The following is a 288358-nucleotide window of genomic DNA, read 5'->3' as shown; positions in this document are numbered from 1 at the left end:
AGTGGCTATATATGTTATTGGACTTAAAAGGATTCTGAAGGTGTAAGTCACATGGTCAAGTGGTACAGGTGCCCACGATCTCTGCTCGGGCTCTGTTGCCTCCAACTCTCTGGACCAGCAGCTGGGGATTCCAGGTGTTCCTTGAAAGAGTGATTCAGGAAGAAAAATACTGGCCTGATTGACAGCTGGTTCTGTACATCAGCTGGCACTACTGAAAATAGATAACTGTAGGACTATACTGCTGTTCTATACCCCAGAGAAGACTAGGCAGAGATTTAAACAGTGCACCTGGCTGTTCATTCTGCTTAGAAAAAGATAACCGTAAAATGAGTTTAGGCTGAGTGCAGTCAGATGTCAGAAAGGGAGAGGTGGGAAGGTTGATGTTGAGGAGGTTTTCCTGGAGGAAAGAGGCATATGGTAGACTTCCCTGAATGAGCACAGGGTGTGAAGCTATCTGGACTCCATTTTACTCTCACCTCTGAGCAACCACAGGAGAGTAAAATTTTAATAATTGGGTGGGTAAGATGAAATTCCCCATAGACATCAACTGATCTTTTCTTGTCCTGGGGACTCCCTGCAGAGGAGGCATGATGTCAGGGGTGCAGGTTTGGTGAGGACCCATCAGCAGGATGGGGGGGTCCCCTTGCTAAAATCCTCATAGAGGCTCAGCGCTTTCTAGCCGTCAACATCACATTGCCGTCAACTGGAACATGTTTTGTGCTCATGTCTTCCATCCACAAATTTCGTGTCTTTTCCAACTTAATTGTGCCCTCATCACATGGCGTGGCCATACCATCAGCAAAGTGTCTCTTTTAGAACTTGTGGTAACAATCCCCTTTTTTTCCCATAGAGCATAAACAGTTTGTTAAAATGTAAGCCCCACAATGTTCACAGCAGCACAATTTACAATAGCCAAGAGTTGGAAGCAACCTAGGTGCCCATCAGTAAATGAATGGATCCAAAAACTATGGTACATTTATACAATGGGATTCTATGCAGCAGAAAGAAGGAGCTCCTACCCTTTGCAACAGCATGGATGGAACTGGAAAGCATTATGCTGAGTGAGATAAGCCAGGCAGTGAAAGACAAATACCATATGATCTAACCTTTAACAGGAACCTAAACAACAAAACAAGCAAGCAAGCAAAATATAACCAAAGACACTGAAATACAGAATAGGCAGACAGGGACCAGAGGGGAGAGGGGAGGGAATTTCAGGGGGAAAGGGGAAGGATTCACAGGAACAAGTATAAAGGACACTTGGACAACAACTAAGGGGGGTGGAAATGGGAGGGAGGTGGGGAGCACGGGGGGGGGGGTTGGGCTGGGAAGAGAGTAAAAGAAAACTGTACTTGAACAACAAATAAATTTTTTAAAAAAGATTAAAAAAAACATAAGCCCCACAAGCCAGAGAGACCTCATTCATCCCGGTGACTTCCCTGTTTATTCAACAGTTATTTCCTGAATGTTTGCTATTTATCCTTTTTTCTCTCTGCATACATTTGCTGAGTACCTCACGTAACCTAAGGATTCTTCATTACATTTTGTGAATCTGGGACAAAAAAAAAGAGAGAGAGAAAGGACCTGAGTTCCTTGGCACTTTCATTCTAATGGAGTGATTTTAAGGGTGAAGACCAATACATTTAAAAACCCAAATACTGAAGGGCATTTCAGAAAGAGGTCATTACCTCGGAGTCAATAATACAAGACCATAAAAGGGAATTGTGAAGGCTGTTTGTAAGGAAAGGTGTTTTCAACATGCTCTTTGAGATAAAACATGGATGGGGTAGGGGCCAGCCACGTCAAATCCATTCCGTGATGAGCAAACAAGAGGAAATTGGCCTGAACCACACACTGTGGGGATAATTTGTCTTTACTCTCATTTTCATGTGTTTCATCCTGGACTTGATTATTGTCCCTGAGCCTTATTATGGTTCCCTAACAGATCCTTTTGCCTTCACTCTCTTTCCTGAGCAGTTTAGCATGGATGCTTCTGAGAGGCTTATCTGTGCTTCAGAAGCACAGATTGTAGCATTTAACATCCTTACGTTGTTCAAAAACTCTCATTCCGTTCTCCCAGCTTATAGTCTCACATCCGAACTCTGTAGACTATACTGTCACAACAACCCTTTTGTCTTGCAATAATTTGCATTTTCAGTCATCTTTTAAGTGTGTCTTTCTGTGCACATTTACCTTGGCCAAAATAATGTCTTCGGTGTCCCTCAAGGCACTTCACAACTGAGATTTCTCTCGTGTTGTTCTCCAGGCCAAAGTGTTTCCATATTCTAACAGCTGGTAAAAATTCTGAACCTACTCTAAAGTTTCTCCAGATTAGTAAATTGCTTGAGATAATTTTCCCAGGGCTTTCATAACCAGAGATATAAAATGAACTAGAGAAGTGATTTTAAAAAGGACACTTTAGCAGATACACATGGTACAGGGGGATATTCATTAAATTTTCTTTTTTTTCCTAACCCCTGAATGATTTCTCTCTTTATGAACAGTATGTCTCATAGACTGAACCTTTCAAACTCACTCTGGACGGTCCTTCAAAACTAGAGCAAAGGCATTTGACCTTTAGCTCCATCAATCAAGGGAAGGAACATTGGGTTTTAAGTGATTGGGGTATAGTTTCTGAAAAGATCTCTGGTATTTTTGGCCAATTTGACAGCCTTCAACAACTGTAATAGTCATTTCAAACGGAGAGAAATGCATATTGTTTTGTATCGTCTCCTACTGATGTTACACGTGAAACTTAAAAAAAGACATTTGTATTCTTCCCATTTGTACAAACTGTCCTAATGACATTGACTATCTTCAGGAACAACGGAGAAGTATACAACGTTTTATATTATACTACTTTGTTTAATTAGAATTGACTCGGAATGAAGTACCATTTTGCCCCTTGTGATACTGCCTTGAACTTTCTCCACTTATATGGATTTTGCAGCTCCGTTGCCTAGCAACCATGCTTCCATTGCTATTTGCCTCTGCACTGAGGAGTTAGCAGCTCCCCCATTTGCTTTGCATTTTTTTAGGCATAAATAATTTTTCTCCTCTTTGTAAAGCAGCTGGATCTTTTAGTTCTGTGTTATTGACAGATCTGCTCCATAAGCTATTTAAATTTTATATCTTGTACCCAACAGTTTTTCTCTTATGATAACTTAGGAACTTGGCATTTATCTTCTTTTTGGCTTAGCTTTGCAGAGTTGTAATTGTCTCTTCATATAATAAATAAGATATCAGCAACATTTGTATTAGAGGTAAGATGAAAAAGATGACATAATTAATTCAGCAAATACCATATGATAGTTCCTCTTTTGGGGACTCCGGAAATAGCAGTGTGCAAATCAGACAAAAACATCTACCCTCAAAACCTACAAAAAACACCTACAAAAACCTACAAAACACCTACAAAACACCTTAAGTAGATAGAAGGTAACATTCTATCTACTTAAAGAAAAACACTACATTCAGGGTGAGGCAAAAGGAGGTGTACAGTTGTTTGTATGGAAATAATACAATAGTTAATAAATAATGATGAGAGTATAAACTCTGTATTTTGCATACTCACAACTGTAAACCTACTTTTTCCCCACCCCTGTACATGAACAAATAAGAGAATAATACGTACGGCTGGTCTTGGTAAGTGATAAGCAGAAGATTTATGCAAGTCTTTATACAACATATAATATATGTGCATGTCATATATATTTCACATATAGTATGATGGCATGTTTCAGAGGAGTGATAAAAAGGCTTAAATACAACATCAGTTAGGAGACCTTGGACTTGCACATGAAATTTCATCAGTTTCATAACACATCCACCATTGATGTTACGGCATCAGAAACTACTGAGGAGAGAGATATGGAGCTCCAGGTAGGGAGGGGGTTGCAATTTTGTATAAGGTAGCAAAAGAAAGTTTCGGAGAATGTGACATTTAAATAGCTATTTTAAATAATTGAGGGAACTAATAGTGTGGGTGCTAAGTGGTTACTGATAGAAAATTCAACTGGAAGGAGGAGACAGAGAGTGTTGCCACAGAGCAGCATGCTTGACGTCTACATTGGCATTAGGGGTGTGGAAGATGTTGATGGTGATAAAGTATAACATTGTCTATGGGAATGGACTAAGCAGAGGGATGGATATGATCATTGGAAACCTGAGGGATGAAGAAACTGAGTAACAAAGTAATCCGGTGGATTAGACACATGGATTTTGAAGGAATCAGCAGTGATAGCAATATTCATGTCCTACTGCATGGCAGGTGCAAATCCTTCTATGAGTGGTGGGTAATGAGCTGGAAGGCAGTGGTGGTGATACAACTGACAGAACAGTAGAGAGTAAGAAGGGACAGGGGTCTTGCCAGGAATCCCCCAGGTTACTCAGTCATGTATGCTTGTGTAGATGGTAGCAAAAAGGATTCATAGTGGGTGATACAATCTGGTGTCATGAAATAGAGGATGCACAAAATTGAGTGAGCAGAGATGAAAAACGTTCTGAAAATAACAGTGAGGGGCATGAGTCTTACCAGCCCTGCCTCCTGGACTTGAATTTGCAGAATGTGTAACAGAAAACAGGTATCATCCAAGGACCACAGAGCAGTGGTACCCTGAGGGAGATCCAGGTTTCACCTGCACTGAGACAGTGGGAAAATGTTCAGAGAAGAGCAATAGAGTATGAGTATTGTGTGATGACCAACCATGAGTCCCTGAAGGTATAATGGGCAGTTTTCAGAAGTTGAACAGCAGCTTCCATCAGTTGACACGAGCAACTGACAGCAAAAAGATGCATCTGAAGGGAAAATCAAATCTTCACAATGAGCAGTGATAGAGAATTTCTGACTAGAATCAGTGTATTGTGGAATCGGAGTGATTAGTCTTAATGGTCTCAAAGAAGATTCAGAGTTACATGCACATATGCATTTATTAGATCTGCATATACATCATGCATATTCATATATTTATACAAACTGACAAGCATAGATGCACACACAGAAAACAAGCATTGCAATTATCAGTCACAGGCTACGGATGAGATGTGGATATTAATTCCTGTGTGCGTGACTTGCAAGTCACTTGCAAGGGCCACTCTTCTGGAGCTCCATCAACACTCTCCAAAGTCACCTCTGGTGACTGGAGTCTGTTATTATACCCACATTTCAAAACACCAAAAAGCAAAATTTCCTTTTACCCTGAGTAGATGAACATGCTTGTTATCATCCCACTACACGCTAGTGGGCCAAAAATTAAAATGCATTGATCTTTTGTGTAACATTTTTATTAAGATTTACTCTCTAATAGGTTGATTTATTCATTCACAGAAATAATATAAATTAGAGGGAAAACAGTAAAAGTCATCACAACTCTGTCACAGTGACAGAGCTTTTTAATGAGTTTTACTCACCTGTTCAGCTCATTTTATTGAGCAAACATTGAATCTATGTGTTTTAATTCTTATATTGAAAAGGAAAAGGGCCATTTCATAAAAGAATCTTGTATGCCTTAATTAAATTATAAATTTCAGTGGTGGTTCATTGCATGACTCACTGGCCTTTATCTCTTTGGTTTTCTAATTTAAGTTGGACTCACATAAGGTTCCTTAAAACCCACACTGATAGTTTGTGAAAATGCAGTTTCGAATAGGACTCTGTAGATGTCTTCATCTCACTTGAAACATGAAGCTATTCAAGTGTTTCAAAAATGCAGAGTAACTGACAGTTTCAATAAGAATTTTTTATTCATGTACATGAGTGAAGACTTGTTTTTATTTCAAGAGAGTAAGCACTTTATAAAGTGAACACTTTACCAAAGTTCCTCCAAACTATCAAATTGTCTGTTCCAAGATTCTGAGCAGAGGGAGCCAGGCCAGCAGGATCTCTCTGCATGTGAGATGCGGATTGGAAACCCTGGGGCCCCATGGGCACAATGGCACTGGAGGTCAACTGTGGCCTTCCTTTTTGGCTGCTTTCACCAGAATTTCTTTATTTCATCAGAGGGAGTGTATTATCTAGGAAGAAATGTATGATTTTAAAGATACACACTTTCTCATCCTCTGGAAGTCTAGATAAGATGCTTTGTATCTCAGGAAGGTCCATCTAGGTCTGCTTTTCTTCTTTTATTTAATCTTTACTGTATTTTTTTCTGTTACTATTTAGTCCCCTCACACTGTCCTCCCCCCACCAGCAACCACCACACCATTGTCCATGTCCATGAGTCCATCTAGGTCTTTCTGATGGGCAATTGAAGTGTCAACTTGCAGAAAAAAGAAGTGAAAGAAAGGCTTTTGTTTCCAGAGGAGAAAGAGCAAAAGAAAAACACTTAGAGAAGTAGAGGAAGAAAATTTTTAGCATTTGAGGACTCCGCAGCAAGCGTCCTGTCTCTGAGAGGACCCTCGTCCATGTCTCTCGTTGGAGACTTGAAGCACCAAATCCAGACGATGAGGAAAGGTTTCCCTGTGAGGAGCAGGTTTCGAGTCATCAGGACCTATGGTGGATAAAAAGGGTCAGCTCAGTGCTCTCCCCAGGAAGAGTTTGTGCACCTAATTTGTGAGAGGAGTAGTTCTCTTGTCTCTGATTGAATCATAATTCAATCATTGAATTACCCCAAACAAGGATGCCTTCCATTGCCAGGTGTCTTGTCCCCTCCCTTCACCCAGAGGGATGGAGAGCAGCTTCCTTACCAATAACCTTCGGCTGGGTTAGGACACCCAAGTGTAATTTCAATGGGGACCTGGTAAGCAAATTCAATTTTCACACTATTGTTACTTTGTGTTCTTTTTCTTTCCATATCTGCTCAAAATAACAAAAGACAAATGTTGTATATAGATTATGTTGATACACACCTCAAAAATGGAAAACACACAACAGAATTCATTTAAATTTATTTACAAATGATCTTACAAATGTAGAATTTCATTATATCCAATTTCCATGAGCGTATAGGTTTTTCTATTAAGGCTCCATAACGTCTAAATTTTTATTCTCCCTCCAAAATATCGCACGTGACACGATTTCCAGTGCAACTCTGTTCCATTATCTGTAACATTTCCCCCGTTTGTTTTCTGTGCTCGATCAAATTATATTCTCAGATGAGTCAGTGGCTGGAACTGCATGCAATTCTGTGGGATCTAATTATGTGAAATTCAATTTCATGATTTTATTATTCAAAAAATGATCATGCCCATCCTAAGAAGTTACATGAAACAAGTTTATAAAAATACATATGAGTGTGTATAATTGTTATTTTGTTCTTCTCATCCAGATTCCTTATTTTATTCTCTGACACCTTCTTACCATTATTTTTTTTTCATATTAGCTACTTCAGAATTTACTATTTATTTGTAAGTTCATGGCGAGATTCTCCTTTGGCATAGGTAAAATCATGGCTACTTAAAACTATACAAAGAAAACACCAGAATATTTCATAAAACTTTGGTAAGCAACAAAGCATGGGATACTCTTGAAAGATGAATTCATAGGCAGACCATTGAAGGATTAGATGTCTGTCCTGCTGGCTGCCACAGAGAACAGAACTATTACATCTGTTATGATTTAATAGATCAGGTTGGTTTCCTCACAAATAAATATTCAGAAGCACAATCATACTTCACTTTAAATGCAAAAATATTTTTCTATTAATAACTAAAATAAGAACGAATCATTTTTATGTTTTTATTACAGAATTCAACAGGAAAACATGCTTCTTTCTTAGAAGGCCAACAAAAGTAGATAAAGAGATCTCAGATTTCCTTTTCCTGTTTCCTCCAGTCCCATTCTACCAAACTTGGCATTTTCCTCACCCTTTCTCAGATTACCAATGGACCGCTTCAGAAAGTTTACTGTGAATTTACATATATATTTTCCATACATGTATCTAGTTGTATTCAGTACAACCTGTTCTGCAACTGGCTTTTATTTTAACACTGAACAGTGTGTTTCCTGGAGAGAAAAATAAAGCAATTAATCTTGAGAGAAAACTCTTAAGTCATTGTAGGCTAATGTTAAGTGTTCTGAGCAAGTTTAAGGTGGGCTAGGCTAAGCCATGATATTTGGTAGGTAGGTTAGGTGTGTTAACTGCATTTTCAACTTATATTTTTAACTTATAATGGGTTTATTTAGAGGTAGCCCTATTATAGGTTAATGATCATATATGGGTATATATATGATATATGCATATGTATATGAATTTGTGTATACATATGATATATACATATATATGAATTGATGTATACATGTATATTTAAAACAATATGTTTAATATTAACACTTTACAGTTACATTTTGTATAATATAAATAGATACATAGAGTTAAACCTCTCTATTCTATAGTTGTAATATATATACGCAAAATTGAAGTGTTTAGATAGCTGTTAAAATCTGGTCAGTTTAAATTTAGAAAGTAGCATAATATTTAGCTTTACATTTTTCAAGAAATAAGGCAAAAAGACTTTTAGGGAGGGGAAAAATGGGGGGAAAGAGGGGGCATTGTCAGGAACATGTATAAAGGACACATGGACAAAACCAAAGTGGAGTCGGATCAAGGGTGCAAAGTGGGGGAGACTGGGGTTGGGGGGAACAGTAGGGGGAAAATGCAGACGACTGTACTCGAACAACAATAAAAAATGTGGAAGAAATGGAACAATGATGAAAATAAATTAAAAATGGAAAATAAAAAAGAAAAGTCAGATTTTGTAACCAATTTATAATAATGTTGTCAAATGGAAGTATTCTAGTTAAAAGTTGTCTGAATAAATACCACTTTACTATATCATCTCCAATGTGGAGGCTTGTGCTAAAGAAACTGTGTGAGAGAACAAACATTTGTTCACTGTCTCCTGTGTGGGTGGCACTGTGCTGAACAGACATACACGTGTGAAAAGGTCATGGCCAGGGAGACGCTCTGTACTGCACGCTTAAAAGTGAAACGGCCCTCTGGCATTCACATACCCTGTAAATGGGAGAGGAGAGTGGTTTAAATTGTTAGTAGGGCAAGGGAGCAAGCCATATCAAGAACCGTTCTGTCTGTGATAATTCGCTCCTCCCTGATAATTAGAGACCCAGACAAAAACTTGTTAGGAATAATTTAACGAATCTTAAGGAATAAAAATATAAATGAATATTCAATAGTAAGAAAATAATTTTGTAAATTGCATGTGTTTCTAAGCTTGGATATTAGGCATGTATTCAATACATGTTCTCAAAGGTATTCACAAGATGGGAGAGTATCAACATAATAATCTGTGAAACAAACACAAGATGCAAATTCATTAACAGCGTAACTCCAATGGGTATTTTTAAGGAAGGGTAGAAATAGGAAGGTTATATGGTGCATGAATCAGCAGGCAGACAGATAGGCATAAACAGATGAAGTAACCATGGCACATGCCGTGTGTATCTCTGATCCGTGGGCTTTCATAAGACTTTTCCTCTCTGCTTCCCTGGGACATTAAAAAGAATTAAAGGTATTTTATATCAAATTCTGAGTCAGAAAATAAAATTAAAAACCTTCCTCTGAACATGTACCCTCTCTGTCCTACCTCCCTGCAGCTAGGACCTGCTCCCCACACTCTCTGTCCTCTGTATTTAATGTCTACATAGTGCCCTTGCATGCAAAAGAATCAGAAATAGATCATTGTTTTATATTTTAATCAATTGTAATATCATGAAAGACAGGAACCATCATTGTTATTTTTTCTACAAATAAGTAGCCACACCTGGTGAGAGAAAAAAAAATGTGAATAACTTTTTCCAAGACACATTTTTTTAGTACTTTTAATATAGATATACAGAGAGATATACACAAAAATGTCCAAAATATTTTTTACCATTATAGGATTCTGTCTTTTGTCAATTTTATGCACTTGTGAAAATGGCTGCATGCATTTGTTGGTTAACTCCTTCATTTGCATTTTCTTTTCAGTTGACATTTACTAACTGGTTATTAGTCATTTACTTTTTATCTCCAGAAAGACCTCTAAATTCATTGCAATTTACCCTCATCATTTTCCCCAGTGCTAAATTATTCTAAACTTCTAAAGTCGTTTTATGTGAGTTTAGAGAGATAAAATACATCAAACTGAACCTTTTGATGAAACTTCACTGCCGTGATGAGATGACTATTACATGTACTTGGAAGGACCCTTGTACCATGAATTGTTGTAAGAAGCTTATCTCATATAAATGAGTTGTTTGACAATCAAAGAAACATCATGGTATTTATTATTTTTTTTTGAAATGACCCTTTAAACTCTATTTTTTGAACAACATAACTTGTTTCTGTTGAGTTGTGATTATTTGTGAAGCATTTCTCAGCAATCAAGCCTTCAAATGGATTATACCCTCAAAAATGTTTAAGTACAAATAGGTTACTCGTGATTTATTGATTTTTAGTTTAAAATTTCATTTACACCAGTGAAGTTCTCCAGTGTTTTTCTTCACAGCCTGCTGGGGAGAATCCCAGCTGACATCTGAAACTAGCCCTCCTGTCCAGGGGAAGAGGGAGGGGCCAAAGGAAGGCAGAGCACTCCAGATTGGCGGGTGGCCAGGAGGCTTAATTAAAACAGGCGCCTCAGGAGGCTGGTCTTGGGAGGCTGCAAGATGAGATTTCTGGATGCAGTAGCCAGAATCTTAGAAGTTTATATGGAGGCCTTCACCTGTGCTGAGTCACGTACCAGTTCAGATGCGCTCAAAACCAGATTTCTATCCCAAGTTTGTACCCTTGCAGGAGACTCTGAGTACTGGGAAGGCAAGCACAAAGCACTTTCCAGTGAGAGAGAGAGAGGGGGAGAAGGTTCTGTTCACTGGAGCGCACCCTGCAGGCCAGCTTGTGGTCCTGTCTTTTGGATGACCTTCTCCAACATTCTATCCCTGGGGAATAACTGACAACTTCACATTCCCCCCACCCCATGTCGGCAGTGTGTCCTGACAGGTCAGCAAGGGGTCTCACTCTGTGGTTTGAATCTGAGATGCTGATGCAGCTGCAGCTTTAGGAAGCTGACGAGGTGATGCCTACCTCAGGTGCTGGGGGGGCCCGCAGGCGTAAGGAGACAAATCTGGGGCCTGGTAGGCACAGACCGGTACCTTTACCTTCTTCCCTGTTCCAACAGAGCATTCCATTCCAGTTGCCATGCTTTTCAACACGTCTGGCCGGTAGCAGGACAAGGGGACCGCAGGGGAGAATGAATGGTTTTCCACACCCAGGGGTAAAAGACTGGCCCATTTTATGTGACAGCTCATGGCAGATCCTGGTGCAGGAGCTTGTCCCGAGTGTGAGGGGGCTCTGCGTTGGGAGCAGCACAATAGATGTCGGGGCAGCGCTGTTTCCTGTCACTTCTATGCTTTCGTGCCTCAATAGGGGTCCCCAATCTAGCAGATGAAGCAACAGGCCCTGCTGGTTGATCATTTAAATGTATTACAACTTGGGACAGTTTTTTTTATTAGAAAGTGACATTAATATTTTCTGGAGAGCATCCATATCAACATTGTTGGGATCAATCGTGATCAAATTATTACGTGATTAAGAGATTCGGGTGTACTTCTTGACCAGTGTGGCTCAGTTGGTTGGGCGTTGTCCGATAAACTGAAAGGTGGCTGGTTCGATTCTCAGTTAGGGCACATACTCATGTTGTGAATTCAATCCCAGTCAGAGCATGTGTGAGAGGCAACCAATCAATGTTTCTCCTGCTCTCTTTCTCCCTCCCTTCCCCTCTCTCTGTAAACAAATAAAGTTTTTTAAGAGAATAAGACATATTATGATTCACATATATTTCTCCAAATAATTTGTTTAGAATGAGGCATAGTTAGGACTTAATATTTCAATTACTTTAGTCCAAATAGCTTTAAGATGGTGAAATTATATCCTATTAGAATTCTAGAGACCTAGGTCTATCACAAACCACTTATGAATCTTTAAAATTCAGTTAGCATCTATTACTCATCTTCCTTTTTAAAATAATGTTGTTTATCCTTCTTACATCATTTCCTTTGACACTCCGACTAACTCTTGTATACTTTCATATTTTTATTCTGAAGACTGTTTAAAAGACAATGTTTTTCTACCATATAGTTTTTTTTCCTGTGATTCTCCCATTTATGTTTAACCAAGTTCACTTTCTGCATCACCTGGTGAGCTCACATATCTCTGTTAACTTGTTATTGCAGAGGTATTTGAACCTCACCTAATTTTTTACTTATCTTCTGAAAGAAAATACTGGAAAGAACCCAAATTACCTGGGTATTTCCATCCTCTGTCTGAATGTCACTCACTGTGTAAACACAGAAATTGTCAGATGAAGCAGAGAAACACAGAACCTGCCCTTCCCTGCTGAGCAGATTCTTAGAAACACTGAACATGTTGAAAGAAAAATGAACCGAGTAGACTTTGAAATAAGCACGACGCCCCATGCTGTGACAAATCACACTTGCAAGGTAGATGAACATCGAAAAACAGATTGGCAAGGCAGAAAAAGGAAACCATGTCATGCTAGCCAGAGATCTTACCTCCAAAAAATAGAAAATAAAATTTTAGCACTTAGAGGAATTTAAGAAGTGAAGTTCAGCAAATAGAACAATAGCAACATATCCTAAGCGTTATACAATTCCTTTTTTTTTAAGTAAGTACAATTCTGTGTTAACGCATGTACTCCTGTAAAAGGCAGTGCCCAAAGTTGGAACCATTGCAAACCTGATGAGACAAACCAGACTTGAACATGGTGAAAGTCATTTCAGCAACAACTGGTTTGGGCATATGCTGGCTTTCTACTTCTCTGAGCTCTTTGCTCTAAACTGAGAGTCGAATGCAAGTGTCTGCAATGTAAAAATTTTTATCTCATACTTTTTGAAGAACATTTTTTTGTTTATGCTTTGTCCAAAGCATTTGTATTCATTTAGATGACAGCAGTTTCATAAAAACGTTGTCTGCCCAGAATCCAATGTACCTTGTATTAATATTACACCCACACACGCCTACAAATGAAAGATAAAAAATACGTGAGCAGAATACCTTGAAAACCAAGCACTCCATAGAGGCTTCCAAACAACAATTATCAAGTTAGATGAGAAATGAGTATAACGATACATTACTTTTACAGAAATCGTCTTAAAACACAGGGGGAGTGATATTATTATTCTACTTCTATTTTTTTTCCACAAATGCAGCCAACTTCAGGGTAACAAATGAGCTAATGGTTGAAGAAATAAAATCTAAACTTAAGTGTTTACTTTGTTATTTGTGATAGTAAGCAATCTAGTCTTGTGCTCTATCTGAGAAATGACTCAAATATTGCAGCTTAGAATCAATTATTAGAAATTTTAAACTTGTAAAAAATATCAAAAATTATGAAATATAATTATGTTTTATATTTATGATATAAGCTATCCAAGTAGAAGGCTTTCTTTTCCAGTTTCATTGTGCTATGCCAGTACTTAAGGGTCATAGAAATAAAGTGATAAAAAATAAGGTGCACTAGGAAATACTCCAGCCAGACTTGAAGAACCCTCTACCAATCACATCTAATGCTTGAATTCAAATTTAACTGGATTCAGTGCGTTATGCTGGGTAGGCACATGAGTCCATTATTTCTCTATATTGTTAACCATTTTTTCCAGCCAGTTTAACAAAGCATTGCCCCTCTTCCCACCACTGATTTGAATCCCATCCATGATACAAGCAAGTATACTTGGTTGCATAGCAGTCTTCCTGTCTTTGTAGCTGTGTTTGGCAATGGACTTGGAAGTCGAGGATCTGAGCACAAACGCTTCTCCTGGGTTTCATCTCCTTCAGACCCTCTGTCTGAAACCCATGCTCCAGACAGACTAGAACATGTGTGATTACAAAGAGGAACTCTCCTCTTTTCTTTCTTTTGTTCGTGAAGTTGTACTTGCTGGGAGAAACTTCCCATCTCTCTATTCCAGCTTGAGGAAATTGTAGGTTTGAACAGCAGCTGAAACACCATCTCTTTTTCTAGTCACTCTCTGGTCACATTGCCATTCTCTTTTGTGATGCTAGATTCTTGTAGGTAGTTATCACTCTTTGCTTATTATTGGTCTAAGGTTAAAAAAAAATCATGCTTGAGACGCATTTGCATTCTGGCTCCATCACTTACTAATTGTGAGATCGTGAGAAAATTGTTTGTCCAGTGTCTTATTTTTCCCAACCAAAAAAGAATGCAATCAATGGTCTCTACTTTATAGAGCTGTTGTAAGGAATAAATAAAATAATCCACACAGAGCATTGTACCTACCACCTGAAAATAGTAAGCTTTCAATAACATTAGCTATTCCTCTACTTTTTTTTTTTTTTGGTTTATTTATTTTTACAGAGAGGGAAAGGGAGAAAGAGGAAGAGAGAGACATCAATGTGTGGTTGCCTCTAGCACGCCTCCTCCTGGGGACCTGGCCAGCAACGCAGGCATGTGCCCTGACTGGGAATCAAACTGGTGATGCTTTGGTTCGCAGGTCCATGCCCAACCCACTGAGCCACACCAGCCAGCACCTTTGTCCTCCGCTTTCCTATATTCAGTTTTTGTCATTATTTAGACTGTTTAGATTATGGGTTTCACATGAAGCCAGGGCCGACAGAAATGACTCGTGAAATTCTCAAATGCCAGTTACTTAATATTTCTCTAGCGTGTCCATCCTGTAAAATAACAATAAACTTTAAAAAGGATCACCTTTCTCTACTCTTAGTTTATGTTCATATGACTTCTTCAAGTCATGTAACTTTACTAATTCTAACTGTCTCACTGCTGATACACTTACACAATAAATTATAACCCATGATTAATTATTTATCATGAAAAAATACATGCTTATGTAGGTTAAAATTTAGTTTTAGCACATTGGCCTTTTCTCTATACAAACACACGTTGTCATTTGCTTTCTGTTTACATGCTAAAACAAGTGCATTCAGACGATGAATTATAAAATCGTGTTCCAGAGTCAGGAAAATGTTCATAAACCAAGTTTCTTTTTGGGTGAGGATAACATTGTGATTGCTTGAATTTTCACTCTCAACTAATGGTGCTTTCCCCCCTAAAACTGAATTAATTGCATATTTTCATTGTAGACACATAGACTTCCTTCCTTTCTCTCTCACGAAATTCTCCATTGGCTATTTTTCCCACAAAAACAATACTTTGCCTATTTTTATTAATTTTCAAACAAAACATATGTTATTTTGCAATATTGCCTGCTATGTGGTTTTCTTTTGTTTCTCTAGTGTGGGTTTAAAGAAGATAAAAATCCTTAGATCAACTTGCCAGACTCAGGTGTCCTGTAACTTCTGTGACTGAAAAGTACAGATAATTTGCGTGTTTTCCCAGAGAACCGGGCAGGCAGCCAAACCTCACAACCCAAATTAGTTCCCAATTTAGTGTTCGGTGTCATTTCCCAAGGACTAGAATGAAAAATGAGACATTGGACATGTTAACTCCGAGGAAAATTATCACTTCACCTTGTATCGGGCATCTTTAGAGATGAAATCAGAGAAGATAAATCACCTCTCCCGGTGACAGATCTGCCTGTCACCAGGGCAAGAGATGTCCCACCGTGAGAGGGCAGGCCCCGAGTTTCCCTCGGGTTATGACCAGATAGATTTTATGCCTCAAACTAATTATAGAAATGTGAAAATGGAAATGATGTATGCAGGACACACTTCCAAGTTGCTTCTTCCGAATGACATTTTAAGTATGTATATAAATACCAATGGAAATGTGCACACATTTGTGAACTGTGTGTATCCTTGAAATAGATACTAAGCAATGAAAACAATTACTCAGTGTTTCCCCTGAGCAGACATTGTAATGATCTGTGATAATCGATTCAAGCAAATAAATTCACAGGCCCAGGCACGAGGCATGGGGTGTTCTACCGCCCAGATTTTCTTTCAGAAAGCAGGAAATTGGCCCATTTTTAAGTAGCCACAAATGATGTCACACTGTGGTGAAATCTCACCCATAATTTATTTTCAAGTCTAAAGTCCCTTGGGAAAAGATACATTAACCAAAAATGATATCACTCCACATCAAATGCTGGATACGTAGAAAGGTGACCTTACATAAAGGCAAAGATATTTTTATCCAGGGTTTGTGTGTCTCCCAGTGCCAAGGCACCGACTGAAATTCTGGGTTTTTGTTATAAATGAGTCTGGTTCAGTCATAAAGGCTTTTACAGGATGATGTGAACACCTGCTGTCAGAAATAATACTCACACCAGTGTCCGATGAATGGGAATTCCCAGAATTCTTCAGTGTGAGATGAAACACTGACTTTCCTTAGTCCCTCCATTTCTGTCACCTGCCCCTGCAAATGCCTGCCCTCTGACAGCTGTCAGTCTGTTCCAGGCGTCCATGCCTTTGTTTCTATTTTGTCCGTCAGGTATTCTGTTCAGTAGATTCCGCGCATACGTGAAATCATACAGTATTTTGTCTTTCTCTAGCTGGCTTATTTTACTCAGCATAATACTCTCTAGGTCCATCCAGACTGTCACAAAATGTAAAATTTCCTTCTTTTTTATGGCCTTGTAACATACCATTGTTGTAAATGTACCACAGCTTTTTTACCCATTCAGCAGAGACTTAACTCTGAGTGGTGAACACACAATATGATATACAAATGATGTACAATAGAATCGTGCACCTGAAACCTATCTAACTTTGTTAGCCATGCACCCCAATAAATTAAAGAAAAAAATTGTTATACTTCAAAGCATTGCTAAACATGACACTCTCTGTAAGGTGTTATTTCATCCAGGCATGGAAGCAAAACAATTTTTTAAATTGTACGACATGTTTATTGGTTGCCTAACATCATCCAATTCTCAGTTAGATATTTTTTTCTTCCATTCTGTGATTTCTCTTAATTCAACATCCATTGTTCGGAGACTCTGGCTTCATGTTAAAGGACAGTAATGTCACCCCAGAAAACACTGTAGACCAGTGTTGTGACCACAAAGCCTAGAGCAAGGGACAAGGGTTCAGGGTAGAGAAGACTCCCCGAGAATAAAAAGGAAAATGATATGCTGTATTTTTAAGTAGTTTTATAACTACTATATAGTTATAGTAAATCTCAATTCTTATTACAAATATTGAAAAGAGGCCTTTTTTGGATGCAGAAAATTTTCTCTGCATTAAGCAGAGATAATGAATTAAGCAGCAAGATAAGGAATCTATAGAATGAGATATATATATATATATATATATATGTATATACGCACACATATATATGTATGTATGACTTTCTTCTCCGTAAGCATCAACTTGGAAAACCTTGATCATGCGTCTGTTGAATTAGATGATAAAAATTTGGATTATCTTATTTTCCCTCTGTATTCATAGCACTGGGACCAGCAGTGCCCATCCTCTCCGTTGTTTTTAGATGTATCTTAATAAGATGTGAAAACAAAGGACAAGAAAAAGTTCAGTAAGGTATGCCAGGGTGTTTGTCCCATGGACACAGGCAATCTTAGACAAGGCCCAGCAGAAGCCTTTGACCCTCATTCAGAAATGACATAGTTCTAAGTGTGAAGTACTCACAGGTCTCTAGTCCTGTTATCGCAGCCTGTTAATTCTCATCTCTCTCTCTCTCATCAAAACTCACTGTAAGCCCTGCTCCCCCAGAGCTCTGTCTCGATGAACAGCCTGTGTAACAAATGGTGAGGTAAAGTATGCCATAGGCTGATGTGAGATACAACCCTTATCCTACTCTGTCTTCCATTTATAGTTTCACAGGGACTTTCTGGAATCTGAGTAACTTACTAGAAATCAGTAACATCAACTACAGCAATGCAGAAGTACCATAGGCTGAATTCTTTGGAGAAGAAAAAAATTCCAAGGTGACGGTCAGCTAGACTATCAACTAAAATGTGATTTGCGTGTTCTTAACTATTTGTTTTTTTAAGGAGAGTGAAACCGATTCTAAGTCATGTAGTTTACAGTTTATAGGATTGCTTGGTGTCTTCAGCAGCTGCAGGCTGGTGTTCTGCATTCTGCCGTTGCTCAGTACTGGGTTTTGCAGACAAGTGCCACAGCTCTGCAGGTAGGACAGTGAAGTGCTAGGTACCTTTTAGCCACCTTATAGGAGTTCATTTTAATTTAATTCCAAGCTAGGGAATACTAAAATGTCTCAATTCACTTAGCATTGAGTAATTAAGAATATGAATATTTTTAATATAGGAATCACCAGGATCCATTTTATAAAAGTTGTTTAAATATAATAACAATCAACATCAAAATCGATTATCACATAAAAGGCATGCAGAGCATACTAATGAGTGATAAAATATAATCATAACGTAGTGGCCATAAACATGTAAGACTAAAATGTTTTAAAATTAGAAACATAAATCCATTTCTTAGTATAATCTTCAATTAACATATTCCACAATGTTGTCATTGGCTTATCTTTTACTTTTTGTTGGGGAAAAAAAATGTCCATCCTTATAATATTTAATGACAGCTATTCAATAAACATTAAAACAGGAAAACATATTGACTTAATTCTCTTTTGATGAAGTCTTAACATTGAGCAAATGTAGCACATCCTTTACAGATGGAAAATGAAAAAGAAAAAATTGCACTACATCGTGGAATGGAATTCATAATCCCTGGATCCAAATGCATCATGCACCAGAGCTCGAACAGTAATGTGGTTTGTTAAAAAAAATAGGAAATTAAGAGGGAGCTACATAATTCTACTGCTTGATATTTTCATTGTTAGCACTTTGCTATTCGCCTTTAAAAAAAAAAGATATTTTTTTTCTCGTTGGCTTGCTTGCTGGTTTGCTTTTTAATGCTCTCTAATGTGCTGTCGCCGGGTTGTTACAATTTCCTTTGGCATCTGGTAATCACATGTTTGATCACTGAGGTCATTTTGCCACTGCCAGCTCTTATGAACTCCTACTTTTTTTTCTGTACACATCTCCCAGTTCATATTCCTCCATGAACTGCTACAATTCGAAGCTATAACCTATTAGATCCTCTATGATACAGGGCAGCTTTCCCACACATGAAATAGCTCCTGCAATCAGATAAATATTTGTTAAAATTATTAATCCAGAAAATCACTGTTAGACGCTTACATGCCAAGCAGTAACCTGCACTCTTTAGCTAAACAGCGTATTAAATCAAAATGTAGTCCCCTGTCCCCATCACTCACTGAGTCTTACTCTGCATTCAAAACACTAAGATATCATTGTCAACAAGTCTTGTCAAGCAGACAACCCAGCCTTTACATTATTTTAGCTCTACATCCTGGATGAATGTAACCTGTAGAGAATTTTCTCTTTATATCAAGACAGAGCACTCTCTGGTACTTCAGAAAACACTTGATTCTACTGGCATTTTTCTCTGACAACTTTTGTACATGGCTTGCATGAGAAATTCCAACTTCTTTTCTTTCCTCTCATTATAGATTTTTATGTAAAATGCAGACTTAAACATTTTCTTCGAGTTTGCTTCTAGGCATGACTCCTGTTTAATTCCACTACTTTATAATTAAGTACTTCTTTGCTAGGGCATTTTAAATTTCCAGGAACAGAAATGAACTTGGCCTTGCTTAAGAAAAATAGGACTTAAAAAAAATACAAAGGGATGTTTCCTATCACAGGGAAAGCAGCTTGGGGCCCGAGGATGGACTGTAAACAAAACAGGGAGAGCTCTTAGAAATATAAAACATGGGTATTTTCTTTGGTTTTCAAATTTCTAATGCTTTTGAATTGACTTCTTTTAACTTTTTTTTAGCACATCAGTATTCCCTGTTATTCATTTCACACAAGAAAAACATAGCCCCCAATTCTAGGCTGCTAGAAGGATTTTCTTTTCTCCTTCCTACCTTAGTACGAATCCTAAATTTCCAGGGCAGGGTCTCTGAGTGACTGAGGAAGGGCCAGTCACTCTAACCCTAACCCTAACCCTAACTGCCCCCCCGAACCAGCTGCAATGTGGTCACATTTCACATCAACAAACTATACTTCATATTAGATGCCAACTTATGCTCATAGCATTGATTTACCCCACGACCAAAAGTAGAACGAAAAATAGCACTCATTTACTGCGCTGAATTAATTCTCATAGAATGAGAGAACATTGGAAATCAGTAAATGTATCGAAGGAAGAAGCAGAGAAAACGGGCCTATGGGAAACAGAACAATGTGCATGCAAGAGACGTCACTGTCACTTACACCAGCATTCCCGTGCTGGCTCGGCCGTTTTATAGTTGCACAGTGTCGCGTGTGACATTTAATTTCCTTCAGCATCATTTCCTCAACTGAATAAAATGGTTTTGCGGGTCAAGTAGCATAATGCATGCAAATGAGCTGTGTGCCTGCAACACATAGGTAGCATGGCGGACACTGGGCATTGATAAGCGGGGTGGCCGGCCTTCTGGCCCCTCAGGGCCACACTGGAAGGAGAAGAGTTGTCCTGGGCCACACATTAGAAACATCGCAGCATGTAATCACAAAAAAGTCTCATAATGTTTTAAGAAAATATATGATGTTGCGTTGGGCTGCATTCATAGCCATCCTGGGCCACATGTGGCCGAGGGTTGGACATCGTGATAGGGCATCTGGATGGCAAGCCTGCTAAATGGTTCTGGTCTCTGCTCTACAGAACTCTCTTTAGAAAAGCATCCCCAGATTGTCTGACTCTGTAGTCTGCCTTATTTTTCTCACTGTGCCTTTTATTGCTTAAATTACATCATCGTAGTGTATATTTGTGGATTAGCTGACCGATGAGATTGTGAAGTTGGGGAGGCAGGGTCTTCGTTCACACTGTTCATTACCATGGTCCCACTTTCTGAAACAATGTCCAGTGTGTAAATTTGTTTACTGAAGTGCACGTGTACAAAACACAAGACAGCCTTTGCACTTCAGTGAAATGATAGAACATTCCTTTCAACCTCCACCTTGAAGATACAGAGATAGGACAAAGAAATATTCTGTAACTGCATCACTGATACATTTCAGGGGATTCCTTAAGCTTGTAAATATACTGTTTCCTAATAAAAAATAATAATTAGGAAAGTAAAAGCAATTTAAAAATAAAGTCAGTTTTACCTCCATTATTTCACACGTGTAATAAACAGAATAAAAGATCTAAAAACGCTTCATTTCCCAATCACCTTCTAACCCAAAGAACACTCTTCTGGACAATGAAGTCATGCAAACAATTTAGCTAATTTGTGTAGTTTTCTGAACACTGTTCACAACACAGAGTATATAATACTACTTTATATTAGAGTGAAGGTCGATTGGTCTCAAATAAAATACAATATGTTTGAAATAATGTGATATTTATTGAGCTATCAAATCATATAGTCAATAAATTGTTTGGCTGTTATGAATTCTTGCTCAAAAGATGAGATGAAACTAGTTTATCAATAGCAAGAAAGACCACTGAGCAATGGTAAGCATTTCGAAATTTGAATGAAAAAAAAATGAGTTATTGAAGTGGAAGTAAAAATAGAAACTAAGATAAAGAAATGTAAGACATCTGAGAAGAGACAGGAGATAAAATTAGCTATCATTGTGGGAAAGGGTAGTTACCCTGACCTGAAATGGGGAAGACCCATTCTAGAATGTTCTCTATGATTTGTCTTATTGTGAGAGCTCAATGAATCTGTTTAAAACAGCCACGAAAGATTGAGGAGATAAGAAAAAGCACCATCATATACCTGAAAAACAAAAAAAAGAGAATGTGAGCAATCAGTGGAGTAAATGTTTTTTCAAAAATGCAAAGTCAACCATGCAAAAATATTATTGCAAAACAATTTTAAAGTCACTATCACGCTCTCATGTATTTCATTGCTGTCTGACTTCATGTTTTATTCTTTCTCCACGTGAGCACCATTCTTTCTCATGTTTAGCACCGTTACCTGAGAAAGCTGGCATCTCATTCTGGGCAGTTAGGCTCTGTGATAAAATTACTTTGATTCGCAGCCACAGTCTACAGAAGTAGAGGAGAAAAGGTAAAATGAAGAGGAAGGCTTAAGATCAATTTCTAGAAATTTATGATCCAAGTGGAATGAAATAAAGACACACTACATAGAAAGCATATGTTGTACAAAGAGATGCAAAAGAGAAGAAAACTTTCTGCAGTTACACAAACTAATATGTTGAGGCTATTCAGTGAAAACGTGCAAGTTATGCTAATTGTATAAAAGAAAGAGCAATCGCATTAGAAATAATTTTATAATTTGCAATGCCTTGGCTTTATTTTTAAATTAAGTTAGAATTATTATAATATCCATGCAATGCATAAGATGTAATGCATATAAAGCAACAAATTGTTCTTATGATATTGATATCTGGGAAAATTTTTTTATTAAAAAACCTAGTATTTCCTAAGGAGAGAAAAACATGTTATTGAAATTCTTCTGTTCAATATTAAACTCTATCCTACCTTTACAGAATGATAAAGTATGCTAAAGTATGAAGATTAATAGAGTTAATGCATATAAACATTATTTGGAAAACAGTTTATAAAACAACATTTTTTTTTATCTTATGAAGGTAAAGTTGTGCAGTGAGCTACATGTGAAAAATTCTAAACATTGGCCATAAGAGCACATGGTCTATGTCCCTTTGGAAGATCCATGACTACATTCATTTTGAACAGGCAGACATGTGTCAAGAATATTCCTATTCTTCCGGCATTATTTCTTGGTCTCCAGTCTTCATATATGTTGGGATACTGTTGACTGTTCACTCTGTCTTCAGAAGATCAGCTAGGCATCTCACCCATGCACAGTGGGGAGTAGGCTCTGCTTCCACCTATCTCTCCACCATCTTCCCCCTCTTCTAGCATTATTTTTTGCAGAAATAATAACTAGCAAGCACTAAACTATATGTTCACGGATCTCTCATTTATTTGGGTGCCTTACAAAGACTACTAGAATAAATGTAGCTTCAGGTACTTGTACTCTGATAACCAATGTCTCCTGAAATGCGATGGTATACAGGTTATAATATTCTGACAGTGGTGCCTCACAGTAGGGCATGGATTCCTGAGAATCAGATGAAATGCTCTTCTATTTAGATTACCTTTTCTCACTGTCCCAATGGGCTTCATATAAACTGACATGGCCATTCATTTGTTGATATGAATGGCACGCTGTCATCGTTATGTAGAGAAATGTATAGTGCTGAGTGAAAAATAATTTCGGATACTTTTCTAGTGCTTTCTGCTGCTGTAGCAGTAATTCCTGCAAATTACATAGCAGACTAAGTAAAATAACGATTCTGCCTGCAGATCTAGTGAACTGTGTATTCTTTGAGGGAGGTTGAAAATTTGTCTTTTGATAGTACCTAAGTGTGGTGTGTGAGACAATTTAACTTACTGGAGGCTTACAGAGCTCCAGACTCCTTACACTAACATTTGATAAAAAAAAAACCAAGTGCTCTTGACTTTTTGATACATTATGAAGGTACCAGTGATCACTGCGTTTATACCCAACCCACCAGGGTAATTGGCTCACAATGTTCTAAATTTATACACGGAGGAAGTGCATACACCACTTGTCATTATGGATTGAGAAAATATGCATAATAACAACTGTCATAACGTTCTTAACAATGAAGAAGTTAAAACTTACCAAGAGCTTAGAATGGTGCCTGGCACTTAAATACGAATAATACAGTTGTTGACAATTGGATAGATTTAATACATAAAATTTGTAAATGACTTTAGAATTGTTTCATTGCCTTCATGAAGCATTGCATCTTCTATTTCCTGTTTGGGGCAGGGCTTCCTCTTTGTTTTGCTTTGTCTAAATAACTGTTGCTGTATTAGACATGATAGAATTGATTCCCTAAATGTATGATTCAGGTTTTTTAACCAGTATGATGGAATTCAGAGGACTTTGCCGTGTTGTATGATTATTCAAATGGCCTAAATTCTTTGGTATCATAAATGCATGTTGTTGCAACCGTGATGAATTTTATGTCCAACAATTTTTCAAGGTGATTTCATGTCCCACTCCTGACATCTCTGCTTGCTTCATTTCTCAACAATTTTAAACTCACCATTATTTAAAGCTTGATTAAAACATCAAGTATCTCATAAAGCATCTTCCAAACTCTACACCTTTCTTTTCCCTGGAACTCAGTGCCAACCCCAAAGACAGTGGGGACATTTTGAAACAGTTTACGCATGAAATCGTATTTCATTGTAACCTTTACTCAACAAAATCAAAGCATGCTATGAAAATTTGCAAATGGCCTCTAGAATTTATAAGAAAATTTAAAGACCCAACGATGTCAAAGGAAATCTTAAAAGAAGAATGTTGGACATGTTCTACCTAGTCTCAAGATAAAGGATATTATCTTGAGCAGTAAAGAATATTAACCTTGTCCAAAGAGGGGTGCCCCTTTGCCTCGTTCCTTGGGGGCTGACTTCTAAGCCTGCCTGATGTGGTGTCTGTGTTTCCCTAGGGGTCCGGGGCTCTGCCACTGAGTCTACAGTATGTGATTTAGGGTGGAGGTCATGGGGCACCAGCTCCAGATTGCCCTCTGGAGAAGCCGGAGTCTAACGTCTCCTTTGTGCATGGTCAGTCATGTCTACACAATTACCCACCTTCCCCCAGTAAAATCTCTGAACATCAGGGCTCATACGAGCTTTCTAGAATCTCATAGGAGTCTAGGGACACCTAGAATCGCTGACCTGTTCGCTCCTGCACCCCTCCCGATAGGCGTTTTCCTGTTGCTTAGTGTCCTCTGCCTCCTCTCCCTGGAACAGACTGGTGTCATTGAGCCTAACAAGTCTTCCGAATTCTGGGAGCCTTTCTATTGATTCATGAACCTTGAAGTGGTCCTGGTGCCCCCTTTCACTGGACAGCGGGGTGGGGCAAAGTAGGTTTACAGTTGTGAGTATACAAAACTCAGTTTATTCTTGTATTATTAAATATTGTGTTATTTTCCCTATAAACAGCTGTATCCCTACTTTTGCCCCACCCTGTATTATGAAACTACAGTAATTGTGGACTTGGCATGAAATATAGAAAAATAGATTAGTGGAACTCTGCCCTGGAAGGTGTGCAGAGGCACTGTTTACTACTTTTTAGACAACGATTTACCGGTCATCCACCCAACAGTACTTAGCTCTACTCCCTTTGAGGATTCAGAAGTGCCGATCGTGAGATATGATGGCAAGTGGAGTCTCTCTCTCTCTCTCTCTCACTCACAGCCTGTGTACCTTACCGTGAGGATATGTGTGCTCCGTATCTGAGCTGGTGGGGCTGGTCCCTGCTTGCCTCTGGGATGAATCTCCAGTGACCTGATTGGTCAGCTGGCAGCAGGAAAATCTGGGATGACCTCCCTCACATGCCTAGCAGTTGCTTGGCTATTGGTTGGGCCTCTAGGGGTGAAGGACCTCCTATTGCTCATTGTTCTGCAGGCTAGCCTTGCTTTGTTCATAAGGTGGCAGGCGTGTTTACAAAGTAGAAAGTGAAAAATCTTTAATTGTTCACATCCCACCATGCTTAACAATAATACTCAGTAGCAAACTGCAGGCAAAAATAATTTTATTAGCCAACATTCTTAGTTCTATTTAATTTGGAAGTTTTGATGTTTAACTAGATAAATGTGCTCCAATGTTGCTACAAATTCATGCTAATACTACCTTTGGTGAAAATTCTTCATACTTAGTAAGGACTGTTCTTCAACATACTTAGTAAGAACTGTTCTTCAAAATTGTAAATATTATCACTTCTGATAATTATTCTCAGACATTAGAACGCAGAAAAAATACCAACAGAGGTATTTAACAAATTAAATGTTTGAAAGAAAACACTTTAATGCTCTCCTTTAATTTGTGTATTTTTTCTTTGTTTGGAGTCTAATCGTGTTCACATTTGTCTTGAGGTTTATAATACATATCTGGTCCTTCTAAATTCTCTATGAAATTTGTAAGAGTTTGCAATAGGTCCCAGAGTCTAAGAAGAAAGATAAAAATTAATTTTATAAATGTTCCAGCATAAAAATGTAAACTGTATTCTTCAGGTCTAGAGATCCCAGGTGACAAGGACCATGACAGCTGATATTTTACTTGCAAAAATGCCTCCATGGCTTTAAATCTAATATGTTATTTTACCCAATCTCTCAAAAGTAGATCAGAGACTGAAACCTCAAAGGAGAACATGAAACTTGTGAACTGTTAACAAAACTGTGATCATAATATGCAAGGTGCTATGTGTTTCTTTGCTTAAGAATCTATAAATATTTATGAGCTACTGGAGGGGTAGCCATTCCAGGAGATCGTTCCCATTTGAACAGACTAAGCAAGTGCGTGTTTCTTTTTACTCAAAACATGAATAATCTTGTACAATGTACTATTTTTACATCAATAACACAAGACAAAAAATGCCAATATCTCCAAGGTAAATTATCATCTTCTTTATTACAGTTGAGTTTAAAATTTGAATTTAAAATATCGTGAAAGGAAAAGCTGTTCAGGATGGATGAAATATTTCATACTTTTATGTATTTTAACAGATTAGTTTTACTTGGGATAGATGAGAGTTAATTTTCTTTTTTTTGAAGGAAGAAATAAGCATTAAGAAGAAAATTCCAAGAGATTTGGAGGAACAAATAGGAAGGACACAGGGATGAGAACTACGGGGGGTGGAGATGGGAGGGAGGTAGGGAACATGGGGTAAGGGAGGGTGGGATGGGAGAAATAGACAAAAAAACTGTACTTGAAAAATAACTAAATAAAATTTAAAAAAAAAGAAAATTCCATTGTATACTGTAATAACCTCATCCAGATGTACATTTCCACCCATTCTGTTTGATCAAAATATTATTTTGGGTATAATATACAGTATTTTAAATATGAACAACTAAAAAAATTATAAAATTGTAGGGCTTAATTTATGTAGAAGTTCTCTCTGAGAATGTTCTGGTATTAAGTGAATTCATGTTGCCATAGCCAGAATCCAGTACATTTGTAGGAAATACACTAGAATGAATGTTTTAATACATCAACTATATATTTATATATGTATATATACACACATACATGTATATACACACAAACACTATACATACACATATATACATATATATGTAAATATGTCATACCATAAATTTAAATATAAATATGGAGTGTCTTAATGTGCATTTAATAATATTGACAGCAAAATTTTTCCCTAATACACTTAGGACCTGCTCACAAGGAGTTTGGGTTTAATGAAATTACTGTGCAAATTTTAGAATTTGGGTGTTGGCAGAAATTCTGGGATTTAAATGTTGGCGGAAAAGTTGTGCTTCCCATTTTTTATAAAAACATGTGACTTTGCTGTATATTTTCCACTGCATACAAATGGCGTGACATCATTTCTCCTTCCCACTGGTACAGTCATATGAGCATCTCCTTCCCCAAAATACGTCGTGATACACACCATAAATAGTGGACTGGCAGCTGGATGGAGAGACACAGGTTGATGCTTTAGAACAGATTAGAATGACTTATGGTAATAAGTCGAAGTTAATAACATTTAAGTTAAATGGGGATTGTTATTAGAAAACAAATGGTTATATTTTATCATTAATACACTGTATTTTTGAGATTCATTCAGTAGAAATACAGGTACTTGCACATTTATTCTCATGAGCCTTTCCCATCCTCTACCAGAATCTTAGCTTTAAGATGTGCCGAGTTGGGTAAAGAACCTGAAAGCAGAGATTTGTTAAAAAGAAAAGGGGTGTTTCGTGACATCATTATCAGGCACCGAAAATACAAAATATCATCACTACCCTCAGCAGTATAGCTTCTGGCATTTGGCAGTAGCTGAAGATACTTTGGGAACATTCCAAATTCATGGGCAGCGATTGAACAGAAATTTTGATGGCCTTGATTCGAGACACTCCACCTTTGTCAGGGCCAACATGCACTGACCTACACAGAAGGAACCTTAGAAATTCTAACAAAATACAGAGTCAGAGAATACCACCTGGGAGACAGCTATAGATGTGCCGCATTGTCAAAGAAGGTCTCTCTATCTCTCCAAGGACTGTGGCATTTGACTTTTTTGTACCTGAATGGAAGCTTCGATAGTTACTAGTTGCCATTTAGACATAAGTTAGTTCACAAAGGACTTATTCCATAAGTCACCTGGCAACTGTCACTCCCCGGGGTTATACTCTAGTACATTGGTTTATTTTCTCTTTTTCCAACTAGAACATACACCTCCTACATGCAGCAGTTTGTATCTTGTTTGACAGGGTTACATCCTCATCCATGAATAAGACATTGCCCAGCATAGAACGGGTTTTCAGTCTATGTCAGCCAGATAAATGAATATAAGAATGAGTGAAGTAATAACACGTGGCTACAAGCTGTGCTTCTGTTGCCGAAATTCTCACAACCACCCCCGAGTCAGCTGGGCTGTGATGGGGCCAAGCTGCACAGAGGTACTTAGTTGTCCAGCCTCCGCAGCCCAGCAGCAAGACAGCTGCGTAGGTGAAGAAGCAGATAGACTATTCCGAATCCACTTCTGGGGTCACGGCCAGCCTCCTAGTTTTCAAAGCTGAGTTTTCAGACATCATGGCACAAAACACAGCCCCCCTTGCTATAACCTGTGTGTGTTTTGTGCAATTCCCGAGTCTCCAAATCTGTGAGAATAATAAAATGTTGTTTGAAGCCACTGAGTTTTTGGGGTAGTTTGCCATCAGTAACGGTAATGGTCTCTAACATGCTGGACATTTTAATGCTAGTACTTTAAATAGATTTACTTTTCAAGACTATAGTATAAAAAATAGTTAAGATTCAGATTTAAATATAGGTAGAAATCTTTGGATTTCCAGATGTGTACAGCCATGGGCAGGTGGATGAGTGTGGGTTAGAAATGGTGGGAGTCAGTGTCCTTCAGTCTGGTGGCATTTCACCGGGACAACGGCCACCAGCTTTCACGAGGAGGCCTCCACGTGTTTAACAGAAAAACTAATACCGGCTTATTAAAAATGCATCATTGCTGTGTTCACTCTGTCGGATGACAGGTGCAGAACACATACATCTTTATTTAAAATTCAGAGATGATGCAGACAATCGCACATACTGCCCTGAACTGTTTCCGACGACGGTGCTGAGCGTTCATGCTCAGCAGACAACAAAACGCAAATAGAGATCACTAAGATGTCTACAGGGCAAACTTTAATTTCCAAGGATATTTTCACATTTACCTTCTCATGGTCAAGAATGTCCCTCGGTGACACTTATTTCCTGAAGGCTGAAACAAAGATCCTTGACAGGCTGTGTGGCAGATTCTATAGCTTTTCCATCATTTGTGGTGACGTGATGGTGGCTTCATTCATGATTGATCACATTTTGAAGTGGAATACATTTCATAGGATTTGAATGCATTGAGTAGCATTGACTCTGCACTTTTACCAATAATCTTATAGTACATAGGTAAATCAGAAAATCCGTTAAACAAATAAAAACACAGCTCATAAATGATTCATTTAATTCTGCTATAAGCCAACGTGGGGAATTCCCTTTACTCTCTGCCTACACAAACATCCTCCACTTTTTGTGCTACAATTGTGACTGCCCCTTCTGGGCTGGGGACCCAATCAAGGTCCAGTGCCGTTCACGCCAGTAGAGAGTTCAGTAAAGCAAAACAGAAACTTTATTCATGGTTCGAGGAATGGAGAAGGGTGAACCCATGGTCTACAGGCAGCTTCTCCCTGACTGGCAGGAGCTTCTGTTTTCATAGTCCGGGGCCATGGTGATTAAATTCCTTTAGGCAATTACCCCTTCTGCTGCACTGGGTTGTTTGGCTCAAGGTCCCTTTTGTACACAGTGCCCCATCCTCATCTTGATCTTTGTGTGTCCTCAGCACCTTTGGTCTTTGTGATCAGCACCCTGGTCTTTGTGTCTGGGAATCCTTTTCAGTTCCTGGAAGCAAACATAGCTTGTGCCATAGTTTCGATATTGAGAACCTTCAGGGTCTTTTAGAGATAGCACAGTGACATAGTGTTTTATTTCCAGCGAGTCTTGATTACTTATTTCACTCACCAGAATTGGCTCCAAACATTTTTGACTCTTTATCAGAATTCACGTTCAGTTTCAACAGATAAGGTTTTGAAAAATGAGAATTCCTGAAGATCATTTGAAAACCATTCTATTTGTTTAACGTTTCAGACTTAAACATTAACAGGGACATTTAGATAAGAGCTTCTCGAGCAAACGATTTTGAAGAAAAAGTTATCACATTTTAAACAAAAGCAGTTATCATAATTTACACTAAAGCATCATTGATGGTGTCAGTGTCCCAGGTTACATTTCTGTTCTCAACCTTGAAAGCATTAATATAGTAATTGAGTGACTGTGATCTTGGCAATTTGCTTTGCTTTACTTTGATTTCCACAAAGACAGCAGAGATCAATGGTCTTAACCACGTCAAAAACAGCACAGGCCTCAGCTTTGCAGGAAGAGAATTAGAATTAAGATAGTAGTATTACCACAGACAGTAGAAATGGCTTCAGCACCAATGCTGATAACTATAACAACCTCATCAATGTCACTGGGCCAAACTGCAAGTCATCTTATCCAGAGCTCTTAACTGTACTAAGAGCTAAAGAATTTGCAATACTCATATATCCAGGGAGGGGCATTCTTAAAGTCATTTTCAATATTTACAAGGTAATGATATTAGGGTTTGGGGGAATTGGTTATCTTTTAAATCAAATACAAAAAATACAGAAAAAGAAGAATTCAGCATTATTATGATGTTATATTTTACTCAAAATCACAGAAGAATTTCCTAAAAGGAGTCTCTTGCTACCGCTTTGCAGAAAGCAATACTACAGAGATGCTGAGTAAAACCCTTCAAACTGAGGTTTATTTGATGTGCCAAATACTTTCAGAATTATACCTACAATAACAGCTTGGTGTTTAATGTTATTTTGCTTTTCTATCCTTTTTCATAGGTTTCCAAGCAGGTTTACAGAGTAGCATTCAGAACCAATTGAACAGAGAGATGAAAATGTGTAGAGATTTAGAGAAAAGGAAGGAAAGGCCTTGTCGACAGCAGTTAGAGAACCAGATAGATTGAAACTGGTCAAACAGGACTGGGGCAGGGAGAAGTGACTGGTAGTTGAAGAATAAGACAGTAATATTGAGAAAATACTAGCACCCCTAAAACGACTCGTAGTTTTTACCAGAAAGTGTTTCAAATGAATTTAATATTTGCATGTTCAGAAATTTTAAGACAGGAAAAAACATTGGGGTTTTTTGTTGTTGTTATTTAATTGTTTTTTTTTTTTTAAATTTTTATTTAGTTACTTTTCAAGTACAGTTTTCTGTTTATTTCTCCCATCCCAGCCCACCCCTCCCCATGCACCCCACCTCCCTCCCATTTCCACCCCCCCTTAGTTCTTGTCCCTGTGTCCTTTATCCTTGTTCCTCTAAATCCCTCTCATTTTTTCCCCTTAAATTCCCTCCCCTCTCCCCTCTGGTTGCTGTCCCCTTGTTCTCTATTTCAGTATCTTTGTTTTTATTTTGCTTGCTTGTCTGTTTTGTTGTTTAGCTGAGTGAAACAAGCCAGGGGTTGAAAGACAAATACCATATGATCTCACCTTTAACAGGTAGCTATTTAATTGTTTTTGATGTTCTTGCATATTCCCTAATATTTAGAGGAACAGGATTGTCCTCCTCCCACCTGCTGTTTGCCTTCAGGCTTTTTCCTTGCTCATTAGCACCTTCACTGGAGAGTGGGCAGGTGAAGAAAAGAACTGAGACAAAGAATCAGTCAACTACAGTTCTCATTAGGGACTCTGGCAAAAAAAATGGTGGGGACGAGTCTGAAACTAACAGCTAGAGATGGGGATTATCCCTGGTACTCTCTTGTTCAAATCATTCTGCTCCTTGAATATCAGAGATAATTGCATGTTGACTATATTATAATATATTTCCATAGCAATTACTGGCATGTTTGCAGAAGGGAAACAAAGCAAAGGGGGAAGTAATTATCTAGGTCAGTGGTTCTCAAATTTGAGCTTGCATTGGAATTACCAGCAAAGCTTTTTTCCAAAAAAGGCAGATTTGTGGGCGTCGTAGGGTTTCTGGTTGAACAGGTGTGGGTTGGGGTCCCAGAATGTGAATTTCTAGCAAGTTCCCAGGTCCTGCTGGTGATGATGCTGGTTTATGGATTGTACTTCAAAGATCGTCAACCTAGATAATTCAGAAAATATGACACAAGAAACATTATTTTAATTTTTCCTTCACATGGGGCTGATGAATCCTTACATGATTTCTTAGAAGAATTCAAGCAACCGTTTTTTTTTTCTTTTTTGGACCTATCTTAATTTCATATATAAAAAGAGAACATCAAGATGCTATCCACTCTTATACAGTAATATCCTAAAATGCAGTGGAATAAAAATAGATGTAATGTTTAGTTATTTGCTTTCAAGTTCTAGTATACAATTTGTCAATCTCAAACAGCTAATTTACCACTTAAGTCTCTCAAGACTATATATATATATATATATTTCTCTTTTTCTCCAATTTAAATTATGAACCAACTGTTACCTAGGAAATGCTGATTTTTTTGTAAATACTGTATTTAATAGGAAGTACTAGAACTCTCATTTAAAGACCTATATGTGAGTACTTGATACATATATTTGCTAATGAGAATTATAATTTTGCTACCTCTAATTCTATTACTTTATTAGCCTATTGAATTTATTTTATTTTGTACATTTTCAGAGCCCATCATTTTTATTTACTTTTAAAATAGATGCTAATTTTATGCCAATATTCTTGAGATAATTTCTTATTTAAAGGAATTATAGATTTTAAAATAAATTTAATTTTTAAATTATAATTTTAAATGAACAAAATGTAGTAAACAGTCACTGAACAAATACCCCCTCAAAAAGAAGGGTGAATGATTTCAAAATAGCATGTGAGTAATTTCTAAACCATTATTCATATTTTAGAAATTATAGAGCCCTGGCTGGTGTGGCTTAGTGAATTTATCGCTGGCCTGCAAACCAAAGGGTCACTGGTTCAATTCCCAGTCAGGGCACTTGCCTGGGTTGCAGGCCAGGTCCTCAACAAGGGGCGCATGAGAGGCAACTTTCCATTGATGTTTCTCTCCCTCTCTTTCTTCCTCCCTTCCCCTCTCTAAAATAAAGAAATAAAATCTTTAAAAATAATAATAACAAAAATAAAATATTAGAACCATATGAAAGCACATATTTGACTGTTTCTGAGCTAAATAAGTGGAAATTTTATATATCTAATTTTATTTATATTTCATAGGAGTTTTGTCTAAATCATGCTTTTATTAGTTTATTAAAGTTTCATATATTACTCTATTACTATCATAACTTTTTAAAATTTGTTAGGAGAATTATTTTATACATATTGTACTTCTCTGAAAATATTATATATGGTGGAATAATTATCTTAAAAGATTTTCCTGAGTAGTACAATATAATAGAACTATAGCTAGAATGATAGTTTGATCTATTTTATAATTGACTTTCAGAAATTTAATGGAAAGTTACATATATAAACAAATGTTTCCAAAACCCCATTTTCTAGCAGAATACCACAATGGGATTTTGTTAAGCCTACTAAGAAAGCCGAATTTCAAAAGCGTTAGAGAGGATGTTGGAAGTTACTTTTTGCTGAGTAGGAGTAACTGTTGTTTCCTCATTGGTCAAGACAGGCCTTTGAATGAGCTCACTTACACTTCCCTTGAAAGTCTTGTGCTGTGTTCTATATCCATCTGGACTCAGACTTTCCTTTCTCTTGAATGACTTCTTCATTGCTTCTGCCTATAGTAGTACCACAGGGGCTGGTAGGTTTCCGCTTGAGCTGTGGGGAGTGGAGGAAAATGTGGATTAATCAAAACTTGGCATGTTCTCACTGCTAAATTTTCCAGGGAATTTCTTCTACATAGAGTGTTTGAGAGTATTGAAAACAGCATCTGTTCCAGTTTTTGCTTTGTTTGCTGCTTTGTTGAGGTTCTATTGTTGGCTCTTTGTCACCATGTTGAGTTTTATTGAGGACAACAGCTGGCTGTCACTATCCCCCTTCCCCTACATAGTACAGAAACACTCCTTGGACTAAAGCCACAGGGACAATTTCACGTACGTGAAAATGTTCATGTATGTGAAACAGAAGGTCCTGATGCAAATAAAAGGGGAATGTTAGATTTTGAATGAAACCTAAATATTAAGCACAGATACTATTTGAGTAAAATTTCTCAGTAAATGCACATACTTTCTATTAAAATATTATATATTATATAAATGACATTAACTTGTATTACCCATTAGCCTTGTACCTTCTGTGATATACACCTGTTACCCTAAAGAAGTGTGGTGTGTTACAGCAAGTTTTCACAAACCACATATAGTTGAGAAAGAGGGGCAGAATTAAAAGCTGTATTCTGGAATTAGATGTTGGTTTTGCATGAGATGCACATTTATTGAATTAAACAAGTACAGAAAACTATTTCCACTGGTTCTACTCACAATAGGTTAGCTAGAATTTCACTGGTTGGGCATTTCCCACCTGTTCATAACTCATTCCTCAAAGCAGTGGAATCTACACTTATATTTTATTTCAGAAGCCTATGAAGTAAGAATAAAGTCTCTTTATTTGCAGACAATTTTTGTAATTGATAATTCTTTTAAATTCAAAATGTATTTTGAAATAAAAAATGGTTTTGAATTTAAAAAATAATGCTTTTTGAGGCTGAGGTCAGTGACTGGTGCGCTGAACTGGCGACCTCTAGAGGACAATGCTGGGTCTTCCCCAGGCTTTTCCAAGATGGACGATGTTGCAGACTGTGAATCCAGAATCCAGAGGCCACACTGAGAGGCAAACCTGGAATGGATGGATGACGTAGGAAATTCTGCCAAAATTTAAATAAAAACACCAGCCAGACTCAAAAGCCAAAAATATTTAGAATATTTGGGATGTGTGGGTTATTATTTATAAGGCAGATATATTTTTAGTAAATGCAGCTCTAAATTTGTATTTTAAGTAGCATTTCTGTTGTAATCATTAAGAGACCCCTTTTCCCTATGCACATTCAACAACATAGGAAGTAATAGAGCAAAGCATAATAGAAACTTACAGGCATGAGAATTAGAAAGAGGCAATTAATCATCATTTGTAGCAGATGTGATTGTTTACATGGAGAAGGAAAAATATATCCACAAATTACCAGTATTGAAGGTACTAAGATAAATACCGAGGTGACCAAAAACAAGGTCAATATGCAAAAATAATTGGTGTTTACCAAACCAATCAGGTATATAAATAGCAAAAAAATAAATACCCAGAAATTACCGTAACACAAATACTCAAAACCCGTGCACAGAAAATTATAAATCTGCTGAAAAATCATTAGAGCTCTAAAACAGTGAGGTGGAATAAATAGATATCATAAAGATGTAATTTCTTCTCTACAGAGTCAAACTGGTCTATAGAGTTAGTGAGTCTAAAATTTATGTGGAAGAGCAAAGAACTTTAAACAGGTTAAGCCTTTGTGAGGAAGAAAAAATATAGAAGAGGAGCCTTTCCTACATCTGGAGATTTATTTTAAGTTATAGCAATTCAGACAGGGTAAAAGGTGTGCAAGGAGAGGCAAATTGACATATAGGACAAAACAGTGAACGCATAAATAGATCCACGCATATGCTGCTTTGATTTAGGGCTCAGGTGGCCGAATGAGCAGCAAAAATGTGTTACCCATATGGAAAGAAACATGAAATTGAATTCTCCCATCACAACATATCCATAATTCAAACCCGGCTAACTTAAAACTTGAAATATCACAGACAAAGCTTTGCCATGTTTGAGAGAAAACACAGACAAATATATATACATATTTATATTGGGAAATACTCTTTTAAATAAGTTGCAAAGGTGTTCCTTCTTAAAGGAAAAAATGTACTGTGGCTCTATTAAGTTCAAAAACTTCTGTTCATTAAAAGCTATGTTAAAAAGTAAAAAAAAATCAACTGCACATACACTTACAACACATTAGTATAAAAGTATAGACTATATAGTATATAACAAGAAAACAATGTTTTAGTTGTAGTTCACTACATAACAAAACACTCCAGAATGCAGTGGATCGAAACAAAAACAGTATTTTTCATGGCTCCAGTTTAGAGTGTCTTCCACTGGGTTTGTGTCTCTGGGCTACATTGTGTTGACTTGGTCCCAAAGACAAAGACAGAAGAATCCCTCATTTGACCATATTTCTGTCTCCTGCACCAGGCTGGCTGAATGGGTGACCAGCTGGAATGTTCTCATTTTAACCTTCTATCTTCCAAACCTCTCTTTCTGTAGCTTCACCACTGGGCTTGATAGTCAGGCATTGCCTGATGACTCAGAGCTGCCTGGGGTCAGGCACAGCATCTCTTTTCATTCCTTCCATTTGTCAAAGCAAATCCTAGATCACAAGGCAGGAAACACAGGCATGAACTCTTGTTGGGAGAAATGCAAAGGACCTTCCATAGTGTGAAGGCATCAGAATTGTATTTACCATCAGTCCATTTGTGGACACTGGGTTCATTTCTAGGTTTTGTTGTTACAAACGATGCCATTGTGAGCATTTTCATGCATGTCTTCTGATCCATGGCAGCAATATTGTGTCCTGTGTGTCTGACAAAGTGTGATTGTTGGGTCGTAGAGTGTGGCGGCGGGTTGCTGAACTTCACAATCAAATGTTGAATTGTTACCAGAAAGTTGTATCCATCAACATGCTTAATACTAAAGACTGAGATGTTCATGATGCAAAAACCCACCAGTATTTCCTATACTGAGATTTTATGTTTTTACTTTCTGCTAATTAAATGAGTGTGAAATGGAATCTCAATGTGGTTTTTATTTGGTTGGTTGGGTGGTTGGTTTGTTTTGCTCTGTTTGATCCTTCCTTTATGGTCATTTTTTTTCTGCTGGGAATGCCTGCTTATGATAGTTACTCTTTTTTTTTTCCATAGGAATACATAGTAGATTGTGTTTTTTTTTAAATGATCCTATTCAGCTATTAACACTGCATTTGATAGCTTCTATTCAGAATACAAATATATTGCAGTCAACGTTTTTTTAAACACATTGATGTGTTCTCAGATTATCTGAAAGAATCTCTCCATAAGAATGCTAGAGATAGTCCTGACTGATCATCTGGATTCCATACTTTGTTTCTCACGATATTTTGTCCTATTTCAAGAATTTTCTCAAATGGTGTATGTGCCTGGAAGTATTTTCTAACCATTAAGATATGAAGAACTTTTTGATAGATCGTTAGTTAACTGTATGTGGCTTCATAGGTTTCTTAGAGCTGAGACTTTAAATCTTTTTTCCTAGTTCTTCATGTTTAATTCTATTATTCCATCTTCTCTTTCAGCAAATTTACAGGGAAATGCAGTGTTTCGAGTAAAATGCTGAAAGCGTTTGGATGGTTAGATGTTTTAATTATGAAGATTCTCATTTCATGTCTTTGTTTGTCATAAAAGCAGACAGTTATTGAGGCCATTAGAGCTACCTGAACATAAAGAACCTAGATTTCAAATGCTCATGCCAAAACTATGCATGTATCTAAAATGTAGATGCCGTATTCCATCTGCAATTATGTTTGATTGGTTTTATTCATCATTTCCAGGAAATCCCAAATGAATCACTAAAAAATAGTCCATCAATTCCTCAATAGAAAATGATTCATTATTGTGGAATATAATAGTCTAAAAACATTGTTTCCAAAAAAAAATGACTACCTTGCAAAGTGAATGGGTCCTGCCTTCCCAAGAGCTCAGTAATTCAAGGCTGGCAATGCGGTTTTGTTCTTTGGCTGAATGGTTTGAGCACATTTCAGCATCCCGCCTAATAACAGGGCAGAAAAAAAATGCAGTGAACACGTATGAAGTACAGAACGCTCTTCTCTTACTAACCCAGTTTTCCCATTGTAAATGAAGCTTATGGGGGGCATTCCACTCTCTGCCCCCTCTCTTATCAGGGAGCATTCTGATCTCTGTGGTTTAATTGGTTGTGTAACTGATCCTGGTTGAAGAGCATAGAGCAATCAGTAATGTGTTTTCTGCTGGAATGAAACAAATATGGAATCTAAGGGCATACAAATAACGATCTAATTGATGAAGATTTTAATGGACATTCTTTGTAAAAACCTTCAGTGATTTTTTTTTTTAAATTGGGAAGTAAAGGGACTTTTTTACATTTTTAAACAAGAGTCATCAACTAAAGCAGAATGATGATTGAAGGAAAGAACCAGAACTAGAATATGGAGTGTGTAGAAAATCCCAAAGCTGAAATTATGGAGTCAATAATATTTTGTTGACTCAAATTTATACAACATGAAGATTTTATTATTTCTGAAGCTCTTTGTAAGTATATTTTATATAACAAGATATGTCTGGCATGCATTTAAACCCTATTCCAAGTAAGAGCATCAATAAATAACTCCTTTGTCCCAGAGTTGCCACTTACAACCTCTGTAATTTGAGGCTAATTATTTCACCTTCTGTACCTCAGTTTCCTCATCTGTAAGCCTGAATAATTAAAATTCCACATATAGAACTATTATATGAATTGCTTAAAGTTTTAAATGTAAAGTCATTTAGAGAAGTTCAGACAAGTTTTGTGTGCATTTCATCAACATTAGCTAATTAGTGGTAGAATTCTAACTTTATGCATTCTCAAAGCATCTTCATTTACTGATGTAAGAAATTTCTATTTTCTGTTTTTTAGATAGGAGAAATGCGTTAATCGTGGGAAGTGCTCGTTTAGGAAGTATGGAGAGCGATATTGCTTTCACATCAATCTTCTTTTTCCAAAGGCGTAAAACCATCATCACTTTCAAGGAGAAACACTTTATTAAATGTTTCGCTGGTGGACTTGGTCTTTACTGACTGACATCATCATCAATCCTGCTCATGACTGACTGTACCTGAGTATCAACTCATCTCTGCTTATATATGATATATATGTACACACACACATAGATGCATACACATGTGTTTGTGTATATGTGTCTATATATGTATGTACATTTGTACATATATACATTCATACAAGATCAGGCACGTTCAGGGTGGTATGGCTGTAGACCATATATATATTCATTACCTTTCTTCTACTTCCTTTTCTTCTGTTTACATAGTATTTTGTTTTCTTATATTTGACTAAATGTAGGCATTTGTACATCCATTAACATAATTGAATTACCCCAGACACCTTATGAATAGGAAGAGGGCTGTAATGCACCTGGATGTATGGTGCCAAACATACAATTAATTAAAAATCACATTCACATTTTTTCTCAGACACTGAAGTTAAAATTACAAATTCCTATTTTCAGGCTTCTTAGCAGTATTACTGAAGAGTATGTGAAAGAAGACAGGGAAAAAAATCTTACCTGTAAACAGAAAAGTAGGAGCGTTTAAACAGCAGATGAGATGGAGCAGAAAGGTATGTGCCCAGGAACAGGGAATTTTGTTGTCCCGTCCTCACTCTCAAATGATGGGTTTTGCATTTTCCATCAAAGAGATGATGGAAGCAATTGGAGAAAAGATTCAGAAGATCCCATCTCTGTGTCCAGCCACCTGTCCCCCCCACACTATGCTTTCCTCCCCACTATTATTAAGGAGCTTTGCAGATTCATTCTTGGGCCCATTCTCACCTTCGGATCACAGATCCCGGCCGTGCACCTGCACTCTTCCACTGCGGGGGCGACTTTCCTCGCAAGTCCCCCAGTCCACCATGGATGAGAGTAAACATGACATGACATGATCTGCTTGGGGAGGAGAGGTGGCCAGTTTCCCAGAGGAAAAAGGCCTTGAGCAGTGGCCAGTTTCTCAGGGGAAAAAGGCCTTGATTCCCCTCCTCCAGGGGCTTTTACTGGGTTGTAATACACAGGAATACAGGGTGGCAAGGATCAAACAGTAAATAACATTTAGAAAAGAAATCTGAGGGTTGAGTCTGAGTCAGTGTCTGTCAGGAAGAGAGTTGCAGAAACTTTAGGAGACATACTCATTTCCTCTCAGACCCTTATCGTGTAAATGAAAGCACTCTTAGCAGAGCAGATTTCACAGGTTTATCAGGAATTCTTTGTGATGCCAGATTTTGACCTGGGATTCGCTTGCACCTCTCCCCATCAGATATTCAGGCTTAAGTGGATTAGAGCCAGGAAGTGCTTCTCCCAGAGGACATGGGGACTGGGGCTATGTCACATAGCTGGGGGGCAAGAGTCCATTGCTCTCTGTTGCAGCCCCCTGAGTCCTTCCATGATGGCCTCCCAAGTGATCAAGTCTGTTTTAAGTTGCTCCTTGTTGTGAAGAGACTTACCTGTCATGAACTTCCAGCCAAGCTTTGGAGGCAGGGAGAGGGAACTGAAGTAGCATTTGCTACCAGAGACAAGCTTTGTCTCCCATGGCTTGCATTCCAGAGGTCACTCACAGCCTTAGCCAAGGGGGAGGGGGTGGCAGGGGGAGTTAGGGTTACAATTCCTGAAACCAGGCAGAGTGGTCCACAACTTTCCACTGAAAGAAAGTTATCATCAGAGTCTCCAAAAACTTTCTCATTGTTACACCCAATGGGACATCATTGGTCTTCATTGCATTTGACCTCAGCATCTGAGCTAGTAGATTATTTACCTCTTTTTGATGTATTTTTTTCAGTTGCTTCTCAGGACAGCTCTCTTGGTTTTCTCCATTCCTCTTCTTACCATCCACTTGCTTTTGCTGGTTCCACGTCTTCCCTCTTTCTTTTTTTATTGAATTTAACTTTTATTGTATTGTTTACATTCCCTTTTATCTGTTTATACCCACCTCCCCACATCAATCACCACACTGTTGTCGATGTCCATGAATCCTTTTTCCTTTTGCTCCATCCCTCCACCCCTAAATGTCCCCTCTTAGCTGTCATCTGCTCTCCATTCGTGAGTCTGTCTCTGTTTTGCTTGTTAGTTCAGTTTGTTCATTAGATTCCACATATGAGTGAAATCATATGATATTTGTCTTTCTCTGACTGACTTATTTCATTTAGCATAATGTTCTCCAGGTCCATCCACACTATTGCAAAGGGTAAAAATGTTTCTCCTTTTTTATGTCTGAGTAGAATTCAATTGTATAAATGTCCCATAGTTGTTTTATCCACTCATCTGTTGGTGGACACTTTGGCTAATTTTATATCTTGGCAATTGTAAATATGCTGCAATGAACCTATGGGTGCTCATGTTCTTCAGATTAGTGTTTTGGGTTCCTTTGTGCATATTTCCAGAAGTGGGATTGCTGGGTCAAAAGGCAGGTGCATTTTTAATTGTTTGAGGTTTCTCCATACTGCTTTCCACAGTGGCTGCACCAGTCAGGATTCCCACCAACAGTGCAAAAGGATTCCCTTTTCTCCACATTCTTGCCAGCACTTATTGTTTATTGATTTATTGATGATAACCATTCTGACAGGTGTAAGATGGTATTTCATTGTGGTTTTAATTTGCATTTCTTTGTTGTTAGTGGCCTTGAGCATTTTTCATATGTCTGTTGGCCATCTATATGTCCTCTTTAGAGAAGTTTTTATTTAGGTCCTTTGCCCATTTTTTAATCTGGTTGTTTGTTTATTTGGTGTTGGGTTTTGTAAGTACTTTGTAAATTTTGGATATTAACCCATTATCAGATATATCAGTGAATATGCTCTCCCATTCTGTGGGTTGTCTTTCTATCTTGTTGATGATTTCCTTTGCTGTGCAAAACTTTTTAGTTCAATAGCTGTAGAAAAAGCATTTGATAAAATCCAGCACCCATTTATGATAAAAAACTCTCAGCAAAGTGGGAATAGAGGGATCATACCTAAACATAATAAAAGCCACATGTGACAAACCCACTGCCAGCGTCATACTAAACAGGCAAAAACTACAAGCATTCCCCTTGTGATTGGGAACAAGACAGGGATGTCCATTTTTACCTCTCTTATTCAACAGAGAACTAGAAGTCCTAGCCACAGCAATCAGACAAGAAGAAGAAATAAAAGGCATCCAAATTGGAAAGGAAGTACTAACACTGCCTTTATTCACAGATGACATGATACTGTACAAAGAAGACCCCAAAGATTCCACCAAGAAACTATTAGAACTGATAAATGAATTCAGAAAAATAGCAGGATACAAAGTTAATATCCAGGAAATCAGTTGCATTTTTACACGCCAATAATGAACAGAAAAGGAAATGAAGAAAACAATCCTATTCACAATTGCTATTAAAAAAAAAATCTAGGAATAAACCTAACCAAGGATGTAAAAGACCTATACTTGGAAAATTATAAGACACTTATGAAAGAAATTGAAGAAGATAAAAATAAGTGAAAACACATTTCATGTTCAAGGATAGGCTGCATTACCATTATTAAAAGGTCTATACTACCCAAAGCAGTCTATAGATTCAGTGCAATTCCTGTCAAGATTCATATTTCACAGAACTAATATAAATATTCCAAAAATGTGTGTGGAACCACAAAGGCCCTACACAGCAACAGTGATCCTGAGAAAGAAGAACAAAGCTGGACTCATTACGTTACCTAATATCAAACTGTACTATAAGCTGTGGTCATCAAAACAGCACGGTGCTGACATAAGAACAGACACATCGATCAATGGGACAGAACAGACTGCCCAGAAATAAACCTGCACCTTTATAGTTGACTGATATTTAACAGAGAAAGGAAGCACATACAGTGGGCTACAGAGAGTTTATTCAATAAATGGTGTTGGGAAAATTGGACAGATATGTGCCCAAAAATGAAGCTGGACTACCTTCTTACACCACACACAAGAATAAATTCAAAATGGATCCAAGACTTAAATGTTAGACTCGACACTATAAATATCCTGGAGGAAAACACAGGCAACAAAATCTCAGGCCTTGCTCAGGGCAATTTTTTATCAGATGTATCTCCCCAGGCCAGGGGGGGAAAAAAAGAAAAAGTAAATGGAACTATATCACACTAAAATTTCTTTTTTCTTCTCTCAATATTGGAATATTCAGGACTCAAGTGGTGGAACTCTGTGTATAAAATGATGCTAGTGATTGTGCCTGACCATCTGACTTTAAAGACCCCTGATTAGTGAAACTTCCAAATTTATGACTATATCTCTGATTTAGCCTCTGAAAATTTTGGAGTCTTGCACACAATGAATTGCTCAATATTTCCATTTGGAACTCTGACATACATACCAACAACGTGAGTGCCTCCTACTGCCCACAGACTTGCTCTCCGTGTTTTCAAACTCTGTCTTGCAAACTATACCCTCAAACTACACCTTTGTCCTTTGCATAGGCCTCAATCACCTTTAAACCCTTTCTTCTCTTTGTTATAACAAAATCACCCTCATCCAATGTGTACTTCCCTCTTTCCAAACCTGAAATCAACTTCTCCTCTAAGAAGCATCAAGTTTTTAAAGAATATATACTATCTTCTTTTACTTTTAAATTTTTACTTCTTTTCTATCTCTGTCCATGTCTCACAAAAATTGTTGAAAGTAATAGAACATATTTAACACAAATTTAATATTTTCAATTTATAATTTATAAACAATAAGACTGTAAAGAAGTAAAATAACCAAAGATAAATTTTCTTTATGCTGAATATATATAAAATGTCATTTCAATTATCAACAAATTCTGCTGAAAGCACTGTTTTGAAGAGATAAGTGGATTTCCTCAGTATAAATGAGCTCAACTATAACACTTGTATGTCCTGTTTGTATTAAGCATGCACTATTCCAGACAAGACTATTAGACTTTCTAGGCAAAAGGCAGATTTGGTTTTGCAGGTAAGCAAACCTAGAGGCAGGGTCTTCTGTTTCCTTTACACATTTTTCAATTAACACTTACCCTTTGGATCAGCCTGCTTCTCCCCAAGGTAATGCCACGGGCAGATAAATGATGAACTTGCTTTCCCAGACCACCTCGAAAGCACTGAACTATTTTAATTGTAGATCCACGTGGGGAGGTGATTGATGTGAAAAAGGAACCAGAGTTGCTCACTATCTCACTTTATAGAATTCCCTTCCATTTATCATTCACCATATTAAAGCCCTCCAGATTAGTTTTGTTTAAAGATTATTTGCATTTAAATTGTAAGGATATAGTAGAGCACTTGTATTTATGATTGAGGTTAAAAGCTAAAGTCCTCAGTGGTTTAATCTTTTTTTAAACAGTATTCCCTAAAGCAACCCAAAGCATTGAGTCTGCTACAATATTTGGCGGAAATTCCTTCAGCTACGGGGATACTGTGGAGTCAACAGTATAAAAGAGAAAAAAAGTGTCGATTTTTTTGCTAGGTTGGAGCCAAAATTATATTCAAGTCGAGTAAGAGTCCTCCATGTGAGCTACTCTCTACAAACAAAAATGAAGCTTTTTATTTCTGAAATTACAATCGTGTAAGCCAATGTTTTTCTCAAGTATCACGCGGAGTTAATTGACTTCCAGGAACCTGCATTATGTTGTTACCTTACAGTTCAATTTAAAATTGTTAAGCAGAGGAATTTAGAAATGCTAGAATGAAAACACTGAACATGAAGTAAACGTAATGTAACATCACAGTGATCTAAACAGACAGTGCACAAGACAGGTCATAGCTGAGAGTGTAAAGCACCATCATTTATATTCTCCCATTCATTTCACAAAGGTCATGGGGTCACCCACATCGAGTGAGCAATCATGCTTTTGAGTTTTTACCGGGAAAGAGATCTTAATGGAATAACTCTTGAAAGCTTTCTATTTTAACAGGTTTACAATAAATATGAAATAAGCTATACAGAATTTTTCAGACAGGACCATTTTTTTATGTTAGTTTTAATAGGGTACATGAAAGGCTCTGGTTTTATATTTAAAAACTGTTTAGCACACAAGACTATTTGGTTAAGGCCAAACAAAAAGAAAAGACTGTACATATATCTAAAGTGAATCTGATGAAGGACAATGGTATTCACTTTGCCAGGTTCATGCTGGCTTCCTCATCTTTACATGAAACTTATATATCTAAAGTCTAATGATTTGACTTCGCAGTCATGAATTTGGTTGATCATGTTTGATACATTCTGCTAAAGAATTATGTTTTATACTATTTATGCATACTAATGATTAGAGGCAGAACTGAAAAACTGAAAGTGAAAACAGTCTTTTGACTGTCTTTGAAAGTATAGTAAATGCATGGTTATGCTGAATAAATAGGGAAATAAATATTTTCCATAAATTATTGTTTTATGTGTATTTAATGACTAAATTTAGTAAAGTAAACATACCTGGTTGTAAACTCTGCAATGGTATATTTCATATCACAGAGAAACACTGTTAATGGTATTTAGCCAACTGTTCAATTTCCTGGAGTAGAATTCAAAATAATAAAAATTATTTCACTAATTCAGAAATCTGTATTATTAAATCAGTGCCTCCATTTCAACATACAGGGGATCTATTTTATAGTTAATTGTAAATAGCAATTCTGTTTGAAGTAAAATCCTTTGAAATACATAATTGCTGTTTTGTAAATGATTAGTATGTAGGGAAAAAAAATCAGGCAAGATTTCTCAAGTCAACCCATAGCTGAGTTGTCTATAAGTAAAGCACATACGTTGCTAAAATTGCTCCGTGAAAAAGATGATCAACTGAAAGAAAGATGCACATTTTCCCACCTCAAGAATTTATGTTGCACCCTGGCTGGTGTAGCTCAGTGGACTGAGCACAAGCCTGCAAACCAAAAGATCGTGGTTCGATTCCCAGTCAGCGCACATGTCTTGGTTACAGGCCAGTTCCCAGCAGGGGATGCACAAAAGGCAACCATACACTGATGTTTCCCTGTCTCCTTCCCTTCCCTCTCTTCTCCTCTAAAGATAAATAAATAAAAATTCTTTCAAAAAATATATGTTGCGTATGTGCTACTTTGTATTTTCTCGTAATGCACTCTACCCTGTATTTAAAGGACACTTTCTAAAATAGCCAACAGGAAAAATACAGAATGCGCCAACTTTTCTTGTCCCGCCCCCCTGAAGAACGCCAAGCAAGGTTACCTTGAAGTCTCCCTTGGATGTTCGTTGTGCTTTTTGGATTTCCAGCTATATCTGTTTCAAGAGGGCTTTTTTTTTCTCACCTCAATTTCTCTCCTAATAATAGAAAATCATCTCAGCCCCGACGGGTGTGGCCCAGTAGATTGGGTGTCGCTCCACAAATCAATAGAAAACCATTTCATTGTGTTGGATCTGTTGCCTTAAAGACTTTTTTGATCGTGAAATTATGATGTAACAAAATCATATGTAATTTGTAAAGCAAAATGTTAAAAAATATAAACTCACCACCCTGAAGACTGCCCAAATCATGAATTATATGTGGCTTCTGTGGCTTTCGGAAGTAGACAACCTGACCCAGTGTGATCCCACTCCTCCAGAAGCTTCAGTATGGAATATCGCATTTATAATTTCGTGAGTTTCTTTATAATTGTATCACTGGGCAGTATATGATGAAGTTTTGCTTGGTTTTGAACATAACCCCCTCAGAGGCACATACCTGAGATTAAAAATGTGACTTGTTTTTTTTTTGATGAATGTGAATACATAAATATTATCATCGTTTACTTTCCACTCACCTCTCCATGCATATTTGAGAAATTTCCCTTTTTTTCCTATTAGAAATTGTATTACTATAAGCATTCTTAAAAATATCTGCTGGAGTACACATCAAAATAGTACAATGGCATTTATAGAAATTTCAAACCAAACAATGTTGTTCCTTTACTGTATAATGTCAAACTAATCTCCAATTCATTTTTTAACCCGATGCGTGTAAAGCGTATCACATATTGTTTTGAGTTAACATGTCCCTGACTAGTAAACTAATTCCTGAGTAACAGGCTATTTAAAAACCCAGCTTCATGTTCTTCATTAACTAACTATTCCTTGGTTATTGCATTCATTGTCATTGAACCATTTTCCCTGGTGAATGCAACTGTGAGTCTCTTACGCAGTAATCCATCACCTGATGGTTCTTTGCCTTACACTTACTCCTGGTTTAAGTTAATAATGTTTTTTCTTTCTGTTTGTGGGTCAGGCAGGCTTGTAGCATCATTTCCCTTATTCTCCCCTGCTGAATAGTTTCCTGCCACACTTTACCCCTATGTCCCTAAGGCAGAAAACACCCCTCCTCCCTAAATTACTGTTCAAGTGCCATCCCTTTTTTATTTAACCCCGAGTGCATGACGGCTCCTTTTAATCCTACTCAATCTACCCTGAACAGGGAAATATCTAAAAGAGAATGTCTGGTCCCAGGCTTCAAACGCTGTTCCTCGGTGTACTCGGAAATGGTTTCAAAATTGATGTTCACTGAAATTTTAGATCAAAAATTGAGCGTTGATGAAGCCAAGGTCATAGCTAGTCAGTTCACAATTATTTCTGTAAAAGCTGACCTAGGGAGAATACCCCTGCTGGGCCTTGTATCTCCAATGGCGAATTTACAGGAGAAGCCAAATTACAAAGTATTGTGGAATATGGGCCCCTGATCTGGCCAAAAAACTGTGCAGACATGCCCTCGCTTATTAAACCACTGAAGGGGGATGAGAGGCAGGTCAGACAGGTTGAAAGAGTGTCTAGAATGGGAACAGCAACTCGGCTCAGGTGAGCGTGCACAGCAAAGTGGCCGATTAGAGCAATGATTTATGTGTTTTCAGATAAAAAGCCAGACTGTGTGCATAGAGGTGCAGCAGGTGAGCTCATGTTCCAGTGGCACCTCCCCCCAGCTGGGAGGAGCGTAGGCCGTGGGGGTGGATAGAGATTGACTTCGTTTAGGCATAAGCCATTCTGCTGCACCTGGGCCTCTTGTTCATGGTTTTTGTACATGATGCCCCCCTGTTATCTTGGTCTTTGTTCTGGACACCTTGGTCTTTGTACTGGACACCCTGGTCTTTGTACTGGTGTGTCAGAAGGTCAGAAATTCACCTCTTTGAAGGTCAGAAATTCTTCTCGGTTCCTGGAAGAAAACACAGCTCATGACAGAGGTTAGGTATTAAGAAACTTCAGGATGTCTTTTGGATGACAGCCCAGTGATAGCATTATATATATAATATAACACATATAATATATAATGTGTATTATATGCAATATTGTATATTTTATATATATCATGTCATATATATGACCAGTAAGCCTTACCTTTCCTGTATATAGTGTATTCTTGAGTTTTAATGAACTTACATTAATGTCTATATATACACCAAGCCCAAATTTATCCCCAAATTTTAATGACGTGAAAAAGAAATGTATGTCCCAAGATTTCAAATCAGTATAATTTGCGTAATAGGAAAGGAAAATTAGGTACTAATAGGCTATTATTTTCTAATTATTGCATCATTTGATACTTCAACAATCAGTTGCAGGCGAAAATCCTTTATTTTTTAAAAAATACCACATTGTATTAGTTTTCATTATTCTTCCCATATTTTTTCCTCAGAGTGTATCTGACAGCTTCTTAAGATATGTGCTCTTTGACTCATTGCGAAAACTTATCCAGCACATGTTTGTCTGACCCATGAACTGTGAAAAATCATTTTTGACTTTTTTAACCCTGGGTTGAAATATGGGTCAGGCAGGGACAAGATTTAGGCGAACCCATAAATATAGATAGCGATGGCAAGCCTGAGCAACAGAAACAAACCAAGAAAATCATCAAATCCAAGGCGTCTCTCATATTCTTCTCCTCTATCGAATGCATTCCTCTGGTAAAGTGAGGAAAACTGTGCATGTAAAATACTACCACCACCCGTGTACGGGTGTTGCTAGTAAAGTGAATTAATTCCCTAGCAGAACCGACTAGCCATTGCTGGATGCTGAAGAAATAACATCCTTTTATAAATGTCTTTTACCCACTTAGGAGAAGCAAATGAGAGGTCGGGATTCTAGCTGTCGCATTACGAGTCAGTAATTGGGAGGCTAAGCACAGAACCACTTCAAAGGGTATAAAGTGAGTGCGAAATATTTACAAGTATTAGTTTACTTATCGAACTGTGGAATAAACACATGCAGCAGTCTGACAAGGCTTTATGAGTGACCGCGCCTTTTCCGAGAATTGAGTCCAATCAAGGATGTTTCCACCCCAGCTGGGACATAAGCGTTGCCTGTGGGTCACCTTCTCCAGTATGTCCATTGGCACACTGGCCCCTCTGGTGCCTCTCTCCAGCCTCAGCAAGCACCCTCCTGCAGTTGCTTCCGACTTCACCTCCAAGTACATGGAGCTATTTGCTTATTAAGGGGTAAAAGTTAGAGCCGTAACTTCCCTTTCCACGGTATCAGTGACCGCAGTCAATGGCAGCCCTGCCACATTAAATAGAAAATTCCAGAAATAAACAATTTGTTTATTTTCCCTTGCATACTTCTGAGTCCCCCACTAGTCACTGAGTAGCTTTCTTGGTTATTTGAGTCACTGGTGGTATAGCACTGTTCGTGTTTAAGTAATTCTAATTTTACTTGATAATGGCCCCGAAGCCACTTACATAGCTTTTAATACAGTATATGGTTGTAATTGTTCGATTTTATTAGTAGTCATTGTCGTTCATCTCTGACTATGCCTAGTTTATGAGTTAAACTGTATCAGTGGTAAGTAGGTAAACATAGAAAAAATACAGTGTATGTAGAGTTTGCTACCATCCTGTTTCAGGTCTGCACTGGGGTGTCTTGGCACATGTCCCCTGCAGATAAGGGGGGGGGGCTGCTGTTAGGGAATTAACTTCCCTTTCACGCTCAACTCACGCACCAACCTTCAGGACAAAGCTCTCCTGACTGTGCAGACCACATCTATGCTTTCCTTGTGTGGGCCTTTACTTTCCCTCAGTGCATGAAGAATATGATACTTAAGTCTTGATTCGTTACTGTCTCCTTCTTTTCCCTGGGCTAAGCCCCTTAGGGACAGTGTGTTTCAGAAGACTTTCTATCCCCAGTCCCCACGACCGCCTGATAAAGAAATGTTTGTGGACTGAGCTGAATGTCATATATCACCGTGCGCAGTCTCCTTTTTCTTTCAGAAAAGAACATTATGACTATTCTTCAATATAGCAAGTAAAACAGAGCCTAAGTAAATACAACTTACTTACAAAATGCTCTGTTGGAATGAAATGAAATTTTAGAGTGCCTGACACCCTCAAGAAATCTTTGCTAAGGGATATAAATCATGCTCACGTACACTTTGACTTCAGAGAGCTTAAAATCTAGCCAATTAAACAGCTCTGCAATTTTCTATCGAGCAAACAGAATAATCTTTTATGTGTCAAGCTCTTTGAAAAGTAACAATAATGAGAATATGATCAGTACATAAGCTTCAGAGCAAAAGTATTGTTTTGGGTGACATTTGAGATGAGATTTAAGGATCACTCATTTGGCGCCCACCATATGTTCTGTGAACACTAGGGTGTATTGGGGAGGTAGCTTGGATTATCACCATCAAATTTCAAAGGCCAAAGTCCTATTTTGTCTTTAATTTATTACACAGTGTCAAGCTAGTAGACTTTCAGGACTATAAAATAAGATGAAGAGGCATACACATTTTCGTGTAATTAAAACAGGCTGCTACTTGCAAAGGATTGCGATAACATCTTTGAAACTGTCAGGAAGCAAGGTAAGGGCAAATACACACCGACAACCACACAAAGTTCGGCTGCAAACAAAGTAATGGCAATGCACTGGGAAACGAGAAGGCTACGAGCGATGTGCATTTAAGTGATTTGTCAGCCAACTCCTTCATAAAGTGCAAGGGAGGAATTGAAGATAAATCTGAAAATTTGAGTCTGGAGAATTGGAAAATTACAGGCCTAATAGACATAGAAGTTAGTGAAAAAGATGTTTTTGAAAGAAAATGATGTGAACAAAGTAAGTGGTCCAAGAATTGTTATGGTGTAATACACAGGTGGCAAACACAAGGCCCGTGGGCCGAATCTGGTCCTCCACCTTGTTTGATGCGGCCCAGCACCTTCTTTCTACCCAGCGGCAGCTCTGAGCTCTCGCTTCAACTGTTAAGGAGTAGTTACACTTACCCAGTCCTAACATTACATTCGGTCCTTTGAAGGCAACCACGAGGTTGATGTGGCCCCCGGTGACAATGAGTTTGACACCCCTGGTGACCTACAGTACAGTGAAAACAACAGTACTGACTTCTCTGTACATTATTTAATGTTACTGTAATGCTGAAAAAAAGTGTGACTTACTGGAGGCTCAAAGATCTATGTAACACTTTAAAAGCTACACTGCCGTGCCCTGGCTGAGTGGCTTAGTTGGTTGGAGCATCATGGCATACACCACAAGTCCACTGGTTCAATCCCCTGGTCAGGGCACATACCTAGGTTGCGGGTTCAGTCTGTGGTCAGGGTGCGTTCAGCAGACAAACAATTGATGTTTCTTTCTCTCAGTGATGTTTATCTTTCTCTGTTTCTCTCTCCCGCTTGCTCTTTCTCTAAAATCAATAACCATATCCTCTGGCAAAGATTAAAAATATATACATATATAGGATGTAAGTAGTTCTTTTACTGAGCACTGCACTCAGTGCTAAATGCCTTGAGGTTCCATTTGCAACAGTAAATTGTTGCATTCCAATAGCAGACGGCAGAGGCAAAACCAGTTCTATTTTCTGTCCTGGTGAAACTCTTTAAATGCCTCTCTACCAATCAACTTGGGAAATTATTTCAGAGACTGGAAAATATTTGCATGGGTTTCCTAATGAAAAATCCAAGAATTAAATTCAAATAGTAATTCTAAATGAGCTTAAAAGTTACATCTCCGAAATAGTTGTAGAAATTGCGTTTTCTCGGCCATCTGCTCTCTTTAACATCCCACAGTTGGGCTTGTTCCCGGGTCTGCGCTGGGTGCTCTAAGCCTGCTCCAGGCATGTACTGCATCTCAATTGTCACCTAATTAGGGGATTGGTCTGCGGTTGCCTAGTGTGAATCCCTTGCTCCTTTCTTTGAAGATGCCCCTAGCACAGAACACAGAGATTTGACGGCAGTTCCTAGGTTTCTGGCTGTGATTTTGGGGAAGACCTCCTCATGTCTTTCAGTGACTTACAACCATCATAGTAGGTCTTTCAGCTTCAAGAGATGCATCAGATTGACTTTAGGGAAGAGGCAGAAATCTGTATTTATGAGCATTTATGACTATGAGGCTGCTGTACACAATAGACTTTTTTTCCCTCAGTAAGAGTGGGATTCTGTCCATGGCACAGGCGTCACTCTTTGAGAGTCCTTGGTAAATAAAGGTCTTGGAGTATCTAACCCTGCATCGATAAGGAGCCTTGCCTGTGAAAGCGATGCTGAGTCTCCTCACCAAAGAAAGAAAGGGTCTTTGAAAAAGAAATGTTCTAAGGTCTAAAGTATATCCTTTGAAAAAAAAAAAAGGGTTTCAAAAATTCAAAGAACACACTGAAGCTTGAAAGGAAAAAAAAGGGCCTTGGTTTGTATGACTAAGTTAGTGCAAATACTAACTTTGTTGTGTGTCTGCACCTGACATCGCCCTAATAATTCAACTATATTGCTGTCCTCGGGCATGTCATTAGCTTCTTTTTTTTTTTTTGGTATAATATCCAACTTTCAGGCAATGAAGCCATCACAATAGAATAAAAGAAAACAATGAATTGCATTTTTATTCTTCCGAGAAAAGTATTAGAATAAATTTCATAAGGAGAGACAATCATTTTAAAACATTCCGAAGTCTAGTAAAGGACTTGCATATGAATGTACAAAAGGAAAAAAATAAATCTTGTTTAGTATGGCTTAGGACAAGTAACCAACTTCAAACAGCATCATGTAATTGCCTTTATATTATAGCTGGGATTGATGGATAGTCTTATTTTGCTAAAATAAAGAATTATACCAATGGGAAAGGGATGCAGATAAACATTATAGCCTGTGACTAATGCACATAAAATACACTGGAAATGATGATACGCAGAGCAAAGTAGAAATAACTTTCTTTTGATCATCACTTAAATTTTTTATTAATTCCAACCAAGTACAGGCGGTGAGGACCTCAACCTATACACCTTGCCCTGGCTGAACATATGGATTTCAATCTCCTGACGACAGTATCACTGCAAATGTTACTGAGCTAACTTGACTGTCTTCTTTATGTTTCTAATGGGTTAGCTTCAATAGCTTCATAACGCCAATAGTTATTTAGGAAATGATGTTCTTTGGAGAAGAGTGTCCCTTTTTCCATGTTGGCACCTTCAGGCCAGACTGCCACAGACAAAGTGAGGAGGGGCTGTCAGCCATTAAACAGCCCCCGTGATGACAGCCACTCACTTTCACTCAGAACTGAACTCACTCCACCAAATGGGCTGGACAGACGCCCACCAAAGCCGAAACTGGAGGCCAGGAGTCCAAGGGAAGGAGGGTGTTTTGAATTCCTGTGCATGTGCTGTGGGTCACAGGCCAAAAGGAACACTCGCTAATGTTGTTTGCGAAGGTGCGACCCTCTTTTATGGTTAATGCAGAAGGACCTGGGTTGTCCCCTCACGTCCTCTGTTCTTGGCAGAAACAGAACACGCGTTTCCACTTTTTCTAACAGGTTTTCCAATCCAAGTTAAGTGACATTTTCCCCGTGATAAACCAGGACTGTATCGGTAGATTATAGAAACACAACACCATCCTAGTCAGCTGTTCTGTCTGTGATCCTTGTCAGAGGAAAACAACTCTTCTGTCTCCAAAAGCTGTAAGCTCAGTCCACGCTTTGAGAAATCTGTTCTGTTCCGTCTTCAGCCCATCCGAGTAAAGCAGCATCTTCTGGCACATTATCATCTGACATTTGTAGGAGAAGTGTGTGCTTGGTGCTCTCTGCACTGTCTAGAGCTCACCCTCCTGGGTTACCTGATTTGGACATTCTGGGAGCTATTCTCTCACTTCCTAAGTTGTAGACAACTGTAGCATTGCACAGCAATTCTTTTCTATGGGAACACAAGGACTTCTGTCCTGTGGGTACAGACACCCCATGGGAAAAGCACTTTCTCTCTAAAATAATAAACAGTCTTTTAAAACAAAAATAAGAGAAAAGCATGTGCCTCTAACAAACACGCTCATGTGTGTTCCTCTTTATATTTGTGTGAGAGGCATGATTTTATCCTGTGTTAAAAATTACTGTGTTTTTATGGAAATGATCATGCATCATACATTCCTATGGGCTCTGTCTGGCTGCCTGTGTCTCATGACTGGCTTTCATCTGCCCAGTGGCCCTCATTTTTTGCAGCAAAGTTCATCAGTACAGGCATAGGTAGAGTAAAAGGACATTTGTATCCAATCCTACATTTTATTATTTTGTATGGTCTTCGACCCTTTTATGTAAGACTGGAAATCATTATCAAGTTTTATTAAATCTCCTGTTACAGTCAGGTTATGGGGTTAGTCCCAGCCACACACACCCACACACACCCACACACACCCACACACAAACATGCCAGTAGAATGCCCTCAAGACAGAGGGGGTAACATGAATAAGTTTAAGGAGGTCAGAATGCATGTAACAGTGAGTGCATCAGAGCAACCGGAACTCTGACTAAATAACCAGGAAAACAACATGTAAGCAAACGTGAAGGAAAACGTTTTGAGAAGGAAGACTTGGTTTAATTTTCTTGCTTTGACTTAAAAATTCCCATTGTTTTGTATTTGAATGCTAGCAATGGTGGCTAACTTTAGTTTCTTTGCATTTTTCATATATATATATATATATATATATATATGAACAATATATATGCTACATTAGCTGTAGCATTCCAATGAAGTACATGTGTATTTAATTAATATATAAAATATCCAATAACTTCAAAAAGCAGGGGAATCATGTACAAATAGCTAATTATTTCAATGCATGTTGAGTAATGTACATGTTCTCCATTTTTCTTATTCAATTGCTTAATAACTATTCTCCATGCTATACTCCTTAGGTAGCCTATATTTTGGATTTTCCTAACTTTGTAATGTCTGTAACATACAGAGACTCAGTAGGGTGGCACAAGGATGTTTGTGAAATGCTGCTCAGAAATGACAAATAAAACTACACGCTGGTAGCAGTAGAGACTTTAATATGCTGAGAGCGCGCTCTTTTTTCTCTTCCCCTCTCTTTCCTTCCCTCTCTCTATTTAATGGACTGCGCCTCAAGAATACTGCTCACAGAAGGGGCAGCCAGAACTGCTGCTTCTCTCTGTGGCTGAAATGTCTTGGAAAAATTGTGAACCCCACAGAGCTCAAGGGAAAAATAGCCATAGGGCTGTGCAATTTTCTCATTTTTAGTTTTCTATGCCTTTGTTATGGACCTTCAAAGACTAAGATTTTTTTGGAGACTTTAAGTTTTGGGAGACAGGATTACCAAGAAAAGCAAAACATTTTTGAAATGATAAATGCTATGTTTATATCTTGTTAGCGGGCTTCTTGAAAGTGCTTATCCAGCTTTGAGGTATAGAATTTGGGTAAATCGTGTTCCCTGCAGAGTGGAAGTTGAGCATAGAGAGAAACCATGCAGAGAACCTTAGAAAGCCTACATAACAAGAGGTGCTTTTCAGTAGGGCGATCTGCCTCTGAACATGTACATAGGTTGGAAAGACATAAAATGCTCCTTTATTGACAGTGACAGAACTTTAAATAACTTTCAGGTGATGTCTATTCAAAAACTATAAATTGAATCATAATTCAAAGTTTCAATTCGATCCAGTAATCCTACTCCGAGAACAGAGAACACTTCTGATGTGATAAATCAAAATGGAATACAGAGCTGACACACTTTTCTGGCAAAATATTGGATTTTTCCCCAAGCACTGCTGTGTATACATATGTAAAAAACAAAAAAAATCAAACTGAATTTGAAAAAACACTATTTATTCAACAAATACGCGTTATATACTTCCTACATATAGATACGGTTCTGGGCGCTGGAAATACAATAAAAGCAAACATAATATCTGCTCTTTTGGAGTTACATTCTATGGCAGGAGGCAGTCTATAAATATATACGGAAATCTATACATAACACACTTTTGAAGAGTATTAAGTGTTAGGAAGAAAAGGAAATGAGGTGTAGGGAAAGAATGGCCAGGGACAATGAGGAGGGGCCCACTTTGACTAGGAACTCCAGAAACCTGACAGAATGGGTGAAATTTGCCCCGGCTGGTATGGCTTGGTGGATTGAGCGCTGGTCTGCGAACCAAAGGGTCACTGGTTTGATTCCCAGTCAGGACACATGCCTGGGTTGCAGGCCAGTGCCTGGGTAGAGGGTGTGCGAGAGGCAACCACACATTGATGTTTCTGTCCCTCTCTTTCTCCCTTTCCCTCTGCCTAAAAATCAATCAATAAATTTTTTTTTTTAAATAGGAAAAATGGGTGAAATTTGAACAGAGATGTAGTGATGAGGATTTCTGTGAGGATCTCAAGGTTGGGAGGCAGTACCTAGTAGAGGGAGAGTAAGATACACAAAGAGTTTGAGACTGCAATGAATTTGTGCGTTTTGGAGATGTAAAAAGCCCAGGCTGGGCTGACATTGTGACTGAGCAGTAGAATATTGAGGAAGGGAAAACTACAGGGTCCAGCAACTAATGCCCCCTTTTTTATTATACAACCTTTTATTACAAAGTCATAAGCATGTGATTCTGTAATATAATATCACACTCAAGCATGCCATATGACATATTAGGTGAAATGTTCAAATTAAAACTATAAATGATTACATCCATATTATTACCCTAGCAACCACACTCAAGCAGGCCTTACTTCTGCCAGACCCTGTAGAAATGAGGACGGAGCTGGCTTCCTCAAATAAAGACCCCAATTGCCCAACATCCAAGTGAAATTAAGGAAATAGGTCAAAAAATATGAAACTTGCTTAAAGAAATCTCTCACCTTCTCCAAAAATCAAAATTAGTATATAGACTTCTTCATTTGTTTTACCTATATGTTATGTAATTTTATGTGTCAACTTGACTGGCTAAGGGCTCCCCAAATAGCTTATGAGATTTTATTTCTAGGTGAGTCTGTGGGGGGGCGTTGTTTCCAGAAGAGGTCAACATTTGAATCAGTCACTAGAATGAACAGAGAAGATTTGCCCTCACCGATGTGAAGTGAGGCATCCAATCCATCCAGGGCCTGAACAGAACAAAACAAGCAGGTGGAGGGTCAGTTCTCTGTCTCTTGAGCTGGGGCTTCATCTTCTCCTGCCCTTGAACTTAGGCATTCCTGGATCTTGGGCCTTTAGACTATTCTGTTGAAAAGCCCTCTTAGTTCTCATGTCTTTAGACTCAGACTAAATTATATCACCTGCTTTCCTCTTTGTCCAGCTTGCAGGTAGCAGATTGTGGCACGTATCTCAGCTGCCCCAATCATGTATCTCAGGAGCCAGTTCCCGTGATAAATCCCTCTCTCTTCCCCTGCCTCCAGTTCTCCCTCTCTGTGCATGTACTGTTGGTTCTGTGACCCTGGAGAACTATCACAATATATGCAAATACGACCTGAAGGTAGCAAAGCTGTTCTGAATTCCACATCACGACCTAGAGATAGGTAAACATTAAGTGAAAATAAGAAAAGAGTAGTCACAGTGGATAAATGTGTAGTGTGACCTGCAGCAGCTAGAGTTTTGACCCTGAAAAAGGAAATATTGAGAAATGGTCGAAGAGCTACTGGGCCAGAGCATTGCCTACCAGGGAATCCAAAGGCTGAGTTTGGATGTGTGTTAACAGTCATCATACTGTTTAGAAGGCATCCTTTCAAGGGAAAAGAAAGAAACTTGGAATAGGAAGCTACCACTGAGAAGCTTGATGGTAAAAAAATAAAATAAAATAAAATAATAAAATAAAATAAAATAAAATAAAATAAAATAAAATAAAATAAAATAAAATAAAATAATAAAAATCAGGGATGTAAAGTAAGGGTTCCATTACAAATCAGATGAATCACCAAATGTCTTTATGAAAAAAAGAAAAAAGTGTCATGTGTTTAAGAAGTTGCATCTAACTGTCAGCAGGAAGTGTACCTAGAATGTCACTTTCTTTTTATAAGCACTAGTCATTTTTGGTCCAGAAATAAAAATTAGCACAAATTAAAATAAATGGGTCAAGTCAAGCAGCATCCATAAAAAGAAACAATAAGAGTGAAACAGTGGAAGATAATCAATATTAATTAGCTATTAAAAACACTACCCAAACATGCGACCACAAAGGAGAGAACATTTCTAACATAATATTTCAAAATCAATTAATTATAATTAAGTAAGCAATGAAAGATATGACAGGGTACCAGAAGTCAGAAATTCAAAACTTAGTGTAGAAATTTTAAAACAACAAACAAAAAACAACAACAGAGAGGAGTTATGAAATGAACTGATAGCAGTCAGGAAAAAATTAAATAAGAAAACAAAATTATTATTTTTAGAGGGAACTCAATCAAAGTCTACCCTGGGGGATCATCTTTAGTGAGGGTGAGGAAAATATTTAGCGTGCTGGAACTCTCAGTTGCAGTGATGGTTACCATACAATGTACCATCATCAAAACTTTCAAAACTATATACAAAAATTGAGTGAATGTTAGGAAATACATCTCAATGAAGAAAAACAAACACTTTCACTTCAGGCAGGATGTGTTCCGTTGTAAGATCCCAGCACTGCCACACAAATCAGTAAGGGAATTCCAATAAACCACAGAAATGGGACGTTTCCCCCGGGTGCTGTCTGTGCAGGAGAGAACCCGGCCTGGGGGCAGGGCTGCCTCCTTCCCCCTGTGAAAGTGTTGGCTGAATCAGGGCCTAAGCTGAGGTTCTAATTTGCCCCCAGCACAGTGTGGCCACAGAGGGACCAGAACAGTGGACAAGCCACTAGCTGAGACACAGGACTGTCGTGGTGGGTGGACAACTGGAGGCAACTCAAACCACCTGAGGCTCTGCCCATATTCTGGCTGACTTCCGGGGTGGACTGGCCTGGTGAACAGCATGAAATCCCTTTTGTCTGGCAGTGCTTGGGAGACAAATGCGCCCAAAGGTGGTCATTGCCTCCATCCAAGCTACTGTTTCCAACAGCCCTGCCAGCCATTTGTCAAATTTTTGATCTGAAGGGATAAAAGGTAAGAAGTGAATTGAGAAGCTGCTCCAGGGCGGACCTGTACTTCGCAATCTCTCAGGGCTCTAAAGACATGGATTGTTCCTGTTCTCAAGCAAAAACCCAAGAGGATCATATTCAAAGAACAGAAGCAAATGGAATATGGAGTGCCTCTTCCCCAAATTGAAGCTCCACCCCTTCTGGGCTCCTTCCCGGTTAACTGAGGCAATGGACCACACCCCCAGTCGGGAGAAGCAATCACCTGACAGGGCCTCTGTGACGTCACAACACGAATGTCAAATGCTGTTTTGTTTTTAGTCATCAGATATACAAAAAGTCAGGAAAACATCACCAATACCAAAACAAAAAATAAACACTACTAGAAGCCAGTCCGTAGACAACTCAGATTTTTGAGTTCGTAAGGACTTGAAAATACCAGTAAGTGATATATATTTTATAAAAGAAATGGACAGTGGATGACAAACGATGGGACCAGTGGAGGCGGCCCCTTCTCTGTTGTCTTTTGGTGTCCCTCCTACGTCTTCTGTGTCTTTTGGTGTCCCTCCTATGTCTTCTGTGCCAAGGCACAACACTGGACCCGCCGGCAAGAGCGAGAAGGTTACAGGGCAGAGAAAGGTGAATTTGGAGCTGGGAGACAAGGATTGATAACTGGCAGTCAGTGATGCTGGACACTGCGTGTATCATTGATGATGCTACTGTGGGAAGAACTATGAGTCGGGTGTACCCATCTGGGCTTTCCTCTTTAAAATGCTGATTTCTATTTGGTGGCTGGTAATGTTTTACTATTTTGTCAGCTTTCTGAAACTCAAAAATATTTTTTAAAAAGATTTTCAGTAGGGTATGCTTCTAAAATCACAAAACTCACCCTTATCAGAAGACAGAAATCTCTCCTGGTACCATCCCAGTATTTTTTTTTAAAGTACATCTGATGATTTGAAGCTCAGTCTCTCTACTCTTTAGGATAAACTTATCCTTTTTATAAACTAAGATGTTGGTTGATTAGCCTTAAAAGCTGGCAGAGGGCCTTCAAGTCTTTATTAAACCCAGGGTGTAAGAGACCATTGAAGACGATTGCAGCAATAAAAACTGATTAACTCAAAAGATATGCAAAATATCATTTACTAGTATGTAAAACTAAAGTAATACAAATATTTATTGTAAAGGAATAGGGTGTTGTTATAGTCAAAGTTTAAGTCTCACAATACACAAATATGATCTTCACAAGACTATGTAAGTTGTTTTTTTTTTTTAATCATCTTTAAAAGCACTCGAAACACTATTCGAGTTCAGGGTTCTGTTAAATGGCTTTTTGGTTGGTTTAACTCCACTCTGTTACAAATGAACTCAATTAAAGGAGACTATTAATTGTTGTATCGGTGCCATTACATTTACAAGGAAATAGCAAAGCCTGAACAACAGTGAAGAGAAGACACTTTCTTTTTTCTCAAAGGAGATGGTCATAGAGAAGGAATGTTCCCTCAAGAAACAGACGTTTTTCATTTGACAGCCAAGCAGAGAAGGTGAGAAAGAATAAATAGCACTACTAGCAGCAGCTGTTACCATGACAAATGTTGACGCTCAGTAATTAATGTGGGTTCTTCCAAGCAAAGCTTCAGGGTCTAAGCTGATGCCCACTCACTTAGATATGAAGAGGCTGGAAAAAGGAATGAAGTGTAGAAACCAGAGAAAATAATGTATTTTTAAAAAAATAAGAAACAAGAATATGTGAACTGTGTAAATGCCTGATGCTCTGGCAATTTGTAAGCTCTTGAATGTTCTTCAGTTCCCAAACCAGTGTTCAAAGAAGATTACCTGTAATATGTGTGGTTACTGTGCCTATATTTATTTATCCACTCTTCATCTTACTCATACATTGTCTGACAAACACATATTCACCGTAGAGTGACAGACAACTTTGAAAATATTTTCTTACTTTCTTGTTCATTTGCATACTATAGTTTTTTTATCTTGCTAAAGTGATCTTTTCAGACTTAATGTTAAATTATTTCAGCAAGATTCTGAAAAAGAAAAAACATTGTCACAATAAAAAAGAATAGTAAGTATTGTAGGGAGACAAGTCCTCTCTTATAAGAAAGCTCATCATGGGGAGAGACTGGAACTGAATTCACTGTATAACAAGATACTGTGGGATTTGTCACTTTCATTTACTTTTTAAAGTCAAGAGACATGACACAGAACTGCAGAAGATGTTCTTTTTATTTGTTTTTTATTTATATTATTTTTATTTGTCTATTACTGTTTTAGTGATGAAATCTAATCTCTAACATTTCTGATAAGAGACAAAGCAGATCCCTCTTTGGGGAAGTAGATCCTTATACTAACTAGACACCCTATGAAAAACTATAGGGGAGGTAGCTATATGTATTTACCAGCCTTCAACCCATTGAAGGAGGATTTTTAAAGTGGTTATGTGTTTCAGAAGCGAGGATACACGACTCCACTCTAAGAAGACAAGCAACCCAATTAAAAAGTGGGCAAAGGACTTGAACAGACACTTTTCCAAGGAGGACATACAGAAGATCCAGAAACACATAAAAAGATGCTCAATACCACTAGCTATCAAAGAGATGCAAGTTAAAACCACAGTAAGATACCACCTTACACCGGTCAGAATGGCCATCATAAACAAACCAACAAACAACAAATGTTGGAGAGGTTGTGGAGAAAAGGGAACCCTAATCCATTGTTGGTGGGATTGCAGACTGGTACGACCACTGTGGAAAACAGTATGGAATTTTCTCAGAAAACTAAAAATGGACCTGCCTTTTGACCCAGCAATTCCACTGCTAGGAGTATATCCTAAGTACCCTGAAACACCAATCCAAAAGAACCTATGCACCCCAATGTTCATAGCAGCACAATTTACAATAGCCAAGAGTTGGTGCCCAGGAGTAAATGAATGGATCAAAAAATTATGGTACATATACACAATGGAATTTTATGCAGCATAGAGAAAGGAACTTTTACCCTTTGCAACAGCATGGATGGAACTGGAAAGCATTATGCTGAGTGAAATAAGCCAGGCATTGAAAGACAAATACCATATGATGTCACTTTTAACAGGAAGCTAAACAACAAAACAAACAAGCAAGTAAATTATAACCAAAGACACTGAAATAGAGAACAGGGGGACTGTGACCAGAGGGGAGAGGGGAGAGAATTTCAGGAAAAAAGGGGAGGGATTCACAGGAACAAGTATAAAGGATACATGGACAACAACTAAGAGGGGTGGAAATGGGAGGGAGGTGGGGAGCACTGGAGGGTGTGGTGGGGTGGGATGGGAGTAAAAGACAGAAAACTGTACTTGAACAACAATTAAATTAAAGAAATAAAAGTATAGAAATAAAAATATTTTTAAAAAGGAGGATAAAATAATGCGTAGGTCAATTCTTGGGAAACGGCAGCCTGAACAGCTCTCCCATCAGTCACAAATGAATAACCAGGAAAATGAATTTTAAAAAGTCAGAAGGGGTGTTATGGTATGATCCCATCACCTAAAAGAAAGGAAAATGTGACTTATCACAATCTCAATACATAACTGTTGCACTTTGAAATAGATTTAATACTGCATAAGGAATAAATATTGGAAAGTGTCTGCTTTTCACATTATTCAATTTGAGACAAGAATGGATCGTAGGAGACAGGGGAGGAAAAGGCATAGTAAATAAACAATGGAATTAAAGGAACATTGAGACTCAGGAGGAAAAACAAGGTAAATGACATATTTTTAAACTAAGAATACTTTTAGAAAAATATTAGTGTTATGAGAAGTTTGGGTCAGAAACAACACTACAAGAAAAATAATTGTGATATAAAAGATATAATTAACACATGTCATTTAGAGAAAAAAGCAACTAGGTTAAAACAACCAGTGAGACGACAGAAACATGGGTGATAAATGATGATGCAATAAACCGTTATTCTCCAAACCATTGATTACATAAGGTAAATGGTGTGGAAGAAGTTTAAATAAAACAGAAAAAGAATCTAGCGCTTAAGAGATGCCAAACTGCATGAATTTAAATACCATGTTGGTCCACCAAGAAAAATTGAGAAATAGTCCAACACACACACACACACACACACAACCAAAGGACTTGGTGGTGTGAGCCCTGAAAGTTAAGCTTTTTTATATGTGATGAAAAGCTTTGATTGCCCGGCTGTTCACTCCCAAGGCAACCATCTCAAACTGAAGCAGATTCCCAGCCACCCAGAACTGGATAAAGAGCCAGGCCACCCCTTCTCCTAGCTGACTATTTGGGCCACTTGTCCTTTTTCTTCCTGCACTTTAAATCCATGCTGTTGTGTTTGAAATTCACCACGAAGCTCCTGAAACCCACCCTCGACACCAGTCCCCACCACCAAGCTCTCTCACTATCTTGGGCCTTGTTGTGTGGCTCCAGATGCGCCACACAGATGGGTCTCTTTTGAAGAAGAGGGGCACCTTGCAACGCCAGAGGGGCGCCACAGATGGGTGGCTGCTGCAGAGGGGCACCTTGCAATCCCAATAAAACCCACAAGGACCCGCCCAGCCACAGTGCTGGTTGACCATAGAGCGAGAACAGCCTAAACAGACATTTTCACATTTTGTCAATAGCCCTGCCTAAGCCACACAAATCGGATGGACTCCAAAACTGCACAGTTGTTCCCTGTGGAACAGCCCAAGCTGGCTAACTTGGAGGATTTCCTGTTGTTTAGGCAGGATGCGTGCATACCTGCAAAATTCCTCTTTCATGCCCATTTTTATACCCCAAGCTAATTTTATAAAATGTGCAGTGACACCAGGCTTCTCTCTAAAAAGGACAGTTCTCTCAGAAAGGAGAGAGCCCCTGTATATTTTCCAGAAATAACGAATTAAAGGACTAGTTTACCTCTGAGAGGAAAGAAGGATAAAGACCTCATGTTCCTAGCACATCACAGCACAGTCATTTATTTAGTGTGGTTTTGTGCAGCAGACCTTTGAAATGTACCTGATGTTGGGAAATAAAACATAAATGCATCTCTGTATCTCTGTACATATAATTTGAATTATATTATAGAAGAGGATTTCTCTTAATGAAGGAGCATAACAATACTGCCTGTTGTAAGTAGACTTCCATTTCTTTTCCTAACTATTCGTGGTGCTAAATTTATGTTCTCTTCACATCTTGCCCCCTAAAACTTTTTTCTTTTTTGCTTTTCTTTCTTGCCTGTAGCTGTGGTCCAATCGTTATTTTCCTCTGTTTTGCATTTTGAAGAGTTTTCATGAGGTCTGAAGATTTTTCATTAAGTTTTACTGTGTGAGTACACACACAGGGTGAGGTCAGAAGTGAAGAGTAAGGTTTCCAGCAGCTAAAATTGCAGACCCCGCCCCCCCCAAAGCTGGAAAAGGGCCAGGAATGGATTTTTCCCAAGAGCCTCTGCGGTGCATTTGGCCCTGTTTGCTCCTCGGTACTGATTTCTCACTTCTGGCCTCCAGAAATGTGAGAAAGTAAATGTAAATTGTTTTCAGCACCAAGTCTGTGGTCATTTGTTACAGCAGCCACAGGAAAATACTAGTTACTAACGTCCTATGAATTTTGCTTTGAATGCAAACAAATAAAAGCCACAGAATGGATGATGCTGAGTGAAGGAGCTAAGAAGGCAAGAAATTAAGAACTAAGGGCCCAAGGGGAATGGTTAGTATCTCAGAGAGTAAATTAGTTACAGTATTAAGGATGCAATAATTTGCATATGGCAAAAGGAAAATTAATTTCCAGGGTCTTCATACTATCATGCGTAAATGCTCAATTATCGTTTAAAAAACACAAGTGCAATGCATGAGGTAATTGAAGTGAATGGATGATTATTAATACACTTTACGAATTTGCTAAAGTTATTGCCGGGAACCTAACAACATCAGCCACTGACGGTCTCTAAGGTTTTCCGGATATAAAGAGCGGCCATGAATGAAGTCATTCTAAAGGATATGTATAAATATGTATAATATATCATACTGCAACTTTTTGAAGAGATTAGAAGTATAGTACTTAAAAGCATTGTCTGAAACTAAAATGCCTCCGTTTAATCCTGGTTCTATTACTTACCAGCTGGGTGATCTCCGGGAAGTTATTTTACCTTTCTGTGCCTTGGGTGGTTCAATCTGTAGTGATAAAAATAGATGTTCCTGAGTTGCTCTGTGAACTAAATGGGTTTATATTTGCATAATACTTAGAACTATGCCAGGCGTTTAGTTCTTTACAAATGTCTGTTACTGAATAAATAAGCGAGATGAAAATGTTTCCTTACCACTTGGGGCATAGCTAAATTTATGATTTTTAAGACAGTAGTGATTTTTCAAAGTTTTACCCATTTTATAAAGGTTTTAGTTTGTGTTCAAACTGTTATAACAAAATAGCATAGATCAGGTGGCTTAAAAAAAATCATTTATCTCTCACAGAGCTGAAGGCTGGGGAGTCCAAGGTCAAGGTGCAGGAGGATTTGGTGTCTTCGGAGAGTCTGCATAGACAAATGTCTTGTGCCCGTGCCCCTCACCAGATAAGAGGGGGCAGGGAACTCGCTCTGTGTGTTTTATAGGGTCACTAATCCCACTCATGGGAACTCCCACCCTCTGCCGCTGTCCCTTCCTCAGACCCCCACTTCCTATTTCTATGTCCCTTTGGGAATTCGCTTCAACACATGAATTGATGGGACACATGCATTCAGTCTGTAGTGATTAAAAACTGCTAATTTGGGAAAATGAACAGGAAAAGGAAGACTACCGTGTTAGTGCCACCTATTGGGAGGGATGTGTTTCAGGCATGTTGACATGGAAAAAGACTTTTTAAAAAAGGAAAGGCAGGGCGCATGCCTGGGTTGCTGACGTGTAGGAGGCAACCACACATACATGTTCATCTCCCTCTCTTTCAAAAAATAAATAAAAGCTTTAAATGAAAAAGAGGAAATAGACTGATCAGGGTGTGCATACCCCTACATGGCACTGGGGTACTAGGGGTGAGTCAGGACTCCTGGGCTCCCCTTTCTTCAGAACCCATAAGAGCAAAGTTCATGGAGACTTTCAACCTCTATGAATGGCAATGCCATCGGAAAGGTTATGGCATTGCCCTGTTTTGTTAACCTTTTTTAAAATTTAAAAAATTCTCTATAGACAGGAAAATATATTGCGCTCATATTAGTAATCCATCTTTTGGGTAGGTATCTTTTCTCTAAAATTCAGATATACTTTTCTGTAATCCCTGTCTTCAACATGACTAATGTAAATTTTCGGGAATTTAATTTATTGTACAAAATGAGTTCATCTAATGAATCACGCATTGCATTTCCCTTCTAGTCCATCCCACCCTTCCATTATCATGGGGCCATAGGCATCATGGTTTTGGCAACAGCTGTACTGTCAAACTTAATTGTAGCCTCGTTCCTGCCAAAACCCAGCTATGTCAGATTGTGTACTAGGGACCCTTGCCAATGGAGAGTGGCGTTAATTTTTAAATCTCCCCGAAAAACTGAGGAAATCATTGCATTCAGCACTGCTCAAAAAATAATGTTGACTTTTCCAAAAATCAAAGCATTTGGCTCAAAAGTGGAAATGAAACTTTCAAGCAGTGGCATGCACCTGTGTCCCTTGTTGCCAGGGTCCGCATCGGCATTCCCAGATGACCCGGTGCCTGCTTTCTCTGGAATATCTTCTCATACCCTCCTCATTCATTAAGATCCCATCCCTCTTTTAACACTCAACATGTGGCCATCACCACCACTGAGATTCTGAGTCCCTCTTACCCAAAGAGGATGCTACTGTTTGAATCATTTTGCACAGGAAGCCATAGGAATTTTTAAGTTGGAAGAGAACTTAGAGCAAAAATAGACATTAAGTGCACGTGGGAGGCACTCAGGACCCAGGGGAACTGAGTGGCTTAATTACTGCGACATGATGCTGAGCACACAAAAATTAGAGCTCCTGACTGCAATTTATTATTAAAAGAGTAGTTTTTTACTGTATGTCTGCACTGCTAGAGGTCCGTGGGAATATGTCAGGTGCCACTGTAAAGAGACGAGGCCTTAGCTTCCTACATGGTACTTCCACCTGATTTCAACCAGAGATACCATTAATTTGTACTGTTTACATGGGTTTCTGTTAGAAGAAACCATCTTATTGTTAAAAAAAAACCCTACTACATTAAAACTTAGGTTTTTTTCCAATGTATTTTTACACTGTATTGACGTATATTTACCTGTCTACCACTTACATATACGTCCGTTGATCTACAGTAGACCCTTGGACAACTCAGAGGTTAGGGGGACCAACCTCCTCACAGTTGAAAAGCTGCATCTAATATTTGACTCCCCCAAAACTTAGCCATCCATTGGTACCTGGGGGAAATTGGTTCCAGGACCCCCTGCAGGTACCAAACTCTGTGGACGGGCAAGTCCCTGTGTAATGGGGGGTAGATGGATGCATACCATTGGTCCTCTGCATCCATGGGCCTCCCCCCCTTACAGATCAAAAACTGTACAGATATTTATTGAAAACAAATCCAAGGGGGCCCATGCCATTTATACCTGTGTTGTTGTTTAAGGATCCACTGTACATGAGTAGGTGAAAATGAATCTATTATCCTCTGTCACATGGTTTTGATTTTACTGTCCTCAAAGGGGATGGCAATGCCTTATATCTTGTCACCCACCATGCACCCACCCAGGCCACCTACGCCACCCACCACTGTCTGGGACAAACGGCACAGTCTGTGTAACTTCGGATAGTGACGGTAACGAGAGTGATGGAGTCAGCTGATGTGGAAACAGCATGTAAATTTTATATGTGTCAACAGTTTGACATAACTGACATCCACATTAATTAATGAAGTTGATGATTCAGTAAATCAAATTAAAATGGAGAGAAACACGTCTTTAGAGAGCAGGATCCAATGAACATGGGTATTGTCCACATCAGAGGCAGTTTAGGGTCACTTGAAGAAATAACATTTGATCAGTTTACCAATTCTGCTTTAATTTCTGTGTGTGTGTGTGTTGAAATAATATAATTTTAATTTTGTCAGGTCATGTTTACAAAGTGCCCTTTAATGATGAAAAAATAGGTCATTAGTCCAGAGATAATGGGTATCGATTTTGTCCCAAACACATGGCTTTTACCTCTGGGTCCACGGCTCTTTCAGGGCCAGGCACAGTCATTTTACCCCAGCACGTGAGGAAGGGGTGAAAGTTCAAGGAAGGACAAGCTCCCCTGTGCCTATGAAGAGCATGCAGAGTCAGCTTCATGAATGTGCCACCTTGGGCCATTCCGGGGACACCCCACACACACATAGAAGGACCTGTGTGTGGCTTAATGTGCTACTCTCATCATCTCTAAATTCTCAACACGGTCTTGCATTTTAATTTTGCACTGAACCCTGAAAATTACGGAGCTGGCTCTGAGAAAGTGAGCTGAACACACATCCCTTCTTGTCGCCTCCTATTTGCCAGAGTCTGGCCAGATAGCACAACGGGTTGCAGGAAATGCTCAGGGAGGTGCCTCCTTGATGGTAGCCAGTACCAGCCAGTGCTCAGGATCTCCCACAGTGGAGGAAGGAAAGAATGAATAGTACCCATGAATAGACCCAAGAATGATAGTCAGCCCAGCCACAGTGTGATCATTTTATCTCTGCTCTATTCTTAATACGTAGCACATGACAGGCCCAGGGTTGGGGCATGGTGTATTTTTTGTTGAATCAATGAATGTGTGGTTCAATAACTATCAACAGAATGAAAACAAAGTTAAATCTTTTGATTTTAGTTTGATGCATGTCATCAAGGCTAATAAGAGAATGAGACTGGTCCCATGTAGTAAATAGTTAATACTAGGTCAGCTCTCCCAAAGATTAGCGCATCCTTTTACAGTCCTTGGCTCACGATAGGCAAAAGCAGGTAACTAGTAGCCCAGTGGAGTCCAATTTTCATAGGTATAATTCATATTTGACCAAACCATACATTACACAGGCACACAATCTCAGGTCCCCTCATCACTGATGGTGTCAAATCACTCCTGCAAGAAGTCATTTTAATTCACACGTGTTTTGGTGTATCCCAAATTCTTTTTGGCTTCCACTCTAACCAGGAGTAATGTATTTTTCAAAAAAGTTTTAGAACAACCATACATAAATGCCTAGTACCTAAATAATAGGCTGAGGCTTGTGGAAATGGCATAAACATGAGACTTTAGCAATATAGAGTCACTTACTATGCAGCAAAACAAGTGTGTGTGCTCCAGTAATGACCGTGATGGATGTGTTGTTACACCAGCAGAAGGTATCAGATGGCCTTTTTGACTATTTAGCACGCTTGTACGTGAAATGTACAAAAAGCTCCATCAAGAAGCATTACAGCAAAACAGGTTTAGGCCATAAAAGGGGTATAAGGTTCATGTTTCTAGATGATATTCTTACAGAAAAAAGCTATTTAGTCCCTGCTAAGTTACTGAATAAGCGAAGCATTTCCATATTGTGTAAACTGTGAGCGTTGGGCCCATTCCTATAAAAGTGCATTAGAGTAGTTACATATTCTATTGGAGGACATACGGGAGAGAAGCAATGCGTAGGGTACATTACTATATTAGAATGAAAGCTGAACCAGAATTTTAAAATGCCTTAAAATGGGACGGCTCACAGAAAGAGATACATGTATTTCCCTCTGATTTAATGTGTAGGATGGGGATGTAGGATCTGCTCAGAGCGTTCATTTCAGGGATAGTTGGGGCTCTGCTCTCTGGAAACCCGACTTTTCTAGGAAGCTCCACTCACAGACAGAAGTAGGTGAGCAACCATAAGCCAAGGCCAAGTTTCCCTTCTACACGTGTATTGGGCGTTGCCTGTAGGATTTCCATTCACATTTCATTGGTGAGGATCCAGATACACAGCCACACTTACCTACAAGTGAGGGAAGGAAAATAATCTAGCTGGGAAGCTTTGAACAATACCTAGGGAAAAGGGGAAGATGAATTTGAAGGAGTGAATAGTAAAAAGTAACAATGCTCTCCTGGATAGATATTGAAAAGCTGATATTTTTGCTTGAAAATGAGTTGTACCTAGGAAACTTCTAGTAATACACTGAATAAATATCCTAGGGATTATGAATTCTAAAATAGTTTTATTTATAACAGATTGAGATTTATAGAAAAATGATAAACATAGGAAAGTGTTTCTGTATCCCACTCCCAGTTTTGTCAATAACCTTTATGTCAGTAACCTTTGTTACAATTAATATGTATTGTAATATTATGATTAACTAAAGTCTTTACTTTGTTCAGATTCCTTACTTTTTACCTAATAGCTTTGCTTCATTGTTGGCTGTACTGAAGTACGTTGAACAGTAGAAACCTCTTTTCAGGTTTTTCCCCAATTTTCCTTTTCTTTTAAAAACCTGGCCTAATATTAAATAATAACAAAAACAAGAAAGCAATATTTGACTTTATTTAGTGGGGCATCCCTCTACAATCCAGTTCTTGCTATTCTGCTTCATATATTTTCATTTCCTGGTAAAACAATGTGTTTGTGATTAGTATACCTGATCTAGAAGTTTGTTATTTCAAATGAAAATAATGATTATATATAATGCTAATTAATGAGAACATGGTTATTAGAAAGAGGCATTCTTTAATTTATGTTAAAAATATAAAAGATAACAGACTATCTGGAAAAAGTTGTTTGGGGGGAAAGGAAAAAGTATAAATTATTATAGAATAGACATTACATAAAGCATATGTATTATATAAACTATCTTATTACTTATCAGAAATTCTCTGGCCAAATGAAACAAGACAATTAATACACTAGAGTGTAGAGTTCTTCAAATCAGGAAGATCATAGTAGAGTTTTCCTAAGTATAATTGAGACAAGACATTTAACACACTCAACATCTCCTTATAAGTAGTAAATAGAACACTTTTAATAATTTTAGGTCATGTATTTTGCAACTCTGACCTGCATTTAAATGACTTAAGTATAATGTTTTTCATTACTCAATGTCTTAAAAGTTTTCTTTTAAAGAAAGATATGCCTTTATATTTATTAAAGCCATGTTTTATTGCTACATAAACTTTGGGCAGTCTGCAAATGAAGCAAAGTTATTTGGCATGAAGAAATTTTAGTTTAAAAAAAACACAAAGGTGCGACTGTGTTTTTAACACATTCATGCTGCTGGCCTTAGTAGCCTCAAATTGGAGGAGGCTTATCCACTGTATGATGGAGCAAAGATCAATCATTTACTTTAAAAGATTTATGAAATAATACTTAATAATAGAATAACTATTGTGGTCATTGTGATTTTCTACAAAAAAATTATGTAAAAAATGTATTAGCTCTGTGGTATGAAATTCAAGGAAGTGAATTTCTTCAGTGACTCCTTTTCCATTCTCTCCCCTCTTGTGTCGGGTTGTACAATGACAGTGCTTCGGGAATGGACACTGAAATTTATTTCGAAATAGATGTTTGAACCATCATCCTTTATTAAAGGATAAAAGATTAAGTGTCTTGGGTGAATCATACCAAGTTCTGGCGTTGGGACCCACCATGTGTTGTTGATGTAGTGATCAGTGAATAGTATTTAAAAGGTTGGATGATGTTTAAATTTAGAAGAAAAAATACTATTCATTTCATAATATTCCCACTTAGTGGATGATTTCAAAATTTAAACAGTGCAAGTATAAAAATGCACTAGGTTAAAATAGTTATAAATAGGAACTTTTCATAGAATGTTTAAATGCAGAGCTAACTTTCCGCACATTCATTCACTGATCCAGCAGTTAATTAGATTTATAAAGTGTGCTGGCTATTAGAACCTTTGATTCAGTCTTGTTAATAGGGTATGAAAAAGGTTTAAAAAGAGAATTGGGTATGTATGGTTTCTACCTTCTCGGAATCTACAATCTAACAGATATTAAAAAAAAATTAGTACAGGGAAATATCAAGGAGCTGGGTGTACCCAGGCTGGAGTGGTTCAGTTGGAGCGTCATCTCATATCTGAAAGGTGGCAGGTTAAATTCCCAGTCAGGACACATGCCTGGGTTGCGGGTTCTATCCCAGGTCCAGGCATGTATGGAGGCAACCAGTCAATGCTTCTCTCTTGCATGAGGGTTTCTCTCTCTCCCTTCTCTCTCTAAAAGCCATGAACAAAATGACCTTGGCTGAGAATATAAAAAGAAGAAAAAATTCAGGGTGTTTTGTTTCCCCTTGCATTTTCACCTTGTTGCAGTTGGAGTATAAAGAGAACGGTCCATTTTGCTAATGGGACGATGAACAAAAAGTTGATGGGTGGGATAACTTCTCATCTGGCTCATGAATGACCATTACTATTGTTCTCTTTTTTTTAGAAGGCAATCAGTGGTGAAGGAATAAAAGGTGTCACAGGCAGAGACAAGAGGCTGTGTAGTTTGGTATTAAATAAACCCTTTGGAAGTGAGAGAAAGGGAAATAGCCAAGGGCTAGATTAAGAAAGGAATCACCCGCCAACTACAGAGTTAGTTCCCTATCCTATGAAGATATCTGTAACATTTCCATTTTAATAGGTTTATAACTCCAAAGTTCAACATGGTGATTGTGGAGAGAATGGTCTGGAAAAATAACAAGGGAAATTAGAGAAAAAAGATAAATTGTGGATTTCCAACAATATGCTAGACTCATCAATATGGGGGAAAAAAAGCCTCTTTTAGTAGCCAACTTTTGAACACCTTTCAGGACTGTTTTATGCCCATAATAATGCTGGTTGGGTTGGAGGGAGAATCAAGTTAGAAGCCAGTATCTAACCTTGAAGTCAGTATCTGACCTTGACATTCTATGTCCTCAGCAAAGTGCTTTACTTATGGTAAGCACGGCACAGATATTAAATTAATCAAGCATTATGCAGTATAGTCCTTATGTGATAATTACATTGTATAATCACAGACCGAAATAGTACTTTGGTCATTAAATGGTTATTTCTGATTGCTAGAACAGGAGATGATTTCAAGTGTGGAATTTTTGCTTTGGATTGAATTTCATTTATATGTACTCATTTACCACATGTCCTCAATATCAGATAATTTGACATGGATATTCTAATTCATAAGCCATTCATAGTTTATTAAAATAGCTGATGTTGGCTTCATGTAAATGGAGATGTAAAAATTTTCAGCTGTCATGGATTTACCAAATATTGAAATATTAACAGGTGATTGAATTATAATTTACACTTCTATCTCTAGGAAAGCCCAGAGATAGAAATATGAATCTGATCACATAGGTGATGGAGAGGAAGGGAGAATGCCGATAGCGATAGAACAGTAGATAGTACACAGGCATGGCAACATGTCAACTCTCAGGTTTTAAAAATTCAGCCACTCGCCCTGGCTGGTGTAGCTCAGTGGATTGAGCACGGGCCTGCAAACCACACAATCATGGTTCGATTCCTAGTCAGGGCACATGTCTTGCTTGTAGGCCAGTTCCCAGCAGGGGACTCATGAGAGGCAACCATACATTGCTATTTCTCTCCTTCTATCCTTCCCTTCCTCTTTAAAGATAAATAAATAAAATCTTTTAAAAAATTCAGCCACTTACACTATTATTGCCTAAGAATCCCACAAGTTGCACTGGCCGGTGTGGCTCAGTGGATTGAGTGCTGGCCTGGGAACTAAAGGCTCACCAGTTCAATTCCCAGTCAGAGCACAAGCTTGGGTTGTGGGCCAGGTCCCCAGTAGGGGGCATGTGAGAGGCAACCACACATTGATGTTTCTCTCCCTCTTTTCTTTCTCCCTTTCCATCTCTAAAAAATAAATAAATAAAATATTTTTTAACAGAAGATAAAAGTTAAAAAAAGAAAAGAATTCCACAAGCGTAACATCTATGATACTGGGCTTCAACTTATACATACCATACCTGTGACCAGAGGGAAATGCAATTTTGCTAAAGGATTACTAGTCTAATTAAATGATTCCGGCACCAAATCAGAATGAAAGTGTTAATGTAAAGTTTTGAATGGCCGCATTGATTTGGGAGACCTATCAAAAGGTTCCTAAAATCTTAAGCCATGTTTAATATTTAAAGTTGTATTTTCTACTAGGTTTCCAAAATTTTCAACTTTCCAGTTGAATTTCTATCTTCTGTAACTCACACTGTAGCAAAATATATGTGTGCATACATGTGTGTGTGTATATATATTTGTTTTCAAATTGTTCCAAATTGTTTATAGTCTTGAAATGTATAAATTTTTGGCCTGTTCATACTGAAGAGACTTTCAGAGTCCTCTATAAGAAAAGAGGAAGGCTTATTTAGAAAAACAATAAACAAACCTACATATGATTAAAGGGCAGGAGGTGGTCTTGGTTCCTTCCAAAATATTCCTTCATTACTGACAAGAACCATTAAAAAGAGAGAGGGGGGGGGGAAATGAAGTTTCTTGTATTATTTTAAAAAAGGTTTTAATTATTTTTAGAGAGAGAGGAAGGGAAGCAGAAAGAGGGGGAGAGAAACATCAATGTGTGGTTGCCTCTCACGCACCCCGTACTGGGGGGCTGGCCAATAACCCAGGCATGTGCCCTGACTAGGAATCCATCCAACCAGTGACCCTTTGGTGCACAGGCCAGCACCTATTGCACTGTGCTACACCAACTAGGGCTTCTTGCATTATTTAAATGCAGTTGGAAAATACCATCAGCTCCTGGGAAATCGGTCAGATACATGTAAAAGAATAAAATGAGACCACCTTCTTACACCAAGTACAAGAATAAACTCAAACTAGAGGCTTAAATGTAAGACTCAAAACTAGAAAACTAGAGGAAAACACAGGCAATCCAATGTCTGCCATTTTTATTAGCAATATTTTTCTGACTCTATCTCATCAGACATGAGAAGCAAACAAAAAAATAAATGGGACTACATCAAACTGAAAAGGTTTGCACAGCAAAGGAAACCATCAATTAAGGGAGAACACAACTCACTGAATGGGAAAAGATACCTGCTAATGACATATCCTCTAGGGGTTAATGTCCAAAATTTATAAAGAACTTATAAAACTCAACACCAAAAAAAAAAAATTCAACTAAAAAGTGGGCAGAGGACCCAAATAGACACTTACAAAGAGGACATACAGAGGGCCCATAGGCATATAAAAAGATGCTCAACATAACTAATCATTAGAGAAAGGCAAATTAAAACCACAATGAGATACCACTTCACACCTGTCAGAATGGCCATCATCAATAAATCAACAAACAACAAGTGCTGGTGAGACAACCGTTGTGCACTGTTGGTGGGAAAGCAGACTGGGGCAGCCACTGTGGAAAACAGAGTGGAGTTCCCTCAAACATTTAAAATGAAACTGCCCAGTGATAACACTTCTATACGTATATCCAAAGAAACCCAAAACACTAATTTGAAACATATACTCACCCCTATGTTCATTGCAGCATTATTTATGGCAGCCAAGATATAGAAGCAGCACAAGGGCTCATCAGTAGACAAGTGGATAAAAAGCTGTCGTACATTTACTCAATGGAATATTACTTGGCCATAAAAAAGAAAGCTTGCTATTTGCAACAACATGAATGGACCTACCACAGTATTATCCTCAGTGAAGTAAGTCAGATTGAGAAAGACAAATACTATATGATTTCACTTACATGTGGAAATGAAAGAGTAAGATAAATGAACAACAACAAAATAGGAACAGACTCATAGATACTAAGAATAGACTGACGGTTGCCAGAGGGGAGAGGGTGAGGAGCCAGCTGAAAAAAGTGAAGGGATTAAGAAGTACTAACAGGCAGTTACAGAATAGTCACTGGGATGTAAAGTACAGCATAGGAATATCAATAATAATAATGTGATAACTATGTGTGGTGCCGGTGGGTACTGCAAATATCAGGGGGGATCACAGTGTAAAGTATATGATTGTGTAACCACTAGTATATGATTGTGTAACCACTATGTGGTACACCTAACAAAATAATATTAATGCACACTGTGATTGACAACTATTTTGTTAAGATCACCAGCTATTTTGACATTTTCTCTTGAGCTGACATCGATCTCTTGAATCCTGTTTTAACTTGCTAAAATTCTACTTGAGCTTCCAGCCATAGCAAGCCAAGTCAAAGTGTGCTAGTTACCAGAATGGCTGGAGCAGCAAGGAGATGTTCTTGGAGAAAATGTATTCTCAATATATTTTTGACTTTCAGAATTTCAGGTTTCACTGAATTTACTGAATTCAATTAATTCCTAATTTAGATATCTAAATTAGGAATATCAAAAAAAGAAACTAAATGCCCGGTCTTTTAAAATATGGTTTTACATATACATCTTTCAACCTTTGGCTCTAAATAAGATTTTGACAGTAAAGTTGTTTTTATTAAGCATTATCAAATGTCTAAAGCAATAGTGAGCAAAAATGTTTGCATATAAGCCCAATTTAGTGAAAGTGACATGTGTTTCCCCCTATATATAAGCAATCTTATGTTGTATAAGCTAGATTATTTTGTCTATTACCTAGGTAACACCTGGTAATATGCGAGAAACAGAAATGTGAAAATACGTGTTGGTAATTTCCCCTTTCAATCTGTGTAGCACTAGAGAATTTGTGTGGTACGTTTGCTCAGGTACCATTCATGGTACCTGAGACACAACACGCAGAGAGAAGCATTGCTATTCCTTCTCTACTGTTGGGGAAGCAAGAGCAGATAGAAAGTTCACGCTGACAGCTGAAACTAAGACAATTTGATCCTGGCCAATGGGACTTCTGTTGCCAACACCTGCCAGGACATCGCTGGGTAAAACCCTAGTTAGGTACTTCCTTACCTGTGTGCGTAGGGTTGGGTAGAGCAGGCTGAGAGCATTGCTGACAATTTCCTCACGTGCCAGGGGATGGCTGCCGTTGCGTGTCCATTGGTGCCACGTGTGTTGACCACCTGGTGTCTGGGCCCCAGAGGCTCTGGACAGCCAGGCCTCCAAGACTTTCCTGGAAAAAGTTCTGGTGGCAGTTCTGACTTCTGCAGAACTGCCTGTGTTGGAATCTTGGTCTTTCAACTTCTTGGTTTGTGATTTCTGGTAATTGGACAGATCATGCTGAACCTGTTTTTCACCAAGAAAATAGGAGTAATAATCTACAACCTAGGGTTGTTAGAATTAGATGAAGATATCTGATATAACATCAGAAAGATGATGTTTAATAATTGTATACATTTAGTATGGAATTACCTACAAGCTACCCCACACAATGGGAGAACAGTGCTTCATTTCTGGTAGATTGGATACGTATTTGTTGTCGGAATGGTCTACCTGTCTACCTGCTGTTAAAATGACTTGGAGACAGAAACAAACATCTCAAGAATCCAGAGTATCTGTGAAATCATTTTGTTGTCAGTCTTTTCCTTCTCATTCATGTCATGGTTTCCTTTCTCTGTGCCCTGAAAAATGACCTGATGTCCTCATCAGGAAAGTGGGGCTGGACAGATTTCCATATGCACAAGCTGGACTGTGCATATGTTTAAACTGTAAGAAATGTTTGTGAAATATCTACACAAGAGCCAAGAGATAAATATCAGAACCACACTGGACAGACACATTCATGTACCTAAATAAAAATGCATTTTATGTTCACAGGAAAAATATACCAGTGATATCCCTAATATTATACCATGGGAATATGGGAACTTAATTTAAATTCCAAACCAAAAATTTAAACTAAAATTAGTTTGATATTGAAAGAGTTTTCTCTTTAAAATATATTTTAGTAATAGTAGTGTCTCTACGAGGAAAAAAAGCCTACTTATATCAGTATGTTGTTTATCAACCCTTTAATTTTTGTGAATTCTAAATATGTTATATAATTGACATTGAGGAATACTGGAATAACTAGGTTTTCAGTACATGAAATGAAGTAATTGTGTAGAGTGTACTATTGGTTATCAGAATGTAGAAAGAACGACTAAGCAAGTTGCTAAAAATGTAAGCGTTCACTTTCTCTACGATGTGCTTGTAATCACATTTTTTTCCATATGCTTCATGAAACCTTGTGATATTTAGATGGGAAAAATAGTTGACTTGCTCATTCTAGTCATGACGGTGCTTCTTGAAATGCTCTGGGAGTTCAGATGATGATAATGTGCTACTGCTATAGAAATGCAACTGCTTCCGAAGCAGCATCCTTATTGGGTCGGGTTGTCCCGAAAAGCCCTTGAAAGGGACCTTCAAATGTTTCCATTTAAAAAAATCTCGGTGAATGTTCCCCGAGGTGCTAACAAGCTATATCAAAATAGTACTCATTTCATGGAAAGAAAAAAAAAAGGAATTCCACAGCACTTCTTTTTAATAACTGTTCAGCTACAAAATTTTATTGGTATCTTTTTTATGTTCCCTCTAGAGGGTGTAATGCACAAAAGCATTGCCACGGAACATATAAAATTACAAATGAAATTTATTGTAAAAAGTAGAATGTCTTCTAGACGGGTGTCAGTATTTATTTCATTCATAAACCGATACTGCAGTGTAATATATTCATTGTCAGCAAGGTCACGTGTGTAGATTGCCATCCAACGTTATTGACGGATATAAGACAGAGATTGAAAAGACAATTTAAATTTACTCTTTCAAACATAAACGGTTCCACAAAAGCACTGTAAAAACTCCTTCAGGATTTTGGGTTGTGCTTGACATGAATGGTTAACTACATAATTTGGTCGTGTCGTAATCCACGGTGTTTGGCAATTTGGCATGGAACGCCTGCAGGGCGGACTGGATCCTCACCACCTCGCTCGTGGACAGCTTGAGTCTGTGGCGGAGCAGGCAGGAGAACAGATCCAGGCGACGCTGACCAGGTGGGGAGAGCTTATTTACACGGTCTCTGATCTCCAGGAGCTGCAACAGCGCCGAGTCCTGCGAGCCCTGAGTGTAGGGGTAGTCCAACTGCAGGATCAGGTCCCGAATCGCTTCGGGGTCAAAGTGCATGCTGTAGCCAAACACTTGGATGTTATTGATTTTCATGTAGCCCAGGTTCCGGGAAGGGTCAATGAACTCCAGAGGTTCGTAGTAGACGCTCTCGTTGCCATTGGGGCCGTTGGACTTGATGCGGCTCCGTAGGTAGATGTGCACGGTCTCAAAAAAGGTCTTCCACTTGTTCCCCAGGGTCAGGGACCAGTTATAACACTGGAGGGGGAGGTCGAGCTTAGTCCGCTCCCAGTCGGGGAAGCTGTTTTCGTTGACAGGCATAAACCAGCTCTCAGAGTGGCTGCCTCCGAACGGGTTCACGTACACGGCCAGCACGGGCTCCAAGGTGCTGTTTTTCGTTAGGCAGATCTGCAAAGAAAGACCCAGGATCATGTGGACCAGGCTCGACTTGTACTTGTTACTCTTCAAGGTGAGAAGCATCCGCTTGCGCCAGGACGGGTCGAACCAGCTGTTGAGGCGCATGTCGTTGCTGATGAAAATGGCGTGGACTTCGATCCGCCTGTCCGTCTTCTGCAGCAGGTATTTCATCTCTAGATCCTGCAGGTCGGTCTCGAAGCCGATGTAGTGATCCGTGGACTCGGCCACCTCCGGCTTGCAGAGGCCCTGGCTCAGCATGTAGCCCGTGTTGCAGGTGCCGCAGCGGGTGCGGTTGTCCTGCGCGCAGGTGAGGCAGGCCAAGGCGTCGCCCACCGTGCAGGGCAGGGCCGTCGTGCACGCCACCTGGTCGTTGGGGCAGGCGCAGGAGTGCGTCTCTTCCGAGAAGCTGCCCAGGAGACCATTCTCATTGCAGTAGAGGAAAGACTGGATGCGAGTGAGCCAGTAGGTGGAGGTTCTAGAAACACAAAACAGAAGGATCTCTGTGAATACAGACACGCGGTGGGGGCGGGGGGTACAGCAGAGTGACACTTAGCTCTTCAAGTCTCCCTGTCATTTCTTCAGGTCCTCTCAGGGCAGTGATTGAACTGAACTAAAAGATCCATATAGTTCATCGTTGAAAAACAGAAATATATATTTGTGCAACATACACAGACTGTATATATTTATACAGGGTCTGGCAAGAGTAACACTTGAGTGTGGTTGGTAGAATTAATAATACAGGCATAATAATTTATACTTTTAATTTGAACAATTCACCTAAAATGGCATGTGGTGTGTTTCAGTGTGATATTGTTATGTGACAGAATTACATGCTTATGATTTTGTCATCAAACATTTTGTAATAAAAAAGGTGTTATTTTTGCCAGATCCTGTACAATATATATTTTTCCTTCCTCACTGCACAAGATTTGCTATAGATAATTCCTCCTCATGTCATCTCACTGGTATACTCGGAAACTGGTTGTCAATAGAGTTTTCCAGCAACAGGAAATAGCAGTAGCTTTTATCATAAACTGTCTAGGGGAGAATTAGTGCCTATAAATAATGACTGTCCATTCATTCACCCTTAGCTTCATGGAGCGTTCCTGTCACAGGAAGCCCTGAATAGGAAATAAAATAAAAAATGGAAGAAAAATAAACAACTTGAAATTGTCAATCACTGGATTTAAATCCTAGGGTTTTATCAACATTGAAAGGACAAGTGCCTACTGAGAGGAAAAATATTATTAAAACATGTTCGATCTTACACTTATAGGCTGTTCAGGAAAATTGTTGAAAATGTCTCGTTAAAACCAACAAGTTCTTTTAATAAGAGTTAAGTGTGTTAGTTTAATGGGTTTGATTTGAATCATTAACATGTTTTTTTCTTATTTCTTCCCTGAAATCAGGCTAATCGTGATGTGAATTTAAGATCTTATTTTCCTGTTTCTCCGCATTATTTATTCTCTTTTGGTGTGCTCCCAATCTCATTGAGATAGGAGAAGTCTGTGGCTGGGGATTCAGATAACCCTTTCTTTTTTACTGTGATGTTTTCTCATTCTAGCTGTCTGAGTGTGGAAAGGGGGAACAGGCCCCATTACCCACTTGCTCTCATGTAGAACCCGGGAGTACTGATACCTCCTATAGCGTGCTGAGAGCTATGATTAGGCATCTGTGTTTGCTGCTCTGAGCCTTTCCAGCGTTCCTCATGCGGTGCATGTGAGATTCTCTGAAAAAGGTTCTCAGTATCATCCTCAGTCCTTCAGCAGCCAGGGGTGTCCAACCTGCAGCCTGCGGACCCCACGCAGCCCAACACAAAAGCCTAAATTCACTTAAAACATTTTTTTTTGTGCTCATCAGTTTCCACTAGTGTTTGTGTGTTTAATGTGTGGCCCAGAGATGCCAAAAGGTTGGACACCCCTGCTTCAGCCGTTACATGACTACCATTTTAAATATATGTGAGATACTAATGCAGGTCCTAATCTGTCTGAACGATCGATAAAAAACGATTTATGAAGGTTTTCAGAACAATATTTGAACTTTGTATATTCTAGCTCTATTTCTGGTCATAGCTCATCTTTTTGCAATATAATACTTTTTTTTTTCAAAATAAGCTCTTCCCTATTTTCTGAAATTAAGTAAATTGAAAAACACTTTCATTCCCACTCAAAACACTTACTTAGTTTTCTTCATAGTGCCTTTACCCACATACATTTTGATGTTATTGTGCACTTTTGTCTGTACTCCATGTATCCCATTAAATGTGATCTCCAGCTTGTCAGAACCCAGTGGGGCTTGTTTATCGTTATAGATCCAACGCCCAGTAGGGTGCCTGGGGATCACAGCCCTTCAGTGTTTACTGAATATTGAATCAAATGCATAGACAAATTAAAGGAACATTCAATCAATAGATGTGCTTTTAAGTGAAATTTAAAGCCCTAAAAATACACATTTAATACAGTGGTGAAGTTGTTCCTGAGTTGGTTCCTTCCTCTTTTCCTCCCTTACATTCTCCTCTCCCACCTCCTGTTCCCTCTTTCTTTCTGCAGTTCTATTTCTAATATACAGAATATAAAATATATGTTCTATCTGGATTGAAAATTATATTTTCCTCCCTGAAACCAAAGCCTCATTGCCTGAGCCAATTCATCTCTCACTGGAAACTCTAATCACATTTCCAAATCATAGGGACACACACGCAATGAAATAAATAGACCCAAGGCTAAAGGCAGTGCTCGCAAAACCAGGGCGCCTCAGAAAGATCCACTTGGACACTCTTTTGTAGAAAAGCAATGACTTTCTCACCCTTTTCAAGTCTCTGCAGATGCATTGCTGTGTTTAGGGTTTAGTGTGTCTCAGCTTGCCACGTGTGAGGATCGATGGCCTGTACAATCACAGACCCCGACTCTGGGTAGGACAAGTCCAAGTGTGGATTTCCTGCTTCCCTGCTTCCTGTCCTTTCAACTATTTTACTGCATTCACAAAGAGGAAATCAATTTCTCAAGGGGAAAGAAATGTGGTAGACAGTCTTCTGTACTCCTGGTGAAAATTTGGTGAGAACGGCGGTCAAAAATAGAAGGTGGAGGGGATTTCAGGATTGTATGTGGCTTTTTCACTTACCCCATGGATCATGAAGTCTTTTCTTTCCCAACAAAGTAAATTTAGCTTTAAAAAATTTCAGAGGAATACATTCAGAGGTAAAAGATAAAGATCTCCACAATTGAAGAAAAATAGCTTCAAAATTAGGCTTTATGAAATATATTCTTAAAATATTTTCTTTCATACCTAAATATCAAAACTAAACACTATAGTTTTCACTCATGACTTTTATGGACACCAAAGAATGATATAAAGTTTAGTTCTTGGCACAACCAAGTTTAAAAACAACAAAGTTTTAGCAACAAAAACGCAGCCAAACCACAGAAAATTGAACTATACAGAAGTCTGACAACAACGAACCACTCAGCCAGACCAGTAAGAGGGGCAGAGCCAGCAGTGGAGCGGGGCTGGGCAGGAAAGATCCACCCAGGCATAGGACCCAAGCGGGCAGGCAGTCGAGGATGAATCCCAGGTGTGGAGTACCAGCGGGCAGACCCACTGAGGACGCAAGGCGGCAAGCTGACCATGGTCACACATTCACGCACAGATAAACCGGTGAAAGAGCGCGCAGTGAGAAGGACCCCGCAGGCCCCAGTGGAGGGAAGCGGCAGAGGGGACCACTGTTGTCCCTCTCTGACCCTGCTCCCACATACAGCATCATAACCCAGCGACCTGGGTGGCCCTGCCCTGGTGAACATCTAAGGCTCCCCTCCTCATACATAACAGGTGTGAACAGATCAAAACATGGCTCAAGAAGAACTCAAAGGCCCAGAGCCAATAAATCTAAGCAATGAAGAAATAGCTAAACTTTCAGATGCACAGTTCAAAACACTGGTGATCAGGATGTTCATAGAACTGGTTGATTTTAGTCACAAATTAGAGGAACATATGAAGGCTAAACTAATTGAAATGAAAGGAAATGCACAGGAAACCAATAGTGATGGAAAGGAAACTGGGACTCAAATCAAAGGAGTGGACCAGAAGGAAGAAAAAAACGACCAAACAGAAAAGGATGAAGAAACAAGAATTAGAAAAAATGAGGAGACGCTTAGGAACCTCCAGGACATCTTTAAATGCTCCAACATCTGAATTATAGGGGTACCGGAAGGGGAAGAGGAACAGTCATAAGTGGAAACCTTATTTGAACAAATAATAAAGGAGAACTTCCCCAATCTGGCAAAGGAAATAGACTTCCAGGAAATCTAGAAAGCTCAGTCCCAAAGAAGTTGGACCCAAGAAGGAACATATCAAGGCACATCATCATTACATTGGCCAAGATTAAAATGAAGGAGAGAATCCTAGGAGCAGCAAGAGATAAGGGGACAGTCACCTACAAAGGAGTTCCCATCAGACTGTCAGCGGATTTCTCAAAAGAGACCTTACAGGCAAGAAGGAGCTGGAAAGAAGTATTCCAAGTCATGAAATCCAAAGACCTACATCCCAGATTGCTCTATCCATCAAAACTTTCATTTAGAATGGAAGGGCAGAGAAAGTGCTTCTCAGATAAGATCAAATTCAAGGAGTTCATCATCACCAAGCCCTTATTCTATGAAATGTTAAAGGGACTTATCTAAGAAAAAGAAGATAAAAAAGATGAATAGTGAAAGGACAGCAAACTCACAGTTATTAACAACCACACCTAAAACAAAAGCAATCTAAAAGGACAGCTAGATCAGGAGTGGAACCATAGAAATGAAGATCTCATGGAGGGTTAGCAACAGGGGAGTGGGAGAAGGAGAAGGGGGGAGAAGGTACAGAAAATAAGTAGCATAGATGGTAGGTAGAAAATAGATAGGGGGGAGGGCAAGAATAGTATGGGAAATATAGAATCTAAAGAACTTGAGACACGTGGTCATAAACTAAAGGGGGAACAGTGGGGGAGGGGGTATGTAGGGTGGAGGGGAGGATATAGAACAACTGTAATGGCATAAGCGATAAAATATATATTTTTTAAAAAGTTCCTGAGTGACATTAGTGGACACCAATCTCGTTTTGGAAGCCAAACTTGGAATTTCGTTTCCCTTGCCTTGTGATGCAAAATAGAAATAGAACAGAGGTGGTTGTAAGAAGTGCAATAGAAGGAAAGCCAATGAAAAGCATGCCCGTGCAAAGAATAAATGTAAATGCTCATGCTTGTCACAGAAGCTATTCCTACTGTTATCTTGTAAAGAAACATCACTGTATGCAACTTATTACCAATGTTTTTTCCTCCACAAAATGGAAAATTTCTCTTTATCTATCTTCAACAACTCATAGACTATATTTAAAAGTAGATGCATGTCCTTTTCATGAGATTTTTGAAATTCTCAGAAATCTGCAAAAATAAAATTGCTCAAATTCAGGACATATATTCTGATACATAATGTTTGCACTGAAGTGTTCCAAAACAATGACCTCTTCTTGGGAGTTAAATTCCCCCTGAGATTAATAATCTTATTTCAAAGGTCCTTTATTCCAAACTTGTAATGTTTTCTTGCTCTCCATATCTGTGCAATGTGGACCTGAAAGGTAAAACCTAAATAATATAATTTCAGTGCCTTTTGGAAGTTAAATATTATTCTTTTGGATAGGGCATTTCATGTCAGCCTTCATAGATTTATTCATCTCAGACCCTATAATACTTTAAACTAAATATGAATTTGGGATTAAGCACCCAGTGCCATTAAAAAAATCAAAAGCTGATTATTAGCTTAGTCACAGACAGATAACACCAAATAATATTCTGTTACTGTCACTGCTCCTCGTAACAATAGGGCCTTCTGAGTCACAAGGTATTCTTTAGGAATTTGATTGACTGACCTGTAATCCCCAAAACAGTCATCTCTGAGGTGCTGATGTAATGGGGATCCTGAGGCTTTAGAGTTCTTTAAAAAATGGAACCATTGAGGGGAAAAACATCAAGGAAATATCACCTGCCAGGGTCCTCCTCTGGTGACCTTCATTCATAAAAAGAGGGTCGAAAGTCATATGCCCAACTTCATGTGGACATGGCTGAGAGTTGGGGACAGAGTCATGTATTCTGAGTCACATATGTGGAGAGTGTTTCTGCCAATATAGCACCTGAAGGAAATGGGTGCTCCGGGCCCTTAAAAACGTCACCTTGTATGGGAATTAACAAACACTGTGGTTTGTGTGTATGTGCTAAATGTTGCGAAATGTGTACAGTGGTTTAAGGAATGGCAATTCACAACTTTGTGGTCCTATTTGACACAATGCTTTTTTCATCAGAAACAAAAAGAACATAGATATTGCAATGGACTGAATGTTTTTATCCACTGAAATCCTGTTCCCAGTGTGAACCAGGAAGCGAGCCCACTCTGGCCACTAAGTCTCTGGGTGCTGAGCCCTGTCTTCCAGCCAACAAACTGTGAGAAATAAGCCTTTGTCATTTCACCCCACCAGCCCATGGCATTTTCTCTATTCAGCACTGAATTGACGGAGACAGCGATGAGCCCCTCGATTTTCTGATTTAGTGTTACATGGAAGTCTATGGAAAATAAAATAAGAATGTTCCCAATGACTATGCAGAAGACAGAAGCAGTACAATCCGTCTAGCTTTTTCTTGGCCTCATTATTTCCCTGAGCAGACTCTAGCCAACAATGCATTAGCTTCAACAGTCAGCCCACATCCATTCAAAAAACAAACGGGAGCCAGCATTAGGTCCTGGGGAGGGTCTCAGGCAGACTTACATAACGTAAGACATTCCTTTTTTTTCTCAGTGCACAAGCTGTTCCATGAACCAAAATACCACCTGACTGGGGGAAAACTGAGTCACTCTGGACGACCCCAGCCGTGACACAAACCCAATGGTATTCAAGATGTCCCATTCTTTCTCCCTTGCAGGGAAAAAGCACAGCAATGCCAGCCTCTTACCAGTTGGCAGAAAGAAAGAAACTGTGTCGCTTTAAGAACTTAATCTGTTCTGTTGGCAGGGGGAAAATTCCCAAAGTTTATTCCCTAGTGTTGTCAGCGTAAACTTAATTTAAATTTTGAGCAGTGAACTCACTTCATAACTAGGATATTATTATTATTTTTTGCTTACAAACGTATTTTATATAGGCTTTTTAATTCATGCATTATCTTTTGATTATAAAATGATTCCTTGTAAGATGAAAAGGAAATGACACGTGATATGCAAATAATTACTGAAATCTTGATCAGAAAAGATTAGATGATTACTTCTTGTCATGTGTTTACATATGATACATGAAGTATTCCAATAAAAAAAGATTGACCTTACAAAATTATATGTGATTTGCAAGCCAAGGGTTAGCAAAGGCCACTCTGGAGCTAGTTCATCAGACGCACAGCACGTATTTACTAGAGGTCAAAGCCACATGCTCCCCGGTCCTCAGGGCCACCAAAGTAATCACACACTCCTCATGGGCACCATTCAGTCAGAATCACAGATACATAAAGGGCAGTTACTATGTGCCAGGGAATAATTAAATGTTTTCTGTATATTAACACCTTAGCCCTTGCAACAATTCTGTGCATTGAATACTATCTTTACCCACACTTATGAGTGAGGGGACGATGGTGCACAGTCGGATGTCCCCTAACATGACAGTGCCGGCTCTCTGGAGACATGAGATGTTGCTGGCCCAAGACGGACATATAAAGTAAAAACAAAAATCGAAACAGGGCATTTTTCTAGGTAATTGTAATTTCGGCCTCCTTGCTAAGGTGACGTTTATCTGAAATGATTTGGCAGCTCAGAGATGCTTTGGGAAGAGACGTGAGCTGGATTAAGCGGCACCATGGGAGAAGAAGATGGGGCTCACACTGGCAGCTTAATGCCGTCACGGCATTCTGTCATCACTACCGCTCCAGCCAAGGAAGGTCCACTGAAACCCATGTGGCACAGAATGGGAGAGTCAGGTGGCAGTGAGAATCGCCGCATAAACGGGACTCTGAAGTGACTTGGATCAGGTGTCTCTGGGCCATTTGAGCTGTTTAAGTATAAAAACAGTGGACTCACCTCTTATGTCTGGAAACATAATGAATGGATGTTTAGATCGCTTGTATCTTCTGGGAAAGTGTGAAAATTAATAAACAGAAACTTCATTTAAAATGGAGACTCTCGGGCACCTGTCACTCAATGCACGCTACTGCCCCCAACAGGAAGTCGGACCACATTCCTACATCAGCAAGAGAAAAAAGATTGCTCCTGGCCCAGTAAGAGCTCAGGCAGTGGAAGACGGCCATAACTTAGTCAAAGTTACTATGCCTAAACTCTCCAATGCTAGATTCAAATAAAGCCTGGAGGCATGTTTAATTAAAAATACTTTTTAAAAATTAATGTACATGTTTTTAGCTAAGGTTAGCCATATCCTGATAATGCAATAGTTCTGAAATGATATCAAATTAATGTTGAGAGTATATGCTATTTTCTTGGGTTATAAGGATTTATTTAAATGTCAAATAATATTGACTGAATTGGTAGCAAATTTATTGAGTATTAGCATATTATGAACTCCTTGACTGTGGTACCACATAAGCCAAAGAACAGCCTATATATTCACAATGTCAGACATATATGGAATCACTTCATGTGGCGTGGAATTATAGCTCAACAGTCACGTGGAAAACCAGTGGGGAGCAAGTTGGCACATGGGACCACACCCATGGTAGGTTCTCTGGTGGGGAATCAGGCCTGCATTGTACCTAGGCCACTATGAGACTTGCTTTTGCTAGAACTCCCTCACCCTGAATTGAGGCAGCACATGCCTATTATAACTTCCTAAAGTCTGAGCTAAACCTCTCAAGTATGGAGTATAACCGGTTCAACCACTTTTCCCCCTGGTCTGCAACTGTCCTTCTCTTTGATGTAATTAGTAACATTCTTTCCTTTGTTATCTGTAAAAGATAATCACCGACAGGGAACCTGTGCATAGTAAATGAGGACCATCCTCAAAGTAATGTCCCCAGAAAAGCAATAAAAGCCTGTCCAGGCAGGGCCTTTGGCCCTTTCTCTCTCTCAGAGAATGGCCATGCCATCTCTTTTTCTCTACAGGCCTTCTGAGTCCATAGCAACCATAACACACACATGGATCCTGCTGGTCAGGATCTGCATCATATATATATATGTATATATATATACATATATATATGGTGATGTGAGTTTATTATATATATATATATATATATATATATATATATATATATATATGATTATATTCCAGAAAGAGAGAGAAACATCCATCAGTTGCCTACCCTCCACACCCCAACCAGGGACCGAGCCTGCAACCCAGGCTTGTGCCCTGCCCAGGAATTGAGCACACAGCCTTTTGCTTTACTAGCTGATGTATAACTAACTGAGCCACACTAGCCAGGGCTTCACAACGCTTTTTGTTTCTACACTGAACAGTTTGGAGAATCCATTTGCAAAAAGCCAGTGAAAAAGAGTCAGTAAACCAATAAATACATGCCAGAGTTTTTAATCCAATGTGTACTTCTCCAGTAAATCAAAAGTCTCTTTTTTAGTGTCCTTCTAACAGTATGTGGACTTGCATAAGAAATATTCTCTTATTTCTCACTTCCATTTATCCCCTCATATTTCACTCCTGTAATTGTTCTGAAGTACAGCCTCTTTGTATTCCTCCAAATTGAAATCAGTCCATGCCTTAACTTTCCCTGAGATTCCACTGACACATTAATTTCCCAGGAAAGATGTGAGAATGAAATCAAACCCACAACTTCCCTTTCAGAATCCAAAGCACAGTCTGTCATGTTAAAAGAAAATAGCAAAGTATATCTTGCTCATGGAAGTATTAAACACAATTATGTCAGATCCTCTGTTTTTTCCATGATCACCATAATCTCATCCCCTCGTCTCCCCCCCCAAAAAGAAAAACCATCTTTGAACACCTAGGCTAAGTAAGTACCTGTGGTTACATTGTTTGTACCTGGACATCATGCAGGTGAGGGTAGGGCACAGACTATTGAGGATGAACACGAAGTTCTAAAATGACAGATTATTCCCATCACCAAACAGTGGATCCACTTGAATTATACATGGGAAAGAAAAGGCAGAACTGTGCTCATTAAATCAACCAAATAATGTTTACTTTTAAGGACACACATTCAGTAAGTTTTGATATAGGAATGGATTATCAGACATCTGGAATGCCAGAAAAAAAAATTCTTTCCTGTTTAGTCCCAACCCTAGGTTCTATATTTTAACTATCAAAACTCTAACTGGTTCTCTTTTACCGAGTCCTGGGAAATTGGGAATAAAAACTTCACTTGGGAGATGTTTTAGAATAAAGCAACATTGAAGAGCAAAGAGAAGAGTCAATCGTTGAGTATGTTTCTCACCTATCACTTGACAAATATTTCTACATTTTGCTTCTTAGAGTATTTTCTGGAAAACACCCACAGCTTCTTTCCTGTGACTCCCATTCCATATTGAAAAATCTCTTGGTCTATCACCAGTGACTGAGTTCACTATTTTCTATAGTTTCTTAGACTAGAAGGGTATGTGAAAGCACCTTTATGCTTTTGCATGTTGTTAGCAAAGGAAATCAAGGTTAAACCTTCAAAGCAGTAGTAACTTAGGACTTCCACATGCTGGCTCAGTGCTCTGTGGACACAGTGATGAGGAGAAGCTCTCAGCCTGAGAGGGGAGTCCCCTGTGGTCCATCACCAACAGCTGGAGAAAAGCCAAGGTGACAGGTAACGATTTATTGTGCTCTACTATTTGATTTAAGAATATTTGAGGGGAGGGAGAAAGAAAGAATAAAAATGTTTCATTTCCTGTCTCTGATCACACATCAAATACGGTGGATGAAATTGGTTTTCTGAACATGTTCTATGGACCTTTCTATCTGACTTCCTTACACATTAACAGGGAAATGAGATTTGACATAAATGTATGTTTCTCGGAGGAATTGTCTGAGAAAGAAAGCAACTGTATTACCTTAAAAAGCTGGCTTTGAGGGAGTCATGTGATGCTTTTTCCCCCCTATTACATTCACTTTATTCCTATTCTTTTCATCCCATACCACTCAGGGTGACCAGCATTCATTGCCTCCCGTAGGCTGGAAAGTCAATGGAAAAATGACGTTGTTCCCTGAAGCTGCCTACATCATTGCTTACACGTGTTAATCTTTTTCTACAGGTTGCAATAGATTCTGGCAGCCTTAAACTTCTCCAAATAAATGTCATATTGCTCCTGGGCAAAGGACTAATTCAAAGTCCCCACCTTTCACCAATGTACCTAAAAGCTGCCGTTAATAGCTGAAAATGGATTGAAGTAGACAACATCTGCTTTTAGGACCAAAGGGGAAACGCACACATTCAGATATGCTATGGCATGTCACACACACGAGAAAATTAGCTCTCAGACTGGTGTGTCAACATTAATTTTCATAGTTTTGTCATCCCTCTAATCACAACCAATGGGGTTAGAGAAAAACACCTGCTGTCTTTTCAGTAATTTGTGTGGCAAAGTAAATTCAAGGTAGCATGGCTATCACAAAACTGGCTATCTACCCAGGGGTTAGTCTTGTCAAGTAGTCTTGCAATGTCAGCCATCAGCATAAATATAACATTTGGAAGGGACTAGACACGATTTCAAACAGGCATATTTCCATTACTTTCTGAATAGATTTTCTGATTCAAAAATTGAGTGAGTGAGATAAACATGAGTTTTTATTTATAAAGGAGATGCCTGAAGAGAAATTGAAGGGATGAGCTGAAGACACTGAAATACGTGGCTATTTGCATAGAAAAATGTTTGGGATTCGATCATGTTCAATGACTTTGCATGCCTAGTGTTTCTTGAAATTTCTGCACACAAAGACAGTTTCCTGTTTTTTGAGACAACTGGGAAACAGTGTTTGGGGTGCAGGAACACCCAAACTCTCACCGTTATTCTTCAACTTAAAGATTATTATGCTTTAAGTCAAGTTATAGTTGGTAAAAAAAAAAAGAATTATCGCCACTACTTTGCATATTTAAACTCCTACTTCATGCAAACTACATTTGACCTTCGCAACATAATGCCTCTATGGAACTAAAAGGTCTAAATCCTTTTGTAATTCAATTGTTAGAAATGTCTCATCATTATGTGAGTTAAATTAATGTAAGAAGAGACATCTTGTTAGTGTTTTTATAGTTGTGGCATTGTCATGGGGTGCAGCCAAGAAGAGGGGCCCCAAATAGGGATTTGTAATAGGGTCCAAAACTCAAGATGTCCAGGAAATATTAGAAAAATATATACGATATCCTCACCCCCACCAGTCTGAGCTGGGGAATGGGACACATGGAGCAGGGCCATTCAGAACTGTTTTATATAGCAACAGTTTTGAAGCTAACCTCTGGCACGGTCATTTAACATATCTATAACCTTTAACTGGTTTCATGCTGTTAAATAGCTGTTAAACAACTGGTTGAATAGCTGTGGCCATGCCATGAGCCAGGGGGATGGGAGTGACTTCAACCCATGATGTAACTGGGAGGCAACTCCCCCTGGTTACAGTGCCTGTGTGAGAGCTTGGAGATGATGGGCTCCATGCCACGAGGCCACACCTGCCCAGACTTACTACGGTAGCCCAGTAAAGCTAGAAGAATACGGGAGTGCTGGCAGGTATAATTGATTGTAGGAGGAGTTGGAAATGGGGCTGCAGAGGAAGATTGGCTCATGTGAGGGAGAGAACTATGCAGCTTTGGCAGAGTGGTGACTACTCAGGCTTTGATGGCAGGCAGGACCACGAGGCTTTGGGGTGCTCCCTTTTGCCACATGGCTTACGAAGCAGGAGAGACATTGCCTGGAATAAAATGGGTGAAAGGAGTCTTGCTGGTGGGCCACAAGAAGGTGCCACGTGGCTTTGGATTAACTGTAGATTGTGGCGGTGACACAGCTGACTGCACCAGGAGTCTGAATCACGGACTTCTACTTTTTTTCCTGAGACATGGTACCCCAGACTAGGGCAGAGGGAGAAGGAAGGACTGTGTGTGTGTGTGTCTGTGGGTATCCTAAAGGACTTTGATATTTTAATGAAGACATTAGGTCACTACTTTAAGTCCTAATAGCTTTTAAATAAACATTTCCTTTCCTTTTCACAAATCTCTGGCATTGAGAGACATCTTTCCTCTGGTGGCAGACATAGTGAACCTAATGGGGGGTGAATCCTGGAGAAAAATGGGGGGTCCTCTTCGGTAATAGTATATCATTCACCTCCCCCCCCAGGTCTGTTCTGTAAGAGTATCAATCTTTAAATATTTACATTTTACAAATATCTACAAAAATCCTGTATGAGGAACTACTAAGTTCCTAATGTATAAATAATTGTTTAAAGCCCCTGAGAGGCATGATAGCTACTCTTTAGAAGCTTACATTAAATCTTTATTAGTTTTCAATGTTTAAGTACAAAGTCTTCAAATGCGTGCAAACAGTAGAGATCCCACCTGAAGTTCCAGGTGTCCCTTACCTGCCTCAGCTCCAGTAGCCCATGTGTGTTGCTGTGCGTATCTCAGATTAAACCACGAGAAGGACATTAACCAACCTAATCACCATTGCCATTGCCATTATCACATACCAGAACAAACTGGAATTTATTGATAGTGACTAATACCCAGGCCATATTCCAATTTCTCTCAAAAGCTAAAACTAATCCTTTTTAATTCTCAGAAAATCAGGATCCAAAGAGAGCTACTCATTAGGAGTTTTGTCCCTTAAGTCTTTTTCACTCATTCCTTTTTTTGTTATCCCATGCTGTTGACTTTTTTTTTTTTTTTTGAGAAAATGAGACCAGTTTTGTAATACACCCCACTTCCTGGATTTGGCTGATGAATTCCTTATGGTGCCATTTAACTGGCTCAACTATCCCTAAATAATTACCTGGAGACTAGAAACTGACATCAAAGGTGTGATTAGATCCAGGGGTTACTGTCTTTTGGGGAAGACGGTACAGAGAAATCTCACAAGTGATTCCAAATAGCTGCTGCTTTTTAGGTTTAAATGAACATTCTGCCCCCAAATTCACACACACACTCACACTCACACAAGGACTCTGATTTCAAACCAAACTCTGATTACCTAAAACATATTCATTAAAAAAAAAAAAACCACGTACAGTGTAATCAAGCCAAATACAAGGACATTCTGTCTATCCCTCCATGTCTATTTCTTCCTGTGCAGATGAGAAATAAAATGCCCACAAATACAATGGGATCTAGGTTAAGGAATGGGTTTGCAGTAGACACAGCTCTTCCCAAAGGGCTTTCATGTGCGCTCCGGGAGAGAAGACAAAGATACCTAAGATGTATTAAGTGGCTATTTTGGGCCCTCTACCCAACAGTCATTTCATTCTCACTTCTCCAAGGTAAATATTCTTTTTTTTTAATTGATTATGCCATTACATTTGCTCTATTCCCCCCCTCCATTTCCCTCCACCCTGCATACCCCTCCCCCACCATTTCCCCCTTTAGTTCATGAACACGTGTCTCAAATTCTTTAGATTCTGTATTTCCCCTACTATTCTTACCCTCCCCCTATCTATTTTCTATCTACTGTCTATGCTACTTATTTTCTGTACCTTCTCCCCCCTTCTCCTCCTCCCACCCCCCTGTTGCTAACCCTCCATGAGATCTTCATTTCTATGGTTCTGCTCCTGATCTAGCTGTCCTCTTAGTTTGCTTTTGTTTTAGGTGTGGTTGTTACTAACTGTGAGTTTGCTGTCCTTTCACTGTTCATCTTTTTTATCTTCTTTTTCTTAGGTAAGTCCCTTTAACATTTCATATAATAAGGGCTTGGTGGTGATGAACTCCTTGAATTTGGTCTTATCTGAGAAGCACATTATCTGTCCTTCCATTCTAAATGAAAACTTTGCTGGGTAGAGCAATCTTGGTTGTAGGTCTTTGGTTTTCATGACTTGGAATACCTCTTTCCAGCCCCTTCTTGCCTGTAAGGTCTCTTTTGAGAAATCAGCTGATAGTCTGATGGGAACTCCTTTGTAGGTGACTGTCCCCTTAGCTCTTGCTGCTTCTAGGATTCTCTCCTTCATTTTAATCTTGGCTAATGTAATGATGATGTGCCTTGGTGTGTTCCTTCTTGGGTCCAACTTCTTTGGGACTCTCTGAGCTTCCTGGATTTCCTGGAAGTCTATTTCCTTTGCCAAATTGGGGAAATTTTCCTTTATTATTTGTTCGAATAAGTTTTCCACTGGTGGCTGTGCCTTTCCCCCTTCTGGTACCCCTAGAATTTGGATGTTGGAACGTTTAAAGATGTCCTGGAGATTCCTAAGTGTCTCCTAATTTTTTCGAATTCTTATTTCTTCATTCTTTTCTGATTGATCACTTTTTTCTTCCTTCTGGTCCACTCCCTTGATTTGAGTCCCAATTTTCTTTCCGTTACTATTGGTTTCCTTTGTATTACCATTCAATTCAATTAGTTTAGCTTCCATATGTTTCTCTAATTTGTGACTAAAATCAACCAGTTCTGTAAGGATCCTGATAACCAGTGTTTTGAACTGTGCATCTGAAAGACTGGCTATTTCTTCATCGCTTAGATCTATCGGTTCTGGGGCTCTGAGTTGTCCTAGAGCCATTTTTGGTCTATTCATGCTGTTAAGTAAGCGGAGCGAAGCCTTAGTTGTTTACCAGGACCGGGTGACCCAGGTCACGGGTTTGTGATGCTGTGTGTGGGGGCGTGGTCAGAGAGGGAGCAATGGCGGTCCTCTCTGCTAGCCCAGCCCATCCAGTCACACCGCTCGCCCCCGGGCTTGTTTATCCGATCGGAATTGTGCGAGCCTGCTGTCCCGAGCAGGCTTCCCTTCTCACTGGTTTCTCCGCACGCAGATGCGCGACCGATCTACCGACCGCAGACAGCCCGCCGCGCCTCTTCCTTGTGCGCTCCCGCAGCTAGCTCGCGATCAGCGCCTTCGGCAGCTTGCGCACCACGCACCACCCGGGGATTTTTTCTTGCCAACCTGCTCCACTGCTGGTTTCGCTTCTCTTACCGATTTAGCTGAGTATTTAGTTGTCTTTGGACTCCGTATTATCGATTTTCCGTGTGGCTTGGTTGTGATTTTTGTTAAAAATAGTTGTTCTTAGATTTGGTTGTGCACAGAGGCAAGGTGGTTCCTCCACCTACGTCTCCATCTTGGCGGAAGTCCTCCAAGGTAAATATTCTTGCTGTCAATTTTTACAAAGTGCATCTCTGAGGCTCTGCAACTTTCCCAAGGTCATACAGATGATGAGCAATAGTGGAGGACGGATGTGAGTAAAGGCTTTTTACTTCTGAAGCATAACCTTAGAAGTACATCCATAAGCACCATTATAGGAACAGCCTTTCCCCAAATAGACCTCTTTGTGTTTGTAATTCTTTCATTTTAAAATGCAGTTCCTTGCATCCAAAAAAATTAGCTTGTGATTCAAATCAGGTAATTATAAAAAATATTGTACCAAGACTGCCTATTATAACTGAAAGTGTTCAGTTATATTCCCAGCTTAACTACAAAGGAATGCTACATTTTCTTTTAATTTTAGCCTTACAATAATTACTTTGCGTATAAGCAAACATATTTATTTATTAACTGGTGTTTATATTTTAATTTTGTAATAACAAAGTGATTTTATGAGGATTTAATTTTACCATAGCAGTTAGTACTGACTGTCTACTGCATTCCAGGAATCTTTCCAAACTCCTTCCCTTTGTTAAGTCATTTAAAACTGAACATGAACCTAAGACAGGTACTAATATCTTCTCCACTTTGCAGAGGAGGAAAGTGAATTGCAGTGAGGAGTGAAGTTATTCTGAACATGAACCCTGAAATGGATGAGCTGGGATCTAAATAGACCATATGATACTCTTACACACTTAATACCACATTCCCAGAAAGCCAGCTGCTTTTTAAAGGCACAATAAAAGGTAATGGTATTTCCTTCAGGTAATTAAAACTTCAGTCAATTCTAAGAGGCCCATCTATACATAAATGTAGTAAGAGTTTGTGCCAGGGAAAGCGGAGATGGAGAAAAAATATAGAGAGAAATAGAGAAAACCTGCATTAGCCATTCCTTTGTTTATTCAAAAACCACTTAGTGAGCTGAGATGTTTTTTTAAATTTCTGCGTATTATTCAACTCAAAGCTTCTTCCAACAGGCCATCCCAAGCCCTCTCTGGCTCATTTACCTGTGAGAATGGCTATGTTTCCACATTATTCATAATTGTTAAAATTGATCTTTGAGTATCTGTTGAAATAGTATGTGAGATCAGAAGGAAAAAATTGCAGTTTACTCTTTCCTGAGTAAAGAAATTCAATTAGCTACATTTCCATGCTCCCATTATCAAAATTAAAAGGTCACATCTTCTACATATGAGTTCTTCTTGGTAGCTTCTAACTTTTTAAGATATTACATTAGAGTAACCTTTATTTTTGTCTTCCCTCTATCATTTTTTAAACTGCTTATTTTTTACGGAGTTTACTTACACTGAATGCAGATGTCTGTATTTTACATAACGTTCTTGTGTCTTGTTAAGACACGTTACTGGGCAGGATTATGGAAGGAACAGGAAGGCAGCAGTGACAAGATTTAACTGTCGCTTATTTTGATGGATTACTGCCTAACATGTGTCCTTTTGTGTTCCACACTTCTAGATGGAAGGAAGCCCCAGAATCTGGAATTAGCAGCATTCAAGATGGAGAACCTGGGTATAGCCTGTGGCCACTCAACTGGGGCCCCCTGCAGGCCACCTCTGGGTATTGCTGTGGTCAAGGTCAGGACCAATGGCTGCCCTCAGTGGCCCCCAACCCTCAGAGAGCATCTGTGTTTTGGCTTTGTCATTCTGCAATAAACTCATCTGTCAGTTTGTGACTCCATCAAAGCTAGCGAGTAAATACCTCATTGCTGCATTTCCTTTTCCCTTCAAACAGCTAGATAGGAGTAATTTCTATTTTTTTTAAATTTATTTTATCTTTTGAAGAAGCTCCTGCTGTCTCAAGCCATTATGAAAGGTATATTTAAAAAAATAAAAAGCCCAAACGCTAGTGATAAGGCCGAGTGACTATGACACTTAACAATGCAGAAATGTGAGAAGGCTTGTTCTTCCTCGGTCCTCCTCAATGTCCTTTTTCCTCTACCTCCACGGGACTTCAAACAGTGTGGGCATGATGAGGAACTCGGTGATAAGTTTGCCCATTCCATGAACAAGGACTAGGAAACAATTTGTTTATGGGATATGTGTGTTAGGAAATGCCACCTATAAGAGAGAAACCACCTGGCAGTTTCTTTGACTAGGACATCTAAATACTGCCACTGAAATGAATGTATCCTTAGTGGCAACTGTTTCCATACAACTTTCCAAACCCTGTGCAGGATTTGCCTAAAACTGATTGCATTCCAACGATGCCAGCTTTTACAACTATCACCTGAATCAAGTAGATACAGTACTCACAATAATGCATCTCTAGGTATACATACCTCCCTCCCCCCAAAATAGTTACATTAAGCTATGACAAATCCTGGCAAATTGAAATTAAACTATGGACCATGCACACAGGAGACCCTTTAATATAACACATCATGTTGTCCTCCAAGGTGAAAATGCCTTGAAACAAAATTAAATACGGAATGATCAGATGCATTTGCAAAGCCAAGAAAGAACTCTTGAGAGACACCCTCCTACTGAATCGGTCTCAGGATGTGCTGGGTAGGAACTGGCATTTGCTTCATTAACAACCGGCTGTTACCGGCATAACCTCCAAGAACATAACAAAGTGGGTTTCATTATTTGAAACATAGAGGTAGTGAAAATGGTGTATTAACATTAGAGATAAAACAAAAATGGTAAAAATTCGAAGCTGGGTGAGTATCACCTACTGTTTAAAAGCAATTTGCACAGAAAATCTTACAAAAATGTGCCTTTCTATGCATTTCTATCTAACAGCAAAGGAGAGTTCTATAAATATATGCCAACAAGTGTTATTAGCTTGTTCCCTTATTTTTAACTATGTTAAAATTCATACAAAAATCTGAATTAGTCTACTTATAGAAAGGTTGCATAAACATAAATATGGAAGATTCATCAGTAGGTACTCCTTAAGTTGTAATTATGTATCTAGCATCATTTTAGATAATATCATGTGAGGAGAGTGGGAAATTGGGAATTAAAAAATAAATAGGGGATTTGCTATATGAATTCCAAGTGCATATCACACTAGAAATGCATAAACATTTGCAATAGACATATAATCTAAATAAAAAGCAGATTATAGGTTATGCTAGGGTATGGCAGTGTAGGAGGAAATTTAAGTGCCAAGTATAGGAGGGGTTATAAAAACACACATCATGGGGTGCGAAGGCCTGACCTGAGGCTCCAGGTTGGGTGGGATATAGATTAAGTGACGGGGACTAAACACTAGGGTGATGTGATGTCACTAGGAGAATAATACATCACACCAGTTAGCACACAGTGGCGAGACAACACTCGTGTTTTTGCTAACTGCCAGTGGGCCCTCCCCATCTTAAGTCCCATTATCAAGTTCAATCAGCATGGCTAATTGAAATCCTCCTGTTGTCTCGTACTTTTTCTGCCATTGGGCCCACCGCTCACCCAATTACAGGGTCTTGAATCCATTCATCAGTTCATTTGCTCCTTCGTGTATTGATTCATTTACATAGTCACTGATTAGAGACAGATGTAGATGTTATAATGGGTTTGAAGGTATCCCCCCAAATTCCTCCCGGAACATTAAGGATATGAATTTATTTGGAAATAGGGTGTTTGCAATGCTGGATGAGGGTAGCCTCTAAATACAAGCACTGGTGTCCTTATAAGAGGAGGAGATAACACAGGACACAGGCCTCTGGAGGGGAGAAGGCCAGGGGACAGTGGGGCAGAGACTGGAGTCAGAGAGCTCCAAGCTGAAGCATGCTGAGAGATTTGGCAACCACTGGAAGGCAGCAGGAGCAAGAGAGGTTCTTCCCTAGGGCCTCCAGAGGCAGTTTGGTCTCGCTAATGCCTTGATTGCAAATCTCTAGCTTCCTCAGTGTTGACAGAATAAATGTCTGGTCCTTCCTTCCATCCTTTTCCTTCCATCCTTTTCCTTCCATCCTTTTCCTTCCTTCCTTCCTTCCTTCCTTCCTTCCTTCCTTCCTTCCTTCCTTCCTTCCTTCCTTCCTTCCTCCCTCCCTCCCTCCCTCCCTCCCTCCCTCCTTCCCTCCTTCCTTCCTTCCCTCCCTTCCTTCCCTCCCTCCCCCCTCCTTCCTTCCTTCCTTCCTTCCTTCCTTCCTTCCTTCCTTCCTTCCTTCCTTCCTTCCTTCCTTCCTTCCTTCCTTCCTTCCTTCCTCCCTTCCTAGCCACCAATTGTGGTCATTTGCTTCAGCAGCCCCAAGGAAACTTATAGAGATGTAGACAAAATATATAGAGAGGTGAAGACAGCACATCATCTGGGCCAGCCACTGAGAAGTAAAGATGACTGAATCTGAGGCCATGCTCTTCGGAGGCCAAAGGTCTAGTATGAGAAACCTGGGCATCAGCTTTGAATCTTCCTCATGTTGGAACATGGGCACCATGGCCTTGAACCTGACGGCACTTTCTTGCCAAGTTAGCCAGGCTGCAAGGCTGCTCTTTCTCCTGACACTCAGCAGGTTCTGTAGCTGGTCATGTGGGCAGTTAAGAGGTCAAGGCAATTCAAGCCTGACAGGGCTACCCCCAAGAGGTGCGGTTTGTTTACGACAGTTACAGTGCTTGTTGCCCCCCCCCAAAGGTGTTGGACCCTCGGTGCTTTGGTAGTGGGCTTCTCCACTGTGGCAATAACCTACCCCCTGTACGGTCTCCAGCTGGTGCCCTGACATTGTCCCTGTGTGAGCTGGAGGCAAGGGGATCCATGCCGATGTTTGCACAGCTCTGCTGCTCCTGAGCAATAAAGCCCTTTGTCTCTGACTGAGGAGTCTGTGCCCTTGGTAAACGCCAATGAAAGGTAACAAGCTCAGTCTGCAATTGGGGCAGAGTCTCAAAATCCTGCAAAATTCTTTATGCTTCCTCCCTCTCCAGTTATTTACTGAATTTTATTGTTTCACTATTTTAACTGTCTCTTACCCCTACTTATAATGTCACTACAACCACTGTTGGGTTTATTCAAACCTTCTTTAAAAATTATTTTCTAAATAAACACCACATTACTCAGCAAGAGGGAAGAACAATGAGTCCCCAGTGTAAAGCCCCCGGCATGCCGGGCCCTGGCCATCTGATCTCAGATGGTGCCTGAAATTTGTATGTTACTGCATGTCCCTAAGCGTTCTCTTCAGAGTGTTCACTAAATACATCCACACCCACATCTTTGTTTAATTCCCCTTGTTTAGATAGTTGCATAAAAATTTGCCTAAGGCCTGTCCTTATGGTAATGGACAAATCCGGTAAAGAATTTCCAAATTATCTTCAGCACCCACTAGTGGTCTGAAGTCATTTAAATGATGGATATACTTTATATAGTATGCGCCATTCCTAAGCTCCTACATGATCCTAAGCTTCTGAGGCTTGATAGCCATGTCTTACGTTTTTATTCCTGGAGCCCAGCAAAAAGTACAACAGCTAGAAACTGCTCTATAATTACTTATGTACAATGCAAATGATAATGTGACTCATGAAAATGATACGTGGTCCTATTTCAAGGACTTGTTCCCGTTTAAACAGTTTAATAACTATTTTAGAAAGCTCATCTGTTTATACTGTATGTTTAGGAAACAGTCTTGAGCACAGAGCATCGCATGTAACAGTGTGGGCATTAAAATTGATTTGACACCATTCCATAGCTTGTCAGGAGGCAGGCAGGTTCAAGGTTGATGTAAGAAGAACAGAGAAAAGAGAGTGGTTACTCCACGCAGTTGCCGTACATGGTCATAAACTCAACTCTCTGCCTTTCAGGAAAACCAGAATTACAGATTGAGCTGAACTGCAATCCTTACAGACAGATACAGACAGGCATGAATCCCCTTCTGGAACATCATGAGGAAATATATTCCATCCCGTGTCGTGAGGGTGACTGAGAAAATTAATTAGATCAGCGCTCACAGTGGACCCTGAGTCAGACAACCCTGGAAATTAGGGCAGGGGAGGGCCTGGGAGATCACCTTGCCCAGCACCTTCATGGGGCAGACGAGGAAATTGAAACTTGATTGGTAAGAATAATTTTCCCAGGTCACACAGGTAATTAGTAGCAGAACAAGGTCTCAAACATGAGTACTCAAACTCCTGACAAGGGTCCTTTCAGCTGAATAAAGGTCATGCTGTTCCAAAGCATTAAAAAATGGAGCAGAATAAAGAGCGTCTCTGTCAAGCACATTCTACAAAAGTAGAAGTGTGTGTGTGTGTGTGTGTGTGTATATATATATATATATGTATATATGTATATATGTATATATATATACATATAGTGAGTATGTATTCATTTTTATATATTATGAAATATATATATGGAATATGCATATGTACATCATGTTATAGAAAGGTATGCACATAGGTAACTATATCTTTTCTCTCCTTAAAAATGTCCTTAAAGTCTGTCTTTGTTCTTTGTAAATAACATGTTGTACCTTTCATCTGAACAATCCTTACCATAAGCCACTGTTGATAATGACGAAGACATAAACAGTGAGAACAAAATAGCTATTCGGAACATGTAATTGATTTTCTACATAGTTCATTGGATTATATCTTATGGAATTTGCTACATTTCCAAGAATGAATCTAACACTTGAAAATTAAGTTCACGATGGGATGGAATGGCAGAGACACCCACTTGTTTTTAACAGTCATTCTTCCTGTCTCTGTGTAGTATCAGTAACCCAGTGTTCAGCTGACTCAAAGGCTATGTATGTTTCCTGATGTTTCTTGCAGTTAAACTGACTTAAGAAGTTCTGGTCACTGGGTTGTAACTGGAATGTACTCAACCATTGGGCCATGCTGTCAAAGGAAAGAACTGGGCTCTCTCTTACATTTCTTCCCTTCTAGCACATGTATGATATATTCCATAAGAATGCCTTATGTCAATACGAACTCCAAAATAAAAAGTACAAAATGCAAAATAATTTTAAAGTGGTGTCAATGTGTCTGATTGTTATCATTTCATAAAAATCAATACTTGAAAGCTCTGATTCAGTTGGGCAAGCCTACTATGTGTGCACAGGGCCACGAGGGTCAAATTTTCACTAGGCTTTCAATTATATACAGCTTGATTTCTGCCATCACGTAAATAAACCAGATTCAGTGCCATAGGAAGGTATCACTTACAAACCCAGAACCGCTGTATGATCCTGTTATTGGGTGAGGATTGAGATGAGAAACAGATGTGTGAAAAGGTTAATAACAAGCGCACTCTAACCTCTCCTTCTCACTAATAGTTTTCTCTCTATAAACCAATTCTAATATTTACCCAGATCTGCTAATGATTTTAAAAAATATCTTTTTGAAATGAAAAGATAGTAATTTTACTGTCTACTGGATGAAGAGTGCATGAAGAGAGATATTTTCAGTTATCTATGCGTGAGTAAGCATTAGACTGTAATTTCTGTGTATAGTGCTATATTATTTAGCAGTTCCGGGGCTATTTGTAAGCCACACGGTGGGTAATTACAGCATTATGTTCTTTAAGGAGCGTCCAGAAGAACAGGTGCAGCTTCATACAAACAGGGAGGACAATGAGCCAATCTGCATCTGGAGCAGCGATGCTCATGTGAAGGAGAATCTCACCGATGTGATGAGGACTTTGAAACTGTGGACCATGCTAGCAAACAAGAGGTGGCTTTTAGCTGCCTCGTTAGCAATCTTTCTTATTCCTCTAGCATTTCCTTCCAGAAGTCACAGAGGACTTAGAGAGAAATAAATTAATTCCATATGCTGTAACGGATAACATGCGGAAAGCAATTTGCACGTCCTACTTCTAAAAAAAAACAAGAGAGACTAAGAGGTAAATAATGCTGGGAAGCGTGTGCTTCAGTGAGCCAGTCCTAATATTAAAGCAACATACTGCACACAACTCGGTTCTTCAGAGAAAAATCCTCTAAGAACCACGTATCTGTTTCGGAGGCACAAATTCATCTTCCTGGTTTCTGAATACAGATCTCAGTGGGGCTGTGCTCGCATATGGGAGTTGCCAGGCCAGAGACCCTGGCACAACAGCAGCACCTTCAGAAAAGTTCCAGAAGCATGTCCAGAGAGCCATGCTGGTTCTGTCATAGAGATTCCTGTCTGATTTTAGATGTTACTTGACTCTCTAGCTGGTAGGTTTCTCTGAGCTAGGAAGAGTTGACTCAGATCTTTTCCGTTAAAAACATTTTTTTTAACAGGTCTTTCTTCCAAACGCCCCCAACCTGGAGGCCCTGTGTCCTCACGCTACCCTTTGAGCAATCAGGGATCTGAACTGGCCAAACTCTGACCTCCTTTTGGTTTGTTGGTTTGTTTTACTCAGTTTAAGTCTTTCATCAAAACATGTTTGACTCCCTCTTGTAAGGTCATTAGCTAAGTTCCTCGATTTAGGGGCCTCAAACCTTTCTAGCTGAAGCCATTTACCCTAAGCATGAGTTCGGTCATCTCGGGAAAGGGAGTGTGTGAGGTGTGGGAGTCCTGAGCAAAGCCGTGGGGGAGGGCTCGGCGGCCCACAACCCTTCCCTTCCACTTTAATATTTTCTGAGGCCTCACTACCTTCAAGACACTATTCTAGGAGCGCCCCGCATATAATCTTCTTTAATTTTCTCAACAACTGTAAGAGTGTAGAAGTTTGGAGGCATCACCGGCGTATCAGTGTCCCAGGCGGCTTCAGATGCAGATGTGACCATGTGACGAGTTCTTGACGTGAGTTAGGAATGGAAGAGAACATTGCTCATCTAGGCCCTTAACAAACGGGTGGCACTTGTCCATCCACTCTCATGCCTTTTACTGGCTGGGTGTTGATGTCCTGGGTAACCTTGGAAACCACTCAAGGGAAAGGCAAAGCCTCCACAGGTCAGAACTCTGACTGACTACATGGAGCACACTCACAAGTCCATAAAATCCTGGATCGTGGGTTCTAATTCTGTGAACAGTGCCCTTAGAATTTTGATAGAGACTGCAGTGAATCTGTAGATTGCTTTGCATAGTATGGATGTTTTGACGGTTAACTCTTCTGTGAGGTCAGTCAATCCTTCCACTTATTCCTGTCTTCTTAAATTTCTTTCACCAACGTCTTACATTTTCTGAGCACAGGTCTTTTAACTCCTCAGTTACCTTAACCCCCGAAATAGTTTGTTCTTGTTTATTCAATTCAAATGGGATATTTCATAGATGATTAGCACCCTAAAATGTACTCGTAAGATTCTTATATAAGATACGAAATCTATTCCTACACGTGATGTTTCTGGTTGGCAAATGGGGTCATCCGCTCTGAAAAAGTAACTCACCTTTTTAATTAACTACATTGTATAACAGTGAACCAAACATAGGATTCTATTTATGCATATAAACCCAGTATTAACTCTCGATCCTACTGTAAACATAGACGTGAGTTTCAGACTAAACAAGAGATTGATTTTACTTACTAAAACTAGAAACTGCAGGACCAGACGTCATTTTGACAGTTTGCTCCACCTCCCGACAACTCTTTTACCAAATTAGCACTCTAAAATTAAGGCCAAAGGGTATGTTTTCAAACCTGGCGAGGTGAAGTGAACTGTATTTGAAAACACCGCTTCAGTGTGGAGCTAGTCCTGCGGTGCGGGGATAACAACATTAGCATTCTATGAAGTCCTCCCGGCAAGTCCTGGCCGCCGCCTCCCCCGCCCCCCCCATACTGTAAAGCTATTCATGCCCACAGCTTCAGACACGTAGGGTTGCCAAGATTCACAGGTGCCTCCCCCGAGACTCTGCCACTCCCCCCTTAGAAAGAAAAACCTCTATTCACGGGAGAAAGACACTTAGAAACAAAGAGGCCATTTTTCAAGTTCTTTCAAGCCAATTCAGTCTGGAGCTTCAGCAGTGGTACCTCCTCTTAACGACAGGTGCAGAAGGACACACTGGCCCCCTCAGAAACATCCGTGAAAGGACCCCTTGGCACCGGCATTTTAATGCTGGGTATGTTTAAATAAGCCCTGCTTTTCCTGGGCTTCCCTGTTTCAATGCATTGACTCTTCCAAGCCATAACTAGTTTAGTTTACGGATGAAAATACAGAATGCCATGTGGTTGGTGTCTCATGCAAATATTTTCATTAAGATACATTTAGAGGTTTTATATTTAATTTATAGATAACACTTCCATCTCTATAGGTTTGATATTTCTTACGTTTAAACCCCCCTTCCTTTATGCTACTGGACGATCATCCTCCTTTTAAGTATTATTTACTATTTTAGCTTACTTAGCCTGTAGCTTAAACTTTGGTTTCCTCCTTTGTAATTTTAGGGGAACGCCACTAACGACCTTGTACTGTGATATGCGAGGAGCACAAACAGGGATGCATTGAGAAGAGACTGACACACAGTAGGTGCTTAATATGGGCGAACTAGTGACCAGCTAACCGTGGACAGTTCTCCTTAGGAAGTCGGCCCCAGAGTTACCGCCTTCACCACGGTGGGGCTGCAGCTCAGTATTAACGGGCACCTGAGTGTCCTCAGGGCGCATCCTCCATTGCCGATTGCATGGCTATTTCATGTGGAAGTGGTGAATGGTGATTCGGTCAGCTGCACCTCACTCCTGTTTGTTTCCTGTACCATCCCTTCCCGAAAATCTCTCTACATTCCTTCCTATGGATCCAAACGATTTAATAACATCCAGTTGAGATATAATTTATCTCATCTAAAGAGGAATTTAGATGAGGTTGTGCAACAACAACCAAAAAAAAGTATTTGGAATATAATCATGTCTTGTCCTCCTTATGTTTTTAATTCGTAGTCAAGGGTGTGTGTGCTTAGCATAATATTGAGGACTGTATTTCATAAATATAAATCCACCTTAAAATTGGAAGGCTTTCCTACAGCCTATGTTGTTTATCTAGGTTGTTTATAGCAAACTTCCCTGCCTCTATGAATTAATTTTATTTCAGCTCAGTAAAAGGCACTGCCTCAGACTTGATCTCTTTTGTCGCCTCTGAGAAACCTACATGAAGCCTCCCCGCTGGGTTTAATAGAACAAACACAGCGGACTGACCTTCCTTTTCTCCTGTGTTCTTTTGTCACATGGATGTTCTTTTGTGCCGTTCTATTTGCTGCTGTCAGAAGTGCATCTGGATTGTGAGATAGGGGATTCTGATTGCAATTGGCATTGATTTTTGAATGTATTCGCTGACTTTATAACTGGTTGTGGCTGCCCCAAATGAAGTCCCCCAAAGTTTATTGTTGTTGCTGTTATTTTTGTTTTGTCAGGTTTTTTTTTCTTCCAGTGTTATAGGGATTTGAGCTGGTCCATATCTTGATAATCTTTAGCTCTTCCCTTCTTGATTTAGAAAGTCACTTGATTTTAGGAAATGTTAGCTTTGTTTAATGCTCAAGGAAAAAAAAACACTGGATTTCAGCCATGTGCCATTTTCGTGATTCGGTACATGTGTACATACCTGCTATGTGTTTACATATACATAATACATATGTTTGAATACAAGGGATACATGTAAGGAAAAAATAATGATGAAAGGAGGTGAGTGAGGTTATTTTTTGTCCTCAGCATAAATAATATTAAACATATTCTGAAGATTAAAGATTGCCCACTGCCTTTACACGATGTTATCAAATTACGCATTAGATTAAATTTATCATGGAAACAACTCAAAGGAGTTTCTCTCCCACTGAGTTGAGCAGGATTGATTGGATAAAGGCAGTGTTTGTCAGATGTCCCTGATTTTTCCTCTGTAGCACAACATCAAATTATTTTTTTTATTAGCACAATCATTTAGAATGAAAGAGGGTTTGAGACAAGTAGCATCTTATCAATATATCTCCTAGTGACAGTTTGACATAACCAATTGCATATACACGCACTGAAGCCTCCAATGTCATTTATATGAAAGCTGACAGAAGAGACTTAAAGACAGTATGAGAAAACACTCTTGTTATTCCTCTTTTATGTGTACACTGCTACATTTCCCACAGAATAGGATTCTAGTCTACTCTAAGTTAGTCAAGTCTCCCTACATCATGGGGTTTACTTGGGCTCCAATGTTTGGGGGGGGGGCTGTGCTCAGGGGAAAGGCTCGTGAGCAACAGAATTCAGTTTTATAAGATGGGATTCTGTTTTGAGATAGTAAAACTAGGGCACAATCCCAATAGTAAATGAGGTATTTATTTTTGCAGGTAAACATGTATTCATTTCTTCCATAATATAAGTCAAACCTCTGAGGCATGACTCAAATAGAAATGAGACTGGTTCTCAGCCCTGATTTAAATCTATTTGAAAATTGAAAGGGCACCCGTTCTAAGAATTTTACTGTCAATAACATTAGAAGATTTAGAGAAATGTGTGTGTCTTGGGATTTGTATTGATTCTTACTTTATGGTCCACATACAAACCACTGCTACTGAATATAACGTTAACAAAGCATCAGTTCATTGCCTGGTACTCTATCACATTTTCATCTGTAAGACATAACTTCATGGACCAACTAACCATCACAGAAATGGATGCACTTAGTGCAACCTTCCATCTCATGCAAAATATGGGGATGAAAATCTCAGGGCTCAGGTTAAAAAAAATGAAACAATCTGTTTCAGTAAGCAAATGAGTGCTTAATATGTGGGGTCATATCAAGTTATACTTTCAGAGAGATGAGGCAGTATAATCCTCAAGTTTTTTTAATATGGTGATTAAAAAATCATTTGCCAAGGGTTGGTATCTGGCACTTGGAAAACACTTAAAGTTGAGAAAACAAAGACCTTCTGAATTCATTTCAGCTCAAGGTAATAATCAACCAGTTTATGATGATTAAGGTGGCAATATTACAACAAAGGATGATTCTAGATGCTATAAAAAGTGAAATAAAAATGATGGTACAGTATTATTAAAGTGTATACTTTGCAAAGTTAGTAGGCATTTTAGAAATTAAAAAATCTGTTCTGGAAAATTCTTGTATAAACAAATCAATTTTGTCCTAAATGTGGGGCACTGTATTTTGCATGAATATATACATTATAGATTTTCAAGAGGAGCTTGTAAGAATTATAGTCTCCAAATTTGTTTAACCATGGCTCATCTATACCTTCTTTCTAGAAATAAATACTCTAATATCATATGTAAATCACTTTATCTGACCATAGTCTGTATTCATTATTAAAGAAACAACAAAGTAAATCATTTTTGTTTGCAAAAATTACATAATGGTAGTACAAAATAAAAATGATAACCCCTGATCACTTTTATTGAGTGCATAAAAATTACTTATAAAAATATCCTGATAGTAAATTACAAGTCTCCATTTCTATATGCCTATTGTTTATAAAATCTACTGCAATTTATCTGCACACATTTCCATTTTGTTCCTGTGCCAAGTAAAATGTGATTTCCCCCCAGTGTTTAATAGCTATATTTACCTTAGGTTGCTGCATTTAATGTTATGCACTGCATTTCCTTATTGGTTTATGTAATGTGCCATTAAGACTTGGCAACAATACATGCTTTCTCACTGCCCCCATCCCCAAGCCAATTTTCTCCCAAACTGCCTTTCTCAACATTGTGCAAAAATGGTGCTTTGGATGATCATGTATATGCTCTATGTATACACAGACTTTGACAAAAATCAACTATCAAAACAAACAAAAACCAGGAAAACAAACAAAGCAAAAGCCAAAAAAACAAGGATGCTATACTTGGAGCATCATCCTCTCTCTCAGAGAAGCTCCATGCCAGGGCAATCACATTTACCTTCACGGGCAAATCTCATTGTTATACTTTCTTTGTACTGCTTCCAGAACATACTAAGAATGGATCCAGGTTTTTATTAGATTTTATATCTACTAGAAAGTGATCCTATTTCTACAAATAAAGAAAAGCCAGCTTGAATTAGATGATGATATAAGAAAAACATATTGGAAAGATCATTAGATATCTCATGTATTTGAAAGTGTAAAAATATTGAAAGAGAATAAAAATCCATTATTTCTGATTCTTTAATGCATTCAGAAAGAAAGTTGATTCAAGGCGTGAAGCCCTACTTTGCAGGAGATTGGCGAGACATTGTAAATTGGGATTCCAAAAGCACCAAATCTCTCTGCATTAACACAAAATTAGAGAAAGATTTCATTGAAGAGGGAACATATGAAAGAGAAAAAGGATCAATCAAGAGAGAAGGTTAAAATGAAAAATGTCTGGATGTTCAGTAAAAAAAAAGGGAAGAAAGAAGGTAGGTTGACGGAATAAAAAGGAATTATGGAGAAAAATAAATATGATTAAAAGGATTTATACATTATCCCTGCAGGTCAGATTTGGTAAACATCCTTCTCAAACATTTCTCCCAAGAAAATGTTGAAACATCTATTTTTCTTGTGTGTGTGGTATAGAGTTGTAACTACTTGGTGAACATGCCTGAGATGGAGAGGAAGTTGGGTAACAACCTCAGCAAAACAGGTACACTGCATCCAGGGTTTAAATGATTCTTGAATACCCCACCCCATGCTGTGTCTACATGCCCACTGCCTCGCTGTTCACTAAGGACAAGACTCCAGCACAAAAGAGAAGGATGGATAGCACATTGCCTCACTTTCATCTCAAGGACTTAGTGATACATAGGGACCAACTTTGTCTGCTGAGCTCTGAACGTTTGTGCCCCTTCACCATTTACGTGTCGAACCCTTCTCCCCAAGGATGGAGTTATGAGGAGCTGGGGCAATGGGACAGTGCTTGGGTCATAAGGGTGGAGCTGAAGGGGCAGGATCCCTCTTCTTATAAAAGAAATCTCTCAGGGCTCCCTGGTCCGTTCCACCATGTGTGGCAAAGCAAGAAGTCTACTGACCACGACTCCAAAGAGGCCTCCAACAGAATCCCACTATGCTGGCGCCTTGCTCTTAGATTTCCAACCTCCAGAACTGGACCTATTATGAGCCACCCACTCTGTGGTATTTTTACAGCAGCCCTAAGGGACTAAGACAAAGACTCAGGTCCCTTTGAAAGAGTGGAAGAGGGCATTTGCCTGCCTCGTAGAGAAACAAAACAGAACCGCATGCTAGGCATATTGTAACAGGTGATTCAATTTATATAGAATAGGAAACACTCTACATACCATATTAAATCATTGTTATATGCATCTAGAAAGCAAACTAAAGTAATTCAGGAAAATATCAAAGAGCATTCATCAAATATTTATTGAGCCCTCGCTGTCTTCGAGTTTAAGAGCTGTCTCTAGGAGCCCCAGCAGATAACTGCACTCTCATATTTCTTACAAACTCTACTGCATCTCATTCCTCCGGAGGGTTCTGGTGGACAGGCAGTCCTTCCTGAGCCCATTAATGGCTATAGTTCACATCATTGTGGACTTACTTTATCCTCCCCACTCACAGACTCTGCCGAGTCTTTCCACTTCATTTCCCTCCAATGTTCCTTTTCTGTCATTCATCATAGTCCATGATAATAATATTATTTTGAATTGTACTAGAACTGGGGAGGTCAGGGGGGGAAGGAGAAGAGTCTGACAGCCCTAGGCTAAGTGAAAGACACCATTCACAAAAGGCACACATTGTATGATTTCATTGATGTGAAATGCCTGGACCAGGCACAGCTGTGAGTTTGCCAAGTTTCTAGAGATAAACAGCCCAGAGCTGGGTATGGGAGTATGGAGGGTGACTGCTAAGTGGGACTGGATTTGTTTTGGGGACAATAAAAATGTTTTCAATTTAGATTGTGGCGATAATTACATAGATTTGGAATATCCTAAAATCCAATGAATTGAAAATAATGCCAATGACTATTTTGAAACTGGATTTAGAAAACTGAAAGTGTACAGATTTTTCAGGGGTTTTTTTTTCCGTGGAAAAAAATCTATAATTTTAGATTACTCCTCCTAATGGTTTGAGCATCAAGTCGAAATACAAGCATTTTATAACAGAGATAGTGCGAATGAATATTTTTGTGATGCCCTTCTATATTTCCCTTAGCTTTTCATTTTGATGTATATTTTATCTGATTTCAAATAAATAAATACAGTTTTTATTGCACCAACTGATCAATGCATCTTAAAGTAGCAATTCTAAAAAAATATGCTTCTCAAAATTAGTTCAAAAACAGTATTTTTATAATGTGCCATCATTCACATAAATTGTTAGTAACTTCCCCAACAGTTTTCAGATAGTCATGTTGAATGCGGCTTATGGTACTCTGAACACTAATCAAAGAAAATAAACTTTGAATTCTTTTCACTGAAAATTGCATACTAAGAAATTTCACATTGTAGTCCTACTTTTTTTCTTATGCTTACAACATAAACGTAAGGCTTTGTGATTTTGTATTCACCGTGATACAATTATTAGTTGCCTGCCACCTACACCAGTTAGAATGACTTTTCAATTTTAATGAGAAAAGAAAAATTTGGAGGTGTTGGCTTATGTGTTACTCATTGTACTGTTCTTTGGAAGATAACTACAGTGTGTTACTTGAAGCCCCGAGATACACTGTTTTCAAATCACTTCCTGTAATGTGAGTATCACTGTACTGTGTACGTCACCACACTGCACTGAGAATGAAGTAGAGCTTCCTGGGAAACCAACGTTCTCAGGTGTCCCCATTGCCGCGAGTGTCTTACCTTTGTCTCGGCAGACTAATGAAGGGTTGCTTCTGACACCTCTTGCTAAGGCTAAAGAGCTTGTGCACAATTTTCTGCGCCTTGAGGAAGAGCTGCTTCATGCTGTTCTCCAGTTGTTCATAGCGGCGCTGGAAATTAGAATCCATTGTCCACAAGTGCATGATGGTAGAAGTGTTGAGGAAATAGTTTGTGGGCAGCCTTTTCATAAAGAACTTGAATTCATCTGCAAGAAAATTGTCAAAACCCAATACTATAATTATCAACAATCACTTCCCTTTTTCTCCAAAACACATTTCACATGTTAGTATAAAAAAATAAATGCATACAATCTATTATTTTGAGCTGTAAATTAATTGAAAAAAAATTATGCTTTAATAATATTTTTCTCCTTGGTTCCCTTTAACATTGAACTTTCAGGGAAGAAGATAACTAAAATGTGTGCTGAAGCCCACAGTTTGGGCAGAAAATTTAAACTGAACTTATTTTTCCCATGTCCATCTTTTGATGGTCTTTGAATGAATCTTCTCCATAGGCAGTGGTCATTAATTCATCCTTCATTTCTGCCAATAGTATTAATGATCATTTCCAAGTGTTTTATGTCAAGAAAATATGTTTTTAAAGTTTTATTAGCTTAGTATAGAATATATATATATTCTATATATACTATATATATAGTATTGTGAAGCACATTTCTTATTGTTTACAGAAAGATTTTTAAGGAGAAAATTATAAGATTCAGCTGTGTACTCTGATTATTCCATTTACCTAACCATTTAAAATTTGTCATGAAATAATAGTTTGAAACATAAATGTATACTAAAGAGAAAAAAAAGTAACATGAATTTAAAGGTCCAATATTGACTCCTATTTTTGTTTTCCTAATCGTAATACCAGAAATCACCATTTTCCCCCCAAATGTCTGACTAACAGGAGGAACAAAAGTGGATGCTACACAACAATAAATAATAACTGAAAAGGTCTATTAATTATCCAAAACAAAAGATACTTGAGGCAAAAGCCACACGATAGACACAACACAGCTCCCCATAAAAATAAATGAAGTTCTGGCACATCCTACAATGCAAATGAACCTAGAAAACACTACACGAATTAAAAGGAGCTAGCACAAAAAGACCAACATGGTACAGTTCCACTTTTATGAAATACCCAGCAGAGTTAAGTTCGCTGAGACAGAAAATTAATTAGAAATTACCAGGAAGGGTGGAAGGGGAAATAGGAAATTATTGCTACTGAATTTCTGCTTGGGAAGATGACAACTTTTTGGAAAAAAAGACAGTGGTTACACAACATTGTGAATATAGTTAATGGCACAGGAGTGTACATTTAAAATGATTAAAATGGCAAATTTTATGTTATATATATATTTTAGCTCAGTAAAAAATTAAAATATGATATTTGAGCCCTCCCCTTATCTCTTTTTTTATCTGAGGAAGGTAATATAAAAGGGAACTCCAAACATAAATCTGTTATTGTGTTAACTTGTTGAAAATATTATTTGGTTAGGGATATCATGTTGCACCCATTTCTAGGTAGTGTGTGGCTGGATTAACTCGACAAACACACACCAACATACCATGAGATTTAGAAAATGTTTTCCATGGCTGAACAAGTATTATTTGGCAAATGAGATAGATAAACTACATTTTAGTCACTTTTCTATCCATAAAAAAGTTAAACCTCAGCCTCTCTGTGCCTTAATTCCCTCTTTTGTAAATGACTAGAAAGTTCTGGATGATAATCTCATGGCACTTTAAAGGTCTATGATGTTATGAATAGTTGTTTTAAATTCCCACATACTTAGTATTCAACTGACTTTGGACAAGGTGTGTTAATAATTGCTCCTTGTACGTGGGCCAAACTCTTACAGTTTTGTCAAACTACCAGATTAGCATTAACACTTTCTAAAATATGTCATTTCTTTTCTTAGAACTGAACCATATTAATTCAAACACAGATTTAGAGCAATTAATTTATATTTATTTCATGTGTTAGGGCTATTTTGATAGATCCAAACTATTTCACTAATGCTAGAATATGCCACTTTTTAACATCCCAGAAAATTATATTCATGGATATTAGGGTTATTATTTTATCTACAACAAATACATACAGAGCCCTGGCATCTTTTGGCCACTGCGGGTATAGACTTTTAATAGGAGAAGGGAAAATAAAACAAAAGAAAATATAACATTTTATAGCAAATAATTATAAACAAAGATGCCTGAGGATACATCCATTTGAAATGCTTCAAATCCTTTTTCTAAGTAAGCAGGGTATAAATAAAAAATGCATTTCAAAATTCCAATTTCACAGTCCCCTATGTTTTGTTTGGTCCCGTGGGCCTCCTCTGAGAGACCCTCTTTAGAAAGAAGGAGCTGGCGTACGAAACTAGGAGCATCCCTGGGACCAAACACCAGCAGACGCCCCTGCTTCAAACACAAATCCTTCATTTCACTGTCATCCATGACTTGAACACTTTGGATAAGCCTTTATTGTTTCATGGGCATGCATATTTCAGTTCTTCCATTGTTTGTTCCAATGGTATTCTCAAGACTCTAAATCAGTAAATTATATTCCAGTTAAAGGAGAGCTTAAAATGGAATTTAATTTTACCAAAGCATACATAATTGTGTCAGCTGAAAACTGTCACTACACAATTTCTAAGAAACACTGTTTTAACATAACACTCGAATAACTACTTCATTATGAACTCATTAAGAGTCACCACGGACAGACACCCAACACATCTATCGGACACCTGTTGTATGCTGAACACACAGATGTTTTAGTCTGTGCAAGTGAATACGAATAAGCCTTTCATCCCGCTTTTCAAAAGTTGGCAAATGACTTGAAATATGTGTGTTAAAATAACATCTTCAGTGTCTGAAAGTCATTCCACTTAGAAGTCAACAGAATTCCCAGAGAGATTCCTGTGGAGACTTTTTTCCCTCTCACCTGTGGCCATTGGTAAAATTCCTATTTGTAGAATATAAAAATAAAATGCAAATGGCACTAGCATTATAAGTTTAGCGATGTACAAAACTGCGAACAGAAAACACAATGAATAGTGGATGCCACACAACATCTTATTCTATGATAATTACCAAAGCCAGGCAGAAGACAAAGTACTATCGTTTTCCTTTTTCTGTTTTTTCTTCATCTAGTATCGTTTTTCAGCTAGCAAATAAATTTCAACTAGCCATGCTTTGTGGGGATAATACAGCTTTCAAAGAAAACAAAATAATCTCATGCAATCTGGAAATATCCGTTTAAGTGTGTATTCATTGAACACTTTGGCCACAGAGTCTTGAAGACTACAGAGAAAATAACGCCAATCACAGGAATAATATAGTCATAAACATCCTCTGTGCTGGTGGAAAGTTACAGTCACTCAGTCACCTTAACAAAACTAATTCACAAGCAGCAAACAGCCCAGCAAAGGGAAATGGGTGATATCGATGGATTCTGTGGGGGCAAAGAATCAGGCCAGGTGGGACTTCCCAATAAGTGACAGAAGCCCAGCTGGGCACCATGCTGACTCTCAACACTGCTACTGACTCTCCATTCAAAATAAACTATTTTCAAAAGAGCTGAACAGTTTTGTTGCTCCCCTCCCCTTTCTCCTGATAGAAACTCTAGTTAACACTTGATATCTAATTGCGTATTTTTTAAATTAATGATCTGTTCCAATGACTGTGAGTTCTTACTTTGGGCAAGAACACTTTTAAGTGCTTTAGACATTAATTCGATTCCCCCAATAACCCTTCATGTAAATTGCATTGGAGTAGTTTTGCATGTAGAATGCGAATTATCTTTCATTTCATAACTTGAATGTCAGCAAAAAATATTAATACTAATGTATTTACATAGGGACCACATGCAACTATATATTCTGTATGCCCTTTATTCTCATGCTTCACAGTTGAATTAAATGGGTAAGTGTGGAGAAAACATTTCCAAAGCAAAAAGGAAGCAGCCATAAATACATGTGTCCTGATTTGTGTCTCTGCCTCTATTGATGAGCATGGAGTGCATGGATGATGTGACTGGTCACGTATTTCCAAGTGTTCAGCATCTCTCTTCAGTACTGCTCTAGCATGTATATTTCAAAGATGTTCTAGAGTATTCTAAAGCTTTGAAAACATGAAATTTAATTCCCTTAAAAGTTTAGAACAGTAATCAGGTAAAATGTTTTATTATTTAGAAATCATTTGCCCTGGCTGGTGTAGCTCAGTGGATTGAGCGTGGGCCTGGAAACCAAACAACCATGATTCAATTCCCAGTCAGGGCACATGCCTGGGTTGCAGGCCAGTTCCCAGCAGGGGACACACGAGAGGCAACCATACATTGATATTTCTTTCCCTCTCTCCTTCCCTTCCCCTCTAAAAATAAATAAAATCTTAAAAAAAAAAAGAAATAATTTCTTGAGATAAAAGTCCACCAAAGTAATTCAAAAGAGAAGCTACTTTCTTTAGAACACAGGACTATGAGGACAACTGAGGTGGAAAATGGTGCTTTTATAGTTTTTATTCATTCATATGAATGTGTTATTTTATTGAAATTGAAATAAGTCTTGTGCATCCCTATAAAAACATTGAATACGTTTAAGCAAACAGACATTTAAAATAAGATAATATTACTAGTGTTCCTCCACTACAATGGGGTTACGTACCAATAAAACCATCTTAATTGGAAACTATTGTTAAGTTTAAAATATCGTAAGTCGAAAATTAATTTAATACACCTAACCAACCAAAAACCACGGCTTAGCATCGCTCATCTTAAACAAGCTCAGAACACTGACATTAGCCTACAGTTATCTCGAGCACCATCTCAAGAGTAAATGCCTTCCTCTTCTCACCAGAAGCACAGATGGGCATTTTGTAGACAGGATGGATGTGAAAACACGAAATAAAATATCGAACAAACTCCACCAGTACAGTTCACTGTAGAGTGTTGGTTGTTACCATTCTGATGGCTGGTGCACGTTATGATTTCCCCCCAATCAATGAGCAACTTCACACGATCAAAGTATCTTCCCAGTAGAAATGACAATGCAATATGGATGATAATTTTATTGGTATTAAAGCATAGCAACAGTCTTACTACAATAACAAAATATTGTACAGTATCTAGAAAAATAGGTAAACACAGATGCATGGCGTCTTAATATGGAAGGAGATAATAGGCAAAAAAAAAATGTGTGCCAGCATGTCTGAAAAATCTAGGCAAATGTTTGTTTTTAAGCAGAAGGGATAATTATTCCTGATAATGTAATACTACCAACCCAACACCTTCATACTTATTTCTCCTCTTATGTTTGTGAACCTAGGATTTTCTGAAGTAATACATGTTAATAACAATGCTCTAGAAACATAAAATTTCTGTAAGCGATAAACTAAAAAATATTACTTTCTTATACTGAAGTCCTGTGGCCTTATCCATACATGGCCAAACATATTCTGTTTCTACAGCTAGATTTTTGTTAAAGATTGTAAGATTTTTATTAATTTGTTAGCTTGTTTATTTAGTCTATAATACATTTATACTTATCCTAATTACTACCTCCAAAGCTGACAGTTAAACATCAAACTACATCTGATAGGGGAATTCAAGACTTAAAGATTTAGCCTTAGTTGATAGGGTTAACTGATTAATTGGGTAGGAAGGGCTATTCCAGGAACTAGAATGCAGGACTTAGGTGAATTCCTGGAAGTCCAGGAGGTCAACAAGCAATTCAAGCTTTGTGCCCTCGGAGGTCTGCCAGCTGCTGGAGATGGTATCTGAGTTGTTGATCAGCAGATAAAGTACTTGGAAACCCTCCTCCCACAGAAGCTCTTATCCAATTAACCTTTTTTCTAATACCTTACCTACCCTTTCTTCTCTTTATAAAAAGTTCGCCTTGAGATGAGGTATTAAGATGGGTTTTGAGGGTACACAGCATCTGAATAAAGTGCCCATAAAGAGTCAATCCTTGTCTCTACTTACTGGTTCTGGTAGTGACAGGCAGCACGAGTGTCACCTTTTCTGGTTTCACCTCCACCACTGATCTTCAAAGCTTTGCCCAACTAGAATACTCTCTAAAAAGCTATTTCTTATTCCTTAAAAGCCAGTTTCCCAGAATATAGTATGGATTCTTTTATCTTCTTCTAGTTTTTAGTGGCAAAGATTTGCCTAAAAAATAAATTAACTGCAAATCTTGACACTACAGCAATGCTGGCATTAACAAACAAAATGGACAAACAAGTGGGAATGTGAGTGGGAAGGGCTGGTGGAAGGAAAAGTTGTAAGAGAAAATCCTGTCCTAAAGGGCAGAAAGTAAGCAAAGGCTGAACTGGAAATCTGACCCTTCAGCAAGTGCAACTAATATACAAATTTTGACCCACTCTGTAATCTTGACTAGAATTGGCTGACTTCTACTTTTAATTTCCCCTTCTCCCAAATATTTCTAAAGGATCATTTAAATGATTTGTATCAGCAGAGAATTTTCTCAACTTCTCCATTAAATCATTGATACGACTTTGGCCAGGTAACAATGCAAGTCTATTTAAACCAGTCTAAAAGCCATGAATGTAGAGTTTAAACTGATATTGACAAAATACTATAATGCTGCCCAAAGGAAATGGCAATCCTGTTCAATCGCCTGTGAATTGGCTGATTTTATAAGGCCACAAAGTGATGGGCACCCAGGGGCATAAATCACAAACCCATTCTGATTCCTTAGTAGCTGCCTAGAAATTGTGTTTTTCCTGTTTTCTTTTTCTGTGAAAGGTACACCACATTTTTTCTATTAAAATACTTTAACATAGTAGACCAATTAATCTGTCCTTCATTGCATTGCCTTGTTTGAGAAATTACCCAATCAGAGCTTTATCTCTAAGCATAAAGTCTGCAAGACTGAGGTCTTCCCTTCCCCAGTGTCCTTACAGAATAGATGCACTATCTAAGCTATGAGATGCACTTGGTCAGAGTCAGAATCTTAAGCTGTTGGTTCAATAACAGAAAAGATGCCTTGAGCCATTTCTTAGGAGGTGGTAATTACAGAGGTAATTGTAGTATTCAGTGCAATCTTGTGTTCTTGCAGTTAGCAGTGATGAGCTCATTAAAAAAATCTTATGCAAGTTTTTAACATACTTTGTCCTGCTTATGTAACAGAAGAGTATGCTTCTCCAGCTTTCCTGGTGATGCTGTGTGTTATCCAGTGTTGTTAAATGGATTTCTTATCAGGTTAGGTCAGAGAGAGCCTGTTGTTCATACTTGGCAGGAAAAGACCTGGGCTGATTGAGGTACTGCTACCGGAAATGTTTGGCAATGGTCTCTGTGGACAACTTGTTAGTTTCTTGGACTAGTTGGGAAAAACAAAGCTTTTTAAGTCTATGCAGTGTTAAGGGTGGAACTTGGCAGAAATACCACCTGTGCTCATCTAGAAGGAGGAGCTGCTTGTAGAAATGGCATCCGGGGATGGTGCCTACACCCAACTGAATAAAGAACGTGAAAGACTGAGGGTGAGCGGCTTACTGCAAATAGAGATGGCTTAAAAACCGAAATTCCTACACTTCCTTTTCTAAGCACAGAATGCTCGCCAGAAACTTTCACAGACTGAGCAAAAGAAATCATCTATTACTCCTAGCTGAAGGGCTTCAAAACAAACTGATCCCACGTTTGAATTTAAACTCCTGCCAGATGTTGTTCCAGTTAGAAATAATATGCAAATTGGGAAGACATGGAGACCTAGGAATGGGAAGACAGATAAATGGGAAAACTGGGATTAACTCAGAGTAATGGGAAGCATTAATCATGCTTACTTTCCCCGCCCTCCAGGAATAGAAGATCCTGAACTCTGCCATGCTTTCTGTCATTGTAACGGTCTTAATCAAAAGGATGACCTTCATTGAGAAGCCAGTGTTTATCACACCTCACTTCCATCACTTGCCGTGCCCAAGGGGAGTTTATTGAAAATATTCTAAGGTAAGGCTGATTTTTGAATAGGCTTTGAAGAATTCGCTCATTTTTGTTGGAGAAAGACCATTACATGCGTTGGTACAAAGAACACCTGCCAGCATCTCTGATGAACACTGTTGGCTGTTTTCCGCAGACTGGGAGCACCAGTCAGTGTGGGATCTGCGTGAAGTCAGGCAAACTGTCTGATTTCCGTGAGGATGCAATTACCGCTCTGCGACTGAGGCGAGTAGCAGCCACTGACCATCAGAGGCACAGCGGACACACGTATTCTAATTGACAACAGGCCCAGAGAGCTCCTTAGATGGTCTGAGCTGAAGAAACTTTAGTGTATTAACCAGATCACGGTCCTAGGGACTTACGTATAGAAGCCATAACCTGACGTCCTATTTAACTTGTATAATTAAAAAAATATATAGTCTGGCAACAAATGCCTGACTTGAGTCATCCTGAGATGGAACATTGTCCTATCACATTTTGAATCATTTCAAAGATGCAGAAAGCCTGTATCAAAGACTAAGTAGGGGAAATCCTTCTTTTGCATTGTGAATGAGTTGCTAGGACTTTTGAATGCTAGAATATTCCATTAATCAGAGTGTGATGGTATAGAAGTAAAAGGAAATTGGGTTTTCTCTGAAGCCCCCTCCACTTAGGTCTACTGAGACCCTAACCCATGCCATATTTATTTTCCAAGGCCTGATCTAATATAATATAATAAGAAAAAAAGATATTGGCTCCCTAACCTATCATAAAGTATGATCTATTAAAGTAAGAAGGATAACATGAAGCTACCTCTTCCAACCCAAAGACTAAGTCCAAAGTGAGATTGCTTGTTTTTTAGGCTTGCCACAATTGCAGGCATTAGTGATCCATTGAACACCGAAAATTGTGAAGATAGTATTTATATCCAGTCTCCAATTAACTCACCATGCAGTCATAGCTTAATCATGGAGTGACTTCAAGTAAAGGACCATTGCCAATGTGGGCTCCCAGCACGAGGAATGAAGCTTCCTCTGTAACACAAATGCCTTCCTCTATCATTGCAAACAAAGAATACTGCAAGTAGTTTTCTTTCATGTGTCAGATATGCCAAGGTTGCAGGTTCGGTCCCGGTCAGGGCACATACAAGAATTGACCAGTGAATGTATAAGTACTTGGGACAACAAATCGGTGTCTCTCTCTCTCTCCATTCTTCTCTCTCTAAAATCAATCAGTCAGCCATCTATCAATCAAGAGACTCGAACATTCCAATTTCACTCTAGGGTTAAACCACTTCTCAATCACTGTGTTATGGTTTATTTCACAGGAATGTAGACCATGTTACCAGTCCACACACTTATATCATTAATGGCATCCTACTGAAAAGACATGGCAAGACACTAGTGGAAAGTAGCCTGGCTGCGGGCTGGCACCTGAGTGCATAAATCTTCTGCAAGGTCAAGCGAAGCCCCTGATGCCTGAGGGAAGCTTCTGAGAGTCCGGTGGTCCTGAGCACAGCTGGACAGTCTCTCGTTCAGCTCACCTTCATTACAAATCTCGGAAGGCGCATCAGATAAATTACCGGATAACGTTATTGAAAGTGATGACTTCAGGAAAAGGCACTGAGGGCCCAGGTGTGCCCACTGTAGATTCATTGGCTCTCGGGCGTCCTCGAGACATGGTTCTTGCCTGTGATTTAGGGATTGTTCCTGGCATGCCCTCTGCTGATTCTGTGACCTTCCCCATCTGACGTCTTTAAATATACTCCTTCTCTACTGCAGTCAGATTCTATTCTTGCAAAAATGCTGACTGATGTAGAGCTAATTGGGGCCTCAAAGGTAATTATGGTCTAGAGTTCATAAGAGTACAGCCAATATTTATTGAGTGTCTACTGTGGGCCAATCACTGTGCTAGTTAAGTGTTAAAACTACGATAAAAATCATTATTACAGTTATAATAGTACTATCTACCTAGGTTTTCTCTGCAGATTAGGTAATCACCAGGAAAACAGAATAATGATTTGTACATAATTAGGAATAAATAAACGCTAGCTATTATTTTTCTTTTTATAATTTATTCAGTGTTTCTGTGTGGGCTGTGCTGAGCACTTTACCTGGATTCTCTCATTTACTGCTCACAACAGCCCTAGGAGATGCGCACTATTATCATACTCTGCATTTTTCTAATGAGAAAGCGTGCCTTAGAAAGATTCGGCAAATTGTTCAAAGTGACACATTTATTAATTAGAGCCCCGAACAAAGCGCATCTGGAAAAAAGCGTGGCTCTGACATAATTCGCATAAACTCTTTGGAGAGTTGACAGGAAAATAAAATTATCATCTCCCCTATCTAAAAGGTGCTTTTGTTTGCGAGACTTTCCACAAACATTATCACAACCAATCTCATACTAATGGTGCAGTAAGACGGGCTGGTTTTATTGAGATCTGATGTGAAACTAATTCACATTATGGCAGCATCACACAGAGCCAAGCAGAGAAAGATGAGGAAAATAATAGACTCGTGGAAATACAAAAGGAAAGATCATTTTATGTTTCTTGAGGCTCAGGACAATGTTATATTTTTCTTTGTATTTTCCCCTTATAAAAGTCTAAGACAGCACATTACACGTGCTATGAATTAAGTATATATATCTTAAATGGTTTAACCAATTGACAAGATACAGAAAGGAATGGTTGAAGCTACTGTAAATGTACATATATATATATATGTATGTGTGTATATATGTATATATTTATATATAAAATATTTAACTTGGAAAAGTAGAATTGAGTTTAGTCATATAAAATAGGACGCTACAAGTGACTCACATGGGGAAAACGTGGGGAAAATGAGATACGTGTAACAGTTCTAAGCCTTCGTATTACTATGGAAAAAGGGAATTTGGATTGAAAGTAACCCTGCAAGATGAAAACATAGACATATTAACTTATGGATGTGAACCTGGCAAATGGGTTCCAGGTAGAGAAATTATTCTGTATGTAAAGTTGACAGTACTGATAATTCATCGAACTCCGCTGCAGTAACATGTGATCACTGCTCATAAGCAAATCGAAAATCACATATTCATGATTACAAGAGGAAGCACTGCATTGGGTATTGTTTTTAAGTACCAAGCACTCTTCTAGCTACTTAACTCTAAATTCTACACAGTAGTTACTGCTGCTATGCTCATTGTATTAAATTAATAACCATGCCTTAGAGATGCTGAGTGAAGTTCTCCACGTATGAAGCCTTGTAATAATATCTAGAGAAAAACTGCTGAACACGTAAGTAATACTTGCCTCTGAGATCAAGCCCATTTGAAAGCAGGTATCGGCCATCAGACAGGATTCTAGGATATGCTCATGGGAATAAGAAGAGACTTTACTTCATGGCCCACACAGCCAGTAACATTTACATGATGTATCTTTCTCTTCAAACAGACAAACATGCCTGATACCACTTTCCATTTTCACTGAGGTCAAAGAAGTTTAGGAATTTCATATGCACACGGGTCTACAAAAAAGTTTAATTAGTACTCAAAGTCATAATTTTCATAAGTTATGTAGGTGTCTGATCACTCTGCTATATTCCCAAAACTAATATAATATTTCATGTCAACTGTAATTAAAAAAAACAAAATAGGAAAAAATTCAATCTGGAAAAAATTTTGACCCATAATTTGTCCTTTACACTATGCTGTAACTTTAAATGTCATAGACATATGTAAAATATATAATGATTGTTAAGACAATAGTAGTTCACATACTAGTTAACTATTAGAAAATATTTCCAAACAGGACAACTTTTAAAACTATATGAATAAAACCACCATTTAAATGCTCAAATTGGTAAAGTTGTACTTGAATTAGAAACAACCCTAAAGGTTACCTTGAGTTATTCTGACAGAGCTTATGTCAAGTGTACTGAATGCTCATTATTGTAACTGAGGATGAAAAGGAAAATGTGGGAATAATTGCTCCCCAACTTCTCATCAGGAGGGCCCTACACAGTCTCAGAAATTATGAGGACCCCAAGGATGGACCCCAATTATGTGTTTCTGTGGGGTAGGTCTTAAGTGCTCACCCTATTAAATTAAAGAGCTATTCATTAGTCCACGTAAAATAACAATAATCAACCCTTCTCATATCAGCCACATATTTTCTGAAAACAAGTATGTTTTCTAACACAAAAGCATTTTGGGACCGATGGCCATTGGTTCCCATTTTTGCTACCCTCTTTGATGTTTGGCCGGAGAGAAAACAGCCAGGCCACATACCTGCTTCTGCATTTGATCTGTTGCAATGTCACAACACCATGTAGTTTCTAGACTTCCGCACTGCACACTCGTAAGAGAACAAAAGCGAAGAAAGAAGGATGCCACCTCAATACATCACAGCGAGAGGCTTATCTTCTGGGCCTCCTGACAGTACCTCAGGAGCCTGAGGTTTCCACTGATCCCACTTGTAGGACAACTTCTCTAAGATTGCTTTACCTACAAACTGCAACATGCAAAGTGTACATACTAAGCAGCAAATGTATATAATGTGAAGCTAATGCCTAAAATCGCTCTATAGTTTTATGTGTAATAACAAACTAAAATATTATAAAACTGTAATAATAATAAGAGGGCCCATGTTCTATGTGCTTATATCAGGAAAAGATGGTGTGTTACTTATTTGAAGGCGAGGGAATTTGTGGTGTTCATCCCCCAAGAATTTAACATGTAATAATTTAATTTTCAAATCACCTAAGCACAATAAAAATATCATGTTGGTTTGAGCTTAACGGTTGCTTCATGCCTTCAGTAATCTTCCCCCTCTTCATTCATCATATGATATCTTGGAATTTCATGGGGCATAGAAACAAAATTGAGACAGTTATCATTTGATTGTCTTTCCTAAAATGCACTGCCAAGTTTCAAAATTGGAGCATCGTATCTATTTGATTTGCTACAGCGGTGAGCTTCTATGACCACTGCACTGAAAATCACCATTACTATTCTTCGAGGAGAACTCTGAGAGCCAGTCGTAAAAGATATAAATGACACGGTATGGTCTGAGAGGCTGGTGCTCTTGTAGGGACCTGGTATTGTGTAGAAGAAAAGTGGCTGGATAATAAAATCATGGCAATATTACTTCTTTCTCACAACAATATTTTCAATACTAATCTAAGCAATAAAAGTAATAGCAGGTCTAACACCACTGGCAATATTAAATTGAAATAGCGAATTGCAAAGCTAGTGAAATTGTTATCAGAGGGATTGATCTACAATGGAACCAATATTTCAAGCTCCCAAATAAATGTTCAATACAGTGATGCTTCACTCTTGTGTGAACATTATGATAGTGATTTACCAAAAATATATTACTTAAAAACATCTTGCCATCTTTCATATGCTGGGGTAGAACACAAAGAACTCAAATGAAAATACACTTATTTTTATGTTTCAATGGACTTCAGTTGTTCACAATCCATTACTTAACTCATCCTAAAACAAGTAAACAACCAAAAAAAAGCTAGACTCAATTTCAAGGAATGTTTATTTTATTGGAACCCATGGAAACATTAGGCCTTCACCAGAAATGTTGCTTCTCTGTACAAATGTAGTCAAAGTAGTTGAGAAAGGTTTAGAAACAACTCTCCATGTTACAAAGTATAGTTTTCTTAGATTCTACTATATATTAGGAAACAAAAAAAAAGATTGCTTTTATAGGACACTGAAATCATAAATGGAAATCTATCTATGTATTTATTTACCACCAACCTATCATCGTCTATCTATCTATCTATCTCTTACATGCCTTGTAATTGTCTAGAGAGTCTACGTTTTGCTGCTATAACAAGCCATTCCCAAAATCTGAGCTGCTTAAACCAACAATCTATTTCTCAGCTATGCTAGTTGCCCAGTGGGTCAACATGGGGACGTGCAATATGTGTTTATCTTCTTTCTTAATTCTAGTGGTCATCGTTGTTACAATTGTCAGTGTTATAACCATCTGGATTCTAAAGACAGTTATTTGGTGGAATTGCCTTTCATATAAGTTAGTTGTAATATCACACTTTGCAAGTACACATTTTTGTCAACCAAATGACTAATGTTTTATCATTATTTATGGCATCCAGGAAAGAGTGGAAATAGATCTAAGGAATCAGGTTCCGATATTGATGCCAACAAATCTGACCACTGATTCTGCATCTACCTTGCTTGCTGATGAAGATTAATCATGTCTCAGAACACCAATGATTTGCAAGCACAGTGATGGAGACTGAATCTCATTTTTCTTACAACCCCTACCCTTTACTTACAGAGTATCTATAAATGTATAGGAAACCACGATGAAGCAGAAAGAAAACAGGCTGGCTAAAAATGAAATATTATATTGGATAGGTTAAATGATAACACACTATCTGGGTGATAAGAAAATTCAAGAGAACTGCGGGAACTAGAAGAGAGGAAATACGTTGAAATTCAATAGACTTTACTTTGCACAAAATGACCTCAAATATTTCCACACATGAAATTTGGTTATCAGCACCACAGGAATTATGATCTATCCTGACCCGAGCAGACATCAGTAGAATTAGATCATGCCCACCTTTCTCCCTCCTTTTATTCCGATGTCAGCATAATATTGAAAATGTCTCGGCAAAGTCTTCCCTTCATAACTTTAATAAGTAGATCTGCCAGGTGCAACACTAGCAGGAGGTGCGTAATGTATTTAAGTTGGAAAATGAGGCAATTATATTTCAAAGTTCTGATTGGCTACGTTTTCATCTCAGAGCTGCCAGATGAGCTGATTTCGCTGGTGGCTTTCTGAGTAACCTCCTCCATTTGCACCTGCTCATTTTATTAAAACGGCAACACCTTGTCAGGGGTGCAAAGAGAATCTTGGTCACAGAAGCCGTGACAGCTTGGTCCCTCTGCTCTTCCTATTGATTACATTTCTTGACAGTCACATGGGAAGTTAATTACTAGTAGGCAATTAACACCCTTGCTAAATAATAAAGAAAACATAATTATATTGAGAACTCCTGGAGACTGTTTGTAATCTTAAATGTGATATTCCCAGGTTTCTGAACAGCTATTAGGCAACCCACACTGTGATATTCCTTTTTGTCTACTCTCCTCAACCCAGCCTGTCCCTGACGAAGAGAAGTACTTATTAATACTCTATTTCCTTATTCTAAATTATTAAAAAGATTCCTGACTTTTCATCAATCTAATTAAATATTCCCCATGGAACTGCTCAATGAAAACAAGATCGTATCTGCCTTGCATATAAAGTGAATCATCTTTCTAGAAAGATAGATCTGCACTGAGAACGACTCAGGATACCTTACCTAATGTAAGTTTGTGATCTTGTTAAATTGAATTTCTGCTTTCTCCGCTGTGGGAGGCGGCCCAGGGTGGAGACCGCGGCGGCCCCAGGCCATGCGGGCACGGCCCTCCAGAGCTGGGAGGGTGCTGACCGTACCTGGGACACAGCACTCTGCTCTGCACACTGGAATAGTGGGTTTGAAAAATTGATTTTTACTAATTTTAACCTGAATGACCACACCTAGCAGTTAGTGCTGCATAAGGTGACAAAAAAGAAAAACAAATTAGGGGAACAACAAAAATACGGACCCGTGGCTGAGTTGCTTCTCATGTTCGTGGGTCCCCACCCTGCCGTGTCTGTCCTCTGTGTTGGCATAGTCTCATCTACAATGTGCAGAGTTCTCAGCTGAACCCTGAGGGTTAGCAAGAGGAATAGAGGAAAATGCCGCTAAACCCTTTTATATTTTTCTTGATCATCACAAACCCACATGTAAATAAAAAAGAACTGAATCTCTGAGCTATCACTTGACTTGTCAATTTTATTCTGTAGAAAATTGATAGAGATGGTGCCACGCTCTAGCCCCCTGATTCTGGGAGGTTATAATGACAGAGAGAATGAAGACACAAATGACTAGAAATAATGTACACATAACTGTCCCCTACATCTTTCTTGCTGTCTTGAATTTATATCAAAGTACCATATTCCAAGGTCTAAACCTAAAAATATAGTTGCACAAAGCACATGTAAATGATGGCATTGATTATGTCCGATGAGTATAACAGATAATGTTTGGTCTACAAATGAAAGAAATATCATTTTAGAAGGTATTTAAAAGTAAAAATTTTCAAATACATTTGTTGAACCGACTCTTTCTGCTGACCCAAGTCCCCCAAACACACTGTGCCTTAAAGTACCATAATGAAGGCCACATCTTTCTTTCCATGAAGGTGCATGATGAAATCATCAAGACTGTGAGACCAAAAGTTAAGGAACCATGAATGGTTCTTCTCGGTGTGTCCATGGGTCATTCACTCTGTTTCCTTTACAAGCACTGTCCCTGGTGCCTTTCAAAAAATACCTATAGGCTACTACTCCCTGGCACCCGTAAATGCTATCTTCATTCAAAACATATCTCTGCAGGCATTAGATTCAAGTCTTGACACTGGCCTTCAGATCTGCTTCAGCTGAACTTTGGACAGGTTTCTTCTGGAATACAGGTCCCTGATACGGTCTGAATGAACCACCCTCAAATCCCTAAGTTGGAATCCTAGCTCCAAAGGCAATGGTACCAGGGGTGGGATTGCTTGTAAAACAGGTATCTAAGAGTGAGGAAGTGGTCCCTCATTTTCAGACCAATGGACACCAAATGTGCTGGTGCCTGAACTTGAACTTCTCACCCTCTGCAATTGTGAGGAATAAACTTTAATTGTTTCTAAGCCACATTAGTGATAATATTTTTGCTATAGCAATCCAAACGGACTAAGACAGGCCCTGACCTCTTTTTACTTAAAGCATTTACTTTAGGAAACTTACAATTGTAAATTCTCTCTCTGCCCCGTCCAGGTGTAAATCTCATCCCAGCATCTGGACAGGTTTATACCCCAGGAATGTCTTTTCTCAAGGACCTGGGAGCCATCCCTTTGAAATATAACCATCAAGAAAGATAGAACTGCTATCTCTCACCTTCTGTGGGAAGGTACTGGCCAAACTAATCACCAATCAGCCAAGACAAATGACCTAATCAAGCTAAGCACCCTCCTCACCCCCACCTTGCCCTCGGCTACTGTTCCTCTAGCTCATTCCAGGGGTTCGGATTTCTCCCATCTTTTCTTAAAGTAGCGTTGAGGTCCATCTCTCCCAGTTTAATAGTCTTAACGTCTTCCTTCCCTTTTCAATTTCTCCTTAGCAATTGTTTCTTTGACAACATGGCCTAATTAATCTGGAGGATTGAAATAGGTTCTAAAGGTCACCTTCAGGGACCTTAGAACACAGAGGCAGAAGGAGCACCACACAGAAGAGGAGGCGGAAGGTGACAATGAGCCAGAGACTGGAGGGATGCAGTCTTCCGTCAAGAAAGGCCGGCAGCAGCCGGAAGCTGGGGACAGCAAGGGTGTCCTTCCTGCTGGAGCAGCCAGAGGGAGTGTGGGTCCCTCCAGCACCTTCCTGCTTTCTACCTTCCTGCTGTTTTAAGCCACCAAGTTTGTGACATCTCTTACAGTAGTAGTCCTGTGACATGAATAGAGCGATCAGAAGACATTTGTATTAAAATGTGTCATGGTTTCAAGAATTATAACAAACTATTATAAAAATGTTAGTGCCGCTAAAAGCATTTGAGACTGAGGGCACTCTTCGACTGAGGCCACGCCAAAAGAGCACCACAGGTTGACAACCGCATGCTGTTTTCGTAACAAAAAGCAGGAGTGCATGAAAAGAATCATATTGTTTAGTTTTAGCAGAAAATGTGGAGTGTTCTTTTTCTAAGTACTATTGTTAAAATGATAGAATTGAGATAAGCCACTTAAGCACCTGTTTTTAAGGAGACTGCTGTTTAAATAGATTAATTCAGCTAGAGCCCTGGAGATACTAATGAAATTCACCAATTTAGGATAAACAGCTTCAGTATGGATTTTTGATAAGAAAACAGCTGCTCATCTAGAAGTAGTAGTAACTGAACTCTGAAGGCCAGGAGATTCGTCTGTTCTAGAAGATATGATATACAAGGAACAGATGGCTAGCATAAATAATTAAAAATAGCTCTCTGGTTGCTTCTTGGGTAAAAACAATGCGTTGAACTATATTTACAAGGTTACTTGGAACTTTCAGCATACAAATTATTTATATTTCCTTTTCATGCTTCCTTTCAATATGTAATTTAAAAAAACAAAATAAGGATTTTCATTATTTATGTGTTAGTTCTCTAAAATCAATTCAGGCAACCACATTGCGTACATCATAAAACAGCAACATGCGAGCGGCCGCAATATATCTTGTTCTCCAAAGGAAAACTTCTGATGCTGGAGTGATGTTCACTTAGTTTCCAAACAGGTTCAATTATACCCAGAAATAATATCCATATGTATAGCAATCAAAAATAAATAGATACAACTAACTTCCATGTAGCATTTCACAGTTTACAAATAGTTTCCTGCATACTTTACCTCAGTTGACATTATTTAACATATGAAGTATATGAAGTTATTTGAAGTCACTTCATCAGTTAAGAAAACAATCATACTTGACCTACAGCTTTACAATCCTACTGAGTATTTGAATTGCATGGCAAAGTTTCTATATATTCCTTGTTAATTTCTCTGATTTTCTTCTCTTCTGGAGAAAAGATGGGAAACTTTCCAGCCTCTGATTTTCCTTCATCTTCCATTGTGCTTCCTTCTTGTTTCATAATTCAAGCTCTTCAAAGACTGTACCTGCTGTTTCCACTCAGCTATTCTGAAGAACATGTCTGGCTACTCGGAACCACTGCCTCTGCGTCTATGTTCTCTGCCCGAACACTGTACATCAAGTGAACGGTGGCCGACGGTGGCCAAGGACATGCAGAGGAACCTCGTGTTCTAGGTCCTGCAGTGGCAACTCCTCCGTGCCTTTCTCTAAGTGCGATCTTTTTTTAAATTCTCACCCAAGGACATTTTTTTTTCATTACTTGTCAACAGTGAGAAAGGGGTGAGGAGAGAGAGAGGGAGAGAGGCAGACGTTGATGCAAGAAAGAAGCATCAGATGGTTGCCTCCCATTCGTGCCTGGACTGAGGATCTTATGTACCCGGGCTGGGGGTCAAACTCCCAACCCAGGCATGTGCCCTGATCTCAAATAGAACCAGAAACCCTTTGGTTGTTGGATGACACCCCAACCAACTGAGCCACGCTGGCCAGGGCTCTCACTGGAAGGTTGAAGTGACCCAGATTCTAACCATATAAAGGAGAAATTGCCATCTATCCCTGATAACAGTGTCCCAACTCTGACTTCCAAGGGTCAGGCATGCTTCTCTAAAGAGTAGACTCTCTCCTTCCAAGACCACAATGATCCCATTTGCCTACTAATGGCACCCTGTCCTCTGCTGTCACTGTGCTGTCACTAGTCGAGCATGTCACTGGCAGAGACACAGGGATTCAGCTGTCTTGTGTGCTATGAATCAAACTGTCAAAGCGTCCACCCAATACAGACAGCTGTCTTGCCATCGTGAGATTTGGTAACTCTGTGGATACCTCCTATGGGCTTCAATAGGGCCCTGGAACGACAATACATGTCTTTCCTCCAAAAATGTGTAGACAGGCATTTGTATTTAGCAGTCAAATTATAGCAACAGTTTCCTGAACCACAAATCCAACAGAGAGGCACACCTCTCGGGACCAACACTGAGGAAGCCCTAGAATCCGGGGTGTCCAACCTGGGGTTCAGGGGTCGTGTGTGGCTCAACACAAAATCGTAAATTTACTGAAAACATTATGAGATTTTCTTGTGATTACATGTTGCAACAGATTTAATGTGTGGCCCAGAGACACTAAAAGGCTGGACACCCCCACCTAGATAAACATAATCAGGGGCTCGGGCGCTTGTATCCTGATTGCTTTAGGTTCCCATAGTGGCTGGCAAATTAAAAGTCTGGTTTTTTTTTTTTTTATGTTGCTTGTTTGTGTTCTAGGAGTGTCTAGGAGTTTCAGGGGAATTTCCAGGAAGAAATTTACCATTCAGAAGCAATAACCGAAGTTTAGCCACCAGGCCTCCCAGGGCCATATCCTTGACCCGAAAGGAGTAGAATCTAACCACCAGGAAGCTGTCATGGGGACACTTCACTGTAGTTTGTTTTTGTTTTTTTTTCCCAAATGGACACAAGTAAGGTTATGTCCTAAAGCGGACCCAATGTTATAATAAACAGAACTAGAGATTTTGTTTGGAAACAGGCATGTGGATCTCCCTGTTAGATCTCCATTTTCTTCTCCCTTCACCCTGGAGGTGCAATGGAGTTAACAATAATCCCAAAATGTTGCTTCATCCACCACAAAGGCTGAGCCAAGGAAGAGGAGGGGCAAATGCCTTGGGCCGGGCAGACCAGAACATCTCTCCCCAGCCTCAGCTTCTCTCCTGACAGTAATTAGTTCTGGGTGGGTGCACACGCCTGGCCAGGGCAGTCGGGGCCCACTCCGTTACTTTTGGTGTAGCATTTGGGGCAAATTTTTCTGTCTCAGGCTCAGCTCATGGGATAAACTTCTGACACTATTGGTAGCTACCTTTGTCTCAAAATGGGGGAAAACAGACTAAAATAAAAGTCAAAACAAAGAAAAGGAGCAATGATAATTCAAGTGAGAGATTCTGAGCCCTGGCCAAGTAGCTTAGTTGGTTAGAGCATTGTCTTGATATGCCAAGGTTGCAGGTTCGATCCTTGGTCAGAGCACATACAAGAAGCAACCAGTGAATGCATCAACGAGTGGATCAATCAACTGATGTTTCTGACTGGCTCGATGTCCCTCCCTCTCTCACTCTCTAAAAACCAATAAACAAAAAAAATTTTTTTAATTCTTAAAGTGAGAATTACTGATGACTGTAAGCTGGTCTTCTCTGATCAAAGCACATTCTTTTTTAAAAAAATATTTTAAAAATTTATTTTTAGAGAGAGGGGGTGAGAAGGAGAAAGAGTGGGAGAGAAACATCAATGTGTGGTTGCCTCTCATGTGTCCCCTGCTGGGAACTGGCCTGCAACCCAGGCTCGTGCCCTGACTGGGAATTGAACCGATGACCCTTTGCTTCACAGGCCCATGCTCAATCCACTGAGCTACACCAGCCAGGGCAAAGCACAGTCTTTCTTAAATGAAAATCTAGCCATATTCCTTCTGCTTTAAAAAAAATTCTACTTCATTAAAGTATAAATGAAGTATTTTTTATATGGAAGAAGATACACGTGACAAAGGGCTAAGTAGCCAGTTTCCCCTTCTACCGTTTTCCCTGCTGTTTTGGAATCTCACAGTCCCCCATTGGGAGCGGAGTCGCCCGGCCTGGCTAGCGCCCACTCATCCACCTGGCTGCTGCTGACGGGCTCCCTCCCCTGGAAGCTCTTGGTCTCCAGTTCCCATCAACACCCCTTCCTGGCATCAAAACCACCGAGAGCCCACCTGTGCCCCATTGACATTGGTACCAGCAGTGAGAATCTGCCTCCCCAGACCAACTGTGAGCTTCCCCAGGGGACAGTCTTCCTCCTGTTACCTCCTCTGCCTACTTGGTTGCTATTTCTCCACAAACAGCTACTGTTTGTGAGTCTTGCCAAAGTTTCCCGGAGCCTTCTGCCTGCTTCCAAAAATGCATTCCTCTCATCTTGAGATAAGTTTAGACTCGGGATGAATTTAGAGTTTCACGGGCACAGAACATACAGAACATGAAGTGAGACATCACAGCGTTCATGTTTATTCTCTACCCAGAGAGGGCACAGTGGGCTGATAATGGGACTGGTGTTGAATGGCTTCCTAGGCTTGTGGACTTTCAGGAAACACCCTCCTTTCGATATGGGGCTTAGCAAATTAGGTGTGGCTGCAGGGACACTGACATCGTCCCCAATGCCTAAAAACCTACAGATTTTGATCCATCCATCATCTGATATTGGGAGGAAAGGACGTTAAGTATGAGGGTGACTTGCCCGGCAAACAGCACTACCTAAAAATGCATGAACAGGTCCATGATGCCTGGGTACCACAATGATGAACAAGGCATAGGCAGCTGCAGCTTGTACAGGTCATCTTCCTGGGACCTCCACGATTCCAGAAAAATGTGTGACCCTATTGACCTGCATCCTTTCTTCTTTGATTCTCTACCAAGGTGCTCCTTGTGAAATTCTGTTTCTCAGATGTCTGTCATTCTTTCTGAGTATTATCAGATACGCCTGGACTTTCTTGCTGATGTGCGACTAAGTATAACTGCTGTGTTATGTAAGGGTATAGCACTTTTCCATGCGGTATTATTCATTAAAGAAAATATATGTTTAAGGATGTTTTGTTTTGTTTTAAATCTGTCCCTGAGTCTTTAAAGGAACATGGGGTGAAGTCAGGGTGGAAACAGAACACAAAGAACATTTTTTTAAAGACACACATTACAGATGTATTTCTCTTTTAAAAAAAAATCGGTTTCTTATAAGTTGAACTAACTCGATTCCTCTACAGCTCTGCACCCTCCTGGGAAGGGCTTGCACATCCTAGGATGTTATTATCAGAGCTGACTTGGAATTTAAAAATGCTGCGAAGTTCAAGCATTGTTTTAAAGATGGTTGAACAGATGTACTTTCTCCTAGGAGACATTCTTGATGGTAAATAACTTGTATTTCATCTGAGAATTTCGAAATACAAGTACACATTTTAACGACAGCAAGATATCAGGAAAGAAAAAAAATGATCAAGGAGAGAAACTCAGGACATGCTGGCATTTTATCTGTGGCTGCTTTGGTCACACAATTCGGAATACATTTCCAACTGAAACACTGGTGGACATTTCTCACAGAAATAAGAATGTCTGCTCAGAAGTAGTATCAGATGGAGAATTGGCAATTATATGATAGACTGGTCCTGAGGGCATTTAAATAGAATTGCTAATTACATTATTGAGAATAATCCTTTCAGAAAAAATATAAAATGTTAAAAGGCTTGAGTGTACAGATAGCATTTTAGTTTGGTACTTATTAAAAATTAAATGCTGAAAGACAAATACCATATGATCTTACCTTTAACAGGAAACTAAACAACAAAACAAACAAGCAAGCAGAAAAAAAAACAAAGACACTGAAATAGAGAACAAGGGGATAGTGACCAGAGGGGAGAAGGAAGGGAAGTTAAGGGGAAAAAGGGGGAGGGATTTGGAGGAACAAATAGGAAGGACACAGGGACGAGAACTAAGGGGGGTGGAAATGGGAGGGAGGTGGGGAGCAAGGGGCGGGGGAGGCTGGGATGGGAAAAATAGACAAAAAACTGTACTTGAAAAATAACTAAATAAAATTAATTTAAAAAAATTAAATGTGAATTAATTAAAACAAATGGATATGGAATAAGAGCTTGCAGTATCGTGCCTTGATGAGGAAAACCTCAATGAGAGTTAAACAGTCAGGAAAAACTTTCTAGCTGATTTTTGTCCTTCTGTGCAGAGCACATTAGAGCAGGTGTGAGTAATACAAACTTGAATACTGATAATAGGTATTGTGCAGGATAATGCAGGAATTTGAAGCTGTGGAATGGAAATACAGAGCTTGTAAAAAGAAGACTCCAGGGTAGTAATAAATTATTTCACTTCCAATACTTTAAAAGCCAAATGAGGGAGATACGAGACTTATTATGTGTAGCTCCAGAGGTCAAAACTGATGTGAGTAGGGGATATATATTAGTGGAATTTAAGGGGAAAAATGTAACACTATCTAAAAATTTAAGTGGCTGCCGTCAGGACACATGAATGATCGCTACAGGAGGTGTGCACGCACTGAATGGGTAGGACTTCCTGTTTGGTCTCTAACACACGTATCTGACCCTGAAAGACTGTGATACTATCAAGAGATTGATTACAGAGTCATCTGCCAGGTATCCCCAAATACCATCCATCTCACAGCCGGGGCTTTCCTGGGGAATTCATCTAAATAATCTCACATCTCAATGCTTAGAGATCACTGGGAATAACAAGTAACTTCCCTTAAAAATAGCAGGGATGCTGACCATATTTAAGAACTGTCAGTTATCGGATATCAACATGCATTGGTTCAAGTTGGCTGTCTTCCTTCTTAAACACAGGGATTGTGGCAGATTTTACGTGTCTGGCCCAAGTTGCACCCTTCATCTGGCATGCCCTTCCCTGGAAGATCCCATCTGCACCCTGTTAACTTCAGAATGGCCTCATAGCTTCCTTGGGCCACAACAGATTATTCTGGGCATTACGCATTTTCAGAAGCAGGCTGTGTCCCCTGTGGGGTCAAGAAGTGATGGAGTCAAAGGTGGGGTCTTGGTTACAGAGGAACCTCAAGGAGAGTTATTTTCAAAAAGCCAGGTGCATGCTACCAGACTCTCAGACACAATCAGGGCGAAGCCTGCAGCCAAGAGGAGGACACAGCCATTCCCTCCAACTTCCGTGCATTGGTTCCAACCTTTCTTTCCGAACCCAGAACACAAGTCAACATTGGAGCAGCACCATGCACGGTTGGTCCCTCCGGCGCAGGACAAGTGGGTAGGAGAGAGCACCAGGCTAAAAAATATCCTAATACACTTGTAGTAGGTGGATGAGTCTACCCATGGCCTAGAGCAAGACTATCCATCACCTAAAATAACCGGTTACCAAATTAGGGCTAAATCAAGGCGCACTACTTCAGGCAATGGGTTATATACATAGAACCCCAGAAATCCCAGGATGGTATCTTAGGTGCACCAAGAACAGAGTGTGTAAGAGAGATATGCCCATTGCTAAAATATGAAACTTTTCTCAAATTCGAGGGAAACCCGAGCATGCTGTGTGACAGAGCTTGGCTATTTGCCCTCTTCTGCTAAAATACCCACAGTCCATGCTAATGGATGCTAATTGATTCACATCCAATTAATCAGAAACCAAAAAAGACCATTTTTTAGTCCACACTGCAATTGGAGTCTAAAAAGAGCTCAAAGAGCACAATAATGGCAGGGATATGAAAACAAAGTAAAGATCAGTATTAACTGAGAAAAAAGTTTGTGTGTGATTGTCTGTGGGGTGGGGGAGATAAAAAGAGAGAAGATCTGATCTACCAACAGGTTATGTAAACAATATCTCATATTTTTAATACAACTCAATGGGTCTGAATAATATAGTTATCAAAAAGTCAATGGATTCTTAGTCTGCATTATATCTAGAATAAAGATAATTATTTTATTTTATTTAACATTAAAGAATCCATAGTTACAGTACTGTGTTCTACTTAGATCTGAATTCCACTGATGAACTAAGGTTGTTCCAACAGGGTTACATGATAGGGTCATGGTTTAGAAATAAGAATCTTTGAAGAGAGTGGGGCTATGGAATTGGCTAGAACAAATGCACAGGGAGGGGTGAGGGTTTACGCAAACACCTCCAGGTGGCCCCATGGGGAAGACAGTGGACATGCGCGTTATTAGTACAGAAAAGACGGAGACTACTGGAAAAAGGTTAGAGCTACAAATATTTTCGTACACAGCTACATCGTGCTACTTTTGCAGAAAAGTGAGAAATAAATACAATTTCAAAATGAACAAGGGCCATCTTATAGTTCCAGCCATCCACACTCATACTGTTGAGCTCTGTGGCTCACTGAGCTCCTTGTCACTGGGAATAGAAATTAAATAATCAGCACTAAATTGTATCAAGCCCAGGGTTCTCCACCAAGTGGGAGGTTTGACAAACTGCTCACTGAAGCACCTGTCATTTTTTAAGAGTGGAGGCATGTCTTTATGCTTCAGTGGTGCTTGGGGACATTCATCTTGTTATTCTGTGTGTGTGACCTTGCGTGGCCTGTGTGACGAATTCGGTCAACTTTCCTCAGGTGACACTTGCTCAGAGTCCCCACAACACAGCAACCTGACAAGCTGACATGACATCACGCATTTGTTTGGCTGACAATTAACTTCAAGATCTCTCCACGGACCCTCTGTCACCTCCTGAAATGAGGCACTGACTCTTGCCCACAGAAGGGTTATTTCTTCCCCACAGCTACCTGCGGAGTCATATTAGCGAGATAACAAAAATTAAACGAGACTCTCAGGGAGAGGCCCTTTCACCACCCGGCAACGCCAAGTGCGGGCCTGGGGGTGTCACTGTGAGAGGTTGGATGAGGCTGAAGGGACACTGGTGACACCAAAGGAAAGAGATCCTCCCCAAACAGAGAAAATAACTGTTATTTTCATAACAGCATAGTCAGGTCACCTGACTGTGCTCCACGAGTTTGCAGTGGTCAATGTATATAAAATCTGGACTTCCGCCAAGATGGAGGTGTAGGTGGAAGCACTGCATCTTCTCGCACAACCAAGTTTAAAAACAACAAAGTTTTAGCAACAAAAACAGCCAAACCACAGAAAACTGAACTACACAGAAGTCTAACAACAAGGAACCCTTCAGCCAAACTGGTAAGAGGGGCAGAGCCAGCAGCAGAGCAGGGCCGGGCAGGAAAGATCCACCAGACTGACCTGGGCTTGCGACTCAGGTGCGCCAGCAGCCGTGGGCGGATCCCAGGTGTGGAGTAGTGGGCGGACCCACTGAGGGCGCAAGGCGGTGGACTCACTGAGGGTTGAACACAGTCACACATTCGCGCACAGATACTGGTGAAGAGGCGAGTGGTGAGACAGACCACGCAGGTCCCAGCAGCAGGAAGCAGCAGAGGGAACCGCCATTGTCCCTCTCTGACCCCGCCTCCACATACTGCGTCACAAACCAGCGACCACAGTGACCTAGGAAGCCCCGCCCTGGTAAACATCTAAGGCTCTGCTCCTCATAATTAACGGGCATGAACAGACCAAAATGGCTCAAGAAGATCTCAAAGCCCCAGAGCCTATAAATCTAAGCGATGAAGAAATAGCAAAACTCTCAGACGCACAGTTTAAAACACTGGTGATCAGGATGTTCATAGAACTGGTTGATTATAGCCACAAATTAGAGAAACATATGAAGGTGAAACTAATTGAAATGAATGGAAATGCACAGGAAACCAATATTAATGGAAAGGAAATTGGGACTCAAATCAAAGGAGTGGACCAGAAGGAAGAAAAAATGACCAAACAGAAAAATACGAAGAAACAAGAATTCAAAAAAATGAGGAGAGGCTTAGGAACCTCCAGGACATCTTTAAATGTTCCAACATCTGAATTATAGGGGTACCAGAAGGGGAAGAGGAACAGCCAGAAGTGGAAACCTTATTTGAACAAATAATAAAGGACAACTTCCCCAATCTGGCAAAGGACACAGACTTCCAGGAAATCCAGGAAGCTCAGAGAGTCCCAAAGAAGTTGGACCCAAGAAGAAACACACCAAGGCACATCATCATTACATTAGCCAAGATTAAAATGGAGGAGAGAATCCTAGAAGCAGCAAGAGCTAAGGGGACAGTCACCTACAAAGGAGTCCCCATCAGACTGTCAGCCGATTTCTCAAAAGAGACCTTACAGGCAAGAAGGGGCTGGAAAGAAGTATTCCAAGTCATGAAATCCAAAGACCTACATCCAAGATTGCTCTGTCCAGCAAAGCTTTCATTTAGAATGGAAGGGCAGATAATGTGCTTCTCAGATAAGATCAAATTCAAGGAGTTCATCATCACCAAGCCCTTATTCTATGAAATGTTAAAGGGACTTATCTAAGAAAAAGAAGATAAAAAAGATGAATAGTGAAAGGACAGCAAACTCACAGTTATTAACAACCACACCTAAAACAAAAGCAAACTAAGAAGACAGCTAGATCAGGAGCAGAACCATACAAATGAAGATCACAGGGAGAGTTAGCAACAGGGGAGTGGGAGGAGGAGAAGGGGGGAGAAGGTACAGAAAATAAGTATCATAGATGGTAGGTAGGGGGAGGGCAAGAATAGTATGGGAAATATAGAATCTAAAGAACTTAAGATACATGGTTATAAACTAAAGGGGGGAATGGTGAGGGAGGGGGTGTGCAGGGTGGAGGGAAATGAAGGGGTAAAATAGAACTGTAATGGCATAATTAATAAAATATATTAAAAAAAAGAGAAAAGAAGAAAGAAAATCTTGAATTACTGTAACGGTAATGAACAAATAGGCTTAAAAAAAAAGTCAGAAGTGTATAAGTACTAGGATGAAAATTAGTGTTGCTGCCTAGATTCCCAGCACTAAAAGTAATTAAAACCTTTCTTAAATGTATGAATATAATATTAAGTAATGGAGACACCCTATATGGAGTTCAATTCCTCTAAATAAAATCAGTATCTTTTTTTATAGCTCTGAGCTGGCCATCATTCCATAGTAAAATACGCAAATGATGACATATATAACTCACTGTTTGCGTTTAGAAATATTCAAACATACAGAATTAGTCATCAATACCATATCCATTTAATACATATACATAGTGACAATGTCGTTTCCTGTGTCTTCTATCTTTGCACATTGTCCCCATGTGTCAGCTTTAATCACTGGAGGCTTACTGAGACCTCTAGATGACAGCCAGCCGCCCTGTGGGTGAATGTCTGGAGAGATGACATGAATGATGGTATGCAGGTAAAGATTCCCTTGTGTAATAACAGCCCCCCTTGTGAGAGAGCTGGGTATAGGGGAAGCACCATGCACTTCTGTCCGAGTGACTCTTTGCTTTACCGTGCATTTGATGTGTTGGGCAAGTGACTCAACGTGTGTTAGCCCTGGCTTTCTTATCTGTAAAATAAAAACAAAACCCATCAAAACATTAGTATTTGCAGGATTACTTTAGCAGGGTGTCAGCTCATTTTCACCAGGGGCCACATCAGCCTTGAGGTTGCCCTCTGAGGGCCAGATGCAATTTTAGGGCTGTATAAATGTAACTCCTCCTTAACTAGAGGCAAGGAGCTTGGCACTGCCACCAGGTAGAAACAAGGTGCTGACTGGATAAAACAAAGTGGAGGGCCGAGTTCGTGGGAACCACCAACTGGGATGATCGTGGGAATTTTGCTGTACGTTTTAAATAACTAATTTTAAAGATTCGACAACCCTATAAAAAGTTCACAGAATATACCTTGACTTCATTTTAATTTCTATTAAATTAAATGCTCTATTAGGTTATATACATGCACCCGAAAGTCTAGGTCCAAATCCCATAGATTGATGTCTTCATTTATCAGTGACGTAACTGACCAAGCTCTTCAGGAGAAAGATATCAGAATGAACTGTGCACCCACTTAAAGAGTTTGCTCATTTGTTTTTGATTAGATTTGAAAATAGAGGGCTTTCTTTGAAAATGAGTAAGTATACCTACCTGTTAGTTTGTCACAGTCAGGGAAAGCTGTATAAAAATTAAGTGTATACAGCAGTAAAATAGTCGACCACTCAATAGACTACACAGAAGAACTTAATAAAGGCCATGTAACCATTACAAGGTAATTGCAGCAGATGTGAATGCACAGCGTGCTGGCAGCTTCTGCCATAGCTTCCTACAGTTCAAGGGTGCAATGAATAACCATTCTTATTAAATGATCTGCGAGGCCCCACCAAGTACGCACAGCCAGGGAAAGTCATCACATACGTTCTTATAAAACCGGCCATACAGTGACAAGTAAAACTTCTCTGAATGCACAGTATTATGTATTCATCTTTCTTCACTATAGTCTATGTCCACGTAAAAAATCTAACAATAAAACACTTAATCAAGTCCCCCTTTATGTTATTTTTATGGTGCTGAATCAATGTGTTGAATGAATGATTTGTTTCAGACTAACCTGGATAGTTCACCAAATTATGAGTTTGGATAAATACACATTAGGATAGCACTGGAACAAATATATGTATATGTATATAGAGAGAGACACACAGAGAGAGAGAGAGGGGCAGAGAGAGGCAAAGAGAGGCAGAAAGAGGCAGAGGGAACTCTCCGTAATAAATGCATTCAAACTCATGAGCAAGCACTCTACCCTGTGTTCTAGTGTGTCTGTCTAACCTATCACCTTGTAGTTCATGCTCTCATTCAGCCCTGAGTGACAGACAAAAAGACAAAACAAAACATCCCTCGCCATGCCTAGGTTGAAACGAAACAAAACAGTGTGAAGTATTTTTGGTTCTTAGAATTGTTCGTTTGAATATGTCTGTTGCGAAGACCCATTTCACCTGCTGTGACTTCCAGAAGGCAGTGAATGCGGCTGAAGAAATCAAAGCCTGGGCTTTGCCTGGCTGCACTTGCACTTGATCTCGTTCATCAGTCCATCAGCATGCATCATGGTGTGCCACGTGTCCACTAACCACAGCGCAGTTCACTAGTTCTTATGCAATGATGGAAAGAAATGTGCCGTTTTCTGCCCTCAAGAAACATCACACCATTTTCAGACCCCGAGGACACCAAGCCCTGATCTGGGGACAGAAACACATCAAGCAAATAGGAGCAGGTGGGTGGCGTTTGGCAGAAAGGCTTTGGGAGCTAAACCGGAATCCTTCCATAAAACACCTGCTTGACACTCCATAGCCACCTGCTTTCAGATGATGTTAGAAAATTAATTGAAGTACAGGATAAAATCTGGTGATGGCAAAGGTGATACTCATAATATATTAAATATGATCCAGCCAGGCTCTGGTGAATCAGAGCAAAGAGCTGTGCAAACCAAATTGGTTTTGAAATAGCAGTATGGAAGCTGTGCACTGTCTCATGCTGGGGAGATCCATAAATTACAGTCGAGCCAGTGAGCGAATCATCACAGTAAATTAAAACATACATAGATATGTGAAAATTCTTGCTGAAGACTTGATGTTACGAAAAAATTATTTTTCCCTTACTCCTATATTTTAATAATCTAGCCCTATAAAACAGCTATGTTATAAATATAAGTCCATGACTGCCAAAAGCATCACCCGTGAAAATGCAACATTACACATGATAGTTAATTTCAAATGAGAATTTCATAACTAGTTACCTAAGTAAGGTAACTGAATGACAAATGAGATAGTAGAAGTTTTAAGAGATTAAATGACTTGCTACTGATTGAATGGCTTGTTATTGATAAAGTTTTGTTTATCTGATGTTCAACTACTTTGTACTGTGGACTGAATGTGTCCAAGTTCACGTAACAACATATGCATTGCCTTTCTCTGACTAGAGAAAGTCAGAGAAACTGACTTTCATTCCCACCTAAGAGTGAGTGAAACATACATTCCCACCTGAGATTACGTGGTCAGATAACATAGAATTATGGCATTTTCAGTTGCCTGTTTCCAAAACACCAGGGATGATGGGCACTTTGGTTATTCACCAACATTCTGAATCGTTTTCTCTCCCAGGCATATGCTGAAATGGCATTTCCCTGGTTAGAACTTAGACATGCTCTTAAAAAGCAACTGTAATACATGCCTGTGAATTCACGTAACAGCCAGTGACAATTTACTATTCTCTTTCCACTGTCTCCATAACAGACCGTCTCCAGATGGGGACACTTCCTCGGCCAAAATCCGGGGCAAGAACAGGGTGGGCCCAAGACGCTGGCTCACCTGCGTGGACTTGAGGTGTGAGCAAGCCACAACCTCAGATATGAGAGGTTAGAGTGTTTGCTACTACAGTGCCACCAAACTGGTTTTGACCAGACAGACACAAGAGGCAGGGCCGTGCTGCCGAAAGCCAAGGTCGACAGCTGCAACACTGAGTTGGTGGGTTGTGGATGTGTGCAGGCCACTCTGTCACAGGCTGGGATGACATCAGCCCACAATAAGCAGCACTGGGGGTGAAGATCATGCCCCCAGTAAATGCACAGTGCCAGGGAAGAGGTCAGAATGCTAGTGCTCTTGTGAATGGTGGCTCCTAGCGAGGCATGATAAGGTATATGTTCCCTCTGTCACAGGGACACATTGCTCCAGATAGAGGCTGACTGGCCCCCATGTCCTGGACTGAGGAGATGGAGAGAAGACTCGGCCACCGGCTCAAAATGGACAGTGGTCCGAGGAGAAACTACACTGAACTGTATGTTTGATGGTGCCTTTGTACAGCTTTCTCTGGATTGTGCAGCTGGTTTCACACTCTCTCGAGTCGCTGTGCGCACTCTAACTCACACAGCAACTCGAGAGAGTGTGAGTTCCTTGTGTTTGAGGAAGACTTTCCCAAATGCAGACGCATCTTCTCTTATGATAAAATGACAAACGCATCCTGGTTTTTCCTCAACTTCAATGAAAATATCTTTAGATATGTTAATCATTCATCTTTCAAAATCGTTTCAAGTATTTGAAAATAAAATAAAACTCCATCCCAATTTCTATGGTCCATCTAGGGGAAGGGGTACAAATTTCAGGCATATAGATGAATAGCTACAAACTACTGTCTGTTGTACCTGAAAGTCAAGGAAACATTTAAAGGGTGTGCCGCACATACGGTTCCGATGCTCCCCCGACCCCCAGGAAAATGCAGTCCACTGGCCGCATTTCCTTACAATCAAAGCACTTAGCATGGTCTCCACTGCCAGGAGCCTGTGGGTGGTGAGACTGGTTCTCAAGGCAACGTCTGCCTTTTCACTTCGCCTACTCCGTGTGTCTCTATGAGGCCCCCCAAAGCCTTTTATTTCTCAAAAAAAAAAAAGCCCTGCTCAGAAATTTCCAATGTGCTTTTCCATACATTTCGCTAGTTCTGAACAGAGTCCAGTAAAAACAGAATATCTTACCCACACTTGGAACTTGTTCAGTTCCAAGTGTGGATAAGCGAATATGATTTCCACGAAAAAGGTACTACTAAGAAATTTGAGTTCGATCTTTAACTTTGTATACGATGAAATTTTAAGAATGATCCTCAATATTATCGGTAATGATATAAACACAGTAATAGGCGCATACAATGAAATATAAACTCAAAGGATTTTCAGAAACTGAGCATGCCAGCCAGATTCTAGGTCAAGGAATCATGAGATTTTAGCACCAAAGCCCTTTCCCCAGACCCCAGCCCTCCTGCTGGCCCTTTTGTAAGCAAAGTCATTACAGCCCTCACTTGGAACAGCATCCATGCACTCGGCCTATTTTTATACTTAATGTAAGTAGGACCACAGCCACAGTACGTATACTTTTTAGTCCAGCTTCCGTTGTTCAAGGTGATACTTGAGCAATCCCTATCATTTCCAGTTAGGCATTCCCTCAGCTTTATAGAATATTCTATCGCGCTTCTTTCTCTTCCTTGTCCATGGGCGTTTTGGTGGTTGTCATGGCCAGAGTATTAAGAATCATGTTACTATGGACATTCTTGTACCTTTTTGTATTTTTGTTGTTGCAAACATGTACATATTTCACTTGCATTTTCATCTAGGAATAAAACTGCTGGGCCGCAGGATATACTATTTTTGCCTCTGGTAGATATTAGCAAGCATTAATTCCAAGAAGGAATTAATCCACACCCAGCATTATTATGTGAGAACTGTCGTCTTTCCAAGTTCTCCCTTCACTTGTGTTTCAATGTGCTTCTGGCACGTGGCTGTGGAAATTACTTTGTATATTGATCTTTTTAAGGGAAACTTGCTAAACTCACTTATTCAAGAGCTTATTTTTTAATTTCCAATGTATATACCATCTTATCTTCTCTGAAGATGCTAATTTTACTCTTCCCAATATTTACAGCTTTTATTTCCTTTTCTTTTGCCTAACTACACTGATGAGAACCTTGAGCACACTTTTCAACAGAAGATGTGAGAATGGATATTATTATTCTTGCTCTCAGAAGGAAAGCTGCCAAATTTTCACAATTATAGTTTTTTGTAGAGATCCTTATTAAAATATAGAAGGTTGTGTGTATTTCAGGTTTGCTCAAAGACATATTCTTATTTATTTTTATTTTTAACAAACTTTATTTTTAAATTATTTTTAAGATATATTTTATTGATAATGCTATTACAGTTGTCCCATTTCCCCCCCTTCACTCCCCTCCACACTGCATAAGTTCTCCCACCCACATTCTCCCTCTTTAGTTTATGTCCATGTGTCATACATGTAAGTTCTTTAGCTTCTATGTTTCCCATACTATTCTTACCCTCCCACTGTCTATTTTTTATACCATGTATGCTACTCATTCTCTGTACCTTTTCCCCCTCTCTCCCCCTCCCACTCCCCTGTTGCTAACCCTCCATGTGATCTCCATTTCTGTGGTTCTGTTCCTGTTCTAGTTGTTTGCTTAGTTTGTTTTTGTTTTTGTTTTAGGTGTGATTATTAATAATTGTGAGTTTGCTGTCCTTTTACTATACATGTTTTTTATCTTCTTTTTCTTAGATAAGTCCCTTTAACATTTCATAGAATAAGGGCTTGGTGATGATGAACTCCTTGAACTTGACCTTATCTGAGAACCACTTTATCTGCCCTTCCATTCTAAATGAAAGCTTTGTTGGATAGAGCAATCTCGGTTGTAGGTAGGTCTTTGCCTTTCATGACTTGGAATACTTTTTTCCAGCCCCTTCTTGCCTGTAAGGTCTCTTTTGAGAAATCCGCTGACAGTCTGTTGGAAACTCCTTGGTAGGTAACTGTCCCCTTATCTCTTGCTGCTTCTAGGATTCTCTCCTTTATTTTAATCTTGGCTAAGGTAATTATGATGTACCTTGGTGTATTCCTCCTTGACTCCAACTTCTTTGGGATTCTTTGAGCTTCCGGGACTTCCTGGAAGTCTATTTCCTTTGCCAGATTGGGGAAATTCTCCTTTATTATTTGTTCAAATAACTTTTTCACTTGTTGCTCTTCTTCTTCCCCTTCAAGCACCCTATAATTTGGATGTTGGAACATTTAAAGGTGTCCTGGAGGTTCCTAAGCTTCTCCTCATTTTTTTGAATTCTTGTTTCTTCATTCTTTTCTGTTTGATTGTTTCTTTTTTCTGATCCACCCCATTGATTTGAGTTCCAGTTTTCTTCCCATCACTATTGGTTCCCCATACATTTTCCTTTATTTCATGTAGTGTAACTTTCATATTTTCATCTAATTTGCAACCAAATTCAACCAATTCTGTGAGCATCCTGATCACCAGTATTTTGAACTATGCATCTGATAGGTTGGCTATCTCTTCGTCACTTAGTTGTATTTGCTCTGGAGCTTTGATCTGTTCTTCTGTTTGAACCATTATTTTTTTTGGGGGGGGGTCTGGTCACACCTGTTAAGTATGAGGTGCAGAGCCTTAGGTATTCAACAGGGTGGGGCAACCCAGTTGCTGAGTTGTGACACTGTTTGTAGGGGCGGGGTCAGAGAGGGAACAATGATTCTGGCTCCGCTCCCTGTCAGATCTCAGTCCCATCCACCTCTTCTCCCAAGCAAACTGGGCCTTTCTGGTACTGATTCCCAGGTGGGTGGGCTCATGTAGGTTCTAGGACCCTGTGGGTCTCTCCAACAAACTCTCCTGTGAGGCTGGGAGTGTCTCCTGGCTCCTCAACCCCCACAGGTGTTTTCAATCAGAGGTTCGAGGCTTTATTTCCTGGCACTGGGGCCCTGAGTTGCACAGTTTGTCTTGATCCCTAGTCTCACCTGGTTTATCTGTGTGTGAATGTGGGACAGCCTGGTCAGCCAACCGCCTTGTGTACCATGCCCCTCCATGATTTGCCACCTCGCTGGGTTTGCCCGCTGCCACCCCGAGCCCAGGGTCTGCCAGCCACAGCTTTGCCTTGAGCCCAGTTCCCCTGGCTGCCTGTCTCCACCCCTCCTACTGGTCTGAATGAATGTGTTTACTTTAACTCCTTGGTTGTCAGACTTCCATACCATTCAATTTTCTGGCAGTGATTGTTTTTTGTTTCTAAATTGTTGTTTGTGTGAGGAGGCACAGTGTGTCTACTTACGCCTCCATCTCGGCCAGAAGACATATATTTTTAAATCATAAATAGACTTTTAAAGATTTATTGTGATGGTCATATGATTCTATTACATTTTCCATTTCTGATGCAATCTAATAGGTATTTTTAAGCTTAAATGAAATGGGTAATTTCATTTTTTCATAATGTATTATTTTTATACATTGTTCTCTATATATTAATATTTTGTAAAATTTTTACATTGCTAATTTTATATGAAAGCTTGTTTTTAATTTTCTTATTTTATCTCTGAAAGAAGTTTTTTTAAGGAATCATTTTAATAGTAGATACATTTTCCCCAAACACGGTAACTTAGATTCTTCAGTCTGTTTTCTGTCAAGTCTGGTAAATTCACTTTGCTTACCCTTGGTAATTACTGGGTTTATTAATCTTTTCAGAAAACCAGGATTTGACTCTGTGGATTTTTTCCTACATGTTTGATGCTTCCAATGACATTAATTTCCGCTATTATCTTTGTTCTACTTCTCTAATTAAGAAATTCTTTCTTTTTAAAAAGTTTGAGGCAAAAGCTTAAATAATTGATATCCAGGTTGTCGTTTTTTTAAACATATCTTTAGGTAACAAATTTCCTCCCAAAGCTATTCATTACCTGCATTACACAGTTCTGATTGTCCTCTTTTTATTTTTGCTCAGTTCAACAAATTTTCTCTTCTTATAACTACTTCAACTTCAACTTTTGACTTAACTTTTTTTTTTACTTCTTTTTTATAGTTTATTTAGAAGCTTGGCACTTAAATTTTAGGCAGATGAAGTTTAGCCATTTATCTTCTAGTTTAACTCCATTCGATTTCAGTTTAATTCCACTGTGGTCTGAAATGTGTTCTAAATGACTTCAATCTTTTCAAATTTGTTCAGGCTTACTTTAAGATTCAGCATATGGTGAAGCGTGGCAAATATTTCATGAACACTAGAAAAATATAAGTTGTCAATTTCTCTGTGTTGTTTAGTGCTCTATTTTATTTTAGTCAGGTTGCTTAATTTCCTTTTCAGATTGAAAGATCTTCAAGGATATACACTTTCTTCTTTCATTTATTTAAAGAAGAGTATTAAAATCTCACTCCATGGCTCTGTGTGTGTCTTGTGGTCCTTGTACTTCTGGCACTTTTTTCTTCGTGGTTTTGGGGAATCTGCTACCAGGTATTAACCCAAAGGACCTGAACATTCCCCTCAGATTGATTAGCTTCTAAACAGATTTCTTTCCGGCTGCAGGTGCCTGCCTCCCTTTTCTTCAGAAAACCTGCAGGAGTACATGCTTTCTCTTTCCCATTAAGGTATGAATCTTCCACAAAGCAAAAGCGCTTTCTCAAAGACCCAGGAGCCATCTGCCTGGATCAGGGGACTGACTGGGGACATGCATCTCTCAATCTCTCTGGGAGAGAAGGAGTCTCACTTCAGGGAAGAATCTATAGTGAACGCTGGTGGCCCCGTCGCATCGTGCTGGCCACCCTCCCATTGATATCCTGTCGCCCTTGACCATGAGTTAACCCCAGTGTTTTAAAGGTCCCCCCGCCTTTTGCTTTGTGGGAGTTCAGTTCAATCTCTCCTCCCTATTTAAGTCTTTCCTTAATTATGACAGTCTTAATAAAATCTTGTCTGTTCAACTGGAGTGACTCATATGAATTAATAATTATGATATATATTATGATACATACTCCATTGCATTTAGTGTTTTACTATTATGGAATATTTTATTTTCAAATGATGTATCTTGCTTTAAAAGTTAGTATAGTAATTTTTGGCCAGTATTTGCATCTCATATTCTTTTCCATCCTTTAATCTCAATTTATCTATATCCTTAGCATGTTTCTACTAAAAATCAAATAGTCCTCTAATATTATTATTATTATCATTACTATTATTTCATCCAGTAATGCAGTATTAGTCTTTTATTTAAAACATTTAATATAAGAAAAATATAATATTTGATAAAATAATCATTCTAGTAAATTTACATGTGACCCAATACAATTTGTTAAGAAGACAATCCAGACCTTTCCCGTTATACTGCATTTATCTATTTGAACCAGATGGTTCTTCCTGTTTTCTATTTACTGTCTTATTGTGGAGTTTCACAGATTCCAAATCCCTGGTGCACTTTTCAGTATCTTCATCTACTTTATCCTTCCTTCATTTCTTTGTACATTTAAAAAATAATTATCTGAAAATTTTCTCTACTAAGTTCAATATCTGGGTCAACTCCGCCTAGTGACGGATTTGTTTTGTCTTTGCTATTGGCCATAGGTCTTGCCTGCTTTCATGTGGTGTAAACTAGGATTATGTGTCCTTCATTAAAAAAAAAAAAGACCACAGAGGTCTGAGAAAAAGAGGCCACTCTCTTCATATTTCCCAGACAGTCTTGGGAGTTGATCTTAGAATCAGTTCCATTGGATAAGGATTTGAGCCGTCTAAGTGTTGGGCTATGATTATAAAGGACCCAAATGACCTCTATTTCTCCCTGTTTTTAGGGTCTGGACTTCAGGGCTGCTACGTAAGGACCTGTTGAGCAACTGCTCTTCTGGCCTGTATCACTGCAGGACATACACATCTCTCATTCAGAGGTCTTTAGTTCATTTCTCAGTCATTTGCCACAGAGAAATTCAAGACAAGGCAAATGTCCTACAGAGCAGGCTGCTTGTGCATTTAAAATCCCCCAGCCTCCATTTTCTCAATTCAGTCTACTGGGATCGCAAAATATTTGTCTGGTTTCTCTGGCCCAGCACAGCGACATTTTCCAGGGGCTAATCCTAGATCCTCAGCTTCCAACCTGTCCCGAAATTGATAAATGAGTCCCAGGGGGAAAGAAAGTCATAGAAACTCACCATCAACTCATCATTCTCTCTGGGGTTCTCCATCCTTGCCTATTTTATTTTCAAGGGCCCACTCTACACCCAGAGTTTTTATTTCTCAGGCGCCTAAGAGTATGAGGTAAAGGATCAATGAGGTAGCAGAAATGTCTCATGATAAACTCTTGTATTGAGAAAAGCAAAACATGACTCATGTATGAGGTCAAAAGCAGACTAAGTTCTTGTGTCCACAGTACATGTAATACACAAAGCACCAAGTATGCTTTCAGTGAGACACTGAATCACCATTAACAAACGAGTGCATGTTCCCATCTGAAAGGATGATAATAAAAAAGTCAAATGAAATATCTTCCGAGAATGTAATACTTCTTCCCAAGTGGTAAAAGGGCCTTTTCAATGTAGTCGTTCATTTGGCAAAGATGAAGTGTTATGTAAAAATCTGCGTCTTACCTGACTCCTCAAAGTCGCTGTTGTAGGCCTTCCACGTCTCGGTTATTCGAAGCAGATTCTCCTCCATGGCCTGGATGTCCATGGAGGGGCAGTTGCACTCTGGAAATCTGGCCCCACACTGACACCAGCAGTCATTGTCCTTGCAGATGAATTCTCCCTCGGAATTGCAGGCGATGTAGCTCAAAGCTGCTTGTACAAAACGTTCCTGAAGGTAGTCTGGAAGGAGAACTTGTAGCCCTTAAAGAACAAACACACAAACAAGTTTACTTGGATAAAGAAAAAAAGGATAGTATATATTTATTATATATATTTATATTAAAAAAGTCAAAAACTCAGTACATCAAGTTATGGATTGATGCATACTGAAAACTATCACTAGAAAAATTACCTAAGTCCGCAAAATTACAAAAATTTATAACTCTTTTCAATATATGCTGACTCCATGCACTGTTCAGGATTCCTAGGGCCCTGACTATTGTGACTCAGTTGATTGGAGTGTCGTCCCATAAACCAAAAAGTCGTAGGTTCAATTCCCAGTCGGGGCACATACCTAGGCTGAGGGTTTGGTCCCCAGCAAGGGTGCGTGCAAGAGGCAACTGATCCATGTTTCTCTCCCTCTCTTCCTCCCTTCTCTCTCTAAAATTCAGTCTTTGCATGTCTTTGAGTGAGGATGAAAGAAAAAGGAATCCCAAAAACTCTAGATGTGTTTAACCCCTCAGACTATCTGCTATTTTTAAATTTATTTGATTGGCTCTCTGACTTCCTTGATCAGAATATTTTGTTATTTTTTCATCGTGCAGATAGGGCCAGTCTACCCTTGAAAAGACAGGCAAGCATTGATTTTGCGCCACCTGATTTCAAGCTGTTTTCAATATTTTCATTTTTTTTCAGACTTATCATCCCACAGCTACATAAATATCATCGTACAATGGGCTGGTGCGTTGATGAATGAGTTACAGAAGGCTGCTGCTAATGCTTATCTCACGGCATCGACAACACATAATTTATCTCACTGCTGTTCAGGGGTGATCACGGAGACTGACTACAGGGAGCAGATGAGCTAATTTAGCCATTTTCAGTCCATTTCCTTGTCAGGTGCAAAGATGGCCCCAGTGATGCAGTTCATTACTTTTCTAATGCAAGTTTAGGAAAGCTGCTCTCTCTTAAAAAAAAATGTCAAAAATGAAAATATGACCATGAGATTAATATTCGGGGGTCTCTCTTGGTTTTAAATGTATTATGATATTTCAGGAAAATGGAGTTTTAATTTCAGCATTTTTTGCTTCACAGAAAAATTTTAGAAAAAGTCTAAACATTCAAAGTAATCAGTAGATAAAAATAAACATCATATTAAGGAGAAATTTGACCAATACATGATTGCTATTTAGTGCCAAACTGGATTTTTATGACTTTTATGTTTTTTTTCTAACAACAACAAAAATCAATGCTTCATCCTTAACAATTATCTGTGAGGTTCGCTTAATAGAAACAAAGAATTAACACTTAGGGGAAAAAATTACTTTGCCCGTATCTTGATAATTGTACCTGTTTCATTCTTTTAGATTAATTCTCCCATACTTTGGTCGGGAAAAGTATTCTTAGGACTTATTAGTCACATTACTATTTATTTTTATTTCACCTAAAATATAACATTAATTGAATGCCTCCATTTGGAAGAGAATTGCTAGGCAAAGTGCAAATATGAAGACAACTGAGATGTATCCTTGTTTTAAAGGTACTTGCAGTATATTTAGGAAAAATGAAAGATGTACATAATAGCCCTGGCTGGCATAGCTCAGTGGATTGAGTGCAGGCCTGTGAACCAAAGGATCACGGTTCGATTCCCAGTCAGGGCACATGCCTGGGTTGCAGGCCAGTTCCCAGCAGGCGACCCATGAGAGGCAACCATACATTGATATTTCTCTCCCTCTATTTTTTCCTTCTCCTCTAAAGATAAATAAATTTTAAAAAAAGAAAGATGGACATAACAATATTATGTAATAATACTTAAATAACTAGTAGAGTTGGAATACCTATAATTAACTAGGTATGATTAATTCACTAAGTATTATACCATGTTCATAAGATTAGTAACTTTTCATAAAAAAAGACAGACTGGGACATATTTGACACATGCTTGTCTGGCAAGATAAAGAGTGAAAAAGACCAGAGGGCCAGTGATCGCGATGCTTATGTGCTTGTGTTGTTAATTACCTTGCGTATTTTTTTGCTAGAAATATAATCAATATAAATTAGTGTGATACAAATAATTTTCTAGTTTTCATTTTTATACATCAGCTCTGAGGTAATTTCTTCCATTGATACAGTAATAGATAAAATAGCGAACCAAAGTTTTATAAATCCATATCATTCCTTTTTTACTAAAAGCAAAAAAATATTGCACAGTGATACATCATTAAAATTTACGGTAAATATTCTATGTGGCAATAGCCTTGTACTGTGTCAATTTTGTTGAAATGAAACATTAGAAACCAACTGGTCTGCAAGAGTATTTATTAGTCAGTTACATGGCTCATTCACTTTCTCAATTTCTGGGAATCTTACCAAAAAGTTACTATTAAAATTTAATAAATGACTTTTAATTACTTCTAGTACCCTTTGACTCAAAGCTACCTTCTGTGATTTGTTAAATTCATAAGGGCTGAAAACATTAGAATATCATTAATCTTAATATATATATATATTTGCTGATACTTTTCTATGAACTAATTACTCTTGGTCATATATTAAATCAATTTTATATCAATAATTTGGAGTGGTAGCTATAGCTCTTTCAGTTTTTGAAAGATGTCTGCTCTGTCACGTAATTGTGCAAAGGCAGATTTCAAGGTCAAAGAAGCAAGTAAATCCAGCTCGCTCACTGCCAGAAATCACCCCATTTCTTTTGTTTCCAGTCAAAAGTAATGTGATGTGCAGCCATTTGACATCCCATTTCTGAATGCTAATTCTCACGGAGATGATTAAGTCATGAAGTTTTGTTCGAAAATTGTTGCCTAATGCTGTTACCGTCAATAATTCATACTGATGCTTTCTCTGCTCTGATACAAATGCTACTTCAGAAGCCATTCATTTTCTTCTACAAGAGAATGAATAAGGCTTGAAAGAATAAGGCTGATACTAAAGAGCCGTCTCGATTCCAGACTCCTCTCGATAACATACTTGATTTCAGAAGCTCTCTAAAGGACCAAACACTGATTCTACTACTTTACCTCACGCTTCATTTCAAAATGCAATACAACATACACAAAGAAATGTATCTATTTATCTATGTCTATATCATCAATATCCATCTGTATCCATCCATCAGTCTCTCCATCCATCCATCCATCCATTCAGCCAACTAAGTAAATTACTAACAAAATATAAAAAGTGCAAAGATCTATGATGTAACTTAATAAAAAAATTCTTTGGAAACACTTATTTTTCCAAATGCTACAAACAATAACCCATAATTTTGTAAGTGCTTGAAAGAAATGTATTTATAGTGACATTGCTCCTGAACGAGTGAATGCTTAGCCCTCTGCTTAAAGAAGCGAAGGTGTATCATTAGTGGTGAGGTTGAAAAGGTGAATCAGCATGCTAATTGGACTATAAGTATACAAGCAAATGAAATCTACAAGAGCGTACATGAGAAGTCCAGAGTGTCAATATTGATTTTCTAAGGTTGTTTTTGGAAAGGTCTTTGTATCAACAAGGTACACAAATAAAGCTGCAACAGAGAAACATACAAACCTGGTAACTAGAAAAGGTGAAAGGCAGAGAGGCAGAAATTGCATAAATTGAAAAGAATAAATACATAGTTAAATAAAGGGAGGTGTTGCTCTATGTATTCTTGGTGTTAATTTTTTCTAAGACATACAGGTGACTGAAGTTCTGTGTGTATAATATAATATTCTGAAAACTGAACACAGTGATTTCTAGACAGTAAGGACCCATTAATTGTGCTAAGGGATTTTAAAATTAAATCGATTGAAATAAATATAAATTTCATATAAATTTTTGTGTCCTCTTGGATGAAAGTTTATATTCTGATGGAGAGTTAATCTGTACTTATAAAAAGGAGTAAGCAGCAGAGAATCACAAGTAATATTGTGTACTATATTTCTATTGAGAGAAAATATTTCAATAACTTTAAATCTAAAATGGATCCTTATAAATTGGATAGCAGTTAAAGTTTAAAATTTTAAAGTACTTTCCTTGAAAATTTTATACAATTCAAAAGAAATGGCATTCCTTTATTCTTGACACTAAATTTAAATAAATCAAAGCTGTTAACATTTTTCAACATTGAACACTGAGAAAGAATAGTACGATTTCTAAAACTTTAATGCATCTCTATCTAAAACTGAATATCGTAAACAGATATAACATATGCAGTTAGAAAAGGTACAGTAGGAAGAACAATCCAGAATTACTCCTTTGATTGGTCGACATAATTTTGGCAATGTACCATCACAAATGTGCTTCTGAACTTCTTCAAACTAGTACATGTTTATTCATGACCTCTCCCTGCCTATTTGAATGAGCATAACATAAGCATTTTGAAAAGAGTATCTATTTGTCAGAAGTTATTATTTAAAAAAAATCCCCTATTAAACTAGTTAAAAAATGTAGTACTGGAAAAACATGGTAATTACTAGCATTATCAAATAACCTATATTTATAGTGGAAACAATTTACATATAACAATTTTGTTAGTATGTTCTCAAGTACATTTCTGTCAGAAGACAAATACATCCTTAACTGCCATCTATGCTTATATTTCAAATGTCAACAGTTCATGTTCCATGATGCATGAATACAATTAGGAGTTTGCCCAGAATCTCTATGGAAAAATTCAAGGCTCAGGCAGACCTTGGAAAAAACTGCTATTTACTGAGACAGTGATTACTGTGGGAAAGTCAAACACTATTGTGATACATTTTCCACTGCTATGGATTACGTAATTTAAGAAGTAAATTGAATTTTGACATTTTCTTCTCCTGGTCTAGAAGGTTTCTATCAGCTAAAAACTTAGGAAATTGCCCTTTTATGAGAATTTCAACAGCCTAGTATTGTACACATGGCTTAAAATAAAAAGAAGAAGAATGCAATCACAACTGGGTAGAGAATTAACAAGATTCTTCCTTCATACCTTGCAACTGAATCTTATTCTCCGGACTCTGAACCAGAACAGAGCTGACGGAATCTAGGTTGTCATAGTTACTGCAGCCGAGAGGACCCGTCCGTGTTTCTGTTACCTGACAAAAGGAAAACATCAACTTCATTGTATAAGTCAGACTTTACCATGTTTCTTGGGGTTCAACGTAGGGCTCTAGGACATTATGCACAGCCACAGTGTACACACCTAAACACAGAGGAGGAAACTCTCCTTAATTCCATTTTTCTCTCCTTGGGCCAGAAATACATCTTCTGGCAAATAATGCAAGCCCTCTTTTATCCAAGGCATCACTCACCTAAGGTCACCGATGTTAGCCAAGGTATGACAAGGGAGGGCATGTCCCTGTAGTCAGGGAGCAAGTTTTGACTCTATGTATAAGAATTGTTTTTGGTGATTCCTTTTTCCCCTCAATAAATCAGAAGCACCTACCATGCTACTGTCTAAAAACTGATGGTATTGTTTTATTTTTCTACTTCAAAATCAGCTGGACATTCTTAGTTCTAATTTCTCACTTCTACAACATATTCCTCACACACCCCACCTTTCCCCACCTTTGACTAATTGATTTTACCTACCCTCAAGATTAATCTCCTGTTAAAACACCCACACAGCGTAGCCGTTAATGATTTCCACTGGTATAATTTTACCATTTGTATAAAGTCATGCTTTGCAGTACACAGCCTTAGCAGTTAATTGTGGAATCACACATCGTAGATGGGTTTTTCCACGAGTGTCTTGGGATGGATTGAGTCAGGAGATGAGGAAGAGTTTAATCCATTATGTGAGACTGGAAATGGATCCTGAGGGTATATTTTTTAACGAAACATATTTTAAAGCTGAGGCATTTTGTGAAATCTTCGTGTTTAAAAAAATCCTTCTCTTGGCAACCAGAATATTTGCAAAACACAGTGCAGATCATGTCATTCTGCCATTCACAGCCCCACGTTGGCCTCCCAACTGTCTCAGGGTAAAAGCCAGCCCTTCCTAAGACAAAAAGAAGCCGTATTATCCCATTTCCTGTCTCCTCTCTGAATTCCCTTCCCCTGCTTGCTTCCTCATTCACCTGCCCCAACCACACTGGCTTCTTTCTGTTCTTCCACCACGCTGGTTACCTTCACGTGTCCAAAATTCAGACTCCTGGTTCCTGCAGCTGATGAGCTCCCCCCCATTACCGAGCTCACCTCTGCCCTTCCTTCACATTTTTGTTACAGATCTCTCTCTCTGAGATAGTAGGCTAACTTACTAAAAAGGAATATGCCCTCTCACACTCCCCTCTCCCAAACATCACTGTTTCCTCTTCTCCTTATCTTGTTCTACTTTTCCATAGCCGTTAGCATCTTCTAACATGCTGCCTAAGTCACTCATTTATCATGACTACTGATGAGCCCCCTTGTGAGAATGCAAGCTCTTTAAGTGCAGGCACTATCATCCTTTCCAGCAACGTTCAACCAGTATGCCACGGGAATTTCTGAAAACTGCAAAACTGCAAGCTATTTAGTCAGGGACACAGACCTCTTTTCCCTTAGACTGGCAAATACAAAATAAATAAAAATTTATGCCAAAAAAAATTACCAGCCCAAAGTGTCACAGCCTTTTGTTTCCCCATCTCTGTGGATTTGTTCTCATCCCCTCACCAAACAGGAACACATGTGAGTGTGTGAACGACTGCTGTTCAGGACCATCCTTCATTTTTGTTGTTGTTGTTATTTTTTTCTTTTTTTTATTGATTATGCCATTACAGTTTTCTATTCCCCCCCTTCACTCCCCTCCACCCAGAGAGTCCCAAAGAAGTTGGACCCAAGAAGGAACACACCAAGGCACATCATCATTACATTAGCCAAGATTAAAATGAAGGAAAGAATCCTAGAAGCAGCAAGAGAGATGGGATAGTCACCTACAAAGGAGTTCCCATCAGACTGTCAGCTGATTTCTCAAAAGACACCTTACAGGCAAGAAGGGGCTGGAAAGAGGTATTCCAAGTCATGAAATCCAAAGACCTACAACCAAGATTGCTCTATCCAGCAAAACTTTCATTTAGAATGGCAGGACCATCCTTCATTCACAGCACCAAAAAAGTCATGGATGTTACATTTTTATAGCCCCCTTTTTCTTAAAAAAAAAATAAATGATTGTATTCCATTAGCTTCAGAATTATATTAGGTTATAGCCAAGTAGCTTTTGAATAATTTTGTATCACCATTGATTATATATGTAAAACAAGAGAATACTGGTAAGTACAATATAGCTCTTTCAGAGTTCTGCCCAGAGAGAGAACCTTCCTTCTGGATGTATTGAGCTCTTCCCAAGACCTGCATCTTCCCTAGATAATGCAAAAGAAACATCAGTATTCAAGAGGAGATGCTGCCCGTCCCACAGTGTAGCAACAGAAATGCATGGAGCCTGTGCTAAAGGGACCAGTAGAAGGTGTTATTAGCACCCACACCTCGGTGCTAATGCATCATCAGTTGTTGCCTACCGTCTTTAACTTGGACCATATTTTGCCCATATTTCCCCCCAAATGCCTTTCTTCCAGAAATAACATTTCTGTTCTTTAATCACTTAACACACATGGAAAGGCTTTTTTGGTTTGTTCAGAATAACACTCACCTAGAGACCATCAATCATATTGACTCATATTGCTCTTATGATATGGTGTTTCCTCATTCATTATAAAGACTGATCGCTGTTTTTGAAATAGAAATAAAGATGCGCTATTGTATGAATTTTCCTCAAAAGTTATTCATTTTACTAGTTCTTTCTTTATTAAAGTTATCTGTTAACATGCTGGCAATTCATATACCCAAGGAATGGCTCATACCCAGAATGTATAAAGAATCCCAGTGGGTTTCTGGCTTCTGGCTCTGCCTGTAAGGAGCTTAGAAGTTGCCACTTGTTCTATCAAATCAAAACCTGAACAGACTGAAAGCCAACAATTCTTGAATCTGTGATAGACAAGGCACAGGGTAACCAGCTGCCCCCAATTCTGGATGGATAGACAGGAGATGACTAGATGACTTTGCACAGGGAGGAGACTCAAGAGCAGAAGCCCCACCCCCTGGACCCCATAACCTGACCTGTAACCCATGAGTTGCTGGAGGGTCCATGTGGTTCAAAACTCCAACAGACTCAGTCCAAGCAAGGCTCCCCACCGAGTTCCAAGAACTACCCCTAGGGTCCAACCAGGTTTCCACAGTATATACTGGAGGAAAATGCCCTCTTGCTTTCCACAGGATAGAGGAAAAGAAACCATTTTTAAATACCGCAGAACACTCTGTTCTTATCAGTGCCAGCCTGCCCTCAGGGGCAACTAGCTGATGGAACCCACCCTCTGGGGTAGTATCAGAGCCAGAGGACCTGAAGAAGGACCGTGCCCCGGCCTCCACTAGCCATCCTGGCCCCCACTAGCCACCCTGTGGAACCCAGGGTGGGGTGGACGGGGGTGGAGAGTAAAAACCTGAGGATCTCCTAAGCAGACATAGGCCCATGCTGTGAGTAAGTAAATATACCAAGAATTAGGATATTAAAGCTCTCCTGGCCTTTTACTATCTTACTGATTTATCATACCATACAGTTTTCTTTCTGTTTTATTACAGCAATTATAAAATTACTTTACCATCAACTCTTTCCATTTAACTGCTTTACGTATGTAATTGTAAACTCTCTATCCAGAATTACCTGACACATGGTAGGAATTCAGTCACAGTGAACTAAATTGATAAACATTTCATTTTAGTTAGAAATCTTTATTACAAAAAAACCACTAAAGTTCATTTGGTACACACCTTGGAGAAACTCTTGAAGAAGATGCAGCAGGGCCAGCCTATATAAATGTCTACAGGTCATCCAGCTGCACCCTGCCCCCCCCATCTCATGACACAGCTGCAGTACCTGGAGCCCAGGGAGGCTCTGTCCAGGTAGTCTGGCGTCCTGGAAGGGAAATGAGAGCTGCGGCTGGGATGGGAACCTCCCGGCTCATATGTCAAATACCCATTCGAGAAACCATACTGGCTTTCTAATCTCCATGCATAAGTTTTTGAAACTTTGCTTGCCTCGATCAATCTAATTCAGCCCTATCCATTCTGTCTCTGTCTTTCTCATGCAATAAATTTACAGTAAAGCACAATTTAATTGGTCTGGATTGATGTATAAGTCAATTAGAATGGTGTAGCATGTTGGGTCACTGTCATGAACAATAAATATTGCTATAAATGTGCTTGCTAATATACCTTGATTGAAGGCCAAATGAACTGGATTTTATTCCAAGTATTAATTTATTGGTGCTGTGAAATAGCAAAGCCCATATATTCTTATATCACTCCACACTAGACTTCTAAAAACTGAAATACAAGTGTTGATGAGTTTCCATTATTCCTAAAATAGCATGCATGTTTCTGTTCTTACATATACAGGATTTTGTATAATTGCATATACTTAAAGCTATCAAACTAAGGAAGATATTTCAAAAATGTTGGTATTAAAAGAAAGTATGTTAAAATTAATACATGATAATTATATGATGAGGATAAAATAATTATATATATAAATATGTAATAAGTGCATATAATAAGTATATAGTTAAACTATGATACATTTTATATAATTATTTATATGATAATTAATTATAAGTTACTTTTACTAATTAGAAATTATAAAGATATACAATGTTTCATATGGGAACACTAAGTTCAAAAATATTCTTATCAGTTTTTTTCTCTGTCAGTCACTAAACCTTATTTCAACATTTTACTAAGCACTTAATGTCAAACCGCCATTTCAGTATAAGCCTAGGTCTACCTATCACAGTATTTCTGGGATTGGATACTTAACTTAGAAATCAACTTGCAACATATTTTTAATAGGAGAAGCATATGAAAATAAAAGTCATATCGATATAAATGTAATACTGAATTTTAAGAATTGTTTTATTACTTACAGTAAGTTTTGGGAGAAAAGTGCAGATTCAGCTATAAAATGCCGCATGTCCCCAAGTGAAAAATACAAGAGTGTATCATTGCAAAGTTGTCTTGCATCTCCACACAGTAATGACATTGCACTTGGTGCATTATACACAATTAATATTGTGATTTAAAGTATAGCTGACATTGTCAATGCTTCTTGAACCTGCTCCAACCATTTAATGGAAGTTTAAAATAGTTCATGATATACAATCAATGCCAAGATGGCACATATTTTCACATAAAAACTACACAAACAAATCAAATTCAATGTAAAGCTGAATTGTTGAATTATTTATCTGTGCAAATGCCTTTATGCTGAAAACTATCTTGCCTAGTTTCATTTCCTATAATGTAACTATCACAACCATTTATTCTAGGGTTGCATTTTTAAAGCTTTCTAGATACTCTGCTACTGGAGGGACAGCGATCCTTAAAACATGAGGACAAAGAGTATGACTATAAACAATACTAAGGGGTACCCATAAAACATGTACAAAATAAACACTACAACTATAAATTGTAAACTCTAAGAAATGAGAAACGCTGTTGCCAAAACAGAGTATGTGAATTAAGCTCTGAAGAGAGTAATGCAAAAGACAGAGCTCACACTTTATTGAGGGTCAGAACAGAGCATGCACTCTTCGGAGACCAATTGCGTTGGTGCAGGGTTCATCCATACTTGCCGCCGTGAGCTTGGGCGTGGTTACAATGACTGACCTGTTTTTTAATACTCCATAAGTAGCCTGATGCAAAGAACATGCATGTGCGTCACCCACAAGCTGCCCCAGATAACCCTAAGGAGGAAAGGGATGCCTGCTCTTTGAATGCACCTTAAAATATCAAGTTCCATGTGGGGCTAGAAGAGAGAAGATCTCTCAGACTCTTCAAGTGTCTATCCAGGGTGCTATGGAACAAAGTAAACTGGACACAATTTTGTCACAACGAGGCTGCTGAACAACATCAGGACCCCTTTGTTCACAGACCACGACTTCCAAGGGACGACAACACCTGCTCTTGGCTGGTCTCGGAGAGGCCAGATCTATAAGCACACTCCTAGAGATGGTATTTTGATTTCTGTTTTAAATAACACGAGCCTAAAATCACAGCAATTGCAGGAAACTCAGTGTCAAAACAAGAAAAAAGCTTTCTCTGGGTTCCCTAGTACAATGTACATATATTTAGAAAACCGACGTTTCTATCAGAGCTCCATCTGCGATGCCTGTAAATGATGATGTTGCATCAGGGGTGACTTTGGGCTTCATTAGATAGAAGCTATAGAATCTTGTTTTCACCCTCGAGTTGGCTAAGTTTTCTGATGCATGTAGTATTAATAAGGGAAGCAGTGAAGCTTCGCTGCCTCAGGGCATTACAAATAACAAATACAGATCGCAACCGGCTCAGGGCGGTGGCCTGCTGTCCGCGCTCCAGTGAGTTATTAGGCAGTCACCACACTTGTCACTGCCACAGTGGGCCAGGCTGCCACCTCCCCTGCCCAGAGGAATCACATTTTCAGAACTCAGGAACCACAGGTTCTTTTTCTGTCGCTTTGCATAAAAAATAAATGTATTTCAGGGCAGTGTTTACAACAATACATTTATTTTAGAAATGAAAGCAAACAGAAGAAGTAAACCATTTAAAGGGCTTTTACTTTCATTATTGTTTATTCTATGAATTGCAATCTCCATTGCCTTTTAGTTATTGAATCTCTGTAAAATGACCACACGCTTGGGAGATACAAGGGCAACTAACACTTCGGGGTCCAAGTCCAGAACACAAACACTATTTGGTGGAGCTTATATAAACCATCCCATAAAACTGCTAGTGTTTTATGATCATTTCCAACAATGACATTGTCAGCTCTCTGCAATGGATGGAAGCGCCAAAGTAGGAGTCATATGACAGGCTTACATGTAACATCGTCAAGTCACTGAAGCAATGGGATCGGCAGAGCATCCTCAGCCCGTATTGGCTCCCCTGCGGAGAGAGAGATTGCTCTTTGCAAAGGAACATGATATGCTGTTCCCTGTGGTTCTTATTCTATTCCCCAAACCCTTTCTGCCCCTCTAGACCCAACCACTTCAAGCTATTCTTCAGGGTTGATTGTTCTCTCTCTTCGATGGAATGTGCATGGGAACAGGAGAGGGAACGCACCAAAGCTGTGAGAGACTCTAACCCACGACTCACCTAATGGCTCTGTCGTCAGGATAAGTGAGCAAAGGGTCACCCTAAACAGAGCCACACACTTTCACTAATGACTATTGCACAATTTGCTGCATTGATGTATTTCCAGATCCACCCAGACTGCCCAGGTGGGACTCATATGGAGTCTCAGTCAAGGGGTTACCTGTGAGCTGATGTTGGTCTCAACCAAATGACCTGTTTTCCTCCCTTTGGACGAGGTGACTAAGATTGTGCAGGTGTGAATGTCAAGTGCTGGAGTGCAAGCGCCTATCCCCACGTTAGAGGAAGAGAGCAGAAGAATCAAGAGTCGTGCCAATCGACCATGGCTGGGAGTGCACATGAGATACACACCTGGACAATCTGTCACTCGTCCCAGTGCCAGCCACCCAGGACTCTGCCACATCAGGGCACTAAAGTTGGGAACCTGCTTAGACAGAGCTGCTTTTGCGCTGCGTGTTTAGTAACACTATTTCATTGTTAATGTTTTTAAACATCTTTAATTTAGACGTCAGTATAGTGCATTGGCATCCCCGCAGTGCCTACTCTTCTATTTCCAAAAAGATACTTTTACCAAACTGTTGTATTACTCTCCTGAAATTCCCTGTGTACTAGGACTATTCTGAACTGTTTATTAAACCATGAGTATTGCTTATGATTAAAAATGCAAAACTTTTTCCTACAGTCTTTTAAAGTTTCATAAGCGTTGACTATTTCTGAATTCCATAAACATAGCAAATGCTTCTGACTTCATTTACCTTTTTATGATAAGACAGGTAACGTCTGCACACAGACTAACTAAACTTTCATTCTGAAGCTGACGTATGCTTCCGTTTGTCCCAATAAAACAAGAGAAGCACACCACGTCAAAACTCGGCAGTCGAGGGTATCATCAGAAAGACAGAAATGGATTTCTTGTTTCAGTTGGTCATTACAGACACAGTTTAACTGTCATTTCTGTCTTTTTACTCACAATAAAGCTAGGATACATCCAAATTCTTTAGCAACTAAAAATCATTCAAAGTCAGCACTAAGATGGCTTTTAATAAACAAAAAAGATACTAAATAAAGAGGAATCTTATAGTCTACATGAATTACATGTGTATTAATAAAATTCTAAGAGCCAAAAAAAAAAAGCCATACATTGGGCAAATCGCTCAGCAATACTGTGATTGCATTATGCACTGTTGACCTTCCCCCATTTTTAGCTGAAACAGAGCCTGACCATTATACCTATCAATAAGACAATACATTATAATAATGGAGGCAAAGCAAAATGGAAAGGACAAGAAGTTTGGTAATTTCTTTTAAGTATGCATTTGTATATTTCCTGGAATACTTAATTTAGAATTTAAAAATTGAGATACAAAATAATCAATATCCAGTGTACAGTCTCCTCACTTCTTGTCTTCTTCGTCCATTACTGTTCCCCTACTTCCTCCTCTCCTCCGTATCATTTCTTCCCATTTACATCCTGCAGAGACCAGGGCCCTACAGCAACTTCCTGACACTCTACTGGCAACAAGCCTTTCTCAGAGCACAGCCCCCCAACCCACATGTCCTGAAGGCACCGTGGTTATAAAGGCTCAGACTTACTCACTTCGACATTCTAGAGGCGCCCCTTGACCATACAACAAGGTGAACTCTTGGCCACACTAAGACTAATTCCCATCAAGTTATTTTTTAAAATCTTAGAGAAAATGATGCTTCAATGAGTATATTATTGATATTTTGATTTATGCTTTCCCCTTTTCTAAAAGATGAAAAGAAAAGCCCTATTTATGCATATGTCATTCATGTAGCATAGGTAGGGAGAAACTTTCTTAAGTGATTTATTCTAAATGACTCAACCTTGATTCTATTTTTTGTTAAAAAATATTGTTTTAATTTTTTTCTATGGAAGAATTTCAAAAGAAGAGAGCTAATCTGCCTTTTATAATAAATTATCATGTCAACTTCTCTTGGCTCAGTTGACACACAAGTAGTCCTTATGTGATGCCATATTGAGTATGTGGGTATTTGATCCTGTATTTATGGGGCCTGATGAGAGTTTATGAGCTGCTCTATCAGTGGTATTTATATTGGGGTGTCACATCACTTGTTTTAGGTTGGGTGCCTCTTTCCCCTACATTAGTATAAATTTGTTTTCATTTATTGATGTAACAATTGTGCCTCTCGCTAGCACAGTAGTCTCTCTGAAAGTCTGGTTAATTAGCAAGTTGGGGAAGCAAGCTACATAGATTGGTTACTGAATAGTTTCCTAGCGAGATAATATTTGAGTTGAAACTGTTTTCCTTCTGGAGGTTATAAATTTTATTCCATTTTTATTGTGTACTTTTTTCTTTTTATAAACTTCCTACATACTCAGATGCTATGCCTGCTTCATATGTCATCTATATTCAATCCCAACTTCAACTTTTTAAATTTTTTTCTTTTCATTTTTTTAAATATATTTTATTGATTATGCCATTACAGTTGTTCTATTCCCCTCTTTCATTCCCCTCCACCCTGCACACCCCTCCCCCACCATTTCCCTCCTTTAGTTTATGACCACGAATCTCAAGTTCTTTAGATTCTATATTTCCCATACTATTCTTGCCCTCCCCCTATCTATTTTCAACCTACTGTCTATGCTACTTATTTTCTGTACCTTCTCCCCCCTTCTTCTCCTTCCACTCCCCTGTTGCTAACCCTCCATGAGATCTTCATTTCTATGTTTCTGCTCCTGATCTAGCTGTCCTCTAAATTTGCTTTTGTTTTAGGTGTGGTTCTTAATAACTGTGAGTTTGCTGTCCTTTCACTGTTCATCTTTTTTATCTTCTTTTTCTTAGGTAAGTCCCTTTAGCATTTCATAGAATAAGGGCTTGGTGATGATGAACTCCTTGGATTTAATCTTATCTGAAAAGCACTTTATCTGTCCTTCCATTCTAAATGAAAGTTTGGGTGGATAGAGCAATCTTGGATGTAGGTCTTTGGATTTCATGACTTGGAATACATCTTTCCAGCCCCTTCTTGCCTGTAAGGTGTCTTTTGAGAAATCAGCTGACAGTCTGATGAGAACTCCTTTGTAGGTGACTGTCCCCTTATCTCTTGCTGCTTCTAGGATTCTCTCCTTCATTTGAATCTTGGCTAATGTAATTATGATGTGCCTTGGTGTATTCCTCCTTGGCTCCAACTTCTTTGGGACTCTCTGAGTTTCCTGGATTTCCTGGAAGTCTATTGCCTTTGCCAGATTGGGGAAATTGTCCTTTATTATTTGTTCAAATAAGTTTTCTACTTGTTGCTGTTCCTCTTCCCCTTCTGGTACTTCTATAATTTGAATGTTGGAATGTTTAAAGCTGTGCTGGAGGTTCCTATATCCCTTCTCATTTTTTTGAATTCTTGTTTTTTCATTCTTTTCTGTTTGGTTGTTTCTTTCTTTTTTCTGGTCCACCCCATTGAGTCCCAGTTTCCTTTTCATTACTATTGGTTTCCTGTGTATTTCCCTTCATTTCAATTAGTTGAGCCTTCATATGTTCCTCTAATTTGTGACTAAAACAACCAGTTCTGTGAGCATCCTGATCACCAGTGTTTTGAACTGTGAATCTGAAAGTTTGGGTATTTCTTCATCACTTAGATTTATTGGCTCTGGGGTTCTGAGCTGTTTTTGAGCCATGTTTTGATCTGTTTGTGCCTGTTACATATGAGGAGCGGAGCCTTAGGTGTTCACCAGGCTGGGGCCACCCAGGTCGCTGGTTTGTGATGCTGTGTGTGGGGGCATGGTCAGAGAGGAGATATACTTTCTATTAATGTTCTATTTGTGACAATTCTCCATTAATTGTTCAACTTTTTCTCAAGAGCAATACTTTCTGTGCTGTATTTGTCAAGTTTTCAAGACTTTTCTCTGGCGTCTGAATTTCTTTAGAAATTGAGAATGAACATTCTCCCAGCTCTTCCTTTTTCTGTCCTGGCCCCTGTTAGGTGGCTTGGGGGGGTTTTCATGTTTCCCCATTGGGACTCCAGTTCGACTGCTGAAATACTTCATTGGTTGCAGTCCTGAGAGTAGCTGAAGACTGTTCCACGCAATTAAATTGTGAGCTTAAAAGGAACTGCGGTAGCTTATTAGTTCTCTGTGAAGCTATTAAGATTTAGCTTCTCCACCCCGAGGTGCTTTCATGCCTGGACTAGATGAACTCTGCCCACATATTCACTGCTCTTCGGCTCCTGAGGGTCAGGGGAACAAGGCTAAACTCACAGGGGACCAGCTGCCTCTGCCCGCTCCATCCTCCCCAGGGTCAATTGCCTTCTGATACTCAAAATGAAGACTTTCCGAAGCAATGAGGCCAGATTGGGGGGAAAATGCTTCAGAAACTTCTTGCACTACCCAGGGCCTGTTTTCTAGTGGGGACCTAAGTCTATCAGGCTCGGGAGAGATGAACAGGTTGGACCAGAGCAAATCAGTTCTCTCTTTAAACTGCCATCTTCCCAGAATGCCCCTTCCTCTCCCTGACCAGCAAGTTCTCTGTGACTGATCTAGTCCACTCCGTTCTCTTCACTCATTACTTGTATATTGGTAATGCTCAGATATTTTCTCATTAGATCCCCCCCCTTGAACATTGTGACCCATAACTGCAATTATATTTTATACATTACTATTTGGGGTATCACAAATGCCTCGTGTATTTTGTGCCCCAGACTGAGTTTATTAGCTCTGTGTATATACATCCAGCGTCCTGTCATGCCCTATCAAATTAATTGAAGGACCACGTCCACCATACAGTGCAGAATTAAATCCACTTTCATTCTCTCTAGCTCCTTCCCCTATACTTTCTATTGCTTTGTGTGACATACGTAAATTCTATGTTCCCAAAGCTATCGGTTTCTCTATTGCTGTTATGTTAGTGCAGGCCTCTGTCTACTCTTCCATTATTAATCGTACTATCATCCTAACTTATTTCTATGCCACTGGACTTTTCTAATGCAATGACGTTTCTGAGATATAATGTTGATAGATGTCCCATTCAAACAACAACCACCATAAAATCATTGACATGTCAGAGGATTTGTTACAGAGCCCTCATTAGCTTCAGGCTTTGTTCTCGTGTTTTGTAACTACCTTTGCCCCAATCCCACAATCAACTATCCTGGGGTAAAAACTGCTTGATTCTGATGGATTCTTAGTGGCTGGTCTGCCTCCCCCACCTGGTTAGGCTGGTGTTGAGCATGAGGTCCCAGCTGTGCAGGGACCGTGGGTTTGCTCCAGGGACATTCATTCTGGCAACTGCCCAGTGACTTGGTCACGTGACAGTGACGGAAGCTCGAGGACAGAAGCGCGAACACAAAAGTACAGTTCAAGTCTATGTGCCCTGTCCATGAACGTTCCATTGTTGATGGACAACGTTCCACCAAGTCACATGACCAGGGCCAACAACAAAAGGAGAAAATATTGTTCCTAGATTATCACAGAAGCCACAGACTCATTTGGAAAGGGGTGCAGTAAAGACTTGGGTAAAAAATTGGGAAAAGCTAAGGAACTGCGGAAAACAAAAGACTCGATTCGTGTCATTAGAACCTGGATAAACACTTTTCACTAATCAGTCACAGAATTCTTCTGACACACTGAAATCCTCTCCATTTTCTTAGCATAGCTTACTCTTTCACACTGCAAAGCTTTCCACCCTTTGTCTGGGTTTTTCTTCCCACGGGTCTACCCTACTATTATCCTTCAAGACCAGATCAAATGTTTCTGAATATTCTTACCAGTTCCCCCGGACAAGAATCAGCAAGTGTTCTAGAGGTAAAGTTATTTTTGCCACATTGTTTTTCTCTCTACTGATGTGTCTCACCAGACCAAATACTTCCAGGCTAAAAGTTGTGGCCTTCTCATTTATAAAGGCCTGACACCTCCCAGTGCTGGGTACATCACGTATATAGAATAAACACTCACGAAGTAAGCAAATTAATAGGGTGATCTGTAAACTTTTGTACAAATTTGCACTGCTATGGGGCATTAAAAACTGACTGCATCTAGCAATAGCAGGATCACACATTATGTATATATTTTGCTTTAATTGACACTTTTATTAATTCAACTATAAGTAATTAAATGGCTTCACTCATTTTATGAAAATAAAAATCTAATTTAAGTAGCAGATGCTCCAGATTTAAAAACTAGCAACTGTAAAAACTAGCAATTGATTTCCATGAAAATAAGCATTAAAAAATGTGTTGAATTAAGTAGAAACATTATATATTTAGTGAACAAATAAACAATGTTTAAACTTGTGTCTTCTTTTTAGGTTATAATTTTCTCTGGGTGTGACTCCATTTTGGCGGAGATTTTTCAGACTTTAACTCTGACCAAAGGTGAACTTGTTGGAGAGTTTGAACTAAATCACTTTAGCCAGTTTTGAGTTATGGGAGGGTGAAAGTCCATTTCTCATGCACTTAACTGAAGAAGGCTCCAACCTTTTCTCCTTACATAAGTCACACATGCCTAATGCTATATATTTTAAATGTGACAAGATTATTATAGTTCTTGGAGAAACCTCTACATTTAAAAGAAAGTATCCAATCGCTTTAAAAATGACAAAATTTTCCATTTAGGCATCCAGAAATTGCCGAAGGAGACTGTAGTTTAAAAGGAAAGGAAATACAATTAAGGTCAACTCAGATTTCTGTGTAGGTTAGATGGAAAAATGATACAGGACAAATATCAAATTAGTATAGCATTTCAGGGCAGAAATGTTAGGAAGTTAATGCACTTGAAAGAGCACTTTAAAATGTAAAAAGAGTTTAACCCCCCTCTACCTTCTACAATCAAGCCAGAAAGAGAAGCTGCCATCTGAAATGGAAACTCCACGCCCAGAGCTCCATCTGGTCAGTTTTGACCACTTACATTCTGAACTCCTCTTAAGCAGCGTGAAGGGGAAAATATTCATTAGCGAGCGGCATAAAATAAGTTCGGTGTTATATATCACATCAGAAATTACTTTTTAAACCTAGCTCAGCCTTCTTTAATTCCCTGGACAAAGAAAAAAAAAAGAAGTGTTCACATTTTAAGAGGTAGGAATAATATATTGAAGGTTTAGAATGTTAAAGAAGAAAAACGCAATATTTTTTTAACTTTACACGCACATCGATAGCATGTCAACTCTTTACATTCATTTACACTCTGGCTTTCTGAGATGGTTTTGTATCTCTGTTTACTTCCTTCCCGGTTTTCTTTGTGCCATTACTCAAGTCACTGTGGAAATGGCTGAATAGGAACCTAGGAGAGGCGTTGTGTCATTCAAGTATGGAGACTGTTATCTGTGGAGCATTAGATATAACGGGAAATAAGAAACCTTCCGAGTGTCGAGCAACTTTTTAGTCTGGTTCAAGGATACATTGTAGAGGATTTTGCTTGGTACAGACTGTAGGCTGCATTTGAAGGGAAAGAAAATAAAGTCAAGGAGAACAGCTATGGGGCTCTATAGAGAGAAGTGCCTGAACTATATTCCTATCAGGAACCTAGAGGAAGGAAGGGGTAGGAACCAGCGAAATCAACAGAACCCCTTGACTGCCTAGGAATAAAGAAGAAATGTAGAGAATGGCATGCGAAGAGCTTATTTCTAACCTTTGAATTTGATTAAAAACACAGGATAAATAGAGGAAAACATTTTGGATTACTGGAAAAATCACAGGGGGACTTGGGTTCAGGGTGGCACTGGAAGTATTGCACATATTTAGGATTCATCAAGACAGTGTTGATGGCTGATGACTGAAATAATTTCTTACATGTCAACATTTCTATTAATAAAAATTATCTCAAAAGCACAATAGTTTATTGACAATATCCTCCCTTTACTGAGTTACATGGACAGTTAACTGGTATAGAAGTCATTTCTTTCTGTATACCATCCTTATGCCTTTTTAAAAAAAATACTGCAAAGTCAAGGAAAAATTTATTTTGAAGATGACCTTGCCTAGAGTTTTTCTCATTTTCCCAATTAGTTGAAAATTGCTATAATTTAATAGGGAGGCGAGCAAGCTGTCTCTTATCTCCCTAAACCTGAAAAAATGAGTATTTTGATAAAAAGAAGCAAGTTATGAACACTTAGACCTAGTAATCCCAGTACCCATAATTAACTATAAAAAGCTAGGTGAAAATTGCAACGGACTACTTATAAAAAAGAAAAAAGAGGTTGTCTAAGTTTGGCATCCTCCAAATTACTTGTATTCCCCGAATTTTGGAAAGAAGAATTTTGGACTGTTGTACAAACCCTTTTCCCAACAGCGTTCCATTATGAATACAAGTGGAAATACATAGATTCACCAGAAAGTGAGCCTTCCTCTTAGGTTCAGTGAGTTTTCATAAATTACCATAAAAGGATTATTGTATTGCACTGTAGTTCTAACAAGTCAAGTCTGCCTCTGTGTACCCTTGATGTGGCTCCTTTGTACCAACTGACTTCTGCAAAGGGTAAGGGGATCCTGACTCATATCCACTCTGTTTCACACTGTTTTTCTGCATTAGAGCTTGCGCCTGAGTCCTCTGTCTACCTTATCTTGTATTTGTAATTGTAGGATAATTAGTCAAGTTGACATGCATATAGCAATTAATATGTGCTAGGCACTGTTCTAGGCACCTTAAATATATTAAATATTTTAACATTCATGATAGCAATAGAACGTAAGTGATATTGTAACAGGGCACAGCCAAGGGGGGCCCCCGAAAAGGGATTTGGAATGGGGTGCAGAATTCAAGGCGTCCAGGAAATATTAAGATGTCTTGGTCCCTTATCCCCCCTCCCAGGTATCAGTTGGGGGAAGGGACAAATGGAGCAGGGCCATTGAGAGCTGTTTTGCATGGCAACAGTTTCGCAGATAACCTCTAGAATGGTCATTTAACATATCTGTAACCGTTAACTGGTTTCACAGATATGTTAAATAGCTGTGGCCCTGCTTTGAGCCAGAGTGAAGGAAGTGACTTCCACCCAAGATGTAACTGGGGGAGATGATTGGCTCCATGCCATGGGGCCACACTTGCCCAGACTCACGATGGCAGCCCGGTAAACTTGGAATAATACAGGAATGCCGGCAAGTGTAGCCAATTATAGGAAGAGTTGGAAATAGGGCTGCAAAGGAGGACTGGCGTGGGAATTTAAAACCCAGACACGGCAGCCACATAAAGAAGAGTACTGCTGCTTCTGGCAGAGTGGGGACCCACGCAGCCACGTGAGGAGTACCATGTGGCTTTGCTAGAGTAGGGACCCCGGCAGCTATGTCAGAAGCACAGAATCACCAGGCAGCTTTAGCAGAGAATCGCCACTCGGCTTTGCCCAAGTGGCAACCCTACCCTCTCCGCAGCTCTGGTGGAGGAAAGAATTTTGGTTTTGACCAGAGTGCCAACCCGTCTGGTAGAAGAGGATCATGCAGCTTTGGGGGTGCTCCCTTTGGCCACGTGACCTGGGAAGCAGGAGAGACTTTGCCTGGAAAAAGGGTGAAAGAACTGTTTTCCAGTAGATCATGAGAAGGTGCCACATGGCTTTAGAGTAACTAGAGATTCTGCCTGGATGGCGACACAGCTGATGGTGCCAACAGCCTGAAATACAGAAATGTGCTTCTTTTCCTGAGATACGGTACCCCAAATTAGGGCAGAGGAGAAGGAAGCGCTGTGGGCACCTGTGGGTATCCTGAAGGACTTTGATATTTTAATGGGGACATTGGGTCACTACTTCAAGTCTGTATAGCTTTAAATAAACCTTTCCTTTCTTTTCACAAATTTCTGGCATGGAGAGGTATCTTTCCTCTGGTGGCAGACAGACGAGCCCAGTAGGTGGTCAGGACAGGATTAGTATACCATCCTCCAGAGTCTGGGCCGCAGTGTGTATGTTCTGTAACAATACCAGTATATTCCGTTTATAGATGATTAAATTGATAGAGAATATAGTTAATCTGAGCAAGACTGTATGATCAACAGGTAGTGAACTGGGACACCAACCAGGGGCACGAGCCTTCAGAATCAGAGCTCTGCCCTAACCAGTGTGGCTCACTTGGTTGGGCCCCGTCCTGCAAAGTGAAAGGCTGCCAGTTTGATTCCCAGTCAGGGCACATGCCTAGGTTGTGGGTTCGATCCCAACAGGGCACGTACAAGAGGCATCTGGTCAATGTTTCTCTCACCGATATTTCACTTCCTTTCTTTCTTCCTCCCTCCCCCCTTCTCCAAAATAAATAAATAATATCTTAAAAAAAATAATCAGAGCTCTTCACTGTTCTGCTCTCCTGCCTGTTCCTGGTATAATATGACATACTGCAACAGGAAGTAGGTACAGACATGTAGGGAAAAGGAAAATAGGAAGATATTTCTCGATCAAGTATTTATCTCTGGAATGCAATTGGAAACTTAGAAAAACATGTATGATCTAACAATGGCCGGTTATCATCTGTTGACAGGCAGATGAACTGACTTTAAAACAACAGGGAGAAGTACAATATAATATTTCTTTCTTTCATTGAACTTAATGAAATATTTAGCAGCATTTATTTAAAAATGTGGAGGCAGTAAAAAGATCGGTGAGTGGTTGCTGGGGTGATGCAGAGGAGAAGAGGGGTGAAGAGGCAGAGCATACATTTTGGGGGGCACTCAGAATACTGCGAATGGTACCACAATCATGAATATATGGCGTTATACTTTTGTCCAAATCCACAGAATGGGCAAAACCAAGAGTGTATCGCATTCGGGGTCATTATGATATGTCAGCGTAGGTTTATCCGCTAGGAGACACTATTGATACGGGAGGCTGCACCTGTGTAGAAGGTGGAGATAGAAGGGGAACTCATGCATTTTCCCGTCAATTTTATTGTAAACCAAAAACTGTTCTAAAAATAAATTCTTCAAAAAAAATAAATCCAGGCAGCTCATACACCATGTGCCCATTCAAATCCCAACAAAAATTTTCTCATTTTACTTTCTGGAGGTATTCTTAAAGGTGAGAAAAGCATTCCAGGTTTTCTTTGAATTCATACACTGATGATTCATAAAAAGATGATTTGGAAAAAATTAATTCCCATTGTTTCAGTAAATGGGGGACACTTTCTCTACTGAAGGGCCGTCAGCTACACTATGAAACACAGGCAACAGATAGCGCGCATCTACACATAGTTTGGGAAGAAATGTTTCCCTGCTAAGTAAGCACCTTCTTTCCTGGCAGCTAGAAATTCACAAATTCAACCAAATGCATTTAACAAATGTGTGCTGAGTCCCCATGCCCACTCCTGCAAGCTCCGTGCTGCAGGCACTTCAGAGGTGAGGACATTCTGCCAAAGAGCTTCCCATGTTTGTTAAACTGAAGGGATCTTTCTAGTTCCGCTGCATGGGGATCTTGATGCTTTGCAGAGCAGGAAATGCAGTGCACAGAATCATTACAAAAGAAAAGAGCAACCATGCGTTCTTAATAAAAATAAGCTGTTACCAAAGGAAGGTTTTGTGTTTTCTCCCTGTTTACTAGAAGAGCTGTCATTCTGGCCCTTAGAGGCCAAAGGGCTCTGAGGGTGATGAAAGATAAAGGCCAGCTGGGGATGCCTGAGACATTTTTCAGAGCTGCTTCAGCATTCATCTGTAGTTATGTAACCATAACAAACAGAGCATCCGCTTCTGCTTAATTAAAAGTACATACATTATCACTTGAAATCACCCGTTTTCTGATTTTTCTGCATATTATGAATAAATGTGAAATTTCAGTTTACATATAGCATAAACTGCCAACTGTTCCTCTCTGCCCTTACCCTCTAATATTTGCAGTGGGCATATTTTGTAAGGTTTTCAACACTTTTTTCCCTCTGCTCTTTCTTTTCTTCTTTTCCTTCTTTCCTAAAGGTTGCCTTACTGATGTTGCTTGAAAAGTTCTACATTTCCCCCTATGCTCTAGCCCTGTGAAATTACTTTTTATACTGACGGTATCGATTGACATTTGTTTCTTTTGTATTTTTGCAACCTACAAGTATAATTCATATGTGAGAAGAAACAGAGTTCAAAACTTGACTGATTTAAAATTGCTTGCGTGAGTCTTTGTTCCAAATCATTGTTTCTAATCAACCAACTCCAAGTTCCTGCAGAAAAACGTGACTCCTGACACCGTGCTATTTTGTTTGGCCTCCAGTAGCTAAATAAAGGTTAAATGACAGAGATTTGCATGGATGTGGTGATCTCATATTGATAGCTACAATATACTAACAGAACAACAACAACGACAAAAAACAGAATAAAACTGAAACAGACCTTGTTTTTCTGGTTGAAGGCAGGGTCATTGGGATCAACATTTATTATGTGTTTTAAAATGTTATCTAATTGCTCTTCATGGAGGAGATAAAAATTTTGGGGGAAACAGGTCTAAATACTATAACTTTTAAAAATCTGTAAAAAATCTATATTTTTTAAAATTTTAAAAAATATTTTAATGTAGAAAAATATTAAAAATATTTTTAAAATATTTTTCTATATTAGAAAATGCCTAAAATATAGTATATATCAGTGTTTGTTTCAGAAAAATAATAATAATTTAATCTTTAAAAATTTTAACAGTGTCTGATAATTTAATTTTCTCATTGCATGTAATATAATTTTTTAAACAAAATATTAGAAAAACTTTCAAAAATGCATATTCTATATCAGGTGTTAGATTACATTTCTCCAAAAATGTATAATTTATTTTTATTTTCTCACCTTTGTCAATAGTATAATATTAAAGTTCATTAGACTAAATGAAAATAAACCTTAAGCATGTATTAGCTCACTCTTTTAGATATCAAGTCAGTTGAATTGACACTTGAAATTGACAGTTGCCAATGTACCTGTTATTCTTGCTATATTATTGCACTAAAAATAATATTGAAAATAATACTTGATATAAGTGCCATTAATTGGAATAATGTAACTGTTAATTAAGCTACACAGCATTTGAGCCATCCTTCTATTTATTTACATTCATAATGAGAAGATAGAAGAACAACAATTTGTTCTATTCCATTTTCTAGAAAAGGCTCATAGTTAACACTATTTGTCCAAGTCTTTTGATTTTTGTAAGAATTAGCATTACAAAAGCAGGCATGATTTTGCAGATTTTATTATATTTTTGCCATTATCGGATAATGGTCTTATTTGCCGTTACTGTTTGACAAAACTATCCTAAATTCTGTGAATTTGTTCAAGAAATTAAATGCTTCCTATGTGGCACTTAAAACACAAGATGTGTTACATAATGAAAGAAAATGTGGACCTTTGCACACTTAGTTTGAATCTTTAGCCTTTAGGGATTTAGTGACAGAGTTAAGCTCTTGGTTTTAAATATATTATAAAAGCACTTGGTATTGAATTATTTATTCAAACATAAAGGATTTCGGTAATTAAATGCCTTGGATTCCAGGTACAAACCTCCCACTCCCCACCAAGTCCCTCTTACCACATTAGTTACTTCTATCTAAGCAATTATAATCTTATAATTAAGGACAGACATGGTTCGTCTGGGTAGGGACTCCTTTGCTAACTGGTGAATATCGAGGGTACTGTCCTTCAGAAAATGCACAGCATATAAAAGTGTGCATGCAACCCCAAAGACTTGAAGACCTCCCCGAGGGCATGTGCACACCACACACTCTACGGCAGGAATTTCCCTGGAGTTCCGACAGCAATCTGGGCTGCAGCTGACCCCGGACTAGAGACCTGCCGGGCATTTCAGATGACAGCTCGTGGAAAAGAGAAACCCATCCAGCCCTAAATTAAATCCTGAGAGGCCCAGGTGCCTTCCCCTGCCCCATCTGCACTTCTTTCTTGCACTCCCTCCATACTTCTGTGACTATATCCTTAGCTGCTGCGCTGCCACCAGCAGAACACACCTCATTCCCTCTTCTCCTTGTTGCACCACCACATATGAGTGCTTCCGTGCTCCACCTAACCCTGGGCACACGTGTGAGAACAGCCTCCGTAGGCAGTTTTGTCCTGAGATCACGGAGTGTGCGCATTTACACAAACTGAGATGGTGCCACCTGCTCCTGGGATTGTGGGCGTGACACTTCTCCCGTCTCTCTGCCAGCTCGGTGGGTGTGTCCACACCAGCATCACCACTACCACATGAGAAATGCACCCTGCTGAGACTGTACAACATCCCTAGGTAATGGGAACTTTTGCTTCATTATAGTCCAATGGGGCCAGGGCCATGAGCACAGTCCATCTGTGACTGAAACACGGCACCATGTGATGGTGCCTCTGTTTACAACCCATCCTGGGGTCATTCCCACACTCTTCTCTGTGTGTGCTCCCTGAGCTAAGACGCTCCTCCCGTCCGCAGCCTGCAGTTGAAGGACACCAGTCATGGCCACCAAGCTCTGGAGGTGGCAGTTCCCTCTCCCACCCCCAGGTCACTCCCCTTCCCTTCCCCAGAGCAGTTCTCAGATTACATCATCCTTAAAGGTGTTACCAGGACCTAGGAACCAGGGCTGTGATCAACAGTTTCTACTATTACCACACCTGCCTTTTGTGATCCAAGTTCCCTTGTGGAGAACTGAGTGTACACGAATACCCACTAAGTCTCCCCATGGAGTGTGAATGAATATTCTCTTCCCCATGTGCACACAAAACCTCTATTGTATGATTCTACTCCATGCTGGGCGAAAAAGATCAATAGCCATATAATAAACACACTTACAACAATGATGTCTTCTATTAGAAAACACATTTTAGGTTCTCGTTTATATCAATGAAATTCATTTCTGAAAGGAAAATCTATTTCTCCCCAGCAACCTCAACCTAAATATCTCTAACAATACCCTCACTGACAATACTTTTAAATTAACTAAGACATCTTCTTTCATTCTGGCTACATTTTCATCTATACAGGGTAACTACTGTGTATACACTTGGTAACTCAGCATAACGTAAGCCCTGCAGTCAGAAATACACTAACTATAACTGCCTAATTTACATCCACAGAACTCTTTTCCGACCTCATCTACTAGCACTACTAAAGATGGGTAGCATTAATGTGTAACCTTGAGCTAACGATATTCCTGTGTCACCCTTATTCACGCTTGCACATCATCACGAAAGGCATTTCTTGGGCTCATTTGACCTCGCCTTCCCAGATATTGAAGTCCTCAGTTTTCAATTCACTGACAAAATAATACACACGTTAATTGTAATCTCGTAAGGCAACACAATAGATTTAATGACTGCTTTTTACAACAATTGGGAACTATTGCAGTTGAGGCTCCCCCAAAAATGTTTTTTGCACTTTATTTTACTCTTGTTAACTTCATCCAGAATCACTCTAGCACACTGACTAAGCCAACTCTCCGGTCTGTTAGCTTTGCAATGGCTATTGGCCAAAATAATATGTGTCTCCCCTAAACAACGAGAGAACATGCCAAAATGTCTACTGGTTTGGAAACCACCATCTCTCTCTCTCTCAAAATAAAATAAAATAAAATAAAGATCTTATTCTCCCTCTCAGCTTTAGTAAATTCAACCTTAATATAGTTACAAGCAAAGGACTTTAGTGAACACACAGAATTTGCCTATTAACTGTAGATTATGGTGTATCTTGACTTCTAGAAACTTATAACCAAAAACTTGCAATTAATTTTAAAAGCACTGAGGAAAAATACTACTTAATGCAGGACTTCTTATTCACTTCTGCACCACTGACCACTTGGAGGCTAACAAAGCCCCTTCTAAGGATATTGGTTTTAAATTAATAAAACAAAATATTGAGGTTTATTTTAAAAATCAATGCTATTAAAACAAGACTTTATCCACCAACACTTTATGAAGAACTCTGTGTTTCCCAGGATAAAATCACTTAATTCGAGTATACGATACTTCAACTCATAGTTGGCCATGAAGAACCTCGACCCAAAGATCAAGTTAAAAAAATCACATCGAGATACACATAATTGTATCTTGAATACATTACATTACTGATGACAAGAGGGAATGTTAAAAATAACTTCAGAAGATGATTATTTAAGTCCATGGGACATGCAAACAATTCGACGTGGGCTTCTGGAATAGGGAAACAATGGTGCCCCATGCCAGCAGGGCAAAGCGGGTCCTACCTTGATGGCGGTGGACGCGATCTGGATGTGGTGCAGTCTGCGAAGGGTGCTGTCCCTGTCGATGAAGTAGGAAGCCGCCAGCTGGTGCAGCGTCTCCAGGGTGACCGAAGAGCTGTTGGCGCTGGAATCGCTTCCTTCGGACCCTCTGCTCAGCTTCCGCTTGTCCACAAAAATCGTGAGGGACTCCTCTCCTGCATTGAAGATAGTTCACAAGATCCCGTTTACCACTTACCATCCATTAAAAAAATATATCTGCAGGCGAGGAAATGACAGACAGAATGAAGCAAAAGAGGGATAAACAACAAAAGGGCAAGGACTTTCTTTTTTTTTTTTTTTTTTTTTTTTTTTTTTTTTTTTTTTTTTTTTTTTTTTTTTTTTTTGATGTTCAGTTTCCTGTTGTTCTGTGAGTATTTTCCTGGTGCCTAGGAAAGTGCTTGAGATGTGCTTGTTGAATGGCTGCTTTTGCAGAGCAATGCCCCTAAGTTTTATTCCATCTTTGAGAGAGTTTATTTAGGTTACCTATCATTCACATGGCCCAAATCAACTATTAAGAAACTACATAAAATGAACTTATGTGGGGTACATAATATAAAATTAGAATGATGCAGAAATGTTTGCCACAGATCAGCACAGCACCTATAAACATGATCAAGATAACTTTGTCATTTAGTTTTCAGTTATACCCTTAAACTACAGAGAAGATGTATAAATGCATCTATATTTATGTAGCTATATGTTAAATTCAGAGGTTACCCATGTAAGGCACATATATTATAACTGTAACCAAAACAAATCAATGTCAGTTAAGTGTAACATGGAGAACTAGCCATGTCCAGACCTCTCTCTTTTTCGGTACTCATCTAACAGCTAAGCGTTAGATGTGCCTGTTCTCGCTTTTAGGCATCTTTGTTTGGGCGGTAGTGTGTGCATTTACAAACTGTCACGCCAGTTTTAGAAAACAGCCACTGAGGTTTTCTAGTAGAAGAGTGGGTAGCATTTCTTCTCCAAAGTAAAGTAATACCATTTTAAAATGGCACAGCCTTAGGTCACTGTCCAATCCTAAACAACAGCCCCTGTTTCTCAGCAAAAGGTCAGGTCGATAGACATTAGAAATACCGGAAATCAAGCAGACTCATCAGAGTAGCTGAGGAAAAAGAAAAAAAAATCCATCATAAACATGAATAAGTGGGCCAAATTATTAATAGCATTAGGTTGCATGTGTGATAAATAGCTTTTGATGGGAACGCTGAAAAGAAAAAGAGAAGAGAATCTATAGGTAAGTTACTGTAGAAACAAACAAACAAAAATCCCCAACAATTAGTTACACTCAGAAAGAGAGGATCTGACTACTGTGGAAATGTGCGTGAATGCATCTCGGGAAGACCAAGGAGGCTGAGAAGATTCCATATGTGTGCCCAGTTGTGAGGGAGCACCAGGACCAGCATCCTGTACTTGCATAGAGAAAGAACAATGGTGCTGTGATATTCTAAGGAGCTCTAATTCAGCTCTCTGGTGTATGTCAGTGCTATGGCTCAATGCTCGTGCCCCCTCAAAATTCCTATGTTGAAATCCTAACTTCCTCACAGAAATCCCCTGAAAAATTATGATCCTAGGAAATGGAGCCTTTGGGAGGTCTTTACAGAGAAGTCTCCAGAGAGATCCTTTGCTCCTACATTTTTTTATTAGGATCTAACAGTAAATGGGGGGGGGGTTAAGTTTTCATAAGCAAGTACTTCATAGATATTGAATTTCACCCCAGGAACTTAAACTTACTCAAAATTATTTTCTAGTGGATCTTGTAATCAAGATATATGGGATAATTAAAGACAGCAGTTGGTTATTCCTTCCAATAGCCAGATAAAGAGAATCTGTTCAGATACTGCTCACGGTCCTTCTCCACAGTGGAAGATTAGTTCATGTATGTAAAAGCTTTCCCCACAGTGAGGCACAAGAGGCTCTTCAAATAACAAATGCTCATTTATGTTTTATGAATACCTTGTAGAAAGCCCTTGGCTACAACAAGCCACGCAACTATATCGAAGTTTTGTAAATCATGCTCTGTTAAATAGCTAAGACACAGAGACAAAGCTGCTCAATCTAACAGTAAATAAGCTACTTTATTTTTGCCAAGAGATCTGTTTTATTTGGTTTTTTTAAATCATACACACCTATCATGCTTTTGTAATGTTCATGGTCTTCACATCTTTGAGACTTTTATAGTCAGTCTTAAAGAAAGAAAAATGCATCCTGAACTTTAGTTGTAAATCTCTCTCAGGTATTCAGTTACAAAAGTACATTGAATTTTATGTAAATACCAAAATATTCAGGTTTGAAAATGGAAATATTATTCAATCAACTAAATAATTTTTGTTCAAATGTCATTTCTATTCATGTTTTTTTAAGCCGGCTGTAGTTCAAAAGCATGATATGAGTTCCAAAGGACATCCATGTGTTTTAAAAATACTAAATGTGATTTTGAAAGCGATTCAACATTCTGAGTCTGTTAGAAAGTAAAAAGGATTAAATTCTGTGGATGTATAAAGATGTGATTATTTCACATAGAAACCATGCAGCTGTGTCTTTTACAACTAAAATACTGTCGTAGTTTATGGACATTGAATGCTCATATTGAAGGAAAATTTCACAGAGAATGAGAAAGAGGACAAAAGAAACCCAAAAAGCCATGACTTTAATGGAACCCTATGGTCAGTTCATTTGATATACTGTGGACCTCACAATTATTTATTTTTCTGTCCTAAATTTTTAATTATATATAGTGTCCATGAGAAATAGAAATTAAAGAACTTTCATACTGTTATCTTTCCACTTGGGTTTTCTTATTTTGTATTATCATGTATAAGTTATTGAAGAGAGAGGTAAAGCTCTCGGAAAAGTTAGGATAAAAAAATAGATAAGAGAATGAAAAAAATCCCAGGGCTAAGCCAATAAGGATGGTGTGGCAGACTAGGTTATTTTTTGCAAGTATTTTCTGACCCATCCTGGATGCCAACATGCACGCGTGGATTCAAGATGCACTGCAGGGAAGAACTATGAGTGTGTGAATAATTTCCTTTAGCCTGGTGTTGGAAAGGGAAATGCTCAGGTTAGTGGAATACACCCAAACCGGATATGTCGTGACCTTGGCCAAGGTCTGAGCATCATGGCCAAGTTCCAATGGTTCTTTTGCTGTCCTCCCCTGCCAGGAGGGCAGCAGGCTCCCCAGAGGACCTTTCTGCTTCATTCCCAGAATGAGGAGAATCACAGGGGGTCTGCAGGAAGATACACAGTTTCTGCTAGAGTTTCGATCCACTGAGGTTTTTACAATTGCAGTGAAGCTAACTCTGATAGGTTGGCTGCATTTTATTTCATCACTGCTATTGACCTTGGGTTAGTCTACTGGCCTACAGTGTTTACCATTCTGCCCAGAAAAAAACAAACAAACAAAAAAGTGCATTTATGGCAGATGTCTTCCTGGCACTCAGCTTCCTTCCACTAGAAGATCTCACTGTGAATATCTGTTTTGCTTTTGTGTGAATTCTACTTACAAAGAACTGCTATTTGAGCAGAAACCCTTCTTACAAAAATAACCATTGCAAGCATAGCTTAAATCTAATTGTGGGCTTTATGTTTGATGTGTCCTTTTAGTTCAAAAATGTTATTCTATTTTTGGTAAAGACAGATCAGATTATCCCTCGAACTAAAGTCTTAAGTTATTTTGAGGACTGCTGTTCTTTTCAAATTATATTTCAGTTCTCACGGTGTTTGCTTTGCTTTCATAACTGACGACCATCGTCGCTTAGCTTAACACATTAAAAGGTACTCATCCTGATAATGTATCTATCTTTCCACTAAAATAGTGTCATAGAAAATAAGACCATGTTTTAGAAACAAACAGACATAATGGGGGGGGGGGAAATCAATGTTAAAAAAAATTGGCTTCTGACAAAAAGCAAAACCAAATATATAAAGACAGTTAAAAAACAGACATGTTAGCTTAACACCAACTGGCATCTGTGAGATATTATGGGAAGAATAGCCTTACACAGCTTTGAAAAACATAATATGTTTTGTAAAACACTCTAAAAGGAAAACTGACCTTATGATTATTATCAGTAACTCCCATAAAAATCTAAAAAATTTCGAAACAAAATTACTCATATACCATTCCATTATTCTCTATGGAACAATAACATTAAAAAAAAGAGGAATTGGTAATAAATAGTTTCAAGGTTAGATGAAATGAATCTATCTTGAGTGAAATATAATTAAGTTGCTTGTATTTTGGAGCTGTTTACAAACAATGCTAAGTGAACATTTTTGTTATGTATAGTTAACAAAGTCCTGCTATTATTTTGGTGACATTAATTCTCAGAAGGGAAATTTTCTGGGACTCTCAAGACCATTCTGAATTTATGGAGAAACTCAAAACAGTGCTGTTCCGAGTGAATGTGCCTATAAATCACCTGGAGTTCTTGTTACCCTGTAGCTTCTGATTCATGAATCTGAGATACAGTCTGAGATTCTGCATTTCGAACAAGCTCCAAGGTGATGCTGATACTGTGCAACCATGGACCACCCTCGAGCAATGAGGCTTTGAATCACAGGAAAATGTGTTACCACCTTCAACGTCTGTCTTTACCAGTGACTGGTGTGTTCCTTCATTGGAAGGTCATGGGTGTCTGAACTACGGTAAACCTTGGCACGTGTTTGTCAGACAAGTGGACATGGGCTTTATCTACCTTAGCCAAGTGTGATGAAGAAGAAAAAAGTCTATAATCAAACTTATAATTTGCTAAAACTGAGCATGTACCTTTTGACTTAGTTCACAGGAATCTCATTAGGAACTGACATAGCAATTTTAATCACCTTTTCCTGTTTGTTATCGTATTACTATTTACATAAATGATTTCAAGTCATTGTGGTCCGTAACTGCTTTAGAAATAATTGAAAGTTAATGAACAGCATTGCCTTAACTTGGAAATGTCCATTTTGTTTGCTAGAGCACGGGAGAGATAAAGATGAGGAAGAGTCAAAGAAAAAAGAGAGCAAGACAGAGAGAGAGAGAGACAGAGGGAGGAACTGACGTAATTCCGTAGTGTGTACTCAAGAGGTGTGAGTGTGCACTTTAACGCCAGTGGCTCGGGCTTGTTCTTTAAAAGAGGCCCATCATTTTCATGATTATCTGGGAAATGAAGCTTCGGAAAAAATTTCTTTTCCTTTCAGTTCTTTTTCTTAAAACAGAATATGCATCCTACTACACAAAGCAGTTCCATGCATTTTCAGTAAGTATTTATATTTGCTTAAGAGATTAACTGCACATATTTTGACAGATCTGCTTTCTTTATTATGTTACTCTTAAACTAAAATAAAAGAAATGTGTACTTCCTAAGAAGAGACCAAGTGAAAATGAGAAAGACACCCATTAATGGATTTTGAAAGGTGATATATGACGGAGATTTAAAAACTATCTGTGGATTCTTTATACGGAATTTAATTTACATAGAGATAAGTGAGAATTAAGTATTTTTGAAATTAAATGAGAATATTTACATTTCTGATACTTTGGGGGATGTAAGAAAATAGAAAAAGTGTAATTGATATTCAATCCATATGATATCTTACTACCTGACTTCTGAACTCTCTTCTTTCTTTGAAAGAGATACATACAAAGCATATATGGTAATAATTTCATACTAAATAAACTATTGTGCAGGCTAACTCACTTATACACTGTGTTGTCACCGAGGTTGCATCCTTTATTTTAATTAATAGTACTCTGGTCATTAATCATGCTTTTTTTTTTCATTTTATCAGTGAAGAAAATATCTATATTTAAGCAAAATGGAATATCTAATGAAATGCCGGAGTTGAGCAATACGGTAACCATAAAATATACTTATAAGAAGCGCTTTCCAGAGAAAACATTCAAATCACATAGTAAGAAAATTATAATGATTTTCCCTAAATATTAATTATGGCTTTTAAATCTCTGCACATTCAAGACCAGTGGTCCAGCTGAACTTGTCTTTAGGTTGCTCAAAAAGAAACATATTTTTTTAAGTTGCAAGTGAACAAATAGATATATTATCTATAGGCTCCTAAAAAAAAATTTTGGTCTAAGACCCAAAAAACATTTCTATCAGGAACAGAGTGCCCTTCTTCCCTGCATCCCTCTAGCAGGGAGGTGGCTCCCCCCCACTTTCTCATTGTCCCTGCATTCCTGACTCTGCCCACTGAGGTGCGGGGGTGGGGTGTCAAGCTGGAGTAGGGAAGATCCTGGCCCCAGTAGCCTGCCTCTTCCTCCTCTTCCTCTTTAGCAGGTGCTGTGAGGAAAGATCACACACTTGAACTTGCTCCTCACTGCCTTAGGCTTGAGAGAGCCAAGCTCCCCCCAGGAGTTCAGAGACAGTGAGTGGCTTGGGACTACGACTCTGAGTGAGTGGTTGAACACGTCTATGTAATTCCAGAGATGAGGTCATGTTGAAGATCATCAGAAATATTTACTGTAACATTTTTATAAAATCTTAAATGAATTTTCTGCTCTCCACCTTCCTTCGTTCTTTTCAGTGTATTCAGATCCCAGACTGGTGCTTTTTAACAGACACCGTTCCTCTCGCTGGTGAGCCCCAAAACTTCAAGTCCTTTTTTCTTCCCTATTAACTTAGTTTTTTCTCCTTTGTAATCTATATTCAATACACAGATACACTTTTATTTCCGTATTTGTCATTTATTTATTGTAATAAAATTTACTATAAAACAGTCATGAAATATATTCCTTAGCTAGAAATCGATATGTCCCCAGAGTGCAATCTGTTTCACGATTGATTCTGCAAATTGAGTAGCTTATTTCAGATATTTAAGCAGTGATGGAGTTTAGATATCATTTTCCAAAGAGGAGCAAGCTGAATTTCTATATTGATAAATAGTCTGGAAGCTATAAGATGAAATAAATGGGAAAATGATATATATTGGAAAAGGTTTTTAATAATTTATTTGTCCCTATAGGAAGATAATTCAATCATTGGCTTTATCTATCATAAAATACTCCATTTAAGGCTTCAAATCTGCTATCCAAAGTTTTATGTCTAAGTCAATAATATAGTGTACTAAATAACTTTTGGGGAGGAAGACATTTTTTAAACTTATTTCCTTTCCATCACGCTAACACTGATAGTATTTTACATTCAAGTTTTTTTAAATGTGTAAGTTTAGTTGAAAATCTAATTACTTCAGAAGTCCTTAGTTATACAATAACTGTTTTTGTGATAGGGTAGGAGAGAGTAATGGGAGGGAGCAGAATGGGGACAACTATAATTGCACAATAATAAAAAAATAAAATAAAAATTTGCTGTATACATTGCATCCACAGTGTGTTAGTATTAGAATTATTGCTCAATGTTAGCGAATTAAAGAGTAAGGGAGAATTAGTTCAAGTTAAATAACACCAATCTGAATTTTTTTTTTTGAAAAATGGAGTAACACAATTGTACATTCAGGTAAAATTTGTGAAGTAAAATACCCTTAGAGCAACAAATAAGCTTTCGTGTAATAAGAACAGCGATCATTTTAAAATTGCATGAAATCAACCTGGTACACATTTTAATTGCCAATAGTTTATATCCTTGAGCTACTTAAATAATTTCATGTACTTTAGCTAAATTATTAATATCACCCAACAGAGTCCAGAAGAGAAATAGAAGTAACATTTAGAGAAGGAAAATACCTGAGGTAGAAAATACTGGGAACACTAAATCATTGGAAAACTCAGAGCTGTGAAGGTGAGGGAGGGACCCACTCCCTTTAAAAAAGGCTTTAACAGGGCTTTTAAATAATCAAAGCAAAGCTATTTTGAGACAGTGTACTGTGACCGCTGGACAAGTCAACCTGAAGAAGTGATTAAATGCCACATACAACCTACGAGACAAAAGGTAATCCTACACCAAAAACGTGGCATCCATAATATGAAAACAACAAAAGGAATCAGAGTCACCATAATTTCGTGACTACAGAACAAAGAATGTCCGTGAGAATCATCTCGACTTTTTGATCTCTCTGCCTGCCCTCTGCCCCTCCCTTTGTTATTTGGAGAGTATCCTTAGTTTATGCCCTAAAATTCTGCTGGGTACCAGACATTGTTGAGAGTGGTAATAAAGCCTTCTATCTGTTTCAAACCCACTGGACTTTTTGAACAAGACATTACGCAAATAATTTTTCACTGTTACTTTAGCCTTTATTGCATTAGTTATGACTGAGATCACTAAGGCCAATACACACAACTTTCACAGAATCTACAACCATATTTATTCGGATAGTTTGAGATTGTTTTGGCTCTCCATTCCACCATAACAGCAATACCATCAATGCATCACATTGCAATGATGCCACACCCTGTGACAAGGACAATATTCTCCATTGACACACATGCTCCTGTGACTCTGTCCTGTAGGTGTCTCTTTCTACTAGAGAAACTGAAAAAGCAGAGAAGTGACTTCACAGGTGTTGAAGTCTCACAATGGGTCAGATAAAAACAAACTGAAAAGGAGGGGGAGGTCAGGACTCAACGCCAGGTTTGTTTGATGTCTCTGTCTTACTATGTCAGTGTCACTCATCTGTGGAGGAAGGGAACAGAGGGACAGTATGATTCCATGGCCAGCCTTTCCTGCCTAAGCCACCCGCACCTTTCACCTGAGCTCCTCAGACGGCACGCAGACTGATGGCTTTCAATGTGCCTGGGAGCTGCCCTTGCCCAGCCTGCCCGGGCTTGGCTCCCCTGGTCTCTCATGTGTGGTTCTCTCCAACCCTGAGTCTTTATTTGTTTAACGGATACATCTGATTCCCTGGGCGTGCTTCTTTCATTCAGTCTCCCTCCTAAATTATATCTCAATTATCCTCTGCATGCATTAGACTCCTGACATTTACTCAGTGAACTGGATACCCTCGGCCTCCCAGCAAAGTGAGGCTTCACTTATTTATCCATTTAACAACGATTTAATGAGACCCTGTGCCTGGCACTATTTAACTACAGGGGTAAAGTGGTGATTAGTACAGGCAAGGTCCCTATTTTCAGGAAAATCTGCAGGAGTGACTGACAACGAACCAGGAAACAAATATATAAATATTCCATACACCAATAATGCTACAAAGACCACAAAGATCTCGAAATAGGAGAGAACATCAGGGGTCTGCCGGGCACTAGTGCTGGCAGGATGGTCGGGAAGGGCCTCCTTCACAAGGTAACATTAGAACAGAATGACCATGGTGGCTGACAAAACCCAAGCACGAGGAGGACAGGCTGCTGTCAGGGCGTCCAATAAACCCCAGGCAGGCATTCGGGTTTTAAGTGCACAGCTATAGGCTTTAATTTAAGGCAGGAAATGATTGGACCTTGAATGTTGGTAAGACCTGAGTGGAGGGTGGGCTTTAGGATTGTTCTGGAAGGAACGTGATGTGGACTTGGTTTGCGGATGCTGGGGGGTGGAGGTCAGGAAAGAGTCTGGTGTGAGCTGCGTCCTGTAGGAAGAGACGAACCTGATCCGATGACAGATCAGACGAGTGGGAAGAGGGAAGAGAAGACTGGTCACCTAAGAGTGGGGGGAACAAAGAACAGGTGGTCCCTCCTGTCACTTCTCCATGGGCTCGGATCAGCCTGCCCGCCTTCCTAAAACTTGCTGAGAAACTCACTGTTCCCATGCAGTTCTGTTCGATGCCCTTCATTCCAGGAAAGAATAACATCTTCTTCTCAATGGAATGGTTGCACATTAGATAAAGTAATACATGAAATAAAATGTATAACATTCTGGGATATTCTTAACTTTTTAGGCAAATGCCATGTATTTTTTCTGTTAGATATTGCCTCCCAAAATATCATTTAAATGCATTGAAAATGCTGAATTATACATCTCCATAATAAAATATGGATCTAATGATATTAAACCATAGCTTTCTGAATTTTTATAAATCCATAAATTGATTGAGGGATAAGTTATATGATCAATCTCTACTTTCACATTATGCATAATTAATATTTATCATTCCTTGCATATTGTATATCAACTATAATCAGAAATACTACAATGGTATTAAAAATGTGACTTTAGATCTCCAATATTTACCCCGGAAAAATATTTTCTGCTTTCTATAACCTAAAGAAAGGACTCCCATCTGTGATTAGACTATACATATCACTCAATTTTTAAATACAACTTGGCGTATTATCTTGAGAGTGTATAATAACAACGCCCGTATTTAATGAATGTTAGTAAATTGTAAATTGCTTCCAGGCAGAAACTGATACTTATCTACCTCACATAACACCACTGTGAACACCGTACAAGGCATTTAGTGATAACTTCGTGTGTTGAATGACTTAATGATTGAATTCTAGAATCATTCCAACTGTAGCTATCTGGATCAATCAACACTTTTTTGAATTTATACAGTTTTCTGCACAAGCACACACAGGCACAAGTATTTTCAAAGAGTCGTACCTCCCAGAGTAGCAGATAGCAAGAAATGTGTCCCATATTTCTTGATAAGGTTTTCTGTGATTTGCTGAAGGGAAGGTCGACGTCCCAAAAGTCTTATGTTGCGGAAGAATTCAGGGGCAAGAGGCAGAGGGGAGCCAAGGAAATGTCTTCTCTCAACTGCAAGGTTATTTACTTTCCAGCGGCCAAACTCCCTGAAAAGCAAATTTATTTTTTTATTCATAAATACATAATCTATCCGAATGTTTTCATTTGAAAAGTTCACTTGGTAGTCTAGCCGGGGTCACTACATTATAGCACCTCTTGCTTGTAGTCATGGCACGTGCCACGAACAGGAGAAGCAATATTATAATTTACTTAATTGGAGTAAATATTCTAAAACGCAGTCATGTGGAGGAAAAAATAAACCACTCAAAGTAAACAGTTTCTACTGATTTTCCCCCCTAAGAAAAAATGTACTCATAAAAAAATGATTCTACTGTGCATAGAATATGAATATAGAGTTATTAAACAAGGAAAAAAACTAATATAATATTTTTCATTTTCTAAGGGAAATTGAAAAAAGAGAATGGATTTATTTTCATCACTCTAATGATCCCTTTGTTGATTCATTTTAGTGTGGAAACTTGTAATAACTTAAGGACATTATAGAGTTGTGAAGAATTTTAAAAGAACATGATTGAAAGAGAAACTTTTTTTTACAATAATTATTGTTGAAAACATATTTTGAAACCCAAATTCAACCTGACTGCCAATTTCCCAAGCTGAAAAAATGACTTAAGTTGGGTGGGCCAAATGAAAAAAGTGGCAGATAGGGTTGTAAAATGGTTTTAACAAATTTGTCATTTTCGGAGACCAGTTAATAACACTAATTTAACAAAAAAAATTATTCACGGTTTACTGTTCACTGTCTATTGTTATCAGAAATCTTGCTAGTGATTTAGATGAATGTAAGAAAACCTCTGACCTCGGGGCTCAAGGATTACAATAAGCAAGATAAAATGGGAATCAATTCATTGCAATTCAAAGACTTTAAAACATTTTGATGTGCAAGAATACAAGTGCGCAAAAGCTCATGCAGCACAAGTCCTCTAGCCAATTTATCACTACCATTGGGTGTAAATGCTACTAATCTAAGTCACTGTGAATATGCTTTCTCTCCCCTTACACTCACAGACCTTATACAGCTGGGAAGAACCTAAGACAGGGCCAGCCTCCTGGGGCTCCTTCATCATCAGAGGGACCAGTCCACTAGCCTCCATGAAGTTTGTAGTCTGATTCACCTTCTGACATTTCAGTTGGACAAAACACCTTCCCCCACCCCCCACCCCGGAGTCATTTATCCTGTGTCATGCAACAACCAAATCTAAAGGGCAAACTCTCTGGGAGTCTCACCAGACTAAGAGTAAAACTAATCAACCAATCAACTAACCAAATCAGGGAGTAAAACCAATATTGTTAGTAACTACAGCAAATTGTTATCCTAATTTCAAGAAGTAATTGTTCATCTAAAATTCTTCTCTTGGCCAGTTTTTCCTATTTTCATATAAAGAATGAAGTAAAATATTCCACTTTCACTGTATATATCCCAAAAGTGTAATTTGTGTAGAAAAACATAGATGTTGATTTGAGATCTGAGAGCTCTCATTTCCATTCACCCCACTTGGTTTGTATTATAGTGATATGTGGCCATCATTACAATCTCTATACATTTTGGTGAAAACCCAGGGAGAAAGTACTGAATGAGCCCGAAGAAGTGGTGATAACACTTCAGGTAAAAAAGTCAGGTCTGCACAGTTAAGTACCAGATTGGAAGTAGCAGTAATTAGATCCAAATACAAATACTTAGTGCCTCGTTCTTCCAGGGCACCGGGTAAGACCGGGGTTTACTGGTGTCCTTTCAAGTTAGCGTACCCACGTGGCTTACTTTGACCAGTGAACGATGAGCCTGTTGGCTCAGCCTGGTCCCTCATTCTGGGACCTTGATACCCAACCCCCACCCCACCCCCGCAGCTCGATGGGCTGCGCGCAGGCATAAACTAAAAAGAAATTTTGTCATGTAAAACTACCCAGATTACGAGCTTCTTTGATGGTTCATTGCTTGCAATCTAATCTAGTACACCATGACCGATGTACAGCTTTTTGACGTTGGGGTAACTTAAGAAAACAATAAGGAACGACGACGGTGCATGTACCGCAAACTCCTGGCTACAGTGTTTCCTTTCCTGAAGATAAGGTTCTCCTCCCTTGTAACTAGACTAGGCATTTATTAAAGTTGGGGAAAAGGAAGCAATGGTGTGCTGAATTGAAAAGACGCTGTCGGGCATGGTTATCATAACGAGAGTACATTACCAGCAGGCACCTAAGGTATCGGTCCGACCAGACGCATTATGCTTCTATTAAGTAAGAACACTGTTGTTTCCAAATAATGCCGCCTTCTACCCACAGCCTTCGCGGAGTGCGCGTCTCTGCCTCTCATAACTTTGGACATTTCAGACGAAATAGGCATAATCATTAGAGTTTAATGTAACTTGGCCCTCTCAGAAGCGCGGCTATTTTGTAAAAACACACAAATGGGCTATAACCAGCTCAGCCAGAGCATTACTTTGAAAATGTTTTTGTTGGCTCTAAGGAGCCTCTATTAGTTGATGAGAGTTGTGTGCTTGCCTGCTCAAAATTCTGACTTGCAAGCATCTATTATTCTGTGTGTCCACGTAATGTTGACTTTTCTACAACAATATTATCATTTATCCCTACACACCTCATGCAGACGGTTGGAAAGCAAGACATCATCATTTTGCCACACTGCCTTTTTATTCGTGTTTAAATTCTATGTGAATATGTAATGGTATTCAATGTATTGAAAATGTATTAACTACCATGATTTCTTTAAAATTATACATGCATACTTGATCCCCCCCTCAAAAAGTAGAAGCTACCACCGTTGACATTGGATATTTTGGACTCAATATCAAAGAAAAAGCCGCATAAAAACAGTGACAAAATTAGATGATGCTGTTGATGAAATGATTTATCTTTATCTGCTAATTCACACTAAGTAAAGTTGCTTGCCTAAGCCCTAGAGGCTATTATTGCATTGCCTTTCACAGTACTACATTGGCTGGCTTACAATTTTAATTCTATCTGTATTCATTGAAATTGGCAGATGCCACAGAATATTAAAACAAAACATAATACCCAAGCGCTAACTGACTGAGAAGAAATCCAGCAGAAGCATCATAAATTGACTTGCCAATTTTCAGTACCAATAACTTCCTAATTACATCGGTAAAATCGCACTGATCTTAAGAATGGCCACCAATAATCAATACTAGTTTTCCCTCATTTTATGATGTGTAACTGGTAGTTGTAAAGCGGGACCTTTTAACAGTCTTTCTGTGTAGCTCCCACAGCTGACAAACGATGCTGTTTTCCGTTTGGACAGGAAAAGGCAAATGTTCCTAGTGGATCGGATGACCGCCTCTGAAGCGAGAGTTTCTAAAGCAGCTGAAAGCCAAGCAGTGGGCAGCCCAGAGAATGGGCTTTCTTTGGCCTCCAGATACTTGATACGCCAATACCACCTTTAAAAAAATATCTAAGAGTACAGGGGGCTTCAAAGCTTTGGAAGGTATTTTTGGAAAAGGCAAGGGATTTCGCAGAATAAATCTGTGCACTTAAAAGCACCATGACAGACAGGGGTCGTGTAAAATGTTTACACACAGGATTTCTGAGGAGCACCATTCACTGAGTAGTGCATTTTGAATGAGCTCCCAAACTGAGAGTAGATTAGAGAACACAAATTAGTGAGATGGCCCCCAGCAGTGCCCCTCCCTGGGAGGCAGCAGACTTCACTGTGGCTCTGGCCTCCTGACCAGAGCAGACAGTAAACTGAAACGGAGACGCAGTTACAGAGACATGTAAAGAATGGTCTGGTGTGGCTAGTGATGGATACTTCTAGTTCTGAAAGCATCTTAAATTTTCAGGGCTATCAAATGCCTGGAAGTTATTTCATTTGATTGTCCATAAGTTTACATCATTTTCTGTAGATAAGGTATTATTTCCATTTTAATAAAAATAATTCAGAATTCCATCATCATAGTCACGGCCATTATTCCCAATGATAATTAATCTGGTAAAAATATAAAGGTACCACATGCTTGTACCATCACAGGTAGAAATCATTTCTAGTATCCACGCTTAAATCAAACCACTGTTTGAAGAGATGTTGGCAAAAGGTTTGATGTAAAAAGTCCACATGCATGGTTGTAACAGGGTGCAGGCAAGGGGGGGGTCCCCAGTTAGGGATTTGGAATGGGGTCCAGAGCTCAAGGTGTCCAAGATATATTAGAAAGATATGTAGGATGTGTTCATCCCTCCCCCCACCACAGGTGTCAGTGGGGGCAGGGACACATGGAGCAGGGCCATTGAGAGCTGTTTTGCATAGCAACAGCTTTGCAGCTAACCTCTGGCATGGTCACTTAACACATCTATAATTTTTAACTGGTTTGATAGATATGTTAAATAGCTGTGGCTGTGCTTTGAGCCAGGGGGAAGGAAGTGACTCCCACCCAAGAAGTAACTGGGAGGCAATCCCCCTGGATTACAGTGCGCACGTGAGAGCTTGGAGATGATTGGCTCCACGCCACGGGGCCACACCTGCCCAGACCCACTAGGGCAGCCCAGTAAAGCTGGAAGGATATGGGAGTGCTGGCAGGTGTAGCCGATTGTGGGAGGAGTCGAAAAAGGGGCTGCAGAGGAAGATTGGCGTGGGGATTGAAAACCCAGATGCGGCAGCTATTGATGGGAGAATCACCGGGCTTTGGCCACAGTGGAAACTCCTACAGCCATGTGAGAGAGAATCCCCATGGGGCAGGAGAGAATCATGCAGCTTTAGCACAGAATCACCACTTGGTTTTGCCCGAGTGGATACCCCTTCGCAGCTTTGCCAAGGAGAACTACATGGTTTTGGCAGAATCGAGACCTCCCCGCAGCCTTGGTAAAGAGAGGACCACAAGGTTGCTGGGAGCCTGAATCACAGACTTCTACTTTTTTTCTTGAGATGCTGTACCCCAGACTAGGGCCGAGGGAGAAGGAAGGACTGTGTGAGGCCATGGTTATCCTACAGAACTTTTGATACAGGGTGTAGCTGGGGGGGGGGGGCAAAAAAAAGACCTGGAATGGTGTCCAGAATTCAAAGTGTATAGGAATATTGGAGAGACATATGAGATGTCCTCACCCCGCCCCAGGGGGAAGAGACAAATAGAACCAGGGCCATTGAGAGCTGTTTTGCATAGCAACAGTTTTGCAGCTAACCTCTGGAATGATTATTTAACATATCTATGACCTTTAACTGGTTTCATAGATATGTTAAATAGCAGTGGCCAAGTTTGGAGCCAGGGAGAAGGGGGTGGCTGGGACTCAGGATGTAACTAGGCGGCTGTGCTCCTGAGGGAGAGGCCTGCGTGGGAGGAAGAGATGGGCTCCAGGACATGAGGGGATAACTGCCCAGGTGAAAGGGAAAACCAGGCAGCTTTGCCAGAATGGAGATCCCTGCAGCCAGGTGAAGAAGAAAGCCACATGCTTTTGGTGGAGTGTGAACCCCTGAAGCTTTGGTAGAAGAGGCCCACGCGGCTTTGGGGTGCCCCCTTTGGCCGCGTGGCCTGGAAAGCAAGAGAGACTTTGACTGGAACTGGGTACAAAGAACTCTTGCCAGTGGACCGTGAGAGGGGACCACAGTACTTTGGATTAACTAGAGAGATCCTGCCTGCACAGTGATACAGCTGACGGTGCCAGCGGCCTGCAACACAGACGTGTGCTCTTTTCCTGATTTACGGTACCCGGAGTTGGGACAGTGGGAGAAGGGAGCACTGTGTGGGTGTAGATGTATACCCTAAAGGACTTTGATATTTTTAGTGGAGGCGTTGGGCCTGAATAGCATTAAATAAACATTTTGTTTCCTTTTCACGAATCTCTGGCAGTGAGAGATGTCTTTCCAATTAGTGGCGGACAGAAGAGCCCAGTAGATATTCCTATTCTGTCCCTGGGAGGGGGCCCCTGTCCTCTAGCAGTTTTTGGCATCCCTAGATGGGCCAAATATTGCCCCTCCCTCGACCTCTTGTTCGGTAACACTTTGATATTTTAATGAAGACATTAGGTCACTACTCAGTCTGTATAGCTGTAAATAAATATTTCCTTTCCTTTTCACAAATCTCTGGGATTGAGGAACATCTTTCCTCTGAGGGCAGACAACGAACCTGGGGGGCTACTTTTGGCAACAGTATATCGTTCTCCCCCTTGGCCCCTGTGTTCTGTAACATGCTGTCAATGAATGACTTTTTAAATTGAAGAGAGAGGGGATTGTGTAACAAGAAAACTCATTTCTTTCTAAATATTGGAAGTACAGTTTAACATCTGTTACCACTTACCACAATTTTTCATCAGTTACATACATATAATTATACAGATTTGGTAATTATTGATCAGTGCAGAGAAAGTAAAGACCGACATATTGAGCTAAAATAAAATACCCACTCTGGTTCTCTCTCTAAAAAGAAATAAACAAACATGAGGTGTCTATTTTTACATTGCTAGTTTAAAAAGCAATTCTTTATCTTGGTTACAAAATGGAAAATATTTGCATTTCATATAGGAATTTAAATATTTGGGGGAGGCAAAGCTAGTTTTGTTTTTGTTTTTAAAGAGAATGGCTTCAGGAGTCGGATGTCTCAAGCTTGAAATCCCATTCTCACCAACTCAGCTCACAGAATTAGAAGCTCTGTGAATGTTGGCGAGCTGTTAACCCCACTGATGGACGATCATTCTGTTTCTGAGCGTACATCTCATAACACTGACTCTGCGGAGTTTTTGAAGATGTAAAATTTGTACCACCACTGAAATGGTTCAGGGTCCATTGTTTATGTCACTCTGAATTTTGGTACATGAACCCTTGTGGAGTCACAGATTTGTGTCTCGGGTTGCCCATGCTGCAAATACATATGAATATTGACCAAGGTAATAAGTTTGGGTGGAATCAATGAGCAAAATTTATAAGATAATTTATACATATAACTGAACTCAAAGAATCTGTGAATTGTTCTTCTTGGTCCAGACACAGACTAATAAGTTAAATGCTCCTGAGGGAGAAAAAAATGCCAAAATTATATTTATCTGATCATGAAAACATAATCTGCATTTTGATACTTTCTTTAAACATTTACACCATCATTTCATTGGGATTTCTTCATATACAATCCCTACATTAAACGGTGGATCAAACGTTTATAATCCATGAATTATAACAAGGTACCTAAACAATTAAATATCTGAGCTTGTAATAAATTTACTGCTTCATTTCAAATAACATAAGGTAAAAAGGCGAAACCAAGGTATTTTTTTAGAGAAATTACATTTTTGAGACAAGCTGTCAATCTTTCTATAAAATTTTGCATAATAAAATCAGGTGTAAATAGTAACTCGATTTCATAAAATACATGTTTTATAATGTCTTAAAGAAAGATCTTTTTAAATGTTATAATTTTCTCCATGCAGTTAAGGAAATTAAAAATCCTGTAGTAAGTCATAGGCTTTAAGATATGCATAATTCATTTCATTTTGCTATTAATTTTGTCTCTCACACCACTGTGTGGGAGGTAAGGAGGCTGGTGTTTTGTGGCAAAACAAATATTCAGAAAAAATCTGTAATCTTAATTTTGCAAAGTATAGATCATTCATCCCCCAAATTATAATCTTTTGGCTGGAATCGGGCTTGAGTTGCAAGAACACCATTTTATAAACATCAGGCTGGTGAGACATAAGTTGGCGGGGCTTCCTTCTTCTCTATTATCATCAGGATCCATGGATTACTAATTGAAACATGGTATCTAATGTGCACTTAACTATTGCTGTCTTCTATGTTTAGGACATAAATAAAACAAATCTGTTAAATATCCCCCGGGGCAGGCTACAAAGATACCAATAACACATGCGGACACTGCTCTGTTATCTGGGCCCCCAACCCTGTCTCCAACCAACTGTGGGATGTACTCCTGTTGGACGGTCCCCATAACCAAATGTCCCATGGTGTAACGACTCTTCTGTGGGTGACTTAACTGCCATGGTGTATACGACAGAACTTTTTCAGATGTGGTTAGCCTATCTGCGAAGAGAACAATGGTGTGCTTTCGGTGGAGCTGATACATTCTACTTGGAAAGCCGCAACTAAGCAAAACAGAAAAACACTCAAAAGGAGTGAGAAAATGTAAGTTAAATGTAAAGAAATTGGGCTATATAATTACTAAATGGACACTGAATAAAGTGAGCTTTTAATACCAAAAATTCAGGCATTAACTTCATTTCTACATTTTAGACCAAAGCAGCAATTAGGTATTCTAACAAGTGGCCTCGCTCGTCCTGGTTAGAGCTTGAATAACCATTTAATAAATTGAGTGTTAGCACTCTTCTGAAAGAACAAGGTCAATTAAAAGTTAGTAAAGCCAGAAGCGCAGATGGTGCTGAATTCACCCAGCTAAAATGAACTACCCTGGATTCGGCTCATTCTCGTTGTTCAATTATTCATGTGATATATGTGAAAATCTGGCAAATTGGAAAATTGCCAGTAATCTGCCCCATCAACGGAAGATGACTCAGCTCTTCTAATTACAGATCCAGACACAATTAAGTACCTTCTCTCCCCCCTTCGGTGTTTTTTAAAGCAGCTAAATCTATAATGAAAAAAAAAGAACAATCAAAAGAAAATCACAGATAATTTAATTTTTTCCCATGAGTCAGTAATTCAAATATCCATTCACATAAAAATTTGGAAAATACATAGTCAACTACTAGACAAGTAATACTGTGTATGAGACGAACTGATAAAAATATTTTATAAAATTGAAACAGGTAGAGAGGAACAATTTTATATTCACTCATCTGTGCACTAAATTATTTTGCACTAAATGACCTTAATATTCTATGCTATAAAATCCTGCATATGGACTTAAGAAATTCAAGTATCTTATTTTTTCTTTACGGTTTCCTCTTTTAAACTTATATAATTCTGTAGGGAAAACTGTATTCTTAAACTTCCCAAAATTATACAAATCTCTAGTATGTGATTAATAATATTTCACAAGGACTTCTATATTGGAAGTTCTCCTATATAGCATCATATCATAGGATGGTTTGTTAACGTGTTAACGATAACATAACGTGTTAACACACGTTAACAATAAAATATGGTTTGCTCTGCAGCATTCAACTGATACTCTGAAAAACAAAGACCACGACAGTCATAACTTTCTGTTTAGAGGAAAGAGAAAAAAATGTGGTTTATTTGTTATGTGGACTTTTGGAACACATATATTACCTCTTCAACGTAATAGAGTCCTTTGAAATGAAACCTGAAGTGGGGGCTAGAAGAAGGTATACTGTTTTTAGGCAAAATGACCTTGATGACCTCGATCTAGTGCATCAAGTTTGTGAAGTAGCAAAGATCTCTGCAGTCTCTCTGGGTAGATCAGTTTTTGGGTTTTGTTGTCTTTTTCTTTTTTTTAAATTTTTTGTGCTAGATCTCACTTAGCACAGATAAACACAGTATGGTTAAAATGAGTAAAGAGAACAGACCTGGATAAATGGTTTACATAAATGTTGTATCTCAAAAGTAAATGGGGTAATTCTTATGCATAACATTCATAAAACATTTTAGGACATTTAAATAAAAAGTTCTATTATAAAATAATATATTACCTCAATCTTTATCATTGCTCAATTTTTACAGCCTTGCTTAACAGTTAAAATGACTACTGACAGTACTAATTTCTCCACTCATCAATCACCTCCAGAAAAGCTGAATGGCGCTGAGGGGCACAGGCTCTTTGTACCCCGAGTCTCTCCTGAGTGCAAAATGCTATGGGTCCTGTGTAGTGAGTTTTATCACTTGACAGATTTGAAAACCAAGCCCTACTTAAGTTTGGTTAAATTACATTGCAAAGCTCAAAGACTAATAGTTAAGAATACAAATGAAAAGTTAAAACATGTAATTTATATTAAAACATTTATAGTTTTGTTCAAAATTAAATTCACTGTGATGAACTGAACCTCCTTTTAAAGACATTTAAATAGTCCCTAGATATAAAAAATAATGTTATTCATCAAATCTAGGAGGAAAAGTATGGACTATCCCAAAATTATGATGTCATATTCCTATCATCCTCTGACTATACAAATAGCCTTATGCATCCAAGCACTTAATAAATGTTAGTGGATAAAAGAAATGCCATATAATTATTTAAGCTAGTTATTATCATGGCATGATAATATTTACTCCTTCAGTACAAATTCTATTTTTTCTTTTTGTAATTAAAATGTTTTTCAAGTGTAGGTCATACTCATCAATAATGCTAGGCATCGCTCATCTCTAAAGAAAAGATTCTGTACTTAGAAATAATTTCTTTTTCCTTTTTCTTACATCTGTGCTTTGAAATAGCAACAAAAAGATAATTAAAGCAATGAAAACAGTTTCCATTTACAGCAAAATCATGAAAAGTCTCTAATATGAAAATAATTAAATATGCTGGACTAAAATTTCTTAAGATCTGATGAAATGGCATGAAAATTAAAATTCTTCAGAATCAAAAATAGAAAAAGCTAGAACACAGAAATGTAAGAAAATAAAAATAATACATTATGTAAAACTGAATAATGCTCTGTATCAGTAATTCTTAGAAATAGCTAAGGTAGTTCTAAACATGAAACTTATAATCTCAGATTACATTATAGAAGCAAAAAAAAAAAAGACTGAAAAAGAGTTAGATATACACCTCTAATAGAAAACCAAGATAACAAAACAAAAGCAAGAAATAAAAGGCAAACATAAAGAAGAAAGTAATAACATAAAATAATACAATAGAGAGAAGCCATAAAAACAAACATTGATTCTTTGACCTACACAACAAAAATTAAAATAGACAAGTTGAACTATATCAAAATTAAAAACTCTTTCATCAAAGGACAAAATCAATAGAGTAAAAAAGCCACCTATGGAATGGAAGGTATTCAACAATATTTGCAAATCATATATCTGATAAGAGGATGATGTCCAGCATACATAAAGAACTCCTTTAACTCAGCCAAACCAAGTAAATAAAAAGAATCTGATTATAAAACAATCAAGGAACTTGAATATTTCTTCTTAGAAGACAAATAAATATCCAAAAAGCATATGAAAGGATGTTCAATATTACTAAATATTAGGTAACCATAAAGGAAAAACACAATGAGATATTGTCTCATATCTTCTAGGATGTCTACTATCAGAAAAAAATGAAAGGAAGGAAGGAAAGAAGGACAGAAAGAAGGGGAACATAAGTGTTGTTGAGGATGTGAAGGAATTTTAAACTCTGTGTATTCTTGGTGAAAATATACAGCAAATAGCCACTGTGGAAAACAATATGGTGGATCCTCAAAAAACTGATAATAGAATTACAATATGATCCAGCAATTCTGCTTTTGGGTATATACTCCAAAGAACTGAAAGCAAGATCTCAAAGAAGTATGTGTCTATTTGTATTCATAACAGTTAATATGTGGAAGTAACCCAAGTATCCACAGGTAAATGAACAGATAAGCCAAATGTAATATAAACTACAGGGAGCTATTATTGAGCCTTATAAAGGAACTTTGGACACATGGCTACAATATGGATGAACCTTGACCTTTTGCTAAAGGAAATAAGCCAGTCACAAAAGATAATTACTGTGTGATGCCACCTCTTTGAGGAACCCAGAGGAGTCATAGTCATTGATACAGAACATAAAAGGTGTTTTTCAGGGGCTGGGACAAGGATTGATGGAGATGTGATTTGATGGGTGTGGAATTTCAGCATCATAGGTAAAAGACTCCTGGAGATGGGTGGCAGTTGTATGATCCAAACATACACTTAAAAAGTAATATATTTTCCTTACAGTTATCATAAAACACAACTTTGTAGGAATGTTTAAAATGACTGCTGTGACCAGTATTGAACTCAATGTTTAGATTTTTATTTTACAAATCTTATTCTGTTTTACTCTACATTGTACCATAGAAGAATAGAAATGGGGTAGAAAATTTTGCTTAAAATGAGATCTTGTCAATGCATCATTTGAAGGGAAATCCATTTTCATTTTCTAGTCATTTAATAATTAGTAGATTATTTCTATAAAGGGAAGTTACCTCATGTGCCTTAAAAATGGAATTATTCCTACAAGAGTGTCTTTCATTGTCTGTAATTTGCTCATCTGAAAATATTATTGTCAGTCAGTTCCAGTTGTGAAAATAAAAATTATATGTTAAAACAAGTTTTCAGAACTAAAAATAGAATACACCTGAAGTTAATCTAACACATTCTACTGTAATGTTCTAGTGTAGTGGTTTTGAAACTGTGCCCAGTTTTATGCAAATCCTTCCAGAGTCTGCAGGTGGAACATGAGACCAATCTCTAGTTTTCTGTATATTCCTTCCTATTTGTTACTTTTTTCTTAGCACATTAGTGCTCATATTTTTGTTTCTTATGAACGCAGGTGTCTTAACAGAACCAATTCCTATATTTAAAATAACACCAAGTAAAAAAGCTCATAATGGGAAAAGTTATGAGCAAGATGATAAATTGAATGCAGATCATTCACGGTTGACTGTGCAAAAACTTCTTACTGCCTCTTGACTTCCCATGTACCAAGACAAGCTTTGACAGCTCAGAGTCATGTTTATAGACACACACAGACATTCTGAGAACATAAACTGTAATCAAGATACTAATTCAAATACTAAAATGTGGTTCCAATGCTAACACATCTTGACATATGCCTAAAGATACCATTTTGATACAGTTATCAAGCCAAATTCCTTTTCCAAGGAATAAGATAGGATATGTAAAATGCCTAGCACAAGGCCTGGCACTTAATCATTTACTAAATTATCTCCTCTAAAAGTCAAGACAATCTGTTATGGGCAACTTAAAACAGTATCATGAACTTTTTATGTCTAAATTGTCATACTTTCTCCCTTGGTTACCATTTCCTCAGTCTTCTTCCCACCCCTCAGACCCTCACCTTCACTTCTCTCACTAAAAATTGTACAATGTCAGAAGAGCCCTCTTAGAAAATACCAGAAGCCTCAGACTTATCATGCAAGGCTCCTTACTACTTGTCTTTTCCCAAACTTAACGCTATTTAATCTACATTTTTCCCTTTCCAGGTCACCCCAAATGCACAAGGTAAGAACAAATTCAATGACTAGATTAGTCCATGATGAACTACAAAAAGGATACTTAGTTTTCAACACAAACAACGTAATTCAAGTCACTAAACAACAAGGAAATGCCTGCTAATGAACGTTGATTCCTTAACCTTGCTGGAGGGTGCCGCAGTTTAACTCAGGGAGATCAGGAAACAACCATTTCCCATTTCTCTCACAGCTTACTCACTTAGCAAAAACCAGTTCTCCATGCTAGACCAAGACTTAAAACCCCTCTATCTTTTGATTTAAAACCCAAGCATGTTCCACCATCCTGCACTTGTTCCTGATTGTAGGGTGCAGGAACAACAATGGACTCCATCAGTAAGTGCCAAGACTCATGTGTTAGTACTTAACATAACTTTTTGGGGTTTTCAAAGGTAGGACTTTCGTTTTCATTATCAGGGAAGGCTTCATAGAAGACTTAGCACTTACGCTCTGCCTTGAAGCCTGCCAAGGATTTTTCGATGTGAGAAATGTGAAGAAGGGATTCAAGGCTAAAGAAAGGCCTGAGCGGACATGGATCAGTGGACATGCAGTGAATGCCGATGGACCAGAGATTAGCCCCAGGCCACCAAAAGGCAGACAGAACGGAAAGAGGTATCATCTGTAATAAAATCTGAGAAAAAAAAACCCACCACAAAACAGTGCATAACAGCACAGTGTAGTTGATTAAGAGTCTGAGGACCAAACACAATAGCAATAAAATGATACTATTTTGAGGATTCGAAGAGTGATGTTCATAATGGGTTAATCATGAAATCTGGAAAATATTAACCAGATGTCACTATTGATTCTACTGTTGTCTTGCATAGATATGGAATAAAGATTGCTTTACCCTGTGAGAAAGTTTAAATCATGATGCTTTTATTTTTTTTAAAAAACCTTCTTTATATAAATAGATGTTGATTTGATCTTTTAGATAAAATAAAAATACAAAACAGTGGTGATACTATAAAGACGGAACTGGGATAAAGAGAGAGTGAGAGAGCAAAGGGATAAAACTATGTCAAGTTTATTCTCACAGATCAAAACGAGTTTATAAAGACTGGAAAAACCAAAACTTACAAGGACGGTGCAAGTCGAATGAATGTTCCCATGCCTCGGGGCGTGGTGATTCTATTTTCTGAATATAAATTCAAAGCATAAGGTCTCTGAATTGCACAGAGTATTTAAAAGTCAAGACTGCCCCCAAACTCCTGGATATATGATAACTATCTCTAAGGTCACCTTGTGGATGGAAACACTTAATAATAAAAGCATTTTTATGTTTAAGTAACTAACTGCATTTGAAATGATGCCAAGAATTAATAGAAATGATGATCTTTTATAAATTGTGTTACTGCAAAGTTCAATATAATAATCAGCCCAAAGAACCCCTACACAGTTGAAAATGGACTATAATGTAAAGATGTTGTAAAGGGGAATATAGATGTATTTCAAAGAGCTCAAATAAATCTTGGGATGACATCAAAATGGAGAAAAGTCAAAATGTAGAATCTGTAACACTGCATTTGTGTATTCCCAAAGAGCTATTTGAACCCAAATCAGTTTATGTTTCTTGGTGATCTCTCAAATGCATGGACTCTGCCGCAGAGGGCTGAAATGAGAGGGTGGACTTTCCTCGGTGTTCAAAGCGCCTTCGCTGCAGGCCCGTTCCCTCGTAACTTGTCCTTACATCTCGTAATAGAAAATGAAACAGACCTTAAGAGGCATATTCAATATTCTCAGGTTTTTCTTCTGAAAAGGTTGTCCCCAAAGTTACAGAGAGCTTTCAAAGGTGAGAGGCACAAAGGTTTTGAAAAGTGGAGCAAGATAAAATTTCTTAAATAAAAGCTCTGAAATACTGACCTCGAATCTTAAATTAAATCTCATTTGGTATGGTTAGATAGTAAGAGATAGCTAAGAATATGGGTAATATTCGAGGGGAAATGTCTCAGCACATGTGAAGGGTTATTTCTTTCATCGTCTCGAACATTTAATTGGAATTCTTTGCTAACTTGTGGATATAATACCCTGTTCTGGGAATATGTGGGTTATTGCTTGAGCGAGTTTGACATTCTTTTCAATTTTGAGTTTAAAACAGTGATTTCAGAAATTCCCCAAGGAATCCTTGCAGCCATTCCTATTGTTATCAACCACAAACTTTACTTTGCATATGGATTTTTTACCTTACAAATTAACAAGTCATTCACCACAATTTGAAAACACAAGGAAGGAAAAGTACAATTGTTTGGGCTTCTCTGAGTGCAGTGTAATGAAACATGATGGCTAAAACTGGTTGTTTAGTTCATTAAGTAGGAGAAAGGGCATCGTCCAGCATCTGCTGTCCCCTCAAGGGAAGCTGGTGAGATCCCACAGTAAATCAGACCAACAAAGTGGGCAATGTCTTATTTTCCTGTGTGTCTATCAAGGCAATAAGTAAGAGGAAAGTAAGAGTGCCAGCAGTACAGGTGAATCAGGAGCATGAAAGAAAACCAGAAGTCCAGGCCTGGGGTGGTGAGGAAGGCAGTTTGAACGGTAAAAATGATAAACTCGGACAAACCAAAAGCAGTAACGGCAAGGCTCTCTAAGTGAAAAGTACTACACAGGAAATTCTGTCATCGCCGAAATGATGATGAGATTTTAAAGTGTGGTTGGCACATTTAGTGCTCTATGAGCACAATGTTAATGATCGCCTAGAATCATAATATTTGCAAAAGGAAGAAAGAGACCTCTAACTATTGCCAAGTCTTCTCTAGAGGATGAAATGTGCTGTAGTGGTTTTTTAAAAAAATATGGTAAGATTTACCCAACGGAGTGAGTGAAATGACAATAAATGCATTAATATTTAAAAGGTAAAATTGTACGTATCTGAGAGATATGTTGAAGGAGATATGGCAAGTTTACACAGGAGTTTTTCCTCATCTGCACTGACCGGTTATTTAACTGTTCTGTGTGGCTGAATATTAGGACTCGTGTCACTGAGATTAGACAAGAAAGCGAGACCAACATGACAGGCAGGACAGAACCAGGCGACAGCTGCATAATTACTGCAAATGAAAAGCCTTTGGTTACCTGCAAGGAATCGTAAGAGAACATCCCTTGGCAGTGATGCATCTTCGATGTGCGAAACGGCTGAGCGACACATTCTCAGCCTTTTTGAAAGAAATCTGCACAGTTTTACAAGCTGAATCCTTAATAAATAAATCAACAAAACTGTGCTTACAGGAGGCACAACCTTTGGAACACCATGCTTCTCTCGTTAAAGATAGGAACTCTAGGTGAATAATAAATAAATGCAAACCACTGTTCCACAACCATTCACAGTTTAAGAGCAATTAAAATAGCTTTCCATCTCTGATACATAGTGAAGCTATATTCCAGAAACAACTTCACCACAAGCCACTGGACACAAACATGTCTTTCCCCTAAATTGTTCTTGAATATTATCAGTAATAAACAAGAAGTTATTGAAAGGGGGGGGAACGTACCTTTGATAAATTACTAGAAAGTGCAGTGATTCATTCTATTTCCACAATCTGATTTAAAAAACAAAGTACTCTTGAAACATTTGCCAAAGTTTGGTTAAGTATTCCCCTTGATTTAAAACTTGCTTACATCATTTCATCAGTAATGTTTAATGCTACTGATTATCAGATAAAATATCATTTGTAATGTTTCAAGTAATAGATATCAATGTTTATATAATTCGCTTTACAAAAGTACTTTGTAACCGTAAAGGCATTCTCTTGGTAATGTTTTTGTCATAAGCTTAGTGAAATAAATTGCCTCTAAATAATTTGGGCTAGAACAGAATCAAGGGGACAGAAAAAAGACAGTGATGGTTAATTTAAAAATTGCAACATCTTGTAAAGTCTCAGGTTTCCCCAGATGGGACTAAGATTCGAAAACATGTGGAGCTCAAAAACAAAAGTCTGATAGCAAACTTTAAAAAAAATTAAAACAGATTATAAAATAAGTAAATTTTCCTTTTCATTGTGCTTAGATTTTAAAATAAAGTGATTTAAAAATAAATAAAAGGCACCTCAGTAGGACAAATACGAGAAAGTCACAAAGGTCTTACACTGGTGTGTGGGAGAAAGACTGATACCCAGAAAGAAGCTTACGCAAAATGTTGAAGGAAGCAACAAGTAAATTTTAGAAGGGATAAAGCAAAACAAACAAAACAAAACAGAGCTCACAGACACAGACAACAGCATGGTGACTGCTGGAGAGAAAGGGGTGTAGGGGCAGGTAGGCGAGGGTAAAGTGGGATAAATGGAGATGGAAGGAGACTTGACTTGGGGTGGTGCGTACAATACAATATATAGATGATGTATTATGGAACTGTACCCCTGAAACCTATATCATTTTATTTTAAAAATCCAATTTCAATAATTTAAGTTGTTTTGAGTATTGAATTTAAATAAATTGAACACATTCAATTTTTTAAAAATTTAAGCTGTGTTGAGTAATAAAGGGATAATAAAAGTGCTTGATTTTCTTACAACTTCCCTGAAAATATTTAAATACATGATTTGCAAGCACAATGCCATCTCTTCTTTCATCCTCTTGTTCTTTTACTTCTGGAAGTTGGAAGGAGGTATTGGTCCATGGGTCAGAAAGAACAAACTGTCCCATTGTAAAGCCCATCATTAATCAAATATGAAGGCCACTGCCAAAGATCTCATACTTGGCCGAACTGGCATAATGTCTGGTAGCCAAATGCTAACTGTTCTTATTTCTTATTGACCACTGTGTCTGGCCAGTGGGACCCCCTGACCCCCAGCTTCAACTGTGGGTTCACATCTATCTGTTCTCCTTGGCCCTTGTGCCTTTATTGGCAGAAAGAGTGGCCAGGCTTGAACTTGTGGCTAGGGCCCTGAGTGGTGTCTCCTGGGAGAATGCAAATGGGATGACTGCCCTTCTGGGAACAACAGGACCATTCTATTCATTTTGCCCTGTTTGAGTTTTTCCTATTTCCACTTTGACAATCAGCAACAGGAAATAAAGTCACGTTTCTACTCACAGCAAAGACAAGAGTAGATTTCATCGTGGTTTAGTCTATTAGGATGCCTCCAAGGGCAGTTTAGAAAAATGAAGCAGATAATCCCTTTTTGAAATGCTTTATCTGATTTAAAACATAAGGGAAACACAATAGAAAATACAGCTCTTGAATTAGCAAGACATTTAATTAAGGCTACCATTAATCTAGGTGCATTTCATTGTGAAGACGTTCCAGTGATTTCCTCCACTTTGTCATCCATCTCTGCACCCAGTACACCCACCTTTTTAAAAAAACAAAAAGTATGTTACAGCTTCTGCACAAAAATCAGTGTGGAATTTTTAATTTTGGGATATAAAGTTTTTTTAAAAAAACACTTTTGTTTACCCTTAAACAATGGGTAAGAATATCCTTACCCATTAAAGATATTCATTGATAATTACAATATCAACTATTACAAAACAGTAGCTGTTACGAAAATCTTATGACCAACATTTTTGGATGCAATTTTGAGCCGAACCCCCTGCTAATTGATTTGAACCATCTCATCTAATTCTTAGCAACAGTTAAGGTAGCTTTTTTCTTCTATAATGTACAGGTGAGGAAATTGAAGTACAAAAAACAGTGACAATTATCCTCCGCTACAGGATGCTGAAGTGGTGAACTGATGGTTCAAGGACACACAGTTTTCTGAGGCCTTTCTTCTAAAGTAACTGCACAGACAGTATAGGTGTCCAGATCACAGGTGTTAATGACCTTAAACTTAATGAAACATCTGTGCAGTAGGTGGCCAAATCTCCAGTTTATATGATATCAAAAGAGTGGATGAACCAAAATAAAGTTAATAAAATCAATGCAACATAGACACATTTTAATAAAGTCAAACCAAACATGCGTTTCTAATAATCAAATTATGACATCACGTTTAAGGCAAAATATTTTAATATTTTACTATTTTACTACTCAGTTTGTAAAACAATCATAGGGTTAAAATGGACTTAAATTTTTATCTTCCAAATTATTTCCTGGTATAGGAATGACCTGAACAATATCCTGAGCAACTGATCATCAGTGTCTATTTTAATCATTTACGGGGAAAGAAATCAATTCTTCATAACAGAGCCTGATCTATATTGTGCGCGCCTTCTGAAATCCATTCCACCTCTTTCCAGCTTTAACTCATTGAACCCAGTCCTATCCTCTGAGGAACACATAATTAATTTACTTGCTGATTCTACCCGACAGCCTTCAAACATTTACAGGCCTCATAAAAACCCCAGTGAATGTCTCATTTCCGGGCTAACTTCCTGGTTTTGATGCACTGTACCCAAAGTAGCACAGTAATATAGTATGAAGAATTTTATGGACATACAGATGTTTAGAAGATATGCTGATTATAATAAAGATTTGAACCTCAGATACTTAATGAAGGCATTTAGGTCAAAGGACCAGTACAAAAGAATGTAAATGTGCTTCTCCTGTTCTGAAGCTTATCCTGTTCTAATAATATGTGACTCCATTTTCTTAAAAATGTGAATTGAAATCACCAAATATTGTCCACGTGAACTCAGGACAGTCTCAGGAAAACAATTTCAGCAAATGAAAAATATGGAAGTCCTTCGTTATAAACAAGACTCTATAAATCCTTGAGGAGCCAGGGTCCCTAATCTTGTGCACCTACATCTGGTACTTCGACCATTAAGGGTTTTCCTCATGGATATTTTTGTAGACAAACGGCAGGAACCGGGAGAGCAGAAAACTTCTCTTTCTCCAGATGTGATCCCTGGCAAGCAACAGAACTAGTCACTGATCCCCGGGAGTCCAAGGACTCTATCATAAGGCAGTAGCTTATCACGGTGGGAAGTCTGGCATTTTGGAATCCAGCTGTGTAATATATATAAAGGCAAGCGGCTTTCCTTTTCCTTTTCCCAGCCTTACAATGAAATGCTAACCATTAAGATACCTTCAGGCTACAATAGTCACTGATTTTATGATTCCTTTCCCTTGTCCTCTGAATTGAATGTTCTGCAACTCCAGTGGCACACCAACGTGCCTAACTTCTGTTGACACTATACTTGCAGTTGTAGCCACGGGCTACTGGTCAACCCACCAATGTTATAATGACATCTTTTTGATGCTATGCTTGGGCTCTAAGCAAGAATTCCACATTCACGTATTTTTTTAGCAATAAAGTCAGAATAATTACCTAGCTTTTATTTTCTTATTTTTGTTTTTAATAAACTGTATTATGGGATGACTACTGTATGAACTCTAAAAGAAAGCCACATAGATCTACATTAACATCAAGGGAAATAAAATATCACAAGGAAGAACCCAAAGCTCATGCTACTACAGTATGGAGAGAGCTATTTTCCACTAAAGAAAATGTGACTCTTATCAAAGCCCATGCATATTTAATGAGGCTGTTAGCTGAGGACAAATATCGCTGTGCACATTATTTGCAAAGGCAACTTAAGTTTTGGGAAAATGGGCTCCTGAAACGATGAAAGTCAGCTGAAGCTGGTGCAGCCAAAACCACATGTAGGAAGCTTGAAAAAAATTTGTTTGCCCTACAACATGTTCACCAAGTAAGTAGTAGATAATATTTCACTCAATTGGAAAATAACTACTAAAAGGATATCCTTTCTCTATCTCCTTCCTTCCTTCCTTCCTTCCTTCCTTCCTTCCTTCCTTCCTTCCTTCCTTCCTTCCTTCCCCCAACCTTCCTTTCTTCCCTCCCTCTCTCCTCTCCACCCTCTTTCATCGTTCACAAATGGCTTTACCTAGAAAAATGTGCACGATAAGCACAATGGTTATTTGATAAAGTAACTTTAGGATTTCATAAGTGTCAGCAAAAAGCAAGAGTTTCATATGATATTAAGTTGTACCCATAACAGCATCAAGCATCTTGAAAGGAGCCATTGATCCAAGTGAGAAATCATTCTCCCTGAACCACAGGCTTAATGTTGAAGATCATACACCCACGTGGTAGATTTCTAATTCACCAAAGGAAGCCAGGACTTACCCCTACCTACCCTGCCTCACACCCCAACTCTGATCGAAGAGGAAAGAATTAAACTAAGTGGAGGGGGACCCTTTAATTCCCTATGCCTGTCAACTTAGCTTTCGTTGACTTTGAATTTGGACACTATCAAAGGCCATGCTCCAATTTTTTATTAGGTGTTTTTAATTATGATCACAACTATCTCTGCTACATGAATATTGTTGCCTATTTTGCCATCATTCTTTGATTTTTATATTGATAGCTCCAAGTGGACTGATTTCTGTATCATAAACCCTTAGTCCAAGAATTCAAAGGTAAGTAACTCCAAGAAATGTGATCTGATGTTTTTGAAAACTAATGTAAATTTAAGTTTGACATGTTAGTGATTTAAGCAATTAAGGCTGCACCCAAGGAGCTGATAAAAATTTGTGAATGCAGTGTGAACAATCTCTCTTATTTCGCTGTGGTATTTGAGCTGCCAGGCAACTAACAATGGTAGACTGAGGCTAGCTCTGCAAATAATGTGTTGTTTCTGTTAGTTTTAGAAGCGTTAAAAATTACTAGAGAAAGTTAACAGTTTTACATTGGATATGGAAAGAAAAGTACATCCTATGCACATGCAGTTGACTGAATGATTGAGGAGGCCAATGCCAAGCACAGGGAAAGCTAATGCCTACTAATCCTGTCAAAACCCAGGAGAGGGAATAATGCAATTTATGCCAGCACCTCGACTGGTTGCGATATTACGCACATAGATCTTATTAACACAAATTTTCAGAACCAGAATATGCGAAAGCTGCATATCAAAGCACAAGACATACTTAACTGAAAGGAGGCTGAACAAGTCTTAAATGCAAGCGTATTTCTACCTACCCATTTATAGCACATTTGCAGGAGTGTTATTTCTTCCTGTTGAATTGCGTCTTGCTTACCTGTCTTATATGATAGATATTCTTCCAGAATTCCACAGAAATCATGACAGTTCATCAATTTCAAATGCAACATAATGTAATTTTAGACTTAGAAATGGTTACTAAAGAGCTTTAACTAAGAAGAATGACATCATATCATCACCTTCATTTCACGAAGGGCTCAGATAGAGTCACCATTCTTGCCTAGAAATGGATTGGTTCTTACTCATAGTTCAAGGTGTGACAGCTGATTAAAGCAAACACATTTTTTTGTGTGTAAGCAAGTATGCATTAGGAGGCATGATATTTCCCTCCATCTATTATCAGTTTATAAGGCAGAGTATAGATGATTCTGAATTAAAAAAAAATCGAAAAGGAAGATTTTCTACCCTGCTGATGCAGAGAGTAAGCAGCAGGTCTGGAATCTAGAATAAAAGTGCTCACCAACCAACCAATGTGCCTCACCTTCTTGGAGACAGTGGCCCTTGTACAGCTTTACAAAAATGTTTAAAGTACTTTGCCCACTTTCCGCTTAATGCTTCCTGGGGCCCTTTAACTCCTCTGAGTCCTGCGGCGTCATTAAAATTGAGAACATCTCTGGGAAGGACTGTCATCCTAGACTGAGAAAAACAGCATGGAATCCTTCCCTCTGTGTCTGGTAGGAACCCTGGTAACACCAGGGATGCACACTCATCTCTCAGCAATATTCCCACCCATCACATCTCACTCACTGGACCAGGGACCTGTGGGCATACACAGCGGTGGCTCAGGAATCAACTTGGGAACATTAAAAGGGGAGGGTCAGGCAAAGAAATGCATGATGTTATAGGGAATGAAAACCTGTGAAAAATGGCTCCTCTTTGTCCAACCAAACAGCAACGGTGGTGAAAATATTCCTTGTAGGATGATTTTGTTCACAGTGCGTTCCAGGGTGAGAACTGACTACTTCCTGTCTGACAACCTCCTCCCCACAGGAGCAGAAAAGGATCGTGGACTTGACCCAGTAGGGATGGGAGAGCCCTTGTATGTGGTTGAACTGTGCTCTTTAACTGTGTTTTAGGGGGGAAAGTCTATCATGAATCAAGGATGGCTTATTAGGATGAATAGGCAGATGTGTTAATCATTGACTGATTACAGTAAGAGAAAAAAACTGGTAGATGCAAATATAAATAACAAAGATCTGATTCCCACTACTGCTATTGTCTAAATATATCCCCCTCAACTCCCCTTTCAAATTTATTTGTCAAAATCTGACACTCAACAGGATGGTGTTGGGAGGAGGGGCCTTGAGGAAGTGACTGGGTCATTAAGGATGAGCCCTCATGAATGGGATCAATGTCCTTATTCAAAATGACTTACAGGCATCCCTCACATTCTGTAATATGACATGATTCTGTAACATGAGAAGTATTCAAGCCAGAAGAGGGCCTTCACCCAACCATCCTGACCCCCTAATCTCAGACTTCAAGCCTCCAGACCTCCTAGAAATTCATTTTTGTTATCGATAGCCACTCAGTCTGCTGTATTTTGTTCCAGCAGCCCAAACAGATTAAGACAACTACTGCCTTCAGTTCACAGTTTTTGTTTTTGACTCAGTAGTTTTTTTCACTCATTAGTAACAAACGAGATTTGGCAATCACACTCTTGGCCGTGTACTGGAAGGAATTGAAAATGAACATATGTCTACAAAAATACCTGCACCCAGATGTTTACAGCAGCTTTATTTGTAACCTTCAAAAGTTGGAAACAACCAAGATATCACTCAATAGGTGAGTGGGTAAACTGTGATTTCCAGACAATGAAATATTCAGTGCTAAAAAAGAAGTGAGCTATCAAGCCATGAAAAAACATGCAGGAACCTCAAATCCCTATTACTAAGTCACAGAAGCCAATCTGATACACTACCTACTGCGTGATCCCAACTATATGACATTTTGGAAAAGGCAAAACCATGGAAAGAGTAAAAAGATCAACTGTTGCCAGGAAGGAATGGGGGTTGGGAGAAATAAAATGGCAGGTCACAGAAAAATGCTCTGTATGACATTATAACAATGGATCTGTTGTTATCTGTGTGTCCAAATCCATACAATGAACAACACTGACCATGTTGTTCATAAGGTAACAACTTTGGGTAACAGTGTTACATAAGGTAAACCATGGACTTGGGGTGGATACGATTTGTCACTGCAGGTTCATCCTTACCATTAGAAGAGCTGTACCCTTTATTGAGAAAACGTTATTGAGTTTTCTCAAAACTTTCTCCATTTCATTGAGAAAACTTCTATAAAAAGTAAAGTCTTATAAAATAAATATAATCACCATGAGACTCTCAGAGAACACTGAGAATACTTTTTTAAATAATCCTGATTTCCTCTTCCATTCATCTTAAAAATTTGATAAAAATCAGACCATGAATGAAACAATATGTCCATACAATATCCAACATTCACGGATGATCAACCACCCATGACCCTCTGAGCTATGAAGTAGGTGAACAATTTGACATAATAAATAGTCTAGCTCAATAATGATAGTAATTGGCATAGTATTAAATGATTACTTGTCACAGGATAAAGTTCAAATATTTGAACAATTTGGCATTACGTTAACCTATAGGTCATCGATGACCTTACAGGAGCAGAAATTTGAAAGAGACTGTCATGACAGGGTGATAAAGATACTAATTTAAAACAAAAGCATTGGGCACTGGGAGAGCTCTGTCATTTGTTTTAATAGAATTGTACTGAATGCACACTACGTACATGGTGTAAAAATTGTCACAAATGATTAATGATTTTCTAAATCAGGGTATGAGTTTCAGATCATTTAAATAGGCCCATTAACCCACACAGTATTTTAATCATAACCTTTGTTCCTTGATACGAACGTTCAATGTCAAATTCACTTTGGAAGTGGTAAGCACTTGGACTCACAGGTCTGAAAGGCTACTTTTCTTTCCACCAGTCACCCCGCAGCTGGGTGCTTTAGTCATTCCAGAAAAAAGACACTTAGATTTTTCTCTGGAGGATGGATTAAAGAATTCTAAATTCGGACTCTCTAAACTTTGAAAATTCTACAGATGCCAGTTTTTCCATGAAAATGAAGCAATGGCACTCAGAAAGAGAGTAAAACCAACAATCAGAGTTACATGGATGGCTTTAGGAGACTCTTGTTATTTCTCCCTCAGTCCCCTTCCTTGCTTTTAGTTTTTTAATACCTTTTTGGAAATACAACATGCATTAGTTACACACACACAACATTTGTATTTATACTGCAAAATGGCTTAAAATAAAAGATGTTCATTTATAGTTAGAAAACCTGAAAAAGATGCAAAAGTTGCAAGCAAATTGTTTAGAAATTATTGATTACACAAGGGTATCTTAATTTGAAAAGCATGTCATAAAATTTATGTGAGAAAAACACTGACTCTCAAAAAAACCAATAATCTTTAAATTCTGCAGGCTCTTTTATCATTTGTCTCCTCAAAACAGTAAACAGTGAAAGGATAATCTATTAAGTTAAATGAAGGCTTTTCCCCCGTTACAACATTCATTGGAAATCATTCCCGAGTGTCTTCCAGTTCTAAAATTGATTCTAAATAGGGAAATATGTATCTTTCCTAGAAATGATGAACAGCAACAACAGCAGAAATAGCCAGTTTACTTGAAAGACTGTCCGTATTTAAATAAATTGTCACAACCAGGAGCTAAGTAAAAGATTAGATAAAATGAAAATGTTAGGAAAAGATTACATAAAACAGAAATGATATTTCAGAGTACCAGATATTAGAACTATAAAAGAGTCCTTACAATGTGGCATTTCCAGCATCTCTAACATCTTAACAGGCTTTCAAGAGTAGGGCTAGATATTCATAGATTGGTGAGAATAACCATCCACTTGTACTGAAAGGATTTGACATAAAACAATTTTTTGCAGGGGCCCCCTGATGGAACATCCTAGGGAAAAGTCGCAAAGGCAGTATTTCGATCAGAGTAGGAGAATATTGCCAAAACATATAATGGGGAAAATGTGCGTATTTATTCCTATACGTAATACAACTACATTTGGAAAGTAGTGGCAGGGCTTCAGAGCGATGGCTGATAAAGGTCAAGACCTGATGCAAGTCTGCAAGCCTTGGGGATCGGCACGCAAAACGGCATGAAGGTAGCTCCTTCTTCACTGTATTAGCGCAGGTTTGAGTTTAAATGCAATTAAGAAACAGAAGGGGGCACTGGGCTTGTGTTTTACACAATTTGAAGCTGTTCAGGTGTGTGTATCCAACCTTAAATTCACTCCTTCCTCCTCACAAAATGAGAAAAACAATCATAATCAACAAAATAGTTCTTAAAAATCAGATTAGGAAAAATGCTTTAGGACAAGACTCATTGATAACTTGTCGTTAGAGATAAGAATAAAACATATTCCGTGTCTTTATCTCCTAGTCGCTGAAGTTCTGGGAAAAAAACACACCTTGAATATATTTCACTTCTAGTATCCAAGTCTCAGCACAGAACAAGCACTCAACGAATATTTGCCTAAAAACAAATTTACGAATACCTTTTCCCCCTGATTTTTCAATTTCCACAGACTGGCACAAAGTAGGGTGAATTTTTCATTCTACTTGAGAAAGCTAGGAATTTTAGTCTTATTTTTTTGTTTGCTCATGACCTTGGGATATTGAAGGCTTGTGTGCATAGCCCTTAAAATGATTACTACATGCCATGCCTAATTGCTTTCCTTAGACCTTCTCAGTTACTATTGCAAGAACTACATAAATGAAAAAAAATGTTCCTTTCCTCTTTTATAGTTATGTGGCCAAGTAGCTAAATCACGCACACAAAAAGTAAAGAATGAAGTCATGAATTCAAGGTTTCTATGGAAGCTTAGAAATGCCGTCATTAATTAGTAAGAGGATGAGTTGAAACAGTAATGTTTCAACAGAGAAAAAGGAGTGGGACTTTAACCTAGGCAGCCATATCTAAAACACACCTTTGATCCGAAGCATCGTGTTCATCGAGCTTCAGAGCTTCCAAGGTCATTGGAAGCTAAGACTAGAGCACAAGAGGAGATTGAATAACATTATTAATTTTACGTAACACTCTGCAGAACTCCTTAGATACATTCTGGTGGCAAAGTGTTCAACCAAAACACCTACTTCTTAGGTGGAAGGAGTCACTGGTGGACTCGGCGTTGGAGAGTTGGACTCCCAGAAAAACTCCGAAAAAAAAAACCCTGCTAACAGACCCCTCTTTGTAGCCTCCCTTCTTTCTTCTTAACACCTGGCATAATGTTCTCTGCAACCTGAACTCCAGGAGTACAAAGGACAAGAGGGGGGGGGCCTGACCTTGAAAGGTAGACACCCTGAAGTGGGATGGCAGAGACTAAACGAACGAAGTCACTAGTGACCACGTACGCCTGACGTGTCTGAGAGAGAGGGAAATAAAGATCCTGTTGCTTCAAACCACTGTGAAATTGGGTTTCCTTTTAAATGGCGACCTCTGGAAGCACCAAAGCCTCAGGGTGAATCCCCCATCAGGCTACATGCAAGAATCGGCCAGTAAATGTGTGCAGGGATGGAGTAACAAATCAAAGTTTCCTTCTTTAAAATCAATGAATTAAAAAGAATAATGATGAAAGTAGCTAGCTCTGCTTCAGGTAAATGGATTACTGGCCTTCCCTGAGAGTTTAGAAGATGGGGCCACCTTCGGATCCAGCTTCGCAAATGACCTAGCAGGCAGGCGCTGGGCGGTTCCCCACCACCGGGAAAGGACTTACCTGCCAAAATCTATCACGATAGAGGCCTGCTTCTTGGTATTAGAGTTTGTGCTACAGCTCTAAAGTAGATAAAGAATGCCACTCCACTTAGGGAATGAAATGTTCGGAGAGTTTTACATTTCCATTACTCATCGAGAATCAAGTATTCAGTCCATGGGAGCCATTTACACTGGAAACACGGCCAACATGTCAAACCATTAGGGCAGTTATTTCGCTTAAAACTTGAATTTACAATTTCTGAAGTTGTTTATCTACTTTACCAGTTGATATTATCAGTAGTTTACAGATACAAATCCGTAAGAAAGGAATTCTGACGAAACATTTGGAAAAGAAGTAGCTTATAATAGCATGGTATTTTATGGCATTTATAAAATATACAGATATTGAAAACCATTAAAATATACTATCTGCCTGAAAAAATGCCAACTGTGAAGAAAAAAATGTAATTTTTGCCTTATTGAAAATAGCACTGTTATTCCAGGCTCTTCTTTTTAATAGTTAAACATCTATTAAACAATGTCACAGAAATAAGTTCTCTTAATTTATAGCTATTTGCATGCTAGCTTGTATTCAGGTGTTGAAGAATTTTTTTTTAAAGATTTTATTTATTTATATTTAGAGGGGAAGGGAAGGAGAGAGGGAGAGAAACATCAATGTATTTTGGAGGTGTGAAGAATTTTTAAAGGGATCGGTAGTTTCTTATGAGACAGATATAAACTGAACAAAAATACTCCTTGAAGTTCTCATTTTTTCAATTTTCTGATTGTCATCATTTTTCAGATAAATACATCAGTATAATAAATTATATAGTAAAACATAAAAGTGTTTTACCTTTAATATGTTAAAACAGTTGAAAGCTTTACAAAGAGTGATTTGAATATTCTTTGAATAAGCTAGACATAAGGATTTTTATACTTTGCAAGGAAATTCCTTTCTTGTTACACGTTAAATAGAAATCGTTACTTTTCTTCAAAACCAAGAGAACATGCTCAAAAATAATTCATTGTACACTGCTCCAAATTTCAGGGAGAATTGCTTAGACTGAAAAACTGAAAAAGAACAAAAAATTAGGTAGAATTCCATTTTCTTTGTGAAAAAAATAAAAGTTTGGAAGAACAGAGCATTTCTATGATATGTTTCATGTATCATTTTGACCAAAAAAAAAATTTGGCTTAGACTTTTAAAACTATAAACAGCATCCTCAGAATTCAGCAAATGTTCATCTGTCTGGGCAATCCTAGCCCACCAGGGGAAGCTTACCAACGTATGAGCACTTTTCCTGAGTGTCAAATGTGGAAGAGTGAATAAATATACTAGAGGCCTGTTCGTGCTAAATATCTGGCAATGACAAGGGTTAGCGTGAAACAAAGAGATATCTTCTAAAATAGCCACTGTGTCTCTGCCGAGAAAATTAAAATCTAGGTGCTACATGTAATAAAAATGGTTAAATTCAACGATTAAAAATATGGAGTATGTACATTACAGCTTTTACCCAAAGGAAACCCATATAAATGCCACTTTTCTAGAGAAAAGAAAGGTGGTATAAAATGTTTGTGAATGCCAAAATAAGTTTTCGTGCAACGTCTCAAAGACTTTTTGGCTAATTTATACTCTACACCCCATTTAACATGCAGTTCTTCTCTTTTGTCAGAATCCCAAATCTCTCTGCACCTCCCTGCCTTGTCTCCAGACCTACAAACCTGTGTACCTTCATCATGCTCACACTATGGTATAAATAGTGTGATGATTTCCTCCCAAGGGTAATTATACCATAACAGATGTTCTCTCTCTCCCTCTCTCCCTCCCCTTCCCCCCGCTAAACTGGGAAAGTTGGAACTCTGCATATAAGACATTTTTGTGACATCATGACCTTAGAGCAGACACATGGATGGTTGTCACTCGAAAAAGATGCCTTATATCTTTGCTGTCCATGACCAACCAAACTAAAGAAAAAAAAAACTTCATTTACTAAACATTTTAACTAACGTGATAGATGCAGCCTCTCACCAGAGATCACGTTTTGTTTTGAATGCGTTCCACACTTCATATGTCTGGGCTTTTTATAATAAGGTATGTTGCTTACCAGGTGAGGGAAGAAGTGCGGTGGGGGAAGCATGAAATCTGCCTGTAATTAGGAATTCAAATGCACAGAACCAAGAGGCAAAGGTAGCTACTTCTTAGTATTCCTCAGCATGATGTGAAACGTGGCCATGATAATATTGTGAGCCCCCAAAAAGGCAGCATTAATGCCACCTGACTGGAGGCTAAGCAAAGCTGTGGCTTTTGCTATAAAACGGTGGTGCTTCTCAAGGGAGATGATACTGGAAGTGTGTCAGGGGCATCACTTCACATGAACGGATATGATTTGGTTCGATTGAAATTTCATCATTACTGGTACACGGAATGATCACGGTGAGTTACTCAAATGTAAACCCTTTGATGTTAAGCAGCTATAACGAAAACATGAATGCTACAAGAGTAATTCAAGTGAAACTGGTTATTACCATTTTTATTGTCCTTGTTTGTTACTGGGTACTTATATGAATGTGTGTCTCTGCACATAATTATAGTCCCTTCTCTTTAAAAAGAAAGTGGATTATGCATCACCAACCAATCACCATACCCAGAAACGTCAACTTTTTACTCAGTGCCCCTACTATGCAGATTTTTCCACCACTCCATAATGACTGTCTCCCAGATGGGTCCCTGCCCTCCATCTCCACTGATACTAACTTAGTTTAATGGGGCCAAATCTCTCCAACTTGAACATCCTCTTAAAAAAATCTTGCCTCTTGTTCTCAGTTGTGTTTTCTACACACAAACCTGCTCAAATCACATTCTTCCCTAGAATCCCTCCACGGCTTCTCCCTACCTGTACAACAAAACCTTGAAATTTTGATACATAAGCCACTTAAAAACTTGGTCCAGCTTCATTTCTCTGTCCGCACGTTCCCTTCCCTCCCTAGAAGCCCCGGTCCTTGTGACCCCTGCTTCTTCTTTGGCTGGGATGCATAGGACCACTATCCCAGAGGAGACCCAGCAAGTCGCAATCACTAGGTTACAGTTTCCCGTTTACTCGTCTCTCCTAACCTGCCCCTAAACAGCTCCTAACTGGGGGTGATTTTGCCAGGAGGGCATTTAGTAAACTCTTTTCAATAGCAATTTCTATCTCCACATTATGAAATAGATGGGGATACTTATTCAACCCCTGTAAAGTTTTGTCCATTGAAGTTCTGTGTGACACTCTGCTTAACCCATCAATGTTTCCCTGCGTCACTATTTTGCAAACCACAATACTTTGGGTTTTGAGAGGAAATACTGGGAATGATGAATCCCAGTGAAGCTGTGAGGCAGGACCATCCCAACAAATGTGGTCATAGAACCTCTATCCTGCTTTGGAACCGATTTGCCTGAGAAACTATATGTAGACAAAAATGGAAACAAAACAAGATTGGGGGACAGCATGGTCAATTTTATAAAGCATTTCTAACATCGAACTTTAACTTTTAAAAAATGAGTTACTGACGCATGCTTTCATTCACCTTCATTGTATTGGGCTTATGCACATAAACTTTTCAAAGTATGAGTTCATCATAGAATCTTATTTTTCACCTGGGACAAGAATCTATTTCCCTATGACAATCTTAAATGGGAGAGTTGAAAGGCAATGGCGTTGGTTTCTTTTCCAGGCTCACTCCTGCTGCGGCGGGGGAAGCTCGGGGTTCACTCTCTTCCCACCTGTGTTTTCAGGAACAACCAGGCAGCAGGTGGGGTGCCGGGGTCCTAAGAAAAGGAACCTGGGGTTTGCTGAGGGAGCTTCCATCCAGAGAAAGGGGCAGGCACGTAAATAAGTCATCTGGATGTCACAGGGGTGACCTTATATATCCACAAGATATCCAAGAGGCATACAGAAAGTGTACCTAATCCTGTGTGGGCAGTCAGGGTACCAGCCACTGAGACATGAAACGTATCTGGGCAGTAGGTGGGAAGAGATTAGGAACGTCTTAGGGAACTATGAAAATCTTTACAAATGTGGAGGAAAAGCCTTGTTCAGAGAATAGTGGGCAGTTCCGATTGACTGAGGCATGGAAGGCACAGTGAAGGGCAAGGAAACAGGGGAAGAGGGGGCTCTCCACTGAGACAGGGTGGGGGGTGGGCAGGATGAGGTTTGGAGGAGCCATCAAAGACCCTGCAGTCAGAAGAGGATGGGGACAGAGTAGCATATAAATTAAAGATCTCTGACATCGCTGCAAAGAGGTGAGATCCTGTGGGGCAGACACAGCTGGGCATGCCCTGTGGGCAAATCAAAATAGGCCCCCGAACTGAGGAAGGTGTAAGAAATGCCCGGAGGGGGAATCCATAGGACCAGCGGCTCGGCCCGTGCATGTCGGGGACATCAGTCCTAAGTCTAAAGGCTGCCATGCACAAAGGAGACATTGCAGAATTTTCAAATCTCTCACCTCTTTTACACATATGGCAGTAAGACATTTTGTTTTAGAACATTAACAAATTTGGGATAAGGTCTAGAAAGTGAAAGAGTCCTGAGGAATGCGGGCCATTTTTCACTTCATACTACTTTCTACTTTCCACTTGGGCCCCACCAGTAACATTGGTGACAGGAGGGCTCAGCAAGAATCCCAGGTTCTGGCTCATGAGGCTAAATAAATCATGAGGAAGGAGCTAAATACAATGAGTCAGGTTTAAATATGTTCAGTTTGATACATCTAGAGCAGCACATAATGATACCTGATAGAAAGCAAGAGAAGACTGGGACTTAGGAGAGGGGTCTGCAAACAGATTACATTAGGTGGCATGTCAGTCACGTGAGTGAGTGAATAAAAGCATACAAAGACATATGAATCCCACACACACACAACCATGGGAAAAAGTTAAGTACATTCACATATAATCACTTATTATTTCCGCTCTTGCTACAGGTCTTGCTGAGAGAATTTAAATAAGAAATTACTCATGTCATGAGATAGTAGGATAAATAAACCCATGGGGCCCAAAGTAAGAAAGTAAACAGCCTCTTTAGCTGGGAAAAAGAAAAAACATACAGATGACGTAATCCACAAGCAACTCACAAACAGCCTCAGGACTCTCATAGTTCATTCACGCCAGCTGAACTGTTTCTTCAGCTACACTGGCCTGATGGAGCTGCAGGGGTTTGAGGATCACTGGCCTGCAGATGTGAATGCCAGTCTTCAGGACACATTCAGGTTCTATAAAATCTACATCCATCATGAGTAAGGAAAGTGGTCAAAGAGTTTTAAAAAGCAGTCAATTTGGCCCACTTAAAAAACTGCAACACCAAGTAGACGAATATTTTGAAATAAGAAAAATTGCCTATGTTTTTATAAGGAGTACAGAAGATAGTTGAATTTCTTCCATTTCCAAAAATGGATTTATTTTTACAATTCCATTGATAGTTTTAATTTTGCTGAAAGCTTTATATAATTCTAAATAAGCTAGTAAAAAAAGCCGAAAAATTTGAGAAGGGAGAGAACTATTCTGATAAAACATGACAGGACAGTGAATTCAGAGGGAATTACTATTGTATACAGATCTTTCTATTTTTGCCTTTTTTAAAAGCCCTCCCAAAGGAAAAAAAAATGTGTTTAAAAATAAGTAGGCTTATGGGGAAATGGGATGGAGGATTCTGGGGAGCCATGGAAGAGCTGGCCTAGGAGAGGAGGGTGGGCCGTGTACCCTCCCTGGTGTGGCCTCCATCTGCAGCGTGAGTGGACCAGCCACTGACAAGTCCAGTCACATGGTCAAGTTCAACAGCTCTGGGCATCAACCCAGCTCCCGAGGCTTCCAGAGGCTGCTCAAGTATCACCACCTTGGAATCACATCTGTGCCCACCTGGCCCCCACATCAGGCATCTGCAGCGACATAAGAAGCTCCAGGGTCTTCCTTCCCCAAGACCCCATCTGAAAGGTACATACACCACAGACTGGAGTTGTGGTTCCTTCTCCAACTGCTGCTGGCTCTCCCACAACTTCAACCTGGGGTGACTAAGGGCCACCTGTCGTGTCAGCAGCCACCTGTCTGAGACACAGAGGAGAGCAGCAAAGGAGTGCAGTCCTAGGAGGCTTAGAGAGGGCGCCTAGGTGTCCAGACCCCAAAGACATACAGCAGTCACTGCATGTGAGAGGCTGAGGGGCGTCAGATGCCATTCTAGCTGGTGTCCGGCATCGGCCCTCACTTGGTCGGCAGCCTCCTGACCATGCTCTGGCTGGCTGGAGACAGAGAGGGCGGCCCCATGATTACGACGCCATCGCCCCATATGGTTCGGGAAGGGTTGCTGCCCCAAGACCAAGACCTGTACCAGCTGGAAGGCCAACAAGAAAGTGCCTTAGGCCCACGGGGACTGAGGCATCTGTGTTATGATTCTTTCCTGCAGCTGTTGTTATACAGTGTTTTATACCCAAGACACCCCAAGAGGAGTCTAACTTGTGCATTAAACAGCCATTAGCTCCCCATCTACTAATTGTTTATGAGGTAATTCCAGTGTCTAGATCATGAATTATACCCGAAAACAAACTGTTATAAAGAGCAAATAATTGTACATGTCATTGCAACTCCTCCAGAAAATAGATTTCTAACCAAAAATTTTTATGAGGCCACTGTAAATCAATACGGACAAAACAAATATGGCATAAATATTTCACATGCTAAACTCTGCTGTAATATCAATTAAAAATCTAAATAAAACACCAGAAAATAAACTCTAGGACTCCATTAAAAGAAAAACCCAACAACATTGTACTATGAGTAAGAAGGGTATTCTAAGAAGCCAGGGAGGTCCTAGAATATTATGAGGTTTGTAAACCGAATGCACAACATTACTATATCTGAGAAGAACATTCAAACGATCCCTTCTTTGGACACTGGAAAGAAATGCATTGAAACAACACTGATTACTGTACTGGTCAATGAAATACTGAGTGACGCAGAATGGTGATTTCTTAACATGATTTATAAGCCTATGTGCCACTAATACTCTTTATCTGCCAGCCCAGTCCATGCAATCTCATTGGCAGGCTGAAACACAGCTGTCACACTGCAGTCAGTGCTTAGGGACGGGCCCCGGGCAGTGCAGAAGGAGCCACCATCCACCTGCACCTCCTTGCCTGAGGTCCCGCCAAGTGCCGCTCGACTTTGTTTCGATGCCCCACAGAGGTGGCCTCCGGACAACGATGGCAGGGTACCACAGTGTGGTCCAGCACAATCCAGCTCTGTGGCTGGCATACAGGGGTTAAATGCCAACACTGGTACCATGGAGGGGACAGCCTCGGGCAAGCGACAGTGTCACTTGAACATGTCTGAAACTTGTTTTGTCTTTTGTAAGATAAAGTGGATATAATCTGCCAGGATGAACTGTTTTAATGTTGAAGATTGTATTCTACGTGAGGTATGTCTCATATTCCACAAAATTCACTTTTTGGGGCAATGTTATAGAACATAATTGCTGTGAAGGATGAAAATAATCCAAAAAAACCTATGTACCCCAAAGTTCATAGCAGCACAATAGCCAAGAGTTGGAAGCAACCTAGGTGCCCGTCAGTAAATGAATGGATCAAAAAACTATGGTACATTTACACAATGGAATTCTATGCTGCAGAGAGAAAGAAGGAGCTCCTACCCTTTGCAACAGTATAGATGGAACTGGAAAGCATTATGCTGAGTGAAATAAGCCAGGCGGTAAAAGACAAATACCATATGATCTCACCTTTAACAGGAAGCTAAACAACAAAACAAACAAGCAAGTAAATTATAACCAAAGACACTGAAATAGAGAACAGGGGGACAGTGACCAGAAGGGAGAGGGGAGGGAATTTTAGGGGAAAAGGGGAAGGTTTTACAGAAACTAGTATAAAAGACACATGAACAAAAACTAGTAGGGGTGGAAATGGGAGGGAGGTGGGGAGCACTCAGGGGGTGGGCTGGGATGGCAGTAAAAGACAGAAAACTGCACTTGAACAAGAATTAAATTAAAATGAAGATTTCAGTAAAAAAAAGAAAATTGAGTGTGTGTATTACATGCACATCTATAGAATACGTATATAATTTGATGTAATACATACGCATGTATACATTTACATATATGTATTTTATATATTTCTGTGTTCTATAACAACCACAAATATATAAAATATATTTTTTCATGAATGTATATGAAAGGGAAGCCTCATATACATAAGCTAATACCAGAAGTTTTACTGGCAAGTCAAGAATGTGGAAATAACCAACTTTACCATCTAAGACAATACTAAATACTCCTACAGGTGTAATTAAACAAAACAGAGAAAGTAGTATAAACTCTAAAAAAAGAGGGCACTAAAAATAGCAATATTACAGACGAAATAACTAAATCTTGACAACTCCACGAGACTCAAGGAAAAACTTCTGCAAACAATACAATAATTCAGCCAGGTGAGGGGTATGAAGTTAAACTACAGAAATCAGCAGCCTTATTAAAGAGATATGGGGATAGAAGAACTTATTTATCAACAAGAATAAAAAGCATAGCAAATAGCCATGCAAGTGGGAAAAGCCTACCTGAGAAAAATTTCAAAACCTCTTTCACAATCACAAGAGCAGACAAACACACTTGATATCATAGGGCATCAGGCCCCATCAGAGTAGTTGACGCTTCTCCTATTTCCTGGCTGGTTCACACACACCCGTGTTTCTGTCCTATGTGGGTCCCATTATAAGTCGTGCCCATGCTTCTGTCCTTCATCACAATGTGTCTCGTTTCAGACATTTGGTCTGTGTCTCATGTATTAGTGCACCCTGTTCACCTCTTCATGAAGCGGGTACTTACTGAGGACCTACTACGTGCTGGCCACTGTTTTAGGCAGTGGAAAGAGAGCTGTGCATTCCTCGCATGGACACATTTTCTCTGTGGAATTTGCATTCTAGGGAGGGAGGCAAGGTAACGGCAATAAATAAGTGGAGAAATACAATAACAAAACAAGTACAGCTTGAGATTAGTGCTGTGAAGGGAAAAAATAAACCAGCAAAACAATTTAAAAATAAAAAGTTTCCAGGGATCCTATTTGGATACGGCAGCTAAGAAACGCTTTTCTGACATTTCAGTACAGATGTGGAAGCTACGAATGAACAATGAGAAAAGCCAGGGAGGGCCACTGTGGAGGAGACAAACAAAGGAAGAGGCTAGGAAAGGGCCAGAGCACCAAGCTAGCATGAGAGTAGGGGGGTGAAGGAGGGCACAAGAGCGGCATTGAGAGGCAGAGCCAGTCCAAGAAGAAGTATGCAGCTTATGGAAAGTGACTTAGAATTGGTTCCAAGAGCAATAGGAAAAAAAAGAAATCCCTGAATATCTTCGGTCGAAGGATTGATGTGACCTAATTGACATTCCTGAGAAGTCACTCCAGCCACTCTGAGCGCATTCACTCAGTCGTGATGGGAGTCCTACGGTACTGGTCCAGGTCAAATACTGTATCGTGAGTTAAGGCTAGGGTCTAGGATGGAGCGAAATGGGTGAACTGGAGATTCAACAGTATTTGTTAATGGACTGCATGTGGTCAGTGAGGAAAGGGGATACTGGGAATAATCCATAGGTTTTAAAGTGAAGCAAGTGGCTGAGTGATGGTGAGGAAATCTGAGCAGGCAGAATATTTTTGGACAGATACCAAGAGCTCCATTTTCAACGTCTTCATTTTGAGATGGCTATTTACAGTAATATCCGAAAGAAGATGTGAGAAACACAGACAGACATGAGAACTGGCGTGGCCTTTGGGATCTAGACTGAAAAATAAATTTTATGTACCTCTATCAGTAAATGCTTGCATTTAATGCTTTCAATGAGACTGAATGTAATTCCTTAGAAAGACACCAGTGTCAGTGGAGGAGATGCACCAGAACTGAGATTGGAGTCAAGTACACATTTAAATAAGGAGTAATAGATCTCTTGTGATCAATAAAAATACCTCCAGCTCAAACTAAATGAAGAAGGAAACTTACCAACTAACATACAAGTCAACTAGATAGAGGCTGGCTTACCCGGTTTGTGGGTTCACAGTTTCCATGATGGTGGCAACCCAAACAGGTACTTTTTCACAGCCCACGTACTTGACACATAACACGACTTATCATCACAGACAAAATCCATCTTGCTCAAGGTTACAAACCTTTAGTAAATAGAGGAGCCAGGCATTCAAAGTGGGCTTATTTCTATCACACCACCCTATTGCTCGTAAAAATACTTGTAATGCCCTTTATTATATTACAAATCTATGAAGGTAAGATGGTAAGTCGAGTTCTTTTTTTTTACCAACAAAAACTGAGTCTCAAAACGACTTGATAATTTGACTGGAACGACAGGAATAAGTGGTAGAACCATGGCTGGAACTTGTCTCAGCTCCTACACGAATCCTCCCTCCTACCCAGCCTAGGATACCAGAGCTCCTAGCTACGCCCGGGTTATAAATTAGCTTGACCTGTCCTTGTGTATCTGTTTACTCAAAGGCATTATTTGAAACACTTTCAATGTTGGTCCCCATGCCACTTGTTGACAACACCTTGCCCCCTTGAATTTCCCTCCACAAAAAAAGCACGGGAGTAGGCAGAGTTCTCAGGAGGCCAGCGACCTCACCCTCTGGGGTGGTTACAGATCATTATGTGCTGAGGTTCAGGAGTGGAGTCCACATTGTTTTCATTATGGGATTTGACTCTCATTTACTATTTTGAAAAGAAAATCAAGGTGAAAGTGATAAAAGCATCCATTTATGTCATTTCTATTTTTAGACATTTCTGTCTCTAACTTTAATGGATCTTTAACATTTTACTTGGGTCACATGCATATCTACCAATGACCTTGAGTTTTTCTTTTAGCTATCTTGCCTTTTAGCCTAAATCATATAAAATATTCATAAACTCCTGCCAGAGATTTACTGTGTCAAATAATAATAATGTAAATGAATGGCAGTGAACAGCACATTTTTTTCATTAAATCCATCAGCTAATTCTCATTTATGCCCCAACCCAATTTCATTCAGCACACACTGAAATCCTGTACACCCTAGGTGTATGGATCATTACTTATTTCCAAGACTATTGCAATGTTCTCTTCCTTTTCATACAGATAATTTGTGGAAATTAACTTCTTCAGATTTTATAAGGCAATTTTCATTTTAGAAAGTTTTATATTAAGCTGAAATCCTCTGAGTAAAGCTTAGATTGCATAAATTTAGAAGCACAAAGGCACAAATAATCGGTGGTGGCAGAAAACTATGTGTACCTACAAAACATGGATACTCATGCTGCATAAGACCCGCGTTTATTCCTGGCAGAGAACATGTGTGGTGATTCATTTTCTCTCTTGATATTAGCTCTTTTCTTTAAAAAGTGTATATATATATTTTTTTCTACTTCAGGAAGTCTAAAAACTTGCATTACGATGAACCTTTCAATTACATTTACCCTTTTCACTGAAGTATAAAATGAGAAGAAAAGAAAAAACCAAGATGCATGGACATACTTGCAAAGAATCTTGAGCTTTTTTTTTTAATCCTCCCCACCTCTCCTCCTAATGACTTCGTACTTAGAAATCCTGTCACATCTTTCCTTGTCTACACAGCCAGGATTTACATCCCCCCTCCTAAAACACTACCACAAATGAAAACATTGTTTTTGGTTCAAAGTGCACATTCAGTGACTGCGGAGAAACTTGGACATGTACACTCACTTAACAAATCCAAACAAAGTCATCCTTCAACTTAGCAGAATAATAAGTCTCAAAAAATCCCAAACTCTACATTTCTGCAAAAGACCATACTGAGCCAAAATTCGATTTTTTTAAAGAAGACAGGGAGTGGGGAATTCAGTCCTTAATAATCTTCCTAAACAAAAGACACCCTACTTTTGGCAAATGCTGAAGCAAAGTACATATTCATTGAAGTTTTTCTCCCTTTAAAGCATGCCACTCAAAGCTGTCCTGTACCTGACAATGCACAGGCCTTTCTAATGAATTCACCTGCTTTCAAATATTTAAAAATTGTTGATCTTTAGGTGTACATATATATTCCTTTCACAAAATTGGCAGCCATTGACTTGGCCCCAGCACAGGTCAGTAGGTCTTCCAGCATTCGGTCCACATGGACGTGCCTTGTTATTTATGCACCTTGTGGTCCCTGCCATGTAAAGGAACCACAGCTACCCAATCCAGCACACGCGAATCCTGCCGTCAGTTCAGCTCACTGCAGTCATGTGGACCCAGGTTCCTTCTCAATTTTCTCAAGTGCTTTCACCTCTTTGGACTGGCAGACTGACAACCCAGAACAGATACGGTATTGATCCGTGTCTGCTCAGTGGTGCAGGTGGAGAGGCATATGAAAGGGGGCCCTTGAAGTTAGTACATTGGCACACACCCATTGCTGGGCACATTTTTCCCTCTCTATTCATCTGATGGTGACCAGGAAAACATCAAACTGGGTGTTATGTATAAGGTCATTCACAGAGCGCTTCCTTTGTGTGTTTTTTAAATTTTTTCAGTGGGCTGTAAGATTAAGGAAAACCGAAATTTCTTGTTCTAGAATCAGAACAACAGCAATAGAACTTGGCTTCTGATTCATGGAAGACATTATTGACCTCCTCTAGACTGCAAGGCAACAGCATGGTCTCGTGAGCCTGTGCAGAGGCAAGGAAGCACCATGATCAAGTCCTAAGATTACATGTCCTCGGAGAAGCATGGCGTCTGCGTGGCCATCTCTCAGTCAGCGGGACCTGCTGTCTGGGTTCTAGATACTTCAGTAACTAAGTGGCAGTCATACAAGACTCACTGCCGCTACTACTTTTAGTACATCATTTATAGTATTAAAGAGTAAACTCGTATTTTTGTTAGTGAACAAAACAGAGTGTGGATAGTGAAATAAATTTAAATCAAAAGCCCTGGGGATAAATCTAATATCTACCATTTAACAAGCTATTTCAGCTGGAAAAGCTTTTCAATTCCCAGTCTAGGGCACATGCCTGGGTTACTGGCCAGGTCCCCAGTACGGGGTGCACAAGAGGCAAACACATGTTGATGTTTCTTTCCCTCTCTATAAATGAATAAAGTATTTTTTAAATTACATTTCCTAAAATTCAAATTTTATTTGCATTCCTTCACTTCCATATTCTGTAAGTAAATTTAAAAAAAAAAAACTGAACCTAAGACAGAGGCCCTTTGTAGTTAATCATCTAAGGCTCCAGCCTGTGTTGCAATTAAAAGTAGATGTCCAACATAGAATCCTTGTTATTAAATAAAGTGAAATAAGGAACAAGAAATTCAATGAAGAACAAGAAATTCATTTTCCTAAGTACGGTTGTGATGTATAAAGTAAAATGTGAACATTTCACAAAGCAAATAGTATATAAATTTATGGACTGATGATTAAGCAACATTCACGAGGAAGTCTGAGATAAAAGAAGGAGGCAACATCACTAACAATATTTCTCTTTTGACACTTTTGGCACCTGTATAATCCCCAGATAATGAAAACCACTTCCAGGTGGCTGTTGCTTTCCATGTGTTGACAAACAAGCAGGTGGTTTCGATTAGACATGGTTTCTAAGGACACACCTCTCCTCCAGGTGAATAATGGGGTGTCAGTGCAGGGACCACGCTCCACCTGCCCTTCCTGTTGAATGGATGCGTTGTGCATCAGTGTGGTTGGCTGGCTTCTACCTTTTCAGTAAATTAAACTCTTGGTTCTCATATAGTCAATCATAGACCTTTGGAAGAGCATGAAACTGTGGTATGTTCAACCAGATTATAGGGATGTAAGACTCAAGGAACATTTAAAAAATTTGTTTTTCAATTATAGTTGATGTACAATGTAATACTAGTTTCAAGGGTAAAACATAGTGACTACATTTATAAACTTATGAAAAGATCACCCTAGCAAGTCTAGTAGCCATCTGACACCATATGTAGTTATTATAATACAGGGTGGGACAATGGTAGGTATATAGCTGTGAGCACACAGAACACAGAGTATATTCTTATATTTATTAATTACTGTATTGTTTTCCATACAGACAACTATGACCCTACTTTTGCCAACCTCTGTATCAATGACTATATTTTCTATATTGTATTTTATAACTCTGTAACTATTTTCATAACTGGCCATTTCTACTGAATGGGAGGTGATATTCACTAATAATAGACCACATAAGGGATTAACCTTCAACATTTACAAGGAAATTATAAAATGTAACACCAAAACCAAATCATTTCATTTCAACAAATATGCAGAGGACCTGAATAGACACTTCCCCAAAGAGCACGCACAGATGGCCCATAGACACATGAAAAGAAGCTCGATGTCACCAGTCATAAGGGACATGCAAATAAAAACCATCTGAGATACCTCCTCACATTTGTCAGACGGAACTATCACAGTGACACATGTGCTACAATGGTCGCCTAATTACTTACATGGCAAGTTGTGACGGAATGTCATTCCTTGTTATTTTATTGATGGGAAACTCGACTCCAAATTCCTTTTTCATTCCTGTCCCATTACTTTTACTTTCTCAACTTCTCTTTTGAGAATTTTACTAGTATAGGCTCATGTACCTGGAGCCACCAAATTGGATCTAAAAAACTATTAAATATTATATGAAATTAAAAAAAGAAAACTTCCTTTTTGCCAAAGGAAACCCAAGGACATAAGTGATTTACATGTCTCTTTTAGGAGAATTAACCTTTCCATGCCATTTCCAATTTAAGTAACGATACTGAAAAACTATGATCTATGGTTATATAATTAAAGGTGTTGAATTTGCTGTTGTAAAGTTTTAATGGGCTCCATTAAAGTATTTTAGGGGATAAATTTTGCATATATATATCATAGTGGAGAAAGTTGTAAATATTTTGTTCCCCAAATTTTCCTTTCAGAGGTTTAGTCTATATAAATAATAAGATAGTTGTCTTTCACTGACTGATGTATTTCACTAAGCATAATGCCTTCTAGATCCAGAGGTGAAAAGATTAAAAAGTGCAAATTGGTGGTTACGGGACGTAAAGTACAGCAGAGGGAATATAGTCAGTCATATTGGTGGTAACTATGTGTGGTGTCAGTTAGGTACTGGAAAGATAATGAGATCATTTGCATAGATGTAAGTGCAAAAATAATAGTTCATCATTTCCCAGGCATAATTCTAAGGTTTTTTTCTTAGCATTCTCTTTATTTACCGACATCTCAACTCTGCTACGCCAATCCTGTCATTCTACCCTTTAAACATCAGCAATCTGAAGTTTATAGGATCTAAATAATTCACCAGGGATTAATACCACCACCTCCTGGAGCGCCCTGGATTAGAATCTAGGTGATGTGATTGCAAACCACTGTATTATAATGGCTAAAACTGTATACTCATTATTTTTATCAGCTTTGTTTAAAATGCTTTTTTTTAAATTTAGAAACACAATTGGATAATAAGAGATTAATTGCATAGTGAGTCATCCTTTAAGTAGAAGCTATGTGCTCACTAAAATTAATGCTGTACATCTAGACTCTCTGAAATGAGAATATGTTCACAGCATGTTCTTAAATTTAAAAAGTCAGGTTTCGAAATATTCATATAGTAAGAATTCAGTTTTTTAAATTTCTAAGTAAATATATATTCAACAAAGCAAACGTATACAGCTGCAAATATCTGTACTAATTCTGTATGGTGGGGAGACTCCTTACAGTTTTGTGCTGGTCTCTAGAGAGGCAGCATGTGTGAGATGCCAACAGAGCTTACTGGATAAGCGCCCACACTCTGCAGTCATTTGCCAGCTGCGATATATTGACTTCATCTTTTAAGTGTTGATGGATAGCTAAAGAGGCAGGATCCCCCCACTTCTCTAGTCTCAGCTTTCTTCCTTTCTCTCTTTTCTGCAAAATGGAGATGTGCATAACATCCAGCTTATAGTCTTTCAGTAAGGATTAAATGACTATCCCAGTAAAGAGCTGACAACTCATTTCAGTCAATAATGGCAGGCCATTTCTTAACTGTGCCAGAAGGAGAAAATGTTTTCATTATGTCCTTATTCTCTAATTATATGATCATACACACTCTTACTCTTTTAGAGTGAGACGAAAATCTGGACTTGTAATTTGATTTTAAAAATGTTTTGCAAATACCAGTGCCACTAACAAGAACTAGTGTCTTTTTGCAATGGTGTGAAGAATCAACATTGTTCTTTGTCTAGGGTTCTAATAGGGAGCCACACACCTTCTATCTTCTGACTACTACCGTTGAGGAGTTGGAGAAGGCAATCAACGTGTAACTATCAGGTTTCAGTAACATGTAGCAAAAACCATAACTATTTTATGTGCTTGCTGACTTAAGAACCAAAATAAATTTGAAAGAATTTTTCTTCAATAAAAAGAATTAAAAAAAATAAAAAATAAATAAATTTGAGAGGAAAAAATCAGCTGAAGTCAAATGATGACATTTAATAAGGACAAATGAATATTTCTAGATACAATTTTCAAAAATCAATACTAAATGTTAAAGCATGGAGGAACCTTGGCTTCAAAACAGCTCATGTGCCAAAGATCTGGGGATTTTCAGTTAATCAAAGCAAATAATATGACAAGCTAGCAGAAGCTAATTTAATCCGAGGCAGCATTAATAGAGTTATAGGGTGCTTATCACAGGAATTGATACGTGCACTGTACCCTGCACTGTCAGAATGAATTTGGAACGCTGTTTAATTTTGGAGACTCAAATTTAGAAAGGGCAACGAACATGAGAAACTATCCAAGAAGGTTAAAGATGAAGGCAGGTCTGCAGTTTGAACTTCATGAACATTCTCGAAGGGACTTCATATGTCTAGAGGGACATGGCATTCTCCTTATTTTCCTACCAGCAACAGCTGCTTTTGCGCAGTCTTGTGCTGGCTATGCTCATTTCAGTCCCTAAGCACTGAAGCACTTTGAGTCCTAGTCCAAACCTCTTTTTCACCCTGTTGACATTAGCTTCCTTGATGACTTCATCCAGTGTCAGGGGTTTGAATGCCATCTTTACCATGATGACTCACAAATTTGTATCTTCAGCATGGATTTCCTCCCTGAACTTCATGCTCCAATACCCTGGGTAGATCCACTTGGAAGTCTAATTAAACTCAATCAATCAAAGTCAATGTGATTTTGATTCCTCCTCCCAAGCACACTTTATTCTAAATTCATCTTCTGCTAAATAACTTCATCATTGTTGTTCTTTTAAACAGTGTCTATTGCCACCTTCACAATTCTGTCTTCCTCACTTTTCATCAACATCTTCAACCATGTACATTAACTGCCCACTTATCACCTCTAAGACTATTACCTTGGTCCAATTCACCTTCATCTCTCATCTGGATACACGCAACAGAATGGACTCCTTCATTTGGCCTTTGACGCACTTCAGTTAGTGCTCAACACAATGGTCAGAGAGTAAAAGAGAGAAATGCTTCCTCTCTCTGTTGGCCTTCAGGATAACAGCTCCTGTTACAGGTATGATAATTTCTGGGGGAATTTTGCTTGATACTTGAATATTTGCCAGAGCAGCCCCTGCCAGTTGGCTCTTTTCCCTACAAGGTGGAAAATATACAGAATAATGACTCTTTAGCAAAGATCTATAGGAGTCTCCAAGATCACACTCAGGTCAGCTGAGGTCAAGAAAGTATCCAAGATTCTAGCTCATGTATTGCCCTTAACAGGGTATGAGGCATAGACATAGATGCTTAATAACTGCTTGAATGAATAATGAATAAGTAATGCAATATATGGATTTGGAATAAGGCAAAATGAGGCTATAAGAATATGCCAGATAGAATGAACATCATGTGTCAGGCAAAAGTTTGTTTAGTATGAAATACACAGAATATATGAACTAATATGCATGTATTATACTAAGTATTTTATTGCATTTTTGTTAGCCGTAAATTTGTATGGGAGGACAAGACCTGATAGGCTTGTACCTGACACAATTCTCACCAAAAAAGGGAAAATGAACCTAAAACTACTTGTGATCACTTGCTATTAGGCATTCCTTCTATTCTGCCATATCTTCTTCCTAACAGAATACTAATTTTGGTAAAATATCCAACTGTAAACCATATGATTTGTGAATCTTTAAATAGATATTATTGTTTTACTTCCAAGAATAAATTTGACATACATACGCCATCATACCCCCTTATATGTATAAGCTACACCCACCATTGTAGCTTAGACTAACTAACTGGAAGACAACATGTCCAAATGGCTATTATCAAGGGGAACTGGATAGCACTTAATTGCACCCCATCCTATTGAGGGTGAGCGCTCCATTTCATGAATTGGGGGAGATATTCTCCTCTTTTCTGGGAAAATAAAACCACAAGCTTAAGTCATGTCATTTGGCATATCTGCGCATTGATAAATCTTTAATAAATGGAAATAGATACTATTAGAACTGAAATGAATCAACTGACTATTGATTTTAGCAACATGGACATTCTTAGAGTTCTTTGTAAGAACAGATTCAATAGTGTGGGTATGCCCTGATTACATACAAAAAATTCAAAAAGAAGAATTAAAAATAAAGCGTATGTAAATTTTCTTGAGGTTTACTGTCCAGAAGTGAATTGAAATGGGCAGTCATAGATCAAAGTAATCTTTTCTTGCTTTGTTAATTTATAGGAGCAGCAACATATTTATACATCTGATAAAAATATTCCTATACAGGTTTTTAAAAAAACTTATTTGACCAATTTGTGGAAGGAACAGAATATGTATTATCCTTTTCTAAAATTTGATAGTGTCTCACAGCAGTGCCTTATAGCAGATACCTAATAAAATATATGTGGGACTCCATATGCTGGTATATAAATACTCAACATATTCAGCATAATTATCATCTTAATTTGAATTAGAAAGAACATTTGGGTCGACCGTATTATGATAACAATTTGTCATCATGATAGATAGCTAGTCTTGGATTAACTATTAGAACACAAACACGAATTATATTCCCTACAGAACAAGAAATTTGAAAATAGCTCTCTCGAAATAGAATCTTGAAAAGATCAAGCTGACATTTTTAAAACCTTATAGATTTCTTAGGGAGTGCAAGATATAGAAATGTGCTTTTCAGTCACCTTTTTCTCCAGGAACTAAGGCTTCCCGTGGTGAGCCACAGGTAGGAAATGATTGAGTTGTAACTACGCTGCAAGTTAAATTGAATCCACTGATGTTACAGAATGCAGTGGGCCAGATTATCAAGGTCAATGATATAGACCAAAACATGCCTGTCTTCATCACGCTAAGCATTAAAGACAGTTAACTTTCTACTTTACGCTCAATACCTGCCATAGGACAGACATTACTCATTAGCTTTCTGAAGGCACACTCTTTGGTTCTACAATGTTTTCCCAGGAATGGTGATGTGTGGGTAACCCTAATTTTCAAACCGTGGCCCTTTTACTTGGTTAGCACAGCGGACAGTATGACATTAAAAATGGAACAAGGGATTACCTTCATCAAATACCCTAAACTTTGTAATTAAAAAGACTCTCCAGGAGATTAACTTCAAAAACGCTTTGATGCCAGATAATTAATACTCTTCTTAATACATGCTTTAAAATTATATTGTGATCTATCCCAGAATATAAATAAAAGATTAAAATAATATAAAAAGTCTTTAACAATAATATCAAAATGGACTACTGCAGACCTAATGATAGCAATAATATCGATAATATTATACTTATCTAAAGTGTTCAGTTCCCTGCCTATAGCCAGAAACTAAGTGGTATGTAGAGAACTTATGCCATTTAATCTGCAAGGTAGATATGATCATTATTTCCAATTTAGGGGTGGAAAATATAGAGAGTCAAACAAGTGACCAAGGTTATCCAGCTCAAACGTGGTGTGGGCGGAGCCCCACAGCTATCTGCCTCTTTCTTACTTCCTTACACAGGACACGAAGGGGATGGCCGGGGCTTAAAGGTATTTCTCTGAAAAGGGCACTTTGATCTATCCCAAAAATTTCTTAACAGAGAAAGTAAGATGACCTCAACCTGTATTAGTTTGTATTTCCTTTCCATGTTCACATTTCCTATATTTTGTCAACCAGGGTAAAAGTGAAAAACTTAAAACTTCCATCCCTAATAGAGCCCTACCTGGTTCCATTGCCATTCTACAAATACCCAGCTGCATTTTAGGAAGAGAACTGTCAGTTCTCAATGCTATCAATCAATCAATCAATCAATCAGTCAATCAATATAAAGTAATACGGGATTCAGAAAAAAGTCATTAAGACTTCTTTTAAGTTACGCTTTGTGAATTTTCACACTGTGCAGTCCTAGAAAGGCTATTAATGTAATGAAATGTTTGGGCTAGATTCTGTTCTTTTCTGTTTTCTGCTGTCTTCTTACTTATTATACTTCCTTTGTAGTTGTGACCTGGCTTAAATCACAAGGTTTTGGGAACGGGATGTGCTTAAATGAAAACCTACGCATAGGAAGAGTATCAGGTATCTTGGTAGGCTTTCACTACACTGAGGATGTTATAGATAGTGCGTGATTCCAACTGCACTTAATGTGTGATATTCCATTGAACATTAACTGAGGATCTCTTGAGCACATTATATATGCATTAAATGTTAACATGTTTGTTAACATTATATTTACATGTGCATGTAGGGTGTATGCATTTACATGCATATCCACATAGATGTGTATGCATAGTAGCACGTGTAGTGTACGCCAAAGGACCTAAAGTGACTACAAAATTCTCTTAAGATCAGGATAGCAACAGGCGTTACTTATGTCAACTCAACTTATTGATAATGGCCTTCTAATAAGTCTAAGAGGGCTGCTAAGGTGAGGCCAGGTCTGATGGGGAAGAAAGCTCTCCATGAGGAGAGAATATACTAATAACTGCACATTCATATCTTTTAGGCCTCAAAACAAAACCTTGTCGATATATGCTTCTCAGCAAATACACAAACAGAATCTGTGATATAAAGTATACATGAAATCCACTTCTGCAATTCATGCATGAAGAATAAATGAAAAGCGGCAAGTTCTTCATATATACATACATATTTTTAATAAAGCAATAGACATTAGAAAACTTTAAACATAAAAAAAAATTACGTCCTTGTGTTCTCCCTTATAATTACCTAGTAAAATCATGCGCTTAAAGGAGAAATTCAAAATATACTTTAGATTAATTTTTTATATATAGTTCACATCTCAGAACTATTAAATCTAAAAGCATGCTGAAAAACCTTGAGTGCATGTATTACTCTGAAAATGGATGCTGAAATTTGCATTTGATTATGCTAAACTGGATGTTATGGCTAGTTTTTGCACTCACTGCAGAATTTCAGTTTTAGGAAGTGTTTTAATGTATCCACATGCCCTAGAGCTAAGCCAAGGGAACAAGGACTAAGTAGAGGAAACGTAGTTTAAGCATTTTATTTTAAGTTTTCCCTCTGAACTAACACTATCATTTTGCTTGAGAAATTACTAAATAGCAAGAATTTCATTCTTTTCAACCCAACCTTAATCCATACAAAATGTTCAATGTCAATTCTGCTGTATTGTGAATTTCTTATCAGTTATGTAACTGAAGTATTGCAGGTAAATTGCTCATCATAATTAGATTGGAGTTTGATTCAAAGACACAAATTAAACCAGGGAACATGCGAGTGATTATAAAAGTGTCGAGGCTTTCACTTCTGTAACATTTTATAATACTTTAAAATATCTCCCTCTCTCTTTACTTACCATTATTTAGCCCCATCGTTTGGAGTATTTAATGAGTCCCCAGAACAAATATGATTTCCTTTTTTAATAAAAATGGAATTATTAAACAGTGTAGTGCAATTAAAATGTCATTATTTCCAACAACACCAATTTCAGCTGGCAATGTGTTCCTTACACTCGTCTTCAAATTATTAGTACTCCTTTCTACAAAGAATATGCACGAGTGTATGCTAAAAAAGGCAAAATCTCCAAATTTTTATTATTGCAAACTATGCTGGTTGCTTCAACTAACGTGTTCAAAATACTTGGAGCCCTATTTTCTCTTTAAATTAGGTAGTTAAAATATCATAGTTCTCTCACTATAGAGTAAATACTAAAACTAAAACATAGCAAAAAGGATTAGGAAATAATTTAATAAAAGGTAAGAAGAAGGTATATTTTGCTACCCATATCTCTTTTTTTTAAATACTATATTCTGTACTCACTACTAGTGTTTATAATCTCCACACAAATGCTGTTTACTCAGTATTTCTTATATTCAAAAATTCATATACCTAGGAAATATACTTTATGGACACTCACCTAAATCATAGGATTAACAGACAAGGTAATGCACAGCCTGGCCCTGAGTAATTTCTTGCCTTCTGTAAAGAGGAAGACTCCTAAATGCTCGCAAAATTGCAGCAGATGCCCTTGTAGCATGCTTAAAATGTATTATTTTAAAGCGGAGATTTAGTAAAATCACTAAAGAAATCCTGAATACAATCCTTTTAATGGTCAAGATGTTAAAAAATTCAAAGCAGATTGATCAAAGTATATTGTGATGCTTGTATTAATCTAATATCAGTGTAATTAAATTCTATATTAATATTTGACTGGTCATGTCTTTTTAAATGTCCCCCTCTGCTAAGCTGGATATAAAGAGGGGTGTGAGTGGGCAGGAAAGAACAACTAAATCAATATAAAGTCAGGTAAACAAACATAGTTGCTTTCAGCATTGTAAGAATTTCCCTTTAGGCATATCTCCTGACTTGGTAAGCCTAAAGTTTCTACATGTCCCTATTTCTTTAACTTCTCTTCAAAACCAAGGAGATGAGCAAGTCTTTAAGTGCATGGAGGTGGAGAACAGACCATGGTCCAACATGCGGCAGCTGCTGTGCTCGTCGCTACGAATTGAAGTTCAACTGCCACTCTACCTTCACCTTCTCACTTGAACTCAAAGTCTGATCCTACACTGCCAAGCCACTTCTCATTGTTCCGCATCCCCTGAACATGGCAAGTGGGTACTCATGGCCCATTGCATACTACATGGAAGCTGTAGGAACCCTGAAGATGCCCAGTCCCACCCCTCTTAAGTACCTTCTGCCAATACTAGGTCTCCATGTGGAGTTGGAGTTGTTCATGGTTCGTGTTCATTGATAGGTGTGAGCCTCCCTCCATCACCTTTGGTGGCTATTCTTTCACGTGTCCATAACTATCACAGTATTTTCTGTCCTGTCTGTCCCCACCTCCCATACATTATGACTCAGGCATGTGACTCACTTATCTGCTTCACCATTGATCACTGCCCACCTCCTGGGTTGGAAACAAAGAGTTTTGAACCTCTCACTTCCATCAGGCTGTATCCTGATTCTCTCTGCACAGAGAACACAGTGAAACTCACCCTGATCTGTATGGCTCAGTGGGTTGGGCGATATTCTGCAGAGTGAGAGGCTGCCAGTGGATTCCCGATTGGGGCATGCGCCTGGTTTGCGGGTTTGGGGTTTGGTCCCCAGCTGGGACATGTAGGAGAGGCAACCCACTGATGTTTCTCTCTCACATGGATGTTTCTCTCCCACTTTTTCTCCCTGTCTCTAAAAAATTAATAAATAAATCTTAGAAAAAAAGAATACAGTGAAACTCTAATCTAATTATAGTCTAAATTTAAATTTGGTATTCCCTGAGTTGCAAGTTTGGGATGCAACTGAATATCCTTTCAAAGTATGGTTATAAAGATAGAATTAACTCTAGAATTAATTACCTATGTCAGTAACTTAATTAAGTGAATTTAATTACTAAAATTCTCCCCACAATTTATTAAGAAAAATGTCTCATGAAAAAGGACAACTAATATTTTAATATTTGAGTAATGATAATAACACATCAAAAATGTTTTCCAAATTATTCTTTTTTGGTTTGAGATGATTGCTACAATCTTTTTCTAAGGAAAGAAAATGAAAATATAAATTTGTCGAATTTTGCTGAAATGATACTATACCACAGGATTAATGTCCTGTTCACTGCAGATTTGATTTACGGTGAAGTTAAATCACCTGTGATATATGTTACAGGAAGTATTCTCTAAGCCACAAAAATCAGAGTTTGACTGATTTTGAAATATCCCTATCAATCAAGCTTCTATTCTCAGATATCACAGAAGTTAAAAACAATTCAGAAGTCATGAATTTTTCTTTGTGATATACAATTCTAAAGGGTAGACACAGTATCCTACAGTCGATGCTCCATTAATTTAACACTTATGCCCAATCATGGCCTTGAGCACACACAGACTATACTATTTCCTTCAGGGAAAAAAAGAGTATGAAGAATAACTTGGCTAAAAAGTTACCTCTTTCAAAACTGAACTCTTCCAAGGAGGTTTCATGATCCAAAACTGCTCAGTGCCTCTGCTGACATATGTTTCTTAAAACATCAAGACCAGGCATGTGCCACCAACGGGTGGGTTGCGGATGAGAGAAAAAAGAGTGTGGCGCTCCCAAAATACGCCTTTTCCAAATACTACTTTAAGCTGGTTATTTTCTTTTTAGATCGAAGTCTCAGGAAAGAAACTCAGGCCCTCCCCCTTTGCCTCCCTAAAGGAAATCCTGTAGAAAAATCTGCTTAGAGGGCGCTCTACCTGCTTGGCATCAGGACAAGGTCTGACTGTGGTACACAGACTAGAACCCAACACCACTTGCTGCTGGACTCCCCTCTATGGCCCATTGTTCCTGGTGGCCCAGGAAGAGCTGGTCCACCGCATGGTGGCTCTTTCTTGTCTACCTGTGAATGGCCCGCTCTCGTGGGGACATCCCAGGCCTCACTCCCTTCTCTTCCTCTAGAAGCACAGATGCCTCCCCCTGCCATGGGTCCTCAGGCCCCACACTCCATGGGATGTCCTGTAAGTACATACAGAATAAATCTGGCTGTTTTCTCTGGTCAATCTGTCTCGTGTCAGTTTGATTATTAAACCAGCCAGAAGCACTTAAAAGAGCAGGAAGAAAATTATTTTTCCCTCCCATACAAAGTGTTTATTCATGTTGTTTTTATGCCTGTTCATCTAGAAATGATGAGTTATTTGTCTTAATTTTTCTGGTTGATAACTTCTGAGCCTAACAGAGGGAACAGTTCAGCTAGAAGCTAAATGCTGAAACACTCTTGGGACATACTAGATATATGTGAATCAAAATGATCCACTTAACATTGCTAATTAAAAGAAAAGATATGCTTTAAAAAACACACACCTGCAGTGCCCTGAGAAAGCAAAGAGAGAAACTATCTCTTAAAAACTCCTGATAGGATTTTTTTATTAGTTACTAAGGCCCCTGACTAAAAATAGGAACTCTTCCCAGGGGAGCTAATTTGTGATCCTCCCGAGTCTCTTCATCAGGTTCCAATGGCCTAGAGCTAAAAATGAAAGCGGCGGTACCTGAGCATGGAGCTGAAGAGTATCTTCCTCGAGTACAATAAATAGTTCTCATTTAGAATTCCCCAGGGGTTTCAAAGGTACAAAAATGTTCATGGGTATGTTGGGTTCCTCTGTTCACAACCGGTCTCTTGGTGTGCACGGTTGCAAGTAGAACAGAAAGAGAACAGATCACATGGCTTTTTTCCTCTGCGGAGCACCGTGTTCTGCCTGGTGAAGACACAGAGGCTGTCCCTTAACCCAGGTACAAGATCCTTAGCGTCGCAATCCCTGCCACCCCGACTTTCTGGCCTGTCTACCTACACTGAAAAGCACTCTATCAGATTCTCTGGGATCAAAAACAAAAGCCACGATTAGGGCCACTCGCTTTCAGCCCTTTCAAGCATATCTGAAGTCATTTATATTCATGGGCTCCCTGACTTACGGATGAATATTCTCAGCCTCAGATTTATTTAAATAGAGGGGATGAATACATACATCCTACTAATGACAATAATCTGATCACCTTCAACCCACTGTGCCTTCTACCCACCACTCTCTCTCGCTCTTTCCCCTTCTTCACTATCTGCACTGACTCAGGTAACAAACATGGATGGATTTCCCGAAACCTTGGTCATCTAAATTCTGAAAGGTGAAGATGTGAGACACACTGAGCAAAGACCTCTCAAATCCATGAGAGGATGCTTGCCAATCTGAATTTATAACAGGCCTCTGATTTATAAAAGTGTTGGACATTCCTACCATGCCAGATCTGAAAATGATCCTAAAGATGATGAGAGAGTCTACACCCTTGTAACACATGCTGGTTTAATTAAAAATATACATGTCGCACAATTTAATTTTGAAATAACACAGGGCAACTTGAAAATATTGTTGGTTTTCAAAAATAGTTGGGAGTTAGGCAAAATCAATTCTACAGATTAATTAATGTATTAAAAAATGTTACTGGGTGCCATGCATTAAACAACAACGGGGAAAACAAAAGTGGAATCCAGTGCAAATTCCAGATATTTTGAAAGCTACCTAATGCATTAGGTCTATGAGTTATTTCCCAATCATGTCAACATGACTGCTCAAATCTCTTTCCTTCCACTTCCTACAGACAAGTTAGGGTGTGCACACACACATCCTGGTGAACACAGGGACGTGGTGGTAGTGTCCTGTCACTTCCTTCTGCCAACATAACAGAACTGATGTTGTTCTGGGTTCATTCCAGTTCCATGCAGCCCACATGACTCTGAAAAGCAGGTCTTACTGTTTGCTCCTTAAACAAAATATGATTAATACAACTGCCCCCCCTCAAAATTCTAACCCCCTTTCCAGGGGCATTAGTGTCAGCCACGCACACCATGCAATTCCCTGGCAACTAGTCCATGTTCAGAGTCAGGGGCATGGCCTATGTTGGTCGATCAGGGCTAACCAAAGATTACCTTTCATGATTTCCGGAGCTTTCTCTTGCTGAATGTGGACAAGGAGGCTCTGAATGATACCTGGCTGAGGATGACTCTACCGTGTGTAGGTGGAATACCAGGAAAAGCCAAACAGACCTGGCGCTCGATCATGTCTTGGAGCGCGTCCGACCAGCAAGCTGGGTGATATGCCTTTTTGTTTAAGTCAGAGCTTCTCAGGGAGGGTCCCTGGATGAGCAAGCTCAGCACTCAGTGTCCACAGGGAGATGGATAAAAATGCAAATTCTGGGCCCCATCCCAGACTTCCTGAGTCAGAAACTTGGAAAGATGCGTAAGAGTGTGTACGGGCTGGACAAGGTCTCCGTGACATTCTCAAGCACATCAGATTTTGAGAAGCCTTCATGGGAACCACTTTTCAGTCAAGGTTTCCATTAATTATAATTGAATGCACCCTAATTAATAAAAAAGACCAAACAGTTCTACTGAACCAAATGCAAGAGTTATGTGTAGGCATCTAGTCATCAAAATAATGTTATATGTTAAAGCTTCACTTTTATAAATTATCACTGATATTAATGCAAACCTCTCTGAAATCTCAATTTGAAGTTGTTATTCATCCAGATTTGTTGCCCACAGACATTCATTTTTTCACTGAACAAAAAGAAATCTATGTATCATTTACCACTTGCACTTTGCTAAGTCGCAGTCAGTGTGAAATAAGGAGCAGCTGGGTCTCTGCACCTGGTACCAAGCCCAGAACTCCCAGAGACCCCTGTATGCCCTGAGGGACAGGGGCACTAGGAGCACCTTTTGCTCTAATACTGGGTCCTTGACTTCAGCTGTGACACAGTGCTCTTAAAATCCTTGCAATTTCCTGAGTGATGGAGCATTTTACACAGAGCTCCTACATTCTTTGGAATTTCCCGGACAATACAAGCATCTTTTGTTCTAATGAAGTGAGGAGGTGTGCTCCTGGAAGGGGACTAGTTACAAGAAAGCCTGAGCCCTGATTAGAAGCTTAGAGATTTCAGCCCCGCCCCTATACTCTATCCCAGGAAGAAGGGCTGGCTGGTGACTGAGCTGATAATCGGACAAGCCGGCAGGATAAAGCTGCCACACAAATCCATACACTCCAGGGGTCAGAGAGCTTCTAGGCTGGTGAACACATTCAAGGGCAGGAGGATGGTATGCCCCATCTCCACAAGGACAGAAGTGCAGGGCTTGGACCCTCCTGAACCTGACTTTGTTCTGGTTGTTCATCCACTTTTTTTAATGGTATCCCAGATGGCAATCTGGTAAACATAAGGAACAGTTTCCCACAGTTCTGAGAGACATTATAGCAACTTAGTGAGCCAGACAGGGGAGCAGGGGAACACCCAATTTCTAGCCAAGCCAACACAAGTGTGGGTAAACCTGGGGATGGGCTGCTTGCAACTAGTGTCAATAACGGGACAGTGTTTTGAGCCTGAGCCCTTCCCCCACAGGGCCTGTGCTAATTCCAGTAATGGAACTGTAGGGCTCCAGCTGGCATCCGAGAGAACCAGTGGGTGTGGGGAGGACATATCTTTGGTGTCAGAAGTGTTACAGAGAGGAGTAAACAACCGCTTACTTTTAGTGGTATGTTTGTTTTACGCTAGTCTAACATGCATGAGTTAAATGTAGTGGTTAATAGTTCAAACAGATTATCATTATTGTTATTAGAATAGCAGTCTTAAGAATAAGTGCCTATGAACCATCCTTAAATGAACACTGATGTCACATAGGTAGGCATGGGTTATTTCATGTATGACAGCAAAGCTTAATTTATATAGCAGATTTGTTTCTTAAAAAGAAAATTTAACTTAAAGAAATTGTGGTCATATATTTTATATTAAAAATTAGATAGTTAATTATAGTTTCATTTGTAAAACGATGGGCCGTTTTAAAAATTACAGAAATATTGCAATTAATGTATTCATATATTCATCAACTAGAAGATTTAGACAGATGAACACTGAAATGTTAATGGTTTATAATAGCTCCTTCTTATTGTACATTAAAATTAGTTACATCATCTTTACACTTAATAGCAATTATTAATTTTAGAAACCCAATTTACTTTTTAAAAAATCCTCTCAGGCTCTCTGTTAAAACCTCTGTGAAGGTGCCTTCAGGGGAAAATGCTTTGCTGTGAAAACACCCGGAGCCTTCACAGGTGAACAAGCCCTAGGGTCACATACTGATGCTTAATTTAGTAAAACACCAATTCTGCTTTACATTCAACAGAACATATATAAATGTAAGGCTCAAGTTTGACAAGTTTATAAGTCAGGTGAAAGGTAAAATTTCAAAAACTCTACCAAAAATAATAGTAATAATAAAGAAGGAAAACAAAAGAAAAGATAAGAAAAGAAAAAAGATACTACGTTCACAAAGTGATAAGGTCAGCTTTCCTGCAAGGAATTCTTAAAAAAGTGTACTCACATTTAATAGTTTTAATAGATTCCGTTTTTTTCTCTATTATTACAACATTTTTCCTACTGTTCTCAAAACATTTCCTTCTAAACCAACAACTTAGGCTTTTCAAGTATTCAAATCTAGTTGAATATCAAACTGGCCTAAGATGAACATAAAGAAATGAACAGACTCTAATTGAACTTGGTGTGGGTTAGGCTATGATATCCTGGACAAATAAGAAAGCTTTGTGAGATTTCTACTTGGCTAACCCACCAAGTGGTGCTGGGGGAAAACGGGCAGAACGCCATCACACTGCCTGACAAACCTGCTGGAGACGGGAGAAGCCACGTCATCAGATCACATATTTAGGATGCAGGAGCCAGCGATCCCATTCTACCTTCACTATGTAGCACAGAACAAGACATATAGAGATTGCCACTGCGTATCAGCTGGTATGTGACTGACTCACTGATTGCATAAGGAATTGATCCCATAAATGAATCAGAGTAGAAATAAGAAACATACTTTCAAAAGGAAACTGAGAACTGAAGGATGATTCTGTGGATATACTGAAAAGTATTGAGCTTCTCCAACATTTTGGAGTTCACTTTTAAAAATTTATCTGGATATCTGATACTAATTTCCTTTCATGTGCCCACTCTCGTTACTGTGTTTACTGATTTTGAGTCGATATTTCCATCCCCTCAGATAATTCGATAAATATTTCCATGTCAAAGTGAACACTGAAGGCAGAGGTTGTTAGATCTGAGAACAATGTGTATTTTAAGCAAAGCTTCTTAAGAGAGAGGGAAATGTATCTGAATGCATGTGGAATTGACAATGTGCCAGATAATTTACCTACCACATCTCATTTCATCTCCCCAAAAGGTCCTAAGAGACAGTGATAATTACTCCAGGTCATTTCACAAAGGACCAAATGTAAGCATAAGAAAAAAACAGGCAAGTTAAAATTCAGCCCTTGACTCTGAATCCCATCATCTACACACTTTAAATCAAATCACTGGCTATTTTGCAGTCCGTTTACAGTTTTGTTATTTGCAAACAATTACTCTAATGGAAAACATTTCATCCCACAGCAAGCAAAATTAAAAGCATTATTGTGTCACAGAACAATCTGATACACTTGCAAAGTTATTGCTTGAAGAAGAAAAATAAATCGATTGAGTAAGTCCTATGACTCAAGGCTGAGATTCAATAAAAAGTTATTATATTTCCAGAATAATTCTGTTTGACGGACCAACAGAACCATGCTAAAAAGATAGGGTTGTTTGTTTTTCTTAATAACATTACAGATACTCACAACTTTATGAGACACATTATTGATTAATATATCTACTTCCTTTTCTGGAGAAGAATGATTATTACTCACAACACCTTCTTACTTGCACAGAAGCAAGGACAATATAGTTAGCCAAGGGGGAAGACGTCATTTCTAGTAAAAAAAAAATGGCTAGTAATATCATTGCCTTAAATTCACAAAGCACTTCATAGTTTTCAAGCCTCTCTCATACACATTATGTCATTTAGTCCTTCAAAAGCCCTGTGAGATTGCCAAAAAAAAAAAAAAACCCATAAATTATTAACTCAAATCTATGGGTGAGCAAATTAAGGCTCAGAAAGATTAAGTGCCTTACCTGATAATACACATGGTTTTTATGGTGGCACTTATACATTGTTAAAACCAAGTTTCTTTCTGAATTTTCTGGTGTCTTTTTCTCAGCAGCAATGCTTTTACTAATTGGGATGGGAGTTGCACAATTTCTTCCCCAGGTTTTCAAAATGGTTTTAATCTAAAAATTACAACTGAACAGTTGCCATGACTTCGGAACCATAAAGGCCCCCGAAAGGCTTTTAAAAATCCTGCATAGAAATTACTTGGTATATTTCTAATACAGAAAACCAAAAAATGTAAACAAATGAAGCAAAAAGCAAGCAATTGTTCTTCAATTAATCAAAGTGGCAAAGAAGGAAAGCTATGGCTTGCATGCACAGCTCCTGAATTTGAGGATCAATAGCACTGCCTTTTCTTAGTGTGTAGGAGTGAGGAACATTTTCCCAGAACCAAAGACGGGCCACATCACTTTTTAGCATGAATAATGATGTGCCGTTTGTGCTCTAATGATGCTGCAGGATCACGGGAAGGCAGCTGGGAGGCTCACTGTACAAATTAGCGCGGTACCACATGCACAGGCAAGACGCGATAGGAGAATGAGTGCCAATGGAAGGGAAGGGCTTGTCGGGTGTAATATACTCTGAAAGGCCAAAATGTGCACTAATATTGGTTTATCCTGCGGCTTTAAGCTTTCTGAATTCTGTAGGTGGATTTAGGGATTTCATTTACAATCGTCCTCTACCACTTATCCTGCAGTAACTATGTAAGAAAGGCAACTGAGCAACAACATTAATCCAAATATATTCGGGTTGCAAGACTAAAGACGAGTTAGCTATATTCATATGTCCTTTCCATCACGTTACTTAGGAGGTCCAAGGTGCCTAGTGACATTCAACTAATACCTGATGGTTTGTGGCACTGAGGCAGGCTGATTTTGTGTTTTCCTTTTTTTTTTTTTTTAATTTGACCTCCAAGCTACTATCTGCTCTAGAAAGAGCCAACAATTTCTTCAGACTAACCAGGATCTTGTAAAGTATAAACTCTTACATTCTGTAAAGTTGTGAATTGTTCACACCCCATGCAGTTTCAGAAGTAAAGATTTAGACATGGGTATGGACTATTTGCATTCAACTCAGCATCTACCAGTAATTCTGTGTCACTGGCTCTTACACACAACAGCTTCCTCTTACTCAAAAGTCTGGAAGAATAATATAAAAGGTTCCACAGTATCATCTATTCATCATCATCCTTTAATATGCTATGGACTCTGTTTTACAAGCTTAGCACAAATCATGTCATTGCTACAGGACTATTTCTGCTAAGCCTGTGTTTTGTTAGCACCGCAAGAATCAGAACTACGGAGATGAGTCTCCTGACGGATCACATTTCAATCTAAAGTGATATTAAATAAAATGCATTTTAGTGTGGCTTTGGCCTCGCTTATTTTTCAAGAACTTGGGGCAGCTCTGAGATGAACTGGCATCCATGCCGTCCTGCTGTGACACACGGCCAAGTTCATTTAAAATCAGCGTGCATCCTATATGCTGAGAACATGCTTTTATCATCGTGAACCAGCAGTTTCCTCAAAAAGCCTTTGATTCTCTGGTCTAATTTCTCTTACTAAAAAATTAATAAATTTAAAAAGTCCACCAAAATTGAAATAATTGACTCTGGGAGATGTTTTCTAAAATTCAGATGAACATCACCAATACACTCCTGCCTAGTAATTAACTTAGGTATCTTTTCTAGCTAGTTCCCTTTAAATAAAGCACTGAAAGAGAAGAGTGATTAGTACAAAATCACAGATTCCACCCGAACACTCCTGAGGGTCTTCTTCAGTCAAATTAGATGCCACGTTACAAGGGATCTTAAAATATTTCAGTCTGAAATATTAGCCGTGTTTCTCAATCAGAATCTCTTTGACCATTATAGCCTAAGTTTTTTTTTTAGCAACAGCGGAGTAATTTATTGAGGAGAAATGTAGACATAGCTTGAATTTTGCCAGCCACTCTGAGGGCCAGCCCCACTGATGACCGGGATCCTTCCGGTTGAAGATCCCTGCAGTCTGGGCTCACCCAGTTATATAATAGATGTTAGCACAGCGTGCCTGAAATCAAGGACCTGGAATACTCCTAGAGTCAATAAATGGCTGTGGCAGGTCAAGTTCTCTCCAGAAAGTTTACCTTTGAAGGCCTGGCTTATTATCCAGTTCTTTGGTAAATCAAGTTGAAAAAATATGTGATATTTAAGGAAAAAGAGTTGTGGGTCATAGCATTTATTTATTAAAGGCATTTAAACTCTAATTTATACAAGGTTTAAAACCTGGCAATAGGACCATATTCATATCATTAATTTAACTTTTTTCCTGTCTACCTTCCTCTCTCTCTTTCTAAAAACAATAAACATACCCCTATGTAAGGATTAAAAAAATAATAATTTTATGTTTTATTTTTTAAATATTTTATTTATTTATTTTTAGACAGAGGGGAAGGGTGGGAGAAAAAGAGGAAGAGAAATATCAATGTGTGGCTGATTCTCACATGCCCCCCACTGGGAACCTGGCCCACAACCCAAGCATGTGCCCTGACTGGGAATCAAACCAGCAACCCTTTGGTTCATGGCTCGTGCTCAATCCACGGAGCTACACCAACCAGGTCAAAAATTCTAAAATAAATAAAATAAATCATGTGTGTCAATTTCTATTTCTCCAGTTCTCCCCAACAGGTAATGTGTAGAATATCAGTGGTTAGGAAATATTCTATCTAAGATCAAATGCCGACAGATCAATGCAGAATAGGACATTAATTTAACTTTTTAACAAGACAAGTAATGTTTGAAATGTTATATGCTTTTGTTCAAGACAAAATGCTGCGCATATTAAAAGGATTATCCAATACATGTAATAAATATTCTTTCCTTCCTCCCTTCCTTTCTTCTCTACCTTCTTCTTTCACTTTCCCTTTCAGATTTCTCTGGCTGCTAACATAAGAATAAACTAGAGAAGTGAGGAATGGTAATGATCTAAAGAGTAGACTGGTCATGCTGGAAAAAGAAAACAAAAAGTAGTTGGATGTTGCGTGTGGTCAAAGGTGAAGCTTATAAGATCTGCTGATGGATCAGACATGAGGGTCAAGGGTGAGTACACCTCCAAGATTTCTGGCTGAACATCTGGATGAATAGTATTGGCTTCACTAAGATATAGAGACAAAGTCAAGTGTTGCCTTAGAAATTTTTGTTTGTTTGCTTTTCTTGTTTCACTAGCGAAAAACCAAGCATTCTGTTTTGAATGTGTTTAGTGTATCTTTTACTCAGATAGACAGAGATGCAAGCAATAGTTGGGGCTCATGGGAAGGTTCAAGATTAGGTCATAAATTTCATGCCATCAATACACAGGAACATACAGTTAGTATTTAAATTGAATTAAATCATCTACAGAGAATGCAAAGATAGGGAAGACAAAAAAGAAATAGAACAGAGCACTAGATCATTCGAAGGCTTTGAGGTCATGAAAAGGCTAAGGAATGAGGAAGGGAGAATGAGAGGAACAAGCAGTTATAGAAGAGACACGAACAGAAAATGTTGTTCTGCAAGACAAGTGAAGCAATGTTTCCGCAAAAGTCTGATAACAGAGCCTTATGCTGTGAAGGTCAAGTACGTATAGAGAGGAGAGAAAAATGAGCACTGGAGACAAGGAAAGGAAATGTTGTTATCATATTAACACAAGTTATTCAAGTGAAGTGCCAGAGGCCAAAGTCTCACTGGACTGGTTAAAATAAAATGAAGACCTCTGGGAATAAGGGTACTGAACAAATGTCTACTTCCCGCCCTACCAAAGTTTTGCTAAAATGACAGGAAGAATTTTTAAAAGGTATACATTTACAAGGTAGAAGACCAAAGACGGACAGCAAAATCACAGCAGCTCAAATGTTTAAACACATTTGGAATTTAGAAAATATAGATGGAAAACCCAATTAAAAGTGAGAGAAAGCTAAACTCAAAGTGCTTGAAGGGATGAATGTAAGAAAATCAGTTTGCTCCCAGAATCTCCAGACAGCTGAGAAATGGAGCTGGAAGAAGGTTCATGGCTCCATCTGTTTATACCTCACTCAGATTCTTTTTTGTCCTACCAAACAGTCCCCCCACAAGTGGACATTTTCATCTACATACACCTGTTACCTTTGAAATTAGAAGACTATTCAACAGATGAATGTAAGCACAATATAAATGCATGTCTAACTATGATCAGTCTCAAAAAATTTCCAATACTCTTTTTCATGTATATCATCTACATTACTTTGCATTTTATTCTTCAGTGTTCAGTCATATTCAATACGTTCTTAACCTTACACCCGATGATGGCTGCCTTTGAATGTCTTTTAAATAGACACTTATAGCAAGCACAAAATAAAATAATCTGATTAAATAATGATCATCTCAATACAAATATCGATGAGGCCGTCTCGAGGGCCATGAATCTCTTCAAAGATTTATCTCTATGTGTGCATTGGCTTATATTTCTTCCACACTGTAGTAGGTAAACATTTATATCAATGTATAAACCTAGGACATAGCTCTTAGCTATGGTGAATGTACACAAATTGCTCTTTCTGTATTTATAGGTCACCCAGTTTTCAGTCTGTTACCTAATTAATAAACATCCACTGGATGCTAAGACCGACTACATGTGTCTGGCCACTCCTGGGCCAGGAGCACTGTGACAGAATGGATTTCGATTTATCCCAGACACACCTGCTGCCCTTGTAAGAAGAACACCTTGCACATCGTATGTGCTTGAGAAAGAACCCAAGTTCGTTGGAACTAAACTTCAAAAGCAGAAGCAGAACATAGACACACATGAGCATAATATCTGAAACACTTTTGCAGTAGATGTCCACAGATGTGCATGAATGCCCATGGCCTATCAGAAGTCTGATAAGAATGTGCTGAATTGAATGCCAGTTTTATATTTATTTTTTGAGAAACATCCATGCTGCATCATTTTACCTTCCTACCAGTTTCTCCACATCCTCACCAACCCTTGTTACTTATTTTTTCTGATGAGTTATCCTAACAAGTAGGAGGTCATATCTTCTTGTAGTGTTTAAATGCATTTTACTGATCATTAAAGATGGTGAGCATCTCTTCCTATATCCCCTTGAACAAAACTAGTCAATTTTAAAACTTTGAAAAGTTGATTCATTTAGGAATAATTCACCCTAAAATTAAATAAACCTCTGCTTTCTTACACAAAAACCTGTAGAACAATAAAAAGTACAGAAAGACACAGAGCTTGTTTATTGGTTACAAACTCTGTGTGCACATCTGTTTGGGTTGAGGAAGGTGCAGGAAGGGGCTAAATGGATAAATATGGTCGACAAGCATCAAGACCCAATGGGAGCCCCTACGAGGCTCACGTCTGCCTTCTGTCTGCTCACCTAGCTTTGTCTTGCTTTGGCTTGTGGGCTTCCAACCCAGGGTCAGGGTCAGGATCAGGGCCAGGGCAGCCTCCTGGGACCCTCACTTTCTTTAGCTTCACAACTCAGCTGTGGTGTTTTTTTGAAATGGTGCCTTGACATACTCATTACACTGTAGTCAAGTCCAGACCAACAATGCATGATGGATCCATATTGAAAATGAACTCTGAGGCCCTGACTGGTGTAGCTCAGTGGATTGAGCACAGGCCTGTGAACCAGAGTATCACGGTTTGATTCCCAGTCAGGGCACATGCCTGGGTTGCAGGCCAGTTCCCAGCAGAGGACACATGAGAGGCAACCATACATTGATATTTCTCTCCCACTCTTTCTCCTTCCCTTCCCCTCGCTCAAAAAATAAATAAATAAAATTTAGAAAAAAAAGAAAAGAAAATGAACTCTGAGAGTTCAATTTTTCTGGAAAATTAAGTCATACAAATTCTTTCAATGTGACACAAACCACATTATAAAGTATTTATGCACCTGATGTAAAGAATTTTCATGAAAACATCAGAATTATTCTGTATTTTCCATCTACGTACCCACTTGTAAGCTCAAGGCTCTTTGCTTGTCTAAGAGAGAAAACATATTTTAAAATCAATATTCATCCCTTAGTTAGACTTCAAATATTAGAGAACTCTAATTATGTGAGTTCCTTTATAACCACAAGGGAAAATGAAAAACTGAATGTTTTGAAAGCATTACATTTAGAAAGTTAAAATTAATTTCTGAACATTCAAACCAATGTTCAAAAACAAAAGTTATTCATTTCATCTTCACTAATATCTTATTGAATAAGCAGAGATAAGAAAACTAAGTCCAGTATGTTTCTTTGGCTTATTTTTGTTCCACAGGGACAAAATATAAAATTTTAGGAATTTTAACTTTAAATCATACACTCATAGTTATTACTGATACTTATTAAAAACTGTCCTGTAATATTTATAATGGAGTTTGAAGATGACTAATGCAAGTATTCATCCAGGAGTATTCCATCTAAACTTAGTTCTAAAAATATGGTAACACAATGAATGGATATCTGAAATAACGCTACACACAGAAGTAGTTTATTTCACATTTTGATATCTTATGCTGAGTAAATAAAGCCCACAAACCTACCCCCCCTCATTTTTCATATGTCTTCTTTGTATGGTTCCTAGTCTTAAAGGCTATGTGTACATGTACATTTAGACACACACACACCACACATACATTTTAGTTTAACTTCTTAAGAAACTAGAAGAAGAACAACAGTCACTCCCCATAAACCTGGAAAATTAATGCAAAATTCTGGTGTATAGGTCAATGCTAACTACTGAGCAAAAAAAAAAAAAAATTCCCTACTTAAAAAAATATTTCCAGGTCAATATGCAAATATTATTCAAAAGCATTCTTTCTTTGAAAATAAGATATTGCTCTTGGCAGGCTTTGCAAATATCAGCTGTGTTGGTATAACATGTTTGCAAGCAAACCAAATTTGGGGGCCAAAGTAGATTTTTATAATGAACCTATATATGAGTCTTAAATAACACTCAAAAGCACACAGATGGTTTTGCAGGTGGAAATGACTTGACAACCAAAGCTATTCAGGGAGCACGTGTTAGTGTCTTGAAGTAACAACGGACACACAGCTGCTGTAAGAATTCTCCAGCCCCTGGAGTTGACATCGCCCATCAATCATTTGGCCACTATGTTGTCTCCAACGGTCTCAACGTGTCACATCCTCTCAACGGTCTTTGTGTTACCATCCCTGAGGGTACATGCTTAACAGGTATATTAATACATGTGAGGAAAAGGTTGGAGGTTGTCAGAGCTTGGAAGAACGCAGGACCTGATGACCCAAGGGAGAAAGGAAAGCTTTGCTAGCAAATGCAATTAGATCAGACTTATCACCTTCTTCATACAGGCAGGTGAAAATCAAATATTTAACAATCGTTCCACTGGTAACCCTGGATTAACCAAATAAACTAATTCTTTTATCTCTACAACATGTGACATATTTCAGATATGGTCTCAGTCTCAGCAGTAGGTATTTCTAATTAAAATATAAATCGTCCATATTCCTTTGGTAAAGGGTTAGGTTTTGACAAATTTCTGTTTAGACAAATAGCCATCTTTAATCCTCCAATTACAGATGATGTCATCAAACCATCATCCTTGGCAAAAAAAAAAAAAAAATCTTACTGTTCTTTGAAAGTGAAACTCACAAATCCTGCCATTCATCCAGGTAACATCAGCTATCTCATTCATGGGTCCAGCAAATACGGTTGAGATTTTAGAGATGGGCCAGCCTATACAGGGTGTTAGCAAAACATGGGGCTTCCAGTGGGACTGCGGCCCTTCTACCATCTAAAGATTTCTATGTTAGGTTGCCAGAAAGAGGTCAGAACAGGCTTGTTCAATTGAAGCCTCCTGAGGGCAGAGGTGTGAGTTTCCTGCCCTTTGACTCTAGCAAGTGTAACAGTTGCCGGATTCTCACTTAGTAGGAAAGGATGACCCAACTGTCTCTTGCTCCAGCTATTCCACTGATGACTACACACACCTTTCAGGGACACTCACTGTAATGAGAAATAAGACCATTCAAGCTGTGATCCAATACATGGCTAATAACCAGGTTTTTCATAAGTATTCCCAACACTCATCCTACCTTTTAAAATCATGAATGTCTTACTTGGTGTATGAGGCACAATTGGAATATTACAATAATGAGTAGCCTTTTATGAAAAATAGTAGAGAATACTGGAACAAGATCATTACTTGTTGCCATTCCAAGTGATATAAAGGGTGACTAGTGTTTTAGGGAAACCTTGGCTTTGAGCAGATTCTTTAGTCCATCTATACCTGATGAACTGTTGAAGATGTAATTTTTTAAAAAATAATCTTGGAAATGAATCTGTACTTTATTCAACTATTACAAAAATATGTATACATGTCAGACTAAAGGGAATTCTATGACCTCAGTAAAGTTTAGTAATGGGATCATTATGAGAAGTCATTGATTCTCTATGTTATAAATCTCTGCTCCATTTCTTGAAATTGTTTATGTATGTGATTATGTCAATAAATATCAATTTGTTCTTGTTTAGACCTCATACAACAAAAGGTCATGTCCTAATTATTAATATTCCATGAAACCTGGAATGGCTGTGTCCATATTATATAATCTTTGTAAAAAAATTTTATGTCTAAAAGTTCTAATATTCTCAACGGACCCTCCATACAACTTCCTACTCTTGCTGTGTAGTTCTCAGAGGTGGTTCTATTCCACTGGGTGTGTTCATACTCTGTGACTATCACAACTCTAGGCAATGGTCCCATGATTTTAAAAGTGTGGTTGAGTAGCTTTTAAATTTTTGTTTTCAAAATTTGTGTAAGAGATGGAGTTTTAATGTTTTCCTGAGGTTGGAGTTCATAAGAAAATAAAGAGACACCGTTGTTGAAAAGTGATCTGTAATGATGCCGGCAGGAATTTCTGGGCAGAATCTTGACTTTCAGAGTGAGCATAAGACATCTGAGAGTCCAAGGCCCTGGCTGGTGTAGCTCAGTGGATTGAGCGCGGGCCTGCGAACCACACGATCGCGGTTCGATTCCCAGTCAGGGCACATGCCTGGGTTGCAGGCCGGTTCCCTGCAGGCCAGTTCCCAGCAGGGGACGCACAAAAGGCAACCATACATTGATGTTTCTCTCCCTCTCTCCTTCCCCCACTTCCCCTCTAAAGATAAATGAATAATAAAATATTTTTAAAAAAAAGACATCTGAGAGTCCAGCTCGACTGAACCCAAAGGCTGGGCCACATGATGAGGCACACGTTTGGGGGAGAAACAGAGAAGTATGTGAGCGTCTGAGGTTAGGTTATATTATTACTTTGGGAAGATTATTACTTGTTGCTGGATTAACACAAGCAGTTTTCAGAAAGCTCAGATACTCTATAAACCTCAGGAAAACAGCAATAGAAAATTAGATCCTATATTATTATTTAAGCCTTCAAAAATCATGACTGTGATTGTCGATGAAAAGTGATGCCTGTGTTTGGGGAAGTCAACATGAAAAATGACACATTCAGGACACAGGCTGCGAATTCCTCGTGAGTGTTCTCTGATGTGATAGGTAACTAGAAACTTATGGCACCAAAGCTGCTGGAGGATTCCTAGAATTTATAACAGATTTATTTTCCCTGTAAATATCATATATTCTCTACGTGGCTTCCAAAAATAAGAGCTACAGTCAGTTGTTGGAAGTTGGGATGGGGGAGGGGAGGACTGAATTTAAAATCTTGAACTTCATTCAAAAACTAAACAGGATGTTGAGTATTTTTAGTATTAAGCATTTATTTTAGGTTTGCATTTTTCGCTGAATTAAAATAGCCTTTCTATGTTAAAAAAATCTTCCTTTGACATGTATCATTTGTCCACACTAGTAGCTATTATAGAAGAACTTAAAATGCTAGATTATTATTACCTTGTTTCAACTTATCATTGTTTCATATTAAAAACAGACCTTTGAAAGGCTCCTTTCCCCAGGGGACTGACTGTCAGTTGTGGTCCAGGAAGGCAGGAAGCTTCCTGGAGCATCTTATTTGGAGGGAAAGAGTTCTTCTGGTCCCCTGATCTTTCATATCTTCTTTTTAAATGAATAGTTCTTTATGCTTCGGTCTGCTCCAGCTCCTGGTGGGCCAGGCTCTGAGGCACGCAGGCCCTTTCTGGGGTGTCATTAGGACACCAAAGCTAGTCCTGAAGTGTTCAGCATGCTCCGCACTCTCCTATGGGGGGGTTACCTCCTTGTTTCTGGAAGCTGAGCACTTCCCTTTCATGTCTGAGGTTTCACCTCAGGCCACAGCCAAACATCCCACACATCTGTGTTAGTACTGGAACCGAGTGTTTCTTTTTTTTTTTTTTTTTTAATTTTGAGTTTGTCTTTTCATCACTCTCTGCCCCTTCTCTCATTTCACCCCTTTAGTTCTGGTCCTGTGTCTTCTTTGTCTTCTCCCAATTTTCCCCTTAACTTCCCTTCCTTCTCCCCTTGGTACTATCCTTGTTCTCTTAGTGTCTTTGTTTTTTGTTTGTTTGTTTTTTTCTGTTGTTTGTTTGTTTTGTTGTTGCTGTTAAGGTGAGATATATGATTTGTCTTTCATGGTGATATTTGGTGTGATTGAAATGAGTAGGATTATCCCAGGGATGAAGGATGGTCAATGAAATAGTAAATGTAATACATCACATAAACAAAAGTGGAACCGAGTGTTTCAAAGGTAGCCCACTCTACTACACTGACTTGAATTCTTTGTTCATTTATTTAGCATCGAGTCAGAGAAAGGGTACTGATCAAATATTAAAAATACTCTAAATGGATTCACATAATAGTGCGTACTTTCCCCTCTATAAATATTATGAACAGCAGCAGGCAGATCAATTACTCTTACCATGAGAAGAATTATCATGCTTTTTCATATTGGCAATTTAACAAAAAAAAAATGTGGGTCATTTTAGCTTAAGTTTTACTTATGCTTTATGCTATATTTATTTATCCAATGCAGCACATTTAAACCATTTTCGAGATTAAGTTATTACAAAAGAATGAAATATTTTTCTTTGATATTTGCCTATTCACAAATATATTTGTCAAACTTCACTTCCCACATATTTCTCAACTGTTCCACCCCCGGGAATGGTGGTGGTGGGGGGGAAGCATATGTACATGTGCAGCTTCTGTCATTGGTGCTAGACATCAGTCTTATTTTTTATTATCATTATGGTCGCTTTGTTGTCTACAAGAATTTTATCATTTTAAATCACTACGACCCAACTTTAAACAATGTAAAGTAAGTTCATGTTAAGCCAGCTTCACGGTTAAACCTAACCTGTTCTTTTGCAGATGCTGGACCCTGAACTTTAAATTATATTTGATTTCTTAATCGGTGAGAGTGTCACATATATGATTTTTTAAACGAGGTACATGTGTGACCTATTTTGGGGTTTGCTCCAACTTATTACAGATTTAAAAGTATCTTATCTTCTGCCTCTTTCCATGAAAGATAACTTGTTTATGGATAAAGTTCTTGAGTCTTAACCTTTATCCTAAACTCTGCTGTATTACTTCACTTTGTTCTCAAATGTGTTGCTATGTAGCCAAAGCTGAGAGGCTGGCGTAAAATATTATCACTGGTTACTGTGGTCTGCTCTCAAAATCATACATATTTCCCTGTCCCAGTCTTTTCAGATCCATCCGGAGACACCAAGTCTCAGAAGAGCACCCAAGGATGAGAGACAGAGTCTTCATGTGAAAAGCAGTATCATTGGGAGAGCGGGGATGGGTATTGTCAGACGTGTCATCACAGGGATTTTAGGGGTTCGTACGTACTTCTCATTCAGGTTGTTGGGAACCACGCAATGGCTTAGTATAACACCCCAATTGTGTATCACTGGGAAATGCCTGGTAGAAACCAGGGTCTAGAAACTCGGCCCACCTGCTGGTCATACCAGAAGGGACCGGCAACAGCAAGCGTAGCAGAGTCTTCAGAGGTTAAAGGTTATTAGGTCATGGGAAAACCACCCCAGAGGGGCTCTGAAAAACACCACAGGTCAAGGAAAAGAAAATGTTGATGTCCAAGGATGTTAGTTTCAGAAAGTCATCTTTCCTTCTGTTTTAATGCTGGAAGGACATTTTGGACCTCTGCCAATAACATGCAAAGAAGTATGTAAGAGAACAAACCTCTTTAAAGGAACACGTGCAGGAGATGAAGAAGCCAGAGCGAGAAAGGAGATGTCATTAAAAGGATGATGGATGAGACAAGGGAGGACTCCCAGGGAACCAGCATGGCAGGAATAAAATACAAACGAGAATAAAGGCCGACGCAAACAGGAACGACACTACCAAGGCATGGAGGGCAATACCGAGAAAGATCTCTTAGAAAGGAAAAGAAAAAAAAATAACAAAAGCAAGGTGACAGTCTGAAGGACAGAACAAAATTGAGCAAACTATGAGTCAGAGGTACTATAGAACAATTTACAGACGTAGATAATAATTAACAACTCAGCTGAAAAAAGTCTTAGATGAGGAGAAAAAAGATTTATGCGTGGAGACTGACACGACTGCACCATTTCCAGATGAAACCAAGGACTTAAAACAACAGCTAAATGCTGGCAAATACATGCAGAATGCCTTAAAATACGCATTTAACACAGCTCATAAAATGAAGGAACAACGCTTTTACATCTTCCATCTCCAGCAACCAATTTACTTCAACAATGAAGAAAGCTGACAGAGAGCCAGAATGAAAAAAAAAGTGAGTGCCAAATTACTTGGTTCAAAGAAATTTACATTGTGAACTTACGATGGCAATTCTTTCTATTATGAGTCAGCAGCAACATACTTAACAAGCACATATTCTGAACGGGGCGACCTTCCCCCCCCCCCCCCCCAGGGAAATGTGAACTTGAAGCCAAATAAAATAAAATGGATCTTATGAAAAGAGGCTGAGGCAACATGGAATGTTATATAACAGCTCAGTTGGCAAAACCTTGGTGTGACCTTAAAGAACTATACTTGTTAGAATTATTTCCAAATCAATAACCATTAGGTCCAAACAACGTTGATTTGTGCCTTTCTGAAAGGTAAATGGCTCCAACAAAATTGTGGCAATAAAATCTCCCTCTCTAACAGTATCCATTTCAACGGGAGGCCAATAAATCTGACTTTCATGAAAAGCCAATAAATAATGAAAAGCCAAGGATTTTGTTTTTAATCAGCAAAAATTTAAATACATTGTCAGTAGTGCAAAAAAGTTTTGTGCTTAGTCATTGATATGTAGAGTGTATAGTTTCAAAAATGAAGAAGCATGTATTTCTGCAATATTACAATATGATCTGAGAATTCTGTAAGTGTATATGTATGCTTTAGTTTGCAAATATGTAATGAAAATATGTATCTGAATCCAGAGGATAATATCACAATTATTTCTGGGAGAAGAAATAAAATATTCCCCATCTCATCTTTACACTCCCATTCCCCTCATTTTTTTTTTTTAAACAGAGGTGTTGCTATGGGAACATTAAATGTATAGTATGTCTGTGATTTTTATGTCATAGTTTCCACCATTCTGCCATCTTATACCTCATGGGAGAGTATGTTGCCTAATTAAATATGTCATATTAAGAAATATTTATATTATCAAACTCGAAAACAGGTACGATTTTTAAAAAACTATGTAATCTCAATTGTGTGAAGTATGCACAGGAAAAGCGCTATGGGATGGAAATATTCCCAAAGGTAAATGTGGTTGTCTCTGGGCAGGATGCCTTTCCTTCTTATCATGTCAGCTTTGATCGCCAAATAGAGATGTTTACTGCAGATCTGACTTTTATCAGAGGTCAGGTGAATCACAGAAAGAAATGATCCTCAAACGTCTCATCAGCCGCTTTGGCTCTTCATTAGTTACTTTCCCAACAGTTGAATTTAATAATGAAAGGAAGAAATATTAATGCTGTGACTCAAACAAAAAACCACAGCAGACAGCTAGGTGTCAATACTTCTGTGTGGGTTGTCGTTTACTCTTAAAAACAAAGCAGAGTCCCAGTTTCAGAACTCAGTAGATGCAGTTCAAGTTTATACTAGCACAATACGGGAGGGTGGAAGGGAGGCTCAGTACTACAATGTTGGGCCATAACCATCTACATTTTCAGTTGAGCTGAGATTTATACCAGGGTATAAAAAAATCGGCTGAATGCGCCTATTCCCGATGATAAAAGTTTAAGGGTACCAATTTGGGGGGATAGGAAGAAAACATGCACAGAGAACAGGTCAGAACCTAGTATTTAAATTGCATAATTGCAATATATTTTAATATTATATGTGACTTTCTCTTATCAAGACTTTGCTACTTCAGACATTATAAAGAATAATGTTGAAGTATCGAGAAAAAGGCATCATGTAGTTTTATGAAGCAAGGAATTTATTTGTTTGCTTCTTGCTTTCGAAACCAATCTATAAAATGAAACAGTTCAACCTCACTGTATAATTTATAAGAAATCAAGTTAATGGTGCTGTAAACTATGAAATATGTTGATCCTGTTCAGAGGACGGCCTTACAGAATTTTTTTTCTCATAAAACTTAGACCTGAGTAATATGTCTGATAGAACTACAGGATAACAGGATAGAACTATAGGATAATGTCTCAGAAAATAGATAACTTATAACATATTATGGATTATTCCACAGGCCAGAACATTAGTTTGAGTAGCTATTTCCAAAAGGACAGTATATGCACAAATTCTCATGAACTTATTAACTTTAAATAAAAACATTCCTGGAATTGTGATGTAAATTTGTTTAACTAATACACTCAGTGTGACTATCTTAATTCATTGATTTTAAATACATGTGATATTGTATATGCATAGGTTTCACTCATTTATATGCAAGTTCAAGAGATCATGTCCTAAAAAATTAATTTTGAAAATTTTATTCTTGCTTTAAAATAATCATTTTAATAACTTATTAAACTGAAAAAGAGGAGGATTTCATTTTCAGTGAGAAAAAATATTACAGAAAAATGAATTCTGTCATGTGCATAAACTTGCAAGTAAACCATTTTCTTTCAAGAATTTCCTACTGCATAACTGTATTTGTTTTTCTGTCTAATGCAAATTAAGTGAATATTAATCTACATTATTATTCATTTTTCTCTAAAATGTCACTCAAAAGCTTATCTGCATTGCTGAAAGAATTGAAAAATAATAATTTGCGCAAAAACCCATGAGCCCTACTGGGCATTCATTTTTAGTATAAAATAAAAACCAAATAATGCAATTGAGAGATATGTACTCAAGGTCAAAGGCAAACCCAGGAACAAAGCACATTGAAGTTCATTCATACACAAATATATACACAAATAGAAAGAGTGAGGCATTGGCCATAACCAAAAATTCAAATCAGAAATACGCAAATCTCAACAGATTTCTATAAAACAGAACCTTTCTCTCCACATCTTGCTACAGTTCTCATTCACTTACAGGTCAGATTATGCCTCATTAAACAGAGCTTTCCCACTTACAGTCCAGAAATTATATCTTAAACATAAATGGCAGCCGAGGAACTTCATTGCCATTGGAAACAATGGGATATCCAACTGCCATTCAGAGATATATTTCTCTGATTTCCAAAGTGAATGCCTTTGGAAACCATAACAGGGAGCTGGTAATCTGTGAATTCAAAATAGTCTGCTCACCCCCTAAGTCATTCAAACATTGGTGATACTCAGAATACACACCACTCACCAAAACTGAACACTGTGATTTTAATGTATTACCCTTTGACCAAGCAGTCATCAGAAAGGTTCATCTTTTCGTGTCTCCAGTTTGACACTGAAGGAGCTGGGGGTTTGAGGGCTGACACCTTCTAAAGGAGACAAGAACTCTCTGTCTCTGCTGGCAGTTCTACTTCCTGTTTTAAGAGGACGGAATGGAGTGGCTGTTAAAATTTCCATCTCTGTAGGACTAATTAGAGGCAGGAACTGTTTCTGGGCTTCTCAACCAACATCCACGCTAACCTTTCTCTGCAATTCCTGCATCAGCCATGAGAGTAAGGAGAAGAATGGAATTGTTGAGGTTTACTGTGGGCCTTCCACGAGCTGAAATTTACCAATGATTCACAATAATGATCACATCTGGTACTTGGAACTCTTAACAGGGAAGAGCTTGCTGGGTCAATCCATTTGTGAACATAAGTTTACAATGTTTGCTTTGAATTTTTGTAAGAAAAGCATACTTTATATGAACCATTTAGTAAGCACAGGTAATAATCAAATCACATTTATTTGAAAGAGGCAATGGAGACTAACAAATATTTTAGAATATGTTTTGTTAACAGGATTGCTCCTGAAGGATTGAGAAGTTAGGAATATTGTTCCAAATTAGAACTAAGGAAAATGGGGAAATTTAATTTTGTCTTATCACTACCCTAATGCACATCTTCATCATTTCTTGATTAGATCACTGTAAATGTCCAGCTGCCATCCTGGTTTCTACTGTTGTTGGCTCTCTAATCCATTACCTTCACAGTGCCAAATAATCTTTTAAAAAGTAAGACAGATCCTCATACAATCCTCTGATCATAAACTTTAACAAACTCTCCTGGTATTTAGAATCCCACCTGAACTCCACTCTGGCGTTAAATGCACTCAAAATCTAGCTTCTTGGTCTTTCTAACTTCAGGAAACACCAGATGCATGGTCCTCCCAGGCTTGCAGGCTCTTTCTCTGGTTAGTAACTGCAGCCTCCTCTGAGTTGGGATAGACTTTCTTTCAGCTTTTGAATGGCTCATGCTTACTTTTCAGATCTCTGTTCAACTCTCACCTTTCAGAGATACCACTTCTTACTGTCATTTTCACAGATTTGTCAAATGGACAACCAGGTTTTTATATCACAGTACGTGAGATGACACGCACTGTGCTCTCGGCCGGAGGACAGTGAAACCGTGACATCCACACAGCCTGGGGTAGAACCAAAATATCATTTCTATAACCTACAGGATGAATGGGAGGCCTGAATGCTCTGATGTGAATGAACAATAACCGGGTTAGTAGGTACAGAGGCTAGAAGGTACAAGCTCACAAATTCTAGCTCTTCACAGGAGGGCATTCCTAATAGTTATACCTGCACATACGTGGATTTTGTTATCGTGGGATGGGGTGAGTTCTCACTTACCTGGGACATTTAAAGAAAGGGTTGATGATCACTTGACCGTGATATTAGAAATAAGGATTAGAAAGCATGACTTAAATCTCTATAGCTTGAGGAGGTGAATCTTAAGGGCATTTTCAATCCTTAGAATCTTTGATTATATTTTAAAAGCCTCACTTCTAAAAATATAACTGCATAGAAATTCATCATGTCTTAGTTTCCTTTAATAAACATGGCAAGTATTCTTACACGGGATGAATCTAGTGATGATTGCCAAAGATTACTTTTCATGCAATAGTTAATCTTCGAGAGAATCCATTTTGTGAACAAAGACCTTATCAGTTTTCACTGGGGGTGTTGGTTTAAATCTAATTTTCTATTATGTTTTAGGATAATGGTCATGTGTTTCTTTAAAATAAGACAGAACACAAGGCCATGGCAGAACAGAGCTTTGCCGATGTGAGGCTAATAGGCGAGCTAGTTTAATTAGTCAGCTGCTATTATCTATTTAAGCAAATAGCCAGGGTAAGGTCTGCTAGAAAAAGGACACACAGATGAATGGTGATGCTACTTTCTTTGCCTTTGCACAACTGTCACAAAGGAAGGGAACAGGCAGCTGGCACATTAGTGGAAAAGAGAGGAAGATTACTAAAAAAGGTGGAGACAGACAGAAAGTAATCGCATATGCAGAATATACGTATAGATGGGGTATTGGTCCCTTAACAATAAACCTGTACATAAGTGAACTACTGCCACATATTGTGAAATCTTCTGTTTCTTGACTATCACTAAAATATTCAGAGAACCTTTAATAGTTCTTCAATAGTAGTCAAAGAGCTTAAAATTTTCTCCTTTGCCTATAATCAAAATTTTTGGCTTTTACACTTAAACTAAAACAGTTCATATTTTCTTAAATTTGTTGATTTAATAAATAGTATACTTTTCATAGGGCCCTTTTCACTATAATATTTAGAGAAACAGATTAAAGCAAAATTAAGGATATATGAACATCCTTTGTGTAGTTTGTCCAACCAACATTTGTAGAACATCTGTGTATCAGCATAGATCACTTGAGACCGAGAGGCAAAGCCCATGGATAAATGTCCATTTACGATCTTTACTTACGATGAGGTATAATGCAAATGACTATTTTTATTAGCATTCATTTAAATATACACAATACACCCACAAGAAAAAAAAAGTGAAAAAAACATGAAGAGATATTATTACTTAGGGTTTTTTTCCTCTAATTTTAAACTTGCCATTTTTGGAACAGCATTCAATTAAAAAAAACACACACACACACATCAGCAACGCAGAGGCCTCACAACAGTGGTAACAAAAGAAACAATACTGATAATTTTGGTCATTGTACTTGGAGAAAGACCACAGAGATAATAACAGGAAGAATTAGAATGCTCCATAAGTTGGAACCAGAGAGAGAAAAATAATCAAATAAATTATTTGTTTGAATGCCAAAAAAAAACATAATTGTTATTTTCTCTTCTGTAAATAATTCTGTGAACTAGCAATCCTGTTCATGTTCTCATTTTAATAGCAACAAACATGAGTGCACTGTTAGACTAAAAATTATTACTTACAAATTCTGTTAATTGTTACAAAGCATGTCCTTTACTTATAATCATAAGATTATATACAATCCCCATTAAGAACTGCCTTTTCTGAAAGTTCTATTTCCTAAACCTTTGAATTAATATTTCTATTTTATTTGTGACTGAAATATTTCCAATGTCCACTAACATATAAAGTATGAATTCATAGGTATATTTGATTGTGAGGTAAAATTAAATACAGTTTTATATTTATTAAATGGCTTAATCTCAAGATTAGAGACATAACTGAATAGAATTGTTGAATAAATGTATTTCACTAAAATTTAGGATATTTATGTATAAAATCACTACCTACAACTCTCTTCTTAATTTATCACTGCACTGTAAAGTGTGCTAGCAAACTAATAGAATGATTTATAGAAGATCAACCAACTAAGAAAAATAGCTTCCTTCTCACTATAGACATCACACTGTAATGTATAAGAAATGAGAAACAATTGAAGTAAACAGGGAGAAGTTATAAAAGTTATGTTTAAGAATTCAAGACAGGGTAGTATGAGAGTTTTAGATATTTTTTTAAAGTATTTATGTAACTTCTAAGAAGACAGAAGAATGAAGATAGATGAATGAACCACTATTGCTTTTTGCCCCATTCCTACTTTCAGAGTTTAAATTAATATAAAATTTGCCTCTCTACTTCATATTTTAAAAGTTTCCCTCAATCTTTATAGATAGGCCTTTCTTTTTGAGATTTATTCATATTGTTTGAGTTTATAAACCTAGGAGATTTGAATAAACTTAATCACTATCATGTTAAACAGCATCTCTTCCAAAAATTAGATTTTCATATTTCCATGCAATTTCATAGCCATATTTACAATTTTTATACTTAATTCTATATGTGGTGGTTACTAATGTGGATGTTATTCTTATCAATACACTTTATTTGATTTGCATTATTACCTTATCGCGCCCAACTTCTTTCCCTTTCCAAGGGATTCTCTCCTCGCCATCCTTTCTTTTTACAGATACCGCATGTAGAAGACCAGTTGTGCCTGTGGGTACATACTAGTGTACGTGTGGGGGGGAGTGTTGGGATTATAGAGAGGGAATTGCTTCCACCCAATCATAATGACACTTCTTCAATTCTGTGTTCTACCATCTTTTGTGTGTTTCTTTCTTCCTTCACTACAAGGTCACCCTACAAGGTGACAGGAACAGTGTCATACACTGCCAACACAAAGGTGTCATTACTGTTTTGTTGTATTTATGACATGTAAAGAGAGCTCTATCAATACGTAGGTTTTGCAAAGAAAGGGGGAGCATCAGTCTCTCTTTCCCATTAACTCTTTGGTTTGCTGGCAATGCTCTGATGTGTGGAGAGAGCTTAGGGCTTTGTCATCAGTAGGAGCTGTGGTTGGAGGTAACTGTGTGTACGTTTGTGTTAGTGATGTGAGTTTCTCATCCAGAGGTCCTGTAAGTTATGAAAAGGATAAGGATTTCCATTGCTTGGAAGAAATAATGCATTTGCTGGTGAAGTGCTGCTAAGTGTATTTCTACAACATAATAACCATGATCGGGGGCTCCAAGTGTAGTAAGAGGCCAGGATGCTCCTAGTCTAGACTCTGCAGCGGGAAGAATTTCTCCAGGCAGAGTCTTTTTTCTAAGAGTGAGCACACTTACCTTAAATGTCTGGGCTTAGGTTCTATTTTCAATCCTCAACTAAGAGAGAAAGATGGCTGAAAACCCAACTTTTAATATTTAACCAAATAACCAACTGAGTGTTAGCAAGCTCATCCTAGAATCTACAAATCAATGATCTGCTCATAAAATAATCACTTCCTGAGTCATAATGTGGATTAAGATAAAAATCTAAAATACTCCTTAATACACATTCATTTAAAAGTACAAGTATACCTAAGCCTTATTAGTTGACCTCCCAAAAAATGCACCTTTCAAAAAAAATCACATTTCTTTTTTCTTTAAGCCCTTACAATGATTTTACTAATGTTCAGTTATGATCTTGCTCTTCTGTATCTGAGATGAAAAGAACAATATGATACTGGAGAAGGAGACAAATGAAGAAAGACAAATGAAAGAGATTTGACATAATTATTTTAACAGGCTTAATGTGTTTTACATTCCTAACTGATGCCTTTCAGAAACTACCTCAGCGCAATGCCATGCATGAAATAGCTTATGACAGTAACAAGAGGCACTAGTAAAATTTTTCTGATCACTTTTGAAAATTATGTGGCCTTTAAAAATGATAAACCTACTGCTTAAATCGGAGAAATATCAATGCTATATCCATGTGTCTTAAACACAAATTCTGTATTAGAGAGCAAAACTCTGTGAAATATAAAGTATCTAACGATTATTTTTAAGACAAATATGACAAACAAAAGTAAGAACAACAGCATAACAAAAAAGCACCCACAAAACCATGGAAAGCTATTTCAATCCTTGGATTTGAGATTACCTGGTATGTCAAAAATAAAGTAAACTTCTCCGGGAAGATCACAGATCTATTCTATTGGATGGAGAGGCAAACAGAATTCTCTGAAATTCCGGAAAATGCTAGTTAGACAAATGAAATATCTCCCACTGGCAAGATGAAAGGAATCTTCATGATTATATTTGTAGTGTCCGTTTCATAGCAACCATCAAGGTTAACAGCATCAAGAGACAGTGTTTCAAAGGTTGCATAAGAAATCCTAGTCTGGTCCAGGCTGGAGACAAGGACACCGTATTCCACTGTCCATGAACAGACGACTTCCATACGTGTTCATTCAGGCCACAGAGGTAAAGATATGGGAAAGGTGAGAAGTACAGGACTAATGAAGGCTCTTAGGAGAAGAGTCCCATAAACTGTAAAGGGGACATATGAGCCTTGCAAACAAATCGCAAGTTGTTGTTTCTAATTACTCTTCACTAGGGCGACCCAAGTCATTTTAATGCTCCTCACAGCCTGAAACCTCTAAAAACATGCTATGCCACGTTTGCAACTCGTCACCAGTCAACTAACAAACCAAACTCCAACAATCACATGCAGACCACACCTCAGACCTCCCAACCGAGATGCCACCAGCTCACAGAAACATACTCTGCACCCATTTGTCCGACATCCTGCTGGACATCCTCTGGCAGTGGGCTGCACTAGAAGATGTTCTTCCACCTTGAATTCAAGGGGCTCCCTTTACCCGATCCGTGTGGGGAAGCCAGCTAAACCAACAAACACGAGCCAAGGAATAGATCTGGGATCATAACATGCTATTCCCTATTGCCTTTCAGAAAGGAAGTCTTTAATAACGGTCATTTCATTTTTTTAAAAATTAGTCTTTTTGTAGATTTGTGGCAGGTCTCTGGCTGCCTGGACTAAGGGATTTCCTATTAAAACACACACACATATACACACAAACCAGCAATTCTGTGAGGCCTCACAGAGCTAGCTCAGTGCCCTCGCTCTCTTCTGCGGAGAGAACTTACACGTTTCTCACAGTGCTGGGTAGGAGACTACATGCAGATCAGAAGTGCAGTGCCCTCTGGTGCACATGCACAGCATGAAATAAAACACATCACAGCATCTACATAGGTGCAGACACACACACACACAATGCTCTATGCTGCATCTCTGTGAGTGCCAAACCAGTCACTGAAAATTGTTAGCTTCCGTCCTGAAGAAACAAGCCAAACTGAACTTTGGTAAGACATTTCCTATGGCAAAGATGGATACAACCAAATCCATTCAGGCAACCACTCATGTTGTCCTCTATTTACGGGATTCACTGCAATCGAATGGTGGTCTATAGGGTTTCAGACACGATCTCTTTTGTGTACCTTATGTATAAGGAAACATTGAAAAGCACAGAATATTAAAGGCCATAAATCTCAACCCCCTCTTTTTTCTTGGCCTTTGCTTTCAGGTCCTATGTATCTACTTCTAGTCCACTGCCATTTCTGCTGCTTCCGAATGTACAATTACCTAATGGATTTTAAAAAATGACACCCTGGCTGGTGTAGCTCAGTAGATTGAACACGAGCTGTGAACCAAAGGGTTGCGGTTTGATTCCCAGTCAGGGCATATGCCTGGGTTGTGGGCCTGGTCCCCAGTGGGGGCCATGTGAGAGGCAACCACACACTGGTGTTTCTCTCCCTTTCTCCTTCCATTCCCCTCTCTCTAAATATAAAAATATATATATATTAAAAAATGGTGAACTGACTCAAATTTCAGTGACCAGTAGAAGATACCACTCCCATTTAAGCTCAGAGAAAGTAACTGCATGGTGTAAAGTAGACAGGAAATACCATTTGAGAAAATCCGCTTAAGAATTTTTGCTGTTTACAATGATGAACTCAACCTCAAAATTAATTGGAATTTACTCCATGGCAGCAACGCATCCCGGAATTTGAAAGGGACATCCAAGTGGTCACCGTTAACCTCATTGTCCTAGAATATATTACATCTATAAGAGACAGGTTTGCATAACATGAAAATATGACTGTGGTGAATGGTAAACAACACCCTCTGATAGGAACCCTTTCCCCTCTGAAACTTTCCCTTAGAGAAACTTATTTATACGCAACCTTCATGGCAGAGATCTCCACAATGGCTTTCCCTTGGCTTCATACCTGTATATCTTGTATCTTGTGCTAAATCCCTGTCGGCTTCTGTCCACAAAATCTGTGTATTCCTGCGAGCGATGGAAGGGTCCCTTATCAGACAGGAGCCAGTCGAAGGGGCTTGTGGCATGCTGATCCGAGACAGCAGCGACCGCTAAAACCCAGCAATGAAGACTCAGGGCTATCCACTCCCATAGAGCCATCAGAGAGAACAGGTCAGCAGCGGCTCTGCTCCGCCATTTCATGCTTCCTCTGGGGACTTAGGGCCGTCATCCTCTTAGCTTTCCCTCAACACCTAGACGAAATACACAGGCGGTTAGTCAGCCCCATGTGGTTCTTTCCGACAATGAAGGGGTTGATGGGGCTAATCCTCCTCTCTTTCCAATCTCATAGCATGGTTTGAAATTTGGCAATAGCAAAAGTGAGTAAGTAAACCCAAATGATGTCTTTTTTGCCCAAGCTGTATCCCCTTCACATGATGTCTTTTTGAGTGCATTGGAAAATACGTCTTGAGTCTAGGGAGGTCACTGTGAGCGTGTCTCACGGTGGAGTGTGGAACCCGGACACCACAACTGAACGTTGTGATGAAGAGTTCTTTTCTTCTGCTAAATGCATTATAACATCAAACACATTCCGGATCAATAATAAATGTTTAATTATAAGTCATGTTACGCATTTTAATACTAAGTATATTTTATTGCTGAGCAATTTTAGGAAAACATTTTAAAATGAGTTAAAGATATTTAGGGAGTTATTTTCATAACATAGATAAGGTAAGTGGTATAAAACTATGGGTTTAAGAACACATACATACATACATCTTTATATCTGCGAGTGTGTGTCTATCTCTAAGTAAATGAATGGATGGATGGATGGGTGGGGGGAGTGGAAGTAGAGGTGTATGTTCACTCAGATATGTTTTTCCCAATATCCAGTTAGAAACCAACTTTCCTGATTATTTAAACTGAATATCATGAAATCACTTCCAGTATCTTTACAAGGTTTAAATGTGCTCCTCTGTATTTCACATGAGATAAACAGGCACACCCACATAATTCATATGCACGCAGGAACTAAGACGGTACAGATTCTCCATAAACTATGAAGCCACATTCATTTATTTTATGAGCATTCAGAAATCAAGTAACAAGAGGTGTGATCGCAGTGTGGCAAAGCCAAGAGATTTTACATAAAGCTGCTGATGCAATGTCTTCATGCTACAGAAAAAGTTCTATACATAGTTGAGTTCAATTCTACTTGTCTTCTTCACCAATTTTTCTAATACTGTTATTTCTATCACATGATTACACAATATATAAATTCTACCAATGAGAAAGTTTGGGTTGTGAAACTTCTTAGGCCAATCTCTTTCGAAAGCAATCAAAATACACACTATTAGGTAAAATACATTAATTATAGTAGCTGTCACTGTTCTCTGGTGTTTGGATAGGCAATTGATGGTGTTAATTTGCTTTCTAGTTATAACCCTATAATTCATAATTTAATCATCATCTACTTCTATATGAGAAGCACACATAAATGATTTCGAAACTATAAAGAATGTCTAAACAGGAATATAATGTCACCGGCCTGGGTCATCAAATTCACAGTCTTACCCGCCACACAACCAAAAGGACTAACACCCATATGCTATGTGAGTTGGTCCAATCGTATAAGTCACTTCACTGTGGTGATTAAAGAATGCCCTCTTTGTCAACACAGGGTGTCTTCCAAGTGGTACACTTTAAAAATGCTTTATCATAACATTATACAATAGAAACAGCTTGAAATATGGGTTGGGAGATGCTGGATCTCCATTAAGTATTTGTATCAATTGAACATTGTCACATGATAAAACTCATAATTTCCAATTCTGATGAAGAAGACAGATATTTTTTACATATTGTTTTTCTTATGTGGCATCTGTATCATTTTAAATATATTTTATTTACATCCATAAACTAAGAATTATGATCATGCATAATGGAATGGTATAATCGCCCTGTGACTAACAAATATTTCTTATCTTTGTTAAACACACATTTTTACTCTGCTGATCAAATATATTCCCACTCGCTACATTTAATTGTCATAAAATGTTTTATTTCCTTATGTAAAGAAGCAGGAATAGTGCCAAGCATGTGGCAAGGACATTAGGAGCTTTTCAAAGTATATTTCCTACTGGTATGAAATCATGTAATTATATACCTGTTTAATTTCAAATCACAAAATTAAACCTAATTCTGCTCAAGCACATGATATTGTAAGACACAGAGCACTACAGAAAAAGCAGGAAATGAGCGAACTGCATGGCCTTTAAGGTCCTATTCTCGAATTCTGTAATTTTCCAATATATAATTATCCACATCCACTGTTTCATTATTTTCTTTACCAAATGTGTTAAAAGGCTTTCATGGGCCTATTCCCTAATCTCCACACATAGGAAAATGGAAAGATTTTCTTAAATTCTGTGTAAAGAACTACTTAAAGATGTTAGTGTTAGGTATTTGTTCATTTATTTAGGTTCTATTTTTTTAATTTATTTTCACTGAATTTTTTGGAGTGACACTGGTTAACACAATTATACAGGTTTCGGATATACAATTCTGTAACACATCATCTGTATATTGCACTGTGTGTTCACCACCCCAGCTTAGATCTCCTCCCATCACCACTTACCCCTCCTTACCCTCTTCTACATCCACCCCCTCATCCCTTCCCTCTGGTAACCACCATACTGTTGTCTGTGTCTGTGAGTTTTTGGTTTTGCTTAATCCTGTCACCTCTCTCACCCAGCCCTCTGACCCACTCCCGTCTGACAGCTGTCTTCTCCCTGCACCTATGAGTCTGTTTCTATTTTGTTTGCTAGCTATTTGTTCATTAGATTCCAGATATGAGTGAGGTCGTATGGTATTTGTCTTTTGCTGACTGGCCTATTTCACTCAACATAATGATCTCCAGGTCCATCCATGCATTTGCAAAAGGGAAGATTTCTTTCTTTTTCCAAAGTGGTGGTATTCCATTGTGTAAATGTGTCACAGCTTTTTTTATCCACTCATCTACAGATGGCTACTTGGGCTGTTTCCAAATCTTGGCAATTATAAATAACACTGCAGTCAACACAGGGGTGCATGTAATCTTTCAAAATAGTGTTTTAGGCTCCTTTGGATAAATTCCCAGAGGTAGAATCACTGGATCCATTTTTATTTTTTTGAGGAAACTCCATACTGTTTTCCACAGTGGCTGCACCAGTCTATATTCCCATTGACAGTACACAAGGGTTCCCTTTACTCCTCATCTTCTCCAACACTTGTTGTTTATTGTTTTATTGGTATCAGTCATTCTGACAGATGTGAGGTGAACTCATTGTGGTTTTAATTTGTGTTTCTCTAGTGATTAGTGACATTGGACATCTTATCATACGTCTACTGGACATCCATATGTCCTCTTTGGAGAAGTGTCTATTCAGATCCTTTGCCCACTCTTTCAATTAAATTACTTGTTTTTGTGTTGAGTTTTATAAGTTCTTTATAAATTTTAGATATCAATTTCTTACCAGATATATCATTGGAGAATATGCACTCTCATTTGGTGCACTGAATTTTTATTTTGTTGGTTTCCTTTCCGGTGCAAAACCTTTTAATTTGATGTATCCCATTTGTTTATTTTTTTCCTTTGGTTTCCCCTGCCTGAAGTGACACATCTGAAAGAAAATACTGCTTTGAAAACTGTCCAAGATTTTACTGCCTGTGTTTTCTTCCAAGATATTTATGGTTTCAAGTCTGCCAGTTAAGTTTTTAATCCATTTTGAGTTTATTCTTCTAGGGTGTAAGAAGGTGGTCTAGTTTCATTTTTTCTGCACATTTCTGTCCATTTTCCCAACACCATTGTCTTAATTATTTCTGCTTCTTCTATTTCTAATTTGGGTAAATGTTTCCACTTCTTCTCAGAAATTAGTTTTTCTAAAAGGAGAGTTTATTAGGACATAATAATGTGAATCCTGACTAAATGTAGATGAATTTTGGGGATCATATTTATAAGGTCTTTTTAGAGAGAGGCACAATGACCAAATATGATACCTAAAAGTTCTCCCGAAAGTGTCTATGGAAAATTGCCCTGAAGATTTCCAAATTAGCAAGAAAGGCAGAGTGGGAAAGCAATGAGGTAAGGATGCAAGTGCCCAACAACCTTTGGACCCGTGGTCACTAGTCTCAACGCTCAGTAGTAAAAGGGTTTTATCCACCTGATTTGTCTCAAAAGCAGAAAAATGCACATTTGAATCACCTTTCTATGTGTGAGTACTAATCTTTAATTATTATTAAATGTCCTAAATTGTTTTCTTATTTGCTTTGGGTTAATAACCTTAACTATCCTTGTGTGAGAGAAGACTTTGTAATACAATTGGCCAATAACCAAAGTAGAGAATAGAGTTCCTTGAGGGACATTTGGAAGAAGCAGCTAAACTTAGAGGTATTGAAAATGAAGGAAAATCATGAGAGCCAATAAAAGAAAGTGAGAGTTATTAAACTAATAAGTGAATTCATCAGGTTTAGTCCCTGGAGTCTGGGGAAAGTATAGGCACAAATCTCTGCCAGATGTCGCTTATACTAGATTTACAGGAATTATGACATTACTGTAGGAATTATTAAATAGTTACAAGATTTATTATCCTGTGAATAAAATGACATCTATAACCAGCATTAGAAGATCATTTTAGGAATTCATTGACCATATTTACAACCACACACTCCTAGTTTCAAGAAGTTTGAACATTTTCTTTTTCTGGGAAATGGATAAAAAGAACTTGAAGATTCTTAGTTTGAAATTTTAAGTTTTTCTTAAACAATCTGAACCTTTTAAAAAGATTTTTAAATATGTTTGGTGAACTTCCTTTGAAAGTTTCTCAAATGCAATACTGCCTTTCTGCATGACTCCAGAAGACATAATCTGCTTTATGTTTCTCCATATACCTTCTAATTAAATAGTTCATTTTACCTTCTACTACTGGTTAACTCCAAGGTAAGTTTTGGTCATATTATCGATCAATAGATGTCTTGTATATTTGCCTACCAACTTCCAAGATTTCTCAACATCATCTCACTGTTAGTCCTTACTCTTAGATTATATATATATTAGTAAGCCTTTATTTACAGCACTGCCTTTGCTGAACAGCTAGTTAGCATTATACTTTCACTTTGCACCCAGCATCATTTACCCAGGAGCATTTAGAAATCTTTGCAAAACTGAGACTGAGGACTTTGTCCATTAAGACAGAGGTAAAGCTTTATTACCTTTAAACTTACCTAGATTTGCTGAGTATGTTTTTTAATCAATCACTTCCTCAAATTCCCTTTCAATTTTCATTCAAGTGACAAAATTGTTTTAGTGACAAGAAATGCTTTATTCTTACAAACTAGAATGACTTTTATTATCAGAATATAATAAAGAAAAAGCACGTTCCTATGTCCATCCATAGTCACCCTATTATACCCAGATATCTGTCACCATAATTTCCACTCCATTCATACACATAGGTTATTTTCATCTTGATTTTAAACTGGTTTTTGTTTCACTGTTTTGCTAGTCTAAGGTGGTCAGTACTACCTTTGTGTGTAGTCATAAACAAGTTTTCTGAAGCATTCCCCGTATTTTACTTTAAAATTAGATTTTATAATCTAATTACATTTTCTGAAACATTAGTCTCTGACCACTTTTCTTACAAATTGGAAATAAAATAAGTGCACTGTTAATTTTACCAAGATATTTTGTTCTATGACCGCATATGTTGAAATACTGAGATACTTTATATTTAAAATCTAAAGAGAACCTAAATGACTCTGAACTTGGAGATTTGCCCAATGTGCTGGACAGAACCAAGGAACGGGGCTCCCCTTCTCTCCATTATTTTCATCAGTTCTACCCTCAGGTGGTAGCACTGAACTTCCCCGTGATGGGAGGACAAGATGGATGGACAGGATCAAGCAGAAGAATAGCTCGCTCTGAAGTATTGACTCCACAGAGGACTAAGAAATCCTCATTAAGACAGGAAACACACGAAGCTGTAATTCAGAGGCACAGTGTTGCCTGATCAGCTAAAATCAATAATGAGGAAGACCCTCTGGAACACAAGTTTAGCAGTGAAATGACTAGGGAAATTCATGTCTAATGCCAGTCTTAACCTATAGAATGTAAGCTGAAACAAGGAAGCTCAGTTACTTTAAAAATGTAAGAAGGAAAGGAAAAAGGTACGATTACTAAGAGATTACTCACAGATTAACATAATGATGATCTCTTGCTAGTGTAAGCAAATAAAATGAGACAACCCACAAAGTTTTAAAAAAGACTTCAATTCAGTGCCTGCTCCATAACTTTTTAGGGGTCGCTGCAATAGAATTCCTGCCAGCAAGCCCTTCATGATTTGGACATAGAAACAGAGGTGTTAAAGAGGATAAGGAAAGCATATTGTGAAACTAAAGAAGATCCATAAATGGAAAACCATCCAGTCCCTGGTTATTTTAATAATTTACATACCACTACATTCAAAAGTAGTTAAGGTAGCTATTGACCCACAAAAACTGAAAATACCAGAAACAGGAGATCAACAACAAGCAAACCGATCCTGCATCAAGCAGGTAAGTCTTTACCTGCCATTCTCCATTGCCTTCTGCACCACCACCCAATAATGGTATCAGGACTTTCCAGGTTTCTTATTAGAGAATGACTTGTTAGCAACGGACCATAGCACATTTCTCTCAGTTGCCAGAGATGCTGGAGTGACCCATTTTTCACATGGTAGTTAGCCTTACACTGGCTGGTGTGGATAATATATTCTAGCTTGTCTAAACTTTTTCTTAAAACGAGTGCCTGACTTTCCCATTATTTACCAACATGCCATTCGAAAACATTTCCTATTTGCAAGGACCGCTCTTGTCAATATATTACTTTAACTTCTAAAATAGCTCAAATTGTCTCCACACTCAAAATGTGATAAAGAAACTTAGCTATACAGAACTAGATTTCAGAATTAAAGTTAACCTATATGAAAAAATCATCTATATTCTTAAAGAGTGTTTTACTATAAGCAGAACTAGCCATATTTTGAATTAAATGGGACATTACCATGTCTGACATATAGGGATTACTGAATATTAGCTATACCCAAAATGTCATGTATACATTAGGGGTAATTTTTAAAAATCATGGTGTCTAAACTTATTAGAAATTACCTTCTGAATAATGATTATTGTAATTAGTATTATAGGTTTTACAGGAGACCAAAATTTGATAATATGTAAATTTTCAATGAACAGGTCGTAATTGTAGTTTCAAATCCTGAGCAAATAAATCTCCATCTTCATCTTGGGTCTCTGCAAAGCTATACCTAAAAGATAGCAAAACATGTCAAATGTGTATCACTTTTACAATGAAAAAATCATGTGAAGCTAGATTAAACTTTTGCTTATCTTACTGACTCAGTATCATTATTGTAAAAGAAATCTTTTCAATAGTCACCCCATTTTATATTGGAGTCGCCAATTCTTACTTTAAATCAGAGAAGATTTCCTTAAATAGTGGCTGTCAAGGATGGGTTTAAAAGGTACTAATGACATGAGTAACCTTTCGTGTTTATTTTGGCCTATTTCCATGTGATCACAATTTGTTGTCCTGTTCTGTCAAATCAGTTAAACAAGAGATTTGTTGAAACATCTGCATTCTGCGGATGGATGGGTGGTTCACATTAAGAGGCAACTGGGATGCTCGGAGCTCTCTCCCCACAGTTCCCTATTCCAACATAACTAACATCAGCCCAGGTATGAAGACAGCTGCACCTACCTTGAAAATAATAATCTGTCCTAGATGGAAAAGGTCTATTTAAGAATAAGGAGGGATGTATAACCTATGTCCCCACTTAAGGGTGAGAAAGATGCTTAAAACAAGTATTAGCTCCCCCCCCCAAAAAAAGAGTGTTAACATAAATTTTTAAAAGCATGTAGGGTGCCCCTTAGGAAATCATCCAGGATTCCTTTTTTCTTAGCTATTAACTTTAAGTTTTAATTCCTCGATATGACTGAGTTCCCTTCTCTTGGTTCCCATTTGAAAAACGAAAGTGTTATTTTTGCAGCGATCGTGAATGACAAGATGAAACTTTTGGTAAGTAGAAAAGAATATATCTTACAAATCCAGAAAACTCAGATTCCACCCTAATTCCTTCTTCAAGAAAAGTTTTAAGTTAAAATTCATGTTTTTTTTAATAACTCCATTTGGAATGAAATTATTCATTGGGAACACAAAATATACTTTCCACTTGCGGCTGAGGTTAATTGATTCCTTGTATTCTATTACAGGCAGGTTCCTTGTATTCTATTTTGAAAACCTTAGTCTTCTTCCATATTATTCCATAGTATAATCTTAAAAATATGGCCTATCACATTTAGAAAATGTTCTGTAACTTTGTCATTGTATATTAGTGACAGGTCTGAATGAATAACCAGAAAGTCTCTTATTGTAAACTTAGATAGAGCCATTCCATGTAAATGTTCTGAGCAAGGGAGACCTGGTCTACATATTAATATGAAAGAAAAAGTTGAGAAAAACATGAATTAACTATGTTAAGGATACAATTTTACAGCATGATCTAGTCAACCTTTAATAATTTTCTTCGGAAAAGTTGACTGTGTTTATTATTACTTAAGAGGTGCTCATTTCTGAAGCACACTGTTCCACCGTCTCTACATGTGGATTTGCAGGGCTGTTTGTTTTCAAACTATCAGAAATGTCATCGCCCCACAGCCATGAAAGTCATGTATCTATATGTGGTCCACCCAGGAACTCCATGCCTGAGTTAACTTTTCTTCTCTATTAACTTTAGCTGCAACGGACGGAACTTCTGCACACAGTACAAAACTGCTGATCTACAAGCAGTAACAAGCATTGATTCTTGAAAAATATATGCATATCAAACATATTACAAATTGAAAAGCACACATTCATTATAAGCAACTTGCAAACATGACATTTTGCAATATGACACTTGAGGGAACCCAGGCTTCAGGTTTTAAACTCATTCTTTAATTTGATGTAATCGCTTTTTCCCAAACTAGCTGATATCTGTGATCACCTTTTGACATATTGGAAAGAAAATAATTTTTGGTTGCGAGAGTGGGTATCTAATGAGTCTATAAAGTAGCAGTGTGTTTGTATACTAGCCACTCTATGACATTGAAAATCTAAAATGTATGTTTACTCAACTCTGGTCTTCCCAAGGCACACCTGTTTTTTAATAGTGCAATAGTCAAGAGATAGTTTTAAAATTAACAAAATGCAAGACTTCAGGAAAGTTAATAAAAAACAGCTTAATCCTGATGAGGTCGGCTAATATTCACAGAAATCAGCAAGAATAAGTCTATCTGTTAAGTATTCTTTCACAATAAATCTATAATGGAATTAAAATGAAACACACCATTATGAGACAATAATTCTTATACAGCAGAGAGCTACAATATATTTGAAGGTAATGTTAACATATTTATTAATTTAATCAATAAATGTGTACTTTATAGATTTAATTTTCTGGAACTATAACATAGTAGCTTCTTCATTAGCTATTAAAGGAAATGTGTGATGCTTTGGGTGCTTTTAAAGGCATTTACCTTTCAGTAAATTAGGGTTTCACCATTCAAACCAATATTCCTAAAATCAAATGTGAGTAAAAATAGGTCACAGGATAAATTGCATTGATGACTCTAAGCTTAATAAAAACTAATTTTTAAGAAATTATGAACTGTGTTTAAGAAATAGCAATGAATATAGAATAAGAATCTATAAAATTTCTTAATTTGTTAGACTGCATATCACTTTTCCACATCTGCATTTATACTTTCTTGGTTAAAACGAACATTTTAACAATCAACCAAACTATTTATTTCATGATATAATACTTACTAATATGCTCAGTTCATTAAAATATATTAGTTATATCTTTTAATATGGGGGAAGTGATTAGAAAGTCATAACTGGGTTTATTTCTATTATTAGACTATCAGCTAGTTATTCATGATCTTTTACTCTGAGTGCAAAATTGAGAAATATGTGACAACCGATTGTGTGAACACTTTATTATTTCAGACATTAAACATAGAAGTGCAGATTTATAGCTTATGAAATAATCATCTTAGGAAACATTGTAACTGGATAGGTCTTTAAGTGATTAACTGGATATAAATATTCTTAATAACTCATCAAAATATGCATTGACATGATAGTGATAAAAATTTTTAAATTAATTTATTTAATTGTTGTTCAAGTCCAGTCTTCTTTTACTCCCATCCCAGCCCACTCCTCAAGTGCTTCCCACCTACTCACCCATTTCCACCCCCCTTAGTTGTTGTCCATGTGTCCTTTATACTTGTTCCTGTAAACCCTTCCCCTTTTTCCCCTGAAATTCCCTCCCCTCTCCTCTCTGGTCACTGTCAGCCTGTTCTCTATTTCAGTGTCTTTGGTTATATTTTGCTTGTTTGTGTGTTTGTTTTGTTGTTTAGGTTTCTGTCAAAGGTGAGATCAGATAGTAATAAAATCTTTAAAATGTTACTGATGAAGATATTTGATGACTAGTGTAAATGGTTAAAGTGGTCCCACTAAGCAAAAAAGGAGAAATAAGAAGAAAAGTTCGGCCAGAACTTCCAGATACATTTTCTACAGAAAGGCCCTTAGTGTTCATGATGAAATTTCATCTTCAGGAATCATTTCTAGATTCTAGGATAGAACAAACATTATTAAACTATCCCTTTCTTTTAAGAATCAAGAACATCCTTTAGCATCCACTAATATTCAAACACAAATTATTTTTGGTTCTATTATCCTTTGGAACTTATGAAATATAAACATTAAAATCATAAAAGCATCGAGTAATGACGGCATGGAGAAACTGGTCAAAATCACACTCTAAATATCTCAATAAAATTACCCAAGTAGTTGCTAAACTAAAACATCGATGACACCAGGCCTCACAGGATTAGTTCTGGTGAGCTGAATATACTTCATAAATGATGTTAGGAAATCAACGGTCTTCCTTGAGTGGAAAACAAGAATTTTAATCCTATTTTCCATTAAACTGATGACAGAGATCATCAGGTTAATAATAGAAATTTGCTAAGAAGGCAGACTTGCCTTTCATTGAATGACACCAAAGGGTCAAGCAAGAGCTGCTACTTCTGTAAGAGTTACTCTTCTCCCAGAACCACATTAAAACCAAGGTAAATGGACAGAAGGAAGAATTACTGTGCCTCAAAGAGTGCATTATTTAATGTTTATTTTCAGCTGTACAATATTAAGATAAAAGAAATATTATTTAAGCCCGTTGGACACCATGACACTACAGAGCAAGAATATTTGACACTACGGGGGGGGGGCAGGGCAGAGCAGGGGAGAGCAATGGGTGGGGAGGGCGGGAATGAGGACAACTACAATTGAGCAACAATACAAAACATTTTAAAATAAATAATTAATTACATTGTGGGGGGGGTGGGGAGTGAGTCAACATTACTCCTTACCTAGACAGAGAACTTTATCCAAAAAGACAAAAATAAATCAAACATAAATGATATCTTTTTAGGAATATATTTTGCTCTCCCAATGTTTGCTGCCTTTTTAAAGCATCCTCATCTCATGTCACTCTATGGACAAAGATATTTTAAAGTGGGCATGGTTTTCCCCGGGTGAGAGATGAGAAAAATAAATAAAAAGTGGTGAAGGACAATCACTAGCATCATATTAATGAGGTAGAACTTCAGATGAAATCAGGGAAGGGATACCAGATCCACCCCACACTACCTTTCCAAATAACCTGCTGCTCACAGGTGAAGAGAAAAATATTAACAATCTTAAAAGAGGACACCATTAACCAAAAATCACAACCATAGCTAAGCTCTTCTGTGATGTTTGTAAATAAAATATAATTTGGTGCTACACTTGCCCAGATTGGTAGTATATTTCTGTGTCTGAACTTTTAACACTAATAGCCAATTCTCTAAATTACTAACATTTTAGACACTTATTCTCACCAGTAATTCTGACCCTTCTAGAGATATGTTCAAAAATCAAAAGAACAGGAAATACAGGAAACGGAAGCATAGGTTCATAATCAGACATCAAAGTTCTGAAGTCCCACCAGTGGAGCTCTTCGCACTTGTGCAGAGAAACACACAAGGCAACATTTTGAAAAGAAATTTCACTTCTCTGGAAAGAACACAGAAATCTAGGGGTAAGGCTAATTTTATACATGCACGTGTGTACGTAATACACACCTGTGTGTGGGCACTGGTGCATGCTCAGGTAGAGTTCCAATGATTTCTTCTAACTTGGGGGTGACTTACTTAACTACAACATAGCAATCATTTTGTATGGAGAAATCAAAATGTACTATATTTTATAAAAATTCCCATTGCCAGTATAATGTTGAATGTATTGAAAGAAAGGGTCTCAGAAGGCCGGAATCACATGTTATTTGATTCAGTAATAAGTGAAATCAGTCACAAATGGCATCATGCCTGTTTCATGTGGAAAACATTACTAAAGCAATGTAGGTTTAAAATAAATGCCTTCTCCACCCACCCCAAAATGGGCATATATACACACACAAACACACATACACACATACAATGAGCTAGTTCACTACAATAAAACTCCGGGGGGGGGGAATGCAAAAGATTTGAGGAGTTGGACTCCATTGATAAATTACTTTCTCAGGGAAGTAAAAACTACCTCTTGCATCAAATTGAAAAAAAAAAAGAAAACCCAAAACACTAAAACTTTGCAATTTTATGACCCAAAGTTGCAATTATCTTTTATACTTCCTCAAGATGTTATCAGTGAGCCTTACAAGCAGAAAAATTATTGATCGGGCATCCATGTCAATAAATGTAAGTACTAAAAATATTTCCAGAGAAAATCATAGAGAATGCAAGTTCTTAGAGAAGAGAAAGCGTTAAGAAATAAAAGAAATAGCTTTAGGATAGTGTCTTATTAATATTTTTGGCTTCAACGTGTGGGGACTCTGGAAAACCCTTCACCAAGTAAGTACAACATCACAAAACGGCATCCACAATAACAACAAACTTATTAAAACATTCAAAGTCTGTTTTGTCATTTTAATGGACATTTACGTTAAGTCTGATCATGGAAGATATCTATTGGCTGCTAGAATTATAAATCTGCAAAACTTATCATTTACAAAAGCTCTGCTTATGGGAGATCTTCCGTTATTTTTTTTAATTTGTTCAGATTTTATTTTTCACTTTCCAAATGGTTTCCTGAGCCCAAAGGTTTCTACACTGGAATCATACATAATATTGCCTCAGGGCGAACTCTTCTCATTTGACAACCCATCAACCCCCCACTCCAAGGATGTTTCTAAACTTCAAAAAATCGAAAATATCCATTCCTATGAAGTAGTCAGAATGAAATTGCTAGTTCGAGATGCCCTTACTAGTTCTCCAACTGCTCTCTATCTATTAAGGTCTGTGACCTTAATGACTGAGGTGCTGTAGGGCAGTGCTGATAATGCCGTCATCTTACTTACTTACTTGGGGTGACCCATCCCTCCCTGTAACTCTCTACCCGCTCCCCATTTTTCCTCTCACCTCAGCCCAGTTGATGATTTCCTAACACTGTTAAACATCTAAATCAATGTAAGCTGACATTTAAATAAATCCATGCACTTTAAACACATCGATGGAGTTAAAAACGTTCATGAATGTGAATATCAAGAAGTTATGCATCATAGCAGAACCATCTGAAAATACACACACTCCATTGCTTGACACAGAGAAAAATGATCACCGGAAGGGTCAGACACAGGTTACATGATTGTCAATAAAATACAGATATTCAGTCCTTACCTGATTCACTGCACGATGACAAACACATCTACAAGGCACACCTAAGGAGAAGTCTTGCAAACCCGAATCATCTGCCTTCCAAGCTGCTGTGACAGCTTTATACCCTGGTGCTGGTTTCTCTGCTTCCGTACATTTGAACGGCTAGAATACTAGTAAGCAATGGTAGGGTTATTTAGCAACCCTGGTCGCCTGTTCCTCTTTGCGCCTCGGGTTGGTGGCTCAGACAGCTGGCGCCTTGCATCTCCTCTCCGGACCTAGAGCCTCCCCAGCGTGTCCCTGCCGGGTTCTCATTGGGAGGAGGTCCCTGCCTCAAGGGGGCTGACCACGTTCTCGACCTGGGGCCAAGGGAAATGCTCTCTTGGTTCAACTCTTGGGGACTAAGCGAATGGGCATCAGAGCCGGAAACCGGTGTCCCTGCCTGGCTGCCGAACCAGCAGTAAGCAGCGGCCAGAAGGCACCATCCCCCTCTCGGGTGGACGCCGGAGGCCCCGGCTCCAGTCCCAGATGCACCTGCCTCCCACCCCGGCGCCAGGAAACAGGAAACATAAAAATAAAAGCCCAACTGGAAAGTGACTATCGTATAAGCCTAAGGGCCCCCAAACCTCACTCCTGGCTTTGAACCTCAACCTCAGGGTCCAAGCTCCGGCTCCAAGTTGAAATGAACTCCCCCATCCCACAGCCCTTCAGATTGCTCGCCAGTTGGAGAAGGGAGAGAGGAATATGGTCAGCAGTACTTTAACACAGAGCCTTAGAAGTCACTTAGGAATCCTAAACCCAACCAAGAAAGTCGGCGGACGGCGGCGATTCGGGTTTTACAAATCAGGCAGGCTAAGGAGCCCTCATGAATTAGTCGTAGGGATGCCTCATTAAAAATTAATTAATTAATTAATTAATTAATTAACGCCAGCGCAGAAAGGGCTTTGATAAGAGATGCCCCAGTTCCCAAGTCCGTTCTCCGGCACAGCAATGAGGATTTTGCTCAAGTGCAGCCAGAGGAAGGCAGCAAATGGAGCATTCAGCAAGGATGAACCCCGCTGGCGCGCCCCGCGCTCCGGGGCTGCAACGGCCCACAGCAGGCAGTGTTCGCTGCAGGGCTGAGTGCAGAGCCTGCGCCAGCGGGTTGGAGCGAGGGGCACAGTCCCCACCCACGCAGGTCACTCCCACACCCGGCGCCAAGCCCGGGGCCAGCCAGTCAACTGGGCACCTGGACCTCCGCGCTCCCTGAGCCCAGGTGGCTTAGGCGTTGCCAGGGGCTGCAGACAATCTCCAGGCACATTCGCCTGTTGCTAGCCCTCGAGTTAAAACGTCTTTGGCTGCGGGAGCCTCTGAGATGGGCATGTCCCCCCCCCCCCCCCCCCCCCGGCCTGAGAGTGAGGTTATAACCCAGCAAAACCACTTACCCAAATACCACACGCCTGCGCCTTTCTGAAGAAGACTAGCTGAAGAAGGAGAGATCTGACTGCACCGAAAGTTGGTTCCCCCTCCCTCCACCCTGCGCAACAGCAGCCGTCCTCCAAAGAGGGGGTTTTGAACGGGCGAATTACGCTAAGCCCTGGTTTCTTCAACTGAAGTCAGGGGTGCTGATGGCACTTGTCAGGACAGAGGGACGACCAGGCAGGGAAGGGGACTAGGCAGAAACTAGTGCGGGTGAGGGGTACCAGGTGGGGCAGGAGGCCTCAGCCCCGTTCTCCCGGTGGGAGCCCAGGGGAAAGCCCTCGGATCCGGAGGCTGGGGGATGGGCTGAGGCTCGACCAGGAGCACTGAGGTCTGGACGCTAACAGGGTTTCTGAATTTGGAAAGCATTACTTGGGTTGTCGCGTCAGCCATCAATGACGACGGGAATAGTTCTTTCCGAGAATTTCATATATAGAGGAGGAAATTAAAAAAAAAAAAAAGCTTGAACAATAGGTTCTCATCTCCATTCATCCCAATAGAGAAAAATGTTGCAGAAACCAGAAACTTGTTCTTATGGGGGGAGGGGGCAGTCTCAGAGGAAAACCCTTAAACCTCTCTTTCCTTAGAGATTACTGATACATGCGGGTTTGGCCTTTAATGAATACGAGGATGTCTTTATCACTGTGTGAAGTTAAAGCTAAGATTTAAAATGTTTCCCAAACACTTAAAGGGGAAGTGATCATCCTGTTAAGCCCACAAAAAAATGTTCATGAAAGGAAAAAAAAACACTGACATATTAACAT

General features: G+C 38.6%; 1 protein-coding gene and 1 long non-coding RNA gene across 3 annotated transcripts; one reads left to right on the top strand and one right to left on the bottom strand.

The window, feature by feature from the left end:
* Window positions 1-78768: 78768 nt before the first annotated feature.
* Window positions 78769-272510, bottom strand: BRINP3 (BMP/retinoic acid inducible neural specific 3). Of its 2 annotated transcripts, XM_037142914.2 has the most exons (7): window positions 272275-272510; window positions 190068-190258; window positions 179581-179771; window positions 156347-156452; window positions 151192-151428; window positions 112199-112421; window positions 78769-79885 (listed from the first exon to the last, which is right to left on the bottom strand). In XM_037142914.2, exons 1-7 carry the CDS (start codon window positions 272508-272510, stop codon window positions 78769-78771), a joined length of 2301 nt encoding a protein of 766 aa, XP_036998809.2. The 2 variants fall into 2 exon arrangements, with proteins under 2 accessions (XP_036998809.2, XP_036998810.1); XM_037142915.2 differs by lacking the exon at window positions 190068-190258 and having other exon boundaries at window positions 272275-272395.
* Window positions 79465-97372, top strand: LOC128627759 (uncharacterized). The gene is made up of 3 exons (XR_008392059.1): window positions 79465-79572; window positions 96235-96386; window positions 97114-97372. It is a non-coding gene; the product is annotated as an uncharacterized LOC128627759 (long non-coding RNA).
* Window positions 272511-288358: the final 15848 nt, after the last annotated feature.

The sequence above is a fragment of the Artibeus jamaicensis genome, unplaced genomic scaffold (genome assembly GCF_021234435.1).
Source record: "Artibeus jamaicensis isolate MK-2021 breed Jamaican fruit bat unplaced genomic scaffold, CSHL_Jam_final contig_467, whole genome shotgun sequence".
NCBI classification, from domain to species: domain Eukaryota; kingdom Metazoa; phylum Chordata; class Mammalia; order Chiroptera; family Phyllostomidae; genus Artibeus; species Artibeus jamaicensis.
Note: the sequence above shows the minus strand (reverse complement) of the source record. Positions and strands in the feature narration are given on the sequence as shown.

Bases quoted from the DNA above. Each gene is read 5' to 3' on its own strand.
- BRINP3 (XM_037142914.2), bottom strand. From the start codon at position 272,510: ATGAAATGGCGGAGCAGAGCCGCTGCTGACCTGTTCTCTCTGATGGCT. The intron at 190,259-272,274 runs GTATGAAGCCAA...TTTGCTTTTCAG, and splicing joins ACAAGATACAAGATATACAG to GGAGTTTGGCCGCTGGAAAG. The intron at 79,886-112,198 runs GTAAGACACTCG...TTGTGTTTCTAG, and splicing joins ATTAGTCTGCCGAGACAAAG to AACCTCCACCTACTGGCTCA.